Source organism: Macrosteles quadrilineatus, unplaced genomic scaffold, assembly GCF_028750875.1.
Source record: "Macrosteles quadrilineatus isolate MER2022 unplaced genomic scaffold, UCM_ALF_1.0 Scaffold_3__2_contigs__length_128488019, whole genome shotgun sequence".
Taxonomy (NCBI): domain Eukaryota; kingdom Metazoa; phylum Arthropoda; class Insecta; order Hemiptera; family Cicadellidae; genus Macrosteles; species Macrosteles quadrilineatus.
In genome coordinates this window covers 57,588,729-57,836,702 of record NW_026542596.1, presented here as the reverse complement: position 1 = coordinate 57,836,702, position 247,974 = coordinate 57,588,729, and the positions used below count along the sequence as shown (strand labels likewise).

The window sequence follows — 247,974 nt, the reverse complement described above, 5'->3', positions numbered from 1 at the left end:
TTATGGTATGAAGTATCTTGTAAAATTTCCAACTAGTGTAACTTCTACAACTCCGGCCACTTGTATTGATAATTTTATGTCAAATATTCCCACAAATGTAATCAAAACTGAAGGTTTAATTTCTAGTTTATCTGATCATGATGCACAAATTATTGAAGTAAATTTAGCAAATTCTTTTAGAAATGATAATGAGTATATAACGATGCATAAAAGAAGTTTTACAGAACAAAATACAGCAAAATTTTCAAACATGTTGTCTGTAGAAAATTGGTTAAATGTATATTGTGCCCCAGTTGAAATTAAGTTTGATGTATTTCTAGATATTGTTTTATATTATTTTAATATATTTTTTCCAAAAGTAAAATGTAGGAAACCCTGTAAAAATAAGAAAAAATGGATAACTTATGATTTGTATGAGTTGCAATCGGAGCTAAAAAATTTAACTGAACTAATAGTCCAGGAGCTGAGGGGGTTTGAGCATACATGAAAGTATTACGCAATGTTATTGCTGATAATTGTAATATGGACTGTGGTGATCAAAATTACGTATGTCGCCTATTTCAAAAGTGGTCGATAAGGTGGGGGGGAGGGGGCAAACATGGCGGTTTGCGATATGCGTTAAAACGCTGATATTTCAAAAACGGTAAAAGATAGAACATCGGTTAAAACGTCATTGTAATTCTAAAAATGTGGACTACAATAATGGTTACTAGTGTACATGTTGCTCGAATTCGAGCAATTGTAAAGTATTACAGGAGTTATTTTAAAACGAATAACAGTCATATTTACAATAAGTTTAAAAGAGTCAACTCAAAGATTACCATTTTGTAACTCATGGAGATACTCTATCTAACAGTAATCAACATTTCCTCTAAATATTGTATCATATTTCATAACCTGGTATTGTTTTTTAATGTTTTCTACAAACATTTCCTGACTTCTAGCCGTATAAGGTTGTCCATGTGTATCTTCGTTATTGATAAACCTAAAGCATTCCGGCCGGTTTTCTCCTTCTCAAAATGCCTCGCTGTACAGGCAACACAGATCATTGATAGAGGGCCAATTCATAACGAAAAGTCGTTTTGGGGTAGTGTTAGGGCGCATTCGTAACCTAATAGTTGAGATTGTCCAGGGTCAGGTGCTGACTGTGATGAGTTGAGCCATTGACTATACACCTCTACCGGGGCTATACACCTCTACACCTAACCTATAGTAGAGGTGTAGAGTCGATGGTTGAGCCTATTAAGAGCCACTGTTCTGTAGCTGCGGTCGTTCTCATGATTACGCCTCCTGTCTATGTTTCGTTGTCGTCGCGTCAAAGGCATTTAAAAGCGCAAATTTAAGTTACAATCATGCTAACACGATTCGTCATAGCAACACAAAACAACGATAAATCTACACAAATTTAAGATACATCCATACTAACACGATCCGTCTTGGGGGTTATGTTTACACTAAAACTCAAATAGTAAATAAATGTACTCGAGCAATGCGTTTCATTGAATTGAAAAATAAATAACAGCAATTAAATTATACAGCTGATCAAATTGTAAACAATTAGGTTCTTCATAAGGATAACATGGGAACTTTCAAAGCCACTGGGGCAGAGCCCAAGGGACTTTTTCAAAAATGTAAGGCCAGTTTGCAAATCTACGCGACACGCTCTTTCCAATGAGACGTCAATGGATGAAATCGGTTAAGAAATGGCGGAGGAGTTCAACCGACAAAGTTTCATGTAGCGTATTAATTATATAGATTGAGTCCGAGGTCTTATCTCTATAAATAAACAAGTTATTGTATAAAATATGTAAAAATGGACTTTTCGTGTAGTTTTTTTACCGAAAGTAGAATTAATTTGTGAGTGTCGCAAAGAAGTAATATCAAATATCTTTGCCTGATAGTTGTACTATGGACTGTGGTGATAAAAAATACGCGTGTCGCCTACTTTTCAGGTGGTCGAGAACTTGTGGGGAGGGGGGCAAAGATGGCGGAACGCGCTATGCATTGAAAAGACTGTAGCTCGATAACGGTATGAGATAGGACATCGGTTAAAACGTAGTTTTAATCCAAACAAATATGGCCAACAGAAAAGGTTATTGGGTAAAAAGTTGTATCTTAACTAATAAAAAAGTTATAACAATAATAACTTTAACAAAATAGACATTCCCTACAGCTATTTTCTTAAAAAATAATATGAATTGTTGATAAAAAATAGTGTAATTACTTAATTTCTCGGCTAAATATTAACTATTAGATGCATTTTCCTATAAGAAAAAAATATATTATTACGAATACATATAGTTTAAGATGTAAAACACGGCCTCCAAACGCCTTGGGGTTCGTCCGAAAGGTTGCGTCATAATTGCTGGGCAGTGCTGCTGATATCGGCACAACTGTTAATCCTCCCAAAGTTCATTGCCTTCCAACTCAGTGATATCGGGGTTGTGAAAGTATTTGTACAGTTTAAGACTACTGACATTTATTGTATTTTATTTATACAAATAACATTCTTTTATAACTTTTAATAGTTATTTAAATATTTTAAATTTCAATACATTTTATTTTAAGTTGCTTACGTTTTTTTTTTAATTGTGTGTGGCTGGTTTTTATGTACGTTTGTTCAAAGTTTCACCAACTTACAAAAGTTAGGTACCTATTTCAATTCAACAAATAATATGAACAACCAGTGTAATTGTTATGGACAGAATGAAGAGATTTACCGTATTTTTTATTATAAGGTATTTACTTTTGTAGTTATGTTTTTTATTTCATATAACTGTATTTAATATGAATCTGTTACATAATCATATTGTAATAACCTATTATAATTCAAATTGGATTTGTAGTGGTAATCTGTATTATGCATTTCATTGCGGCAAAACCCCAAGCATTATACGTAGTTTGGAGGCCGTGTTTTACATTTTAAACCATATGCATTCGTAATAATATATTTTTTTCTAATAAGAAAATGCTTCTAGTGAATATTTAGCCGAGTAATTACACTATTTTTTTATCAACAATTCATATGATTTTTGAAGAAAATAGCTGTATAATGTAGATTTTGTTAAACTTATTATTGTTATAACTTTTTTATTGGTTAAGATACAACTTTTTACCCAATAAGCTTTTCTATTGGCCATATTTTTTAGAGTGTAACAAACTGTTAGACAAAGAACCGCATGGTTTTAGGGCCGGGAAATCATTAATAACTGCCAGCATTGATTTTATTGAGTCAGCTTTAAATTCTTTGGATAAGGGTAATAAAACAATTGGTATTTTTATGGATCTTAGTAAAGCTTTTGACAGCGTATCACATTTAAGCCTACTTGTAGTCCTTCAAAAACTGGGAATAAAAAAATAGGGCTTTAAGTCATAAGTATTATATTGCATCAAACATTCTTCAGTACAAAGGCAATGGTGAACAGATGCATGGTCAATCAATAAGTTATAAAATAAAAACTAAAAGTAAAAAGTTACAACAAAATACAACAAGAACAGCACAATTGAGAGAAAGTTACCAATTCAAACAAGTTACAAAAAAAGACAAATTTAAATTAAGATCTTGAAGCAATATCAGAGAAAAAAAAACAATTAAAAACATTCTGTGTCATATTTTACATACACTAATGGTCAATTAATGTCACGGTCATTTAGGATTTAGGCTTTTTCATGGTTTGACTCTTATTTAAAAAACAGAAAACAGTTTGTTGAAATTAAACATCTTAATCATTTCAATCAGTTAATACACCATAATTTGAATATTAAATATATTAATTTCGGAGTCCCTCAAGGCTCTATTCTGGGCCCATTACTTTTTCTATGCTATCTTAAGGGTTTACCTAGCATCACACCTTTTGATAATATCACAATGTATGCAGATGATATAAATTTGCTGATATCACGTAAAACTCTTGATGAAATCGAAGTTTCCGCTTCTAACCAGATTTCAACCTTAGAACAGGCTCTTAACGAAAAATTCTTGCTACTGAATCCTAATAAAACTAAGTTCAAATTGGAATAGTAATGTTTTATCTATTTCTAAAAAGTTAGCTTCCTTTTATTTGCATTAAGGAAGGTTTCTAAATTGAGCAGTTTGGTTACAATGAAAACCCTTTATCATGCCCTTTTACAGTCTCATATCGCTTTTGGTATTGTTTTATATGGTAATACCTGAATGAAAATTTAGATGAACTTCTTATACTTCAAAAACAAGCAATAAGAATAATTTTAAAGCTAAATTGGGATGATTCTGTTAAACACCTATTTACTGAATTAGAATTTTTGACTGTATATAGTCTATACATTTTTGAACTTAGGCTATTTTGTTTAGGCCTATAAAAAAGAATTCTCATAGAATAGAAACGTTAGGTCAAAACCATAGTTATAATACTAGAAACAATACAGTATTTGCTTATACAAGCCACAATCTTAAATTATATTAAAAGAAATCTTCCTATGCAGGTATTAGATTCTATAATGCTCTTTCGGTGGATTTGAAATCCACAGAAGATTTTAATGTTTTTAAGAAAAAACTGAAAAGCTTAATGCTATCCAAACCGTTGTACTCTCTAGATGAGTTTTTTTTTTTTTTTTTTTTTTTTTTTTTTTTATTAATGTAATGATATAAACTTATCTCTATGTCTATTTCATGTATATTGCAGTGAAATCAACTCATGTTCACATTGCAGTGAACATTATAATGTTTTTGTATAATGTAGTAAGTTAGAAAATTTTTTAAATTGACGCTATTCTATGTACACATGTATGAAAAATGAATAAAGTTATTTTGAATCTTGAATCTAAGTGAATTTCCATTTACCTGGTTGGATTTTCTCACTAATATTCCTCTATATAAAGTCAGATTTTAAAATAACATTTCATCTTAATCCTATCCAAAACAAGCGTAGGCTATGTATGGTCAAACTTTTTTTCTGCCATAAGATTTTTTTTCTTTTTTTTTAATATGGGGTGCTAGCAGAGTACCCGTCCTTCGCACGGGGTTGGCATGTAAGTATAAAAGCTTATTGCAGTTATGGGAAAGGACACGGTTTAAGAAAATTTGGTCTTTTAATTTATACGGTATCCTATAGTGTAGCACACAACTGCCATAGCCCTAATGTTCTACCACTACACCTAAACCATGGAAAAAATTTAAGTTCTCATTGTGTACCGCAACTTTTTGAAGTTGCTAGTTGGTTCAAATTAGCTGTGGTCATAAATGCAAAACATAATAGTGCTGCACCCTGTTGGTAAGCCTTATAACTTTTTAACCCTTTGCGGTCTCATAGCCATTTTAGTAAAGTGCCTCTTAACTCGAATGGCCAGCCCTGCTGGACACGGCTACGTTCTATATCAGCTTGTCATGTTTACACGGCACAGTGCCTCACAGGTCGTACAGCCAGCACTGCTGGTCACTACTAATTTCCCCGCCAGCTTGTCCGGCCAGTATAGGTGGCCTTCCAACACACTTTTTTAACATTGTTTATTAATTCTCCCGTAGGCTGCAGCACTAATTTTGGTTTGTAAGGTTTCCATAGCTCTGTATTACACCATTTTCACTGTAAAATAACCTCAACTGTCAGTGTGTTGTTGTCATGTGAAACTGTGCTGAGAGGTTACATTTACCAGGATAAAATATTATTAGCCTAATTGTGTAACTGTAGGATGACTAGAAAAGGTTTTTGGATTAATCTGTTGAAATAAGAAATGAACTAGTTCAAGGCCTAGTTTCATAGGGAAAGAGAAATCGTACATAGTTTTCATAGCAACAGTAGTTTTTTTGACAATTTTTAAAATTAAATATTTTATTATGTATGAACTTAAGCAGTAAACTTAAATTTTAGTTTTATTTCTTATTTCATAAGTTTTTAATAAAATACAAATATATTAAACTTATTTGAATTTATTTTTAGTTACAATGTGTAAAACATTAGCCCTTACCATAATTGACAAAAACCAAATAGGTACTTGATACAAGCTGGTGTAGCTGGGTTGGCAGAATGGTGACCAACCTAACAGATAAACTACAATGGCCAGTAGTGCTGGCCATAAGACCTGAGAGCATTGACTACGAGAGGCACGGCGGTGCGTAAACAATGACAAGCTGACTCAGAAACAGCTGAGGCCAGCACTGCTGGCCATTCGAGGGCAAAGGGTTAATGCTATTTATTATCATAGAACCAACTTGTGCAGTTGAAACTGCTGTCAAAATTCTTTAATTTCTTTAAATATGAATACTCATACGGTTAACATGAGAAACTCCAGAGCCAGAGCCACTGGGGCGGAGCCTGAGAGGATTTTTGAGGTAAGGGTAAGAATTTGTCTATATGTTAATCAGGAATGTCAGCTACCTCATACCAAATTTCAACCTTTGTCGGTTTAGTATTTTTTTCACGTTTACTTGTCTACCAACAAGTTGTCGCGTTTGGTTTCACTCCTACCATTTAATTTAGAAACAAAACTAACTGTACCGTATTACTTACCTTGATAATATCAGAAAATATTATATTTCTGAAAAATATTCGTGCTAACGGACAAATATATGAATTTAAACGGATGGTGTTTTTGGTCTCTAGGGACCTCAAAACAAAAAAGTAAATCCATCCCAGGTCCAGGTCTTACCATGAGTACTACTACGATAATAGCTTATTCTCTATATGGAAAATTCGCTAAACGGGCCTAAAATCAGATATTAACAATTACCGTCCAATTTCTGTATTTTTCGAAAATACTTGAGAAAGTCATAAGTTTAATTCTATTTTAAAACAAACAATTTGGATTCAGGAAAAATTTAAGCACGAGTTCTGCACTCACACAGTTTATAAGAAATCAGAAATCAGATCAGAATCGTTTATTGCCGAAAACATTACAAAAATGTATAGGCCATCGTTAGGTACAAATAATAGCAAACATGAATTGCTTGTCTTAAGAAAAACAACCATTACAGGAAGCAGTCTTTAAATCTTGGTCTTTAAGTCTTGATGACAATAAGAGTAAATCTATCACAGAAGTTGATTGTAAAAATATATATAAGTAGGCTACGGTATATATCTTCTATGAATTCTTATAAATGAGGTTACCCAGGCTGGGTCTCAGGCTACAGTTGGTGTTTTCTGTGACCTGCCCCAAGGCTTTGGACTGTGTTGATTACTCGGTCCTTCAACGCAAGCTGAGAGATTATGGGATTAGGAGAAGTTGGGACTATCTATTGTGTTCTTACCTTTCTAATAGAAAACAAAGAACTGTAATCACACTGGATAAGATCAAGTACTATTCGCCATGGGAAACCCTATCGGCAAAGGTTCAATCTTAGGTCCTCCAATTCTTTCTAATTTACATTAATGACATCCCTAAAACTATTGAACAGGGACTAGGCCTAATTCCTTTTGCAGATTGTACTACAGTCTTGAAAAAAAAATAATAGTAGGGGCTACTTATGAAATGCTATCTTCTCTTGAAAATGTGGTTCATGACATGGAGGGTTGGTTCTTGAACAATGGATTAAATTCTTGAAAAAACGCAAACAATAAAATTTTTTGTCATGAACAATGGTAATAAAATTGAATCCCTTAAATTGGCAACGTCAATTGTATTTCTGCACTAAGGGACTGTGTTCCTGACGAGACTCTGAAAATGGTTTATCATGCTTATGTAGAATCAGTATTGAGGTAATGGTATAATCTTATGGGGTCAGGCTACCGGAGTGAAATCAAATTTCAGGCTACAAAACGCATTATCCATATTATGACTAACTGTCATCCACGTAACTTAGTTCACGCAAAAACCTTCTTCGAAATTTAAAAATCCACACCCTAAAAGGATTGTACATTTTGGAGTCACTTAAATACATTCATTCAGCTAAAAACGACCTCCCAGAATCAATTCAATTCAACCATAGATACAGGGTGTATATAAAGTCCCGCACAGGCTTAATATTTTCTAAACGACAACAGATACAACACCACACCTAAAAATCTACTTTTTCAAGGAACTATGAATTTTCTGTCATATCATGGGGACGTCCCAAGGAGTCAGAAGGAAATCTTAAATAGAAGCATAGGTTGACATGTACATCAAATTAAAGGTCTTTACTAGCAGAATATAATGCCGCAAATTTGAACTCAAACGGACAACCAAGCCAAGAATGACAGTTGTTCAAAGATTCATTTAATTTGCATTGCTATTATACGCTTACTCCTCAGGGGGCACAGCCCTAGGAATCGGAAGAAAATTGTTAACTTAAGCATCTAGGTCGATATGCACATCAAATTTAAGGTCTTCACTAGTAGATTACAATGCTGTAAATTCTAGCTCAAAAGAACGCCTGAGTAAAAAATGGCACTCGTTCAAAGATTCAAAATGGCAGATTCAAGAAATCTTGGAACGGCTGCCATTTTGCGCAGGATCAACATTTTGAAGTGTAAAATAATTTTAAAGATAAAATAGGTAAACACTTAATTGACAGAGCCTTTTATGTAATTGTAGATTATCACAACACCCCTTTAGTTGGGAATAGTTTTATCATTAAATTTTGTTCACATTATCTTCTTGGTTACTATTTTATTTTTTTTTTATTCTGATAATTTAACTTTGACAATGCACGTATTCTGTATGTACCAACACATGTACTTACTGTAAAGAATGTTATGTGCAAATAAAACACCCCCACCGCAGCAAACCTGCAGACTAAGTGAATGAATGCCGGTGGTATTGTTGTCCTATTTTAATCGCTGCGTCATAGATAATATTGGACTTGAAAGAGGTCTCTTCATTTAAAATATGTTGTGGCTGATTCTTTATGGATTTGTAGATCTCAAATTCTTCTTGTATACTCTCGTCTTATTGGGGCGAGTATAGATGATCCATTGCAATGATTGCCCAAAATACTACATGGGCTAGACTACCCACTCATTTAAGCAACGTTTTAAAGAGCACACTTCCGTCAAAAACAATAGCCCAGCAAAAATCCGCTTTCGTCAACCACCTCGCAGTAGCCATAATTATTTAAGCCTTAATAATAACCAAAACTTTTTCATACTTAGTTACCCTAAAAAAGGACGGTTTTTAGACTGCTTAGAAGAATTTGAGATCTACAAATCCATATAGGCCTAATAGAATCAGCCACAACATATTTAAAATGAACAGACCTCTTTCAAGTCCAACATTAGCCTATCTATGATGCAGCGATTAGAATAGGACAAAAATACCACCGGCATTCCATAGGTAACAGGAGAGGAGCAAGGACACCTCAGTCATGACCACGCATCTAGCTCCAGGCCTGGACAGATTAAAAGTATCTTAGGCCTAGTAACTTACGGTACCGTACCTATTAGATTAGACCAATAAAATACCGTACCGTACAACAGATAAAATACACAAGTTTAGTTGTAAGAGCACTGACCTGTATGATGATTTAAGGTAGGGACTGTCGTACGATTCCTTTCTTCGCCTCTTGTGTGAACGATCTCGATCATACAAAGAAGATCGCGAATGGGAGTCAGAACGTGAATATGAACGCGGTGACCTAGACCGAGTTCGCGAGCGTGAGTTGGATCGAGACCTCGATTGAGAGTGACGTCTCCGATTGCGTGGCATCTGTAACAAATTATTCATCATCATTAATAAGATTCAGAGTACTTAAGGACTGGATACTTATTAACTTAAAACCTTCATATTTCTCTAGATGTAAAACCAAGAAATCATAGCTAGAATGACTAAGTTAAAAGATTTCTGCCAAATAAATTCAATTATTCATGTAAGCTAACCCTCATCATAGGCCTATCCAATTTTCTTCCAGTTTCTTCAACTTCAAGTAAGTTAGGCCAAAGCCTCGAGTTCTAAAGGTAAGTTATGCCTAGGCAAGTTGTTGTTGCAACATTGACTCACCCACAATCCGAACGCCATAGGCTTGCTTACAAAGTGTGCTATAGAACCAAGGATTAATTCATTTAATTTCTATCTCAGCTTTTAAGAGCTTGGCCTACTGAGTTGTGGACTGAGCTGAACTTTGTCACGACAATTTCTGTTTATCTTGAGTTCAAGCTTAGTGTGACCACCTAACTCAAGGAACAATTGTCAGAAACGCAGAGGATATACGCGCCCGTTAACCGGACGTGGATTAGGCGACCAGAAGTTACTGTCATAACCAAACTTTATGATAATGAAAAATTGAATGAAATTAAATTCTGATCATAGATAGGCCTATCCTACTTAAAATAAAATTAAGTTACCGTATTCAAATGCCTCAAATTCTAGCAAAAGATGTACAGTAGCCTAAGCTAAGTTGCATAAGAAGAAATTGCATTCTAAGAAAAAACTTTGACAAAAAGTTAGTGTCACCGATGGAATTCGATCTGGATACCTCTTGGACATCAGCCGAGTAACTTAACTTACTCTTATTCACTACACCAAGAACATCAATGGCTGCACTTTGTATCATTTCGGTAATGGTGTTCTTTACTTTAGGACTTTATACTTATACTTTTCAATAAAATGGCGACCATATTTTATGGTGACTTAGGTATTTTAAGCCAAGTATGAATGGAGATGAGTGTACGATGAGTGGAGCGATCTTGTAGTCTTGTTAGTGACTAAGGCCGACTTATTCCTTAGACACAGCTGTTAATTAATAGCCCATACAGCTAATGGCAAATTTAGGGTCAATCCATCTGAAGTGATCCAATATAAAAATACTTGGTTGCTCGACCATTTTGTATTTTCATAATTTTTTTATATGTTATTACCCTTATAATTATGACCTCAAAACAGTTTTTAAAATATTTTTATCTAGTTCCGTTTAGAAGTTGCGGCCATTTTTGTCAGGCCGCGCACGGAGTTTTTGGGCTTTGCAGGCATCAGCGATAAATTAAATATCTTTTTACAGAATAGAGCTAGAACAATGGGACTTGTACCATTATTTTCAGTGAAGTCCCCTCTATATATAAGGTCCTTTAAACATTTTATCTAAAACAATCACTAATGCCTTAAAATATTCATCTTATTTTGAAAATACTTTTCAACAAAGTGCTCTTTTTAAAGCCTAGTTTTACAAAGAAGGAATAAAGTACCATAGCTAATGATTTTTATCCTGTAAGATATGGTAAAATACTTGCATATGTCAGAATATTAAGTCTGAATTCAGTCTCCTTAACTTTTTATAAGCTACTAAAAATTTAAATTTTCCAATTTTTCAAAAGTTTAAAGTGCAATATTTCTGGTGGGGCAAACTATAAAAATCCAATTTTTACATATGTGATGTGCCTATATAGTAGTAACATACAGCAGAAATTTCAATGTTGGTATTTGATCCTAAGCCGAGTTATACAATTTTGAATTTAAAGGAAATTTCAACTTTTGCGCCAGCTTAATCACCAGATTTAAGTGGTATAGAAAATCTATATAAACAATATAGTTACAATGCAATAGTAAACTTGTTACATAATTAAAAGCTAGAAAATGTCCAGAAAAAATGATCAATAACCAAAGTGGTTATAAATGGAAATAAAATATAAAAACAAAAGCGTTTGGTTCTATCTTAAGGATTTACAGTCAACGGTTCTATGTAACTTAAATGGACGGTATTTTGCGTTTAAGAAGACTCATCCAGAGTGTCAGTGTTATACATATGTTACATTATTAAAACTTTGGCAGATCAAAATGTTGTGAGCTGCTGCCTAAGTGGTGCATTTTGGCTGGACCCTCAGGTACACATTCTGTGTGTATGTGTGTACCACCAATATGTAAAATAAATGATGATGGTGCCAAACTTAATGTTAGCTACAAACAGTAACTGGAGTTAATAGCATTTGACACTTATGGGTAGGTATGGCTGTATGGTGGAAACAGTGTCCAGGAACAGGAACTCTACTTGAAATGTTGATGGATTCATAGAAGGATCAACCAGATAGTATCAAGTTTAAGCAGTGAGTTACAACAGGCCGAGGAGAAATGATCACAGTAATAAAAAGCCCATTACCATACAGTCATACTAATTAGTGTCACATACTATTAACTCCAGTCTCCAGTTACACTTTGTAGTGGCACCATCAATCATACAATTTACATATTGGTGGTACACAAGCACATGCACAGAATGTGTACCTGAGGGTCCAGCCAAAATTCACCACTTTGGCCGCAGCTCACAAAATTTTGACCTGACAAAGTTTTTGTAATGTATCATATGTAGGCTATGACACTGACACTCTGGATGAGTCTTCTTAAACGCAAAATACCGTCCATTTAAGTTACATAGAACCGTTGACTGTAAATCCTTAAGATAGAACCAAACGCTTTTGTTTTTATATTTTATTTCCATTTATAACCACTTTGGTTCTTGATCATTTTTTCTGGACATATTCTAGCTTTTAATTATGTAACAAGTTTACTATTGCATTGTTACTATATTGTGTATATAGATTTTCTATACCACTTAAATCTGGTGATTAAGCTGGCGTAAAAGTTGAAATTTCCTTTAAATTCAAAATTGTATAACTCGGCTTAGGATCAAATACCAACATTGAAATTTCTGCTGTATGTTCCTACTATATAGGCACATCACATATGTAAAAATTGGATTTTTATAGTTTGCCCCACCAGAAATATTGCACTTCAAACTTTTGAAAAATTGGAAAATTTAAAATTTAATAGCTTATAAAAAGTTAAGGAGACTGAATTCAGACTTAATATTCTGACATATGCAAGTATTTTACCATATCTTACAGGATAAAAATCATTAGCTATGGTACTTTATTCCTTCTTTGTAAAACTAGGCTTTAAAAAGAGCACTTTGTTGAAAAGTATTTTCAAAATAAGATGAATATTTTAAGGCATTAGTGATTGTTTTAGATAAAATGTTTAAATGACCTTATATATAGAGGGGACTTCACTGAAAATAATGGTACAAGTCTCATTGTTCTAGCTCTATTCTGTAAAAAGATATTTAATTTATTGCTGATGCCTGCAAAGCCCAAAAACTCCGTGCGCGGCCTGGCAAAAATGACCGCAACTTCTAAACGGAACTAGATAAAAATATTTTTAAAATTGGTTTTGAGGTCATAATTATAAGGGTAATAACATATAAAAAAATTATGAAAATACAAAATGGTCAAGCAACCTTCATTGGATCACTTCAGATGGATTGACCCAATAAGGGAATAAGTTACAGTTTAACCCTCCGAGTGTTATTTGTCGATGCGTCGACACATAACACACTTTGTGTAGTGTTTTGTGTCGATGCAGCGACTCACAAACACTGTTTACGGCGAAGGCTCTATGACTGACAAAATCGGATTGAACTGGATCGAGTCAGGTATCGTTTTATTTTGCAGATTCACAGCTTTCTCCGGAGGTCTATCTCTAAGCGCTTTTCATTTTAGTTCCAAAAATATTGTAGCAGACAGCTGACGTGCGTATTTGTAAACAGCTTGGTTAACCTCGCACCGATGACTGATGTGTTTTATTACGTTTATCATTGTTTTAGTGTTAAAAATCAAAAGTAGTGATATACGTGGTGCATTATAAGAAGATTTAAGTGATTTTGAAGGGCTGGTTGATGATCCTGAAGAAGTAGGTATAGTGATATTGATGTAAATTATCAGCCAGATTCCTAGCTATGGTTAGGCTATGCATTCTTAGCTTAGCGCTATGTACCGAAATCTGTTTTTTGCCCATAACTTATTTATTTGCAAATCTACTTTCATATATTATTATATATTTGTAATCCTCATAAAATTTAGAACAAAGTGGCTATTTTCAAATATTTATAGGCCTATAATTTATACAATTTAATTGAGCGCAAACTTATTTTTTTTTCCAAAATATTTTTTTTTTCCTAAAAAAATTTTTTGAAACAAATTTTCCTCATGTTTTATCTATAATATTGAAGCCCATGATTTTCCAAACAAAATGGTAATATAGAACAGTATAATTAACATTGTTTTCAAGCTTCTCAGATCCGTTTTAATAAAACCTTGCAAATGAGCAAAAAATAGGCAGACATTAAGGCCAAAACAAGGGACACTCCGAGGGTTATAGTGGAATCCGGACCACATTTTTTCCTTGGTATATACGAATTGGTCTAATTTTCAAGATAGTACTGTGAATAGTCGTAGTACTCACTCATGCGGATGTTAATCCACACCAGGGAGTATCGCATCCACAGTGCATGCCTATAAATCCACAATTCGTAACCTTCTAGTAGCTGGATTACAGGACGACGCCACCCGTCCCAGTTCTGGGCCCTACAACCCGGTGACGTCACTAGTGGACTCCTAATCCACGTCCGGTTACCGGACACGCATCCTCTGCGTAGCCTATCAGATACTTAATTAGGCTTAAGATGCAGCCAGTGTTAATAATAAGCCTAGACTATTTCTCTAAGTTATTTTACCTACCCAATGTAGGTTTTATTAGACATGTTCCGGAAGACCGCTGAGTTAACTTAGCTAATTTTGCTTGAATGGTACCGGTTAGCAAAAAATTTACAATTGAAATATTTAAGTTAGGCCCGTAACAAGACGCCCCACACTGATATTTAGGACTAGCCTATGTTGATAACCGGAACTTAACTTGTTTGGTAACTTAACCCTAGGAGTGGCAGATCGACAGAAAATGTCGATTTCAAAATGTGCCGCTGGAGTGGCGGGCGACAGAATATGTCGATTTATGTAACATTTTTTTCAGTTGCATGTTAAGCACATTTAAAGTCGGTGAAATGACATAACTCTTATACCAATGGAAAGATAAGATTCCGAAGTTTCATCTAATATATAAAATTCTCGTGTCACAGTGTTTGTCTGCAAACTCCTCCGGAACGACTTCACCGATCGTTATGAAATTTGGTGTGTAAATTCTGTAGGTATGCGAATAGGACGTAAACTATTTCCCGTTTCGAAATTCTTAAAAGGGCTCCGCCCCAGTGGCTCTGGAGTTTCCCATGTTAACCTTATGAGAAATGGAATTAATGAATCTTAACAGCTGTTTCAATTAAACAAGTTGGTTCTGTTCTATGATGTTCAATAGCATTAAAGTTACAAGGATTACCAACAGGATGCAGCACTATTATTTCTTTTACATTTATGACAACAGCTAATTTGCAACCAAAAGGTGAGTGAGCGTAGCGAACGAACTTCAACATGGAGGCGAGTTAGCGTAGCGAACGAGCTAACCTGAAGGCAAGTGAGCGCAGCGAACGAGCTCCAACCTAAAGGTGAGTGAGCGTAGCGAACGAGCTCCAACCCAAAGGTGAGTGAGCGTAGCGAACGAACTTCAACCTGGAGGTGAGTTAGCGTAGCGAACGAGCTAACCTGTAGGCAAGTGAGCGCAGCGAACGAGCTCCAACCTAAAGGTGAGTGAGCGTAGCGAACGAGCTCCAACCCAAAGGTGAGTGAGCGTAGCGAACGAACTTCAACCAGGACGTGATTGAGCGATGCGAACGAGATCATCTTGAAAATTAAACGTAACGGTACTTTTATTATAAATAGTCAAAGGCAAGACAACGTCTGCCGGGTCGGTCTGTCTTAGGGGAAACCTATAACTTAGGCGATACGAAGTTCGCCGGGTCAGCTAGTTTTATTATAAGAATAAACCTTATAACATAAGTACATCGATCTTATAATGAGTTACATTTAAACGAAAAATACGCGCGAACTCGCGAACGCCATGTTTTGTTGCGCAACCGTCAATGATGAGTCATTTCAAAACTAAATAGCAGACGTAATTTTTGTCTGTGACAAAAGCAAGTGGTACCACTGTAACAAGCATGAAGAAATCTTTTATTCTGTATAAAGTATAACGTCATAATACATTCCAACAGCTGATGAACAATTTTTGTAAATAGCCTATTTTTACGTATTGTTCATGTGGCGGATCGACATAAAATGTCGATTTCTAAATCGCATAAATCGCATATATATACAATGTGAAAAGTACAAAAACATTGTTTTATATACGCTCTTGTAGACGAAGGGCAGTAGAATTCAATGTTGTTAGGCTGGTCACACAAATAGAAGCTTTGGATTTTTCAAAGCTAAAGGAACAGAACACTTGTCATCGTCTAACCTAAAATGGCGGCGTCGTCGTGAGTTTTTGTCCGATAACAAAGACGAAGTGTGGGTTTTATCCCTAATTTTACAGTGTAATGTTCGTTTTAGGTTTTTATTTTGTATTAGGCGAAATATTTATGCATTATTTTGCATAAATATTTATACATGTGTGATCCAAAATAGGATAAAAAGTTAGTGAAGTTTTGTGGGCTATAACAGCTGATCAGTTGTTTTGTTTACATTTTTGCTTTTGTGAAAACCAAATATTCTATTACTTATCTTATTTAGTTAATTTTATATAGAATGATATTATTGGCTTCAAAAAATGTATGGTTTTATCATATTGATTTATTAGTAGAGGGCATTTGTGGATCTATCAACGTGTAGTTGAAGAAATTGACGTTTCCCAATTTTTCCGTATTATTGCTAGTAAATTTATAAAAATAATTCTTTTGTGTATATTATGATATGTCTATGTAGAGGAATAAATTCTAAACAAAATGCATATTTTGAATTGTGCAATAAAAAATTACGTTACATGTGACACGTGTTTGCTTTCGAAATAAAATTTGAAAAATTTATAAATTTTCTTTTTTTTACTTTTTTCTAAAAATCTACCTTTCTAAAATTGGTTTGTATTACCATTTTGAATTCTACTGACTATTACGAACAAAATGAATATACGGTTCAATAGTTTATCTCTACATACTAATTTTATACAGATTTTTGAAGAACTCCCTTACAAATTCATCAAAATGAGCGTGCCACGCCACAAAGCACATACTGAAAATCGGTCTCGTCACTCCTAGGGTTAACTTAACTCAAGCCAAACAAGTTTCTAAGGTAGCCTATGTTAACTTGGAAGGTTTGTTTCACCTTATGAATAAATCAGTCGACCTAAAGGCTAATCCCTAGCAGAAGTAAGCCTAGATCTAACTTTAACTTTGGTCATCTCATGGACTGCATCTAATAACCGAATAGGCTAGGTTAAGATAATCAAACCCACTAGTGGAAGATAGGGCTAGGCCTACGCAACATTCTAAGTGTTTTCCAAATTAAACTAGCCTGTAAAAGTACAAAAGGGGGCCAACGTTATGGCGTCGCCGATGACGAGGTAGGCTATTCGGTAGTAAGTAGGCAACTAAAATGAATTTATACTGCACACAACACAAATGACTTGATATTAATGATATTGTACTTACATTGTATTTCCGAATCGAGTTCAACGAATTCCACAAAGTTTCCAGAGTAGAGAGCAGATTTAGTTACAGAAAAACAATTTTGCAGGATTCTCTAAACGAGTCAATAAAATAAATTTCTCCGTTTTGTGACGACGGGAACGGGCGAAACGAAAGAAAATGCTCTGACGTCAGTGACGTCACAATACCGTATTGGCGGATGTGCTTGAACTTCGCTTTTGGTTTTAACTGTATTGCAATATATATACGCTATATAAAGTGTAAATTGTTATGTTTCGATTTTTGGCTTTCCTTACCTTTACATACTGTTATGGTATCTATATTTTTACTTACGACTCTTTCAAAATTCATCCTAAGCCTGGTAAAGCTTAGGAGTTTGTTGATACGAGTTTGTTTTCGTTTAAATGTTGATTGTGATTGACTAAATTAAATGAAAACTCTTTTGGACCAACATTGATGTTATTTAAGTGTCTTGTTGGTTAAAAGACCAGAAAAACAGTAGTAGGTAACAGCCTGATTGTTATGTGGCTGTAGCTAACGCACTGTCATTATTTAATTGAGTGTATTTTTACAAGTTTGCAATTAATCTTAATATACTAAAAAACTTTTGCAAAACTTATGACAGCTAGCCTGACCATACCACTGGACCCAATTACACGTGGTTGGTACCAAATGAAATATATTTACCTGTAGGTGTGCAGAATACCTTTATAAATTGAATTATAGGCTGACAAATAGGCACAAAAAATGAATTTGAAATCTTTAAAAAAATAACATGGGTCTTATGGGTTGACATGGTGATAACGAAATAACAACAAAATATAAACAGAAAATCAAAACAAATGGAAGATATTCCAATCACATGTTTTATTTACAGTTTGTGGGGAAAATAGAGAAGTCTGTACATTACATACTTTTGGTTGGGTTTTCAACCACGGGGCAACCTCTAGGAACATATTGATTATATAAAAATACTTATGGAGACTTTTCTTATGGAGATTTAACATGGGACAAAATTTTAAAGCTTACGACAGCTAGCCTGACCATACTACTGGACCGAATTACACACGGTTGGTGCCAAATGTAATTGTCTCTATATTTGTCCAAAGATTTGGAAAACTTATGACAATTAGCCAGACCATATTACTGGGCCGATTTACCCGCACGTTGTACCAAAAGAAGGTTATGGAACAAATTCTAATCGCATGTTTTATTTACAGCGTGGGGTTAAAATAGAGAAGTTTGCATACTTTTGGTCAAGTTTTTGACCACGAGGCGAGCTCTCGTGTTAACTAATGATATTTTTGCTGTTTACTTTTCATTTTTCTGATGTTTTTCTTTCTATCCCTTTATAACCCTTCAAAAAAATTACATTGATTGTATTATTCTTTTTTATCATTGTGCGACACCAACAACCACACTGTTTAACAACAACGTAATTCTTGAAGCGACATTGAAATAATGAATTTTTCAAGACAAGTAAACATCTTTCATCAACGTCCATCGTCAGTTAAAATAAAACCCAGGTTAGTTTAAGCCTAAAAGTGACAGACACTGAAGAAAATGTCACTGATCAGGTCAAGTTGACACACAGTTTTATAAAAATAGGTAAAACAAAATACTACAATATCACATATTCTTGGAACACTTGATACAGCTGTTGCCAAATTACTTTCCAACTTTCTAGAGAAACCACTTAGTCAAACACCTTATCAATACATTAAAGACAAGGTCTTAAAGGCAAAGTTTGTATAGCCTGATGTCTGAATTCGAATAAGAATCGAGAGACCAGAAAATTCACCAAACTGGTTAACGAACTATGATAGAAATTGGTTCATTAAGTTAAAAACCTTCTCAGTTTTTTTAGGAGATGCGTACATACTCTTGCGGGTTACTCCAAATTCAAGACGATTTTCTAGAAACATTATTTCTTTCAATCTTCCTCCTCAAATCAGTTAACTATTACCATAGACTAAAAGAATTAAACATAGACCGTCAGCCGTGCTGCGGTTAGCATAGGTTGTGGCGTCCACTGCTGGGAGTGCCGTGTTACGGCGTACGAGATATAGCTACACGGCACTCCCAGCGATGGACGTCAGTACCTATGCTAATCGTAGCACGGCTGACGGTCATATTTAATTATTTTTGTCTATGGTATTACATGTTTTACCTATAGTATTACGATCGGCTGACTAATACCTTTGACTATTACCATGGATAAAATATACTCCCTTAGTATTTCTATTTATCTTGCAAGGGACAGCTGAAGCCAATTTTATTGTTAGTTCTGTCCGGTGCACTGTAGAGGTCGTGTTTTGTTTACAATCTGTTTCTCGTTATTTCAGTCATTTAAAACCTCGTCCAAATAAAACGATCTAAACATAAACAATAACTCGTCCTTTGAGTTTTATAACCAAACAGTAAAAGCACAAATCATTAAATTAATCCTCAAATAATAGAAACAAAATTTCATCAACATTAAGCCGTCAGCAGTGACACCGGACATTAACTCGACACCATCGGCCAAATGACCTTATATGCAGCTAATGGTTCAATATCACCACGTATGGCGAGAAACCCTCTACAGCTTGACCTATGTTTCTTAAAACCTTCGTTAACTTACAGAAAATTGGTTTACTTTTTCAAATGTTTATATTTTTTGCCTGATTCCCTGGAAATGATTACGCTTCCATTAATATCAGTTAACAAATCAAGTCCAGCCATTGCTAATATAAACTGTCATCCGCAATTACATACAAATTTGTCTCAAAAGTGTATTAGAGTAAGTTAGTTTGTATTGTCAAAACTATGGTCATAAATGTGTCGTGACTAATATGACCTAAAATAGTATTAGGCCAATTTAATAAAGGGTATGATAAAATTGTAGGTACTTTAACTTTAAAGATGAATTTATACAACACACGACAGAGTTGGCAGCCGTTACAAGAGATGATTAAGGCACAAGGGGTGATATTGAATGAATTACCATGATGAACCAGATGAGGTAAGATTTGAATGCAAATGTTGGTCGTTGGTCGCCAAACAACTTGAGTAGGTTATAATGATTGCATTATACCATACTTTAGTTTCATGATGAATGAATATGACTATCATGCTTATGATTATACATCATACGTTTCTATAATACACGTGCCATAAATATATGCAAATCAAAAGCTAGATTAGCTGTCTACACTCATCTTTTATAGTTTGTGTGATTCTACGCCATTAGAATTTTAACTTTTGTTTCTTCTGTACCTAACGTCGACCTTCTGTCATTATCTATTTGCTAGCCCAATGACAAATTAGTGTTTTTGCTCTAAGACACTATAAAAATCTATCGTCAATTAACCACTCATCTTAAACTCATATCCACCTTCAATAACGCACCCTATGTAAGCGTCTAACCAGGAATGTAATGTCAATGGTATAAGAACACAAACGATCTGCGAATATTCCAGTTGAAGCGACAATTGTTCTTGACCAACGTACGATTCTAGGATGCACGTGCGGGAAATTACAATGTATCAACAAATTGGGTTGAGTCGCCAATGCCTTATGCTGTCGCGGTCGATGCTAGAGGGGTTGCGGGTTGCGTCGGCGCCGGGGCGGCCGTTGTCGTCAGTATGGCTTCTACCGCGGTGGATGATGCCGTGCCTGCTACAATGGCAGGATATGCCGAAACATCTTCAGTTCAACCCCTACATTCACACAGGCTACCGTCCCATCTTGAGCGTCTGGGGCAGCATCGCCAGTCTGTTCTACTTCCACAATGAGACGGTCAACATTCTGTCTCACGGTAGGTGAAGACCACATGACCCAATGTCATCCAATTACCCCAATTTCCATCCATCAATGTTTATTGAATAATCCCTTGACATAGTTAGTAAATCCCGTTATTTTACCTAGGTCTTTTATGATTTTAAAAATACGTTGTAGGCATAGAATGTGGTGGTGGGTAGTAAAGTATCTCACATTGAGATAACGTATTAAATGGAATGTATTTTTAAAACCTGCCGCAGCAAACCTGCACACTAATCAAATTTACATTGATCTGATTGGATATTCAATTGAATCTATTAAAAATATAATTTATGAAAATAAATTACATCCTTCTTGCTCTATCAAGCAAGCTGCTGAACACAAAGGATAACAAACAACATTGAGAAACCGAAAAAAAAACATTAGGGTTAACAATAACATAATTTGGGATGGCTATAAAGTGTGTTTTTAGTAACATAATGTTAGCTTAGTATAAAATAAATAAATTTGCCAAGTTTGATAAAATTTGTTTGCATAAACAAGCAAACTACAACAGTTTATTTTATTTTATATAAAATATAACATGGAAATTTTGAATTTAAATATTTTTATCTTCTGCATGGCCAATAGCCGTAAAAACACTTCAATATACTAAACTATTTGTTTTTTAAGCTCTTTAAAATGGGTTAAAGAGATACTGGGAAGTTTTTCTTAAATAATCTTGCGCGAGATGTAGTCCTAGTGCAAGACAACACTTAATCCTAATGTCTTTGGCATGATTCCCAATTAAGAGAGCAGTCTGCATGCACCTACAAACAATAATTACAAAAAATCTTAAACATTCTCTGCCTTACTACTAGGGGACATATAAATACCTACACCTATAACATTAACAATTTTATTGAGATTTACTTCAATTCCACTCAATTCAGATTTCAAATTGAAGATCAAAAGATAATTATCCAGAGAGAGTGGTTTTATATTTAATCCGTGTTTGGCAAAAAAAACTGTATTCACTACCTCTGGGATTTTTCCGTTGATACGATTCAGCTAACCTCGTGCTCATATACCACAAAAACAGAGGGCTTGAGCTAATTTAGTTGACAGACAATTGATCTATTGTATTTTGTTAGTTCTTATTTTCATATCCTGGTGTAAAATGTAAAATTCGTTAACACATTTTAAAGTGGTTTCGTGTCCTAGAGGTGAAAGACTTGACCCAAAAAATGGTCATTAAACATAAATTAACCTGCAAGTTAGTAGTACTGTATGTCCTTCAAATCGCTTCTTATTGAGAATAAAATAAACTTTTGTAGTTTGCTTGTTTTATATGCTATGTTGCTCAAGCTTGGCAAATTTCTTTATTTCATACTAAAGCTATAAATATTTTACTAAAAACTAACTTTATTACCCTCCCTGTATCAGCAAACAACAGCAAACTTAGGTATACTCGTTAAACCTATGGTATTTTAATAGATTTTACGAGAGAATAAAATCAGGCAAATTGAAATTTGGGTAATCTGCAGGTTTGATGCGGTGGGGGTATTTGGTTAAAAGGCACCGTAGCTAAATACCACATCACAATAATAGTATAACTTTTAACATACTATTCCGGTTGAGTATCAATAGTTTTTTTAGTAGGCCTAATCATATTTTCCTATGGATCGCTGCCAAATAATTGCACTCATGCATTACCGACAGACAGAACTGAGTCTGTACCACTTTTCCACTGCTTTAATGTCACACAAAAATGCCATTGGCGTTGAAACTTTAATATATATTGTTGCTCAGGGCTGCCAATTGTCTACATACTGACTGTTGTGCCCAAGCACATGCCTTGGGAGTCTAGTGTGTTCCTCTCGTGGTGTCATATTGCCGGCAGTGTCGCCCCGTGGGTCGGCAGCTTTACCTACCACCTGTTCATGAATCTTCATCTGGGAGAGTCCTGTTACTACAGGCTACTTCAGCTTGATATGCTGGGCATTTGGATCAGTCAGAGCTTCGGTAAGTAGAACCTAGACGTTCCATCTCCATGTTAAAGTTGTCGCCAGTTTTAAAATCAAACTCGTTGTAGTTAATGTGAGCCACCGACAGACTGCGCTGATATAAATAGCTGATCTCTGTTGAATGCCAATATTGTGAATAAACACACTTTTTTAGCAAGCCAAACTGATGGAATGACTTACTGTAAGATATAGCAACTGTCATGACCCATCAACTATGTCAGCAACAAAATATAAGGTACAAAATAAAGTTTTAAACACTAAATGCATTATGTGACTGGCTCGCACAACTATATGTCGTTTCAATAAAAAAACATGGCAACAGTTGGTCTTTATAGATGGAATGTCTACTTCAGTATCCAATAGTCAATGGTAGACGTCCAGTTCATTCCAAAGAAGTATAAAGAAGAAATATAGACCAATTTTGGTAAATGAATTAACTGAATTTGACCTGAATTACCTCCCTCGACGTCATGACCAGATCTTGCTGGATAGACAGAGTCAGAAACTATTTACTGTATGTTTAAATTTATATAAGTATAAATTCAAGTTTCCATTAAAATAATTCCCTCGGTAGAGTTGTGCTCGAGGTCTCCTGTAACCCGAACTTACCAGTGAAATTGGCTTGTGAATATATATTGCATATTAATATAATCAATGCTCACGGCTGCTAACTGTAGCCACCACAGTGAAGAATGCCATTGCCTAATGACTATCCACCGTATTGTCTGTGCTTTATATCGTAATGTCAATGCATATGATAATCTTTACTATTTACAGCATGCGTGCAGCCATAGATTGTGCAGCATACCAATATTGCTAGGGGGGATTATAAACTATTTAGCTGTGATAGTTAAGGTCACGATTTTTTTAACTAAGGTTGGTTGGATTTGTTTTGTCTGCTACGTAATAGCATAGAAAATAGAATAAATATAGACTGTCAAAGGAAGCTTCCGGCGCCCACCGCTAGGAGTGCCGTGTAGTTACAGCGCACACCGCTGCAGGGAAGGAGCGCAGGTGCCATCCTTCCAGTTCCAGCATTGTATGCAACCAGCAGGCTGCAGCGGTGTGAACTACATGACACTCCTAGGGTGAGCGCCGGAACATATGCTAACCGCAGCACTGTTGCCGGTCTATATTCATTCTATTGTTCTATTGTAATAGGGTAGAGTATTAATACATTCACTAATACTGTAAATAACTAATACAGTAATAGTAGTAGACTAGTAATACAGTAAATAAAGAGCTTTTTATCTATTTATTTATTCTTGTAAAAAAATGTTGCTATTTGAGTTCTAAAAGTGTTTATTTGGGAAGGTGGTACTGTACTAAATTCATAACTATCTTCAGTTTAAAAAAATTATGGAAATAAGTAATGAGTAATCTTACTAATATTATAAATCTGAAAGTTTGTGTTTTAAATATTCCTGTTGATGCCTAACACCAAAATAAACAATAATCCTATAGTAGGGTATTCTGTTCTTAGTATATAGATATACTAAAACTGAGGAAAATAGAACAATGTTAATGAGATATTAAGTAAAAAGGGAGTATGTGGTAGGGTAGGAGGATAGGAAACTGTGAAAAATAAACTTGGACTTGACTTGAGGACACTTCAATATTTGCTCAAAAGGAAGGTGAACAACCAACTAAACTTGAACACGAGTTTAAAATCTCTTTCAAACTTTTAAAATCCAATTAGTTTTATTAAAATAATTGCTAATCATTATTTTACACTGCAAAAAGTTCCTTCGTTTCTTTCAATATGGAGTAAACTAAACAGTTTTTCAGTTCCATGATTAATGAATATTGTACAGACAATGTCAAAAGCCTTAACTTGTTGATATGTAAATTAATCATAATTTAACAGCTAGACTCCCATCACACTTGCCAAATAAAATATTAAGGGTGCTGTAGAGTTGTTTAATGTCATGAACATTGTGTGACTTGGAGTAGTTTTAAAGATAACTACAGTACTTGTACTAAGAAAATGTCACTTCACTTATACTACTAGGTTAAGTTACATCCCACAGGCTTGTCCTACTCCTGCCGCTTGAGTAATGTAAATAAGGGTTAATCGGTAACCCTCTGTAATTCTTAATGGCTATTTTTATGGCATAATCAAAAGTATTTTGAAGTAATCTTGCAGAGGATTAAATTTTGGGTTTAACTTTTTTTAATATCTTAACAAAGTTCTTAGAATCTCCTTTTGAAAGTTTACAAAAAATGTTTTTTTACTGCTGCTGTGTGTTACTGTTAGACGAGGGTTAAAATCCAAACAATAACCAGAGGCTTTTTAGATAATTTCACTTTTAAAGAATCTATATTATTAATACACTACATGAAACTTTGTGTTGTTGTAAGATTTATATAATCTCTCATATTATATACCAAAATGTTCGTCTAGGTGTGTAGATTTGCAAACTGACCTTACATTTTTGAGAAAGTTCCTCAGGCTCTGCCCCAGTGGCTTTTAAAGTTCTTATGTTATCCTTATGAAGAACATATTTGTTTACATTATTATGATCAGCTGGATAATTTAATTGCTCTTAATATAATTTTAGTTGCAATTTGAAATGTATGCTACAAACATTACTCAGGGGAGGTATAGATGAGCTTACGATGACAGCTGTGGGCTTCTCATTAGCTGAGGGAACACCATTACCGTAACAATACGGTTTGCAGCCATCGTCCTCGGTGGTCTAAGTGTGGTTAGCGTGCCGGATTGATATGCTGAGAGTCCCGGGTTCAAATCTCTCTGGTGGCACTAACTTTTTGACTAACATTTTTTCATTATTAGCAAGTTTGGTTGGTTTGGTTCGGTTATAACAGTTTAATTTTATTATTAAGTCATTATAAAATTTTAATTGAGCAATTTCTAGTTTTATTTAAAATGAACAGAATTGTTTTTCTATTAATAAACTTTTGTTATATTATTTCATTATCAGCAAGTTTGGTTAGTTCGGTTAGGTTATGATAGAAACTTTATAATACAAAAATTATAAAATTGAATTTGAGGCATTTATAATTTTATTTTATGAACAGAACTATTTTTGCGATTAGTAAACCTTCATTGCCAAAATGCTCTCTACTACAGCGCTTTTCACGGAGGAATTTTGAACTAATGCCTCAATCGTACTGTAATGGAAGGGGTCGAATATTGTAAAGAGGAAGTGTTTGGCAATGTTGTGTGAGTAGGCTGGTAGTGTTGTTAAACAATAACTTGTTGTGCTGACCTACTGAAGGCTGTTGCTTTAAGTAGGCCAGTGCACTTGATCAAGGGGTCAGTTTTGTGTAGAGTGGTTTGTGTGGTGCACCGGAGGACAGGGTCCTGCTGGGGAGCTGGAGCCCAAGGCCCTTGGCCTTGGGTCCAGGTAAGACAATGTAAAGGGTTTTCAAAATTGGGGTTTGAGTCTTTTCCAAATTGGGGTTTAAGTTACTAACTTATTTATACAGTGTCAGTCTACTCTACCTTTTTGATTGTTGGTTTAGCTTTGTGTTCTTTGTGTTGTTTTGAGTAATTAATAAAGTTGGGTTTTGTAAGCGAGTGCTGAGTTTCATTCCTGAGCTACGTCACCCAAAGTAACAGTACGTATTCCAAGAGGAATACGACCGTTACAAGGTGATGGAAGCGCCAGGAGTTTTGTAATTTTTTACAAAACTTCGATCTTGGTACCTCTTAGAAAAAATAATTGGCTTTAATTTTTGGGGTTCTTTTTGTGAAAAAAATTTTGGTTTTTGAATATATTTTTTTTTATTATTTGTAATCACCACTTTGGTGCAGTTTTAATCAGTTTTTTTGGGAGTTCAGTGTGTTTTGGGACAGCAGTGAACGGCTGGAATGTCGTAAATGTGAAGTTTTCCAGTGATATTGAGTGTGAGTTTATATGCGTCATGTGCGGGTTGCACGTGAGTTCGATATGTGTTCGTGTTTGGTTACACGAGTGTTCTAAGCGTCATGTGCGGGTTGCACGTGGGTTTGATATGTGTTCGTGTTCGGTTACACGAGTGTTCTATGTGTCATGTGCGGGTTGCACGTGAGTTTGATATGTGTTCTTTGAGTTTATTGTGTATCGTGTTTGGAAGCACGAGAGTTATTGCGTTACGTGCTGGATGCACGAGGTATTATGAGTTGTGCTGGATGCACAGGGTTTTATTTGTTATGTGCTGGGAGCACAAGGTGAATTTGTGTTATGTGCTGAGTGCACGAGGTATTTTTGTGCTGTATGCTAAGTGCTAGCTGCACAAGGTTGTTATTTGTCCTGTGCTGGATGCACATGTGTAATGTGTGTTTCAGTTGTTGTTTTTGTTGTGCACAAGTGTGTGTATTTGCCTGGTTAAATATATGTTGTATCTGGGATCTTGTAGTTCCCAGGTTTCTCGAAGATGTGATTCTGTGGTTGCAGACCTGCTATTTCTACTCTAGAGTGTATATTGTGCGAATAATGTGGCGGACACAAGTTGTCAAACTATTCTGTTTCAGCTCTTTATGCGCAGTAGATGCAGTGAATGGTGGATCAATATATTATATTTTGTAGAAGTAGTTTGAGGGATAATTATTCATAGTGTATTATGGTGTACTGTTTTAGAAATATATTTGAGCTTAAACTTTAATTTGATAGTAATATATTTTTTTCAGATGGGGATTTTTACAAATGGTTAATACTGTTAATGATTAGAGTAGGTGTTCATGTTGATATTTCAGAGTATAGCACGAGCAAAGTTGCGGTGAGAGAAGTCAGCATGTTTGTAGGCTGAGGAATGCTGAGCGTGGTGTAAATGGCCTCTCTGTGACCTGACCTTGCTGAGTGCTGACCGTGTTGTGTTACACTGTTTACCTTTTAATACTGATGCTCTAGAGTTTGCTTTGGGAAATCAGCAATGCATGAATGTTTTATTTTGGGAACAAATTTTTGTTTTTACAGGTGATAGATTGTTGGAGAAATTTTAAAAGGGAAATTGGTTTTGCTTACGGGTTAGTTTGTAACGATTTGGGCCCAAATCATTTTTTTTTTCAGCAATCATGTTTTTGAATTTTTATCAGAGAATTACACATGCAATTTTTTCAAGTTCATTTTTTTGAATTTATATATTGTTTTTTTTTTAGTTTTTGGAGTATGTGATTTAAAAATGTAGCCTACTGAAGTAAAATGTTTCACTTGTTTTAACACCAAAGCAAAGTAGGGACTGATTTGAAATGTTTGTTTAACTATTATTTTTTTTTATAGTAATAAATTTTAGTTGTGTTTTTAAAGATACTAAGGGAAATTGAATTTGATTCGGGAGATAATTTTGTTTTGTTAGGTAAGAGATAAATCGCATGACTCCCCGAAAATAACTGTATTGGGAAATAATGTTTTAAACGTTGCAATAGTGTCCTTTAGTGAATTTAATAGTCTCACAAAATTTAAAGACACAGACGGATTATGTATTAAAAGAATATTTTATTGAGATATATTTTGTTGTTTAGATTTTTAATTATCAGGGACTTTAATGGGAGACAAATTGAATATTTTTGTTTATTCAGAATTAAATTAAATTTATACTAGAAATGAAAGACTGTTCCATCATTTATTGTTTTAAATGCTTTGAAGAAGGTTATATTTGAAGAATTTAAAGTAAATCAATCTGAAATTATTTATAATGTTTTGTTGTTTAATCGTAGAGGCCAATGATTTGTTAAGGTAACACATTCCAAACACTTCTCTTAGTTTCAATAATTTTTGTTTCAATGTTGGTTGTTTTGTTTTGTTCTTAATGTGAGTTTGAGAGTTTCTTTAAAAGTCTAGGGTTTTTTTTATAAATTATATGTTGTATTTGTTGTGAGTTATATGTTTGTGTAGGCTTCCTATTTACCCATCCCCACTGACCAACTGTAGACAAGGCTACAAGAACTTCATGATTTGCCGTGTTATCTTCAACATTGTGATCGGAGGAAGAGACTTTGTCAAACTCAATGAAAACTGGGGAAACGCAGCTGGGGGCAATGGCTTTTAAGAAGAGGAGAACTTCAGGCTGCAGTACACTCAATCAATGGCAAAAGCAGTCCAACATCATCGTCAACCAAAGTCGATTCATCATCAATGCTGTCAAGGAACGCTGGATGGACTACAGACTATAGACACCGAAGTGGGAGACATCGCAGAAGACATGGCTGTGGTCAAACATCTGAAGACCAACGACTGTTCGAGGAGGCTTTATCGACGCAACTGCTGAGGAAGTCCGCGAACAGTTGGTCAGTTCTTCCCCTCCTAAACCTTATTTTAATTTTGTTTAGGTACAATTTTAAAAGATTTTAATCAGTTTTTGTTATCAATTTTTTTTTCTCTCTCTCTCTGAGTGGATGTATCTATGTAGTTGAGACGCTGGGGACATCGTCTGGAGGAATTGGGGGGATGTAATGGAAGGGGTCGAATATTGTAAAGAGGAAGTGTTTGGCAATGTTGTGTGAGTAGGCTGGTAGTGTTGTTAAACAATAACTTGTTGTGCTGACCTACTGAAGGCTGTTGCTTTAAGTAGGCCAGTGCACTTGATCAAGGGGTCAGTTTTGTGTAGAGTGGTTTGTGTGGTGCACCGGAGGACAGGGTCCTGCTGGGGAGCTGGAGCCCAAGGCCCTTGGCCTTGGGTCCAGGTAAGACAATGTAAAGGGTTTTCAAAATTGGGGTTTGAGTCTTTTCCAAATTGGGGTTTAAGTTACTAACTTATTTATACAGTGTCAGTCTACTCTACCTTTTTGATTGTTGGTTTAGCTTTGTGTTCTTTGTGTTGTTTTGAGTAATTAATAAAGTTGGGTTTTGTAAGCGAGTGCTGAGTTTCATTCCTGAGCTACGTCACCCAAAGTAACAGTACGTATTCCAAGAGGAATACGACCGTTACCCGGCGCCTCCACCACTTGTGATATGCAGAAAACCCCCTCGCTTTCATAGGTTATTCTGCATACGCACATGGGAGCGTAGCTTTATAGCAAACCCGAATCTTTAAACTTATTCTACTTTATGCTATGAGCTGGGTAGCTGTTCAATAAGAGAATCAGATTGTGTTCATCAAATAGGATTTTAATTTGTCTAAAGTAATCAAGCTTTAATACAGTGACAGTTACTCTTAAGTATAGCCTACTAACAAATGCCTGGTAAGAACCGCTCTGGAGGTAGCTTGAATCTTAGATTTATAATCCCCAAAAACGAAGTGAAACTATTCCCTTGTAATCTAATCAAATCAAAGTATTAATCCCCAAAAGAATTCCTTCAAAACAAAACACAAAACCCCAACTAACTTACAGTCCCCTTAAATCAAAACTTCCCGTACAAACTCCCGACTACAGGGCCTAACCCCAAGATAGAGAAACCAGTACTCACCCAACTCTCCTGGGCACCTTGCCCCGGGCAACTGACCCCTTTCCCTACCTCAGGTGGCCTATTTATTGACCAGACAGCTACTGAGTGCAAAGCACCCAGTGTTTACCAAAACACCTCCAGCACGCTTCCTAGTTGGCAAGGTCACTATCTACAATTCAACCTCTACAACCTCTAGTTTACAAATATCTACAAATATAAAACCTACATCTCCCTTACATCCCCCCTACCTTACGAGATGATGTCCTCAGCGTCTCCACTATCAAAATCCCTTCAAAACATTAATAAAACAATAAAAAAAAATTATCAATCCTAGCCCTATATAGCATGTTACCAGCAAAAAAACCAATTTTAATTACTCCCCCCCTAAATTCCTATTGATCCTATTTGAAACCAACAATGTATTTTCAACATTAATCATGTACAATTTTAGACATATATAAACCAAAAGAACCGATAAAATCCCCAACCATACAAAAATCACAACGTATTTAAATGACGTCGTGTCTGTGACATCCCACCAAGTTTCTGGCAGAACAACGTCATCCAGCAACGATGGCGGAATGTCCTGGTGGACCACTAAAGACGGAGAAAAAACAGTCCAATTCGTATTTAAAATCTGAGAAAAATTTCTAAAAACCGCGCTAGAATTGGACACAAACGGATCTACTGTGAAATTTTCCAAAGAGGTCCACGCCGCAGGCAGTACATGAATAATGGAAGGTGTTTCTGTACTCGGCAAACAAGGGTACTGCCTGGATATCAAAACCACGCCCCCATCAACCAACTCGCAATCGCAACCAACTTTAACCTCAAAACCCCCTGGTACATTTACGGGTAAAACTGATGAAAAGGTGGGACAGGACAGGGTGATGTTCAATGATGGATTCGTGACCACGAAAGTGTCCTCCGCCACCTGTGTCACCAACACGCCACCATGCGAAGGACCGCAGTAGAATGGGCACGACTTCCTCAGCTCTTCAATGGTACGGTGTGCCAACAGCTTCTCCGCACACTCCATAGACAAAGCCGAACCCCGCCGCTGTCGTGGTAGCTTGCAGAGTTGCGACGCCCCAGGCCTGCAGTCATCCCTTTGCAGCCCCGAGATAGTACGAACCATGGTTCCCGCCAGTGCCACAAGAGTAGGGCTCAGTGCCATAGAACAGGTGAGTCCCTTCCATGCCATCGGTACCGGGACATATTCAAATAACGCCCATCTGTGCCCAATCTGTTGAACAGGCACTTTTATCGTTAAAACAATCTTCAACGGTGATACTTTACAGCTTGTTATGGGCAAAGCATAAAACATCCCGACGTCGTGTAGAGCAATCTCATATCCATCCCTCGACAAGTTCCGTCCTAGTTCCACCAGATCCTTACGTAATAACTCTTCCGGCACCAGTGTCGAAGGTAAAAGATTCTTCTTGCACTCCCCCCGAGCTTTGTCATCCAACTGCCCCACTAGACTCCCATACAGTTGCGCTTGAAGGTGTACTATGTTCAGCAGCATATTCCCATAGATGTTCTCTGAAGATACACTCGAACTCATCTCCGTCCTTAGCAGGTCTAGAGCAGCATGCACCTTGCCCAACACCCTTGACACATCGCCTGAATAATTCTTCATTTGATCCACCGTCTTCACAAGGTCCAAATGATCTTGCTTCATCACATCTTGTAGAGAATTCAAATGTTTGTTGACCGTCTCCTCGTTGTTCGATAAGGTGTGCAACTCTGTGTCAGTAGCTGTCCCACAACACCAGTTTAACAAATTGCCAATTGTTTCCACTGCTCTTCTTCCTTTCGATGCTCTGGAGACATTCCACCGAGGAACCAAACGCTGCTGTAGATCTTCCACGAGTCGATTGAGCTCCAAAGAAGCTGCTGACATCCTCTTCAGACGAAGATCAGAAAAAGGACAAGTAGGTAGGGGAAAGGCTGACAAATCAGGAATTTTAAATTGATTATTAGGTAAAACGTAGGTTAAAGGAATAGATGCTTCATAAATGGCCAGAGGATCCAATTTTCGAAAATGACTCCCAGAGAACACCTTCACTTCCAAACAAAACGCAACCCCTGGGAGCAATAAAATCCACGTAAAATTACACCCCATAATTGAAAGTAAAATGAGTCTATGAACCCAGAACTTTATTGGTCCTTTCGTTACAAATTAAATCCCACAATATATATATATAAACAATTAATCTTCTTCCAGAACTATGCTAAACTTTAAGAACAGAAATTCTCGAAACCCCTTCTACAAGTGGTACTCTGTTTTTTCCCCCCTTTTACCATCATATAATTCAAAATCAAAATCTACTATAAACAATATACTAGTCTACATATAAATATATATTTTTTTTTATCACTCCTATTAATTCCTAAAATATACAAAACAGAAAGCTATACAATCATTTTCCAACAGAAAACATTTCCCCAAAGCATATCTAAAATTGTTTAACAATATACACCCATTGTTTGAATAATAACAGCAAGGTAGAATAGCTCACGTCAGTGTTTGCACAATACACCGCTACAATGTCAGCGCTTGCCGTCTCTGCGCTGAGTCAGCTGCTAGGCAAGGCCATTCACTCTGACCTAGTGAGTAATACTCAGCTCTAAATTCTGCAAATAACTAAAGACAAATCATTACATTGTGGAAATATACAATCGTACAATTATTCCGAAAGTACACTAAAAGTACAAAAACCCGTCAGTCATTGGTGAAGAGCACTGGTATTTCTATTCCAAGGTCAGCCCTTTCATTCCTCTTCTTACAACCCTTTATGCAAAACCCCAAATAGTACCTCCAGTTCGGTTACACAAAAAAAAATTCCTGTGCATCTAATACTAAATCCTAATACCTATTTCAAAAACAAAATAAATAAATAAATCAACTGTCCAATCTACTCTTTATCTAAAGAACTTAAATCCCCTGATATCTAAAAAACACATTCAGATAGCTCACTCTACTGCCTATCATTACTTACACAAAATCAATACTATATATACAACAATAACGAGATAGCGCCTACACCTAAATAACCTTACTTAAAAAAAAACATCTTAAAAAAACTCCCCTAAGTCAGACCCCAAACATTACTGACTTGGTTGAAATAAAATATTTACTATTTGAATTTGGGTTAGCGTAAATATTGCAATAGAAAAAAGCGAGAAAGCCTGGACAGTTTAATAAACTAAAAAGAAAACTGAATTAACATGCAGTGTGCTGCATTTCTTGAGCAATCATTGAAAGAGCCGATCTGCAAACTATGGAAACATTGGGAAGTCTAGAACACCACCAAGTGGAAGAAATAGAAAATTATTTTTATAGAAAATTTCTATTGAAATGAATACGGTAATGAATTAATTAATTTCTATTAATTTCATTTTTATTGAAAATGAATTTATATAACTATTATTATGGACAACCTAATGCAGGTATGTGTGGGAAACATTTGAAGAAAACACTAAAAACAAAGATCAGCTTTTGAAAATTGGATATTTACAAGAAATGTAGATTATACCGAACTGAACTGTTATGTACATCGTGAGTATTTCCATAATCTTGAGTCGACTTTTTTAAGGTCATCGGAAATTATGACTGTTATTCATTTTAAAATGACGCCTGTAATACACTTTGCAACTGCTTGAATTAGAGCAACAGGTACCGGTACACTAGGAATAATTAAATTATTGTAACTACTTAGTAACAGTAACTCAAAATGATGATGGCAAAATAATTGTTAGAGGCTATATCGTCCAGGAGTTCATAACCATCATCAACTAGTATAATGTAAACAGTTTTTGAAATATAATTAATTTTTATCATAATGCGTAACCAGAACACACATTAAAACTATTTATAGACATTTTTTGACCCCAAAAATTGGATTTTTGTATTATTTACCACCAAACTGTAATTAATTCATAAATTTTCTTTTGCGATGACTATACTTTGGCCAGGCTAATCCTCTAATAGGAATGAAACCCAGTTAGTGGACCAGTTAGTCTCAGATTTGAACTATTTGGCTTGGATGCAACTTTTGGGAGAAGGTCCATGAAGTTAGCGTACCCATATTAGCGTATCCACTTGTTTTCATACCAATCGTTAGTTCTCAAAAAATACAAAAGTTATAGCCGATAATAAGTGGGTTCACTAACTTCACAATTATAGAATTTCCAGCGGGCACCGTTTTCTGACAAAAAATGCTTATATCTACAGTAGAACCCCTGATATCAGGCCTTTAGTGCCTGTTGGAAATTCTATAGGTGTGAAGTTAGCATACTCACGTGGAATGCCTTATAACTTTTTTATTTTTTGACAACTAACAAAAATATTGGGGAACTATCAAGAACTAACGATTGATATATAGATATAAGAATTTTTCGTCAGAAAACGGTGCCCGCTGGAAATTCTATAATTGTGAAGTTAGCGTACCCACTTTTTATACCTCGTAACTCTTTTATTTTTTTAGATCTAGCAACAATATTGGAGAACTATCGAGAACTAACAAAGAACTAACGTTTGGTAAAAAGATGTAAGCATTTTTCATAAGAAAACGGTGCACACTAGAAACCGGAAGTGTGAAGTTAGCGTACTCAATTATTATCTATGACTTTTTTATTTTTTGAGAACTAACGAAAATTTTGTGAAAATATCGAGAACTAATGATTGGTATGAACAAAAGTGGATACGCTAATATAGGTACGTTAACTTCGACCTCGATGGAGACCTTAATTGGACAACCCTTGTAAATGTTCCATCACAAACTCATTTGCTCAAACAATTCTTGTTCTTTGAATGTTCTGGTATTGAAATTGAAATTGCAATGAGGTATGATGGAAAAGAAATAAGGTACAAGATAAATTGGATGAGATGAGATGAGGTGAAATGAGATGGAATTGGTTGCAATGAGGTGATGTGGCACAAAACAGGATTAGGTAAAATATAATGAGCAAATTGAAATAATTACCTTTCTATTGGTGATAGGTGTGAACTAGGCTCTCGTGTTAATCTATGAAGTATTGCAGGTGCTTTACCAATGGTGCGAGCCTCAGTCTACTGCCTGCCTTACTTTCTGCAGTGGCTGGTGGTGGCTAGTTACGCTGGAGGCTCTGTATTAGGATTAATTAAGGTAACGTAAATTATCTAGGCGTAGATGTAAATTTATTTTTTGTCAAAAAAAGTTAGTATGATCCTTCTAAATTATTTGCTTGTTTTTCAAACATCTGACTTCCATAGTACTATTATGAGAAAACCACTTGAGGGTAATGCCACACTAGGCTGATGGAGGGTGCCACACCGGTCGGGAATCGTCGCTCAGTGAAGTTGCCGCCTGCGACAGTCGAGGTGGAATTGGACTGGGCCTATTTCTTCGGCGGGAATTGTCGCCGGCAACCCTGCCACACTCGGCTGTCTTTCCCATCAGTCGCGCTGAAGCCGCGCTTCCTCGTACTTGATTGTCGAGTGTTTTGAGAAGTTATTCTAGTACGGATGCGGGTAACTTTATACTTAGGAAATAAGTTGGAATTGTTGAGTTGAGCAGTTATATGATAATAAAGACCCCTATTACAGCCATTAAAAACACAAACATTATGCTAATTCTCCTAATTTTAATTTGATGTCGATAATCTAAATTGTCATGTTTATTTAACAACCAATGGAAATTAAAATTCAATATTATGTCTGTTACTAAGTTTTACTGTTACCTGATATCCAAAAACAAAGCATAAATGGCTTTACTCAATATCTTGCATGGTGCATCTCGTATGGTCGTTGCAAGACAACTGCCAAAGCCGACGATTTTTACCGCCAGTGTGGCACCCCGGGTCAATTTTTGCTACAAAAACCATTGCGACACCGGTAAGTTTGGTAAAATATCTCCGGTAAGTTTGGTATTCTTATTACTAACTTGTCTAATCTTGTTTTGTCTTGTTAGGCAATGAACGCTTGGTCTCCATGGAAGAGAAGACTTTGTTTCGCAACACCATTCCTCATGAGATCTGTCCTCTGTATACTCAGGTACTCTAGGTTTGGTGGCGGACACCCGGACTCCTTTATCCACTGTGTTATGCAGGTCAGTCTAGTTTCACCATAGAATAAACACCCAGAACTTTCACTGAGTTAATAAAAACGTTGGGTTTGAACCTGCTAGTGTCCACACTAGAACCATCGCTGCTGCTGTTGTGATAAAAAAAAACCAACGTGATTTAGTATACACATTTTACTTGTATAATGTACAACCATATACAGGGTGGAAAACCACTCACGGGACAGATGAGTATTTTAAAGATAAGGTAATAACACCTGGAATTAAGCTACTGGTCATTGTGGCTGGGAGGGCATCTTGGAGATGACCAAAACCGATGTTGTCGCACTCCCAGTATATGCACAACATGATGGGAGGGGGTTGGGGGAATCCTACAAATGTATGATAGGCTGCAAGTTGTACATGGAAATGTGATGTTTAGTTCCATTCCATCCATAGCTGAAGATGCTACAGTTTTTAGCTTTATTAACGTGGTATTAGACAGTAATCAGTAATTTATATCAGCACAATCTGTCGGTGGCTCAGTTAAACCTCTGTAACTGCAACTTTAACAAAGATGAATCTAATCTTTAGTCAAGCTAGACAATTGATCAACACTTTCCTGCTTTGGTCAAGATTTAAATATCACTGCCACCACTTTATCGTTGCCTCCTTGACCACTCTAGGACGTGTTGTCACTCCTTGGTGGAGCGATCGGTGCGATGAGAGTTCCAGAGAAGTGGTTTCCTGGTCGTCTAGACCTCTACTTCAATTCACACAACATCATGCACGTGCTAGTAGTCTGCGCAGTGTACAGCATGTACCGAGCCACTGTACAAGACCTCCAGTGGATGGCGCATGGACAATGTACCCCTCCGCACTTTCCCCTTCCACACGACGAACTGTGACTGGACAAGTAGTGTTGCCACTGTCACCTAACCTGGGTGACGGCCATTATGTGTCGATAATTCACTCAAAACTGGTTTCAAAAGTAAATAACTTGACAATACACGTTGGTTGCTGTGGTAAAAGATATAATTTTGATGAATTATTTTTAGAAGTCAATCTTGAAGGGGAAACTACATGTAATAGTTTTATTTCAAGTACAATGCAAATTTGAGCAGAGGAATGGAAACAGTGGTGTACCGAGAGGGGGCGGCCCGCCCCAGGCCCCTCACCAACATAGGCCCCCAAATCAGGGCCATATTTCTATTCCCCAAACGGCAGACACGGCAGAACTCAGCCTGGGAAGTGGCCTCAAAAGAATATTTTTTCTCTTGGAAAATAAATTTCACCTATAATATTGTCAAATAATAATGTAATATTGTCCTTAGAATTAGGTGGTACAAATTTGCGAGTCGAGCTAATATTCTCACGATTACCGAAAGCGACTGCAAAGATTGCGCGATCGAATATCACGACTCCCAGCGATCGCAGGTGACAATAAATAGGTCTAGCAACTGCAAAAGATGTTCTTGAATGCTCCGAGACCACAGAGACGTTCATGTTTTGCCTGGATATTGGGAGACGAAGATGATGCCCTCTCAAACGCGGAAGTTGTTCAATTTTGGCCCCAAACATAATAGACAGTAATGTCCTCGCTATGGTGCAAGATATTCATTATTTCACCGTGCACGTAGAATACGATCGCGAAAGGTACCCACAATTTTACCTTCACCATGACCGGAGGGGACTCAACTCTACAAATTTGGACTTAGAGTTTGGGAAAGAATAATTTTCTTTGATATAAGATGTCATCAAAATAATTACTTTCCATGGGGAGTGAAACTACTAAATTTGTAAATTTTGCCATGATAGTTGAGATATTGTTTAAAATATTCAATCACTTTTAAACTTACTGTAACCAAAACCTAACCAACAGCAACCAAATTTTAGCACCGAACTAACCAGTTTTCTGCAGTGAGGCAACACTGCTTGTACTTTTGAATCTCCAAGTGCAATACCTACTACACTGAGTAGATTTCTTAGACAATAGATTCAAATTTTAGTATACCATAACATATTTAGTCCAACAATAAGCCTTTGTAAATAGTAATTTATTTTCATACACTAAAGGGTAGTTTCTAAGGGGACAATATTGGTGTCCAATTTTGTACGGAGTTTTTACTATGTGAAGTCACTTTTACATTTAGGAATCTGATTATACACATTATTTATACTTGATAATTTTGAATGTAAATAATGCTTTCCAGTTTTTCTAGAAACTACTGTACAGAGTGAGTTTACAAGACATTTGTTTCCGGAATAAATTTAGTCAACAAAATAATGATTTCTGATTCATAATTTAAAATTAAAACTCATACTGTACAGTAAATTATTGAGAGAAATGTTCTTTAACTTGCAGATACATAAAAGTTGATATAATTATTGCAATGCTCAAGTTCAGATCAATTATATTGCATTTAACTTAATAATTACAGAAAAAAACTATTTTTGCTTTCATTTTAGTCATATTAGTTATAAACATACCAAAGTGAGAAACCTATGATCCTACTTTGTCTTTGTAAATGCTAAGTAAAAGAAGAGAAGGATAAGATTTGAATAAAAAATGTATTTTTAAAGGTACGTTTGGTTCTCTGTAAATCTTTCTGTGTTATTTATTGCGTGGTACTTTTTTTTATCATAGAGAATGAAGTATATCAAATTTACTGGAAGGCTAGTATATTTTAAAAGATTTAGCTACAGAGAAAAGTTGCTATGATTCTTTTCCGTTAATGGAAAATATAAAACTTATACAGTAAACAATGCCTAGGAAATTATCGTTTTTCACTTGTAATTACGAACATTAAGTTTTGTTATAACCAGCTAATGACAATAGAGTGGTTTACTACTATATACTTGAATAATCGTAGTAGACCTAAATAATACTTTATTCAGCCACTAATTACATTGATGCAATAGGCTTTCTGGCTTCTAGTATAACAGCAAAACCATTCAATCAATAATTGTCGCTTACAAAACTACAACTCTTCTGCTTACAAATTTCTCTTACCTGAAGCACCTTAGACAGCTTTACATTTTCAACATAAACTGGCTTAACTAGTTTGTTGATTTTGTAATTCATTCAATTCCTTATTCTGAGAAATACGGTAATGTAATTTTATTATTTTCAGAAAACCATGGCGGTTTAGTTCCCGATGAAACCTTTTCATGAACATTTCAAGCATAATTCTTTACCCCCCTGGTTTTCTAGCTACCCAAATAAAGGTCCACAAGAATGTTTTTGAGTAACTAACTGTAAATGAGTTTGAAAATATGTACAGAATATTAAAAAAGTAATGACCAGTTATGTTACCCAACAAGCAACATTTCATACATATCTAAAATACAAGCTTCTGAAGCTGTTTTATAAAAAATATGTACAACTTACTTAAAACATAATAAATTAAAACTCTTTGAATGCAAATTAAAATAGAGAGATCTTAAACCATACAATGCAAATACTGTTATGAAATTTGATGGATTTTAAACTTTGACCAACACCAGTGGCGGCGATAGCGGGAGGGCCCGCGGTGCGGGGGGGCCCGCGAGCTAGGGGGGCCCGTGAGCCTTGACCGGGATTTTCGGTAAATTTTACCGGCACAAGGGCCCGCGATAGTGTGACAGGCTCAGCCACACTGGTCCCCTATCATAACAATATTTATATGAGAATTAAAATATGTTTTTTTATGTTGAACATTTGTTCAAACCTATAGTTCAAGTAGTTTACAACAGCTAAACTAACACTATTACTTGACCGATCGATATAAATTATCTACCAACCTAAGTAAAAGAATTGTCATCAGTCATGCGGGTTGCATTAACTGTCCTCGTGGATTGCGCAGTCAAAATTAGTTGCATAATAATAGGGCCGTATTTATAACCAATGTGATGGCCTCTGGCCTAGGAAGATAAAACATTAATGTTAATCCTCCTAGCCCCCAGCGGGTGACACCATAGAGGATCCTCTATGCTGATTCAACTAAATAAACTTGACAATTTTGTTACGACCAAATCGGCAAATTAACCTAGGTGGCTAGGGCACTACCTAATAAATAATTCCATTCTTTCATTGATGCTAAAGAAGGATTTTCATTTCATTTCATGTCTTACTATTAGGAGGCTGCCCTTTAGATTTGTTTACTTCACACTTTAGATGTGTTTACATCAAGTCAGGTAAAAAATGTTACTTACCTAAGGGCCTCAGGCCAAATCAGATCGGTTCAAAATCGGGTTTCTTTTGAAACGGTTGATTTTTATAATAGGCCTATAATGTCGATTTTCGAGCCGAACAGAGCCTGGACTACAAGCTTGAGAGATCAAGCACAAAGTCAGAAAATCAAGCTCGAGCCGATTTTCTCAGTATTCAAAACAATAATGCACAAATAAAAGTATAAGCTTTTATATCCGTGAGGATCACGCTCAGGAAATTGAAAGATTAGGCCTACGCTTTTGCCGCGTTTGTGGATATCGACGAGAACATTTCCCCGTGGGTGACGATGATGATGTCTCCGCGGCTGCAGATGTTTAATATTTTGCCGCGATTGCGGAAGACGATAATGACGTTTCTTTTTTAGCGAGAGATATATCTAGGATTTAGCCGCGATTACGGAATAATGATTTACCCGTTACCACCGACGGATCGCGGGGAGATATTAGGCCGTGATATTTGATTGGGCCGTGAACGCGGGAGACGATGATACTGCTATCTAATGATGTCATAGGTTTGGTTGCATTTGCAATCACGGTAAACTATGATAATGTTTCTTCCATGACTTATGACTACGGGAAGTATTTACGATTTTGCCGCGATCATGGAAGAGGATAATGACGCCTCGGGAGATGCCTTGTCAAGTTTATTGCAAAATTGCAAGTTTAGGCGGTAATACATGGGAAATTTTTTTTAAAGATCTTGGGGAGAGGGGGGCTCGGCGAACAAACTTGCGGGGGGGCCCGTGGGTTCTTATCGCCGCCACTGACCAACACTTTATTTTTAATACACAAAATTGTATAGATAGTATTGTTTAAGCTGTACGAAAAATGTGTCCAATAAACTTGAAGTTATTTTACGTGGTTTATTGTAACAAAACTGATTATAGTTAAATGTCCATTTATTATAGATAAAGATAACAGAGGTTTAAACACATTATTAAGGATAGGAAAGAACATTAGAAGAAATACTGCTTGTTTGTAGTTTATTTGTTATTAATACATAGTTTATGAAATTTAAATTTATAGGCCAATGAAGATTAGGGTCTAGGTCTTTCAATTGAAGGCTGTGAATCAAACTCAACATGTTAATTTGTGTTCTTGATTTGGTTTTAACAATTTACAAAAAGAGCTGATTACAAAAAATTAAATACTTAAGTTTAAAATTGTAACTGTCTAACAATATTAGTTGTGGCACTGAATTTAGTTTAGTTTCACAAACCCTAAATATATCACAACAAGTTATATTTAATACATTAGGGTCCCAATTTTATACAATGTAATTTACAGTTGTCGTTTATGTTATTGAATAACAGTGAAATACATTTCAAATTTCAAATAATAATGTTTATTATGTAAATTGATGATTTGCTTAAACACAATCAAAACACAAAAATATGTTTTTTCTATAGGTATATTTGGTTCCCTCGAAGCATTAGCGTGTTTCCTTGCCTTTGGTGCAGGATTGACAGGTTCAAATTGTATCACAATGTTTTGAGGGATTTGATCATTTTTTTGAAATAAATATTGTATGGGTAAAAAAATGAGTCAAGAACGTTCACAAAAAGTGAAAAATTTGTATCGTATTACGTAAAATAACCAGAATACAGACATCAGAAAACAAGACGAGAGGTGACTGCATGAAAATGTGGTGATGCAGTAGAACTTCAGGTGAGTGACAGTTAGTTCCCATTGGTGCTGTCAGTCTTATTCATCCAATTTAACAATGAGTTTCTTGGCTCTCAACATACAGAAATATTCATCTTTCTACCTTGATATTCTGGTCTTATGTAGCCCATGTGATACATTTATGACATAATTCCACAACTTCAATTCACCAGTATAAAATATTTCATCGTTATTTCGTACTAAACTTTTTCTTCTGAATAATGTCTACAATCTAGTAGTAAGATGATATTGATGAAACGTCTGAAGAAAAAACTAGTTATATTAATTCAAATACTTTAATACTTAGCCATCTCATACTAAGCTTTATTTAACTTTGTAACTATCAATCCAAAATCATTCATCTGTAACCTCTAAGATTATAAGAATAATTATGTATTTATATCCTTGATAGAAACATTTCGAAATAAACATGTCTGCATATACATGTAAAATTTTAAAAATAATACTAAATATTACGTCTAAGTATGTGCACTTTTGTCGGTACTTTGGTATTATCCGGAGGCCACCCTTATACAGCGCGCTGCGGCGGTTATCTTAGGTTGGGTTATCATAAATATGTTTGTAGGACTTTCCTCATTTCATTATGAATCAAACCAGATGAGTCAGACTTTCGCTCGCCAAATGCCCTTCAAGTAGGCCAAGGTGAAGTCGTTGACCGGAGCGCACGCATCACCTGTCACCGCCTGTATCTGGTTTTGCAGCGACGCATTCAACTTAATCCTCGCCGAAATTGCTGCCTTCTGGGAGGCGGAACTCAAAGGCCGCTAATTGTAATAATGTCAAATATGGACAGTAAGTCAATTAAACTATGTTCTTTCCATTTATGATAAACCAACCTAACATAACCGCAGCAGCGCGCTGTATAAAGGTGGCCTTCGGATAATACCAAAGTATCCTTTTGTCTAGGTATTTGTTTATTTTTCAATCGTGAAACTAAAACCATGTACCATGCACAGGATTTGCATATGTGGGGACAATATTAATTCCTGTATTTTTATGCGTTGTAAAGAGATCATGTACGTATCGTGGAAATAAAGTTTAATAAACACATGCATATTTGTATTTTCACTTTGTTTTAAGATCTTACTAATTAAATAATGCCAATACTGTAAACTTAAACCAAAACTCATGTTCTTAAGTTTTGTTCATTCAAGAGACTATAAATAGGATGTAAAAACAGAAGACATCTTTACAATATAACTAGATAAGTAATAACCGAAGAATTAAACAAGTGCTATTTCAATATCATTACCATTAGGATACTGATGTTTTATCATTATAAAAACCCAGACCAAACCTACAATACAATAATCTTGCCATGTCCATGATCTTAAAAGGGTTAGTTGCAAGTGTTTAGTATATGATTATTGAAACTGAACCCAAACTTTGTCATTGTATAATCGTAAGGTTTAAAGCTACGTTCTTTCTAACCTTTTTATAAAAATGCGTAAGTTTAATATGTTGAACATTACATTTACAAAACATGTAATACTAAAACCATTTTGCGCTTTAATGCCATAAATGTTTTTGTAAACTAAAAGTTTGTTAGCAAGTAAGTCCTTCACATAAAGACCAAGAAATATGTACTTGAAATTTTAACTATCAAGTTAATTGTTTTTTAAGTGATAATGATTCCACTGGAATTATCTTGTTGTTATTGTTGCTTTAATAAACATCTGAAGACACAGCTGATTATTTTTTATCCCAAGATTTCCTTTACAGAGGGTTCTACCAATATAGTCAATGGTTCTACTCGGTCAATTCAAGATGGCGACTAAGCATGCTTATGTCCCTGAACATGCCTCTATGGTACAAGCTCTCAACGTTCTAAAAACAAATTTGTTTTCAATGATTTTGTACTTGTTGTGCTCTTAACATATCAGAGCTTGCAGTGCGTAGAGAAAAAATAATTTTTAACTATTATTTTGAAGTTAAAATCGCATATGAAACAGACTAATTTACCGATTTTCAAAATGATTTTCAATTTTGTAAATACTTAAAGAAACAATTACGAAGTTTCAGTTCAGCCAGTGCATAGTTTGGACCTTTGAGAATATTTTACAGTATATTTCAACTCGATAAGGGATAAAACAGGGAAGTCGGCGATAGTGTTTTACACAGACGGATCGCGGAGGGAGGGCAGGTCGGGACTTGGAGTGTATGGGATTGGAACATACCTCTCAAAGGCCCTCGGCGAAACGCCGACTGTCTTCCAGGCGGAAGTCATGGCAATAGAGCATTGTGCGAGACTGCAGCTGGATAAAGGCCTGAAGAGGAGAGGGGTGCTTATCCTCTCAGACAGCCAAGCTGCTCTCAAAGCAATCGACGCCTGCGTGGTGGAATCTAAAGTTGTGCAGAGCTGCAGGAACACCCTCAAGGCCCTGAGCGAACACAACAGAGTCCAACTTGCATGGATCCCAGGTCACGCTGGGCACGAAGGCAACGAAAGGGCTGACGTCCTGGCGGGCGAGGGGGCAAAATCCGAACTCGTTGGGCCTGAACCATGCTGCGGAGTCCCAGTGAGCAAGGGCCAATCAAAAATTTTAGCCTGGGCAAAGGGACAACAGGAAAAGGTTTGGGAAAATACCCCAGGCCTGAGACAATCAAAGATGCTCATCAATCCTCTTAGTAAGGAATGGAGAAAATAAGCCTCTTGATAGGTCTACTTACAGGGCATGGCTATGTAAGGAAGTACCTCAAGACAATAGGGCTTAGACAGACAGACCAGTGCAGATTCTGTCTCTATGCAGCTGAGCACATATGGCTGGAATATCCGGCGATAGCCCAGAAAAGGTTGAAACACCTAGGAAAGGCATTCCCGATGCCTACTGAAATACGAGAAATGGGTGTGCACCAACTGATTGGCTTCGCAAGGAAACTTCGGTTGGGTGACTAAACAAAAAGGGTGCTACAAAAGATCTTGTAGGTCAAGGTAGCAAGGGGTAATAATACCCCAGCCCCATGAAGGAAAAAAATAAAAAACTCGATAAACACTTTAATAATGCCACGAGGTTCTTTTTTGTAGGACCATTGTATACGTGGTACGGTAAATAGCCTATATATAAAGTAAACAAAAAGTGTCAGACTTTCATTTGTTCAATTCAATTGTAGTATTATTGTAATTTTTTACCTTTTGAGCTTCAATGATTTTAAAATTAAAGTAATTGATTTCAGACGGTTTTCATCGTCCTTTCTGTTTCTTCTCATCTAATGAACAGGGGCGGCTCCAGGAATATTTTTTTGGGTAGGCCAAACACAGGGACAAGACCGGGGGGTAAAAATTTTTGAAAATTAGACCTGTAAAATCGAGTGTTTAGGCCATTTAGAGACATAATTAAGAGATTTTTTAGTTGTATATAAAATGTTAATTGTAAAAAAAATCACATTTTAAGGTCCGCTATCAAAAGGTACTTAGAAAAAATTAGTAAATTTGTATATTTTATTATTGCTTTGGGAATTATTGACATATGTTTGTTAATAAGTTATTGCGGAGCCCTTTTGACGGATCTGCACCAAACTTCACACAAACCACCCTTGAATAATAATCCTAATTAAGCATAATGGATTATGCTTAATAATGCCTGTAAGTTTCATTACAATCTGTCGAGCGGTTTCGGAGTCCATAAAGGACAAACATACAAACATACATTGGATTTTATATATTTTATTAGTATCTAGTTTTTTTTTTAAATGGTTTGAAAATTGCATTTAATATTTTGTTTATCGTTATGTATGGATGCCAATTTTGTTAGTTTAAAAAATATTTAGAGAAATACACTATGATAGTTGAAAAACGGTGGTTTTTAAAGAAAACATTTATTGCCTATAACAGTCACATATCTATTACTAGCATTAATAATATTTTAATCAAAATTAATTATACAACATAGTAATAACACTCAGTTCAGAATTCAGCTCGCCTGATAAGTAAATAATTTGTGTGATCATTATTCAAACAAACTGTTTATTTCATTACAAACTGCAATCTTCTGCCTTTCTGAGAAGCAAATTCATCAATTACAGGATCAGGGTTGTTCAGAAGTTCTAAACTTGCTTCCTTTTCAATAGATAACACTCCCAAACTGTGTAGTCTCCTCCCCGTCATTGTAGCCCTTAAGTTTGATTTAATTCTCCTCATAGTAGAAAATGACCTTTCAGCAGTAGCTGTGGAGACGGGCATTGTCAACACGATCGTCATTACTTGTTTTAGTTCATCGAAAGATGGGAAGTTGGCTAAATCATTCAACACGTCCATGCTACTTTTAGATTCTTTGAACATTGTTTTACCTAAATCACATTGCACTTTCAAGGTAGAAGTGAAGTCACAGTCTTTCCCGTGCAGCTCTGAGAAGTTACACAACACTTTTGGGTCTAAAAAATCGTGTGACTTTGGGTTACAGGCTGAAATACAAGCAATTGAAATGTCATTTTCGGCAAACCGTTTGTCCATTTCACATATCATATTATCAAGAATATGAAAATACTCTGCTTTCAATGTTGTCTTAGGATTTTCTTTCTGTGTGTATCGTCCCTTCCCAGTAGTCTCCGTGACGAAATAATCTTCCAGGCTTGCTGTTGGATTCTGTTTACGGCGGCCAGTGTCTCTTGCCCTTGCATGATCGATTTCACAATCATTGCACAATTGTGCAGTTTCTTGAAAAAAGGATTCAAATTTTGCGTCAGATCTCAACTCCTCTAACTGATCTCTTGTTGCTTTTACGAGCTTTCGGCACTTGCCAACATCTATGGTCGAGGACTGAAGTTGTTTTGAGAGGATATTCACAATTTTTAAGACACCTTCAAGGCTAACTAGAGTGAAAGCCACGTTAAACGATTGTATTTGGATCAAGAGGCCCCGAGCCTCAGCAGCTTCTCTTGGCTTTGAACTTTCTGTACATTTTTTCAAAGCATTAATGACAGAGTCAAGATTGTTCTTAAAGAACTCTACTCCTTTATACTTTGCTACCCATCTTGTATCGCTGTGTTGAGGTACTGTAATTGATTTTTTGCCTGTTTTAGTCTCTTTGAAGAAAATGAAGAGTTCATGACGTAGTGTGGAGCTGGATTGGAATGCATAGATTGCTTCTAATAGGCCAATTGTTTCCCTAACTATTTGCACATTCTTGGCTACGTCAACCAAGACCAAGTTGAGTCTATGTGCATGGCAATGGACGTAAGGACAAGGATTCTTTGCCATTTCTCTGATTAATGTCTGCACTCCATTAAGTTTTCCCGACATGACAGATGCTCCATCAAACGACTGGCTTACACAATTCTTAATATCTAGACCATTTGATTCCAAGAAACTTAATATCTTGATCGCTAAAGATTCAGCTGTGAGCTCTTGTAACTCAACAAACCCAAGAAACCTCTCTTTTATCTTAGCCTGATGTATGTAACGGCAACAGATAGACATTTGCTCTTTTTTTCCTTCATCTCGAGCTTCGTCAACTATAATGCTGTATATGTTGCTAGACTTAATCTCATTAACAATGCTGCGAGTGACTACATTTGAGGCTGCATCTAAAAGGTCATTTTGGATAGTCTTAGAGGTATATTTGGCATTTCCAGGAAGGTTTTTTAAATTACTATTGAACTGGCTATTTTCCATACAAAGCAAATTGACCAATTCTTGAAAATTTCCATGATTCATACTTTCGGGGCGGTCTTCCAATAAATCGTTTGAGTCATCACTGTCATCTGGATCTTCATGAGCTTTCCCAGGTTGTACCTCCCTGTGTCCTCTCAGTGCAATGCCTTGGCGGGCACAGAACAATGCACTTCTTACAAGTGTCTTCAGAGTTTCTCTATTTTTTTCTACTGTTTGGGCCATTTGTTCATTGATTTTAACTGAAACAGCACCAGTTTTTTGAGAATCCAGCCATCCCTTGTACTTTGTTAAACAAAGCTTGTGGGCATTAGAGTTTTCATGTTTTTCTGCCATTTTCCTTATATTTTTCCAGTCATTATATCCGGCTGAAGTAAGAACTTCCTTTCTGAGAATAGAAAAATGTCGACAAAAAAAACAAAATACTGCATCATTTTCAATTGAGTATTCTATCCAGGAATATTGAGAATACCAAAAGCTCTGGAAAGACCTTTGCTTTCCTGATATATTTCGCCTAGGGAAGTTAAGCATCGGTTGTTTGGGTCCGTCAGAAGCACATGCACTAAGATCTAGTGGACCTCTAATTTGGTTACTAGTCGAAATGGACGGTTCATCTACTTTTAACTTTTTACAAATAGGCAGATTAGTGTCATTGTCATCTAATTCTAAAACTGACTTTTCAACATTGGAACTAGTGCTGGAAGACTCACCATCATCATCACATGTAGGCCTAATGGACTGTTCATTGTTCGTCTTTGATGAAGATGAAGCCTTTTTAAATTTCACTAAAAACTTTTCCATGGCACAGAACTTTTAGTTTAGAACACAAAACACTATTTAATAAACGAATGTGCACAAAAACAATATAAGAACCAAGTTCGAAGAGCAGAATAACGATTAACTTGTGTGTTACGGCAACATATAGGTTAAGTTTGTTGTTCGCTGTCATCGAGTACTACTGAGTGACACTGACAGTGGCGCCCCTGGCGGGCAGCGGCTGCGTGTCTCTGTAGTCACTAGTCAGTGTGTTGTTTTGTGTGAGTGCGAGAGCGGGAGCAGTCTGGCGTCAGACTCAGACACCATCAACAGCGAGTACAGTACGCAGTCCACGAACGAGCGTCGAGCAGTCGCCATTGGCCAGTCAGGAGCATAAACTAACGCAGTTTAAAATTTTAACTAAATCACTTTTAGCTATTATAACTCACTTGACAATTGCAAGTACCTATCTTTCCTTATTAAATATCATTTCTTTATTTAGGCCTAATTATAATTTTATAATATTAACCCAAATTTTGGGTAGGCCCGGGTCTACCCGGCCTACCCTCTGGAGCCGCCCCTGCTAATGAACTCAATTATTTCAAAACTGGGTTTTGGTGTCATGAAATGCCTTATGTACGGGTGGGCTAATTAAACAAAAAATCTAAAGGGTAGTTTAATTTGATTAGTAGCTCTAAAATTGACTCTCAAACTGTAGCACATGCCACATAGCCCAGGCAAATTAGACATATGCTCCCCAAAAAATCGTCTAAAGCTGGAAAGTGTTTTAATACCTTTTGGGGGTCCCAAATAAGACTCCTGTGAGTTTGCGACGGATTCTGAAGTCTGCTTAAGTTTTGGGAGTCGAAAAACTATGAAAATTTTGCACTTTTTTCAGTTTTTTGCTTATAACTCCTAAATAACGAATCCTAAGGAAAATGTTGTTCAAAGATGTCTTTTAGTGCATTAAACTCCGCGTCGATTGATGTTAAATACGTCAAAATCGGCCGAGCCGTTTAGCCGCTGTAGCTTTTCAAAGTTGGGATATTTTCATCAACATGGCCAAAAGGTTGATTATTTGACCAGTTTTCGGCTTACAACTCCTAAACGACGCATGCTATACAAAAATGTACCTGTAGTTAGTTTGGAAAACAAAAAATTCGGCGTAGAATTATGATTATGAATTACTAGATAGTGGTTTATTCTATGGTTATCATCCAGAGGTTTATCCAAGAACGGGTGAAGGGAAGGGTAGCAAGACCCCCTATGTCATTTTAAATCTAATATTGTTATCTGGGGTTACAAAAATTCTAGGATTCGTCCTAAGCTCCCATTTATACAATCCCATCTCTGGTCACTCCAAAATGGTGTTAAGCGATTTTAATATATAATAAGATATTAGAACAATAAAGATGTTATTAAATATAGCAAAAATGTTATTTTTTAGCTTAATAAACAAAAGATGATAATGGGACAGATGTACATAGTTTTACTATGTGTTTAGCCTATTAAAAAAAACGATTGGGAGTTTTCGTAGATTTTACCATATAACTTTTCTACATCTCATAATAATTGGAATCTTAAGAATAAGGATTCATTCTTTGCTCTTATTGGTCTTGCCACAAATGTTGACATTCGGTACCATCTTATTCGTCAGATATCAAATTGAGATAGTCGTGCCCCTTGCAAGTCTTTTAGACAGTAGTGCATTATATCCCTGCATTTCAAAAGGAGCAAGATAATGTAAACCTTTTTTAACAGGTACACGATAGTCGAGATAGGTAGACGGAGTTGAGAAGTTCTTGTCGAACCGGTGGATTAACCGTAGTGATGGGAGTTAACCCATTGGCGTTAATTTTCCATACCTATCTCTCTTTTGTTAGAATCAAAGTCAAAATTAGTTGAAAGTGTCTTCTGGAAGAGACCAACCCTCACTTGATTTGGATATTTTATGCTCCCAACTATAGGGCCAACCTGCTTCTGCAACTTTGCCAAGCGTTGTAACCCGTCAGAACACAGTGAGATCTACATTGATTGGAGTAAACAGCATGAGTAGTTTTAGGCTACATGAATAGTTAGATTTTCGACTCTTCTACATCACGTTTTCTTCATCAAACTGCGCTAGTTGGTACGGACCTATTTTTAATCCAAAGTATGATTCAAATTGAGGCTTGGATTTAATGTGGATATGACGTGCTGACTGAGGGGGCAGATTCTTCTTTAATCTTTGCTGTTGCCATCACAGCTCGCAATTAAGGTCACCACTTCCTTTTATTCTGCACAGTTTATGGTCATTGTAGGCTTGCCTATTATATTTACGATTTTCTTGCAAGCTGTGCCTTTTCATTATGCTTTATACATATCTCGCGTTGATGCTATCATATGGGATAACTGCTGAGCTGATTGAAATGAGCGAACTATTTTCAGTAAATGGGTCGTGACACTGGAACCATTTGATGAATTTCTTTTTGATCCCATCGTATCCGTGGAGTTTATATTGTCAACTTGCTGATAATATGTTGATGAGGTGATCCCACAATATCCCTTAATTTGATGGGTAGCATTCACTGCGATGGGCCTGTCAGCGAACCATCGAGCTAGATCCCCATCATTGATTCCCCTATCTCGGAAAAGCTCTCCACAGTAAGATGTTGCTCTCATGAGCACTTACTTGTTCAAAGGCCATGCTGCAGGATCCATGACGTCACACTAGTGGATAGATTCACTGCCATATCCCCTATGTTTTTGGTAATTAGGCTGGTTGTTTGCCAGATTTCAATGGTTAGATTTTAAACTTCGGAAACTTGACAAGCATCTGATCTAGTGTTAACAATCAATAGCGGTTAAATGGTGAAGTCGATCTTAATGAATTGAAAAACATTCTACAAAGACGTTTATGCTCTTCAAACTAACTACAGGAACATTTTTTTATAGCATGCTTTAGAAGATGTAAGCCAAAAACTGAAATATGAATACAGGGATAGATCGTATATAATGGGTGGTTGGAATGAATCTTAGAATTTTTGGAACCTCAGACAACAATATTAGACTTAAAATTACGTAAGGGGTCTTACTCTCATCACACCTTATTAGATAATCCTCTGGATGACCATCATGGAATAAACCACTATCTAATAATTCATAATCCATTTAAGGACAGGATCTATGTTGTTACCAATTTTAGTAAAATTTCCCAACTTTAACTTTAATACTTTTTTCAATGAAATGGGGACCATACAAAGTAGGTAACAATCAATTGCCGTTATTGATTAATAAAAAAAACATTATATGCAGAATTTTGTGTTTTCTAAACTAACTACAGGTGCATTTTTGTATAGCATGCGTCGTTTAGGAGTTGTAAGCCGAAAACTGGTCAAATAATCAACCTTTTGGCCATGTTGATGCAAATATCCCAACTTTGAAAAGCTACAGCGGCTAAACGGCTCGGCCGATTTTGACGTATTTAACATCAATCGACGCGGAGTTTAATGCACTAAAAGACACCTTTGAACAACATTTTCCTTAGGATTCGTTATTTAGGAGTTATAAGCGAAAAACTGAAAAAAGTGCAAAATTTTCATAGTTTTTCGACTCCCAAAACTTAAGCAGACGTCAGAATCCGTCGCAAACTCACAGGAGTCTTATTTGGGACCCCCAAAAGGTATTAAAACACTTTCCAGCTTTAGACGATTTTTTGGGGAGCACACCCTATATTTGATCTAATTTGCCTGGACTAACATGTATCTTTCAAACCATTTTTGTTGAGCTATTCTCACATTTATATAGTAGGTGGACTTTTGGAAGTTAATCTTGCATCCGATGTGTCAACCTTTGGAGTTCAAAGGGTTGTAAAGGCTTACAATCTGATTGAAATATTACTTATTATAATGGTATTATCAATCAAAGAGTCAAGTATATCAAAGTTTGCCTTTGAAATGTGTTTACATCTGGTTGTGGCAATTTATCCAAATTTTTGTGACACAACATGAAAAGGTAACGATTGGCGATTTTTTGAGCTTGATAGCTTGAGTCGAAAATCTAAGACAGTTTGCAAATCTGCACACCCAGACACATGTTTTGATATAAAATGCGGGGGTAGGTATTCAAACCTCATCGGGAACAAACTTTCCATGTAGCCAATTAAATGTATAGATTTTCAAACAAATGACTTTGTAAAATATTTATATTTACCAGTTTAACAAGTACAAAACACAGATAAGTACAAATAGCTGAAAAGTTAGGTACACAAAACAAAGCTAGACATACTTTTAGAAACAAATTTGGTGTTTTATCGTCTAAATATCATTTACAGACAAATGATAGTTAAATATAAATAGTTATAAATATCTTTAAAATGGTTTTTATTGCTATTTTTCCCAAACATTTATTTTCACAAAAACCTTAAATTATAATATTTATTTCCAGTCATTTCAAAATATTAAAGGATAAAAATATGTTTTGGGAATGCAGAGTTTTTGCTGTGTAACATACATTTAGTGGTTACAATACTAATAAATTTTACTTGATATTTAAAAAACAAAAAATAAAGTTTTTTGTAGGCTAGTGAATGAATAGTGAACAATTATTAATTATTAATTAATTGTAGTTTATTATAAATACATATTTTGATGAACACTTAATTTTAAGTTAAAACACTTACCGTAACCCTTTACTTCCCGGGATTATGAAATTTAAAAACAAAAACTTTTATTGTGAATTTTATTTTTATTTTTTTAATTTTAAGGCTAAACATGTGTTTTTTTTTAATTTTCCCTCATAGAATTAAAAGTTAGAAATATGTATCCATATGGATACCATGGAAACCTAAAGTACCATTGTTCGCTAATTTTCATAAGTTAATAATTTTAATTTTGCCTTGACACTCCCATGGTATCCATATGGATACAAGTTTCTTAAAAGTTGTATCAAATTGAAGAATAAGTTACTTGTTCATCAATTAAAACAAATTTATTTAGAATGAGTAGAAATAGAGTTATTATGTAAACAAAATTATTACAATATCACTACATGGCATCATAAGCCACTCGTCAATTTCTTCATTGTCATTCATCTGTAAGACACATCATGATTTTAATAATATTGGTCTGAAACAAGCATTACAACACTTATAGGCCTATATTTATCATTGTGCAGACTTAAAAAACAGACTTATATCGAAGAAAATACAAAAGAAAATCAGTATCCATATGGATACTATGGGAACACAGACGACTCACCGTAGCTATTATTAAAAATAACCTGTATCCAAAAGGATACTATGGGAGCACAAAGGACTCTTTAAATATTGTCAGCATACTCTGTGTTCCCATAGTATCCATTTGGATTCAGTTATTTTATTTTATTTTATACCAAATATATAAAAAGTAAGTAACAGAAGACTGTAATTCTATGTATATTTCAGTTGCTAAAGGTGCAATGAAGTGAAACATAATTTTTCCCAGTTCCCTAACTAATTATAAACATAAAAAATCTTATCTTGAAAATCTTAAATTTCAAGATTTATCAACAACCTGGTTTGCATCACTTTGAAATTAAATTTTTCTTCTTTTCGCAGGCTTACCAACACTAAGAAAATTAAATACCCTTTCTAATAAGCCTAGAAACCAAATGCATAGAGGTATAGACTCAAATCTCTACCTACAGAGAGGTAAAAAAATGAGAAATAATATGTATCAAAAAGGATACTATGGGAAGTAAAGGGTTAAGTTTATAAACATTTAATACATACAATTTATTTAAACACGAAATAAAGCTTTTCAGTAAAACGTTTGTACATTTGTGTCATGATTAAATTAATTTAACTAGCCTAGTAAAAAATTGAAATTTACAAAAATAACACATTCATACAAAACAAAGATAGCACTTAGGGTTGTGCAAAACCTTTCCTTACCAAACAAAATAGCAGAAAACATTGCTTTGCAACTATTTTATGGATCATAAACATTTAAAAAATATGTCAAAAAGTAAAGTTAAAAATGACATAAAACGAAATAATTTATACGAAACATTTAATCCTGCAGTTAACTTCATTTAGTTTAGAATGTTCAATATCGGAACGATGTCAAAAACTACAAAAAGTCTTAGAGGCGGTTTGGGAGCTCGAGCCCAGCTAGTACGCGCTTAGTGTTGGACGCGCCTAACTTTAGTCCCCGGACCAGAAACCAGGCTTGGAAGCTCGCGCCTAAGTTGAAATGGTCGTAGACAAGTATAGTCGCGCCTAAGTTGTAGCGCGGCTAGATGGACAGGGAATCGCGGGGAATTCAGGTTTTGACGTTGGCAACGGCCATTGCAGAACCCGTTACCGTTGACAACAACAAAAGATGAACACTTATTGAAGATGGATACAATTTTATCTTGGTATATCATTGGTGGCTAATTAGTAGACTATGGTGTATGTTTCTGCATTGTACCATTGCAAAAATGTAGTTTTGTAAGATCGTTGTTTTACATCCCAATGACTGAAGAACCGTAATTGTTTATATTAAATTCTTTTAAGATCTAACTTTATTTTCACTTTACGATTTATAATTATTTAATCAGTTGTCATTAAGTACTGCTATTTGTCTTTTAAGTACTCCACCTTATAAATACGTACAGAGCAACATAGGATTAACATCGGAAACTCGGTTTCATGCAATAAAAAGCTTCAAAATTAACAGTAATTTCCCAGTATAATGTAGGGGTATTGACAAAAAAATAATAAAAAGTAACTGCGGAGGTTATGATTGTGTGAAGCCAAGGTAAATGTAAAAAAATATCTTTTAATACAGTACTTAGAAAAAATTGTTGTCAATTTAAAATCTTTTTTTACATATGACACTCTTTTATCCAATTTTCCTAGGGAAGTATCTATTACCGTAGGTAGCACTTAGTTCCGGGATCGATAAACTTTTCCATTTTGATGTCCCTAGAGGCCAAAAACACTGTTCGTTCAAAATTTTATATATGCATGGCCTATATATAATGTATTATATATACGTCCATATACGTGATAACTTGAGTAATTTTTGTCTGATTTTGATAAAATTTGGCATGAAAGTGTTAGGCGCGATTCTCGAGTTCGCGAACCAGCATGATCAGACCAAGGGAACCCGGAGTTGTATAGGATAAAAATAGTTTTTTTCTCAATTTTAACCCCTATAACATAAATCTTTGTCTTTAAAATATTTTAAAGAGTAATTTAAAGAGTGAAGAGTATTTTAAAGAGTATAAAATACAAATTAATATCTTAAAATGTTTTGTAAGGTTATTGGCTACAGAGACTATTGGTAAAATTGTAAATTTTAAATTCCCATGTGATTCTTATGGAGAATAAGTTAACTGTTCTAGTGTGGTCGTTTATGGACATATTTTTATGAAACTTGGCAAATTTATTTATTTTTTATAAAGCTGTTAATATTTTGTTAAAAAACACACTTTATTACCCTCCCTGTAGCAGCATACGTACACCGTAGGTAGTTTCAGGTGCTTGTTAAACCTAAAGTTATTTAAATAAATTTAATTGAAAGCTCTATTAGGTTATTTGGAAATTCGCTTAGTCTGCAGGTTTTCTGTGGCGGGTTATTGATATACTGTATATATTTCCTTATACTCCAAATAATCTAGGTACTCCATTTTGATGTAACTAGCACTTGGTTAATGACACTGAACTGAGCTCTATCACAACACAATTAAAAGATAACGATTATGACTGTGAGCTATTTGCAGGTTTTTATGTTTTGTTTACTATCTCTTCACTCTTTCGTAGGGGGTGAGTGGGGGGTATGCATGTGGTTGCTAATTATTTCCTTACTAATAAAATATTTATAATTAAGGTATGGGTGCTTATAGCCAAACTCTCAGTTGAAAGAAATTCTATTTAGGGTCCATATTTGTATTGCAGTTAACAGTAAAAACAAAAACCAAATAATCTTTCGTTAAATTTAGCTTTCTGCAAGATTTTTGTTTTATTTTGAAAAACAGAAAACTTAAAAAAAAGTTTTATCAAATATACTTTGAGAGTAATGAAAATGTTCAGAATTTAATAACGAATTCCAATATAACATTCTTTTGGTTAATATGTAAACAACTAACTTGCTAATGAGCTAATACCGGCATGATGTCGACTTAGACCTGCCCCCTGGCAGGACTAAAGTTGGGGACTAAACTCACTGATTTTTATGACGAAAACATATCTCTTAGTCCCGAAATTGGTCTCCCAAACCCACTGAGACTATCTCTTGGGCTGGCGCCTAAGTCTACTTGACTCCCAAACCAACAATATTTAGGCGCGAGATTATCCCTGCACAAGTTAGGCGCGCGCCTTACTGATCCTGAGCTCACAAACCCGTTTTCGAGGCGGCAGCCTAAAATACCGGAAATATCTGGATTTAGTCGCGGACTAGCGCTAATACCGAACTCCCAAACCGCCCATCAGAAATTGATTCAAAAATGAATGGATACTTGTTAAAACCACAGATTATGTGTGCAAAATTATTAAAAACCTACATTAAAGCAGCGTATAGATGGGGACAGTAGAGACGGCAAGTTGCTGGCTGCAAGTACTGTCCATTACGTCACTTCCCACATGTTTTCCTATTCTGCTTTGAGTTTGCGAGTGAATGGTGTCGATACTTGAATTTAATTTGTGTTGAGCATGTCTAAATGTCATGAAGAATTTTGCCATAGTTAATATGACGTATGTTCCACAATATTTCATAACTTTGAAAAATCTCTAAAAGCTTAGTGATGTCATCACAGCTCTAATAAATGATTTTTTTCTTCTCAGCAGGGCCCTTGTCTGACATTTCAAACAAACACACTGTCACTTCTATAAACTTGATCAACTCTGATTGAACTTGCCACTCTGCTCTACTGGCGGCAAGTGTATGGCAAGTACATGTTTAGAGAGGAAAGTTCTGGTCGCCAGTGGTCACGTGACCCACTACTTGCCGCGGCCAGGCCAGTAAAATCAAACATGTTTGAGTTTTCTTGCCGCTGGAAAGGAAAGTACCCCTATACACAAGGTAAGTATGCAGTAAGTGCAACTGGCAAGTACTTGCAGCCAGCAACTTGCCGTCTCTACTGTCCACGTCTATACGCTGCTTTATGTATTGAACTTGAACAGTTAAGAAATATATGTATAAATATGTGTAGTGAACAGCGCTAGATTAACAGCATTGACTATTGGATAGGCCTACTAAAGATTGGATTTGCATCCCATCTATATGGACCAGCTGTCGCCATTTTTTTATAAAAAATAACATAGTTGTGTGAGCCGGGCACAGAATGTGCTAGTGTCGAAATAGTATATTTCATAACAAGAGTAGAAAGTGAGTCATTAAGACCATGTTTGAAGTGCAAGATTTATCCACTTTCACCTGTGTTTTGAACGTTACTTTTCGCTACACTACAAAGACTAATTATTTTCTTGAACATTACAAAACTCATAGCATTTGTCAGGTTATAACATCAATATCAAAGAAACAGTTAATATTGACTTTGGTTGTACAGTTTTGGCTGTTGCAAATTAAAACAGTTGACAAAACAATAACAAATCTTTGTTTGTTTACGTCTGCAAAATCCAAAAAAGTAAACATTACTTGCATGGTAACATTCTTTTGCCGTAGTAAACAACATAATGATGAATTTTCGCAGGTGATAAACATGTATTGAAAACAGGTCATTTCACAGTAGTGAAGCGAAAATTCTATTTTCGTCCTTATTTTTGGTTTCTGACATTAATGGGTCATAACAGTTGTTAAAGCTCACAAAAAGTCGTCCATCAGTTTGACTTGGTAAGAAAGTATGTATTTAACAGAAATTAATAATTTATATCAGCGCAATCTGTTGGTGGCTCACATCAACTATGTAAATCTTGATTAAAAAGTCTGGCGACAATTTTAAAATGGGGATGGAATGTATAGTTGTATCAATAGTCAAAGTTAACAAACAGGTTGTGATTTGTTTACATACAGTAGGTACTTAAGAACAAAATGATATGATCGTGAGAGTCATACATTTCACTGTTTAAGCTGTTCAAAGTCCAAACCAAACAGATCCATTCTGAGGAAGTTTATTGTATTCCTTACTCCAATGATTATCTTCACAACAAAACTAGTGAATACTTTAATACTTAATCTGAATAAAGTAAATAAACTATTTGTACCTAACTAATTTGTAAATGCAAAAAGTTAATACTACTTAGTAAAACAATCCCCAGGTTATTTGTTGAACAAAAATTAACAATTATAAAGAACATTCCAGGAACTTAATAATACTGGAACTTATTCTTATTAATATCATAAAAGTAGTTTGATCAAATAACCCTATGTGAGTAAACACACACAGGGTAAACACACAACAGGGTAAAGCTAAGCAATAAAGCTATAGGTTATTGCATCAGAGAAATTAATGGTTTTGCTTGGCTATAACTTAATTTATGTTATTGCTTCAAATTTAGTGAGAGAAAGAAAATTAATCTTTATTTTTTTCTTTAATTGTATTACCTGTTTAATAGCTATTTACCTTACAAGTGTAGTAAGAGCGTTTTTACAAGGAGAATTCACCTAAGTGATGCAAAGACGCTCTTGCGTAACATGTAACGTACAAGATTTGACCTGACCCGACAATGTTCAGGAGGTTACGTACAATATTTTTCATTATCCATTTCACTCATCTTCTAACAGTAACGTTCTTTTACAAACAAAAGCTAGGTTAGGATAAAATTCAAGCGCACAGCTGATTTCTAGCGTTGAACATCGTTGGCTCCATCCATAGAGGTATATTTTTTTAAGTTGAGCACTCATTGTTACCTATTCAAATGGGTTTCATTACTTCACTAGTGAGTTTTGGAAACTTTAAAAAGTTGTTTACATCACGCTTGGGATAGGGAATTGTAACATGGCGGGTTGGGTAAAAAAGTAAATGTGGGAATATGACAATTATAAAATATGTCTCCCCAACACTATCCAATATATATAGGCTAGTTATTTTAGTAACCTTCACCAATAATAATTTATAGGCACATCTTTTCTTTAAGGATGTTTTCATATTGGTCTGTTTGTCTGACAAATTTTAAACATTGATGTGCTTATTACATGCTCAAATAAAGTTTGAATTAGATGTGGCGACTTAGTTTTAAACGCTGACACATGAATTACATCTACAATTAATTGTATCATAAAGAGAGAGCTGAAATCGACAGTGAATTTGTTTCACTAGTTTCAACCATGTTAAAACAACTTATACGTATAAATCTTACAACATCGATGCAATGGATAAAAACCTGGTTTTAGCGAATTTCCCATTTAGGGAATAAGCTATTACCGTAGTACTCATGATAAGACCTGGACCCGGGAACAATATAATTTTTTGTTTTAAGGTCCCTAGACCAGCATAATCGGACAATGGGAACGGTGTTTTATGGGGTAAAAATGGGTTTTTGTTATTTTTGACTCTACAAACAAAACATTTTGCAATTTCTTTTAAAACCGTTTTGTAGAGCTTAACTGTTGTAGTTTACTTGTTTATGGATATTGATAAAATTTGGCAAATTTATTTATTTCATCCTATACTATTGATGTATGGTAAAAAAACACCTTTTACCTTTACCGTAGCAGCAAACCTAAGCACTCATTAAATATAATGTTATTTAAATTGTGAATAAATATGTCTTATTTATGGAAATATTTTAGTAATAATGTAATCAGACAAGTTGAAATTCGCTTAGTCCGCAGGTTTGCTGCGGCGTGGTTTTTAAAATTATTTTCCTATAAGTGTTATCACAAAAAAGCACCTCTTAAGAAAAAAAGTACCTGCCACATTGCTGCAGAAATTTTAATTTCTAGATTATGCGGATTGGTAATACTGAGGCAACCTGAGTTTAGACAGCGAAGCTTGAAGTTCACTGGTCTTACAAAGACTTGAGTCCCATGACTTCTTGGAAATGGCGACGTCCATCAATGTACATCATTGCCTCTGGAAAAACCAGTTTGGTTAAAAACATACTTTCCACCACAAAGTTCAATAAAGCTTAGTACCCTTTATGTTGGTATTTTTGCTTGTCTTTCTCTTAAGTATATAGTTGTAAAAAGCCTTACCTACATCTTCCTTAATGGTTTTTAATTAGGGGTCAGTTAGCCTGAGGGGTCAGTTCGGGAATAAATGTTGGGCCAAGCTTAACATGTTGAAAAGAGATTAAAAACCTTTAAAAATAAAATACTTAGAAGGATATTGGGACCGATAGTAGAAGGTAGAATATGGAGGATAAGTACAAACAAAGAGTTGAGAGACATATATAAGGACCCAGACATTATAGCTTTAATCAAATGCCAAAGACTAAGACGGGCAGGAAACATGGGTGGTTTTAGACGCAGTTCCTGCAGGCAGGCGACCAATGGGCATACCGAGATTGCGGTGGTGTGATTAAGTTCAAAAAGATATGAGAAGAATGAATCTTACGGAAGAACTGATGGAAGAAGGTGAAAAGCTTTTGGCGAGGCCAAAAACCTGATTAGAATTGAGTGGCCATCTACGTAAGGTAAGGTAAGCTTGGGTTGGGTCGAGGCGAGCTTTTATTATCGCGATCGGTGATTCCGGGTGATGTTGAAAGTTTATTTGTGATTGTTGAATAACACGGAAGGCTTTCACAATTTCACTGTGACCGCAGGTATTTGCTATTTCACTGTGATATGTGGTAGACCACATTATAAATGAACCCCTTGTAGTTTTACAATAATTAATATTTATAATGATCAATATTATCCCAAGCAATTGATATTTTTTACCCAACCCAACCAAAAATGAAAGTCTAGCCCAGAGATCCCTATTTAAAATACTATCTAAATAAAAAAATATTCCTCTTTACAACGCTAAATCATAAGCCCTAGGTGATTAAGACCAGCTTGGATTATACTTTGACTGAACAATCGGCTAGTAATTATCAAAGAGCAATCATTTACTATGTAATTCAAAGTCAGACAATCGACAAGCTAAATGACGGATCGTCTATCTTTCCTGAGTTAATCCATGTTGTACTCCCTTACACAATGAAAAACAGGGTTAAATACTGTAGGCCTAGCAAATATAAAACATACCGTAATAGGTGTTTGGCATGACAGGCTTGACCAGGTCTGGGGCTTCGTAAGTGTAATGAAAGATGTTTGTCGTAGTTGTCTGACCAGAGAAGGGATTTGTCACTTCAGCTCGAACCAAGATCTGCATGAAGTTTTGTTCTGTGTAGATAACCTGGAATAAGCATGTGACTTATAAAGTATATTTACTAGATTTCAACATATTGTACACAAGTATTACATTATTTAGACGCTATGTTAACAAGTTGAGTGTGGCATCCATTCAAACAGGCGCTCCCCGATGGCGGCGAGGCCCGACTGAAGCCCTGGCGCGGCGCTGTAACAGCGAACGCAATTGGCATTCAAATATTGCAATCGCACGAATATCAAAAGAGCAGCGGTGATTGTACAACGTTACCCCGAGAGTGGACATAGTTCCCTGAAACACCCAAAGGTAGCAGCACTGGCAAAGGTGGATCAGTAGTAGGTGGTTTGAAGTGAGAAAATCCCCGAAACCGGGACAAAAGCATTGTCAGACGGGATTTTACAGGAAAGTTTGGTCCCAACCTACACCAAAAAAAAGCTCACATCCTAAGCTACAGGGTAGCAACGATTTTAAGGTTCCCTGGCATTGGCTGAGCTCATACTGAACCAATGTAGTGGGGGTTGGGCAACTACATCAATTGATGTAGGCCGATGGGAGCGCTCGTGGTGTGACTACATCAATTGATGTAGTCAACACTCAAGGTGTTAATCCAATGATTTCTGTATGGACTAGAATATTGGCTTTCAGGGTTAAAGTGGACTATCGAGTATTAGTCTTTGAGACATTACGTAATTAAACTGACAAAAATACTGGCTGACATTCTGGGTGTGTTGCAGCAAATAAATCTTCAGGGAATGCTGGAATTTAACTATTGCATTCAAAAAACATACAATTAATTTAAATTGTAACTTGTAAGATGGATAGCTGAAGAGTATCTGAAATGTCGGCTGCTATTTTTGGCAGTTCAAAGATACACTGATGTCCCAAAGACCAACACTTGGTTGTCTGTAGAATACTTGTTCTTCATGAGTTACTAAAACGTTCATGACATTGGCAATACACTTAAGATACCAAATACTCTGCTATACAGTTTTGATTGAAACATGAATGATAATAGTTTGTGAAACTATGTGGTATAACGTTGCTGTCCTTAATCATATAAAATTACAATTCTAAAAAATTATTTAATCCTGGTGGTTTCTGTAGCTTCTTTGAATACTTTTTTAGGGTCTAGGTTCACACACCCTTTAAACAAAAAAGGATGATAGTTTATAAACAAAAAAAGATGATAGTTTATGAGATTTGACTACAAAAATCCCTCACCTGGGCTGTCATTGATAAAATAGACCCGACATCCACTGGCTTCTTGAAGCTTATGTCGCTGATGTGGCAGAGCTTAGGTCTGTGTTTGCTGTAAGCACAACATTATCATCAACGTTAGGTCATAAAGAATAAAAACACACATCAAAACAGGTTTAAGATTTACAATAGGAAGTCTACTTGCAATATCTAATAACGTTGGATTAAAATCGCTCTTTTCTACTGAAATTTGAACTAGTTATCTGGTGGATCTACAGTGAAAATAGAGTGATGATCAAATGTCGTAGTCCTAAAATTTCAAGTACGGTAGGCGTAAGATTTTCAAGTTCGGTTTTAGGAGCTTTGTAGCGCAGAAAATTATTTTCAAATATCACATAATAGGAGCGCTATTCTATGATGTACTCAAAACTACATTAAAATGAAATGGGGTGTGTTGCTAGCACAGTGGCTATCGGCTCCGTCTCATGTGCACCTTCTGCAAGACCGACAGAGTTAATTTTCAGCCTAAAACTAAATTGAGAAGTTTAGACACTAAAAATTGTTTGTGATTCCAACCTTTAAAATGCCACAGGCGTAAACACTGTGAAAAAACAATTCCCCACTGATAAGTTTAGTATTAATTTACATGTAAAACATTCTATTCCGACTATTTATTTAAAAATTATTTGCTATATATTTTATTATTTTTAACTTTTCACATACCTGTGGAAATATCCCACGATCCAAGCCAGTTCAAGGGCTTGTCTCATCAGGAAACCTCCAAATACTTTGTTGTGCAGGTTGCGGTTCTAAACAAAGAAATTTAGCTGTATTAGAAGTTGGTATGAGTTTTTTAGTTGAAAATTCAGAACTAGTAATATAAAAGACAAGAGTGGGTGAATATAAACACTAGGTTCATATATATTTTTTTTAAATCAATTTTGTTAGTAAGTTTTTATGACAGCTCATCGAAATCCCTAAAGATGCATGGTTCTAATTTTGTTATTTTAAAACTGGGCCCAGCTATTCTTGATGATTGGGTGTTTAATAAATGATCCTGTTTTAAGAAATAACTCACCTCAGTAGGTAACAAAGCTTAACTTGTATTCTCTTCAGCTTAAACTACTCTCTTAAGAGGAGTTGCTTTCTTAAAAGTATGAGTCTGCAGGTCCCTGATAAAGTAGACTCCCTCTTATCCGGACACCTTTTAACCGGACTACACCTGGCGGAAATGACATCTTTTTAACTGGACAATTTTTATCAGCACATTGGCTTAACCGGACTAGATCGGCAGAAAGTGGGCAGTACTGAAATGACTGTTCTCGTGGGAAATATTTGAGACCTGTGATCACGTGTCTAAATACAATGCTCTCCTAAATTTAAGTTGATTATCACAGTAAATAGTCCGTTTTAACAAGTTTTTGTGGACGTCGGTTTAACCGGAAAACCCGTTATCCGGACTGGCCTCGGTCCTTAGGAGTCTGGATAAGAGGGAGTCTACTGTATTTTCAAATGGAGCCCATAGAGTTGGTAGAGGCCTGAAATAATTTTCAGGCCAAGCTCGAATTGCGTCAAGCTTTTATTTTATGGTCACAGAAAGTGTCTTCGAAGACACATGATCAAATTCTACGACGATTGTGGGATATGATATTGATGTGGCCCTGACCCAGAAGGCTTTAACGATTTCGCCATGTCTGCAGAAGATGTTCTCGACTTGGCCATGACCGCAGAAGATATTAAGTTATTGCAGTGATATAGAAGACTTTCATGATTTTGCTCTGACCACCGAACATGTTTTGATTTTGCCATGACCACAGAAGATTTTCACAATTTTGTCATTACTAAGGAAGATGTCAACAATATTGCTGTGCCCGTGGGGGACATTTAATTTTCAATATTGCTGTGTCTGAGGTGGACGTTAATGATTTTGCTGTGACTACAGAGGGTGTTTGAGATTTCACCGCCATAATAGGGAGATCGTGTACAATACTTTTTTAAACAGATAGTAGTATTACTAGTACTGTTAAAAATTTTAACTTTCTAATTTTTTTTATGGGTCTGACCGAATTTTAAATCAAGATCAAGAGCTGAAATTTTTGACCCAACCCAAACAAAAATATTTGGCCTTCAGACCCTTTCTCAAAAGTAATTATCAGGAAATACACAAGAAAATTATTGTTATACTTGCAAATCATTATATTTAATCTAGAGAATACCTCGGGATGGGAGAAGACGATGTTAGAACGCTTAGTGTCGCCCATCCATGCACAGCCCTGAGGCAACACTCGTTGGTTGTTGTGAAGATCTAGTGAGCTGACAAACAAGTTGTGTACCACCTGCTGTTCATCAGGACCTGGCATCTGTATCAGTACAGAGCCCTTGTCCTCTACTTGGCGACGCTTCTTCCTCACTAAACAAACATACGTGCATTATTGTACAACTGTATGAGTGCTTCACTGGTCAATCAATTAATGATTCTAACTAACTTGTTGTGAGATAGTGACAAGACCAGGATTTGAATTGTTAAAAAAAAAAAAAAAAAAAAAAAAAAAAAAATGGAGTCTGCAGGTAGTCAACTTAACCTTAATAGTCAACTGTTGATCCATTAGGTCTTTCCTAGCCAAACTCGAGTCAGGTTGAGCCAAACTTATTTCCCTAGACGCAGAAAACATCTGCAAAGATGCGGGATAAAAAATTGACGATTTGGCCTGAATCGCATGTAGTGTTCATGGTTTTGCCGCGGTCATGGAAGACGATGTTGTCGCCGTAACTGAGTAAGATGTTCTCGATTTTGCCATAACCGTAGAATAAGTTCAGGATTTTGCCGTGACCACAGATGTTCTCAATTTCGCCATAACTAGGACCTCTACAATTTCGCAGTGACGTTCACGATTACCAATTAATCTGTTCCAATTAATATGTTCTTGATTTTGTCATGACCGTGGGAGATATTCCCCATATTCAGCGTGTCTTGCTTTTGATTTTGCTGTGACTGTAGAAGACGTTTACAGTTTTTCCATGACCGCAGAGGAGGTTGACGATTTTGCCATAAATGCAGAGAATGTTCACAATATCTCTGTTCCTAATTTTTCCATGACCCCAGGATATTTCAATGATTTCACTTTGATACTGTATTCATTCGAGGACTGTTCATGTACAATATTTTATAAGCTGACTAGTATTTTTTTCATTAAAATTAATATAGCCTACTTTTTAGTTAATACTTTAAAGAAAACCAATTTTGTTTAAGATGTGGGGAAAACATGAATAAAGCACATCAATGAGAAATTACTGGTGCCTAAAGTGTTAACAAATATTAGAAGCAATTTTTAGCCTTAATCTAATTTTGGAAGCAGATAGAAAGATTCAAGCCAGAACTGGAAATAGTGATAACTCACCAAGAATTCAGATTTTAAACTAAATAATTTCTATGAGACAAGCAAATTCAATTTCAAGTTAAAACAAAGAAAAACAACATAACTTACACTCTGCCTTAGCGATGATGATTTTCTCCTCCTCGTCAGCCGGCACTAGTCTGTTGACCGGAGCTCCACCAGTCATGTTGGCGTTGCGCGCTGCCATCAGGAATATAGCGGTGGTGATCTTATGCCACTCTCCGAGGTGCTCCTGTTCCAGCCACACTGTCGTCTCTATGGAGGACTTGCCTACGTGACTCACATGTCCTGACACCCTGATATCCAGCTGCGGCTGTAACATTGACAGGACATTGGCTATGCGATATTGTAAACATGGAAGATATTTACCATACCACCCCGGAGGTATTCATTCTTCAACTAATGTTTCGCTCCCCTAGCAGAAGACGTTCTTTGGAGTAGTATCTCAGTGCCATATTTGTATACAGGTTGGACCAGACCACCTGTGCACAACGGTTTGGCCTAACAAGCGTTTAAAAAACCTCTTTTTATTGAAAATGTACCATTAAAATTTTTTTTAGTGGATTACGATTTTAAATTGTCACTTTTCATTCCACTTTCTTTTATATGTCCAAAAAGTAATTTAAAAAATTAAAAACCGGTTGAAAATCCAAGACATTTTACAAATTTTAGAAGTAGGGCGTATTTTGAAGGTGAAGGAATGTGATTAAAAAAAAAATCCATAAGAGAATCTTCTGGAAAATTTAATTCCTGAAAATTCTTTCAAATCTTTGCTAGCTCTTGCCGTTTTCAAGCTATAGCCGTAAAAAAAACCTATTTTTCTAAAAATAAAAGGGGGTAAAGGGAATTTTTTGGGGGGGGGTTGTAATTTGAAAATGTAACTTTTTGGATTTTCTGGATGGTTTGGGACCGAGATGGACCTCCACAAAAAATTTCAGACCCCTAGCTGTTCTAGAAGTGGGTTTAACATTTGTATAACTGATCAGTGAGTCAGTGAATTACACAAGCGGCTGTTAAAGTATGTGCATGGGTGGTCTGATTAACCCTGTAGAATGATCACAAACACTTTTAAGGGAAAGCGGTTCCAAAACCGTCACATTGATACATTATGCTGAGGATAGAGGATAGAACTCTCCCTAGGCTATTAACACACTTTGAGGTTAGGGATTATAGTACCATATAAGAAGTCAAAGACTTGTTGTATATGTTTTAATAACAATGCACAGTGAAAACAAAATGATCAATAATTGGTATTTTAATGGAAAATTATTTAGATTAGGCAGTGTTGGAAAACAATGCCTAACACTTTTTAAATTGTCTTGTTATAAAACTTTAAATACAGATTATTATTAAATTATGCTAAGTCCAAGCTCAACAGGATTAAATAATAACACAATAAGGTGGATCCCTACAGTTTCTTAAGTATAAAATTAATTTTTGTTTAAGTTTGACTTGAACTATGCTTGACACAAAAAACATTGTGATGACAAAAGCGATACAAGCCAACAATGCCCGAGCAGAAATGCTCAGTACTGCTTTTGTTGAGGTTCTGCAGACGACTCGTTTAGCTTACTAATGGTTAGCGGCCAACTTAGTACTGTGTGTGATTTTCGTTATCTAGGTTATTGTAGATTATTTGTAAGTTAAAATAATACCTATAATCTATTATATTATTAAAGTGATACAATCAAATTTTATGTAGGTAAACGATTAAGGTAATTTACTAAATAAAAATATAGGCATAATAGCACATCAAAATGAAGCTAAGAGGGTGTAGATTTGCTAGGGTGTAGTATTGATATGGACGAATTTCCTAAGGGCTCTCCCCACAGGCTGATTTCGAAAGGGCTACACCTGGCATGCTTCCAATGTTTAAATGATTTAATTTAATTTAGTTAATGAAACAGCTAGTCAGTACAATGAACTGGTGTTTGTTTATTTACTCGAAAAATATCTTTGTGGCTCTTTATGTAGATTGAGGAGGGTTATGTTTGGTTTTAAAGTGAGGTTGTATACGTTTAGTAAAGTATTGCTCAATGTTTCATTTTTTAAATTTATATATTAGGCTAAGCTACACGTGAAGAAGCTTGACTAAAATTGAAGAATTATGGTAAAACATGTCATTCATAAAGCATCAATATGAAGCAATTGATGCTATTGCTACACTAAGGTATGTTGTCATATTCTTATGGATCTATTAACATCAAAAGAAGGGGTTTAAAAGTAAGTAGGTTTACGCTTTTAAATCAGTTGATATTTTCAAATTAAATCATAGAGTTGCTGTATTTTAAAACACACATCAGCACCACTTTAATAGCTCTCTAGGTCACATTTTCTTTCCGTTGCAAAGCACAGGTATAGCAGCTTGTCATTATTTAAAGTATTAATTTAAGAAATCACAAAGAACTTGCTATTTTTACTTTACTTTCAACAGAAACATTCCTAAAAAAGTATTATTGTTTTCTGACCGGAAATAAAAAAAAAAACAAATTTAGGCCTAAAACGACCTTGGATAACCGGGGCTCGGATAATCGAGAGTGTACTATAATATATTTTTGAGTCATGTCTAATCGGAACCATCAAATAATCAGAAGAGTGTCCAATCCCAATCGGTTTGAATTAGCAAGACTATACTGTAGTCGATGAACTGACCTTCGGGTTGAAGTCTGTGAATGCAATGTGATCCACTAGTACTGTTACAATGACGTATGGAGTTGGCATATTCTCTGGTTGCTTGGGATTATGGATATAATTCATAGCAACCCAGGCTGAAAACAGTTAATGTGTTGTATAATCACTAAATAAACCTTCCAAGACATTTCTTAAATTTTCCACTATACCATATAGAAAATTGATATAAAATATTTCTTGTTTAACTAGGTGAACTTACATGAACTAACCAAAAAATGTTACATTTTAAAAGAATGGTAGTGACTTTTTATCAAAGCACTTAGAAAAACTAGCTACCATTAGGAAGAGAAATCAAATAAAACCAAATAAATAGCCTTTATTAAATTAGCTTGTCAACAAACTTTATCATGGGTAAGCGTTGAGAGTAACGATATTTAATAGGAAAAATCACAAATTGCAATAACATTTGAACCGTAATTTTTACAGGAATGGGGGTTGCACTATTTTGTTTAGAATTATAAGGACAGACAAATTTGGATCAGAACTGTTTTTTTATCCATTTTTCATTTTTTTATGGGAAAATTACATAAGTTACAATAACTTTTGAACTGTAATTTTTTAGGCATTGGGGGTTTAAGTTACAATAGCTTTTGAACCGTAATTTTTACAGGAATGGGAGTTCTAACATTTTGTTCAGAATTGAAATTGCTACAACATACTAAATGTTTATAAACATTGATCTGACCAATATTGAGAAAATCCGATTTTTCCGTTCAGTGAGCTTTTATGGAAAAATCACCATTAAATTTCAAACTAAAAAAAATGATAAAACACCTTGAGATACCATGGATTAGTACCTACAAACCAAATTTAATCAAAATCGGATCACAGGTGTAGTCTGTAGCTCTCTACACATCCACACATACAGATGTCACTTCAAAAACCACTTTTTTTGGTCCAGGGGGACCCAAAATGGATACATCCACTCAAAACTCAGATTCGTAAATTTTAATGAAAACAATACTTTCTCCATACAATGTATAGGGGGAGAGAATAACAGTTAAGTTTAGACACAACTAATAACTTTAAAATAGAAATATCACCTGCAAATATATCCATATCTTCCATTAGCCTTCCGAACCGCACATTGCCTAGAATGCTCACATATCTTTCCTGAAGACTCACACTAGAGCTCAGTGGTATCATGGCACATTGAAAACTGTCCTACACAAAAAGCATTTTATAAAAGATGTACAGAAAAAATTAAACTACAGTAAACTCTGCTGACTCAATAATCTAGTAGTCCTGCTTATTTTTAGAAAAGAAAGCATTGATAATGATAATCTAAACTTGTGCCATGTTAGTCTTTATGCTTATACAGCCTAGTTCTGTAGCGTAATGACTCAATTTTGATATTACTATTACTGGTGCGTTATTAGTACGGAAAATAGGTGTTTACCGGACGAGTCCATACAAGTATGGCAAACACATTTTGGACGAGTGGTGTACAATAATTTTTGCCATACTAATCTCAACTAAACTTAAAAAAAAAAATAAAAATAACAAATCCTGTAAAAATCTGTTATTCTCACCGATCAAAGGACTTAACAATCACTAAGTTACTTTTATCTTCTAAGAGAGGTTATGTTTTTCGTTTAAAACCACTCATTGCCCGTTATAATCAGCTGGTGACTGGTAAAAATTCATTACAAGCAGGTGGCAAACAGCTGTTTTCTGGACTAAATCCTTGCATGGAAAGTCCATTAAAATGGAGTAGTGTGGTAACAAATATTTTCAGTTATGAGTTATGATAACTAAATTATCAAGATTTTCCTTGAACCTTTTGGCACCCTATATTGTTTAGCTCGATATGGTTTGATTTATGGCTGTCTTTCTTGAGGGATGGTTTTGTAGGCTAAGAGAGGCAGATAATATTCAAAGCCTCTTAGAGCCAGCCTAACAGATAATATTCAAAGACCAAAAATGTACAGTAAGACCGATCACAAATTCTTACTCTCGAGAGTCCTGTGGGGACACATTTAGGGAGCTAGGAATATTGATCCTGATGGCTCTGGTTCTAGTTTCCACTAAAGAATTTGATGAATATGATGTTTAGTAGAAATTAAGAATACATTATCTTTCACTCATTAAATACAGGCTTAGCAAGAATTTTTAGACAGCCATAGAGGAATTTTAAAAATGGGTTGCTAAAAACGACACACTTCTGACATCATTTCTATAAGTAAACACCACATAATCTTATCGTAAAGAACTGGAATTTATCACCAACACACATTCCTACTAAGTTGTTAAAACAGCTTATGCCATTTTGTTTTCAAAGTAAAATCTGAATAAAATATGCCTGGTTTTGATTTCCTATTTAAAATGCCACTTTAATAGTGTTTTTTTTTTTTTTTTTTTTTTTTTTTTTATATAACTAATCTTAAACAAAAACTACTTGATGGCTAAATTACAACTTACCTTGATGGATCTTTGTGGAAGTTCATCCTGTGAAGCTGGTAGATATTCCAGCAAAGATGATCGGGTTTGTTTCAATGTTCTAAATCCTGGTTCCAGGCCCATTTTCGCCATGAACTTCTTCTTAACTGGACAAATTTGCAGAGATTATACATATTGATTGCAACCAAACGTTATAAGTTGGTCAAGATGTAATATAGAGTATGCCTACTAGGTTTTAGGATGTTCACACTACCTATTTATATCTTAGCCCTTTGAGGTCGAATTTTTTCCACATTTTCCGGTGAATTTAGCTTGCCATTCAAGCAGGCAAGAAAATGGCGCCCAGCAACCTATACTCACCATTCTACCAAAAAAATAAACTTTTTTGATTTTTGAATTTTTTTTTTTTTTTTTTTGTCCTTGTAGGTCGCCATTTTTGAGCAGTCGGCAAAATGGCAGACGGCGACCTATACTCGCCATTCGACCGCAAAGGGTTAATCTTAGCTGGTAGTATCACAGTGGTAATAGTGCTAGCCTAGTAATCAAAAGGTCATGTTTTGAGAGCAGTCTGGTTCAACCGCTGCTTTCTAGGAATCTCGGGCATATCCGCTTCCAGACTTGGTGAGCGGAACCATACGCTTATCTCCACGTGATGTGACTAAAAATAAGTTATTTTGTATTCATCCCAAAATTTATGTTTCTGAAAACAGCTGCTATTTTTTGTAATATGATCTAGAATTATCTTCGCTAGAGTAAACAAACAACCCAACTTGTAGAGTGGTCAGGGGAGGGGGGTTAATGACGCCAAGGTCAAGATAGTTTTTGTGACTTGAGCCTCCAGTGAGAGGCTAAATAACCATCCTGTCACATAACAAATTGGTTCTATGTATCTTTAAATTTCAACAAAAAGTTCTGTACTGTAATTACGATAGATTTAAAAAGCATCAGTTAATTACAGTTTACTTAAGTTATTAAAGTAACAATTTTTATTGACTCTTGCCTACAACTATAATTTATTCTACTGAAAGTATTTGACCTAACCGTGTTTTGTGTTTATTTGTGACTGTTTTATCAATACGAAAAAAAAGAGATAAGTGTAACTTATATAATTCCAAATGAATAGCATTTCATTTTTTCTTGTTTTTAGGAATTGCCCATTTTAACCGTCCTTTTGAGAGCCATCCAACCTAGGTCCGGTCCCATTAGGGTCAGTTAAAATGGGGTCTACTGTACTTACAATTCAAATTGAGGAATAATCTCACCTTCTGAAATTGTCGGTAGAAATTTTTCTTGTTCATCTTGATTCCCTTGATGAGTCTGTGAATATCTCCTAAACAAATAAAAAAGGAAAATTAAAATAAAAAATCCTTTAAGAGCCATTGAACTTGTAACAAGTATTAAAAATAGACTTCAGCGGTATAAGTACAATAAATAACAATGTTGAGAAGGAGCAATCAATAGAATTAGTTTTCAGCATTGTTACTTGAAACTGACCTTGGTTAAATAATTACATTACAATCAGACGGATATTAATTCTGATAAGGCACAGTTTTACATGTTGACATTTGAACTTGACATAATAATAGAAAGGGTTGTTAAAAAGACTTTATGTTTTTATATAAAAAACCCCAAATAATATCTAGGCCTACAAAATAGACAATCAATAAAAGCAAATCAATAATTTGCTCATTTGATAGATCAAATTAGCTAGGCCTAAAAAAACCTGAGTTGTATTAACAGGGCCAAATCTAGACATTTTCCTATTGTAAGTGAACATCATTTCGGCCCCCTGCGACCCCACAAAAAATATGTGATAGTCAGTGCCGGATTTTAGTAAAATTGCTTCGGCCTTCTTTGTTTTCAGAAGGCAGCTAGAAAAAGGGGGCAGCAGCAATTTGTACTAAAACAAATTTCCGGAACAAAAATTGAACTTTTATTTTATAGAATTAATTATTTGCCAAGCAACGATCAAGATATCCCTTGATCGCGGGAGGTGTTCACAAATTCGCAGTGACCACTGATAGCGATGATGATGATCTCCCTGTGATTGCAGGAGTTTTTCGCAGTTTCATGGCAATCACAGGTGGCAATGATAATATTTCGTCATCATGGGAGATGTTCACTATTTTTTGTTGATTGCGGGAGTCTATGATGACGTCCCCAAACTTGCTGTACCATTTCTAAATTCCATTTGATAACAGAAAAGGCGAGTGGAGAATATCAAACGGAATTTTAAAATGTTACAGCAAGTTTGGTTACCGTAGGTAAGTAGTTCTGTTAGGTTAGTTTAAAACAGTTTCATTTCAATATTCTTGTTATATTCTTGTTTGTTGATATCGTACTGAACAGTATTTATTCATGTTAGTTGTCAGCTGATATGTTTAATTTCCTTAGTATCGATATATCTGATTGAAAAATAAAATATTGACTACCGAGAAAAAAATAATTGATAATAATGAATGTTCCCTTTAACAGGAAAGTACTACCGGTACGTATTATTAAGGTAGGTACAGTCCAAGTTAGATTTCTTCTTTAATGTTTGTTGAGAAGCACATTCGCACAAAATTAACATGCTGTTTTTCTAGCCATTTTGTATCCGTAGGTACAGATTTTATTTGCCGTTTTCCTTCACAGCACTTTACATACTTCTTTAAAAATGTGGTTTTTAAATGAGTCTATTCATTTTAAAAACTGACTGATAAAGGAGTAATTGTCTGGGTGGACTAACCGTTTTAATGCTTGCCTTCAAACCTGAAGGTCACTGGTTAGATTCCAAGCAAAATTGATTCTTAACCTAGATGTCATTTCATTGGGCTATTAATTAGGCTGAATGATGATTTCTGACAAAAGGCTGACATTAGATAGGCCTAGTAACAATACCAGTGTTTGAACTGTTCCCTTTAGAAATAAGTTAGGCCACCAAAGCCATAAATTTGCCAAAGGCACGGTTTAGATATAGGCGACTCTCGATAATCAGGCACTGTGCCATTACGGCTCTCCAGTAATCCGACATCTTTTGACGGGTGTGGTCTTCCCTAGTCGCGGCTAACTTACCTAATTCATTAAAATTTTTCGATCATTGTCTTCTGCGATTGTGCCATATTTCTGATTGTCCCTTGCAGCCATGTAGACTTTAGGTATCATTCATCAACTCCCGCGGTCACGGAAATAGGAAAACATCATCGCAGTCTTAAGCGATCGCGGCCAAATCATAAACATCTCCCACGGTCATGTAGACATTATCGTCGATTTCCACAATCGTGGCAAAAATCTGATTATCTCCTGTAGCCAAGTGGACAATAGCCTTTAAGTTAATCATGTGACTCCTCCTGCGGTCACAAAAATTTATTTTGGTTTAAATCATGATACACCTACATTTCTGCATTGAGGGGAGTGTATTTGTTATTGAACATCAATGCATTTGGGCTCTTCCCAAATTCGCTTTAAAATAAAACGTTGCCTAAAAAGTAAGTTAATAATTTGAAACAAATGCAACTAGGCCTACTGGAGCAACAATAAGAAAATTGTATTCCTTACCAATACAGTAGACTCCCTCTTATCCGGACACCTTTTAACCGGACATCGGTTTAACCGGACTACACTCGGCGGGAATGACATCTCTTTAACCGGACAATTTTTATCAGCACATCGGTTTAACCGGACTAGATCGGCAGGAAGTGGGCGGTACTGAAACGGCCGTTCTCGTGGGAAAGATTTGAGACCAGTGATCACATGTCTAAACACAATCCTCTCCTAAATTTAAGTCAAATACGCATTTAAACGGTCCGTTTTTATGATTTTTTGGGGACGTCAGTTTAACCGGAAAAACCGTTATCCGGACTGGCCTCGGTCCCGAGGAGTACGGATAAGAGGGAGTCTACTGTATCATCTAATTTTAATCCAATGCTAAGGTTGAATAATAGGGTAGTAAAATTAACCCTTCCCAGACGGGCAAAATTTTGACATAGGACGGGAAAAAATTAAAATTAATTTTCCTTATTTGTGTTTTATTAAACAAGTAACTTATACATAAAATAAACACAATGGAACACTTCATACTGTCAAAATAATTTTTTACTCGTTTTTAACTATGCGGATATATCCGCTACCCGTCCGCGAATGAGTAGAAATACAGCGGATATATCCGCCACCGGTCTTTGAAGATATGACCATGACAACGTTAGGCAATAAATAAAGAACAATATGTAAACAATAAATAAAGACAACGTAATGTTGAGCGTGAAACGTCGAGAGAGGGGCCTAGGAATGGTGGTAGGTGCGCGGGGGGGACGCAGAAGAGGGGTTGGCGCGCAAGAGAGGGGGGAGTGCGGGGGAGAGCGCAGACATAGAGAGAGCAGGAAAGTGGCGCCTTGGTACCGCAAAACATCTGGTTACTGCTCAAGCACCGGCTAGTCTGTATGAAGAGAAGGCGGATATAACCGCTTCCCATTTGGAACATCAAAAAAGAACCATAAGCGGATATATCCGTCACCAGTCCTTAACCGCCAAAGACTTAGGCAGATATATCCGTCACCCGTCCGCGAAGGGTTAAAGTAGCAAGCACATAGCCTAAATGAGTTGGGAGGCAGACTTTCGAGAACTTTTCTCCTTTTAAGAAAATTAAAAAACTTGGTCACAAACTAGGTGGATTAAACATTAAGGAGAGGGCACGCGAATAGGAATACACGTGTTGCGGTGAAGCCAGCTTTAGCAGAACACTAGAGGGGCACGCGGAGCCGTAGAGTGGCAAAAAGCCGCGGCTATAACATGGGGGAGATAGGGAAAAACGCGACGCGCGCTGTTTCGAATTAAAATTGCCGCTAAACTAAAACACATGTGTTATTCACCGATGGCATTCTTAAAGAAAATTAAATTTCCTATCGAACGGTGTCAATCATTCCTATAAAAACTATTAATTATTTATTATTGAAGATCAAAGTTGAAAGAATTGACCTGGACTTTGAACATATGATTACTATAATTAAGTTTTTGAAAAAAATCTGATGTATCTACACAAATTAACAATTTATTCGTGTTCCTTAAGAGTTTCTCGAAATAAAAAATATATATTTACCTATATTTAAAAGTAGTATTTAGAAAAATAATTACAATAAGTTTTTTTTTATTTTTCCAGTTTATAAAACAATCTTACTAATAATAGGTTAAATTAAAATTTTAATTCGGGTGGTGAAATACATTTTAAATTTGCATTTTTCATAGTTTTCTCGATTTGTTAATATAATTTTTTACTAGTTTTAAGTCATTTATGTGCTAGGCAGGTGATTTTAAATAGCCAAAGTTAAGAAAAAATGCAAAGCCGCTCTAACTTTTTTTACACCAACAGCCGTTACAATTAAATTACAATCATAAAAAGTAAAACAATTTCTTGGCAATCAAATTCTTGATTTTTTAAATATCATATTGAACTATATTTGATCTGTTTGCCCAAAGAAACTTCGAGTAAAAAATGTAAATGTTCAACAATCATCGCGTCTTCTGACCGCCAAAGTGCGTTTATCATTCTTTTAAAGGATTAAAACTTATTTTATTTCTCTTTAAGAAAATGTTCAAATACACATACAGTACTACTCATAATTTGAGTTTTAATTTATCAACAGTACAATCCATTGGTGATATGGCGGGAATTGAACCCGGGACCCCATGAACCGGAGTCCCGCGCTCTGGTTAGAGGAATATAAATAATCTATATAAATAAAATTAGAGTTTTGTCTGTACATTGCTCAGAATTATATATTTTTAGGTTATTTTTACGTCTTATACATTAAATAAGCAGAAACGAGTCTTATCTCAATTTCTGTCTGTCTGTCTGTCTGTCTGTCTGTCTTTCTTTCTGTCTGTCTGACACACTCAAGATGGCATTTTACGCTATCTTCTCCTGGAAAACGAGAGTACCTATCAAGATCCAAGTCATTTTAATGTATTCACTGGATTGGCGAGATTGTCTTTAGCCATTAAAATATGGCCTCACTACTTTGATAATAATATTACGAACGTTCAAAAATGTAGTTTTGTGCGATTTATGTCAAGTTTTCGTCCAATTTTTATTGCATAATCATCTATGAAATAACGAACAGCTGTTCGGATCAAGACTATTTTTCCTAGCTGTCACTGATATGTTTACAAATGTTGTTTACAAATACCGCAACCTTTTTCAATCACGTTTTGAATGTAAATCCCAAGTGATTAAAAACGTTTTTATTACATAACGGATTTAATTAATCGAAAGTGCAATAATATAGTGTAATAGCGTAACCGTGTAAATGAAATTAAATAACTAGGCATCATCCAGTTCAGGAACCAGAGATTCTTTGTGTATAAATTGTTCTTGAGTTTTGATAACCAGAAAGAAGACCTTGAATCAGTGTTGTATACGGCTGGGAAACTTTAAATTTAATAATGATCGTCGCCAAATGGCTTAGAAATATGGTTTCCACTCATTGACACGGCGCTTCAATGGCGGTTGTGTAAAGTGTAAAGTTAAAAATCACAACTGCAGTGGGTTATTGTAACAGAGGTTTACGGATGATGCTAAACTCGCTTTTCAAATGTGTTATTTTCTGTTCCTACCATTGACTATATATATAGTCAATAGTACCTACTCACCGTGTGATGCAATCGCTGGACCATACAGCCAATAGGACCATAGCCCATCTCTTGGGTACGTACGCCTACCCAATTATTCATAACAAACTGTTCGACGACGATCCTTGATACCGGTACTTTTCCCTAGAATACACGGCCTACCTACTTAAGAAATAAAATTGCAAACGTCCAAAAACCCAACGTTGTGTGATATTTGTCACATTTCCTTCTAATGTTATTAGATAGCCTTTACCAATCATTGTTTAGAGAATAGGTACGTAATTTATTAAATAACAAAAAGTTGTTTGTATGAGGTTGTTTTTTTTTTTCAAACTGACACCGATAGGTTTACATTAAAAGTTGTTTACAAATAAAGCAATTAATGGGAAATAACTTTGATTGCAGTTTTAAAACGTTTTACGAGAAAATCCAAAACCAAGAGATCAATAACCTCGGGACTTGATTAACTCATATAATTGGTCGGCTGTACTATAGTTCTCAACTGTGAACGTTGGTTTTTGGTACCGGTTCTATTCCTTAGAACCGTTGGTACTGTTGGTAGTAGCAAGAATCATTTTTAAGTACCAACACATCACTGTACTTTACAAATTAGTTATCGTTGGTGTTGCACCTTATTTATTATTACAGGCGTATTCAATTTGATTGATGTCTTAACTGTACAATTTTGGCTTTTTCTTTCTTGATTCCAAAATGTTAGTTTATGCTAAGAAAACGATAACGCACTTTAGTAAAACATTTATTCAGCAAACCATAATGAATTGTTTAAACGCTTTACGTTGTTTATGTATCAATAATTCGTGGCCTATTTTGGTAATATTTACTATAAATTACCAATCGTCTATAGTACTTCATTTCATATAGTCATCGGTCCAAGCAAATATACATTGTTATGATGAAATTTGATGACAATAACAAAATATTTCAGATACTAATTTTACAAGTACTTTGTTATGCTTAAAGCGTAGCAAATCCCCTAATTAAGTTCTGTATTTTTGTGTGTATGTCCGTTAGTAAAGCAACAATGTCCTTATTTCTCAGTGTTTCACGGAAAGGACAAAAGTACCTTTATAATGAAAATGTCAACACGAATAAAGTGTTAAATTGGGAGATTGAGGTAGTACCTTAAATACTTTTAACCATTGTGAAAGGTAACTTTTAATTATAGGCCTACATTAGGGCTATGCCTCATAGATCTATAAAGCATTTTTTAGTTTAATCATTGGATTTAACATATGGACCAACACGACCCAGGTTACATTTAATTTCGAAGCATTTGTTTTGGCTTGTAACTGTCAGATACTGTATTTGCGAAGGTTTATATATAATAGTTTTGCCAGCATATCTGAAAATATGCAAACCAAATTCTGTTCTTAATAAAAAGGTTTCAATAACTGACTACAATAAGATCCCCGTGCGTAGAACGGGCACACAGCTAGTACACAATACAAGTATGGCAAAAAATAAAAACAAGGACAACGAATTCTAAAAAACAAGTCGTCCTTGTGTAAATTACTCACCTTTGAACGTACTATTGGTTCATAAATATGACTTTTCTCTTAATAGGTTCCTAATATTAGGGTTAGAATTTAACTTTTTAATTTTCGTAGAATGATGAAGTCTAATTTTTAAATAGTTGATGGATATTTCTGTTACCAAATCTTCCAGTAACGCATACCTCGCAGTATGAGAGGGGGGCGGGAGAGTAGCGCTGCCTCCCCCCTCCCCAGTACGCTGGCTTCAACGAAACTACAGCGTGTCCTCTCCTTAATGTTGAATCCTCCTAGGTCACAAATGACCTACCTAAAACTAGCCTATTATGGCTTCTTCCACAGCCTAATGAGCTACGGTGTCATTGTTGGGTACATGCTTCAGAGACCAAGACCATTCTGACAGTTCAAAAGGCTGCTATAACTGCCATAATGTCCAGCGAATGGCACGAACACTGTAGGCCACTTCTCTGTGCCTTGGGAGTGATGACTGTTTACAGCCAATTCATCTTACCTCATAAGACAGTTCAAAAGGCTGCTATAACGGCCATAATGTCCAGCGAAAGGCACGAACACTGTCCGCCACTTCTCTGTGCCTTGGGAGTGATGACTGTTTACAGCCAATTCATCTTACCTCATAACAACTGTCTGGTGCAGATCAAGGAAAATACCTGTAGGCCTTCACAGAGGAGAACGGTGGATGGACCTCCTACAGCCATGTTAAGTTAAGTTTAACCGTTATAAATATCCAAAGTATTAAAACTTAAACTTTAGACTAAATCTATTCAGTCATAACTGGTCAACGATGGATACAAAGGTATGAAGGTATAAAGGTACCTAGCCTACATCAACTTACTTGTTTTTGGGATTCCAAATGTTTGGTGAGCCCAGCAGGTTGCATTGATATGATCTTATAAAAAGTGAGTTATTTGAAATTATCCTTTGGATGGTACCCATTTTAAAATAAATCGACTAACTTAAAGCGTTTTTGTATGAGATATAACAACAAAACTATCAACTGTGCCTACTTATGAATTGAAAAATGGAAATAGCCGAAACTCAAATGGGCAGAACACTAGGCCTGTTGCCTAACGTTCATTAAATATAGGATGGCTACCGGTACTGGTACAGTTTTTTTTTTTTTTCTTAAACAGAAAGTAAATGTCGTAACGATTAGGTTTGAAACAATTGAAATACCTTAGTCTCACTTATATAAACTAAAAGAGTGGAGGGTAATTTCATTTTTCATTCAGCGTAAATGTAAACAAATGAACATAACCTTAACTCAATTTTCTCTTATTTTGTATATATAGATTTACACAGGGCGGGCAGATTAGTTGTACGTCTATGAAGCCCTAGTGTTTCCAGCGTTTTCATTTGATTGATTTGATTATGTATTATGTGTTAGCATTGATTATACAATGAATGAAGATAGATGCTATGTTTGATCATAGATAAAACATACTATGTTTCATCTATGGTATGATTAATATGAGTATTATTATTGTAGTATGTTCATTATCATTGATGTATTATTATTGATCCATTGTTACCAATAAAACATTACTGAAAACATTAGAGAATGTGTAGATTCGATTTTTCTGTATCCGGTAACGGCAGTAGCAGTAGAAGAAGTGCAAAAAGTTTAAAGAACAAAAAAAGCTCAGGCTCCAATGATATATCTCCTGTGATGCTGGAAAAAGTTTCAGATTATTTGCTCCATCCATTGTGTCACCTCATTAACTTCTCTTTTAGCTGTGGGACTTTTCCTGAGCGTCTGAAGTCGGTTGTTAGACCCATATTTAAAAAAAAGAAATCCCAAGGCTTGCAATAGCTACAGACCATAATATCAATTGTTTCCGTATTCTCTAAGGTCTTTGAGAAAGCCATGAACTCATGAGAAAATAATAAAATCATCACCACTAAACAGAATGTTTTTTTTTTAAGGAAGGTCCACTCTGACTGCCATGTTTGACCTAATTATTTATTTATTTATTTATTCCAACGGGAAACCCATTACATTGAAACATTACCAAGAAATAACAATAAAAATAGCAATACATAACAAGAAATAACAATAAAAAATCAAAGCAAGATGGGATACAAATACTACAAATAATTACAACAACAGCAGCAACGTAAGTAACACAATAGTCTAAATTCAACAGCATAAAATGTGTACTATGAACATGTAACAATATAACATCACCATATCCATTTATCAAACCATTAACAACAAATAAATATTTTCAGAATTACAACAACAATAAATATATATATATATATATATATATTGTTTTCTTTAATCATGCAACAATAACAACAAATAAATATTTCAAAAAGACAACAATATAATAATCTGACTTTTGTAAACTAATGAATACTGAATTGCTAACAAAAAATATAATCTGACTTATTCAATACTAAAAAAGGTACAGATTGTGTCTACATGCATTACAAACTACTGTGTCATTGTCGCAGGCTGTAGAGCTCGTCAGTTGCGACTCTTAGCAGGCTCCTCTTGACTGATGTGGAACTGTCAGCGAAAAAGTCGATGTGGTGTGAGGCTTTGTTCCCAAGTCTCTGGATTCTATTGAGGGTGCTGTTTGCATCATAGTTGGTGCTCACATGCCGTCTTCCAAAAAGGTCGGTAGATCTGGTTCCAGTACGACAAAGGAAACTAGTCTGGCCTTGCAGCTCCGGACAGTCCACGAAACCATTCACCAGCTTGTGCAGAAACACTACTCCAAAAACATCTCTTCTGACTTCCAAGCTTTGAAGGTTGAACAATGGCTCGAGATCTCTAATAGGAACTTCTCTGAAGGAAAACCCCATCCGACAGCCAAGGAGACGTAAGAACCTGTCTTGGATGGTCTGAAGCTCCCGAATCAGGGTAATCTGATGCGGCGTCCATACTACGCAGTTATATTCAAGCAGCGGACGTACAAGGGCACAATAGAGTGTCCTAAGAGAGTGGAGGTCATCAAAGTCTCTGGAAGAACGTGCTAACAGGCCAAGAGATCTAGACGCTTTCGCACAGATGTTTTGGATATGTAAATTGGGTCTCAAATCCTGAGCAAGCATTACACCAAGGTCACGGATACTCTCACAACGAGTCAGTGGAATGTTATCCAGTTTGTAGTCGAAGATGATGGCAGATTTAGTTCTATGAAATGTAATACAGTTACATTTCTTCACATTGAGTGACATGTTGTTTATCTGGCACCAATTCACAATAGCCTGGAGACTCTCCTGAAGCAACAGACAATCAGCCGGTAAGGTAATTTTTCCATACACTTTCAAGTCATCTGCAAAAAGCAGACAGTCAGACCCAATAACCTCAACAATATCATTCACAAATGTGTTAAAAAGATACGGTCCCAAATGCGAGCCCTGGGGTACACCCGATGTCACTTCAAATTCAGTTGATAGGTGTCCAAAGAATCTAACTCTCAACTTACGGTTGGAAAGATAGGATCCGAACCAATCTAGGAGCTCTCCAATTATTCCATAAGCTTTTAATTTAGCCAGGAGATGGTGGTGGCTAACTCTATCAAACGCCTTAGAAAAATCAAGGTAGATATCGTCTAATTGCTGGCGAGCATTGAACGCCTTAATTATTTCAGTTTCCATCACAGCCAAGTTGGTAGCGGTAGATCTACCAAAGGTAAACCCATGTTGTCTCGGAGAGAGGATACTTCTAAATAGAGGAGTGAGCTTACGACCAACTTCTCAAACGCCTTAGCCACAGCAGATTGTATAACCACAGGTCTATAGTTGTTAACATCCTCCTTTGAACCTGCTTTGTGTATAGGTATCACATATCCAAGCTTGAGAATATCAGGGAAAACACCACTACGAAGGGATTTGTTGAACAGAACATGAAGAGGGTCACACAGTAATACTCTGCAATATCTAAGAACACTTGAAGGAATGAGATCAGGTCCACAGCCTTTAGAAGTATCCAAATCTCCTAATGCTTCGAAAACTTCATTTGCAGTGAAAGAAAGTTTACTCAAGCAGTTTACGGTATTAAAGTTATACTGAACTGTAGGGTTTGATGGAGGAGAGAATACAGATGAAAAGAAACTAGCAAATAGTTCACACATCTGCTCAGGCTGAGTTGACGACAGGTCATTGTGTGTCAGTTTACTTGGGACGATCTCTTGCCGTTTTAGGTTATTGACAAATCTCCAAAAAACTTTGGGGTTGTTGGGAAGACAGTTTTGAACATATACAATGTTTTCTCTGTAGCAATGCCTCGACTGCCGACGACATTCTTCTCTTAATCTCGAAAACTCTAAGTAGGACGATCTATCTAGGGTGTTCTTGTAAATCCGGTGAAGTCGTTTTTTCTCAACGATAAGGTTGATTAGATCAGTAGAGAACCAGCAAGGGAAGCTGGTGCTATCAATTTTCATGAGCGGTGTATTTTGAAGAATAATATTCATCAAGGTAATAAACAGAGTTGTAAGATAGCTTGATTCAAGAAACTATTCAGAAGGAATATTTTTTGACCTGAGAAAGGCTTTTGATACAGTCATAGTCACTACTGCAAAGAACGGATAAAGTGGGAATAATATAGGAGTAGCCTTAAGTTTACTTTATACTTTATACTTTCTTATGAAATGGCGACCATACTATGTAGGTATTTTAAGCCAAGTATGAATGGAGATGAGTGTCAGATGAGTGGCGCGATCTTGTAGTCTTGTTAGTGACTAAGGCCGACATTCCTTAGACACAGCTGTTAATTAATAGCCCAAACAGCTAATGGCAACTAAGGGACCTACAGTTTATAGTGGAATTCGAACCACATTTTTTCCTTGGTATATACGAATTGGTCTAATTATCAGGATAGAACTGTGGATAGTAGTAGTACTCACTAGTGCGGACGTTAATCCACACCAGGGAGTATCCCATCCACAGTGCATGCCTGTAAATATCCACAATCCGTGACCTCCAAGTAGCTGGATTACAGGACGACGCCTACCTGTGTAGTTGGATTGCTGCCTACCTGTGTGGCAGAACACAGTACGTAGAGATCCATGCAGTAGACTAGACTGGGTTCATTTGTCGGCTATTCCTCTGTTAAGACCACTACTCTGAGAGGAGTGCCTCAGGGCTCATTTTTAGGATCCACCCTGTTCGTCATCTTTTATCAACACCCTACCCTCCCATCATGCACTTCAACCACCGCACCAACACTATTTGCTGATGATACCTCAAGCCTAGTCCACGCATGGAGACTGATGAGTCGGCCAACTGTGTGCGGACAGTCGGCGGACAGTCGACAGACAGTCGACCGATCGTCTGCCGACAATCTTTCAACACAGTTTCGAATACAAGTTTCCTATGTGTTATGCGTCCACACTAGCCAGCCAGTGTTTCTGTGTTTGTTGGTATGGCGACCAAGGAGGAAGTAATTATATCCTGTGCGGGCTAGAACCATATGGGGCTAAGAACCTGGGAATAGACAATGATGGACTCATAAGCCAACATTTTCTCGAGCAAGGTTCGTACTATGGTCACAATCTACTATCAGAGCTTTAGATTAGGTGAAGGATTTAGGAACTTCACTAGGTGTTGACTTCTAAAGATTTTGAACTTTTGCTGGGCTTCGTTGGTCCTAAAATTTCAAACTTGAAGAGATGAACAATTCAATAAAATGTCATATGATAATATAAATTATTGAAAACTAAATAAACTAATTCCAAAACTTTCAAGAAACTCAATCAATCCAGCTCGTTTAATCGTCATTTTACCGCGTTGCAGTCCAACTAAATGGGCTGAAGGTATAACACCTTCGGCTTGTATCCAGTCTCCTGTCCCCAGACACGTCCACATCATGCAGACTAATTGAGACAAAAGTTTTGTCTCTTGTCTCCGTGTTTCCCATTCGAACGGGAAACAGAAAACACTGTATTTTGTCTCCAGAAACATTTGTCTGTCAACAGTCGGTGGACAGTCGGCAGACCGTTGGCCGACTTACTGGAGACATCGCTGGAGACAAATGGCAACACTCCGGAGACAGTCGGCAGACAAATCGCCATGTGTGGACGAGGCTCACTCTCCATTTCAAGTCACGATATCATGAGCTTAATTAGAGCTTACGACCTTTTGCGAAGCCAGTAATTTGATTGAGTGGTTTGATAAAAATTTTCTTTCCGTGAACACAAAACAACATACACAGCTTATCCACTTTTATATCACAAAAAGATGCTCTAATGGTTTCAGTCTTCTGTTAGATGACACAACAGTTCACCCAACTAACAAAGTTAAGTTTCTGGAAAATCTCGATTTCCTAGATCATCAGAGGTCACAAATAAATTGAGTACTGGAATTTTTGTACTGCGTAGTTTAAAGAACACTACTACTGGCTGTTTAACATATGCTATATGATTCTTTATTTTGTTTACATTTACATCGTTATTTTGCAACCATCATGGTGTTTTTAAATTTTAACATTGGTTAAAATTTAAAAACTTTGATCTACTTTAAAATTATATATGCACTAGCTGTACCCGCGGGCTTTGCCCCGTTTTACTACATAAGTGAGCTCGTTCCCATGGCTCAATCACGTCCTGGTTGAAGTTCGTTCGCTACGCTCACACACCTTTTTTGGTTGCAAATTAGCTGTGTTGTCATAAATTTAAAAAAATAATAGTGCTGCACCCTGTTGGTAATCCTTGTAACTTTAATGCTATTGAACACCATAGAATAGAATCAACTTGTTTAATTGAAACAGCTGTTGTCAACAGTACTCAATGAGTACTCATAAGGTTAACACGGGAAACTCCAGATCCACTGGGGCGGAGCCCGAGAGTCCGATCAGAATAAAAACATCCCAGTTTTCCTATTTAATGCCTAAAGAATCAGTGTACCTACCAAATTTCAGCCTCCTAGGTAAATTGGAAGTAAGAGAATTAGTGATGAGCGAGTGAGTCAGTCAGTCAGTGAGTCAGTGAGGGCTTTGCCTTTTATATATATAGATTACGAAAAATTGAAATTGGTACCGTCTAAACCATCCAAACATTTGACAAAAAACAACCTTGGTAATGGTAAGTTTGGCCCAAAATGTTCAGCCAATATTGCAGGGGTGCCCATCCCCCCCTAGACTCATGACGCACCCCCCCCCCAATTGAGCAACAGCCCCCCCCCCCACCATAAATGATGTACACAACAAATGAGAAACATTATTCCCCCGCCCAGCACATTTGTAAAACTATAAAAGAAGTTTTATAATTTTTTTTAGATATTTAAAATTCAAACCCAGTTAATCTATATAAATAAAGTTATAGTTTAGTCTGTACACTGCTCAGAATTATACATATTTTGGGTTATTTATGTTCTATACATTGAAGAAGTTGAAACATGTCTTATCTCAATTTATGTCCGTCTGTCACGGCCCAGAAGGCCTTTTATGCAGTCTACTCTAAAGAAAACTAAAGTACCGATTACGATTCTAATGGTTTAATTGAATCCACAGGATTGGCGAGAGAGTCCTTATAGCCATTAAAATATGGCCTCACTATTTTGGAAATAAAATAACGGACGATCAAAAACACAATTTTGTGTGATTTTTCTAGTTTATTTTCTCCATGTTTACTACATACGTCATTAATTAATGAAATACTAATAATCTGTTAAGAGAACACGTCATATATGATATTACGAACAGCCGTTTTGATAAAGATTCCTTTTCCTAGCTGAACTGATATGTTTACATAAATGTTGTTTACGAATACTGTGTAGGCCCTAACCATTTCCGATCACGTTTGTAACCATTTCCGATCACGTTTGTAAGCAAATCCAAAACAAAGTGATATTAATAACCGTGTGGCTTTGGCTTACACAACGGGTTTCATTTATCACGGGTACTAATATGTAACTGTAAATTAAATTAAATAACTAGCCATCATCCAGGTCGGGAACCGGAGATTCTGTGTGTATCAAGTTGTACTTGAATTTTGATTACAGGGAAAAGACCGTGATTTAGTGTTGTACAGGACTGGAAAATTTATCTTTCTATATAAATAAAATTAGAGTTTTATAAGTCACCTCAATTTAAGGAATTCTTTATTGCCAGAATATCCATATAGCGTTCGTAACCTCTGCTTAACGAATTGTCAGCATCTTTCTCGATATAACGATGCCCTCTCCCTCCCTTTAGAAACATCACAAGCTCCTTTGATGAAAATTAAATGGAAACAACGCTTGCGCCAATAATCGTCTGCTCCGTTTTATCTGCTGTGCGCTATGTTACAACAGATTTGAGATACAACAGCTGGGGAATGAATGATGACGATATAATCATAGATAAATCATAATGCTTAGTTAACTGTGATTGAGTGAAATATTAGTAACCATGGTAACTTAAGTAAGGTTGTGATTGGCCGATGAATAGGCCTAAATATGGCGACTTGTTGAATTTGTGTATGAATTGAAGAGAAACCAATTAAAGAACAGAAGAACAAAGAAAAAGAATTACGAGATTGTTCTCGTTACATTCTTTTTTAAGAGTGTTTTAATTATCTAATATATAAAATTCTCGTGTCACAGTGTTTGTCTGCAAACTCCTCCGGAACGACTTCGCCGATCGTTATGAAATTTGGTGTGTAAATTCTGTAGGTATGCGAATCGGACGTAAACTATTTCCCGTTTCGAAATTCTTAAAAGGGCTCCGCCCCAGTGGCTCTGGAGTTTCCCATGTTAACCTTATGAGAAATGGAATTAATGAATCTTAACAGCTGTTTCAATTAAACAAGTTGGTTCTGTTCTATGATGTTCAATAGCATTAAAGTTACAAGGATTACCAACAGGGTGCAGCACTATTATTTCTTTTACATTTATGACAACAGCTAATTTGCAACCAAAAGGTGAGTGAGCGTAGCGAACGAACTTCAACCTGGAGGCGAGTTAGCGTAGCGAACGAGCTAACCTGAAGGCAAGTGAGCGCAGCGAACGAGCTCCAACCTAAAGGTGAGTGAGCGTAGCGAACGAGCTCCAACCCAAAGGTGAGTGAGCGTAGCGAACGAACTTCAACCAGGACGTGATTGAGCGATGCGAACGAGATCATCTTGAAAATTAAACGTAACGGTACTTTCTTTCCATCGGTCTGTCTTAGGGGAAACCTATAACTTAGGCGATACGAAGTTCGCCGGGTCAGCTAGTCTCTAAATATAATTTTACACTTTTTTATTACTTATCTATCAATTCCTATGCTGTGATACAGCACCTATCGGTAGCCTATCTGTCTATCACGAGCAGTACCTTATAACACTTTCTAAAGGTTCCTTTAATATTTACGTTATTTATAGCAACGCAATGTTTGGCTAGTGATTAGTTGAGTTTGAGTTAGCTAAAATGTTAAACGTTGCCGTTTGTACAACTGAACCAAGATAAATGATTTGAAATTTACAATAATAATGTTATTGCACAATAATAATGATTATGCAATAGGCTATTGAATTTCGTTTATAAAAAAGCAAATCGTGACGTTAATGGCTGTTTGCTGTTTACAGCGTTTTAATGAGTTTGTCATCTGTTTTTATTGGATTAACCGTATTTTTCATTACCCCCCCCCCTCTCCCTATTAACTCAGGTAATCGAGTATCTACACAATATTGTTAAGTATTGTAGCCTATGCTACTTGATTGTACGTATTTTAACGAGCTTTATGTCAACAAAGCGTTCTGTGCTAAGTCGCGGTGTAGCTGGACGTGTCTGTACCACGCGTTATCTTTTATCTATCACAGCAGTTGAGCCATCCCGTGCGCTCCCTCTAGATCTCACGTCTTGCTAATCTTAAATAATAACTTTCTACACGAATTCTAAACTATCCTAAAATCCTATTTTAACTAATTTAATTCAATAATATAACTATTGTCATTAATTAATCCACTTTCTATCTGGTGACTGTGTAATATATTTTTGATTGTCGTCACGTTGAACACTGTTGCAATTAGCTTTAGCCACCCCCCCCCCATTTGAATTTTTGAGCCCCCCCCCCCAAGAATTTCAATGACGCAGTCTGCGTCACAGCCCCCCCTTGTGGGCACCCCTGAATATTGTAATAAAGTGTTATAAAGATTGCATTGAATCCCAAAGAGCTTCGCTTCGCTCCGCTCAATAACATACTTAAGTGTAAATACCTTGGCAAATCTATAACCAATTTATTTATTTATTTATTTCGACGGCAATCGCCATTATACAAAATAGTACATGAGATAGATATACATGCAACAAGATTTCAAATACAAGAGAAAACATGGTATGGAAGCGTAAGGAGGTGATCGAATGATCCAATGATCGAAGGTGTCCAAATTAAATTGATTGAACAACTAACTTTAATACTATGATATGCCTTATCTGATGACGTTAACTAAGTTATTTTTATTTTTGGAGCAGACGACTGAGCCTGAGCTATAAGTTAAATCATAGATAAAACATACTCCCTTAGGTTAAACCATAGACTAACCAACACAAGTAGACTTCTCATCCCATTGTAAATTTTGAAGCACGTTTTTCGTGTCTAGTTCATGTACGTGACACAAAGGCGCTAGTGTCGACGAAACTTTGTTTCTATTATTTTAGGGTTAATTTCTTGATTTGTGCTTTACTGTTTAGTTATATAACTAGGGGACAAGTTATTGTTTATGATTAGATCGTATTATTTGGTTAAACGAGGTTTTAAATGGCTGTAATAACGGGAAACAAATTGTAAACAAAACACGACCTCTATAGAAAAACGGACAGAACTAACAATAAAATTGGCTTCAGCTGTTCCTTAAGGATGGAGATAACAAATAATGGCCCTTCTATGTTTTTCTCTATCACTAGGATTTTAGTCAACAGGAATTGAACATAACAGTGATTTTAATCCATTAGTTGTATTTGCACTGAGCAGCTGTTGATATAACAAGTAGTAGACAGATGTTATATCAGCTGATTCAGATGTACCTTTATAATGGAATCAGGTGAATTTCGTAACTAAGAAGTCTATTTATAGTTTTATCTGTGGTTAAACCATGTTAAACTTAGCTCGGTGGAGCAGACATAGAGAAGTAAAATATTAAAATTTTACTTCTCTGTGAAGCAGAAAATTTCTCCTCTCGGTCTGGCTAGTAGTTAGTTGGCTCGGCTGCACAGTGCACCACCTGGCCCCTGGCGGCAGTGAGTGGCTGGCTTGCATAGTTTTGATTGTTGGTTGATTTGTTGTGTTGTTTAGATTATTGTGACCTTGAGGTGGAGTCCAAAGTTTGATAACATTATCAATCTTTTTACAAAGTACTGAAAGCCAAAAACAGCTTTTGCTATTTTAGTGCAAACTTCTCGGTAGGTATATTACTGAGGGAATTACAATGTTCTAATCTTAGCTAACAGGTGGAAATGGTATGTTTTTGTTGTTGTTGTAAAACATAAAAGTTAAGCTAGGTTAGGCTATTTCGCTCATTTCCTGTGTTTATTATGTTACCACCCCACCATGTGCAGTTAGGGGATACTACTTAACTTTGGTTTTGGTGAGTAACAAAATTACTCCAAAACCAAACTTTAAGTTATCTAAACATTTTCAAAAACATAAATCCACTAAGTTCATTAAAGTCTAGAACTTCACTCCTCGTTTACAACCATCAGTAACCTTCTAAGTTACCGATACCTACCTAATTCATGTAGTCTACCATAAAATCAAATATCGGTTCTTGATTGAAACTTTAAAAAGTGTTAAATTTAGTTCAACTTAATTTATAGGTAATTCAGATTAATTCTTTATTAACTCATCACATCTTAAAATGCACAAGTACAAAGACTGGAGTGTTGTCACAATCTATCTATAGGCAAGCATGTTTCTTTAAAACCTTTTTTCTCAGCTCGTGTGCATGGTGGGGTAAATCTACGCATACCGTTAGAAAGCTATTTTCCTGTAGGTGTGCAGAATCCCTTTATAAATTTAAATAGGCTCAAAGATAAGCACAAAAAATGAGTTTAAAAATTTGAAAAAATTAACATGGATCTTATGCGTTGCCATGCTGGTGACGAAATAACAACGAAATATAAACAGAAAATCAAAACAAATGGAAGAAACTCCAATCACATGTTTTATTTACAGTGTGGGGTGAAAATAGAGAAGTGAGTAAGTTTACATTACATATTTTTGGTCGAGTTTCGACCACTGGACGACCTCTCGTATAAACTAAATCTAAACTAAAACTAAGTTGAAAGTTAACAGAAGTAAAATCTATATATTAATAGGCAAGCATGTTTCTTTAAAACCTTTTTCCTCAGCTCGTGTGCATCGTAGGGAAAATCTACGCATACTGTTAGAAATATATTTTCCTGTAGAAGTGCAGAATCCATTTAAATATTAAAATAGGCTCAACTATAAGCACAAAAAATGGATTTGAAAATTTAAAAAATTAACATGGGCTTTATGGGTTGCCATGTTGGCGACGAAATAACAACGAAATATAAACAGAAAATCAAAACAAATGGAAGAAATTACAATCAGATGTTTTATTTACAGCGTGGGCTGAAAATAGAGAAGCCTGTACCTGACTATCAATACTACAACAGTCAATGCCTGTACCTTTACATTCCATCCCCATGTTAAAGTTGTCACCAGTCACCAGTTTTTAAAAATTACATTCGTTGTAGTTGATGTGAGCCACCAACAGATTGCGCTGATCTAAATGACTATAATTTCTGTCGAATACACGATGTTTTTTACCAAGTCAAACTTATGAAATGACTTATTATGAGCTATAGCAACTGTTATGACCCATCAACTTTGTCAGCAACAAAAATAAGGTAGAACATAGAATTTAAGACACACATTCGGTGACTGGCTCACAAAACTATGTGTTAAAAAAAAAATTGCGACAGCTGGTCCATATAGATGGGATGTCTACTTCAGTATCCAATAGTCAATAAGAACATTACATGTTTTTGGTCGAATTTTCGACCACTGGACGACCACTAGTACCTTATAAATGACCAGAAAAGACCTTGATTCAGTGTAGCATTTTAATTGTAGTATGGTTTTTTCAGAGAAGTTTGTCTAAAGATTTTAAAGGACTAAGTTCTTGGAACTATTTTTTAGTAAAATGCTGTAGCCTATAATTTTAATTTATTACAAACTTTTACTGCCATGTATTTCGGAGAGCTTTCATAGAACGAAAGCCTATGCCGAGGAAATTTGTTCTGATGCCGTGTTATGGTTGAATTTACAGTAATAAAAAATTTATACCACTGGTTTATTTATTTAACTTTATAGGGTATGCCTAACTGATGATAAATTTTTATTTATTTTCAGAAATTTCACCACAACAGTTATGGAATTCTGTGCGACCGGTAAGTCATATAGGCCTTATCCTTGCCAGATTGATCTACAGTGGGATATCAGAAAAGTAGCCTCCATAGAGGCCAATGGAAATGTTTGCCTATTTTTGCTGTTTTAAAGGAGAAAAATTAATAGCTACTGTACCCTACCTAGAAGTAGACAATCGCTTCCGTTGCTTCAGTGCACCACAAGTAAATTCCACACGAACATTACCATGTTTAATATTCAATTTTTAATTTGTTTGGCTTGGCCATTTTGACGTACATGTATTGTACTTCAATTATCTATCTACTAGCCTACTACAATATTATTAAAGTCATGTACTAAAAATAAATTAAAATCACAGTTGTCTATTTTGGTTTTAACGCTGTGGGTGTGAGACCTGACTGACTGCCGCGTGGAGCATGAGCATGCGCCGAGCCCAGGTCGAGCTGTCGAGTAGCAAGCGCCAGCATTTTTAGAATAGGCCAGGGCTCAGGGGGTTTCTCAACTCTCGCCTACAGTAGGTAGTATAGCCCTTTTAACCCTGATAATTAAGGCTGTAAAAATTAGGGTTTCTAAATTATTAAAAATTGTGCGATCTTCCCCACAAAACCTCATCAAATTGATCAAAATGCAAATTAAATAAATACCTTGATAATGGAGATATTATGGATTAGATTTTAACCACATTTCAAACTTGAACAAAATGAGACCACAGATGTATAGTCTGTGTAGTTTGCAGGCCTACCTACAAATCCACATAAAATTTTAACATCAAGCTAATGGGCGAAACTATAGGCTATGTCTCAATTTGCTGATACCGTAAATTTTTACTTGTGTCATGTTTTCTTTCAATCTTAGCAATTATTATGAACTAATTTTTATTAATCGTATGTTCCAGATCACCAGCATCAGCGGTACAACCCTTTGAAGGGCGAGTGGGTGCTTGTGTCACCTCATCGTATGAAGAGACCTTGGAGTGGACAAGTAGAGGCAACTAATGACCCCAACATCCCTGAGTTTGACCCTAGCAACCCTCTGTGTCCAGGGGTTACTAGGCCTAATGGTCAGGTACGACTCACTATTCCATGCCACATAACTTGGACAAACCTCATTCATTGTTGTAACTGCTAACATTCATAATTGGTTTCCGTTAACTTTCCTGTTTCTGGAGTAACTCACACTCAGTAACTTCCTTCTTTATTTTCTCAAAGTATTGGATCTTAAGCTGCTTCTAGTAAATACCTGGATCCGTTTCCTTTTTTGGACGGATGCTTGAAGGTATCAAATGATGTAGATACCTACTCAAAAACGCATCTATAGTATTACTGTAAAAATCTATCCCATCATTCTGAACAAATTATGTCTTAAATATTTTAACAGTTTATTTTTTTGTAGTAAAATGTGCGAGTGATTTAAGGGGGCATTGATGACTATTAATGAAAATTAAAGTCAGTGGTGTAGCGGTATGAGACATGAGGTGATGTCACTTTCATAAACATATTGTAAACGCAAACATTTCTTTACCATGTATATCAAAAGTTTTACCTTAAAAATGTTTATGTCAACAGGACATTAAGAAAAGGACATAACAAAAACACAACAAAATTTAAACCCACTCAATTCAGATTGCTTTTCTTTCACCTGGAACAAACAAATACTCAAATAGACATAAGATATACATCTAAAGTATATTTCTAATGTGTTATTTTTTTGTAGGTAAACCCCAGCTACGAGTCAACCTTTGTTTTTGACAACGACTTCCCCGCGCTGCTAGCGGACGTGCCTAGTCCCCCTAATGGTGAGGATGACTTGTTCCGGTTGTCTGCAGCTCGAGGTGTTTGTAGAGTCATGTGTTTCCATCCAAAATCCAACATCACGCTGCCTCTGATGAGCCTTCAGGAAATACGATCTGTGATTGATAAGTAAGTTTTTCAAACAACATTTTTTTATTTAAAAAGTATAGGCCTATACGGTATTTTTCTCTTTTCATGGAAGTTTGTTTTGCAATTAATTTATGGTATTTATTTATCACTTGATGGCTAGGCACACTCTACATAATCAGCTGATTTTTAGCCAGGACCATTATTTTTATTGCTCAATGATCAAGGACAGCTGGTCCAGTTGTGAAGTATGTATGGAGTTCTAAATTTTCTCTCAGATATTTGACTGTCTGATTGGCAAGCTCTATATCATACTCAGCCTTATAGCCATTAATTTTCCAAATAGCCGAGTGGTTATAGTGTTCACCTTCAAAATAAGGCTGCTGGTTCGATTTCAAGCGACCGTTACTAGACCCTAGACCCAAATACCATTTGTCATTGGGTTTTCTACTAATTGTGCTATCCAACAAAAGGTCATTCATTGTGGATAGTAACTAGACCAGGATTTGGACCGGTCCCTTACAAAAATGTCACTGGGAAGGGGGGGGGGGGGGTAAATAAACACTATAGCCTAATAGCATAAATCAGAGTCAGTCAGAAAACTCTCCTCTCATTCATTCATAACACCCATCCTAACCTTAAAACGTTCACGCTAGCTCTTTCCAGTGGCGCGCGACAAGTATACTCCTCAAAGCGCCGTTAACAAACTATAGTTCCATTGCGAGGTTAGCCACTGCTGTGAAACGTTGTTTTGCTTGTTGCTTATTGTGCCAGTGTTATATTTCAATCTGGTATGGTTTGTTTCAGATCCGACTACTTATTGGTGGTAGAGATTGTTACAGATTTGTTCTAGTATGAGGGTTTAGGCTTAATCTAATGACATGCAATAGATTGATGATAATGAATGTTCTGTAGCATTGTGGAAGGAACCTAACCTCAGAAACTGTGCTTGATCGCTTTTTTGCGGTATTTTTATAGTGTATCCGAGTAATTCACCCCTTCTTTTTCCCTACATTTGACAATATTGAGGGCTGGATAGCAGTATATTGTTTAGTGCTGCTATCTGTTGGGTTCTTGTAAAACTATCGTACGTCAACAACGACTGGAACGCAGTATATGCCTCTCATTTTGGTGAAGCTAAATTTAAAAGTTTTCACGCACTTGTCCACGCAGCGCATTAGAAGTTGCGCCACTGGCAGCGGTCGGCTATCGCACTGCCGCATTGAACGTGTTACAATATTATTAGATAACTTCTTGATCAGCATTGTACGTGTTATTAAACTTACGGAAAGTGAATAAAAGAAACGTCTTATAACACTTAAAACATATATTTACGCTTATACTGTTACTCACAAGACGGTAAATATACAAATACCCCCGCCGCAGCAAACCTGCAGACTAAGCGAATTTCCATTAACCTGATTGGATTTACACTAAAATGCCTCCATAAAAATAGCACATTTATTTCCTATTTCAATAGAATTAGTTTAACGAGTACTTAGGTTTGCTGCAACAGGGAGGGTAAAAAAGATTTTTTATAAAATGATAATAGTTTAGTAAGAAATAAAAGTATTTTCCAAAATCGATCAAAATATGTTCATACACAAGCAAACTACAACAGTTGACTTATTCTCCATAAGAATAACATGGGAATTTTAAAATTACAATTTTTTTGAATTTTCTCCGTAACAATTAGGCGCATAATACCGCTTCAATATACTAAATTATTTGTTTTTTTAAGCTCTACAAAATGGTTTAAAAAGAAATTGTGAAATTCTTTGTTTTTAGGGTCAAAAATGGGAAAAACCTATTTTTACCCCATAAAACCCCCCATAAACCCTCGTTCCCATAGTCCGATCATGCTGGTTCGCGAACTCATTCAAGTTTATCCCGCCTTACACCTTCAAACCAAATTTTATCAAAATCGGACAAAAATTACTCAAGTTATCGTGCGGATGGACACATATATATATATATATACAGTAGAGTCCCGTTAGTCCGAAATGGTTGGGACCGGGCCCATTTCGGATTACCGAATATTTCGGATTAAACGTTTTTTTGTTTTTTTTATTTTTAAAATTTTTTTTGTAATTTTTTTTATTTTTTGAAATTTTTTTGTCTTATTTTTACTACTTTTTTCGGACGCAGGCACGAGCCCGGGATTGTTTTTCACATTACTTAAGGCTAGACCTATTGGCTGCAGCATTATCACTTAGTAAAATCCATTTGTGATTTGGCGGACGAAAATGTAAAATGTTACGGTAATAACAAAAATGGTGAAATATTAATTTACTAAAATACTCTACAAAAAAGTCTATCTCGCCCAGTCGCTACAGAATACTTTGACGAGGTACAGCTAACTGTGTCAAAAGTTTAATAAAAAAATTCAAAAACTTTCCAAAAAACTTCAAAAAATTTCGAAAAAAATTTCAAAAAAATTTTCAAAATTTTTTTTTTAATTAAAAAATATATTTTTTGGTTTCGGATTAAACGGACTTTCGGATTACCGAAGTTCGGATTATCGGGACTCCACTGTATATCTATATATAGATATATAAAAATTTGAACAAATGGTGTTTTTGGCCTCTGGGGACATCAAAATGAAAAAGTAAATCGGTCCCGGGCTTAGGTCTTACCATGAGACCTACGGTAATAGCTACTTCCCTATAGGGAAATTCGCTAAAAAGATGGTAAGTGGTGATCGATTTCGATTGGACACTCCAATCATCATCAGACCCAATAGGCGAATGACAAGAATCTTGAATGGCGTCCATACTTATACCCTATCGGCTACCGGAAGCACTGGCCAATACATTTTTATAAGTACAACTGGAATCAAAATGTACTTGTTCATTAATCAACTTATTTCTATTTTTACATTTTTCCTTAGATATTTTAAAGAATTGTAAGAAAGGATATGTAATGAATGCTTGGGAAGAATTGTATATTTATAAAGAAAATGTAAAAATAGAAATAAGTTGATTAATGAACAAGTACATTTTGATTCCAGTTGTACTTATAAAAATGTATTGGCCGGTGCTTCCAGTAGCCAATAGGGTATAAGTAGGGACGCCATTCAAGATTCTTGTTATTCGCCTATTGGGTCTGATGATGATTGGAGTGTCCAATTGAAATCGATCACCACTTACCATCTTTTTTTTTAGCCAACTACGTTCAACGCTAGAAATCAGCTGTGCGCTTGAATTTTATTGTTATGCTTTGAAGAATTTTCCTAACCTAGCTTTTGTTTGTAAATGAACGTTACTGTTAGAAGATGAGTGAAATGGATAATGAAAAATATTGTTCGTAACCTCCTGTATTTTGTCGGGTCAGGTAAAATCTTGTACGTTACACGTTACGCAAGAGCGTGTTTACATCACTTAGGAGAATTGCAACTCGCTTCCGCTCGTTGTACAACATTCACCTGCGTGATGTAAAAACGCTCTTACACCACTTGTAATGTAAATAGCTATAACCGTCTTGTGAGTAACAGTATAAGCGTAAATATATGTTTTAAGTGTTATAAGACGTTTCTTTAATTTACTTTCCGAAAATATTATTAGCTTTGCTAACTTAATGCAAACAGACATTTAGCCTAACCTCAAAGGTTAAGATGTGTAAGCACCCTGCATGGTGTGTCAGTGTCATAATAATCTTAAAAAATCTAAATGGTGTTGTAAAATAAGACATCTTTTTTATTTGTTTGTTAGGTGGATTGAACAAATGATAGAATTAGGCACAAAGTATGATTGGGTGCAGATATTTGAGAACAAAGGAGCCATCATGGGTTGTTCCAATCCCCATCCTCATTGCCAGATATGGGCTTCTTCATTTTTGCCAAACGAGGCTCGTATCAAAGATGATAACCAGCTGGCGTACTACAAGAAACACGGACGGCCGCTACTCATGGACTATGTAGAAAAAGAGGTTAAGAAACAGGTAACGCTCATTTAGAATCTTCTAAATCTCAACTTATATTTTTGTCTACATCAATATTGTCATTATAAAACCTCTAGGTAAATTTTATGTCTTTCTTTTCTACTATTTGTTAGTTATTCTACTCTTTGTTAGTTTCAAATACATTATCTTTCAGTTCTCTATTGTAGTGGTTAGAGCGCAGGACTTCTGTCCTGAAAGCCCACGTTAATCCAGCCAATTATCAATGGCTTTACCTATGGAATGATGGTTTGGAGCCCACTTAAACCAATTAAACCTTGCGTCCAACTAGATAGGGCAAAAAACAGAAATCCCCAGTTAGGAGAAATCCCCACTTCAACTGTATTTGTTGAACTTCCTTCACTTTTAAGCCTTACAATTGTAATAGCCTATTAGGAATCTATCATTGAACACAGAGCATCTTGGTCTGATAAGCTAGACATTACTGATTCAAAATCGGCTGCTTGCTTTATCACTGCAGTGACTATACAGTAGACTCCCTCTTATCCGGACTCCTCGGGACCGAGGCCAGTCCGGGTAACGGGTTTTCCGGTTAAACCGACGTCCCCAAAAACTTGTTAAAACAGACTGTTTACTGTGATCTTCGACTTAAATTTAGGAGAGCATTGTATTTAGACACGTGATCACTGGTCTCAAATCTTTCCCACGAGAACAGTGGTTTTGGTACTGCCCACTTCCTGCCGATCTAGTCCGGTTAAACCAAAGTGCTGATAAAAATTGTTCTGTTAAAGAGATGTCATTTCCGCCGAGTGTAGTCCGGTTAAACTGATGTCCGGTTAAAAGGTGTCCGGATAAGAGGGAGTCTACTGTAGGCCTACTGGCTTTGCCCATTTTGACTTAAACCGTTTACCTACCCTTTACTGTAAAGATCACCACATACTGTATTGTGATGGGCAGATAAAGGGGTTTCAAAACAAAATTCAAGTTATTTTCTTGCAGGTGCGCATTGTGGTATCCAACTCAGAATGGGTTGTGGTGGTTCCGTTCTGGGCTGTCTGGCCGTATGAAACAATGGTTCTACCTCTGAAACATGTGCAGCGCTTCACAGATCTTAGTGACAAGCAAAAAGATGCCTTAGCCGACATTATTAAACAGATCACAGTCAAGTATGACAATCTGTTTAAAGTATCTTTCCCTTACTCTATGGGTTGGCATGGTAAGAATTCGATAAATATGTATAAACTACACCTTTTCCAATTGTATTTCAGAAAGTGTCAAGTTAATTTCATAAATCGTCAATTGTATTTCAGAATTGTCAATTGTATTTCAGAAAGTGTCACTTGTATTTCAGAATAGTCATTTGTAGTTCAGAAGTGGTCATTTGTATTTCAGAATATATCAATTGTATTTCAGAAAATGTCAATTGAATTTCAGAAATAATCAAATGTATTTCAGAAATAGTCAATTGTATTTCAGAATGGGAAACTCAAATGCTCTTGTCTCAGCTGTTCTCATTTACCATTCAATCTTAAGATTTTACACTTTTTTATCTTCTACCTTACGGTACTTAACGTGGCCATTTTTACTATTACAGTGAATAAGAAGACTTGTACAAAGTTAAGAATATTTATTTACAATATGTACTACAGCTACACTGGGAACATAATTAAAAAAAAAATTTTGTAACATGTTTATAAATACTTTAAGAATGAGCTAAAAATAACATGGCTTAAAACTACATTTAAAAAGTTTTATGTTAAAAGTACATACACTAACAATGTTTTATTGTCAACGCCCAACTTGCATGTTATCCATCCCGAGCGCTGCAGGGTGATGCACAGATGTGTGCTGGACAGCACGAGCACAGTCTCCACCAACTATAGTGTTCATGGCTTGGTCGACGATGCCCTCCAGATACACGAGTCTTTGTTCCACAACACCAGGGGGATTGACATTTGGCTCTCTTAGGTTGGTTTTCACAAATGCTTTTATCTTCGACCAGATTGTTTCTACTGGGTTCAGCATAGGTGAATATGGCACCAACCGCAGCAGCACTGCGTCTGTCCCAGTTATGACGTCCTCCAACCTGCTGTGGCAAGGAGCATTATCGACGACGACTACCAGGTCCTTAAGCTCGTTACCATTCTCTTGCCATCTTCGGAGCATAGTCTGGAGCCATTCATTTGCTGTCTGATTCCGAAAAGATCCTCTTCTTCGCTCCATGCACAAGACACCAGCACCCGATATTGCGCAAATCAAATGAACATTTGGCCCTTTACTTGCTGGTAAGGTTTGAATTGCTCGGTCACCCACTTTGGCCCTCCCTCGTTTATGTCTGCAAAATAAATTAAAATTAGTTTCGTCGAACCAGACGATCTGTTTACCTTCTTGAATATATCGATTGAGGTTTCTCACATATTCCGCACGCAAACGTTTGTTTTGTTCTGAGTTCATTGTAATGGGCTCAGTGTGAACTGTTTTCATTCTACAGAGTCTCCCCTCGAGATAATTGCCAATTGTGGAAATGGCTATATCAGTGTGAAATGTAGTCAAAACTTTCCTCTTGATTTGTTTCAAACTGATTTGACAGTCATCTTCAACCCATTCTATGATTTGATCAATTTGTTCCTCAGAAAGTATTTTTGGCTTCTTTCCTCCTTTCAACTTTGGCGTTTCTTCTCCAGACCTGACCCATTCATAAGCGGTTTTATAGTTTACATTCAGTTGATTACAAAGTGCCACCCAATCCTCTCCCCTGTTAGCACAGCTAACAATCCTCTTCCTATCCTCTTCACAGTTTTTTTTGTAAACCTTTCTTATCACATTTTCTGTCTCTTCGATTTCCTGTCGGCAAACGTGACATTGTTCCATCTCTGCGATTGCTAGTTGATTTCTATAGCACTTTTCATGTAATAAGTGCCTACATGGAATAAGTCTTATCACTTGCTTTCTTAACATTGAATGAATGCAAATGCCACAATTGTCTTTAAGCTCCATTTTTTGTAGTAGAATTCTTTAACAATATTTAAAAAACCCTACGAAGAAATTACAAAGTAAACAAAATTAAATTATTACAGTGTTAAAAAGATATTGCTCAAAGCATAGCCTAGCACTGGTACACAGATCAACAATGTATTATTTGTTTATGTTTACTTCATACAATCAGGTGTTCTGTAGTAACAAAACACAGTACATCAGATGTACGTACATAGTTGGTTGAAAACAACTACAACGGTGCCAACCGTTGAAAATTATTTTATTTTATTTCTGAAATTCAATTGCTATATTCTGAAATTCAATTGACATTTTCTGAAATACAATTGATATATTCTGAAATACAAATGACCACTTCTGAAATACAAATGACCATTCTGAAATACAATTGACCACTTCTGAAATACAATTGACTATTCTGAAATACAATTGATTGATTCTGAAATACAAATGACTATTCTGAAATAAAAGTGATACTTTCTGAAATACAATTGGAAAAGGTGTAGTTTAGATGTAGCATTGTTTAGTTTTTGTGTTGTGCTGTGTATGTACAGTTTTGGCTATAATTAGTTATTTCTTTCTTTATAAATATAAACGAGGTGTTAACCCGTCCTACGTACGGGAATTCAGTAGTAAGTTAAAACCGTGTACAATTCAGATCAGCTAGTTTACACATAAAAGTTTCTTTTTTTAACTGCAAAGTTTCTTGCAGTTTTAATGTGAAAAATCATCTTGTAAACAAATGTTGTGTGACCAAATAATATGTTTTTATTCCATCATAGGCCTGTACGATATGCATTTTAAATCTGATAATTCTACAATAAAACAGCAATTCTGCAATTTTTACGATGTGAAAAGCGTTGAAGTGAGATTTGCAGCCGATTCGCACAGACGCACACTGATTATAAGTAGCCTACAGTAGAGAGAGTAATAGCACAGCCACTGTGGTAATAGTCAATTGAGAAGTGTATAGACCTAGTCAACGATACCACCTTCCATAGCATGTACCTGCCTCTTCCATAATTATTATCACCACAATACAACTACTATACACAATTTCCAGTAGGTCTGAATAGAAACGACCTAAATAAAACGATAATATCCAATAAAATTCACAGTACACATAATTTAACTTTGGTGTCCTAACATCAAAACTAATCGTCACACCTATCCTTTATATCAATTTCACTGCATTAATTGCTAAATAAACAAGCGTAAACAAAGAAAAGTAAAAACAATAACAGTTTGTTTTGAAACAGCTGTTTGGTTCAAATAACATTCATTTGAAAAAAAGAACTGGTCACATGTAGCAGGAATATAAATACCCCCGCCGCAGCAAACCTGCAGACTAAGCGAATTTCCATTTGACTGATTGGATTTACACTGAAATGTCTACTTAAAAATATAACATTTATTCTTGATTTAAATAGAATTAGTTTAACAAGTACTTAAATTTGCTGCATCAGGGAGGGTAAAACTGTTTTTTTTTTGTAAAATGTGAATAGTTAGTAAGAAATAAAAACATTTTCCAAATTTGATCAAAATATGTTCACAAACAAGCAAACTACAACAGTTTACTTATTCTCCATAAGAATAACATGGGAATTTTAAATTTACAATTTTTTGGAATTTTCTCCGTAACCATTAGGCGCATAATAACGCTTCAATATACTAAATTATTTGTTTTTTTAAGCTCTACAAAATGGTTTGGAAAGAAATTGCTAAATTTTATGTTTTTTGGGTAAAAAATGGGAAAAACCTATTTTTACCCCATAAAACCCCCCGTAAACCCCCGTTCCCATGGTCCGATCATGCTGGATCGTGAACTTGTTCGAATAAACGTACGTTTACACGTTTCTACCAAATTTCATCAAAATCGGATCATTTTTGCTCGAGTTATCGTTCTGACGGACACATATATATATATATAAATATATAAATATATAAATATATATATGTATATGAATTTGAACGGATGGTGTTTTTGGCCTCTAGGGACCTCAAAACGAAAAAAAAAAATCGGTCCCGCGTCCAGGTCTTACCATGAGTACTACGGTAATAGCTTATTCCCTATATGGGAAATTCGCTAATATTCCCTATATGGGAAATTCGCTAAAAGTAAACACGCTAGTAAAGCTAATGACGTAAATTGTCAATGTTTATTATCCATACCATTATCAGTTCTATCCTTGATAAATACCCATCCTCATTGAATAAATGTACATCGTAATTTCCCATATTAGTTAATTTAAACTACAATATATTCATAGTTGAAATAAAAGTGATATTTTCACGTTTGGGGGTGCTGATATAGGTGCCCCCAAACGTAACCACAACTGAACACGATTTCATAAAAGGATGGTTTGTCTAATTGCAGTATCCTAGGTCAATGTTGACGTTGTGTTCAATCTATTTCATCCATCTGTTTATCTTTGTATAAAACCCGGCTGAGGTTGTGGTGGTAATTTAAAATCGTGATTCCTGATTATTCTTGATCTTCTTTTTATGACATCAATATTTCCGGTTCCAAACAAAGTTAAAGCAGACAAACATTAATTGTAAACAAAAAGCTACCATGAAGAATTAAAACATGTAAACATTGTTATTTTTTAAATCTTTCCTTGAAAAGTGTAGCAGTAAAATAATTTGCATTTATCCTTTTTTATTAAGACTCGTGTACACTGTACAGAGCCTCGATTTGTACTGTGTTTTAATTTATTTTGGTTAAAACTGTGGTTTAAACTGAGGTATAATTATCCCTACTAATCTTACTTATTTCCTATAATCAATGACAAAATAAGAGTAAATAAAATAACCTCATAGTTCCATAGTTTATATTTAACCAGCTGTTAGTTAAAACAAATTATATTGCTCTAAAACAAATCGAAGATTATAAAGATTGCTTAAAAAAATTATTTAAACATCCTAGTATTTTACTATGTATATTTAATTTATCTGTCATCCTCTTACAGAGGAATTGAACGTATCAATGATAAGCATTACACATAGTATAAATAAGTCAACCCTATGACTGTCTTTACATTTTTATCCAAATGCTGAATTTGTGACACAAAAGCTGAATGTTTACAGCTGTTATGTTAAGCAAATTATTTTATGCCAAAAGCTAGTTTAAAATCTTAGCGTCGGCTGCTAGGCTTTTTAAAATTTAAAACTTAATTTAAAAAAAATGGGACCCTAAACTAAAATTATGGCTTCGACATTCCCTAGTTCTCAAAATTATCTTTCTTTCAACTCACAAATCATGAAAATCCGTCGAGTGGTTGATTCAGAATCGTGAAATAAAAAAACACTGTCTTGTTTTAATATTATAGATTATGTTAAAAGTTGTTACTTATAGTAGAAACTCGATAACAAGACCCTCGATAACAATTCACTCTTGATAACAAGCGTCATTTTCAAATCCCCTTGAAATTATTTTACCCCTAATCACATGATATTGCGAACCTGGATAAAAAGTCAAACTTGATAACAAGCCTTATTTTGTAATCCCTATGAGAGTTTTTTTATATCAAGGTTCCACTTATTGGTTATTGTTAAGTGAAGGTGCACACTTTAATTGATTTACTGTTTGGTAATGTGTTCAGGTGAATTAGAATAGAATGCTAGATTGGTTTTAACTTGATTTTACTTATTCTATCCCAGCAGTCTTATTCAGTGTCTTATCAAGTATTAGTAGTATTAATGTGAAAGCTGTCAGGTTGTTATTTGTTATGTTTATTTTGGATTTTTATATTGATTCTTAACTAGTGCACATGTTACTCGGAATCGATCAATTGCAAAGAAGTAAAATAGTTATTTAAAAACAAATGTAAATTAAAGTAGGATCAGTAAAATGTACCCAACGCGTTTTGTTGAATTGAAAAATAAATAACAGCAATTAAATTATACAGCTGATCAAACTGTAAACAATTATGTTCTTCATAAGGATAACATGGGAACTTTCAAAGCCACTGGGGCAGAGCCCAAGGGACTATTTCAAAAATGTAAGACCAGTTTGCAAATCTACGCGACACGCTCTTTCCAATGAGACGTCGATGGATAAAATCGGTTGAGAAATGGCGGAGGAGTTCAACCGACAAAGTTTCATGTAGCGTATTAATTATATAGATAGGTATGTCCACACTCATGTACTTTAGTGTGCACTAAGTGCATGCCTCTTAACGCATGCCTTGACCCTTCTCGACTTAAGTAACCAATTCGTCTAGGCATGCACGAAATAATTCGGAAGGAGCTCCGTTCCATAGTGCAAGGCCTAGCGCAAGACGATCCACTAGCCTTGAATTTCTGTGCGTTTCAACTTGCAACTGCTATACATTTTTGACAAGTCGTCCATGTTGTAGTTGTTTGAAGGAACATGAATAACAAAGAAAAGAAATCTTATGATTCATAGAAGATTATCGCTCTCATGTTGTTTGTGGGACATGCGGAGTAGTAAATAAAATAATTAAATTAAATTAAAAAGGGCTGTTGGCCCGTCCTACGTACGGGAATCGAGTCCATTAAAACTGTGTTATATAGTGTGTCTATTACTCTCTGTCTATAGTGTGTCTATTACTAATTCAAGCATAGTTCAATCAGTTCAAAATATATAGTAGAGAAAAAGCTTCCAAGATGAATTAAATCATGACTGTGATCATTGTTATTTTCCCAACCTTTCCTCAAAAAGTCGAGTAGTAAAGTAGTTTTCATAAGCTTTCTTTTGATGATTTGTGAGTTTCGATTCTATAGAATCTTACTTATCCTTGTATATAATACGTGAAGGCGATTTCTACGAAACACTACTCCTCCGTTAATAATGGACGGATTTTTACAAACGACGTGTTAAAATAAAGTATTTTATATGTAGACGGCCCCTTTCAGCAATTCCGGTAATAAAAATCCTCGGGCTTTGCCCCACAGGGCCATCAAAGTTGGAGTTTCTCCGATAAGATTAACATGGAGGAATCTAAATAATTATTTGAAACTTTGTCCCCACTAATTTGAGAGAACGGCTGGGCGTAGAAACTTGGTAGAGGTGTCCAAAGAAAGGTCTTGGTCTGTAGATGTGTTATCAAAAGAAATACTAAGCAAAATCCCTTAGGACTCTGCCCCAGAAGCCTTTAAAGATCCCTCCACAGAGTTGTTTACTTTTTGGCCATGTGAATAATACTTTTTAAAGAAACAGCTTTTCATTTTTAAATTTTATTTCAAACTAGCTGTGTGCCTGTTCTACGCACGGGGATCTTATAGTATTCAGTTGAAACCTTCTTATATTAAGAACAGCAGTTGGTTTGCATATTTATCCCAAAACATTTTTTGTTATTTAATAGATTACGTATTCTCTAAATAATGATTTGTGTATCTATTAACATTAGAAGAAAATGTGACAAAAATCACACAATGTTTTTTGGACATTTGTAATTTTATTTCTTAAGTAGGTAGGCCATGTATTTTAGAGGAAAATACCGGTATCAAGGATCGTCGTCAAAAAGGTTGTTATGAATAAATCAAATCAAATCAAAATCTCTTTATTCCTGAATAATGTTACATATTCTCGGACAGCCTTTTACATAATAAACATCCAATAACTCTAAGGCAAGAATCCAGTTTATGGGTAGAGAATCCAATAAATGGGTAGGCGTACGTACCAAAGAGATGGGCTATGGACCTATTATTGGTTGTATGGTCCAGCGATTGCATCACACAGTGAGTAGAAACAGAAAGTGACACATTGGAAAAGCGAGTTTAGCATCATCCATAAACCTCTGTTACAATCACCCACTGCAGTTGTGATTTTTTACTTTACACTTTACACAACCGCCATTGAAGCGCCGTCAATGAGTGGAAACCTTGTTTATAAGCTATTGGCGATGATCATTTGTCCCAGCTCTATACAACACTGATTCAAGGTCTTCTTTCTGGTTATCAAAACTCAAGAACAATTTTATTCACAAAGAATTTCTGATTCCTAACCTGGATTATGCTTAGTTATTTAATTCCATTTACGGTTACACTATAATATTGCACTTGCGATTAATTAAATCCGTTATGTAAAAAAAACTTTTATAATCTCACTTGGTTGGGATTTGCTTTCAAAACGTGAATGGAAATGGATGCGGTATTTGTAAACAACATTTGTAAATATATCAGTGACAGCTAGAAAAAATAATCTTGATCCGAGCAGCTGTTCGTTATTTCATAGACTATGATTGTGTGATAAAAATTGAACGAAAACTTGACAAAAATCGCACAAAACTGTATTTTTGAACGTCCGTAATTTTATTTATAAAGTAGTGAGGCCATATTTTAATGGCTAAAGACACTCTCTCCAATCCAGTGAATACATTAAAATGACTTGGATCTTGATAGGTACTCTCGTTTTCATGGAGAAGATAGCGTAAAATGCCATCTTGAGTGTTACAGACCGACAGAAACAGAGATAAGACTTGTTTCTGCTTCTTTAATGTACAAAACGTAAAGATAACCTAAAAGTATATAATTCTAAACAATGAACAGACAAAACTCTAATTTTATTTTTATAGACAACACATTGGGAGTTACTGAATTGTCCAAAGGAAGTATTTGCAATGTTATTTTCTGATTTTAAAATTGATTTTCTTCTTTATCACGTCATGTTTTGCAATATAATGTTCCATTACAAAATCAATGGAAAATCCTTTTATCACATCATTTCTTAAATTATTTCTTATTGAACTATCTTATATCTATTGTACGGTGTCTGTCTTTTTCACCTCTTTTACCCACATTTTAGCGAATTTCCCATATAGGGAATAAGCTATTACCGCAGTACTCATGGTAAGACCTGGACCCGGGACCGATTTTTTTTTTCGTTTTGAGGTCCCTAGAGGCCAAAAACACCATCCGTTCAAATTCATATATATATATATATATATTTTAATTTAGAGGTTCACGTAATAGGGCTGCTGATATATTAAATATTTAAGTGAATAAGTACAACTGAGCACCCTGAATATAATATTTTATAAAAAGAAGTGACATGTTTCGGACATTAGTCCATTTTCAAACTTCAAAATATACTAAACACTTAACTGTTGTTTATATTGTTTGTTTGTAAATAAATATAATTTATTTATACAGATGATTTGTAGAACTAGACAGGATTTGGAAAAACATTTTTGTTACTGATTATTTAATTTTAAAATTTGGTCAAAGATTGGGTTTCTTGAAGGAATTTGGCTATTTAAAATATGTTTTGGATTTTTTAGATTTTCTTCGTATATGAAATATTCTTCAGTTGAATCCATTCGATTTCCTTTGTTTAAAACTTTTAGAATTTTCATGTTGTTTTTTAAATTTGTGTAATTGTGGTTGGTCGATAAAAGGTGTTCAGCAAAGTTTGATTTCATGGATGTTCTGTTGTTACTCTTAAGAGCTTGAATGTGCTCTTTGAATCTAGATTTAAAAGAGCGTCCTGTCTGACCAATGTAGAAGTGTTCACAATCAGTGCAGTTAATTTTGTAAATGCCAGATTTGTCATAGATGTCTTGATGTTCTTTATTTGTATTAATGTTATTTGTTATCATATTGAAAGCGTTATTTTTTGTTTTATAGCCAATTTTGTATTCAGAATTTTGAAAAGATTTTCTTGTAGTCCTGTTAAGAATTGTATTGAATGGGATACTAATGAATTTCTCTTTCTTTCTTTGTTGTGTTCTTGATTTTGATTTTTCTTTCTTTTGATGTTTCTAATCATATTGTAGATAATGTTTTGCTTATATCCATTCCTTGATGCTAAGTATTTAATTTTGTTTAATTCTATCTCGTAATTTTTCTTTGTCATTGGAATGTTCAAAATACCATTTAGCATGGACCTGAGAGCGGATAGTTTGTATTTCCAAGGATGGTTAGAATTTGATGGTATCATTAGGTCTGATTGAGTTGGTTTTCTGTAAATTTTGAAATCGTGTTTGTTTATGTTTTTTGAAATAGTTAGGTCGAGATAGTTTATTTCATTATCGTTAATTTCTTGGGTAAATTTTATTTTCTTGGACAATGTGTTCAAATATTTAAAAAAATCTTTACTTTCCTCTTCATTTCCTTCAAAAAGGCAAATGACATCATCCACATATCTGTACCAATATTTGATTTTTGAGTGGTATGGATTTAAATCATTGTTAATTTTGTTTTCTTCCAAATTATGTATGTAAATATCAGCTATCAAACCAGATAAAGGGGATCCCATTGCCAAGCCTTCTCTTTGATAAAAATTCTGATTATAAAGAAAAGGTACAAACTTTCATTGATAGTAACAATTTTTCCCTTCTTACAAAAGATCCAACACAAGAATTCTCAAAAGCTACTAACAAAGTAATATCACAAAGCAAACATCTCTCAAACCAAGAAAAATCTGATTTGAAAATAATAAATCCTAAAGCTCCAATGTTGAAAGGACTCCCTAAAACACACAAAATTGATATACCAATAAGACCTATTGTAAATTTTAGATCAGCACCCACATACAAACTTTGTAGATACTTAAATAATAAAATTAAAAACAGTCTTAATTGGGATACAAACTACAGCATAAAAAACAACATTGAACTTGTTAGCAAAATAAAAAATCAAGAAATACCAACACATTCAAAATTTATATCTTTTGATATCAAGGATATGTATACCAACATTCCCCCAAAAGAAACTTTGAAGATATTAAAACATGATTAAGAAAAGAGCAACATCCTTTCTGAACAAGAAATTAAAGAAATCACAAAACTGACAGAAACATGTCTAAACCAAAATTATTTTACGTTTGATCAAAAATTCTTCCAACAAAGAGAAGGCTTGGCAATGGGATCCCCTTTATCTGGTTTGATAGCTGATATTTACATACATAATTTGGAAGAAAACAAAATTAACAATTATTTAAATCCATACCACTCAAAAATCAAATATTGGTACAGATGGATGATGTCATTTGCCTTTTTGAAGGAAATGAAGAGGAAAGTAAAGATTTTTTAAAATATTTGAACACATTGTCCAAGAAAATAAAATTTACCCAAGAAATTAACGATAATGAAATAAACTATCTCGACCTAACTATTTCAAAAAACATAAACAAACACGATTTCAAAATTTACAGAAAACCAACTCAATCAGACCTAATGATACCATCAAATTCTAACCATCCTTGGAAATACAAACTATCCGCTCTCAGGTCCATGCTAAATCGTCTTTTGAACATTCCAATGACAAAGAAAAATTACGAGATAGAATTAAACAAAATTAAATACTTAGCATCAAGGAATGGATATAAGCAAAACATTATCTACAATATGATTAGAAACATCAAAAGAAAGAAAAATCAAAATCAAGAACACAACAAAGAAAGAAAGAGAAATTCATTAGTATCCCATTCAATACAACTCTTAACAGGACTACAAGAAAAACTTTTCAAAATTCTGAATACAAAATTGGCTATAAAACAAAAAATAACGCTTTCAATATGATAACAAATAACATTAATACAAATAAAGAACATCAAGACATCTATGACAAATCTGGCATTTACAAAATTAACTGCACTGATTGTGAACACTTCTACATTGGTCAGACAGGACGCTCTTTTAAATCTAGATTCAAAGAGCACATTCAAGCTCTTAAGAGTAACAACAGAACATCCATGAAATCAAACTTTGCTGAACACCTTTTATCGACCAACCACAATTACACAAATTTAAAAAACAACATGAAAATTCTAAAAGTTTTAAACAAAGGAAATCGAATGGATTCAACTGAAGAATATTTCATATACGAAGAAAATCTAAAAAATCCAAATCATATTTTAAATAGCCAAATTCCTTCAAGAAACCCAATCTTTGACCAAATTTTAAAATTAAATAATCAGTAACAAAAATGTTTTTTCATCACTCCTCACCGAAAGTAACTATTTTTGATAACAGCTGACATCAATGAAAGTAGCCGTTTCCCAAGCTCTAATTTAGGGCGAGGGAAAATCCATCAGCTGATTTTCCCTCGCTCTAAATTTACTTTCCCTCGCTCTCAATTTGTTTTCCATTTATTCACTACGCGCGCTAGTGTTTTGTTGCGGTTTAATTTAATGATTCAAATCAGCTGTATGTATTGTTCAAAGTAGTAATCTTTTATTTTGATGTTTGAAGTATTGAGAAATATACGAAGGTTTCCTTTAGAATATTTTATTTTATTTTATGTTTTAAAAATCAAACAAAAATTAACATAGGTTTACTTTTAGAAGATTTTATTTTATTTTTATGTTTAAACAAATTGTTTGATAGATAATTATTGTAATATTACTGATGAGGTCTGCTATTCTGTGTTTGTGTATTTTTGCGTCGTGATGAAAAGTATCGTTCATAACTCGTACCGAAAGTTATTATCTGGCACTTGCTCCATTATTCCCGTCCTCGGCTTCGCCTCGTACGTGAAAATAGCTCTCACGTACTCGGCTTTGCCTCGCACGTGAAATTAGTGTTCCCTGTGTGAGGCGAAGCCTCACACAAAAACTTGAGCGCGCGCCGGAAAATGCCACTTTCGGTCCTAGTAATGAAATATACTATTCCAAATCCTGTCTAGTTCTACAAATCATCTGTATATATAAATTATATTTATTTACAAACAAACAATATAAACAACAGTTAAGTGTTTAGTATATTTTGAAGTTTGAAAATGGACTAATGTCTGAAACATGTCACTTCTTTTTATAAAATATAATATTCAGGGTGCTCAGTTGTACTTATTCACTTAAATATTTAATATATATATATATATATTAAATATATATATATATATATATATATATATATATTAAATATATATATATTAAATATATATATTTTGTTATTGTATACATCAATGAGGGCTACTTTAAATGTTATTAAGCAAATCAAAATACCGAAATGCCCCAGCATACAATGTATGTAAGTACCTAAATAATAAACTAAAACATAAGATAAACTTTGAATCTGGATACAGTATCAACAATACATATAAATTAATTGAAAAAATTAAGGATGAATTAATACCTGAAAATGCAATTTTTATCTCCTTTGATGTAACTAATATGTATTCAAATATTCCTACAAAAGATACCCTTCAAATCCTTCAAGAAACTTTAAACAAAAATAAACAGGTTTCAAAAAATGAGTTAAATGATCTTATGAAACTATCTAGAGTAGCAATCAATCAAAGCTATTTTGAATTCAATGGCAAAATTTTCAAACAATTAGAAGGATTGGCTATGGGTTCTCCACTTTCTGGTATTCTAGCAAACATATATATGCAGCATCTAGAATCATCAAAAATCATAAACGACGAAAATCCATTTAAAAAAGATATAATCTATTGGTATAGATATGTCGATGATATATTATGCTTATACAACGGCAATAAAGACTCATATCAAGATTTTTTGAAATACTTAAATTCTATCTCCCCAACAATTAAATTTACGATGGAGACACAAGAAAAGAAGATAAATTTCTTAGACATAACAATTACTAAAGAAAACGATCGACATAATTTCAATATATATAGGAAACCTACCCAAACTGACCTAATCATTCCATTTGAGTCAAACCATCCTTGGCAACACAAAATTTCTACATTCAAATCAATGGTATTTAGACTACTTAACATACCAATGTCTAAAGACAACTTTGAAATAGAAAAGAAAACTATAAAAAGAATTGCAGGAACAAATGGATACAAAGAAAAAATGATTGAAAAATTAATAAAAAATGAAAAAACTAAAAGAATGAAAGTAGAAGAACAAGAAAATGTAAAGAAAGAATTTATATGTATTCCATTCAGCTCATCCTTAAACAAAACCTTAAGAAAGACATTACCGAACTCAAAATTTAAACTAAGTTATAAAACAAGGAATAACGCTTTTAACATAATACAAAAAAGAACAAATCCGATACCCAACCCACCAAATGTATATAAGAAATCAGGAATTTACAAATTATCATGTAACAACTGTGAAAAATACTATATTGGTCAAACAGGTCGAACATTTGAAGTCAGATACAAAGAGCATATACAGGCAATCAGATCAAACAATATGACAACACAAAAATCCTCATACGCCGAACATATACTTCAGACCGACCATACATACTCAGAAATGAATAAAAACATGCACATTCTGGATATTGAAAATAAAGGAGAAAAAATGAATACAAAGGAAGACTTTTATATTTATACTCACCATATTAATGACAAAGACAATTTACTAAACTTGACACAAATTCAAAATCAAAACGTAATATTCAATGAAATTATACATCTTAAAGAAAACACCTCCTTCCCTTAATATAAAAATTATCACCTGTTCTTTAATAAGAAATATCTAATAATGTTTGTAAATAAAAGAAACTAATAGGTTATATACTATACTGTGATCATGGCATTAATGTCCGAAACATGTAAGTAATATAAAATAAAATGTTTCTAGGGTACTGTGGTATTTTGATTTGCTTAATAAATATATATATATATGTCCGTTAGCGCGATAACTCGAGCAAAAATGATCCGATTTTGATGAAATTTGGTACAAACGTGTAAACCTACATTTATTCGAACGAGTTCGCGAACCAGCATGATCGGACCATGGGAACGGGGTTTTATGGGGTAAAAATGGGTTTTTCCCATTTTTGACCCAAAAAACATAAAATTTTGCAATTTCTTTTCAAACAATTTTGTAGAGATTAAAAAAACAAATAATTTAGTATATTGAAGCGTTATAATGCGCCTAATGGTTACGGAGAAAATTCCAAAAAATTGTAAATTTTAAATTCTCATGTTATTCTTATGGAGAATAAGTAAACTGTTGTAGTTTGCTTGTTTATTGAGTGAAAATTTAAAAACGTACAGCAAATCTAAGTATGTGTTAAACTGATTATATTTAAATAGGGAATAAATGTGATATTTTTAAGGAGACATTTAAGTGTAAATCCAATCAGGCAAATGGAAATTCGCTTGGTCTGCAGGTTTGCTGCGGCGGGGGTTTTATTATGTGTTTTAATATTTTTTGGGACGGGGGCAACATGTTACACACATTTATTTGGTTTTAAATAGGTTCTAGGTATTTTTTTCGTATTTTTAAAGTCTCGAAATTCACGACCATGACGTGTCCCTAGGGTACATTTTCCAACTTTCACGCTGTTTTTAGACTGATTATTTATGCCGAAATATATCAAGCCATATTTTTATGTCATCAATAGTTATTAAACTTACAAAAAAGGAGCATATTATAATTTTAGTGTCATTGCAAACTGACTACCATGACAAAATAAGTCTGTCCCTCGATTTGGCGTCACGACCATTTGGGAAAAATTTTCAACTTTGGAGCACGACAGTGGCAAGCCTGGCGTCGATTGCGTCAGTTCGTTTTAGAGACTAGTTCGGGGTGTACGTCAAGTTTGTTGTGCCGGTTGTTTTGTGTTGAAAGAAGTAGTTACAAGATTAATAAAGGTAATTTTGTGTTTTTTGTAATTTTGGTGTGTCCATGACCATACATAGTCATTTGATGAAGTAGACGTGGGGTTAATTTTTGTTGATATGATATTTATATTGCTACATTAACCTAGAAGTCCACTTTGTATCCTCCAACATGAGGTGCAGGGCTACCGCCAGAACAGAGCCAAATAACACGTAATGTCCCGACCAAAGTTTTACGACCATCGCGGGTTTTTTCACGACCAATCCAGCCTTATGGATTATACTGTGTTTGGTCGTGACAATAACTTAAATATCATTGTAAATTGAACAGTTTAGTTCAATTGAAACACATATTTTTACTATAACTAACAGTATAGTTGAAGGATTGTTTACAAAGATTTAATTTTTCTCAGACAATTCACGACCGTACCGCTTGTCCCTGACCATCACGTTGATGATTTCTATCATAAAAATTTCAAAAATTAAAATATCATCATATTTCAATGTTTTATACACAAAAGAAGTACACCTCTATAAAAACATAACGATTTTTCGGGTCTCAGGTAAGTTTTTTCGGAGTTATACAAACTTAAAAGGATTTTATTGGCTTTTTTTCAACTTTTTGAGTTTTTTTTATTTTGTTATAGAAAGACCATATATACCAAAAGCTTAGTGAGCTGTTTATTGTATGATGGTCATAAAAGTAAATTAATTAATAGCAAAACATAGTTACAAAAATAATATTAACTATTTTTAATATTCAGTTTGATGTCCGTGATGGTCGTGACATAATTTCGTGTTTTTCCATCAAAGATGCTCTATTAATAAAAAATCACCAAAGATATTGCGTTACCATAAACATTTTATGAAACTTCAAATGTCAATGAAATTAAAAAAATAAAAAAAGTTTCAAAAAACGGAACAAGAAATTTTAAAAGTGCTTTTCCTGAAAACGTACGTTTTTAAATTTTCACTCTATTAACATATTTTGCCCAAATTTGGAAAATGTTTTTATTTCTTACTAACTATTAACATTTTACATAAAAAAACACTTTTACCCTCCCTGTTGCAGCAAACCTAAGTATGTGTTAAACTGATTCTATTTAAATAGGGAATAAATGTGATATTTTTAAGGAGACATTTTAGTGTAAATCCAATCAGGCAAATGGAAATTCGCTTAGTCTGCAGGTTTGCTGCGGCGGGGGTGTTATCATATTATTCTACACATATAAAATATTTATGTATAAATATATGCTGTTATCGCATTAGACATATTTTAGAGGACTTTACCAGCCGTATCCAACATACACAGATGTCTGTAGAAGGATGGCAGGTCTGGGTATCCCTTCCCCTTCTCAACAAGCACTAGCCTAGCTATTTTCCAGCACTAGCATGAGGGAAAAACTTCTTCGGATAGGCAGGCGTTGTACCTGCGCAAAAGGCCCGGGCTATGATGACAGCCCGTCACCACCGGACTAAAGACATTGGCCCGGGCGATTTGGAACACCCGGGCTTACCGGGCTATGATGACAGCCCGGGCACTGTACCTGAGCCCGGTTTGCATGGGCTATGATGACAGCCCGTCACTACCTGGTTAAAGACATTGGCCTAGGCGATTTGGCACATCCGGGCTATGATGCCCCAAAAACTACACTTTATGATACAATACTTCATAAAGACTAAAATGCCGGTAGGATGAACCGTTTGTTCGGTTGGCACTTAATTTTAAACTTACACTAAATTAAACCTTCTTTATATACTTTAAAAAAATAAACAAATATGTATATACATATTATGTAAAATAATTAAGAAAATGAATATTCTCTCCCTATTTACTATTGCTATAATATTGCCCCATTTGATAAAACAAATAACCCATGACTGGAAAAATTGTTTTTCTTTCATGGGCCTACAACTATTTCTTTTTTAACGGGCAATGATGACAACCCGGGCACTGCAAGTGAGCCCGGTTTGCCTGGGCTATGATGTCAGCCCGTCACTACCGGGCTAAAGACATTGGCCCGGGTAATTTGGCACGCACGGGCTATGATGACAGCTCGTCACCACCGGGCTAAATACATTAGCCCGGGTGATTTGGCACACTCGGGCAATCCGAGCTATAATAACAGCCTGCCACCACCAGGCCACAGACATTAGCCCAGGCAATTTGGCAAACCCGGGCCTAACGGGCTATGATGACAGCCCGTCACTACCGGGGTTAAGATGTTGGCCCGGGTAATTTGGCACATCCGGGCTATAATGACTGCCCGTCACCACCGGGATAAAGACATTAGCCCGGGCGATTTGGCACACCCAGGTCACCCGGGCTATTATGACAGCCCGGTGCCACCGAGCCACACGGGCTATAATGACAGCCCGTCACTACCGGGCTAAAGACATTAGCCTGGGCGATTTGGTACATCCGGGCTATGATGACAGCCCGTCACCACCGGGCTAAAGACATTAGCCCGGGATATTTGACATACCCTTGCCATCCGGGCTATGATAACAGCCCGCCACCACCGGGCCACAGACATTGGACTGGGCGATTTGGCAAACCCGGGCCTACCGGGCTATAATGACAACCCGGGCACTGTACCTGAGCCCGGTTTGCCCGGGCACTGTACCTGAGCCCGGTTTGCCCGAGCTATGATGACAGCCCGTCATCACCGGGCTAAAGACATTGGCCCGGGCTATTTGGCGAACCCGGGCTTACCGGGCTATGATTACAGCCCGGGCACTGAGCCTGTGCCCGGTTTGCCCGGGCTATGATGACAGCCTGTCACTACCGGGTTAAAGTAATAATACAGCACGTTAAAGACATTGGCTTGGGCGATTTGGCACATCCAGGCTATGATGCCCCAAAAATTACATTTTATGAAACAATAGTTCATAAAGACTAAAATGCCGGTAGGATGAACCGTTTCTTCGGTTGGCACTTAATTTTAAACTTACACTAAATTAAACCTTCTTTATATACTTTTAAAAAGAAACAAATATGTATATACATATTATGTAAAATAAATAAGAAATTTAATAACTTCTCCCTATTTACTATTGCTATAATATTGCCCCGTTTGATACAACAAACAACCTATGACTGGAAAAATGGTTTTTCTTTCATAGGCCTACCAATTTGGCAAACTTGGGCCTAACAGGCTATAATGACAACCCCAGCACTGTACCTGAATCCGGTTTGCCCGGGCTTTGATGACAACCCGCCACCACCGGGCCACAGACATTGGCCTGGGCGATTTGGCACACCAGGGCCTACTGGGTTATGATGACAGCCCGGGCACTGTACCTGAGCCCGGTTTGCCCGGGCTATGATGACAGCCCGTCACCACCGGGCTAAAGACATTGGCCCGGGCTATTTGGCATACCTGGGCTTACCGGGCTAAGAATCCTCTCAGGGGTAAACCAGGCACAGGTACAGTGCCCAGGCTGTTGTTATAGCCCGGATTGCCCGAGATTGCCAAATCACCCGGGCTAATGTCTTTAGCCCGGTGGTGACGAGCTAGGAGGATTAAACATTAAGGAGAGGGCACGCGAATAGGAATACACGTGTTGCGGTGAAGCCAGCTTTAGCAGAACACTAGAGGGGCACGCGGAGCCGTAGAGTGGCAAAAAGCCTCGGCTATAACATGGGAGAGATAGGGAAAAACGTGACGCGCGCTGTTTCAAATTAAAATTGCCGCTAAACTAAAACACCTGTGTTATTCACCGATGGCATTCTTAAAGTAAATTAAATTTCCTATCGAACGGTGTCAATCATTCCTATAAAAACTATTATTTATTATTTATTATTGAAGGTCAAAGTTGAATGAATTGACCTGGACTTTGAACATATGATTACTATAATTACGTTTTTGAAAAAAATATGATGTATCTACACAAATTAAAAATTTATTCATGTTCCTTAAGAGTTTCTCGAAATAAAAAATATATATTTACCTATATTTAAAAGTGGTATTTATAAAAATAATTACAATAAAGTTTTTTTTATTTTTCCAGTTTATAAAACAATCTTACTAATAATAGGTTAAAATGAAAATTTTAATTCGGGTGGTGAAATACATTTTAAATTAGCATTTTTCATAGTTTTCTCGATTTGTTAATATAATTTTTTACTAGTTTTAAGTCATTGATGTGCTAGACAGGTGATTTTAAATAGCCAAAGTTAAGAAAAAATGCAAAGCCACTCTAACCTTTTTTACACCAACAGCCGTTACAATTAAATTACAATCATAAAAAGTAAAAAAATTTCTTGGTAATCAAATTCTTGATTTTTTTAATATCATATTGAACTATATTTGATCTGTTTGCCCAAAGAAACTTCGAGTAAAAAGTGTAAATGTTCAACAATCATCGCGTCTTCTGACGCCAAAGTGCGTTTATCATTCTTTTAAAGGATTAAAACCTATTTTACTTCTCTTTAAGAAAATGTTCAAATACACATACAGTACTACTTATGATTTGAGTTTTAATTTATGAACAGTAAAATCCATTGGTGATATGGCGGGATTTGAACCCGGGACCCCATGAACCGGAGTCCCGCGCTCTGGTTAGAGTATTATAAATAATACACAATACAAGTATGGCAAAAAATAAAAACAAGGACAACGAATTCTAAAATACAAGTCGTCCTTGTGTAAATTACTCACCTTTGAACGTACTATTGGTTCATAAATATGACTTTCCTCTTAATAGGTTCCTAATATTACGGTTAGAATTTAACTTTTTAATTTTCGTAGCATGATGAAGTCTAATTTTTAAATAGTCAATTGATATTTCTGTTACCAAATCTTCCAGTAACGCATACAACGCAGTATGAGAGGGGGGCGGGAGAGTAGCGCTGCCTCCCCCCCTCCTCAGTACGCTGGCTTCAACGAAACTACAGCGTGTCCTCTCCTTAATGTTTAATCCTCCTAGGTGACGAGCTGTCATCATAGCCCGGGCCTTTTGCGCATGTACAACGCCTGCCTATCCGAAGGAGTTTTTCCCTCGTGCTGGAAAACAACTAGGCTAGTGCTTGTTCAAATTCAAATAGTTTATTGCCATTAAGTATACATGTCATACAATAGGCCAGGTCAATGGAGATAATATACAATTCAAAGTACAATGTACAGAGTCAAGTGTAAATAGATGAACATGCTATACTAATAAACTAATAATTGTTGAGAAGGGGAAGGGAGACCCAGACCTGCCATCCTTCTACAGACATCTGTGTATATTGGATACGGCTGGTAAAGTCCTCTAAAAGATGATCCGTTCTGGCTGAATTCAGCCGTGGTCACTGCGGGGTTCCTGTTCTCCTCAACCGTATGGATTCAGGAAGGGGTGATCTACGGTTGACGCAGTTGAGGAGGCGAAGCAAGCCATGATGAGAGCTGAGGATTATAACCACTACTCTTGTAGGGTTGTGCTGCTCGTAACACTCGATGTGAGAAACGCATTTAATTCCGCAAGGTGGTGCAATATGCTGGATGCTCTGGAGAACACCTTCCACGTTCCGGCATACCTCATTCGTATCATAGAGTATTCTTAGCCTGGTAAGCCCGGGTATGCCAAATAGCCCGGGCCAATGTCTATAGCCCGGTGGTGACGGGCTGTCTTCATAGGACAGGCAAACCGGGTACAGGTTCAGAGCCCGGGCTGTTATCATAGCCGGGATTGCCCGGGTGTGCCAAATCGCCCGGGCCAATGTCTATAGCCCGGTGGTGACGGGCTGACATCATAGCCCGGGCAAACCGGGCTCAGGTACAGTGCCCGGGCTGTCATCATAGCCCGGTAGGCCCGGGTGTGCCAAATCGCCCAGGCCAATGTCCGTGGCCCGGTGGTGGCGGGCTGTTATCATAGCCCAGTAGGCCTATGAAAGAAAAACCATTTTTCCAGTCATAGGTTGTTTTTTGTATCAAACGGGGCAATATTATAGCAATAGTAAATAGGGAGAAGTTATTTATTTTAATCTTTCAACCCGGGCTGGTTTTCCTAACCTGGGCTGTTTTTGTAAACCCGGGCTGATTTTCTACACCTGGGCAACCTGGGCTAGTTTTCTTAATCCGGGCTTATTTTGTACACCCGGGCATCCCGGGCTGGTTTTCGAAACCCGGGCTGATTTTTTACACCCGGGCAACCCGGGCTGGTTTTGACAATTCGCCACCACCGGGCTACAGACATTAGCCCGGGCGAATTGGCAAACCTGGGCCTACCGGGCTATAATGACAACCCAGGCACTGTACCTGAGCCCGGTTTGCCCGGGCTATGATGACAGCCCGTCACCACCGGGCTAAAGACATTGGCCCGGGCGATTTGGCAAATGAAATGAAATGAAATATTCCTTTATTGTCACAATACATTTCAAGTTTTTCAGCAATGCTGATGAAACAGGTGACATTGTCCATTATTAAAACTAGATTTACAATTCATTCCTATAAATTAAATAAATGTAATAGAAAAATGTTTAACTGTTATTCAAATATTCAGAAACAGATTCAAACTGTTTTTGTAAGAGATACATTCTAAACTCGCTTTTGGATTTTGAAATACTGTTTTTTTTGTCTGAATTTGGTAGGTAGACTGTTGTAAAGCCTGAGACTTATATAAAATGGTGATCTTTCATACAGACAGAGGCGATGTCTTTGATATTTCAAATTATTTTTAAAACGAGTAGGATATTGATGGATGAATTGATTGTTGTCATATGATTGGTAGTTACTTTTTAAAGAAACCATCATTTTAAATATATATAGAGAAGGCATTGTTAATATGTCGTATTTTTTAAAGATAGGTTTAAATGATGCTCTTTTTGGTGCAAAAGATAGGATTCTCAAATACTTCTTTTGTTTTTTTAAAACTGTGTCGGCATATGAAGTTGAGTCCCATAGTTCAATTCCATACTGCATGATGGAATAAAACATTGCATACAGTAAGTTTAGTTTTCAGATCAATTATATTCCTTAAAACATACATTTGAGAACAGGCTGTATTCAGCCTCTTTAGTATCATGTCTATGTGTGGTTTCCAGGTTAAATTTTTATCAATAATTAAGCCTAAGAACTTTGTATGTTAAGTACAAAAGGTAAAGTATCGCTTTGGTAGCGTAATTCAAAATTTTGATTCTCTCTATTTTGGATTGTTTGAAATAATATAACCTGTGTTTTAGAACTATTGAGTTGAAGCCCATTTACTGTAAACCAACTGGACAAATCTATGAGTGAGCGGTTGAGTTCTAATTTTAGATTGGGTATATCTTTTGCTTTAACTATGGCTGTAGTGTCATCTGCATATAATATGAGGCTAGAAGATACATTTTGAGGTACATCATTCACAAAAATTAAAAATAGTAAAGGACCCAATATCGAACCTTGTGGGACACCACATTTAACTTTGTGCCAATTCGAGATCAACTTTTTGCCATTTTTTATAATTGATGTTCTTTGTTTCCTGTTAGTTAAATAAGAATCAATCCAAGACAAAGCCATGCCAGAAAATGAATAATGTCGAAGTTTGCTCATTAAAACGTTATAATCCACACAATCAAACGCCTTGGATAGATCACAGAACACCGCCGCAGTACTCTGTGATCCATCCAGGCCAGCCGATACTTGATTTATGAACTCTGAGACAGCCATTGTTGTGTTTCTTCCAGATCTAAACCCAAATTGTTTTTCTGTGAATAAGAAATTATTTTCAAAATATGAATACATTTGGTTGTATGCAAGTTTTTAAAAAACCTTTGATAAACATGGTAAAATGGATACGGGACGATAGTTTTCAGGATTTCCCAGCGAACCTTTTTTATACAGTCAGGGGTGCCCAGAAGGGGGGTACTGTGGCGCGTTCGCGCCACAGGAATTTTTTGGGGGGGGCTTTTTTAGGGGATTTTGGGGGGGATATTTTTTGCTAGCTGTCATAACGAAAGTATAATTTTGTATAAGCAGCCCGAAAAAGTGTTTCTAAGTTGCTCACTATCGTATCAGCACCATTACGATCACTGTTGAAAGAAGGTAATTTGTGGATATGGGAAAAAACTCATGATGAAACATTTAAAAAGCTAGTCCATTGGGTAACATCATCTCCAACCTTAAAATACTTTGACATAGAAAAGCCAGCAACTGTGCAGTGTGATGCTAGCCAATTTGGATTGGGAGCTTCCCTGATGCAAGATGGTAAGCCAGTGGCATACATTTCCAGGACTCTTAGTAAGGCAGAATCGTCATATGCACAAATTGAAAAAGAATGCTTGGCAGTAGTTTATGCTCTTGAACGATTTGAACAGTACTTGTTTGGAAAACATGATATAACAGTTGAAACTGATCATACACCATTAGATACCATCTTCAAAAAACCATTGAATTCGGCCCCAAAGCGGTTGCAGCGAATGCTTCTCAGACTGCAAAGATTTAATTTCAATATAATATATAGACCAGGAAGAACAATGTTCATCGCAGACTTTTTGTCTCGAACACCCATTACAGGAGATAAATCACATGAAGATAAAAGTATTCAAACCTTACAACAGACAGTCTAAAGTGTTTTGAAAACTCCAGTTCAAGAATGTACTTAAACGTGACAGACAAAAGACTAGACCAGATTAAGAATATCAACAAATCAGATCCAACTATGAAAAGACTAATTAACACGATTTACAATGGGTGGCCTATAAGTAGCAAGCAACTATCCGAGGATCTCAGACAATATTGGCCATTTCGTGATGAACTAAGTGTAGAGGATGGGATCGTTCTCAAAGGAGAAAGAATTGTGATTCCAGTTTCATTACGAAAAGAATTAATTCAAATAATACATTCCTCTCATCAGGGATCAGATACATGTATCAGACGTGCACGAGATGTGTTTTTCTGGCCCTGTTTGAGTAGAGACATAAAAAATTATATAAGTTCCTGCAAGATATGCAAAATGTATGCACCAGACCAACGAAGAGAACCTTTGATACTTGAGAAAACTCCGGAGAGACCCTGGCAAAAAGTAGCCATTGATTTTGCCCAGGAAGGTTCGATTCACTATTTGATTGTCTGTGACTATTTTTCGTCATTTTTTGAAGTGAAAAAGGTAACAAAATGCACAAGTGAAACCCTGATAACATTTTGCAAAGAACTGTTTGCAAGGTATGGAATGCCAGAGGTGGTTGTTTCAGACAGTGGAACGCCCCTCATGGCTCTAAGTTTTCACGATTTTGCTAAAAATTGGAATTTTGAGATAGTTCTATCCCCACCGTACCATCACCAAGCAAATGGTAAAGCAGAGTCGGCAGTAAAAGTTTTCAAGAATCTTTTGAAGAAGTCGCGTCAAGATGGAGTGGACTTCCAACAAGCGTTATTAGAACTTAGGAACACCCCATTGCAAGGAATTGGCTTTAGCCCCGCTCAACTCCTCATGAACCGAAGAACACAAAGCAAACTGCCAATAAATAAGAGCTTACTGAAGCCACAAGTTCCACAAAATGTTCAGAATCTATGGGAACGTAAAAAGAGACAGTACAAAAGTCAGTATGACCATGGAACCACAGAGCTGCCTCCATTATCGATTGGCCAAAGCGTGTGGTTAAAGAAACAACCCCAACTGAAGAATGCGACATGGTTTGAGGGTAAAGTTGTTCAAAAGGAAGGGAGGAGAAAGTACATTGTGCGCGTGGAAGGAACAGACTACATTCGAAATAGACAATTTTTAAGAACCTAAAAACATTTTGGAAAAAGGAAGATGTTGGTAATGTTCATATGTTAGATAACATATGTTGTTTATTTATGTTTTGATTCTGTTTTGTCTTGAATTGTGATGAAGCCAGTTTTATGATATTAAAGTACAATATTAAATTAGTTTTATGAAAACTGTGTTACTTTATATAAGTAAAGTTATCAACACAACACCAACAACATTTTGCCGTTCGTAATTAAGATTGCTTCTAAGATTGGTAAAAACACACTTTGTCAGACAATCATTAATATACCAGTGTCAAATTTTACTTTGCTACATATGTTTTGGTGGTTCTTTAACTCCACCTTCGTCAGGATTTACAAAAGATCCACTTCTGGAGGTGTTGTCAGAATACGTTACAAACATTTAACACAAAACACAAAACGATTACAGAAAGGCCTATCAATTCACGCGTGTACATTGCTGTCGGCAGGACTGGAAGTAAACTGAATCAGGTTCAGGTTATGACGGACCGACGTGGTCTTTGGATTGTCGTCTGCGTTTTCAACATCTTATATTGGACTATTGTAGTGACTGAGAAGAGTGTTGAAAATATAATGGGATTCATAATTAGTTGACTGTTTTCACTCAAAAATTGTGTGCTGTCCCTAGTTTTATGTATTTATACATTTCAAACTCCTCAAAGTATATAATAAACTAGCTGGCCCGACAGACGTAGTCCTGTCCTATTGTGGTTTTATGTCACATGCTCGTACATTTTCAAGATGAGCTCGTTAGCATGGCTTAATCACGTCCTGGTTGAAGTTCGTTCGCTACGCTCACTCACCTTTAGGTTGGAGCTCGATCGCTGCGCTCACTTGCCTACAGGTTAGCTCGTTCGCTACGCTAACTCGCCTCCAGGTTGGAGTTCGTTCGCTACGCTCACTCACCTTTTGGTTGCAAATTGGCTGTTCTCATAAATTAAAAAAATATAGTGCTGCACCCTGTTGGTAAACCTATTAACTTTTTAATGCTATTGAACATCACAGAATCAGATAGTTTAGTTGAACCAGCTGTTAAGATTCTTTAATTCCATTTAAATATGAGTACTCATAAGATTAACATGGGAAACTCCAGAGCCACTGGGGCGGAGCCCTTTTGACGGATCTGCACCAAACTTCACACAAACCATCCTTGAATAATGCTTAATAATGCCTGAAAGTTTCATTACAATCTGTCTAGCGGTTTTGGAGTCCATAAAGGACAAACATACAAATATACAAATATACAAACATACAAATATACAAATATACAAACATACATTGGATTTTATATATATAGATTTCCTTTCGCACAGTACTGTAGAATTTCGAGACCATCATTTATATCCAGCATATAAATTGGTTATTATTGTCAATAATTTTGAATGGAAAACTCAATTATGAACCCCATTATATTTTCAGCACTCTCATCCGTCACTACAATAATTGTACTAATTATTAGTCCAATATCAGCTTTTGATAACACAGATGACAATACAGAGACCACGTCTTTCCGTCATTACCTGATTCAGTTTACTTCCAGTCCTGCCCGCAGCAATATACACACGTGAAATTGATAGGCCTATCTGTTATCGTTTCGTGTTTTGCGTACAAACGGATTGTCTGACAAGATGCGTTTCTACCATTATCTATACTATTATATAAAAATCTAATGGTGTCTGTCTGTATGTGTATTACTAATAGGTGCAACAACTACTAAACCAACTGGGCTTAACTTTTATAAAAATATAGCTACCATACCAAGGACCATTATAGGACTATTCACACTTTGATACTGACCGTGGGCTTTGCCCCTTTAGCTTTGAAAGTTCTGAGGTGAGGATTTTAAAAGTAAATATTGATTTGTCTCCATGGCTGTGATGAGAACACTAATAATGTTTGTTTACATTTGCTTTGACATTTCAATGTAAACAAGAAGAACTGCTAAATTGCATATTTCACAATTTCAGACAGCTGATAGAAAGAGATTAAATATAATATTTTCTATAACTATGAGGTAGTTTTTTTAATCTAAAGATTTATCATGGATTATTTATTCTAAAACTATGTCAATGAGTATAGAAAAGATTCTATAACCGTTGCTGTATCAATTCCGGCTCTGCTTTGGATTTCTTAAAGCTTAGTTATGAAAATAATGTTATTGGTATGTTTTCATGGAAACAGTATGACAATTACAATGTTTAGATGGTTTGTATGAATTTGGAGGCATTTTTTTTATAATTTCGAACTGCTCAACATGTGTTGGATAAACTTAACATAACTTACACTTCACATAGATTTTTTTTATTTAGGTAAATTTAGTAATTGTGTTTTGCTACACCAATGATTAAATCAAACTAAGGAAAAATATCATAAAACTTAGCTGTACACAGTGTTCTTTTGTTTCTAAAATCAATTATGTCTGTTACTATGTTTACTCAATGATAAGTGTGAAAATGTAATGAAAATGGACTATGGGACTAAATAAAAGAACTGGTTTGTATATTATGTTGTTCGTTGATATTTTGTAGGGTAAAATCATAGATGCAATGAAACATATACCGTATTACTATTAAATTTTATTCGTCCTTGATCTTGATGTTTTGATAATCATTAGTTTTGTCTGCCATCTTAAATGCTCAATTTCATGTGTAAATTAAATAATAAGTACTAAATATATACAAACAAATGTGTTAAGGGCGTGGATAGGTTTGTTTACCTTGAGGCAGAGCTGAATAGCAAAAACACTGTTGCGCAAGAAATCACAAACTGAATCATGGCTGGTAACAGAGCATATTATACTAACCTTAATATCCTCAAATCCAAGCTGATGACCCGCAAGACAACGATGAAGCTGTACAAAACTCTCATTAGGCCTGTTGTTAGGTACAGTGCAGAAACCTGGTTCCTTTCCGCATTGACACAAAGGCCATTAGGGTTGAATTTTGTTTGTAAAAGCGTTGGCAGATGTTTATATTTTATACAACAGATGTAAAGATCAAAATGTTTCGATTTCAGGTCCTCTTCCCGTTGCAAAGCACGGGTACAACAGCTAGTTAGTCATAAAAGGCAATCCTAGGGCAATCAAAATAAATTATAAGATTGATTTGTGACAAAAACCTTTTGTACTGGTGGCAATTAAGGTATTGTGGGTATTTTGCCTGGCGATTTTTTTAGAAGGCAGCCTGGGAGTGGCGAACAACAAGTCTGTCTTTATTTCGTGACTCAATTATAATTTTGAAACAAGATACTTTTTTCCAAAGTATTATTAATGCACTTAAAGCTGATTGAATTCTTAAGCCCTGTAAAAATTAACGCCACCTAATATATTGCACAGTTACAGTACTGTTTTGGAGTAGAGTAATTCACCAAGTAGACTATATTGTTGTACGTTTTGAAGATGTTGTCTATTGCAATACTGAGCACATGTTGGCTGACAATACAGATTCTGAATTGTAAATTGAAAAACTTTTAATTCGTCCATTAGTTAATAATGATGTATTGTTAAATGACGTTTCCGATTAAACATTTAATTTTGATTATCAGCAAGTTTGTTTTTTGTACCTCAAGTTTACTAAAGACTTGAAATGCTCGTTTTATTCGGTAAAGGGAAAATTGTCAGATAAATTGTTGGGGGGTGGGTAGGTTTAAATAGACGGCAGCATAAATTGGGGGGGAACTACTACTTTGGCTTGGGGGGGGGGGGGTTGCGCCACTGGGTTTGGGGGGGATGGGCACCTCTGTATACAGTGGTTTTAGTTCTGCATTTTTCAGTTGATGTGGAAAAATTCCTTCATCAAAGCATTGATTAATTATCAGACAAAGTGGTTGTGCAATAAAATTAGTTACATTCTTAACTATTTCGATAGGAATCTCATCCCATCCAACAGATTTTTTGTTTTTTAATAGCTTTTTTAACATTTGACACTGTTATATCTCTGAATTGAAATTTTATATCCGAATTAATATAAATTTTATTTGTTAAATCAGTTGCTGTATGGATACAGGAGTTAAAATTATTATCTTTGGACACTTTAGCAAATTTTTCATTAAAGAGGTTAGCAATGGTTTGACCATCTTTTACCTGTTGATCTACTACATACACATCCGGGAAGTCTACATTTTTGGCATTTAATACTCCAAGCTCAGACTTCACAACACTCCACACCACTTTACTTTTCTTATCAGCGCTCGATATTATCTTACAGTTAAACAATTTCCTAGCTTTATCACAAACAGCTTTAAATATTTTCCTGTAGTTTTGGTAATACTTTTGAAAATTAATGTCCTGGTTAGCTTTGGCAATAATACTCAATTGTATTTTTTTGTTGCTAGATACATTCCTTTGGTTACCCAGCTTTTTTTAAATTTGTCTTTTTGTAACTTTTTTGAGAAAAACTTTAGTGGAAAACAGTGGTCAAAACTAACTAAAAAGTCATGCATGAAACTATCAAAATTTGTCTGAGCGTCTTTTACAAGTGATAAGTTCCAGTTAATTTCTGAAATACATTTATAAAAAAAACATTATTTGTTTGTGAAAACAACCTTCTTTTGCAACCGACCTTTTCATCCAACAATTTATTTCTTGGAATATTTCAATAAAAAGTGCCCTTTGGTCCGAAAAACCTAATTCAAGATTCATTTTGGACCTCTTTACTTCTGGTCTCAGAACATCATTGGTTAAAATATTGTCAATACAGGTACTTGTGTAATGTGTTATACATATTAATTAAGTCTAAAAACTTTGTTCTATTATTAGGTGAGTGTGAATTTGGTAAAATATCTATGTTGAAGTCTGCTGCTATGTATATCTGATGTGTTTTTATATACTTTTGCAGTTTACAAAGGAGAGATTCTAGCTTATCTAAAAATTGTTTTAAATTATTTTCATAAGGAGTTCTATAGATGGAAATTACAATAACCTTAGTAGAGGGTATTTCAATACTACAGACTTCAAAAGTGCTTTCTTCGTTAAATATATAAAAGTCAGTCATTTCTTTAAAAATAAAAAAATTGCAAACCCGGGCTTACCGGGCTATGATGACTGGTATACGCTATGGCACTGTACCTGAGCCCGTTTTGCCCGGTCTATTTGGCATACCCGGGCTTAAAGGGCTAAGAATCCTCTATGATACGAATGAGGTATGGGCAAGGCCATACGACAAGGTATGGCAAACCCGGGCTTCCCGGGCAATGATGACAGCCCGGGCACTGAACCTGTGCCCGGTTTGCCCGGGCCATGATGACAGCCCGTCACTACCGGGTTAAAGTAATAATACAGCACGTTAAAGACATTGGCCTGGGCGATTTGGCACATCCTGGCTATGATGCCCCAAAAATTACATTTTATGAAACAATAGTTCATAAAGACTAAAATGCCGGTAGGATGAACCGTTTGTTCGGTTGGCATTTTTATCATACACTAAATTAAACCTTCTTTATATACTTTAAAAAAAGAAACAAATATGTATATACTTATTATGTAAAATAAATAAGAAAATAAATAACTATAAAAGGTATAAAGTTACCTGAGTAAGTTACTGCCAAAGTGATCCTGTTTTATCCTTACGGATCCGTAAGGATAAAACAGGATCACTTTGGCAGTAACTTACTCAGGTAACTTTATACCTTTTATAGTTTGTACTGTGATCCAGAGACAAAACAACTCTAAATATGAAAATAAATAACTTCTCCCTATTTACTATTGCTATAATATTGCCCCGTTTGATACAAAAAACAACCTATGACTGGAAAAATGGTTTTTCTTTCATAGGCCTACTGGGCTATGATAACAGCCCGCCACCACCGGGCCACGGACATTGGCCTGGGCGATTTGGCACACCCGGGCCTACCGGGCTATGATGACAGCCCGGGCACTGTACCTGAGCCCGGTTTGCGTATCATAGCCCGGGCCTTTTGCGCATGTACAACTCCTGCCTATCCGAAGGAGTTTTTCCCTGGTGCTGGAAAACACCTAGGCTAGTGCTTGTTGAGAAGGGGAAGGGAGACCCAGACCTGCCATCCTTCTACAGATATCTGTGTATGTTGCATACGGCCGGTAAAGTCCTCTAAAAGATGATCTGTTCTGGCTGAATTCAGCCAATGTCACTGCGGGGGACCTGTCCCCTCAACCGTATGGATTCAGGACGGGGTGATCTACAGTTGAGGCAGTTGAGGAGGCAAAGCAAGCCGTGATGAGAGCTGAGGACCATAACCACTACTCTATTAGGGTTGTGCTGCTCTTAACACTCGATGTGAGAAACGCATTTAATTCCGAGAGGTGGTGCGATATGCTGAATGCTCTGGAGAACACCTTCCACGTTCCGGCATACCTCATTCGTATCATAGAGGATTCTTAGCCTGGTAAGCCCGGGTATGCCAAATAGCCCGGGCCAGTGATGGGCTGACATCATAGCCCGGGTAAACCGGGCTCAGGTACAGTGCCCGGGCTGTCATCATAGCCCGGTAGGCCGAGGTGTGCAAATCGCCCAGGCCAATGTCTGTGGCCTGGTGGTGGCGGGCTGATATCATAGATAGCCCAGTAGGTATATGAAAGAAAACCCATTTTTCCAGTCATAGGTTGTTTGTTGTATCAAACGGGGCAATATCATAGCAATAGTAAATAGGGAGAAGTTATTTATTTTCTTATTTATTTGACATAATATGTATATACATATTTGTTTCTTTTTTTTAATAATATAAAGATGGTTTGATTTAGTGTAAGTTTAAAATTAAATGCCAACCAAAGAAACGGTTCATCCTACCGGCATTTTAGTCTTTATGAACTATTGTTTCATAAAATGTAATTTTTGGGGCATCATAGCCCGGATGTGCCAAATCGCCCAGGCCAATGTCTTTAACGTGCTGTAAAACCGGGCACAGGTTCAGTGCCCGGGCTGTCATCATTGCCTGGGAAGCCCGGGTTTGCCATACCTTGTCGTATAGCCTTGCCCATACCTCATTCGTATCATAGAGGTTTCTTAGCCCGGTAAGCCGGGGTATGCCAAATAGCCTGGGAAAACCGGGCTCAGGTACAGTGCCCGGGCTGTCATCATAGCCCGGTAAACCCGGGTTTGCCAAATCGCACAGGCCAATGTCTTTACCCCGGTGGCGACGGGCTGTCGTCATAGCCCGGGCAAACCGGGCTCAGGTACAGTGCCCGGGCTGTCATCATAGCCCGGTAGGCCCGGGTGTGCCAAATCGCCCGGGCTAATGTCTGTGGCCCGGTGGTGGCGGGCTGTCATCATGGCCCGGGCAAACCGGGCTCAGGTACACTGTCCGGGATGTTATCATAGCCCGGTAGGCCCGGGTGTGCCAAATCGCCCAGGCCAATGTCTGTGGCCCGGTGGTGGCGGGCTGTTATCATAGCCCGGATGGCAAGGGTATGCCAAATATCCCGGGCTAATGTCTTTAGCCTGGTGGTGACGGGCTGTCATAATAGCCTGGGTGCAGAAAATCAGCCCGGGCAGCCCAGTTTCTAGAAAACCAGCCCGGGTTGCCCGAGTATTATTCTGCTACTTGGTGCATTTCCAAGCTCTTGGCTCTCTCTTCAACTTACCCTAATTGAAAAAAAGAATTATTCATCATCAGCATACTCAAGGGGGGAATATTGAACTGCCACGAGTTTTATGACCGTCCGGAGCCCACGATCATTAGAACAGACCTTGGCAGCCCTGTTGTAGAAAACCAGCCCATATATGCCCAGCTGTAGAAAATCAGCCCGGGCAGCCCGGGTTTACGAAATCAGCCCGGGTGTAGAAAAACAGCCCGGGCAGCCCAGGTTTACAAAAACAGCCTGGGTTAAGAAAACCAGCCCGGGTTGCCCGGGTTTTACAAAAAATAAGCCCGGGTTTCCCGGGTGTAGAAAATCAGCTCCGGCAGCCCGGGTTTACAAATGAGCCCGGGTGTACAAAATAAGCCCGGGTTGCCCAGGTGTAGAAAATCAGCCCGGGCAGCCTGGGTTTACAAAATCAGCCAGGGTTAAGAAAACCAGCCCAGGTTGCCCTGGTGTAGAAAATCAGCCCGGGTTGCTTGGGTTGAGGTAAACAGGCCCGGGCAGCTCGGGTGTAGAAAATCAGCCCGGGCAGCCCGGGTGTACAGAATAAGCCCGGGTTGCCCGGGTTTTATTCTGCTACTTGGTGCATTTCCAAGCTCTTGGCTCTCTCTTCAATTTATCCTTATTGAAAAAAAGATTTATTTATCATCAGCATACTCAAGGGGGGAATATTGAACCGCCACGAGTTTTATGACCATCCCGAGATACTTGAACAGCCATCATCAGAGCGGACCCGGGCAGCCCTGTTGTAGAAAACCAACCCGAGCAGCCCGGGTTGCCAGGGCTTTACAAATGAGCCCGGGTTAAGAAAACCAGCCCGGGTTGCCCGGGTGTACATAATAAGCCCGGGTTGCCAGGGCTTTACAAATAAGCCCGGGTTAAGAAAACCAGCCCGGGTTGCCCGGGTGTACATAATAAGCCCGGGTTGCCCGGGTGTACATAATAAGCCCGAGTTGCCCGGGTGTACATAATAAGCCCGGGTTGCCCTAGTGTACATAATATGCCCGGGTTGCCCGGGTGTACATAATAAGTCCGGGTTGCCCTAGTGTAAAAAATCAGCACAGGTGTAGAAAATCAGCCCGGGCAGCCCGGGTTTACAAAATCAGCCCGGGTTGCCCGGGTTTAAAAAACTAGCCCGGGTTGCCCGGGTGTAGAAAATCAGCCCGGGCAGACCAGGTGTAGAAAATCAGCCCGAGCAGCCCGGGTGTAGAAAATCAGCCCAAGTTGACAAAATGGGCCCGGGTTAACAAAATCAGCCCGGGTTAAGAAAACCAGCCCAGGTTGCCCGGGTGTAGAAAATCAGCACGGGCAGCTTGGGTTTAAAAAATAAGCCTGAATGCAGAAAATCAGCCCGGGCAGCCCGATTGTAGAAAACCAGCCCAGGTTGCCCGGGTTTTATTCTGCTACCTGGTGCATTTCCAAGCTCTTGGCTCTCTCTTCAATTTACCCTAATTGAAAAAAAAATTTATTCATCATCAGCATACTCAAGGGGGGAATATTTAACCGCCACGATCATTAGAGCGGACCCTGGCAGCCCTGTTGTAGAAAACCAGCCCGGGTTGGCTGGTTGTACAAAATAAGCCCGGGTTAAGAAAACCAGCCCGGGTTGCCCGGGTGTAGAGGATCAGCCCGGGTGCAGAAAATCAGACCGGGCAGCCCGGGTTTACAAAATAAGCCCGAGTTGCCCAGGTTAGAAAAATCAGTCTGGGTGCAGAAAATCAGCCCAGGCAGCCCGGTTGTAGAAAACCAGCCTGGGTGTAGAAAATCAGCCCGGGTGTAGAAAACCAGCCCGGGTTGCCCAGGTTTAGAAAACCAGCCCGGGCAGCCCGGTTGTAGAAAACCAGCCCGGGTAGCCCGGTTGTAGAAAACCAGCCCGGATAGCCCGAGTGTACAAAATAAGCCCGGATTGCTCGAGGGTATAAAATAAGCCCGGGTTGCCCGGGTGTACAAAATAAGTCTGGGTTTCCCGGGTTTTACAAATGAGCCCAGGTCGCCCGGGTGTAAAAAATCAGCCCGGTTGTAGAAAACCAGCCCCGGTTGCTTGGCTGTAGAAAATCAGCCCGGGCAACACGGATGCAGGAAATCAGCCCGGGCAGCACGGTTGTAGAAAACCAGCACGGTTGTAGAAAACCAGCCCGGTTTGCCCGGGTGTACAAAATCAGCCCGGGTTACAAAACCAGCCCGGTTGTAGAAAACCAGCCCGGTTGGCCGGGGTGTAATAAATCAGCCCGGGTCTAGAAAATCAGCCCGGGCAGGGGTAATATATGAAATCACATGTTAAAATACTTTGTTTACAGTTTTTTGTTTATGTTTAGATTTATTTTTTACCTATTTAACACATACAACAGCGCTTCAATATATAAAGTTATTTCTTTTTTTTAAGGTCTAAAAAAGGAATTGCTAATTTTTTTGTTTTTAGGGTAAAAAATGGGAATGAAACACACAACAAAGCAGGCTTCAGCTAGGACAAGACTAGTCAATGACGCTTTACGCAAAATGTCTTAAAACCTACAACATTTGTTTTTAATATAGGTCTATTAAACGTAAAAATTCTTTGTCAATGTTTAAATAGATCAGTTTGTATGGTAAAATCTTTGTTTTTTCTATGATTGTATACTTTTAATCAGTGCTCGGTTTGTAAAAAATTAGAAGCCAGAACTGTAACCTGTTTAATTTGATTTCACTATTTTTGCCAATATTTTTAATCTTTTCGAAAGAGAGGTACCGGAACTCCGGTGCAGACTACGGTTCACCCACAAATCGAGCACTGCTTTTAATATCTACCCTACTATTTGCTATTGTGATTTTTAATTTAATTGTCTTTCAAATAGGAGCCCCAACTGGCTCAAGAATGGACGACAGTCGCCATTGGGTGTTCCATGGTATTTATTTCCCCCCTCTTCTAAGATCGGCTACTGTCAAGAAGTTTATGGTTGGGTATGTAATAATCTAAAAAGACTTTAATAAGGGAAACAGAGTCAATAAGTCTTTTGCTCTAGCTTTTACTGATGGTTAGAGTTACACCTTCATTCCATTTTCTTCTTTATGCTTCAACAGGTAAAAATGATACTGTCACACTGATCAGTCCATCTTAGTATTGTAAATATTGAAACCATAATAATTAATAGCAGAGCACTGGAGTTTCAACTTAACTAAGTTCATTCTAAAAACTAGCAACAAATGTAACATGTAAATTGAATGTCTTGTTCTATCTATAGTTTGGGAGTGAGCTGGCGTAGTGGTTAGAGCGCGGGACTTCAGTCCCTGAGGTCCCGGGTTCGATCCCCGCCAATTCACTAATGGATTTTATCCAAGTGATAATGCCGCAACCCCTAGGTCTAGCCTGAAGTAATGTGAAAAACAATCCCAGGCAATTGTGCCTAGCGTCCTAGGACAAAGAAATAGTCAAAGGCTCTAGTAACTTAACGACTTGCATTTGTTACTTTTCAGATTTGAAATGTTGGCACAAAACCAGAGGGACCTAACTGCAGAACAGGCAGCGGAAATTCTCCGTAAACTTCCTGACAAGCATTACACTCTCGCCTCATCATGACTTTTTGACGGAATCCCTACAAATATGTAGTTGTAAATTAAATCAATTTATTCGTCACAAAAATGATACATAATCAACAGTGAATTTTGTAATCTGCGTTAACACATAGATAGGTACGGTACTGGAGAAATTTGCTTGTGGGACGACTGTGCGCTTGCAGTTGTAGTATGGTGTACCGGAAATATACTTGTAGCAAGGAAGAGCTTGAGCGGCGAGCACTGTGGGGAAATTCCTATCGTACAGGGCACAGGGTCTTCCTCCATCGGGAGTGTTGTAATACAGGATGGCATGGGCTGTTGTGTTGTACTTTGCTCTAGACACCAGCAACCAGTGCTGGACACCACTTAAGTGTACCATTGAATGTTACCTGTACCTTCTCTTAACAAAATGATTATAGTAGAATGTATCTACATATAAAAAATTTGAAAATACTTTGTTTTATATCTAACTTTATCCACTAAAAGAAAATTTAAAAATTCAATTCATGTAGATGAATCGTTCAGTAAGAAGCACATTATTGTAGCAGTTTTTAACTAACTTTTTACTCCAGCAATGTTGGTCTTAGGGACTACAATGTCCACATGTAATTGTTGTAGCTATATACAACTATTTTAAAACATTTTTATTAGCTCGCTTTCTTGTCCGGTACAAATTTTGCAATCAATTTTATACTATAGTTATACTATAACTTCCCTATGAGCTAGAGACTTGAAACTTGAAGCAGCTTTTGAATGGATGACAATGCAATATTATATCATTTAATGAAAATAATTTATAAATAAAAATACTTTTAAAAAATGCCACGTTTTTAAATGCACAAAAAGTAGAAAATAATTTATAAATATGTTGAGAGAATGAATACTTGTAAGATTTAAAACAAAAAACGTGGGGCTTGATCATAATAGTTCAATAGGTGAAGTTAATTGTAAATTAGCATGTGCCACGTTTTTGGTTTTAAATCTTGCAAGTATTTATTCTCTCTACATATTTATAAATTATTTTCTACTTTTTAGTGTGTTTAAAAACGTGACATTTTTTAAAAGTATTTTTATTTATTAATTATTTATAATTAAGGAACAAAGTGCCAAAATATGAGGTTAAGAAGAGTGTAATGACTTACAGTTTTACAAACATGTTAACAGATCATTGTACTGTATGTTACTTGAAAATTTTAGAATCTTTATATATGAAGCATATTTACACTAAAGGTTTAAATGTATTTATTATTTGTTCATATATTTTAGTACTTTTACAAGAGTAGGCCTACACCAGGGCTATTTTGTACTTTTTATTAATATCTGATATATTTCTAATATACACTGATATATGAATATAGCTTTAAAGACCAATAATCTTACAAGGTTTTACCTTTGACTATTGTTTTACCATAGACTAACCAACACAAGTAGACACCATTGTAGGCAATCTCATTGTAAATTTTGAAGCTCGTTTATCGTGACTAGTATGTACATTGGGCGCTAGTGTCGACGACATTTTGTTTCTATTATTTTAGAGTTAATTTCTTGATTTGTGCTTTACTGTTTGGTTATATAACTAGGGGATGAGTTATTGTTTATGATTGATCATATGATTTTGTTAAACAAGGTTTAACATTAAACAAAAAAAGTTTAAACAAGAACAAACATTTTAAACAAACCACAACCTCTGCAGTAGGCCTACACCGTACAGAACTAACAATCAAATCGTCCTTAGCTGTTCAATAAGGATGAGAAATGTACTAAGGGAGATGTTTTATATCTATAGTTTTACCTACTACTTAAATTAATTTGAGTTTTAAGATATTATACTAAACTATGACTATTTTACAAAACAAAAATTAATTAAAGTTTGTGTAAAGTTGTTGATGTTTGATTTCTTATTTTATGTTGTTTTCATTTAACAAATAATTATTGTTGTTACAAGTGTTTTATTTTATATTAAAAAAAAAATATGTGGGTAATTTTGTAAATAATGTGTTTATTTTTTTACTTTTTACTTACAATATTTACAACTTACTTGTCATTTTGTTGTTTTTGTGCTTGTTATTGTTTGTACTGTAGTGACTTACAAATTGAATTCAAACTTAATTAAAATTTAATTTTGATTATTCTAAAACAAAATTTTAATTACAGTACTATAGTTGAGTTTCTGAGAACCTGATAATTATTTCTACGTACCGTACTTGTAGGAATACAAAATATTTGCCCTGCTAAATTCATTTTTACAATCAATACAAATAACAAATTTTGTCTAAAATATATCCTGCATTTTGTATGCAATCTTCTTCATATATGTCAAATTCCACATCCTAGATACCTATAACACATCTGTCTTATCTTAACATCTATATCACTAATTGATTTATGTAGGTAATATGCTTTTAAGTAGTATCTTATTTTATGAACTCACTTTTTATTGTATGTCAAGTAGGCCTAGCCTACATCGTTGATTATGTGCCGTGCTAATTATGTGCATGACGTACAAATATTACTCCGTAGCAGATTTTTAGTTACCAAATACCAAATGTGAACTTAAATGTATTTCAAGTCCATTTTTAAAGTTGTTTTATACCAGTAAACCTAATACTTTTATCAGAGAAGTTATAATAAAGGGGGAAAAATAAATTTACTTTTTATGTATGAAGCGGTGTTATTTAATACTCCCAAATCGTGTAACTTTATACGGTAATAAAACTACTAATTTGAAAGAGTGTATACTTACTTAAGCTGTGTTTACACAAGGCCAGTAGAACAGGCAGGTTACCCACCTCCTCTAGTGTATTTCAAGTTACCTACCTGGGGTAAGGTAACCTGCCCGCCAACTAGCTTCCGTCTGAAAAGATCATCATTTTGATTTAAGTTGCCTTTTTTTATTTGGTAGTTGCCTCGTTGTTCTTGATGTTGTTGTTCAGTAGTCACTGATGGTCATTTTGCCTCAATTTATGCATCTTCAGATTATTTGCACTTAAAAGGGGGCATCATACGCCCTATGGTAAAAATATAAAATTAGCAACCTTAATGTCACATTCGCTTATAAACCCCTAGAGCTTAGAGCTATCAACCTAATTTTTTAAGGTTATAATTCATGCTTTAATATAAAACTGGTACCAAAATTATTTACTTTCAATAACATTTTTAAGTCCAAACTTTTTTTAAAATATACCTTTAATTTCACTTTTTTGTGTATAAATGGCAGTAAAATTTTTCTTAGGTAGAGTACTCTATTAAATTTGGTACCACTTCTGTGAAATAACTTTGAATATATTCTTTGAAAATTTCATGGTTATCTCTTATAGTTCCTGAGAAAAAAGGACATATGTATTACAGGGATAAAATTGTTTCTGGGGAAACGGATTTAAAAGTCGAGATTACTATAGTTTACTTATTACTCAAATGTAAGGAAAAACGACCAAGTTCATTCAAAAAATTATTTCTAAGGCTATGGTTTTTTTGAACTATTAATAAGGTGTCATTTTGTTCAGGAAGTAACAGAATATAATACCCCCGCCGCAGCAAACCTGCAGACTAGGCGAATTTCCATTTGACTGATTGGATTTATACTGAAATGTCTACTTAAAAATATAACATTTATTCCCGATTTAAATAGAATTATTTTAACAAGTACTTAGGTTTGCTGCATCAGGGAGGGTAAAACTGTTATTTTGTAAAATGTTAATAGTTAGTAAAAAATAAAAACATTTTCCACATTTGATCAAAATATGTTCATAAACAAGCAAACTACAACAGTTTACTTATTCTCCATAATAATAACATGGGAATTTTAAATTTACAATTTTTTGGAATTTTCTCCGTAACCATTAGGCGCATAATAACGCTTCAATATACTAAATTATTTGTTTTTTTAATCTCTACAAAATGGTTTGGAAAGAAATTGCTAAATTTTATGTTTTTTGGGTCAAAAATGGGAAAAACATATTTTTACCCCATAAAACCCCCCGTAAACCCCCGTTCCCATAGTCCGATCATGCTGGATCGCGAACTCGTTAGAATAAATGTAGGTTTACACGTTTGTACCAAATTTCATCAAAATCGGATCATTTTTGCTCGAGTTATCGTGCTAACGGACACATATATATATATATATATATATATATATATAAATATATAAATATATATGAATTTGAACGGATGGTGTTTTTGGCCTCTAGGGACCTCAAAACGAAAAAAAAAATCGGTCCCGCGTCCAGGTCTTACCATGAGTACTACGGTAAAAAAACATTATAAAGAATTACTTTTTGCGTATGATTCCCCCTTACTAAATGTCACCATGTACAAATTTTTCTGAAGCATTATTTTTTTTATTTACAACGCTGACCAATTAGACTGATGGTGCAGTCTTTTTTGTTTTTTTTCTGGCCCAGTACGCTAGGTTCTACCCAAGATCGTTGTTTCACATTTTTAGGCTAGACCTAAGGGTTAAATCATTATCATTTAAATCAAATCCAGTGGTTATTTGGTGTGATTTGAACCAGGCACTGAAATCCCACAAACGACTGCTCGCCACTGGCGGCGCAGTGCAGCCGTTGTTTATTAAAAATATGAATAGATTTTGCAAAGGATAAAAGACGTTTACAAGAAGTTGGGTCTGCCAATGTTTCTTTAAAATTTCTCATCTACTCTTTAATTTATTAATTTATCCTAAGTTTAAACTGAATACAGATATTTAAAAATGTTTAATGTTTAATAGAAGGGAATATTATTGAATTGGTATGGATCATAAGTAAAATACACATATCATTTACTATTAAAGATGAAGTAAACAGGTTAAACAGCAGTTAACATATCAGTTAGATGTTCGTACCATTCAATCAGTGATACGAAGCAGTCAAGGTAAATTACCTGATCTCACGCTCGGGTTTATCAGTCACCTCCCATCAGGTGATTCTACAACTGGAGGATTCCCACATTCTAGATAATAGAGGTTCTCTCGAAAATTAAATTAAGGTTAGTAAGTAACTTAACAGTAGGGGTTTCCTGAAAATGTATTGCATTCAGAATCACTTAGTTCACGTTGCAAAGTGTTGGAGTCACAGTTTTTACAGCATTAGGGATTGTGCAAGATTTTAATAAAAGTCATAAGGGAAGTTTTTACTAAAATCTGATTTTAAATTATATATATCAAGAATCAATTTTCTAGACATATTTATTAATGCTTAGCAAATAAATTATGAATAAAGGGGGGCCTTGCACAAATCGTGCAATTTAATTGTGTTCAAAACTTCCTTCAACCTTCAAGCTAAAACTGAAAATTGAAAATCTCACACTTAAACATATGGTCTGAAATATGATTGTAATGACTCACTTTCTACTCCTTGTTATGAAGAATGCTATTACCTTTCAAAGATCGCTTTGTAGCTGTAAAAGTTAACCTAAATATCAACACATGAAATTCATTCATAAAAAGAGTAGGTGAGTCATTTGAGACCATATTGTTTGAAGTGTGAGATTTCATCCAGCACTTAATGGTCGAGAAAATGTAATTACCTACTTTTACTCGTGTTTTTGTACATATCCTTTTGCTATACTACAAAAACTAATTATTTTTAAATTAAAAATAGTTGGAATATTTCTTTATACGTTAAGAAAATTTAAAAAGAAATAGGATTTTTTCTGGTTAGGTCTTCTGTTAAAAGTTCAAATTTACATTGATATACAATTTTGGTTGTTACAAATTAAACAGTTGAAGAAGCAATAACAAATATTTGTTTGTCTGTGTTGGAAAAATCCAATATTGCAAATTGAACAGTTGAGGAAACAATAACATAACAATAGTTATTCGTGCAACTAGTGAGAAAAGTGAGCAATTGACTCACTCGAGAGAAATCCTTACTCACGTGCCTGCATGTTACGCGCTCACTATTTCGTGCCTTCACGTTGCAAATCTGGAGTGAGACAAAGTAATTAGAGTGAGACAATGTTAACATTGTCTCACTGATGAGCGAATTGGCCACTTTGCTTTCTCAAATCAGTGAGAGAACATGTACATTGTTAGGTAACTGTAGGAAAATGTTTGTTTGTGTTAGAAAAATAAAGAAATATAGTAAATACTAGCTGTTGTACCCGTGCTTTGCAATGGGAAGAGGACACAAAATAGAAACATTTTAATCTTTACATCTGTTGCATATAATAGTTACACATCCGCCAATGCTTTAGAAACAAAATTAAACTTTTATAGCCTTAATAGAAACGTTTAAGTTATACGACTTTTAAATCTGGCAAGTAGTGGATACCACCATTTTGGTTTTGATTAATTTTAAATCTTGTGTAGGCTGATATGAGAAAAACTTACCAAATCTTCGAATAAAACATTTGACATACATGATTTACCTTCATCTTACATATCTATTAATTTTATTTATTTTTTTATTTATTTATTTACAGAATGCCATTACATCATAAAATGACAGGACATTTGTCAATGCATTACAATACTTAAATCTAAATAGTAATAAATCCAAATAAAATAATTTCAACACTTAACCCTCCCAATTTCCACTTAAAAATTCATTTAAAGAATAAAATGTTTTTGTCAATAACCATTCTTTACATTTTTGTTTGAACTTTTTTGGATTTGCAATGTTTTTTAAATGATCAGGAATCAAGTTATACAATTTTGGTCCAATATATTGAGGTGATGCTTCAAATAGTGATAATCTATGGCTAGTGGGCTTAATTAGGTTCTTATGTCTAGTGTTATACCTATAGTTTGTGTGACCCTCCCTGAAAATGGACAAATTGTTGAATACCCAAAACAATGCTTCTAAAATATACAGGTCATAAATAAAAATAAATAAATTGATTATTGACATTTTTAATTTCAATTTTGAAGTAGCAAAAATACTAATTATTAAATTTTAATGAACATTTTGTTAAATTTCACTCTTCTTTATATTAAATCACAAATCCTTCTATGTTCAGTTTCTTCACTCACAATTATCAAAGCATCAAGGGCTAAAAAATGTAATAGCAAATACACAGTATATGTTTCATTGCATCTCTGATTCTACTCTACAAAAATATAAACAAACAACTTAATATACAAACTCGGTTTTTTAATCAGTTCCATTGTCCATTGCCTTTACATTTTCACACTTACCATTAAGTAAACATAGTAACAGATATTTCATTGATTTTAGAAACAAAAAACACTGTGTACTGCTTAGTTTTATGATATTTATTTATTTATTTACAGAATGCCATTACATCATAAAATGACAGGACATTTGTCAATGCATTATAATACTTAAATCTAAATAGTAATAAATCCAAATAAAATAATTTCAACACTTAACCCTCCCAATTTCCACTTAAAAATTCATTTAAAGAATAAAATGTTTTTGTCAATAACCATTCTTTACATTTTTGTTTGAACTTTTTTGGATTTGCGATGTTTTTTAAATGATCAGGAATCAAGTTATACAATTTTGGTCCAATATATTGAGGTGATGCTTCAAATAGTGATAATCTATGGCTAGTGGGCTTAATTAGGTTCTTATGTCTAGTGTTATACCTATGGTTTGTGTGACCCTCCCTGAAAATGGACAAATTGTTGAATACCCAAAATAATGCTTCTAAAATATACAGGTCATAAAATGTCAAAACGCTAAAAGCCTGAAAGATGACTTTGCATGGACTTCTTCGGGGTACTTTAGCTATGATTCTAAGTGCCTTCTTTTGAAGCCTAAAAATCTTCTTACCATGGCAAGAATTTCCCCGGACAAGTATTCCGTATGACATTAAAGATGAAAAATATGAATGATAAACTGTTAATTGAGTTTTAGTATCTGTAACTTGAGAAATTGTTTTGAGAGAAAATATTGCTGAAGAAAGTTTTTTCTGTAGTTTGTCAATGTGAGGAAGCCAGTCAAAATTTTCGTTTATATGAATACCCAAAAAATTGACTGTCTCCTCAGACATTAACTGATGATTTGTAAAAGTGGTCTGTTTTAAACTATTTCTATGATCTGATCGAAAATTAACTACTTGAGTCTTGTCCATGTTCAAGGAGAGCCCATTTACTCTAAACCAGTCACTTAAAGCGGCCAATTCTGTATCTACTGTGTGCTGCAGGGATTCAACATTGGGTCCCTTACATAACATCATTGTGTCATCTGCAAACTGAATGATATCCATCTTTGACACATTTGGTAGGTCATTTACATAAATTAGAAATAGACAGGGGCCCAATATTGATCCCTGAGGCACCCCTACTTCAACTTTTTCCCAACTAGAATTTATAGTATGTCCAAATTTGATAATTTTAGTCCTTTTATATCCATCCCTCAAGTATGTAGAAAACCAATTTAGTTCCCTTGTTTTTTATTCCATATTTTTCAAGTTTGTCTATTAACAAACTGTGAACGCATTCATATTTTCCTTGGTTTAATTTAATCAGTGGTGTGGCAAAACACAAACAATAAATGTATTAAATAAAGTAAATGTTAACTGAAAGCTATGTTAAGATAAAATAAGAGTATTTGGTATTAGCATTTGATAATTAAATATAGTTACATATATACAACAGATTTTAGAAAACAAAAATCAACGTACAATTTAGTTATTGATGATATTCTTTAGTTTAATTTAAGCATAGGTTTAGCAAAACACAATAACTCAATTTACCTAAATATACATATAAAAAACAATGTGATGTGCAAGTTATGTTAAGTTAATATAACACATGTGAAGCAGTTTAGCCTCCAAATTCATATGAAACATCTATACTTTGTAATTTTAATACTGTTTCCATGAAAACATATCAATAACATTATTTTTATAACTTTGACGCATTAAAAAATCCAAAGCAGAGCCGGAGTTGATACAGCAACGGTTATAGAATTTTTTTTCTATAATCATTGACATAATTTTAGAATAAATAATCCATGATATAAGGTTAGATTAAAATAAACGTACCTCATATAGTTATGGAAAATATTATATTTAATTTCTTTGTATCAGCTGTCTGAAATTGTGAAATATGCAGTTTAGCAGTTCTTCTTGTTTACATTTAAATGTCAAAGCAAATGTAAACAAACATTGTTAGTGTTCTCATCACAGCCATGGAGACCAATCAATATTTACTTTTAAAATGTTCACCTCGTAACTTTTAAAGCAAAAGGGGCAAAGCCTACGGTCAGTATCGAAATGTGAATAGTCCTATAATGGTCCTTTGTATGGTAGCTAATTTTTGTATAATTTAAGCCCAGTTGGTTCATTAGTTTTTGTACCTATTAGTAATACACATACAGACAGACACCATTAGATTTTTATATAATAGCTAGTACTAGTATAGATTAGCCTAATATTGTATAGTAAACATTCTTTTTACGTTATAATGATGTATTTTTGTAGTGGATAACATAAAACGAAAACAGGACGTGATTTCATTTCACAGTAATGTAGCGAATATAATGAATGTTTTAATAGTAGACAATAGACCAAATTCTTTATTTATTATTTTCTTCAAGAAATACAGTGTCATGTTCGTTTAGATATCTTGCTTTACAGGTACTTTCTGGTATTCTATCTTTATGTAGTAACACAAGAAAGTTATTAGGCTAGTGAGTGTTTTAATGCGTGAACACAAGAAGGTTTTTGAAACAATTATTAGATTAATACCACTACTAACTCAGAATATTTCGAATAATATTTTTAATATTCTGTTGATTTTAGATCTACCTTACATTACAAAGTTATTTATTCTCAATCAGGTTACAACTATTAATAATAAACAGTACTATCAGCAAACTGAACTGACACATATACTTTCTCCCATTGGCTTGTCAACAACTCTCATCCTATCATAGGCAAGCAGAGGTACTACCTAGTAAGCGAATGAGCTTACTAGCTGAACTACGATATTTTATGGGGAAATCACAAAAGCTAGACACCGTTTTTACAGCATTGGAGGTTGAACAAGATTTTAATAAATCATGAGGGCAATTTTTATGAAAATTCCAAATTTTTCTTTATTATTTTACAAGGTTTAATGGAAAAAATTAAAAAATAGACGCCTGAACATATTACATTTTATTAAAATCAGACGCACATATATCACTTTTAACATCACTTCTTTCAGTTCAGGGGGCATAAAACGTATATTTTCACCTAAAACTTATAAAAATTATACTTTCTCCAAATGTATAGTGCTAAAGCTAAAGGGAGAAAAAGTAAAAACCAATTAGATGATGGGTGAAAAAGGTATGTTATTGAGAAACCTCTTAGTAAACTTACCCTTTAGATCCATACAATTTTTTAATTGAACCTACTGCAATTTTATATTAAGCTAGATCGCTAGATGAAGGGTATTCCAGATGTCTTAAAATGCTATTTGAGCTGAGTAAAACTCGAAGAAGGCAAACAAATGCCAATTGTTGAAAAAAATCCACGCCAGTGCTGCGCCTAGCGGCGGGTGTAGGTACTACTCAGAAGCCTCCATAGTGCACTAGTTTAAACTTGGCTGGGATCCATTTTGAGCGGCGCTCGCCTCACATTTAGCCCGGTGCAAACGACAAACCCAAATTAGAGGGAAATGGGCACGGGATAGCCCCCATAACAAGAGGTACTCACTGAAATATCTTTTGATTTCTGAGTTGTAAATATGAGCCCGTTTGTATATACGGAGATTTACATGCGTTTTTACTATGCTTCTCTTTAATATATCTTCCCAAATGTTTTTACATGAGGTGGACAATTATTTTGTGTTTGTGTAGACTAGTTGACTGTGGTGTTTAGTGAAAATGTTTTCAAGGAAGGGCCTTTCCTGTTCATGACCGGAAGAGGAAATTGTAAGTTTTGGACTTTGCGTTTTCATTGTACTATACATAAATTTTAAATTGCCTATTTTGTTTGTTTTGAGTACCGTACATATTCACTGTACTGGTTTTTATAGCGGTATTTTTGGGTAAAATTAGCCTATTATTTATTTTCTATAATTATAATTTGCCATTTTACCTCTACAATTTCTTTGCTAAGAGATAAGAAGATTGTGAAATGAAATAAAAATATATTTTAAAGTGACAAAGTTGTAACACGTTCAATTAATTGCTAGTAGTTCAAGTTCTGAATCCATACAAAGGTAATGCGTAAAATTGACCGTTTTCCAAACCCCATCGATGCCAGAGAGGAATATCTTCTAAAATATTACGTGTCCGAAATAATAATAACTTTGAAGGTCCTTGTACATCTGCGCGCGCCACTGTTTTTTACACAATTAGATGTGGATCATTTGAAACGCCTATTGTCTTGACTTTGCCGTGATTTTTCTTTCCACGAATTATCTCAATGTTTACGACTTGACTTGCTATTGATCAATAATCAGTATTGAAATTTGTCACAGCATAGTTAGTTGAGCTTAAGAAGATTTAAAATTGATCTAATGAATATTGGATCACCCGTTGAATATTGAATATTATGGTTTCGAATATTAGATTACACAATGGTGCAATATATTAGCATAATAATTTATTGTGATTTGTGAAAGCCAGTTTTCATACAGATAAATTGTGTTGCCGAAAACATAACCTACAATATTTTCGGATACTTTAGTGATTCAATTGAAACTAGTACAGTACCGTGTTTACCACCAAGGATTTTGAATTTAATAATACATATTTATTGAATCTAATTTAATAACCATAGGTTTTTCTTTATTATTAATCGATGTATACCCTGTATATTATATGAATAAAGACATTTTCAATTCAATTCAATTCAATCATGGAAGCTACATGGCTATAAGATAAGTCAAATTCACACTGTATAAACATTTTGTTTTATCAATCATCGAAATGTTTATCTAGTTTTTGGTTTTAGATTATAGGCTAATGCTAATGTTACTAAATTCGTAATGTTATGTGCAAAATAACTCTACACCCCCTTTCTAATATATAACAATAATATACCTGTAAATCTATTATTTTATAAAGATGCGTTTTCTGTATGTGTGTTTGGTGGTCTGGGTACACCAACACTTTACTGCCTGGGTTGAAATAGTACACAAACGTTATAATTTTGACAAACACCTAAGCCTGTTCCTGATTTTAAAATCCCCTTGCGGCCTTAGTCTTGTGCGAAAGGTGCAGTCGCACAGGGCTCGAGGGCGTCATACCACACACTTCGTGCAAAATACAAAATACAAAACTTTTTATTAAGTCCTTGAATTTTACATAAATTATGTCAACAATGAAGAAGAGAAAAAGGAGGCAGTAACTTCAATACTAAATTATATGCATAGAGACTTTTGCTAGTTATTATTGTTGGGATACTGTTTTTTTTTTGTAGTAATTAAGGGGCGCGCTCTAAATGCTTGCACTGTGCCCCCACCTAAGCCCGGCTCTGTCCCCTTGGCCTCTGAAAGATTTGATAAAACCTCAATATCCTTAAATAACCTCAAATTTAACAAAAGTAGGCCTACTGTAAATATTAATTTCTTGGCTTCCATAGCAGCAATACAGTGTCTGTGCTATCTGAGTAGTGTAGTCGTAAATTTTACAGTGTTGGAACTTTCATCATTGACGTAGAAAAAATACGGGTCACCTATATTTTAGCCTAGATTCTTTATAAAAAACGGAACAAGAACGTTTCCACAGCTCCACGCAGCAATAAAAATAAAATAAAACAAGCAAAGTTTAAATTTCCTTAATTGTAAGTAATTTGATAGAATCATTAGTTTTATCCTATCACTGCTTATTGAATTAAACGAGTGTCATTTTACAAAATGAAGTGTAGGTACAGTTGAGAATAGAGAAACAATATACATTAAAGATATGAACACAGAAAAAAATATTGAAACAAATCAAATCAAATTAATCTTTATTCATAATGTGTACAAGAGTAATCATACAACGGAATAGTGTCATTTCCTTATAGCTAACAGGGCTTATAGCGTATAATACAATCGTTGAATCGTTTCTATAATAAATGGTGAGGGTGAAACTGTTTTCTAAAGTAGATTAAGAAGAACCAAATTATGTTTTTGCAAATCAGGGGGAAAGGAAGTGTGTAGTATAATTTATATTAAAATTTAAACAGGAAATTATAACCACCAACAATTAAATTTCAGTGATAAGTCCTACTTATAAGGTGTTAGTTAAAAAGAAGTTCTTCGGGTTCAAAAATGTGTGCCAAAATGAGTAATTACTTTCTGATATATTTTATCTTGCATTCAATTGTTGTTTTGCAAAATATGTCTTTATACTAAATTTATTCTTTCTTTATAATTAAATTTGTGACAAAACTTAATTAAATGAAATATTGTGGGATTGTTTAAAATTTCCAGAAAACATTTCCTTAAACCATGGAATACCTAAAACACACCAAGGTGGTGCCCCTGTCCTAATAATTGATTAATTAATTAAAATACAATTTTATCAATTAAAGTATCTTCTCTCTTCCCTACTTTGGTCTGCTCACATTAGCCTTTAAAATCCACCCTAGAAAAATCAGTGGCCTTTTGATGGTTCGAAACTGGACCAAGTTGTTCCTGATCATTAGACTTTAAATAAATGATCCTAGTTAATGAAACAGCTGATCTTAGTCATTAACAGAGCTACACAGATCATCTCACACGATTCTAAACATCCTTCACTGCTTCACTCATGTTTGGGAATTCGCAACCTAGGTGGCGTCCTATTTAATGATTGATAACTTTTAGTCTCATCAGCTGGTACATTCTTTTGAAACTCTAGTCTTTAAAACTAACTTTATACAGTAACTAGCTGTAACCCGCGGGCTTTGCCCCGTTTAACTTCTTAATTTTCAAGATGATCTCGTTCGCATGGCTCAATCACGTCCTGGTTGAAGTTCGTTCGCTACGCTCACTCACCTTTAGGTTGGAGCTCGTTCGCTACGCTCACTCATCTTTAGGTTGGAGCTCGTTCGCTGCGCTCACTTGCCTTCAGGTTAGCTCGTTCGCTACGCTCACTCGCCTCGAGGTTGAAGTTCGTTCGCTACGCTCACTCACCTTTTGGTTACAAATTAGCTGTTGTCATAAATGTAAAAGAAATAATGGTGCTGCACCCTGTTGGTAATACTTGTAACTTTAATGCTATTGAACATCATTGAACAGAACCAACTTGTTTAATTGAAACAGCTGTTAAGATTCATTAATTCCATTTAAATATAAGTACTCATAAGATTAACATGGGAAACTCCAGAGCCACTGGGGCGGAGCCCGAGAGTCCGATCAGAATAAAAACAACTTAGTTTTCCTATTTAATGCCTAAAGAATCAGTGTACCAAATTTCAGCCTCCTAGGTAAATGAGAAGTGGGAGAATTAGTGATGAGTGAGTGAGTGAGTGAGTCAGTGAGGGCTTTGCCTTTTATATATATAGATAAATAATGAATAATAAATTATTGTTTTAAATTAGAAATTCAATTTTTTATCTTGAATGAAATATGTGATATGGAAAGCAAAAAGGGACCTCATGTCGGCGATGCGAAATTTTAATTACGGTCGATATAAGTAATTAAGGTTGAAAATATAGAAATTTGTTTTTTTATCGATTATTATAACCCATATAGAACAGGACAGGATCGGTTAAAATATCGAATTGAAAACGTAAAAGGTAGAAATAAATCATTTCGTTAGCCTCTGCACGGTCTGAGAAAAGGTACCTCTTGTCGCTCAATGTTATTTCGCCATAATGACAAGAGGTCCCATTTCTAATATTCACTTTATAAACAGACTTTAGGTCCAAACAATACCCCCGCCGCAGCAAACCTGCAGACTAAGCGAATTTCCATTTCCCTGAATGGATTTACACTAAAATGTCTCCTTAAAAATATCACATTTATTCCTTATTTAAATAGAATCAGTTTAAAACATTGGTTTGCTGCAACAAGGAGGGTAAAAGGGTTTTTTATGTAAAATCTTAATAGTTAGTATAGTTAATAGTCACACAAACGAAATGATGAGGTCATTAGTATCGTTGACATAAAAACATTTTCCAAATTTGGGCAAAATATGTTAATAAACAAGCAAACTACAACAGTTTACTTATTCTCCATAAGAATAACATGGGAATTTTAAATTTACAATTTTTTGGAATTTTCTCCGTAACCATTAGGTGCATTATAACGCTTCAATATACTAAATTATTTGTTTTTTTAAGCTCTACAAAATAGTTTAAAAAGAAATTGCAAAATTTTATGTTTTTTGGGTCAAAAATGGGAAAACCCATTTTTACCCCATAAAAGCCCCCATAAACCCCCGTTCCCGTGGTCCGATCATGCTGGTTCGCGAACTCGTTAGAATAAACGTAGGTTTACACGTTTGTACCAAATTTTATCAAAATCGGATCATTTTTGCTTGAGTTATCGCGCTAACGGACACATATATATATACTAGCTGACCCGGCGAACTTCGTATCGCCTAAGTTATAGGTTTCCCCTAAGACAGACCGATGGAAAGAAAGTGCCGTTACGTTTAATTTTCAAGATGATCTCGTTCGCATCGCTCAATCACGTCCTGGTTGAAGGTCGTTCGCTACGCTCACTCACCTTTGGGTTGGAGCTCGTTCGCTACGCTCACTCACCTTTAGGTTGGAGCTCGTTCGCTGCGCTCCCTTGCCTTCAGGTTAGCTCGTTCGCTACGCTCACTCGCCTCCAGGTTGAAGTTCGTTCGCTACGCTCACTCACCTTTTGGTTGCAAATTAGCTGTTGTCATAAATGTAAAAGAAATAATAGTGCTGCACCCTGTTGGTAATCCTTGTAACTTTAATGCTATTGAACATCATAGAACAGAACTTGTTTAATTGAAACAGCTGTTAAGATTCATTAATTCCATTTCTCATAAGGTTAACATGGGAAACTCCAGAGCCACTGGGGCGGAGCCCTTTTAAGAATTTCGAAACGGGAAATAGTTTACGTCCGATTCGCATACCTACAGAATTTACACACCAAATTTCATAGCGATCGGTGAAGTCGTTCCGGAGGAGTTTGCAGACAAACACTGTGACACGAGAATTTTATATATTAGATGAAATTGAACGGGTGGTGTTTTTGGTCTCTAGGGACCTCAAAACGAAAAAAAAATCGGTCCCGGGTCCAGGTCTTACCATGAGTACTACGGTAATAGCTTATTCCCTATATGGGAAATTTGCTAAAAATGAATTGTCCTGCATTCTAGTGAAAATTAAGAGAACTACAACAAAGTTCAGTTTAGGCCTACAGAGAACAAAATATCTCAGAAATGTTGCGGTCCCAACAAGAGGTATCTTTTCTTATCTTATGGAGGAATAACATAGGGCCGATAAGAGGTCCCTTTTCTGAAATGCGATTTTTATGACATGCTTCAAAACAATTATTTAAACAAAAAACTATCGTGAATTAAGACAAAAATTGGTATTGCCTCCAAAGAGGACATTGAGCTTTCTTTTGTTACCAAAATCGTTTCTTAAATAAAAAAAAACTGTTTTTATGCGTAAATATTCAAAATATTTTTTCTCAAAATTACTTTTTTCCATAAAAAATTTCTAAGTCCTATAACTTAAACAAAAGAAATCGTAGATGCATGGAACTTGCACCAAGTTATTCAAAATTTAATAAGGAATTCAAATATATATATATACAAGCTGCTATACCCGTGCTTTGCAACGGGAAGAAAATGTCACCTAGAGTGCTATTAAAGTAATCCTGATGTGTGTTTTAAAATACGGCAACTTTATGATTTAGTTTGATAATATAAACTCTGATTTAAAAGTACCTTCTTACTTTCAAACCCCTACTTTTTATGTTAATAGATCCAAAAGAATATGACAACATACCTTAGTGTAGCAATAACATAAATTGCTTCATATTGATGCTTCACAAATGACATGTTTTACCATAATTCTTCAACTTTAGTCAAGCCTCTTTACATTTAGCTTACTTTATAAATTACAAAATGAAACTTTACGCAATTCTATACAAAACGCATACAAACTTTCTTTAAAACCAAACATAACCCTCCTAAATCTACATAAAGCTTCACAAACATCTTTTTCGAGTAAATAAACAAACACCAGTTCATTGTACTGACCAGCTGTTTCATTAACTAAATTAAATTAAATAATGTAAACTTAGGAAACTTGGCAGGCGTAGCCCTTTGGAAATCAGCCTGTGGGGCAGAGCCCTTAGGAAATTCGTCCATATCAATACTTTTCGGCAAATCTACACACTATAAGCTTCATTTGTATGTGCCATATGCCTATATTTTTATTTGGTAAATGGCCTTAACCGTTTACATAAAATTTGATTGTATCACTTTAATAATATAATAGATTACTGAAAATTGAAAATTCCCGACAAGAGGTCCCTATTCCACATCACATATAGAATATTGATTCCTGTTACCCTAATGTATGGGGCTAACCATTGTGTCAGTGGGGCTGAATTCTACTGAATCAGCATCTTGCTGAAGCCTTAGAAGACTGACAAAACAAAATTGGTTCTTCCATTATAGACAGTCTAAATTTAAAGAGTTAATAATAATACACTAATTAAAAAAATAAACGTATAGGTAGCAGTTTTGTTTCTGTATAAACCCAATCTCATAACACTAATTTTTTTCATCAAGCATTTTAAAAACAACCTTGATGTCTGGTTGTGCATGGTATATGGCCACTTGTAGGCTATTTATAAAATTGGTACCTTTTGGTTTTATTTTTAAATCCACTCTACCTCAAATTTAACATTTTTTTTCAAAATACAAACACACAACTATTAATGTTAATTGTTTATACGATATTAAAAATAAATACCTATGTGTTATAAAATTATGACACACATCCTATGATCAACATACTGAATTAAAATAATTTGTTGTTTTATTTCCTTCAATTAAAAGATCAAAATAAATGTTAAAACCATTCAAAGAGTATCATAATTCTTCAAAGAGACATTGTACACCTCTATAGGCTATCCTATGATGTTAAGATATGTTCTGAACTACAATAATCAGATTTTATTATTTCAATCATAATCATAAATCAAAGTTTTAGTACTCTCTGAAGAGAGTAAGACAAATTTTCCAGAAAGACATTGTCTTATGAGTACATGTAGATGGACGTGGAGTCTGAAAGAAAATCTATTTTTACACCATCTGTCTGTGAGCCAAATCATCAGCTGATCATGGCCTCAATAGGCTAAATTTTATTGAAATAAGGTTTAGTAAAATGTACATAGTATATAATAGGCAATGCTTATGAGCTAAGCTTTACGTTGATATCCATCTAATTACAATAATATCACAAAAAAATATTTGCAAATAGGTGCATAGGAAGTTAAACTTTATAACTAAAAAAAAAATATATGCCAAACAGCATATCATTGTAAAGTTATGACAGTTCCAAAGCAATGTTCAAAGTTAAACGGGATTGCCGGTTGTCGCAGGTTGGATCCTGAAAAAAGTCAGTAGCTTTTTGTTAGTTCAAAACTGGACCCAGCTGTTAAATTATCCTGGCTAATGAAACAGCTGATCTTAGTCAACAAAGCTACACAGGTCATCTCACTCCATTATACACTCATCCTTCACTCATATATTTGGGTTAAAACACTCACCTAGGTGGCGTCCCTATGTAAATGATTGATAATTGATAATTTTAGTTTTTGAGTTAAGTATAAACATGTGTTCACCTTGTCATGTTAATTATTCAACCTATTGTGTCACAATGTCCAGAGGATTATACAGTGTGAAAATTAAGTATTGAAACAAATGTGTATTTTTAAAACCGAAATAGAAAGAAATGTTCTGTTTGTGGCAATAATTGTTAACAAAGGTTCCGCAATTTTTTATAGAAAAATATTTTTACCCCCCCCCCCCTAACAGGGTAGGGGGTAGCGGGTGACTTATTTTTTTCAAATAGGAACCCCTATTGAGTGACCACTCATTTTGAAGGATTTGTCAAAAGAAACACAATGACGCAAATCCGAGGTGGATATCTCACCCCTAGCCAAAATGGCAGGTATTCAAAAATTTATTTACTGTATGTGAAAAAGCACAAATTTCACAAATAATGGAAACAAATCTGTATTTTTAAAACCAAAATAGATAGAAATATTCTGTTTGAGGAATTGATTGTCAACATAGGTTCCGCAATTTTTAATATCAACAATATTTTTTCAACCCCTTAAACAGGGTAAGGGGTGGGGGTGACTTATTTTTTTAATAACAACCCCTTTTGAGTGACCCCTCATTTTGAAGGGTTTGTTAAAAGAAAAACAATGACACAAAACCGAGGAAAATATTTCACCCCTAGCCTAAATGACGGGTATTCCAAAATTTAATTTATGTGAAAAATCACCCATTTTGAAATATCCGCTATTTTGGCTAGGGGTGAGATATTCACTTCGGATTTGCATCATTGTCTTTCTTTAGACAAACCCTTCAAAATGAGGTCACTCAATAGGGGTTGCTTGGAAAAAATAAGTCACCCCTTACCCCCTATCCTGTTAGGGGGGGTAAAAAATATTTTTGATGTTAAAAATTGTGGAACCTTTGTTAACAATTATTGCCACAAACAGAATATTTCTATCTATTTCGGTTTTAAAAATACAGATTTGTTTCAATACTTAATTTACACACTGTATTAATTAATTAGGAGGAAAACACATTTTTTGTTGATGAAACGAACATAAAAACACGAGGATAAGATTTAAATTAAAAAAGTTGCTTGTAATTGCCCTACCTTTAAAATGTTATGCAATTTGACAAATAAATCCATTAAAAGTTTTGAGTTTAAAAGTATTGAAGTAAATAAAGCTTAGCTTGTGAGGGATGCAAAATTGTAATTAGAGTAAAGAAGATACACAATTTTTCACATAAGGAGTCACCGTTTTAAACTAATAAAATAGTAAAATTAAACTTTCTCCAAAATGTTTAATAACAAGATGAGCTTTAAAAATATGTATAATATGTAACATGTTTGTAATTAACACTTCAAACTTTGTTGAGCTATGCCTTGGGTTGTTTTAGTGAGAAAAACGTTTAGACCAATGAAAACAACTACCTAAACCTACATCTAACTACCTAAGTTAAAGTAAAGAAATTTACTGGCAAAATATTATCTTTCACAAAAAAACCACCTCAACTAGAGAAAATCAGTCAAAAATTAGTCTTAGAAAGACACAAACAGTGTGGGGTATGTGGCCTAAGTACGTAGTATGTCTGTTTCACTAACATGAAAATGAAACAGAGGAATAAGATTTTATAAAGTGCAATTGCAGTATTCAAAGCCAATGCCGTAACCACGAATAAACTTCATTCTCCGACTTTTCTCACTGAACCACTAAAAGCTTTACAGACACCAAACTATGCTTTGTAGTACAGTAGTATTTGTCTTCAGATTTAGAGTTTCATTCCTTTCAATCAGACGGGATTCCACTGAGGGCAAAGACAAGAGCATGCTAGCGATACAAGGATTCTCCGGCTTGTGCTATTTATACAACCATTGCTCTGCCCTGCCATTGTTTACTGTTATAAAGTTGGCCCGCCAATATTTCTCATTTGTTGAGCAATTTTACGTTGATTGATCGAAAGACCTGCTATAAACCGAAATATCCTCTTTTGGTCAAATTTAAGTGAACTACAAGAGCTCAAATAAATATAAAAATTGTAATGTCTACAAAGAAGAAAAATGTTTCATTTTTTATTAGCAATGGTCAAAAACCTATGTTCCGATAGGTCCATTATAGAGATAGCCAACAGGTAAAAAATAAATAAATGAATGACAGATGAATGTACTCTAGAATATGTTTTTTTTTTCAATCAAATCTGATATTGGATTGGTTTTAAACACTTTTCTTCTATATTAATAAAATAGTTTTTAGGATTCTTGTGTGCAGCAAATTGGCCCCTAAATATTTATTTTTATAGACTTATTGGGTATCAATTTAAACCTCTTATCCTCTAGATGTGCCTTTTGCGGGTTTGGATGATATCCCCTTCATACTATAGACTTTTAAAATTTAGTTGTTTTTGCTGAATTCTGTTGTCAATCAATTGAACTTTTTAAAGTTTACATTTGTTTACATCGAAACAGATGGCCATGATACAATTTTGTTTACATCCATACGGAAATGGGGTTATCTGTAGTTGGTGATATTTCAGTGAATTCATTATTTGTATAAAATATAAAGAAGAAAATGACCTACGATAGATATTGTTTTGTTTTCATAGTATGTTTGTTTATGTTTTAGGGAATTCTAGTAAAATACTGTGATGTTATTTGTGGAAAATGTAAAGAAGAAAACGACTTGCGTTAAATTTTCTGTTTTCATTGTATGTTTCATTAGTATTATTTGTAATTTTTCTAAGATTTCTCGAAGAGATCGCACACACAATTAAAATAATAGGGCTTGCAATGCAAATAATAGGGGTATGATATGAGACATAATCCTTTTCACCCTTATCAACTATATATCAAATATATCATGGATTTTGACGTCACAAAGTAGGCTGCGTACTATATTAAAATTTTTTTTGTATGTTAATATGATGGAGTGGATTATCTGCGTAACATGTTTACTAAGATCATCTGTTTCCTTCAGCAGGATAATGTTAAGACCTAGCGATCAAAGACAGCTGGAGTTTGGAGCCATAAAAAATAACAATTTTTCTAAAGATAGAACTGGCAACCTCTTGTTTACTAGACAAGTGTTGTGACCACACAGCTACATAGATATGAACCTTGCTGGCATTTTCTGCTTACAATGTTTCTAGGATTGTGTGATGGACCCAGAGTTGGAATATTGTGAATTCTGTTCACTCAAAAACTCATTAATACTGCATAAGGTCATATTTCACTAAGTTAAGTCTCTACTGACAGTATAGATGGGTAACGTGGTTATTGTGTTCGCCTTTCAATCAAAAGCTCTCTGGTTCAATCCTGATAAAGGTTCATAGCTTTTTGATCGTTTGAAGCTGGGCCTGGCTGTCTTTGATTATTTCATTATTGGTCCTGGCTATTGAAACAGATTATCTTTAACAATCACCCCCTACAAACGTTTGATTTGCACTCACAGTTAGAATTGTATAACAGCTGTTTTGAGTAACTGAACTGATGCTCACACACACTACTATCGAACTGCAATCTGAAACTCACATTGAAAAAAATGTTGAGTAGGCCTACTCATGATCCAATTGGCTTGTTCACATGGAATTGACAAGCTTAATGGAAGATGTGAGGCTTTACACAGATTATCTTCTCTCTACACACACCCTTCATATTTAGCGGGAATGTGTATCAAAGTTGTGTCTTTACCCTTAAAGTAATGAATGATGTAGTCATATGTCAACAGAGGGTGAGACAGAATGCAGCACATCAAGGGGAAGGGTGATCCGCTGTGTCCTCTGGGCTTTCACCCCCAGGTGCGGTGGCCCACGCGGTGTAAGAGATGCTTCAGGTAAGATCAACCCCTACTGGATTGAATATATTTTGTTGTTGCACTATACAAAATCAGTTAATTACTGGACTCTTTGAGGTTTTATACAGAAAGAGATACGTAATATCTGTTGGGTTCTAGAAATTTACCGATCCTCTTTCAGGGCACCTCAGTAGGCAAAGATACATAATAAATGTTAGATTTTGGAAAGGTGCTGTACTATCACAATATAAAGGTTTTAAAAGTGTAACTCGCATGAAATCCTGTCATGGAATATTGAAACCCTGTTTTAACTTAAGATCTACTTTTCAACCTCAAGGTGTAAAATAGTGTGATATAACTCAAAATAAAATCTTGGTTTTGAGTCTGCTGGAAAGACAGACAATCAGGCATTGTTTATTACAAGTCACTTGTGAGTCATAAAAGATTACAACAAATTATTGATTGCTGATCATCAAAACTCCCTTACTGCAACCCAGATAACCATGCTGAGATTTTCTCCGCTCACTCTGTTTAATTTTAGTTGATTTAACACATTACCGACTGACACATGACCTGAGATACATAGGAATGACTCTTCCAACAGGGAACTTTAAATTATGAAGCATAAAGTTTTGAAATTATTTCTCACAAAGATCTAAAAGCCAATTTAAACATGAAGCTTGGTATCACAGTTTAAATTGACCAAGAAGAGAGTAAAATACTTTTTCTTAGAACTTTAAGACTTTAGAGAATAATATTTCTGTGTTTTTAGGTGTTACTATAAGTAAACAATGTTTCAATTTTCAGGGACTACAAAGAGCACGGAAATAAAAAAGATGGCAGCATATCACTGCGTCGGGATGAGACAACTGTTTCTTCACCTAGCTTGTCTTCATGGGCAACCAAGTGAGTAGAGAATAAAAAGAAATAACCTTCAATTAACAGAAATAACAACTCTAAATTAACAATCTTATTTCAAGTGAGTTTGTATTTCGTCAAATGGCTCTAGAACTATGTAATTTCTAATACAAGTCAAAATTCTATTGATTCATTCACTATTTTTGTTTTGTTTTTTCCCTTAATTCCCAAAAGAAACTAAAAATTTTAAAGGTAGAATTATATTACACAAACCCAGGCAAAGATAGAAAATCATAAAAAAGTATACAGGTAAATTTAGTGTAGTAAAAATACAAAACAAATGTTCTCCATGTGTTTTCCATGTATCGAAAATTATGTTTTTAGTTTAGTAATTTTGGATCTACATAGTAACTTAATTTTCAAAAATTCTTCTTTATTGAATACTGTAAATTCCTGGTACTATACAGTATTTGACATTATTGTAGCATGTCTTACCTTTTTTCTGGTACATCCCTAGTAGCACAAATATGTATCTTATAAATATTTTATATATTTAAAGTTGTATTTGATAGAACCTCGAATAAAATATATATATAATATATCTTTAATAATAGTTTGATATATTCAAATATCTATTTAAAATATTACCAAAAAGCAATGCAAAATATAAATTAAATATAATTTTTGAATATATAAAATAGATTCATAATATATATTGATAAAACAAGTATAAAATCTATAATATACGTATTTTATATGTATATTTTTCCTATTAAATATTTAAAAAAAATTATGTGTTGAGAATATTTTAAATATATATATAAAATATTTTTAAACTATATTATATATTTAAATTATTTATAAATATATTTTGAAACACGTCTGATATTTTTTATTAATAAAATAATATTATATTTGTAGAATATATAGCCTATAATCTTTTATAATTAGCAAATAAATAATTTGCATCTTTTTGTTTTTTATAGTGTCTATCAATTTATACATGCATTTTTTGTATGATAATTGCTATTGTGAAAGCGTTAAAATTAAGTTAATAATAATACATACTCTGTATGGTGTCACTCTATCATACACGTAAAGAAAAAAATAGCATATAGTTAAGAGGCAGTATACATGTTCGACAGCTACATTTGGGTCAAACGAAAAAAAGTGTTGATGGGTTTTATTTTTTTAATTGCAATATGTGACAATGAATGTGATCATAGAAATCTCGAATGATTGGCTAGAAAAGGGTGCTAGTGACTGGCGACCTTTTAAGAAACTAATTACGGTTGTATATGACGTTCTAAAAATAATTATTTTATTTACATATACCATCAATTACATAATATTTGTCATAGTATTTAAATGAACTTTTGTAGTTTACTGTATTTGTATTCGTGGAGACTACTCACCCATGTAGCACAGATGGTTGGGCCAACGTTGGTAAATTGTGGAGCCACACAGTTGGCCAACGTAGAAATGTCACCTCTTTAAACTGTTTTCCAGCCAACCATTGTCCAACCGTTTTATTTCACACAAAATAATAAAGATTTAGTACGAAAAGCATAATTATTAGTTGAGTACATTGATTAAATAGTTCATAAAAACAAATCTTGAAAAAAGCTAGAACAAAATTTTTTGGCCCAGACGGGTCTTGAACCCGGGTCCTTCGACTTATGAGCCACTTACTTTACCACTGAGCTATCTGTGATTGTTGATTTAGAGAGTTTTCAAGTGGTGAAAGAGTAGCCGACAGTTGCAATGGTCGCAATACTTCAAACATTTTTGATACTACACAGTATAATATGATTCTGTTAATCTGTTAAGGCATTATAAGTAGTTATTTATTTATTTTTTTTTTTTTTGAGTTAGAGAGGATACTGGTATTTGAATATAGATTAATTAATTACCGTTAGATTATTAATGCTATTATAATTGCCTGTTATATGATTAATTACTCTTTCCCCTTAAATTGTTGCAAATAAGTTAAAGAATATTAATTTAAAAAATATTTGCATTATTACAATTATTAGAATTCATTTAATTGTTGTAGCCCCGGAACTGTAATATATAAAATATCTGGTTTTACAATACCTTTATCAGTTCCAAAAACTTTTGGAACTGATAAAGGTATTGGAAAACCAGATATTTTATTATAATTATGTTGTGAAAGCTAGACCCAGAGAATGAAAGTCGTGTAAACTCAACTATGGACCATCGTTGGTCCAACAAAAGTATCTTTTGTTGGTCCAACGGAGTGAAAAACGGTTGGACAACGGTTGGCTTGATGTATGATACCCAGCAATGCATATTAATGTATTTCATTAACAATGAACCAATGTTGGTCCACAGTTGTAAATATTGGTTGGCCCAACTACGAGATATACAGTTGGACAACGGTTGGTTGGTTGTGGAAGCTCCAACCAACCATCGACCAACTGTCCCACAGTTGGCCAACGTTGGCCCAACCATCTGTGCTACATGGGCACACTATTCACTACAGCACTATTCAACTCAACTACTTGATGCCATACCATAATAGTGTAGTATCAAAACTATTTCAAGTATTGCACCATTGCAACTGAGGGCCACTCTTTCACCATTTGAAAACTAATGCTAACAACAGTCACAAGTAGCTCAGAGGTAAGGTAGGAAGCTCATAAGTCGAAGGACCCAGGTTCGAGGCCCACCCGGGCTGAAAAAATTTTATCCAGTAATTTTTTTCAAAATTTGTTTTTATGAACTATTTAATCAATTTACTCAAATGATAATTGTGTTTTTCATACTAAATCTTTATTATTTTATGTTTTTATGTTTAGGCCCCATGGGATGTTTGGATGAGATATTAAATACATTTTTTATTTAAATATTATTCACTAAAATATATTATGGGAACATATATTTTTAATATTTAATAGATTCAAAAACATATTTTTTATATATTTAATATATTTTAAATATTATATAAAATTGACATTAATACACACTTGAGATATATAAAATAGATTTTAAATACGTTTATTCATATGTATTTAATATATATTTGTGCTACTAGGGATGTGGAATTCTGTATATTCATGGTATTGTTTTATGGTAGGCAACATTGTATTACATGTTCTATCATAATGGTACTTTTGTTATGTTGTTATCCACGTACAATTCTATGCAAATGATTTTCATATTTCCGGAAAGTAAATAAAAAAAAACGTCTTATAACACTTAAAACATATATTTACGCTTATACTGATACTCACAAGACGGTAAATATACAAAACAGATGGTACGTGGTGATCGATTTCGATTGGACACTCCAATCATCATCAGAACCAATAGGCGAATATTGGGTCATCATCATTCGCCTATTGGGTCTGATGATGATTGGAGTGTCCAATCGAAATCGATCACCACGTACCATCTGTTTTGTATATTTACCGTCTTGTGAGTATCAGTATAAGCGTAAATATATGTTTTAAGTGTTATAAGACGTTTTTTTTTATTTACTTTCCGTAAATTTAATAACACGTACAATGCTGATCAAGAAGTTATTTCATATTTCCTTACGCTTCTTTATTTTGCAAGCGTCGAATTGTTTATGAGGTTACTTCACACAAATTTGACAAGCCCAGTAAACTTGTACAGTGTGTTCAGTAAAGTTTCATCATGATGTCTGATGTCAGGGGCCGAGATGACAGTAGATCATCAGACAGTTTCAGCTCCAGATCCTGGACGAGCTCCTCCAACCTCAATCTCAGCTCCTCCGACCTCTCTAGCAAGAAGACAGAGGAAGCTCCTTCCAGCAGGACGGGGTAAGTTCAGTTACAGAACTACTGACTGAGCTATACCATGTGGAGCTCCTTAGCTTATGTCAAAAGGATCATGTTACGTGGGTTGTCCGTAAAGGTTTTTCAAACTCAGTTTGATATATTGTTGTTCTTGTCATTAATATCAATAGTGTGGCATTAAATGTTAAGCATGTAAGTGAAAGTGATGTATGAAGTACAAGAAACCCACTCAAGTATAAAGTGCAATAGCTGCTTCAATGTAAATGCTAAACACAGTATTGAAGCATGTAAATGAAATTAAAAAAAAAAATAATTCAAAAGACTCTTCTTTAGTTATCTAGGTTAAAATTTTTCTTGACTAAAAGTGTTCCAGTTTTATCTATTCATAGTGATGTTTGTAAATAAAAATTTCATAAATATTTGTAGTAATAGAAGTTCAAAATCCTCTCATAGTAAGTTTACGTTATTTGCAGGGATTATTGTCAAAATTTTCCATCAAGGTGAAACCTTAGTTTTCTTGTGAAGGAAATTTTTTGTATAAATTGCTCAAGTAACAACCTCATAGTACATTTTTATAATTTTATGGTCGTCCTGTAATCCAACTACTAGGAGGTCACGAATTGTGGATATTTATAGGCATGCACTGTGGACGCCATACTCCCTAGTGTGGATTGACGTCCGCACGGGTGAGTACTTTGACTATCTGCAGTACTATCCTGATAATTAGATCAATTCGTAAATATTAAAGGCAAAAATGTGGTTCGGATTCCACTATAAACTGTAGGTCCCTTAGTTGCCATTAGCTGTTTGGGCTATTAATTAACAGCTGTGTCTAAGGAATATGTCGGCCTTAGTCACTAACAAGGCTACAAGGTCGCGTCACTCATCCTACACTCATCTCCATTCATACTTGGCTTAAAATACCTACTCTGTATGGTCGCCATTTCACTTAAAAGTATTAAAAGTATTAAAAGTAAAGTAAAGTATGAAAATAATGTAGAAGTTTACCGTAAAGCTAAGAATTGTTTCTATAATATAATTTATCTGTTGTTTGTAGTTTCAGCCAAGCAGCATCGTCTTGGACTTCATCACCGAACCTGGCTAACATGAAGGAGGATAGTTCGACTCCGACAGTCAGCTTTACCCTGCGCAGACGACCCTCCGTGGAAACCAGCCAGGAGGACCAAGGTAAGTTGTTAAGGTGAAATAAATTGTATCGCTGTCCAAACTTTTTTATTTGGGATGCCCCTTGTTAGGATAATAGCTGACCAACTAGCCATGTTGAATCAATTTAATCGGGTCTCCAGTAATCCAATTCTACACAGCTGGATCCAGCTATGACTTGTACATCTGGTTGAAGAAAACTTACTCATCTTTCACCCAAAAAATTATATACTGTATGTAACTAAATTTATGAGATTTGTTTGGATCTTACAATTGTATTAAAATTGTTAAGTTGGGGGAGTGCAAATCTAACTCTGAAAACTTTAACCTCAACTCAAAACTTCTTTGGTTGAAAATGCTGTCAGTGACAGTGAAGAATGATGATCTAGGTTTTTGTGTTTTGTGTGCCGGAATGGGTTCTTTCCCATTCAGGTAAATTTACTATTTTCACAAAAATATTAAAATGTGGATCAAGTATATTGACAGGCAATACTTTTTATATACAAATATTAAAATCAAATGTTTAATTACAGCGTGGGGTGAAAATAGAGAAGTCTTACGTATTTTTGGTCAAGTTTTCGACCACTGGACGACCTCTAGTTTCACTAAATACATTGATAAGAGGCTACTTTATTTTGTATTTTACTTGTCAAATCTATTTATAAATATGTTTTAAATGATTTTTTTTTGTATACATTAGTATTTTGTAAAACTACTTAAATTGAATACATACCCATTCCCCATTCATATTCAAAGTATAGCAAGAAATAGGTTTTATCTGTAAAAACTAAAGAATGTCACAAGTGAATCTGTCACTGGGTGGGAGGGGGGGGGGGTGTGTAAAAGCAAACCCAATGACTATAAGGTTTATTTCCCCTTTATGATAATCATATATAAAATGACATTGACCCTCAAATCTTGACCATTAGTATGTATTTACAAGTTTTACATTGTTCCAGCAGAATTTGAAGATTTTTTGAGTGAGTATTCAGAATGTGGGTTTGATTAACTTTTGTCTACATTCTTCATAGTTTACTGCTATAAATATCACTGTACATATTATCATGAAGAATTGAATAATGTTAACAGACAATATTTTAACGAAGCTCTGGGCTGATTTACCGAAAAGGCAATTGGTTTTTTGGGGGGGGAGTGCCAAAAAAATTGGTGGTTATATTTGCATGCGATCGTGGTAAAATTCTTGCTTGCAGCTGTAGAGACATCAATATATTTTCTCCCGCGGTCGTGTGGACATATTAATATTCTCCCGCGATTGCAGCAAAATGGTAATAGTCTCCAGCAGTCGTGTAGAGATCATCATCGTCTTCTGCGATTGCGGCAATATCATTATCATATCCCTCGGTCATGGCAAACTTCTGATCATTCCTTGTGGCTGTGTCGTCTCCTGCGGTCACGGATATGTCACTGTTGTCATGCGTGATCGCGGTAAATTGAAAATTCCAGGTAGAAATACAAACTTTACGCATAACAATTCCTATTTCAAATAACTCACCCATAGTTCCCGGATTTCCTGGTTTTCCCTGCCGTTGGACAACCTGTTTTATATATATATATATTATATAGAAGATTACAAAGTGGCGCTTCTATTAGTTTTGCCGAGGGCGCTGACAGGCTCAGATGGACGGGTCTTCAAGCTTCATTATGTTCCCTGCACATACAAATTAACATTTTATATGAGAGGCTTAACATTCGACTATTTTAATTCAACATGAGTAATCAGGGATGAAATATGCTTGTCTGATATTTATAGCCAGTAAACTATAATAAAACAGAAATTTCAAGTTTTGTAATAAACATGTCTGATCTTTTTAACATTTCAGGGAACAGGAGGACCATTTCTATGTTGGATTTATAGTGGTCTAAATGTTTTTTTGTAATAATAAGTTTTGATTTGTACGTTTCTTCATATGTATATGCTACCATGTTTCATAACATTCAGTTTTTAACTTACTATTTAAATTATTAAAACTCGATCATCATATTAAATCACTCTTCTATGGACAAAAGTTTGAAAGCACATACTCATAGTGGCATAATGATTTACTAAAACCTTTAAAACACTGTAAATCATATGGTGATCTTCTTACTAACCTTGGTACAACTCTTACAAATTTGTCATAACATGTGTTTTGTAACAATAACATTTTTATTTTTGTATTTTGTGTTTATCTATTTCATTGGCATTTTTTACGTTTTTTTGTTAGAAACGGTTCAAATCTATGTCTTTTTACTATCTGTAGACCTTTTAGATAGCATCATTAAAAATCATTAGCCCAATTACAAATGGCATCTGGACCTAGTATTGATTTTGCTTGGAACCGAACCAGGGACCTTGACATTATCAAATTCCATAAACGTTTTCTGACCACAAAGCTTGGACGTTGGGTTAATAAATTAAAGTACCTAGTTAAATTCAAATTCATGAATTTGCTCTTAGAATGAAAACGGAATCGCAAAGTCAACTAAATTCCTAAATTCACTATCTTGCAATTTTTTTACTTCTGAAATGTGGCAATTTAATTAATTCAACAGGTGTTCAAACTCTAAATTGTAGACTGAAAAAGACAATACAGCTTAAAACACAAACCTACATTTTAGAAAGGTATACTAAAAGTTCTGACATTGTAAAACTAGTTTAGTACTTCATCATAGACTACTAGGTACCTGAAGAAGAGAGAGCTGCTTGTATAGTAGAAGTATAAAATGTTCTGAAAAAAGTGAAAACATTTAAGAATTGGACAAACGACCAGTGTTAAGTTCAGTGTCATTTTATCTGCGCAAAATTAATAAGCCTCTGAACTCTTTATTTTCTTGAAGTAAGCGAAACTCTATCACATTAAATATTTAAGTAGTCTCAATGACTTTTGTTCAAAATGCAACCTGAACGTATGATTCACAAACAGTTGAAACAACCATTACCTTGAATGTTTAGTTTTATGATGGATTAGCCTCTGGATCGAAAATTGCAATATAAAATGGTTTAAGCAGCTACCTTTTGCGTCAAACGATCCTTGAAGGATCGTTTGGCTCAAAAGGTAACTCAAACCATTTTATAGTTTAGTTTTATTTGATTACTATGAGTTTTCAATCTCTAATTTTGACACGTTACTAAATCTCTCCAACTATGTTTAGAGGACTACCGGAGAACGCAGTACACTGTCAGACGACGCACCAGTGGATCCAACTTGACAGCCACAAGTCCGACAACTGAAACTCCGTCTCGTAGCTTCACTCGGAGCTCCGTATCTCGAGAGTCACCCTCCCCTGCTGAAAGAGTACGGACTTCCCCTTCCCCTTCCGAGAGAGTCCGTACTTCCCCTTCCCCCATCTCCGACAGGTTCCGTACATCACCTTCTCCTGCTCCAGAGAGAACTCGAGAGAGGACCTCTACAACAGAGAGACCAAAAGTCACGCCTTCGACACATTCAAATTCCTCCGATGTTGAATTTTTAATTAAGGTAATTGTTTAAAAGTATCTCGTAGACTGAAAATAGTTTTAAATTGTTTTACGGAAAAATTATTGAAACGTTTATATTATCTCACAAAAAAGATTGATATATTTTATAATTACTTACTTCTACCTTTAATTATGAATATATCCACTATAATATATACTGTAGTAGGCTGAGGAATATACTGCAAAGTAGACATTTATCCCCATTTTTAAAGTAGTAGTCAGATTTTGAATATGCACCATGCTTAGTAAGTTTACAATAATTTTGTTTAGTTGATTTTCTGACAGAAAAAACTACTTTACTGAAAAATATAGTTTTATGTTATATCATCGACTATTGGATACAGAAGACTATTTGGATCAATAGTCAAAGGTTATACTAAACTACTTTTTGATCATTCCAACCAAAAAATACTTAGATAGCTCATTGGAAGATAAATCACTTACTGAAAACGCTACGGTAACCCTGCACCTTGCAACAGCCGTAATAGTATAAATAAATAATAGTATAAAAGAGAATATACTGTATTTTGAATAGTATCATACTGTGAAAGAGGATCTTTCAACTACTGTTTCCATAGAATAGTGCAAAAACAGGCTCATTCGATGATATTTTTACTTTAATCTCCAAAATCAGTACTTACCACTCTTAATCAAAACTACTTTCCATCACAGTAATGAACTATTATTTTTTGTTGCTCATGTTATAATTTATGTTATGATTTTTTTTTTGCTTTGTGGATTGAGTTAGCTGCACCGTATTTTAATTTTGCACAGTTAAAATCGTCCAAGCCACCCATTCCTCCTAAGAAGTCCACTCCGGCTTCTACTAAGAGCAGCTCTAGCTCGTCATCGGAGAGTGACGAAGATGATGTTAGCACTACCGGCACCGAGACCACAGAAACTACTCTGGTTAACGACAATAGCGAACTGCAGGTAGACTAGTAGAGTAAAAATGTGACTTCTACATAAAAATTAAAAAAAAGAGTATATAAACACTTTATATTTAGGTGGAAAAACACAAATATTCTGTTATTTTTTACATTAAAATGCTCAAAGAGGTTAAGATGATAATGAGGTATATGATTAGTTAAAAATGTGATATTTACGTGAAAAATGTAAAATATGTAAAATAAAGTGCAGTTGGAGTGTCATTTTCACGCCTTTTTTCACAATATATTCTTGTGAAAAGTTGTGTCGTCTGCACCGTAAAAAGACAAGAAAAAAACGTAAATTTGATAATTGGGCACATGAAATTCACGTTACGTATATACAAGTGGACCGTGATTAATACAATTTTTTGTTTTTGTGCTATCTGGGAAGTTTTGAAATAATTACGGATTTAAACTTTTGTCTAACTCGTGCTATACAGTAATGACATTTGACAACAGCAATGTTTGAAATGTGTAAAATTGTAACAATATATAATACACTACAACCGTGTTTTTTTTATGCAGACAAGATCTGTGGGAAGGCGATGTCTACTTGGTCAGGAGGCATCACTATAGGTTGAAGGTTCAAATCCTGTATAAGGTCTGGTTTGGGAACTCGTGATCAGTCCACCTGTCTCTATTAGAGGTTAATGGGAGTCCTAGATAAAAAAATCAGTGTGGATGTTAAAATGGGCCAATTCAAGTTCTTTGTGAGCTGCACCTCAATTTTATTTCTTTTTAATCATCCTTACTATGTGCTTGCAATAGTGTGAACCTTTTTATTTGTGAAATTTGGAAAAGCACAATCCAAACCAAAGCCCATGTAGCTCAAAGGAAACAATATTAATTTGAAATTTTGTACTTACCAACCTTAAATGTTTCAGGAACAGATAGAAAGTTTGAAGCGGGAACTGGAAATGATGAAAGCCAGATGTGAGAGGGTTGAAAGAGAGAAGAGTGACATTTTGTTGAGAAGACTTGACACGATAGACTCGACTCGGACAAAGGCTACTGCCTCCGAGGTATGGCATTGGGCAGTGTTCTGATAATGGGTGATTAAGACGTCTACTACTGTAAGAAAAGTCAGTAGCTGTTGGATGGTTTGAAACTGGTTCTTGTTTTGGCTTTTAGTAAATGGTTCTGACTAAAAGCTGGTCTTAGTGAGTAACAAAGCTACAAAAGTCATACTCCATTAACACTTAACTCTTATTTAGATAAAAATACACAAAATCATCTCTCTATCTCAATGTCACGATTATGACAGAGACCAGCAAAGAACCATCAAAAGTCCCCCCTTTAGATCTTCTTATTTAGATGTGATGGATGTTAGATCATTCCATGGTATACACATAAAAGATGTAATATAATCAAAGGAGCATTAAAGCATAATCAGAGGATCAACATATAAGTAATCCAAAAATTAATTAATGATGAGGCAAATACAAATTTTACAGTTTGAGCCAAAATAAAAAAGGCTGTTAAAAAAGCAATATGTGATTCATATAGAGACGAGGCTTTCTACCAGAAGGTTTGGAATTAAGAGGCTCCAAAAAGACTGTAGAGGGTCAACCACTCCAGGTTACCTTGTCGTCCATGTCTTTATTTTGTTTTGACATACTCTAATCATTACTTGCGGCAATGCTGCAATAATATGTATTTGAGGTCTTTTAATCAGGTATACTCAGTGCTTTATATTTTAGAAATTAAAATACTGGGACTAAAATAGGAAAGCTTTACCCATCCCCATCCTCCACCATTCATATCACTTCATACCACCAACAAAATAATGTGCGGTTACACAACAAAAAGCTAAAAAATGAAATACAGCATCCTTGTTTTTTAAATCCTTAGTTAAAACTAGTTTAAACTTTCTCAGCAGATAGAGAGTGGAAAGGCACAGTCCCAAAGATTTCTACCACGATTAAAGCCCTGGGTATACCTAACAAGAGAATAGTTTAAGTCCGTAAAGTACATATTGAAAAATAAAAAAAGACAAAAAAATTATCGTTGAGAAATGCTATGCATAACAATGATAACATAACAAAAACTCTTTTGTTCCAGACAATAAAAATGCAACAAAAGGTAAATGAACTTCAATCAACTGTGGAAGATCTAAGGGATGACAAGAAGAGCTTAGCGTTGAAAGTAAAGGAACTTGAAGCTGATTTAGAGAAGACCAAAGAGATTGCAGTTGTAGAGAAAGAAGCTGAAGCTTTACGTGCAAAACTTCATGCAGCTGAGACTCTCTGTGAAGAACTCATGGATGAGAATGAAGACATGAAGAAAGAACTGAGAGATCTTGAGGAGGAGATGGATGAAATGCAAGACAACTTCAGGTAAATATTAACATTTTGTTTTAATTTAGGTGTTCACGAATGTTGTTAATTTGTTGAATGTTGTTGTCTAGTTTTCAAGTGTGTTGTTGAATGAAGCTTGTTAATTTAAAAGTTAAATTAAAGTTCTGAAGTATTCCTTTCGTTTTGTCCTTTTTGTTGTTATGCTCAAGCGCCCGCTGCATGCTCCATTTGGCTGAGATAAACGCTTTCTTCCTGTCAACAGAAGAACACGACACGACCAGCTATTTCCAACTATACTTATAATTTTCTTCCAGTAAAATACGGGCTACAGCAGCTCCATAAAATAATGTCTACTTCTGTATCCAAAGTAAACAATGATACTTAAAGTGCTTAATTCAGTTTTATTTAACTTTGTACAATGATTGTTTTCTAAATATTTTTAACCTTTTTGTTCCAGGGAGGAACAAGCTGATGAATATACATCCTTGAAAAAGGAACTTGAACAATCAAATAAAAATTGTAGAATACTCTCTTTTAAATTGAGAAAATCCGAGAGAAAAGCTGAAGCTTTAGAGGCTGAGAAGCTAGAAGCTGAGAAGAAATGTAGAGAGGTAAAGTAAAATTTTCCAAATTTCAGGAATGGAATATTTATTTTATTGACAGCAAAAATGTTAGTAAAAGTACGGAAGTGGAATCGTATGTTTTTAAGAAATATTTAATTACATCCTTTTTATTGAAAAGGTGTTTATTGCTGAATGATTATACAATTTTCATGTTGAAAACGATGATGTATTCGATAAGTCATATGACAGCAATATCACAGAAAATTATTATTTATAATCAATTAATTAAATCCACAAAGTAATCACCTGCCATAAAATATCTTTTACATGGTATTTTAACTTTGCTTCACAATGTACTTAGAATGACGAGGTTCACTAAAAAAAATCTACAGAGAGACTGATGTAGTTGACTGTATGTTGTAGTGTTGACTGTATATTGGTGGATCAATGGAATTAAAACTAGCAGATTGAATTAAAGTTGATCAAACACGTGTTTCAGTTGGCTGGAGGACAGTCAGGTTTGGACAAAGCTGAGAGGATAAGACATCTTGAACAGGAACTCGCTAGATCCAATGAGGTAACTGATCTGACATATTGTTATATTACTAACTTGCCTCGGTCTTCAATTTACCAGAATCTCAACTTATTATGACTATAGTTATTTGTGCAACTAGTGAGCCTACGGCTTGTGAGTAAAGATTTCTCTCGAGTGAGGCAATTGCACTTTGCACTCGAGTTGCACATTATATTTTTCCTACAGTTACCATAAAACAAATAAATTGGTAAAGAAACTTGCCTTCACGTTGCAAATCTGGAGTGAGACAAAGTAATTAGACAATGAACATTGTCTCACTGATGAGCGAATTGGCCACTTTCGCGCCTTCACGTTGCAAATCTGGAGTGAGACAATGTTAACATTGTCTCACTGATGAGTGAATTGGCCACTTTGCTTTCTCAAATCAGTGAGAGAACATGTACTGTTAGGTAACCGTAGGAAAAATTATTGTTTTTCATTTATTTGTCATGTAGACAATGTGTTCCATTATGCCCATGATTATTGATTTTGATTTTTCACAAATAGTACTGACTAAAGAAACTGTCTTCATCAGTTACGCTATAAATGCGTCTCACATTGCATTCTGCACCCATCCTACACTCAGGCTATTCGGGCCAAAATAATTCTCAGTGTGTTCATATAACGATAATATGCTTAAACTAAACTTATTAAAAAGGTGGCGAAGAGACTGCAGGCTGATCTAGAAGAGGCCAAGAAATCGCAGCCTGCCAATGGTGCAACTAAGAAAAAAGCTCCGATGCTGAGTGTAATCGGAAAATCATCTTCTGGAGAGGTAAAATTCGTAAATAATTGATCTTGTGTGTAAATTTGTACAACAATCTGAAGACAGATTTTTGTTGGTTATCAATTCTGCTGATGAAAAGTTATTCAAACTGTACAAATACTTATAAAATCAAATTTCTTCTGAAAATGTTTTGAATTAAAGGTGATTAAACAGATACTTAATTGCAATTGCATATTGATTTAAGTGTGCTTATTAGTACCAAATACTGAATAATCAATGCTTTTCAAAGGATTAAGGATTGGGAACGGGGAAAAACCTCTTGGAAAATATGGCATTGTACAATGAATAAACATTGATATATATCCCTTTTTACAAGTACCCGATCCCCAATTACCACCATAGATACCATTGATAACACTCAGGGAGCTTCAAATAATCTGTGTTTTTTTTTTTTTTAAGAAAATGTCAAGAGAGACTTTAACACGCGGAGGATCCCAGGAAGATCCTGTTCAGCTCCTGAGGGACTTGCAGGATTCCATGGAAAGGGAGGCTGATCTACGGGAACAGCTGAGGTTTGCTGAGGAAGAGGTAAAACTATACATAGAGTACAACTCGAGAGAAACACAGAGTAATCAATTAAAGAAAAAAGATCAAAATGAGGACCAACAAATAATTACAGGGGGAAATTTGGTTAGAACTGTTTTGTAATAGATTTGTAAAATGGTACAGAGAATCAGGTGGTCTTTAAGTTTTGTTTCATTAATTAAAAAGACAATTTTAATTTAGGTGTTCACTTAATAGGGCTGCTGATATATTAAATATTTAAGTAAATAAGTACAACTGAGCACCCTGAATATTATCTAATATATAAAATTCTCGTGTCACAGTGTTTGTCTGCAAACTCCTCCGGAACGACTTCACCGATCGTTATGAAATTTGGTGTGTAAATTCTGTAGGTATGCGAATCGGACGTAAACTATTTCCCGTTTCGAAATTCTTAAAAGGGCTCCGCCCCAGTGGCTCTGGAGTTTCCCATGTTAACCTTATGAGAAATGGAATTAATGAATCTTAACAGCTGTTTCAATTAAACAAGTTGGTTCTGTTCTATGATGTTCAATAGCATTAAAGTTACAAGGATTACCAACAGGGTGCAGCACTATTATTTCTTTTACATTTATGACAACAGCTAATTTGCAACCAAAAGGTGAGTGAGCGTAGCGAACGAACTTCAACCTGGAGGCGAGTGAGCGTAGCGAACGAGCTAACCTGAAGGCAAGTGAGCGCAGCGAACGAGCTCCAACCTAAAGGTGAGTGAGCGTAGCGAACGAGCTCCAACCCAAAGGTGAGTGAGCGTAGCGAACGAACTTCAACCAGGACGTGATTGAGCGATGCGAACGAGATCATCTTGAAAATTAAACGTAACGGTACTTTCTTTCCATCGGTCTGTCTTAGGAAACCTATAACTTAGGCGATACGAAGTTCGCCGGGTCAGCTAGTATTTTATAAAAAGAAGTGACATGTTTCGGACATTAGTCCATTTTCAAACTTCAAAATACATTATACTTAACCGTTGTTTATATTGTTTGTTTGTAAATAAATATAATTTATATACACAGATGTTTTATAGAACTAGACAGGATTTGGAAAAACTTTTTTGTTACTGATTATTTAATTTTAAAATTTGGTCAAAGATTGGGTTTCTTGAAGGAATTTGGCTATTTAAAATATGATTTGGATTTTTAGATTTTCTTCGTATATGAAATATTCTTCAGTTGAATCCATTCGATTTCCTTTGTTTAAAACTTTTAGAATTTTCATGTTGTTTTTTAAATTTGTGTAATTGTGGTTGGTCGATAAAAGGTGTTCAGCAAAGTTTGATTTCATGGATGTTCTGTTGTTACTCTTAAGAAAACAAAATTAACAATGATTTAAATCCATACCACTCAAAAATCAAATATTGGTACAGATATGTGGATGATGTAATTTGCCTTTTTGAAGGAAATGAAGAGGAAAGTAAAGATTTTTTAAAATATTTGAACACATTGTCCAAGAAAATAAAATTTACCCAAGAAATTAACGATAATGAAATAAACTATCTTGACCTAACTATTTCATATATAAATATATAAATTATATTTATTTACAAACAAACAATATAAACAACGGTTAAGTTTAATGTATTTTGAAGTTTGAAAATGGACTAATGTCCGAAACATGTCACTTCTTTTTATAAAATATAATATTCAGGGTGCTCAGTTGTACTTATTTACTTAAATATTTAATAAGACAATTTTAATACTTTGAAGACTATAGTCTTATACAATGTGAATGTATACAAAATGGCAGATGGATCGATTAGTTTGACTAATTTTTATTAAAATTGTGATGTTTATACCAACCATTTTGTCACAGTTGGGGAATGTACCTCAGACAGTCATAAGGTTTACAGTTAACGTTTGGGTTAATGTCAGAAATCCTCAGGTTTTGTGATAATGCAACTTGAGATAAGGTTTTGGTTATGATGATTTAGATCAGCTATACGCAAAGAAAAATTTATCCATAATTTCATATCAAATTTTAAAAAAAATTAATGTTCTCTTTAGTAATATAGTTAAGGCTAACACACACCGTTTGTCTGTCAGAAGAGCAACTGCTTCGCTGTTAACAATGCCAAACTGTTCGTCCAGTTGACAGACAATCCTCGCGTCTAATTTTAGTTCCCATGTACCAAGTAGTCTTGTCTGGGACACCTTGATGCCATAAAGGCCAATGGATTATATAATGGACCAAAGAGTTATCATTAGATTTACTCTTTGCATTAGACATGTGTTATGCATGGTTTGAGTTAATGATGTTCAATCAATTACTTACTCTCCATTCCCAGGCTGTTTGCCAACTCATCTCAGGCTTTAACTTTGCAACTATGGTACAGGGAGAACGTCTGGTTAGGTTCGTCTGTGCTAATTTTCTCACCGAGCTATTTCTATGCATCTGCTTGATATTGGACAGACCATCTACAAGCCGACAGACCCGGTGTGTGTTGACCCATTTAACAAGCAATGTGGCAATGATATCGTTGGCACACAGATTTCTGTCTGCTAACAGATGAACACTGGTGTGTGTTGGCCTTTAATTTATCTTTATCAACTAAAATATTATGGGTTTCTAATATTATGTTGACCAATCTGCTTAGATTTTTCAGCTGCAAACGAGAAAGCAGAAAATTGTCATCTCAAGAAAGGCACCACCATTTTTAGAAGAGGATGTTGGACAAGAGTCGAATATAACCTCTGTAAAAACCCAAACATTGTTGACACGTTTGACGTCTTTAGCTTCTCAAATGATATCTGTACAAACCCAAACGGACATTTACAAAGAGAGTTCAAGCCAGACAGAACCTTTACAGCGGAAATCAACAGAATCTGACATAGACATGGAAGATTCAGTTGATGAAATTGGTGTACAATCAGATATTAAAAATCTCAACTCTGAAGCATCTATTTGTTCTGTTTGTAAAAGAAGTATATTGTCAGACTGCTTTTCCAAGACCAATATTCAAGATTCAGAAGCTCAAACTGATTTTTACGCACAAGTTGAAGAGATTGGTACTCAAACTATCAGTTCAGATTTGAAAGACTCTAGCACACAATCACAATCAATAACTCCATGCTGTAAAGAAATAAGTATTCAAACTACTAGCACAGAATTGAATGAGGCTAGCACACAATCTGTTCTTCCGTGCTGTGATGAAAGAAGTGTTCAAACTACTAGCAGAGAATTGAAAGAATCTAGCACACAATTTATGAGTCCGTGCTTTATGGAAATGAGTACACAAACAGTTTTTGCACATTTAGAAGTATGTTTGCAAACAGATATTTTAAACCTTGAAGACCGTGTCATACAAACAGACGATCAAACCAGCATAGTAGAAGACAGCACCACTGAAAACATAATCTCGAGGGAAACATTCAGCGATTGTGAAACACAGACAGATTTGACAATTTCCAATGAAAACAGTTCACAAACTGACACACTCCATTCAATTAAAGGTACTCAGCTTTTCGATAGTTTTGGTGAAAACGTTGACAGACTTGATTCCCTTTGTGCTGCGTCAGGAGAAGTTTCCAATCTCCCAGATTCTTTGGATGATCAAGTGCAGTTTGATTTGTGCATGCTTTCCCGACTGAAATTTTTAACCAGTGGTGTGCTCCCCGCCAATGCCTCGGCCCTCCGCAAGGCTTACGTGGCAATGTCAAAGTCGCTTCCCAGCAACTTGGATACCAGTTTCCGAGTTTCCTCGGTGAGCTCACAGACAGACCCACAGTTCATTCGTCCTGTCCACTTCTTCGGATCCATGCTACCTCTAGTTAATCCGTCTCCAATGGCCGTCTTACTAACACCTTTAGGTAAATCAACAACTCAACCTTATTGTCTGATTTCAGGCTGAAACATTGCGCAAGAAAGCATCGAGAGTGGAAGATGATAATGAATCCTTGGTTTTGCAGCTCAAGAAAATGGCTACCAAGGCCAGAAGTATGTCTGATCGATTGTATTCTGGACGGTCGACTTCTAAATCTAACATCAACCTTGCTAATGCTTTATGCTTCTTTGGCGTGGTGTGAAACATACACTATAGAAAACACTGTAATCCTGCAAGTACTGGAAGGCCTTGTACCCATTTTCTTAGACTGCGTTGATTTGAGGAAAGTCAGATTGTTACACTTTTAGACCAGCATTTTGTTTTATTACCTGCATCATTGTTTCACTAACACATAACTGTAGTTTATACCCTCATGTTTGGTATGTGTTACCATTGCATGTTTTGTATCATAGAGTTTAAATAAGTGTAGATTACTTTAATATTATGTGAAATCCCAAAATTATCATGAAAAATAATCATTTTTGTAAGTTTAACATTGAGAGATTTCTATAGTTCTAAACTAATATCTTTTAAAATAGTAGCCTACTATCCTAAATTACAATACAATTAAAAGAGATAGTAGTTCCCTACTCGATTGTTTAAATTCCACTTTAGAATTTGTTATTGAGTATATTATACTGCCTGTATAGAATCCTTAGCTCAATAATTAGTAGAATCATTAGTAGTGGACCTAAAGTCCAATAACTTTTACTTGCTAAACTCTGATAGTTGTATGAATAATATATACAGGGTGAGGCAATGAAAGCGCCCTAATTTATAAGCAGTACAAACTCAATAATATTTACTCTATGGATATAAATAGCACATCAAAACACAGCTTATCTTTTGCCATTTTAACTTAACAAAGTCATTTTTCCATTTCTTGAGAACGAAATCCTGCAAGTGACGTCCTTGTCCTACTTGACATTAGGCACTTGAAAACTCCATCAAATACTCCTCCAGCATTTCTTCAGGAATCACTTTAGTTTTTGGATAATTCTTAGCTTCGGTTCAAGCAAATCTGTGGGGTGACTTTGAAAAACCTCGACCTTCAAGTAGTTTATTAGAAACCCCCCCCCCCCCCTGTCCAAAAAAAGGAGCCAACGTAAAGCTTTCAACAACAACATCTTCCTGGCAAATCTCTTTGGACTTTGAGTTACTGCGACTCGCACTCTTTCAACATTTGCTGGTGTACAAAGAGTTTTGCAGCACCCACCGATTATTTTTTAGGTTTAAGCGTTTATCCTAAATAGTTTTACCCAGTTCACCATTGTTTTCCAATCTGGAACAGGGCCATGTTGACCAAGGATGGAATGTGGTCCAAACAATCTCTGGGTTTTTGCACAAGAACCACTATTTTAAAAATAGGTTTGCACATAAAAATCTCAGTGTTAATAGCCACGGGCATAATATTTACTAAAATGGCATGGATTAATTGATGTTTTAAGCACAGCTGATTATTCGTTGTTGCAACAATTAACATGTGACAGCTAAAACAAATTGTGGCGTTCTCATTGCCCCACCCTGTATTTAACTTGAGAGTCCCCTGTAATCAAAAAGAAATTTCCCATCAACAGTAAGATTAGAACTGACCATTAATAATTGCATTTTGAAGTAGCCAGTGAGAATTTTAGGGCTGAATAAGTAGAGCAAATGTCATCAGTGGCGGATGATGGATGAACTTGGTTTTTATTGTGATGGGAGAACTTCATCCTAGAGTCCTCATGAACCAGCCGCCACTGTTTCCCATTGTGAAAGAACCCATTGTTAGCTGTTACCCGAAAGAGATAAAGTTTCAAATTTAAATACTAACTCGTACAAGTCTCATCAGCTTATCCTGATTTACCAGGTAGAAAGACGAGTCCTACTCCCTCCCGGCTAACACCTGAACCTCCCGTGGAGAAGGATGAAGGAATCTCCGATGAAGAAGATCCTGCGGAGCTCAGACTGCTTCTTGAACTGAATGAACAGGTAAACGACAGCGTTCATGTGGTCCTGGTACTAAGAAGGTTCATGTAATTTCTCAAAGTTCATATGTAGTTCAGGTAGTTTATGTAGCGTGGGTGCTGAGTAATCTTTTCATACATCCAACACCTTATTTTGAATTAATAATAACTTTGTGAGCAAAAGACGTAATAAACTGTATTATCTACACTTGATTAGAGAAGTATACAAGTGAGATAAATAACAAAACTGGCACTGAATTAGTGAATAAATAATGCTGTTTGGTTCACAATCATTGCTTTGAACTACAATGTAGTGTGTTTCTCAGTAAGGCTTGGTGGGAAGTGTCTCTTTTGACATTATATTATGTTTAATGAAAATAAGATGATGTCAAGATTCATTATGTTTTTGTTGTGAATGAGATACAGCTAGTCAAATGGTTAAAGTAAAAAACTTTTGTGCTAAAGACATGCGTTCAAATCCCACCAATCGCCAATGAATTTAAGCTGTGATATATCTAGAAATCTTTAAAGCTCATCAGATGAGGAGAACCTACTCTGTATTGGAGAACCGTCTCTACTAATCTTTGATCTAGGAGGCTGCAGTGCTGAGGCGCAAGGTGGAGGAGCTGGAAGGAGTGGAAGATATGCTGAAGAGAAAAGTTAAAGAACTTCAGGAAAAACTGACATCCAAAACTACCTCGGCAAACCGTAGAGATCTCCTAACAGGAGCTGGTTCCACCAAAGATAACATACATGAGAAGAAAATAAAGGTAAAACATTAATAACTTTTCGTATATTTGAAAAAAAATCTGATTAACTTATCCACCTTTATGATTTAGGGGTTGTTGTTAAAAAAAACTCTTGGACAGTTTATATCTTGGATGTGCTTTTGCAAAATGTATAAATTCTCTGATCTCTTACCAATGGGTGAAGACTCACAATCATGTTATGGTGTAGGAGTTATACCTGTGTTTTTTTTTTAATATTTATTTTAAAACATAAGGGTGGTTCAAAAGTTCTCTGGTGAGTTCATCTTTGTTTTAGATGCCCATTTACCTTCTTTGTGATTATTTATAGCTCCCTATGAACATAAGTACAGTAAGAAGCTCTCTATCTAAACTTAGTTGGGAGAAGTTAGTGGACATGAGAAATAAAACTGAATTAAAATGTTATCTGTGATTGGGTAACAATAATTGTAATTATGAGTATTATTTGATTTTGACATTTCAACGTTAATTTTAATTCATTGCATTTATTTAACATTAATAAAAAAATGTTTTTTATTTCAATATGTAAGATTACCAAATAAATAGGGTAGATTTTGTTTAAGATTCCTTTTTGTTGTAACTTTTTTAAGGTTAAACAAATTGTTTGTATTATTATTTTTTAAATTCTTTAGCAGGTATTCAATTTAGAATATTGTTTGCAGGTCCTTGAAGAAGAAATGAATGAACTTCGTAAGAAACTTTTAGACAAGGAGAGAGAATGTGAAAGACTGAATACTGAACTTACTTTAACACAAAAGAAACCAAAAACTCTACAAAAAAGCAAGTAAGTTAAGTTAAAAGAAAAAGTACATAGGAGTAGTAAGTCAAGTTTAGAGGATAGTGAAATAATAATCCATTTATTTGATTCATACTAAATTTATTGATTGATGGTTACCATCCACCATTTATCACAAGAAAATTCAACAAGATTATTAAATCACTGAGTGACTTTTACTATGTACGTATTTAGCTTATTGTGAATACAGATAGGATGTAGAATTTATATTTTAATTCTTTTAATTTAATTTCTACAATATGCGAACACCAGGGTGAATATTTGAAGATGAGTGAAGAATGAGTGTTAAATGAATGGGATGTGTCTGAAGTCAGCTCTAGTTCTATATCCAGTACTATTTATTGAATAAACAAGGTCAGTTAATCCAGCTTCAAACCACCAACTACTGGACCACCAAAAGTTACTGATTTTTTTAGCGACCATCTGATTATTTGGAAAACTAAAAATACTCAGCTAACCAGCATATGCAGGTCCCTTAGTTGCCATTGGCTGTATGGGCTATTAATTAACAGCTGTGTCTAAGGAAAAATGCCAGCCTTAGTTACTAACAATACTACAAGATCGTGTCACTCATCCTACACTCATCTCCATTCATACTTGGCTTAAAATACCTACATTAACATGGTCGCTATTGCAGATTAAAGTATTAAAGTAATGTTATTATTAAAATTCAATTTATCACGCTGAACAGCTGTTTGATTTCTATTGGACCAATTTTTACTAGAACTAGTTTTAACAAACTTAGTAGTTTTTTCAACATATTGTGTAATTATTTTCTAGGTCTCTTGACTACGATCAGCAAGCCCTGGACTTGAAGCGGCAACTACAGGTTGTAGAACAAGAAGCGAACGTGCTGCGCAGCCGCAACACGACGTTGGAGACAGAAAACGAGAAGTTGCTGACAGAGAACAAACGGCTGTCTCTGACTCAAGCAAAGAAGTCACCTCTGGATAGAACTTCTATAGACACTAAACTGCGCGTTGTTGAACTAGAGAAAAAACTTGAGGAGGCAAATAAGAAGGTATGTGAAATATGCAGTGATTTTTTAATGAATGTAACTATCATAGACAACATTGTATTGTATTAAACCTCAAGGATGCTGCACCTACAGTAGACTCCCTCTTATCTGGACACCTGTTGACCATACTACACTCGACGGAAATGACATCTCTTTAACCAGACAATTTTTATCAGCACATCGGTTTAACCGGACAAGATAGGCAGGAAGTGGGCGGTACTTAAACGACTGTTCTCATGAAAGATTTGTAAGGCAAATATGAAGGTAAATATGCAAGTATGCATCCAAACGAGTTTTAACGAGTTCTTTTGGGACGTTGGTTTAACCGGAAAACCCGTTATCTGGACTGGCCTCAGTCGCAAGGGAACCAGTTAAGAGGGAGTCTACTGTATGGCCAATAAGCATTATGAATTGTAGAATAAGACTCTTAAGAACTCAAACACATAAGGTTGGTTGAGCAAATTAATCAATCAATTTTGGTTTACATCATGAAGATTTTTATATGCTATTTGAAAAATTCTTATAATTTTATGTATGCTCAGCTTGCAGAGAAAGGAGACGATTCCAAAGGCAAAACTGGAATTGATGTTAAGAAAACAACCACTTCTACATCTGAAGTTGAAAAGCTGAAAAAAGATTTATTAAAGGTAAATTTGCTAACTATTTTTTTTATCTTAAAGTTTGTATTTATTTGTTTTATTGTGGTAGCTAATGATCCTAATTGGTCTTTTGGTAAAAAAAAACATTCTCCGAATTCTAAAATAAAAAAAGTAAAAACTGATGACACATATTATTTTGAGAAAATTTGCATATGTCAACAAAGACAAAATTAAGTGTGTTTTTTTTTTTGTGAATTTCCCTTATAGGAAATAAGCTATTCCCAAAGGTCTTTTATAGTGAGACCTCTAGGACTGATTCATTTTTTATGTCCCCAGCTAGGTCAAAAACACCATACGTTAAAATTTACATACGAATGAAAAGAAAATATACCAAGAAAATGGTATACTGTCTAAGATTTTGGTAAGTTTTTTAAATTTATAATGATATGAGCAGGCTCTATGACATTAGATCTCTTCCAGTTTCTTACTTTATACGTTTACGCTCTTTTCACACTATACGTTATTGTCACATGGTTAAAAACTGTACGGGTAAATTTGTTTAGTAGTTTTATGAAGAGCATGTGAGCTTACACACAACACAGTTATGTCCGGTGTTGGCAGCTGTCTATTGCCACTGAACCAACCTTTCACATTACAAAGTTGTTTTTCCTAACGGGAGCCCACCAGCCCATTGTAAATAAATCAGCTGTTGCACTGTTTATTTTTAACAATCTGGCTTTCCATACGACTGTTTATTTTTATTGTTACATTGTAAACACATTCATCTCGCTGTATGTTCAGAATCTGTGTAATGCAGAAACATAGACAAGTCATAAAACTCTATTGTTTTTACTGATCTTTGTTTTTACCGTATACTGTGTAGAAGGATAATTAGAACGGTGCGAATACATAAATATGAACGAAAAAACTTTTAGCTCAAAAATGATATTTCACAGAGAGTATTTTAAATAGTGTTTAATTTTATTCTTCAGGCTGAAACTGAGAAGAATAAACTGAATGCTGCTCTAACAAGGTTAAAAGAAGAATCTATCATCGATGTTCTTAAATTCTATAAGGAAAGAACACCAAAGAAACCAACTGACATAACAACAAAACTACAGATGAAAAAAATGGTGGAAGATTTGGAAAGTGAAATCGGTATGTTTATAGGCTGGTCAAAAAGTGTTTAGATCAGCGTTTCCTAACTTTAAGGCAGAGTTCAAGTTGAAATCAAGGTTGAAATAAAAGCATTGTTTTTTGCATTCTAAAAATAAATATCTCTTTACTCTTTACAATAAAAATAGCATATAAAATATATTCTCATCATGAAAAATAAAAATAATATGTAAAATTATTTTTCTCTATTATTATTTCTTAGTCTTCATTAAACCACTTTTACCAGCTTCTTGAAGTTTTCATTTGGCGTTTCTTAATAACTTTAAAAATTTCTTTGGATTCTAGTTTACTTTTTTTTAATGGGACTAAAATCTAATTTATAATGCCAAAACATGAAAAAATTACAAACAAAATACAATTCAAATGTACAATTAAAATATCTTTTCCTACAGTCACCGGACAAAGTTGACTTTCTTGTACTGTTTATAGTACAGAAAGCTGCTAATTGCTGCATATTTATACTTTGTCGTACGATTTATACTTATACTTATACGGCTCGTGCGTAAACATTGCTCTCGTGTGAAGCAAAGTGCCACTTTGAATTTTTAAGTTACACAAATAACTATTGCTTACAAAACTACTAAATTTGGAATTTTATTGAACCTGAGCAAAGAAATAAGGTCTACTCTGATGAAGAAGTCTTGGTTTTTGGAGCTGTACATTATTTTATGGCTTTCAATTTTAAATTAATGTATAGTTCTTTTTTTAAACTCATCTAGTATTTTCAAACTTCCTCCATGATTCTTATCCTCCTCATATCTTTGGTCACTTCATTTTTCCACCTCATTTTTGGACGCCCAGGAGGTCTTCTTCCAACAGGGTTCTCTTTCCAAACTTTCTTTATCAATGCATCATCTTCTCTCCTTAACACATGCCCGAGCCATCTTATTCGTCGACTTTTTGCTTCCCCCACAGCATCTGGTGGAAGGTGCTGAAGATCGGAAGAAATGGAGACATTCAGTTGGCAAGGCCAAATACCACCTTGGGTATCGATGGCCATGGGAGTAAGAGTAAGTAAGTAAGTATTTTCAAACTTCAGGTATTATAAAACGAATTAGGTATCAACTACTATATAGTTGCTGAGAATTTCAATAACTGAAAAATTATAATCTTAAAAATGATCTTTTCTCAGGTGAAATCCTCTCTGCTTTCAAAAAATGTCACGAGGAAAAGGAAAAATCTGGTGGTAATAACATTCAAAATAATGACGTCAGTAAATTTAAAACTGAAATTGATGAATTAACACGTAAGCTGGAAGATTATGACAAAGAAAAGAAAACATTCCGTGAAGAAAAGGCGAAGTTAGAGAAATTATTAAAGACAGCAGAAGAAGGTAAGCGTTTTTACTCTAATGTTTGTTGTCATATAAGAGTTTTATGGCAACTTTTAATGCTAGAAATACCAAAAAGTTTGAATTTATAGATTGTTATTGAAATCTACATTAATATTTTATTTTTACCCATTAATTTACAGAAAAGAAGCAACTAGATGAAAGTGTTACGAGGATAACAAGCAAGACTGAACTAGAAAAGAAAGCTTTAAAAGATGCTAAACTAAAACTGGAAAAAGAAAAGAAAGAATTGGAATCCAAGTTGGAAAAAATGTCAAAAGATAAAAGTAAGTTTTTGAATAGTTTGATTAGTTTTGTTTGGTAAATAAGGAGTTTCATTTTGGACTCTGTTAAATTATGTAGATATTTAAAGATTGTGATTACATGAGATCACACTGTTACTGTTTTACTTACATGATTTTTATTTTAGATTCCAGTGAACTTACAAAATCTGAAATAGAAACTTTAAACAAAAAGATAGAAAAGCTAGAAAAGGATCTGAAAGAAGAAAAATCGAACACTGAAAAACTGAAATCTGAATTGGAAGTAGCCAAAACAGCTGGGAAAGAAAACTCACAGCTTTCAAAAGATGTAAGTAATGAGCTAGGTTTGACTTTGTTTATTTATGAGTCAAAATGGTAAGATTTGTTGAGCAAACACTAATATTTCAGTTACAGGGGTGTTTTCAAAAACTGTTAACCAATCTAAGAAAACGTATAAAATACAGATATTTTTTTTTAATTTACGTATATATTTATAGTAAATTACAAATTTACAAAAAAATTACAAAACGGATATTTTTGCAATATATCTTTCATATTCTCCTTTATGTAGCCTGAATTAATTGTAATTCCTAATTTAAACTAAGTATTTACTTCGTAGTATTTTAGCTTCCAAATGTTTAATTAATTTTGAAACTTGAGTAAAATCCCTACTTATGATAATACACAAAATGTGTTCAGAATAGTTTCAGCACAAAATTGATGCTATTCTCAAGAACTGAAATTCTTGGTTACTTGTCATCAACAAACTGATGAACACCAGCTGATTTAGCAAGACATACATTCATGGGAAGTTGCTATCCTGTGCCAGCATTCCGACATCCACGAGGCCACGTATTCCCTGCAATACTCTGTGGATCTTCTTATTGATTGGTTCTACAAGTGGAAATTTCGCCTGAATTCAACAAAATGTGAAACCAAAATATTCTCCTTGAAAAAACATACATTGCCACATGAAATTCAAATATATGGTAACTTTCTACCTTGGAACCCTGATGACCAGGCCATAAAATATCTTGGAGTATGGCTGGACAAAAAACTTAATTGGAACTACCACGTTAATCAAAAACTGTCCCAAGGTTATGCACGCCTTGCAAAGCTTTTCCCTTTAATCAATAGGAAATCTACTCTGAAGCCAGCTTGTACAGTTCTAATCTATAAATCAATAATTCGGCCCTTGATTACATATGCATCTCCTATCTGGGGATTAGCTATATCAAAAAACAAACTCTTCAAAATTCAAGTGATTCAAAACAAAATTCTAAGAATAGCGGTGAATGCTCCCTGGTTTGTTAGAAACAGGCATATACATGAAGAACTAGGAGTGGAGTCTATCTCGGCCTTTATTGAAAAAACCACCTCAAAATTTCTAAAATCTTTAAACGATGTTCCTGGTGCATTAACTTTTAATCTTGGTGAAGCAACTGAGAACAGGAGGCTACGTCGAAGGCTCCCTCAAGATCTATTGGAGGAATGAAGCCTAAAGAAGATTAAATCATTCTCTAAATTAATTATGTTACAGGGTGACTCAGATTTGGGCGAACCCACGATGTTATTATAGTTAATTTCTTATTAATTTTGTTAACACTTCTGTGTATAATGTCTACATTGAACCAGAAATAAATGATGCTGTAAAAAAAAAAAAAAAAAAAGTTTTATAAAATCAGCTGATTGTTAATATTTACAAGGACCATATAGTTGTATCATATAGTGTTTAACTCCAGGCCGCGTCCTTTGAAGTGTGACATTGTCGCAAGTAGTGCTATTACAGCTCTTTAGTTTGGAGGCAGCTAATGTTATTTGTGTATTTTTTTAAGAATACGAAAGCTTGGTTACTGGGCTATGAAAATATTGACTTCATTTTTTTTTACAGGAATAGGTTTTCAATTTAAATTGTTTTGGTTTTTAATCCTATATGTTTTATCTTCAATCTTTTGATAAATTTATGTTCATAAATTTAATTTTAATGAACAATACGCGAATTAATGAGCTGGTGTCACCTGTCCGCCACGTTATCTTATGACGTCTGGTGCTAAATCAACACTATTTGCTGTTGCAAACTCTTCTCAGGCCTACCTTAAGCAGAATTTTTATTATTTTCAAAATATTTAGTTTTATTATCATCCATGACTTAAAGTCACAGCTTATTCAGGGAATACATAATAAATGTTTACAGTCTGTTGAAAAGACAAAAAAGATTGTAGAGCTTGAAAAGAAGTTCAAAGAAGCGGAAGAAAAGTTAAAGAAATCAGAGAAGCTTGTGGCCACAAAGAAAGAGAGGATAACCAAACTTACAAAGGAGGTAAGAATTATAAAACTACTTATTTGTACAAAAACTTTTTAAAATGTATTAAAATCTTAATTTTAGGTAATTGTTTTCATGTAAATAGCGTTTTGTTTTGAATGATTGATATGTTGACACAATGTTGATGGGGTTTTTACACATTTTTATCATAAACTAAAATATCTTTCATTAACCATGAGACAATTTTTTTATATTTCAATCATGTTAAATCCTACCCTTAGCTTTCTATGAACATGATGTGTCTAAGATCCACATTTTGAATCAATAAATAATATTAATGATTTATGTATGGATAAGAAGATAACAAGGATTCGGGATTTGGATGAAACAGAAAAGTCTAAAAAACTATGAACAACTTGGTTCCCATGTAAAATATAATCATGGATATCTTCACAGATACTTTCAAGAATTTGTGTTAAATTAATCTGAAATATAAAGATTTTAAATAGTAATTTGTTTTCATTTAGCTGGATGATTTCAAAAAAGAAAAATCAGAAGAATTGGAAAATTCTACCAGTGAAAAGGATTCTATAAAAAGCGATTTGAACAGATTGGAAGACAAGGTGAAGCAGCTTCAAGATGATATAAGTAATAAGAACAGTCTCATTGAAACATTGGTAAGTATGTCTGCTGTTTGGTTACATGGAAACTAAGTATTATGCTGTGTATTGCTATATTTTTCCTACAGTTACCTATCAATGTACATGTTCTCTAACTGATTTGAGAAAGCAAAGTGGCCAATTCGTTCATCAGTGAGACAATGTTAACATTGTCTCACTCTAATTACTTTGTCTCACTCCAGATTTGCAACGTGAAGGCACAAAATAGTGAGCACGTAACATGCAGACAAGGTCGTATGCGCGCGAAATACGTTGGCAGCACTGGCTGTAAATCAGCTGGTCAGCTGTTGTACTGTTGTATCATAATAAAAGTTCACTTCTGTGTAAAAATATGTTACGTTTCTTTACCAATTTATTTGTTTTATGGTAACTAAAGGAAAAATATAATGTGCAACTCGAGTGCAAAGTGCAATTGCCTCACTCGAGAAACCATTCCAGTAATAAATACAGTAAGTATTTCTCTCGAGTGAGTCAATTGCTAACTTTGCTCACTAATTGCACAAATAACTATATCGTCATACTGCAGCAAAAACAGTCGTTTTTAATGCATGCGTTGCGGGGGGTAAAAAGGCGAGTAAAAATCAGCTGTTGTAAACAGTTGTAAATTTCGATACTGGCAATTGTATTGATCAAAATTATTTATTGATTGATTTATGAGGTAAGATTTTAGCCTCTTGTTGTCGATAGCTCGACATATCTATGGTATAATGTACTGTATATCTATAACACAATCAATAGACAAAATGATTGAATCACTTACTAAACAACTGCTTATTTGCATTAGCAGAATTGAAAACAAGCTGGAAATTGTTTTTTAGAGGTTATCTTTACATAAGAAAAATTTCTTTGCCAAGCTTCATAGTTTGTTAATTAATTATGAAATATATGAAAGAAATATTGTTCACCACACGGGCAAAAAGTGTCTATTTAACCCTCGCTAGTAAAACTTGACCTCGGGTCAAAAAGAGTCACTTTAGGCCCTAGTGATGAAATATACTACCTATTAAAAAATCATTAAAATATTTTCAAAAAAAAAACTATCCTATGGTTCTTTGAAATGTTGTAAAATATCATGTGCTACAAACTCCTGTGTAAACATAGCTTTAGGAAAGCCATTCACCACAAGTGCTAAGCATTTAGTAATTGTATTGACTTTGGATATTGAAGTAGCCATTTAAATCTATAAGGGCATACATTAAATATGCCACTGCCCCCTATACAGTTATCCTTTACTCTAAAGATTTCATTTTACAACAATTTATCAAACGATTGAATGGGTACCATATTCTGTTAATATCGCATGATTCCTTGATTTTTTGGTGAAAAGACAGTCCTTAAGAAGCTGTTTACAAAAAAAATAATAAAATAAAAACAATAAATTTACTTGACTTGCGCCAGTTTATCTATTTTTCAAACTACCAGTCGCAGTTCTAGGATTTTTTCAAGAGGAGGAGGGCTACTGAGGGGTGTTCCACATCCCTGAAGAAAGGAGGAGGCGTCTTCCTCTGGAAAGTTTTGTATTTTAAAACTGTTTGGTGACTTAAAGCAATTTTGAACTTTTAGAATTGTGTCCAATAACCTCCATTGTGTTTTTATGAAGAGATGTATGTAAACATTTTGTCCAGGGTCCAATGGGGGGAACGCTTTAGCCCCTCTAACCCCCCCCCCTTCCCTTTAACCACCACTGCAAATGACATTTCTTTTTATTTGAGGAGTTTCAGTCAAAATATTGTCTTGCTACATGGATAAGGAGGAGTGTAGGGATTTTATTTTTTGAAGTAAACAAAAAAGTGTTTTAAATATTTAAGTTGCCAATTGTGTCTATTCGCAGGAGGGTAACTTGAGGAAGGAGAGAGAGAGAGCGACTGATGCTACTGTGAAGGCTGGCTCTGCTGCGAGTCGAGAAATCAACCAACTTCGCGAAGAGCTCACTCAAGCCAAGGCTAACTTGCAAGAGCTTAAGGGAAAGTTAACAAAGGTCTGTTCCATACATCATTTTGTAATTTCTTAACATTGACACTGCTTATTAAGTATATAAAATTTAAAAATAAATTTATACTCATATGCTTGAGTTTTCATTTTATTTTATTTTTTTTTTTTGTAGTGGTAAACTTGATTATCTACTGTGGACAAATTGAGCATACAATTTCCTGGGATTCTAAAACACCCCCGGTAACTTGTAAACAAAGTAAAACAAGCATGATTTAACGGTTGAATTTGAGAATTTATGATGCTAAAACAGAAGTTTACGAGACACTTCCTCTCCATCCTCCACCGTTCTTCTTATTCTCACTTAATATGTACAATCTTCTTTTCTAGCAAAATAAGATAGAGAAATAATTGATAGGCAATACAAATCAATAAATCATCAGTATTTGTTTTTGGATTACTGTTGAAAATTGATTTAGACTTAATTTTTTTTTTTTGCAAGCAAAATTAAAACACTACAACAATAAGGGGTTCTATTTGAGTTTGATTTATCTATCTCCATTAGATTTTAACTCTAGGAAAAGCTTAAAATGGATCACTAGTTGGTTAATAAGTGTACTTTTTATATTTTTAGGTAGAAAATGACAAAAATGATTTGGGAAAGTCAGCAAAAGAAACAGAAATCAAACTGGAAAAAGAAATCAAGAGTTGGGAATCAAAGGTATCAGATCTCGAGCTTGAACTGCAGGTAATTTTTATGAATAAATTAATATTAAAACAATAATCTAAAATGCCCTCTTGAGTTGTATACAAGATTCTTATTATATATTTCTGCTTTGTTTTAGACTACTAGGAAAGCATCAGAAAAATTGAAAGCTGCCCATGAAAAAGAACTTAAGCTAAAAGAAGAAGAGCTTTCCAGTGCTAAAGACAAGATAAAGCAAGCGGGAGGCAAAAAGGTGGCAGACACAAAGTTAGAATATCAAGCTAAGATTGATAGTAAGTTCTACAATCTTATAAATTTATCATCATTGTAACATTTTAGAGTGGTGAAGATTTCTCTTTATTTATAAATTACTCTACCAATGTGAAATTCGCCCTATAAAAGAGATAAACATTTAACTTCATCACAACACAAATGTAACCAAAAATAAAACACACACAGTAGGACAAGAAATACTACTTGCAGATTTTGCAGTATCTAAGTTGAAGTTGGTGGTTATCTATATTACTTATTTAATACGCAAGCACGATTTTTGTGACAATTACTCCTCCGAAACTACTGAACCGATTGGCATGTTTTTGGTGTCATTGGAAAGAGCGTAACTTGAAGTTGTGCAGGAAACTTTCTTTTTAGGTAAATAATTAGAGAGTGAGGCCCTGGGGCCCTTTAAAGTTTCGTATTCATCCATAAGATTAACATGGGAAACAAACATTGTTTTGAAACTCCAGCTGTTGTCAGAAACATTGTTTTGAAACTCCAGCTGTTGTCAGAAATTAAATATTAAATAATTGGTCTCCATGGAAGCATGAGAAAGTTCATAATGTTTACATTTGCTTTGACATTTTATTGTAAACAACTAGAACTGTCAAATGTCTATTTAACAAATTCCGACAGCTGATCAAAAAAAAAAGTATTTTCCTTCCACCATGTAAAACAACCATGTGGTAGGTTTATATAATCTTAAACTTCATGATAGATTATTTATTATAAATCTATTTCAATGATTATGAAACAGATTTTTCCCATTGCGAAGCAAAAATTAATAGTGAGAAGAAGAACATATGTAAAACAGTCTATGTGTAAATTATCTATGTTGTATTAAAAATGTGTTTAGTTTTGGATGTTGGTTTGTGTTAAATGATATCGGTGATTAGTTATTGCATTTTTATTCTAAGGATTTTGCATATGAGTAAGCTAGAACGGTAGTGCATAGCATATGTCACCCGGCATCTACGCATATTAATAATTGTGTTTATAAAATGTAGTTTTATAGTGTGATTTTTAAAGCCGGTTTAAAAGGGTTTTTAACTATTTCGTTAACCCTCCAACTTGCAATGCACAAACTCTGTAGTGGCAAGGCATTTTTGGCAATTTTGCGGTCATATTAGCGAAAATTTCTTATAGGCTTAAACCAACAGACCAAACGTATTGAACCGTATACTTAAAGTGTTCGTAATGAAATGAAGAACTTGAAAATGGCAACAAAATAAATATTTAAAATATTGATTTTTCCCTACAAAATTATCATAGTTGCTCCAACCACTTAGTCAAAGGTTGTTGACAAGCTTATGGGAGAAAGTATGTGTCAGATTGCTGATACCGTTTATTTTATTTATTTATTTATTCATTAAATGGACATAACCAATAGGCTTACAGGTTGAAAATAATTTTGTAATATGTCAAATGTGTACAAGATGGCTAATAATAGAGATCAAAGTTAAATTAAATAACTAACCCTTTGCGATCGAATGGCGAGTATCGGTTGCCGCCCGCCATTTTTGAGCAGTCGGGAAAATGACCTATACTCACAAAAAAGTTTATCTTTGTGGTCGAATGGCAAGTATATGTCGCCGGGCACCATTTTCCCGACTGCTAGAATGACAACCTATACTCGCTGTAAAATTTAAAAAAATCAACCTCAAAGGGTTAATCAACATAATCTATACTTATTTAATACGCAAGCACAATTTTTGTGACAATTACTCCTCCGAAACTGCTGAACCGATTGGCATGAATAAATAACACCGATTGGCATAAATAACACCATTTCAGAGTTCTGCCAGTTTTTGCCTAACTCTATCCTGTAGAGTTTAAAGTAGCATACACCTTATTGTCTACATATTGGCCAAACAACTTAGGTACGGTACTTTATAAAAGCTGACAGCCTTTACGTTGACTTAAATTATAAGCTTACCTTTTCCCATACATGGGCAGATTGATTGTTAAAAATTAACCCTTTAAACTGGAATAGGACTGTCATGTAAATTGTGAGTATTTTTATCAGTTAATAATCTTTTAGTTGACTCTTTTAAAATCATCAGAAATTATGACTGTTATTAGTTTTTTAACAAGTTATTTGTTTATAAATAACTCCTGTACTTCTTTGCAATTGCTCGATTTCGAGCAACATGTACACTAGTATTAATAAATTCTATCCATCCACAGAATTAGAGCTGGCATTGTCAAGTGAAAAGAGGGAGTATGATGATTTAACAGCAAAATATGAACAGTTGGAAGAGGAACACGTAGTAATGAAGTCAAAACTTGTTATGGAGAAGGAAACGGTTCAGGCGTAAGTATCTAAAAATCCCAAGTATCTACAAAAGCTATTCTTTAAAAATCAAATTTTAAAGCAAACTTATACGGTTAATTGTTACAACGAAGTATTTAGAAAAAGCATAATTTGATCGCTGCCAACTCGTCTAGTTGTTAGAGTGTGAATCTTCTGTTTAGAAGGCCTGGTTTCAAATCTTAGCAAACCCTAATAGTTTAGCTATATAATAACGTTGCGGCCTTGTAATTTAGAGCCTATCTCAAGCTACACTTGATTACACAAAATGATGGATCAAATTAGAACTTTCTTTATTGAAGATCTCCCACTAAAGCCATACAATAATGATTTAATTAGGGGGCAGAACCACAATACAACTATATACTATAACTTTATTTCAACACACACTTGAAGAAAAAAAGAATCCACGTTCTTACCACTAAACCATTGGATTTCAAATTTCAACAGTATTTTTTTTTGTTCTCGAGTTATAGAAATGCATAGTGTAACTTTTTTACAGACAACTTCTCAAAGTTCAACAGGATTTGGATTCAACAAATGAAAAGTTGGAATCGTTAAAGGAGAGTACTGAAACTAAAGAAAAGTTATGGAAGAAAGAAAAGAGCACCCTTGAGGTAAGTTTTTTTAACAGAATACTTTCATGAAATTCGGATGGAGAAAGTTAAGACATTTCAGTTTGAATGTACCATGATAATTGAAGTGGCCACTCATTTGCTTGTAGTTTTTAGTGATGGTTGGATAATAGATATTGTTGTTATATTATTGATCGAAAACCACTTCATAGGTGGAGAAGCTTGTTATTTAGTTTCAATTTTGGATTGAAATTTTCTGATTCTATTTAAAATATGATTGTCTCTTTACGTACTACCTTGACTCACCTATCAGACCTGTCAAAATGTCAAGAAGTTTTTGGTCTTATGAACAACTCATTGTCATCTTTCTCAATCTCGTATAAGTCAACGTATGCTCATGTTATTTACATTTTTTATATAGCTTCGCTAACTCCAACAAAACTTTGACTACCGTAAAGGTCACTACAAAGACCTCTTCTCTCCTCGCCACATGGTCACCTCTATTTAAGTATTCCACCATTATTCTGTACTGTTTGTGTGTCTTAAAATAACTCTTTGTATTTTTTATTGATCTTTCCATTTCACAATCATTTATGGGTCATAAAAGTTTTTAGATTTTATTTAATATTTCATCTTTATCACTAATTTGTCACATGATTTTTTTAAACAGGAGAAAATCCAAGGCCTTGAGAAGAAGGTGAAGTCAGGCAGTGATTCAGCGGAAACTTGGGTTCTGGAGAAGAATCGGTTGAATGCAATCATAGATGAGAAGGGCTCTATCATTGAACAGTTGAAGAAAGAACAGCAGAATCAGTTGGAGCAGATAGATCATATGCATAAGGAGGTGAGTTGATCTACCGTATTGGATACTTTATTGTCATACACAAAAATTCACCTGTTGAACCATTGACATTCTGGTACATAAGGACACCCCATCTATATGAATCATCTGTTAGCCTATTTTTATTCAAAAATGACATAGGTCTACTATAATACCAATTAATTGAGATTAGAACGGTCCGACATATTGAGATGAGAATATAACACAATATATGAGTGAAGGATGAGTGTAGAATGGAGTGTGACGCCTTGTGTAGCTTTAATTGTTAATAAGATCAGCTGTTTCATTAGTCAGGACTTTATTAAAAGCCAAATGATCAAGGACAGCTGGGTCCAGTTTCGAACCATGAAAGAGCTACTAACATTCCTTAGGATCAAACTGGGGACCTTTTGATTACCAGGCAAGCACTATACAGTAGTTTAATAATCCGCTCACACAATCTAAAATTCTATTTTCCCACTTAAAATGGAACATAAAAAAATTCCCACTCTGTTGGTGGCTCAATTAAACTAAATCTAAAACTAAAACTGGTGACATTAAAATGGGGTTGGAATGTCTAGTTTTATCAATGTCAAGGTTTGAACCCTCTAGGTTGGTTTTATCAATTTACTATCTAAATACACCTTTTGTTTTGTGCTATTTTTTTGTTGGCAGTAGAACTAGTAATATTTAATTCTTGTCTCTCAGATTGAGGAATACCGCAAGAAAATGGAAGATTACGAGAGACTCGCCAATTCACAGAGAAACATGTCAGCAGAGCAGGCTGATAAGGAAAGAGAAATCAAAGATCTCAAGCAAAAGTAAGTAAAGATTTTGGTTCTCATAAACCTATTAAAAACCAGATGTATTGTGTATGCTTAGATGGGTTATGTGGACAATCCAAAAAATCTGTACATTTAAAATTATTATGTTATTCCTATGGGGGATGGGACATTGTCGTTTTCTTGTTTATCTTTTATCACATTCCTAAAATTTATTAATTTTATACTATGCTTCCCTGTAGCAGCAAACTTAAGTACTAATTAAATCTAAGGTTGTGTAAAAACGTAATAAACCTGACATGTTTTAGAAAATAATTGAGTAAAAATCTAAAAAGACAAATTGGAGTTAATGTCTTCTACAGGATTGCTACGGAAGATATATTTTGTTGTTCTACTCAACAGTAATTCTACAGATATTTTTAAAATCACATTTTGTGTCTGGCCAGGCTGCAGTCCGAGGAGAGGGCTCGCAAAGTGGAGGTGTCGGAGTTGAAGATGAGATATGAGAACAGAGTGACTGTGATCTCTGATGAGCTGACCCAGGTGCAAGGACAGGTGTCCAGGTTCAAGAGGGAGAGAGATACGTTCAAACACATGCTGGAGGGAGCGCAGAAGACGATTGCAGAGTTGAAGGCTTCAGGAAACACTCCACGTAGCAGCGTCAGCTTTGATGATGTAGGTTTAGCAAAACACTTACCTTCTCAGGTAGCAATGCGTGAGCTTACTTTAGAATTACAATAGAACTCCAACTATCCAAAGTCTAATCAGCTGGATCGCCAATTATCCAAAACACATCAAAAATTAAATAATTATTAAAGTTGGTTAAAAGATAAATTTTTTTTGAAGTTTGTGGTTTGTTGTACACTTCAATGTTTGAAAATGCAGCTTTTTCTGTTTTCACTGTGATTTCTAAATGTGGGTACATTATTAAAATTGGTTTTTAACTACTTTTATGGTTATGGTGCATAACTTTTTTCCTGGAAAATCTAACTATGCAGATATTTGACTGTGCCGATTGATCGGGGTCCCAATTGAGCTCTACTGCTCTGCTGCTCTGTTGGCTCAAGGGGTTTCAAGCTCTACTGAAATTCAAATCTAAATTTTGAACTTTGAACTCCTTTAATTCTATGGGCTGTATTGTGTTTAATTTAACTCTCTCTTAAGGTTCATCCTTATTTTCTGATCTCCCTCCCATTCTCCTTCCAGGTGTCACTAAGTCATCCTCTAGTCTTACTCCCCAATGGGAGTTCTTTTTATTCCAGTCCTGGTTTTTAGGCTAAATTGTATTATTTGGCCTCCTCACTGTATCTCCAATCCATTCAAAATTCCTTGTAGTTTGTCATTTACCCTCAATGAACGAATACACAAATAGAAACCACCTCTATCTAGTAATATTGATGATTCCAATTTGTTATCAGTCGGAGGAGTATCGAGGTCAGATTACAGCCTTGGAGCAGCAGATCAGCTGTATGGAGGATGAGTTGTCAGAAGCGAGACTGGAAAGTTCTCGACTCAAGACAGAACTGGTGTCAGAGCGCTCGGCTTGGGAGATCAAGATGTCGGAGATGACCTCCAAGTTGAATGAGGTTTGTTTCTTTCTTTCTCTTAAATTTGTATATTGGTCTCAAAACCCTGTAATTGGAACTTACTAAGAAAACAAAGAATGGATTAGTACAAAAAAAATAATGAGCTGCACGGATAAATTGTAAGTGACTCTGGGAACGCTCGACATCACTGCCATGTCTTTCTAGTTTCTACCAACTGATCCACTAAGTCATCATAATACCTTCGAAAAATTTATACAACAATACAGGCTAATTTAAACCTTAAGTTGTTTGCTTGGGTCTACATTCAGTACCTTGCAAAGGAAAACAATGAAGCCGTATAATTTAAGTGGGTATGTGGGTAACATAGTAATGGCTGTATCTATAATGTCTTTCACTATGTATGCTCAAAAAGCTACAATTTGTAAACAAATTTTAATCATTATTTAAATTTTAAGTAGCCTTCACTAAAGCCAACTATAACATGTCGGTTGACAGTTGGAAGAAGACAGAATACTAAGTGGCAGAACGAAGATCGCAGGTCTAAAGTCACGGCTGGAGCTCGCGTGGCAGAAAGAAAGAGAGGATCAACAGCGGCTGCTGCAAGAAACATCAACATTAGCCCGCGACTTGCGGCAGACACTGTTCGAGGTAAGAGATAAAAATGTTTGTACATCTAGAACAGTCAAACCTTAAAAAATTGCTTTTCATTTCATCTTAGGAGAAATATTGTGTATCTAATTGGTAGTACTTTGCTAGTTCTAGACAACAAGTGGTAAGAGTGTGGCAAAACTTATGGAAAAAAAAAGAGTTTGTTTGCGTTTTTTGTGTTTGTATAGGATCTGTAAAAGAATAAAATCTGATTAAGCCTTTGGCTAAAATTACTAAATTGATCAAAAGAGTGACATAACCAAACTTTTTCTTGGAAATATAAAGGCGAGTATAACTTAACAAAAATGACTGAAAGTTATCATGTTTTGTTGTGGTATTTCCGGACTAAATATTTGACGATACAATAAAAGGTAAAAATATCTGGTTGTTGTCTTGTGGTCCCACCTTTTATTGTACTGAAAGTTATGCTTGACATAAGCTGCAACTTGGGAGTCAAGCTCAGAACTATTACACTTGGGCTCTTATTCGACCATTGTATGTGGTAGACCGTTGGTCTGGTTCATGTTGGAATACTGGCTCAGTATTATTTTACTAAAGAATTATGACCAAGTAATACATTTTCTTCTTCATTGTGATACTTTCAGTACTTGTGGTTATTTATTTTAAGTGTAGCATAAATATATTTATCTATGAATACATTTACGCAGGTCGAACGTGAAAGAGACAAGGAACGTTTGGAGTCAAAACGTAAACTTGAACAATTGAAGAAGACTGTAGAGGAGGAACAAGATGAAAACAAGAAAAAGATGACCGAGGTATTGCATACGTTAATATGAAGGATAATAATTGTAGGACCGGACAATTTTGGTTCTTACATTTTTTGGTTTTTTTTCCAAGTAATTCATTTTCCTCAACTTATGATTTCATTGATATATTTTAGCTGGTTTTGATGAAAACCAAGGAGAGAATCAATTATCCAATATTTATTTAGATGTAAAAGAATGTTTATATTTTGTTTATGGGCTGTAATTTATTTACTTTAAAAATCACCATTTTGTATCAAGTTACCGTACACATCATTTGTATCAACACTTTTTGGTTTTTAAAGATGGAATGCATTTTCTACATTTAGCAGATTGAACATTAATTAAAATTATTTCTCAACAGAATCATTGAACCCTTTTAATTGCATGTTTGTCTTATCTAGTTTTAGTACATTTCCTAATCTGTCTCTTTTACCTGCTGTATTTTTATGATTCCAGCTTTAGCTTGTTTGGTAAGATGATTATATTCAATTTGTGAAAGTGCACATTTAGGAACATTGTTGTAGTTAGTAAAAAATATACATAATTGTACAGGATTAAAACAATTCTATATGATAAATAATTGAAACATTGGAGACATTAATCTCATGGTGGAAGGAAAAAACATAGGTGTGCTATTCCCACTAATTCTGACGTCACTCGGATTGCAAACAAAAGATCACCTGATTGTAACTGTCAAATTAGTATGCATTTGTTTTGGTTTGATTGTTATTGTTTTTATAATAATAAAAACAATAACAACCAAATCAAAACAAATACATATACTAATTTGACAGTTACAATCAGGTGATCTTTTGTTTGCAATCCGAGTGACGTCAGAATTTGTGGGAATAGCACACCTATGTTTTTTCCTTCCACCATGCATTAATCTTAATTAAGTTATAAAATGTAACAAGTAAGCAAAATAAGTACAGACCTGATTTAAAATATATATTAAACAATTTCTTAGTAACTGTAGTAGGTACCTAAAACTTGATGTTTTGGATATTAAAAAAAAAAAATCTTTATTAATCATTTTTAGACGGAAGACACCTAAATATGACGAATAAGTTCATTTACATGTTCCATTCAATTCATCAATCAAAAAGCAACATAAAAATATTGATACATGTTAAATTTTGGTAATTTTCAGTTGCAAAACGATCTACTGGAATTGCGAGATGCCCATGCAAAGTTGAGGACAACCAACGAGAAGTTGAGAAGAGACAAGGAACGGTTTGAGAAGGAGAGAGAATCCTTGAAAGCAATGACTACTGCTAGAAGAAAAGCAGAAATAGATGATGACCGCAAAATAAATTCGCTACTTCAATTGGTACAGTTATTTGTTTAAAATGATCTATTAGGGGTTTCAAAATTGTTTATAGTTTTGTAAGAATTTTGTATAGTTACAATGATAATTTTTCTTCCCAGTTCACTTCACAGTATTCATCTCTTGTTGTAAATCGTTGACCAGTACAACAATACACACAACTTATACAAAGCTTTAGTTTTATCAGAAAACAGTGGAATGACGTTCTGAAACAAAAGGCTAAAATAAATTTAGAATCTAAAAGAAAAGTTAACTCAATTAATGTCATTAAATGTTAATTTGGAAGCTTAACATTTTTAAATTTGAAAACATTTTTTTGGATTCAATTTGGAATGGTTATCCAGAACTGCTAATACTGATGTCCTTCTTTCAGCCTACTCAGGTTGATATATCCTTTTCTTTCATATGCTCTGCCGATTTGGGGTGCTGAAAATCGAAGATCACTTTTCTTGTTTAGGCTTTAGAAGAATGCAGTAAGAACCATTTTCTCTCTCCCACGTCGCCATTCTTGCAAGGAGGTTTGCAGCTCATCTGGAATTTTAACCTTTCCCTTTATCTACGTCCTTGAGACGCTGTCATTTGTCAGGCAAAACCTTTCCAAGTTTCATGTCGACTCTCATTCCTGCATTTATCCCTTGCGCTCTGCAATCAAACTGTAAAATTCCCAAACACTCCACGTCCTTTTTTAAAGGTCTCCTCTTGTACAACGGAATTAAACTTTTCAATAGTCTACTCATTGATCTTAATTTAGAGAAAGACCACCTTAGATTCAAGAGAAAACTTAAGTATATGTTGCTTTCAAGATGTTGCTACAGCGTCTGTGAATTTCTGGCTGGCGGTTAAAGATTTCTATCCTTTAATTTTATTTATTGTATGAGGGTATATATACATTTTAAGTTGCTGCTTTGTATTCAGTATATTGTATTGAATTGTATTCACATAGCTAATGCAAATTGTATTTGTCAATTTGGCAAATAAATTACATATAGACTTATAGTATCATTATTTGTAATTGCATTTTGTACCATTGATTATTATTTTTTCTCAACCGATCAACCATAGTTTTTTTTCAGAATAGTCTAAACAGCTTCTATAGTTAAATTGTGATTTTTCATACTCATTTTGGACTTTGAACTATTTACAGGTAGACGAGCTGATGAGGCTAGCCCCGGATCTTTTCCCGAGCAAGTCAGAACCTGTTAATGTGGCTCAACCTACTCCACCTGCACGTAGAAAAGTATATATTACAGTATATACAGCATATTTCAGTATATATTAACAGATAACTTTGTTGATAAATATATGTTTACAACTTTGTCATATTGACTAGCCATGTAACGTCATAATAAGTCTACTCAATTCATATATTATTTGAATCATCTTCCTGGTTTAAAAATTATGGTATTGGCAGGAGGGGGGATCATTATGCAGTATTAAACTCTACTAAACCAATAATGTAGTCTAAGATTATAAACATATTTTTTGTCTGTTGAAGTACAGTATTAGATTATTTTACCAAACAAATGCCTTGTTTAGGCAAGTTGGTGCAAAATTGTTACTATACTGTATAAAATGATGCATGGTTTTATACTTTGATTTAATTTTGTATATGTTTAGTTTTTATAGTTTTTGTGAATTTCCCATTTAATAAGCTATTACCGTAGGTCTCATGGTAAGACCTACACCCGGGACCGATTTACTTTTTGTTTTGAGGTCCCCAGAGGCCAAAAACATCCTCCGTTCAAATTCATATATATACCAACGTATAAACTTACGTTATTTTCTATACTTGTATTAGAACTCCATGCTTTAAAATTTTTTGAAGCTATTTTAAAAGATGAAGGTAATTTACATCCCCCAATTTAAATTTCATATAGCTTCTCTCCTTTTAACTGTCTATCACCAATGGTTTATTTAGATATTTCTTACTAAAGATAATAGTGGAAGATTTTAATAAGTGTTTATTTATCAAAAATAAAAAGTATTAATTTGTATTTCAGGGTTCAAAATCCAGAGAAACGTCACCGATGGTAGAGAGAAGGGACCTCAGCAAAGGTAATTCGTTAGTTTTATAACAAATATACATAAATACATATTTTAACTTTTAACTAAACATTAATGTTATGTATGTGATCAATTTTTTTTTTTAATTACCAAGGATTGAAAACAACAAATGATGTATTAGTGGTTTAGTATTCTTGAAATTTGAAAAAATATCAGAGGAGCTGTTTCTGATTCTTTCCAATTACAATCAGTTTTATAAAGACCCTAGAGTTAGTAACTAAAATTATACAGGTAGTTTTTGCCTTACACTGTATATGGATCGAGAATTATTTAGAGACTGTTGTTGTCAGTGAAGAATCGTTTCCTCAGTCCCTTTTAACAGAAGTTATGCTTAATGTGTTGTTTCAAACATAGATTAAATTAATATTTTAAAGGTGGGTTATTTATTTTTACTACATACTGGAAAGTATTACCAAAAGATATCACGAATATGCAGAATTACGCAAACAAAGAGCGTTAATAACAGAAGCTATTGGTTTTTATAATTTTGCTTTTACAAAAATAAATTGCTTAACATTCTCACTGTCCAACATATTTCCTTTTATTGTAGAGTCATCCCCAGCAGTGGGCGGCAAGTCAGAGCAGATGCAGATCGTCTTGAGTCGTTTGACGGAGGCGACACAGGAGTTGAGACGCAGCCAACGAGCGGCCGAGGAGAGAGACAGGGAGAGAGCACGACGAGCCTTTGCTGCCAGGAGGTAAATGTTCAACTATAATAATATTACCAATTAAGATTAGGTCATAACAGGAACACAACTGGACACAAACGGAATATGGATGAAGGATGAGTGGCTGAAAAAGTAGCGAAATTGCTATCTCTTTGGGTTGAACAGACAACCTTTTGAATAGCGAGTGAGCACTATATGCTGTCCATCCAGCTATTTCATCTATTGTGTCTAAGATCTAATAACTATTGAGTGTGATTCTTAGCCTAGACTATTTATTAAAATGCCAATCATTAAGGGGAACAAACTCAAACCATCAAAAGGTTGCTTATTTTTGTCATGATAAAAATGATTACTAGGCAAGTATTGTGTCCTTAGATTATAATATATATATATAAATATATATATATATATATATATTTCCTAAACAACGTTGTATGTTTAGAGCGGGATCGACAGACTCCGATGCGTCTGGTAGTGTTTCTATGAGTGTAGCGGCTGGGGGAGCGAAGCGCAAGGGAAGTCTTTACCGCAAGAGTCTCTCTCTGGAGCAGACATCTGCATTGTCCGCAGTTCAAGACAAGGTAAAAATAAGTAAATAAGTTCTTATTCATGAGCGCATTTCAGTTACATCACGGTTTTACAAATTGACTCAAGTCAGGACTTAAACTAAACAAAAACTCTTAACACTACAAAACAAAATAAGATTAATTACAAATTCTTTAGGGGATTCTTAAAATTTTTGTAAGACAGTGCTTTTAATGTGCAAGAAAGTGCATTGTTCTGAGCCGGCCCTAAGTAAGAAAAAACCCTTCTACCAGCATCAATATCAACCCTAGGTGTGTCAAGCAACAAGTCCTGCCTAGATCTGTGCTCTCTCATTGCCTACTTCACTTTCAGTTTTTCCTTCAGGTACTGCGGTGCCTTAGTGACCAGTGTTTTGTGGACAATACATGCAACCTGCTTATCACAGCTCTCCCGGACGGACATTGTATTTGACATCCTACATTGACTTGTGATATGATCATATTTTTTAAGTTGTATACGAACCTTAGGAAGATATTCTGTAGCCTGTGAAGTATTATGATCTGTTCCTGTGTTAAACTGTACCTCAACATGATAACATACATAACATACATGTTTATGATACCTCAACTTGATTTTTGCTGGGAGTAATGTTCTAAACCCATTAAGCACTTTTAATTTTCCAACAACACATTTGCTTATCTGTTTGTCATAGTTAGAAAAAGTCAGCTGTGAGGTCAGCTGTGAGTCTATTGTCACCCCAAGAATCTTAATGCTTTTGGAAATTGATAGCTCTGAATTATTAACTGTGACTTTGATGCTGTGTTTTTCCAGCTGCTCATAAATTGCTGCATTGGCAAAGAGTGGAATATTTTCAGGGTTTAGTTTTAACCCATGATCCCTAGACCAAAGTAGGCTGGTATAATAAGAGTTGGCAGTCATCAGCGTAAGAATACATAATCCCGAAATCCAATACTGATTCAATGCCTACTATACACAGATAAACAAGACAGGACCGAGGTATTGCCTAGGGGACTAAAAGTTGTTTAAATAAGTTTTGGAATGATGAGAGTTATTATAGTATATGTATCCTCACTAGGACTAAAGTGACTCTTTTTGGCCCTAGCTTAAAAGTTTAAAACTCAGGCAAAGCCAAGGAATAAAAATAAGAGAAGGTTTTAAAGACACTTTTCCTCATGTGGATGGGCAAATGCAAGGTTGATAGAGACCACAAACCTCTTTAAAAAATCATATCCCGTAATTATAGTAATCTAGGTTGAGGTAGAAAAATATTCATAATATAAGTAAGACATTATGGTGAAATTTATAATTTATAAACGCCTGAAGAAATAATTTCTAAAGCAAATACCTCTGTATGTGACAATAAATACTATTCAAGAGAGGATGTAAATAAGCATTGTTTCATTGCATATCACTCTGAACTTAATACCCGCTCATAATAACAGTAAATGTTTATTTTGATCAAATGTGTACAGAAAATGTTACAGAAGAAGTCTAGCAGTTTTCAGAAAGTTTTGGGAAATTTTCCCTAGTCAGATTATACGAGTAGGTTATGAATTAATTTATGAATCTTGTAGTCTTCAGTTGCAAGAAATATGATTGGCTTACTTTAAATAGATGTAATCGGTAGAACTTTAAGTTCATACATTTTAAGAGTATCTCTCTTCAAATATAATGTCTCTGACATTTTAATTCAAAAACCACCATATTCTGTTCGATAACATACATAGGTTAGTGAGAATTCAGTTGGGTCTATTTTCCGATTATTACAAGTCAAACATTTTTGTTTTAGATATGGAAGGACGACAGAGAAGGAAGTTTAACAAGTATGCAATCACTGGATGATACAGAATCCAAATATGCAAATATTCAAAGACGAGACCCAAGTCTAGACAGGTAAGGTCACATGCAAAAGCAATATCAATTTCTGATGGAGGCATTTTAGTTTTTATAGAAATTTGGTCATTTTACTATTGTAGGAATTGTGTTTTAGCAACAGAAAATTACAATTGACTTTGTAAAGATACAATTAAGAAACATTCTTAAATTTATCTCTAGCTTATGAAATACATACTTAGCCAAATGGATGTATTATTAATAAGATACAAAAATCTTCTATATTAAAGAACGAAATAAAATTTGTCATGTTAACTAAAAGTAACTTTAATGTTGGGTTAACTTAAAGTAAATACATTAAATGAAAGGATTTTTTACTGAGCAGGCTGCCTACTAGTTCAATAGTACTATAGTCCTCACCAACCTAACTTGAGGCAGCCCAAGGCCGCAATAGATATATGGTGCGGCCTTGGGCTGCCTCAAGTAAGGGTGGCGAGGACTATAAGAACTCTGAATTACTTTTATTTAAAAAGTTATCTAAAGTGTAAAATGCCTTGATTACCGTAAACATTTTGATGGTTGGTTGGGATTTGAACGAGTTCATAATGAGAGTTTGGGAGTTTAACGAAATTTGATTTTAAACGAAGCATTACTCCTAAAATTTGTTAAAACCCCGTCCCTGTCCTGAGAGAGATAAAAAAATGCTTTTATTTTCCTTTTATTTCTTGTAGAAAATGGCTGATTATTTGATTGGATAATCTCGGGGGAAATAACGTTGATTGGATACTCCTTTAACTTTGGGATTCCAATTTACACCAGTGATGTGTATTTGGGATCAGAGGGGATAGTACAGTGCAATTAGCTTAAAAAAAGAGCAAACCGGGACATCCAAAAAAAAAGTTTCAAACCAGTGCCAAATTGTTGAATACACTTCCCTCAATATGTAAAAAAAAGTTACACTGTTTTGAGTGTCGGGTTTGGGGGGGAGGGGGTGAAAATAGGATGAAAATAGGACTTTTTTTACTTTTTTGCAAATACCTCAAAAACGGTGAGTTTTTCTTTAAATACAATGAATTACAAAAATAATCTACATTAAATTTCGAACAAAATGATACCATACAATACCTATCTACTATGAACGGTTCCGGAAATATTGGGGGGTAAATTTGATTTTTTCTAAAAATTCTTAAAAAAAATTGTTTTTAAATGGAGAAAAACCATGGACACTCATAAAAAAAGTTTCTAATGAGTGCCAAATTGTTCAATATTCCTCCCTTAATATGTGTAAAAAAGTTACACTGATTTGAGTGTCGGATTTGGGAAGTAGGGTTTAAAGAAAATGGGGTGAAAATAGGACTTTTTTTACTTTTTTGCAAATACCTCAAAAATGGTGAGTTTTTCTTAAAATACAATGAATTACAAAAATAATCTAAATTAAATTTAGAACAAGATGATATCATTCAATACCTATCTACCATTTACGGGTAAGGAGATATTGAGGGGTAAATGTGATTTTCTTCTTTTAATTCTAAAAAAGTTGTTTTTTTTAATTCATGAAAACTATGGATACCCATAAAAATCTCCTAATGAGTGCTAATTTATTCAATAGACCTCCCTTAATATGTGTAATAAAGTTACACTGATTTGAGTCTCTGATTTGGTAGGAGAGCTTTTCAAAAAGGGAGGCTCGTAAGGGGTGCTTTTTTATATAATGAATTAAAAAAAAATCTTTATTGAATTTCAAACACAATCATATTTACAATACCTATCAACTATGAACGGTTGTAAAAATTTCAACTACATTCTAATAAAATAATAAAATACGATAAAAACATTGATTTCCTTGTAAAAAAAATTGCCACCATTTTCCAAAATGGCAGCTAACTTTAATATTGGAACCTTCTGTATTTCATGGTCTGTTTAAGATATAAATGCGATTTTAATTTTTTTTTGTTCTTTGCATATTCTCTATAAACTTATTCGTATATGAGCTACAGGATGCGGAATGTATACAGCAAGCCTTTTTTCCTTAAGTGTAACATGTTACGTTGTAACTCCTAAATGAGTAGTTTTCAAGAGAAAATGTCAAAATTAAAAATGTCTTAAAATTGCATTTGAATTATAAAACAATCATAAACCACAGGGTGTTCCATAAGAAATAACAAAGTTTTCAGCCATATTGGAAAATGGCAAACATATTTTTAAAATTGGAAATCATACCAAAAAACATCTAAAAAGTAAAGGGGAGTGCTCCATAAGAAGTCAACTCTATAACTCATAATAAAAAAAGGTGAGTTTCAACGCTATTGGTTCACTTTACGTGAGACATCCTACAGGGTGTCCCGTAAGAACAGCCAAACTCCAGAAAATGGTTCTATGGGTCAAAATAATAAGAAAATAAAAAAAAATATTTCCCAAAATCACTTCGTTAACTCATTTTCGATCACTTCGGTAGATATTTGTCATTTTGTTTTTTTACACATAAACAGTATTTTATCTTTGAATTTTTTAACCGATCATTATGTAACTTGGTATGTATGTTGAGGTAAAATAGACTCTCGTTAGAAAAGAATGATCTTAATCCAATTAAAAATTTCAAAATGGCGGCCATTTAAATTTTTTTAAATTGAAATTGCAAAAAATGACTAATTTTATGAGACTTTTATGAACTTCATTTAGCTTTTAAAATGATGAAAATAATAAAAAAAATAAATGAAATATCACGATTTTTAGTTGTAAAATGAGGCAAACCTGAATAGCGAAGCCTTGATCTTAATAATTTTACAACTAAAAATAGTTATAATTTAGTTATTTTTATTCAATCTTATTGAGCTTGGTGAGGGAATTTTAAAACCTAAATAAAAGTTTTCATTACATTTTTCATAAAAATAGCCTTTTTTGCAATTTAAATTTAAAATATTTAAATGGCCACCATTTTAAAATTCTTTATTGGATTAAGATAATTTATGGGTGTCCATGGGTTTTCTCCATTTAAAAAACAATTTTTGTAGAATTTTAAGAAAAAATCACATTTACCCCTCAATATCTCCTGAACCAATTATTGTAGATAGGTATTGTATGGTACCATTTTGTTCGAAGTTTAATGTAGATTATTTTTGTAATTCATTGTATTTTAAGAAAAACTAGCCGTTTTTGAGGTATTTGCAAAAAAGTAAAAAAAGTCCTATTTTCACCACATTTTCTTTAAACCCTACTTCCCAAATCCGTCACTCAAATCAGTGTAACTTTTTTACACATATTAAGGGAGGTCTATTGAACAATTTGGCACTCATTAGAAACCTTTTCTATGGTTGTCCATGGTTTTTCTCCATTTAAAAAACAATTTTTTTAGAATTTTAAGAAAAAATCACATTTACCCCCCAAAATTTCCTGAACCGTTCATAGTAGATAGGTATTGTATGGTATCATTTTGTTTGAAATTTAATGTAGATTATTTTTGTAATTCGTTGTATTTTAAGAAAAACTCGCCGTTTTTGAGGTATTTGCAAAAAAGTAAAAAAAAGTCCTATTTTCACCCCATTTTCTTTCAACCCTACTTCCCAAATCCGTCACTCAAATCAGTGTAACTTTTTTACACATATTAAGGGAGGTCTATTGAACAATTTGGCACTCATTAGAAACCTTTTCTATGGGTGTCCATGGTTTTTCTCCATTTAAAAAACAATTTTTTTAGAATTTTAAGAAAAAATCACATTTACCCCCCAAAATTTCCTGAACCGTTCATAGTAGATAGGTATTGTATGGTATCATTTTGTTTGAAATTTAATGTAGATTATTTTTGTAATTCGTTGTATTTTAAGAAAAACTCGCCGTTTTTGAGGTATTTGCAAAAAAGTAAAAAAAGTCCTATTTTCACCCCATTTTCTTTAAACCCTACTTCCCAAATCCGACACTCAAATCAGTGTAACTTTTTTACACATATTAAGGGAGGTATATTGAACAATTTGGCACTCAATAGAAACTTTTTTATGGGTGTCCATGGGTTTTCTCCATTTAAAAAACAATTTTTTTAGAATTTTAAGAAAAAATCACATTTACCCCTCAATATCTCCTGAACCGTTCATTGTAGATAGGTATTGAATGGTATCATTTTGTTCGAAATTTAATGTAGATTATTTTTGTAATTCATTGTATTTAAAAAAAATTCACCGTTTTTGAGGTATTTGCAAAAAAGTAAAAAAAGTCGTATTTTCACCCCATTTTCACCCCCTCCCCCCCAAACCCGACACTCAAATCAGTGTAACTTTTATTTACATATTGAGGGAAGTGTATTCAACAATTTGGCGCTGGTTTGAAACTTTTTTTTTGGATGTCCCGGTTTAGGTCTAATTGCACCGTACTAGGATGGTAAAAGTTAAAACCAAATAATATTTATAAGGAAATTTTATTTTCAGCCGACTATCTGGTGGCTCGACCCAAAGTGAAGTTCTTCCATCCGACAAGAAACAGAAGAAGGGTTTGTTTGGAAAGCTGAAAAAGCTAACAAAATCTTCTAGGAGCGTAGATCATGATCGAGAATACGCCCTTAGTGAGGTATGTTTAATCAGTTGTTTACTGGTTTTGTTTTGTAATTCATTAAGTTCTTCTTTTGGGCACTAAAATAACTGTACTGTACTGTAATATATACAGTAATGTTTACTTTTCAATTAGATTATTTTCTGACAAATGAGCCGAATATTAAGTTGGACACATTTCTGATACAGTAAGAGCAATAATCAGTTTTACCTTAGATTCAAATCCGGAATAAACAGATTTTAAAAAGTCATTTTTTTACCTTTCAAAGCTTCAGATTCAGAATGAAAGTCATAAAATGAATTATAGGACCTTAAAGTTTGTGAATAAAACACATTTGGAAACAGCTACCATACCCACAACCTTTGTTTTTTACTATAATAACGAAACTTCACTTTTTATGAAAATAGTACTTGTTTAGCGGAGGAGGATGAGGAGTTTTTGTTATTGCTCTTCAAACTGTCATATCATTATTCCTAGACAATTGCTCTGTAATGTTTCACTTTTTAGACTAATCTAAAATGCATCTAAAATGTAGACATACACTGGGCTTTAACATGAATAAACCTCTGTGTTGGCAATTTTAAAATTAACCTTTGTGTAAAATTTCACCCCAATCCAGTAGTTTTTGCATTCACCAAAAACAAACAGATTTTTTGTAACTTGACTAGCCCTCACGGTAGACTTATGATCTGTGTAGGGATCTAAAGAGGGTGTGTTGTTTGTGTATGAATAGGCAATCAAGTGGTGACTGCAATGTCAAGTTAAGGTCGGTAGTTAGTCTCAAACTGACAATGATTTTTATCACACTCATATAATGTTTATCTCTTTTGGTTTTTGTCTATTTATTTTAATTTTTCCACATACTTTTTGTCTGTTATAACTCTATGTACTAGCTTAAGAATAATGATACTATTCATTCTATGATGTAATTATTATGTAAAATAAATAGTTTGAAATAAAATGAGAAAAGTTGCTACCTCTGAGCAGGGCTGCTTTTGTAACTGATGGGCCCGGGCCGAGGGACGGAAGAAGTTTCTGATTTGTTGGGGCCACAAGGGAGATAAAGATTCCCCTACAATGTACGTAGAGAGAGGAGAAATCGTCTCTCAGGCCCATAGCGCATCACATGCGAACTCCAGGCATGCCACTGAACAACCAAGTTCAGTAAGTTGCGCAGGTACACAGATATATAGGCAGAAACCATGTCTACTTCATAGATCTCTAAATCCAAGTCTACCCCTATATACCTGAATCCAAAATAAGACTTAATTACCTCTGTTAATGGCTTGCTATTTTGATTACAGACGGATAGAGGGTCGGACACCAGTCTAGGGTCTATAGGAGTTGATGATCCTCGAGGAAGCAAAAGTAACCTGAAAGACAGAATTGTCGATATATTCAAGAAATCGGGGTCCACTTCTAGAGCTGGCAGGTGAGTAAAAACGCTAAACCTTTGACTATTGATTGACCATTTGAATTTTGACGCCAACTTTTTCATCAAGTTAAACTGATAAGTCAACTTATAAGGTCAGTGATCCACAAGAAACATATCCGATGCCGACATTCATAGCCAGATGACTGAAACTTATTGCATTTTAAAACATTTTTTTCCTTTGTGGCCTTTTTCAAAAGTTCTGGGTACCTGCCAAAAACACAATTCATTCCAGAATAGACATTTTCACGGTCATTTTTAAACTCTCTAACTCATTTCAGCTCTTTATCCTTACTCATTGCATTAGGGTCATAAACTTCAGTCATCTTGCAATGAATGTCTGCAGCTTGCATGTTTCTTGTAGTAAAAAAACATCCACTGACCTTATCTCGCATGTGGCGGGTGATTTAATAATTTACAAATGTCTAGACGCCCAGCAAAGTGTACATGAATGCTACAGAGCTGCAAAGGGTGTGGTTCTGTTAGGAAATGATGCCAGTAAGCGAAAAGGAGCCTGGTTCTGCAGTTAAATGCAAACTAAGGTACTTTATACACAAACAGGCCTTACTTAAAAAACTACCCTTGTACACGCTTGGTCACGTTTAGTTAAGTAATTTGGTTGCAGTATGGAGCGAGGAGCTAAGCCTCCATTGCCTAGTCAGCCTGACGTTGGTTCTGACTCGACCCAACGACCTCTGCGAGCCACAAGTATGACCAGAACAGAGCCTTCGCCTGCCGTAAGTTGACTCCACAAACATTTTATTTATCATAAATATTAAGCCATAGTAAGGTTTTGTTTGATTATAACAGTTAGAAAACATGTGTTGAAAAATCTCCTCAAACTGTCTAAATGTTGTGAATGCACTATTATATGTTATTGTAATGTATAATCTTAATATCAATACAAATGTGCTCATAACAATACAATTTTCCTTACAAGTGCTAACCATATTCATATATTCTTTAGCGGAGTGATGTGAGTCAATCATCGGTTTCGTCTCGACCCGCAGCAACACCTTCCGCAGTCAAACGTCCTCCAGGCAGTGCTCCTCTGCTGCGGAAAACTGCAGCCAAGAAATAAACCTTGTGTTTCACCACATCCCAGCCCACCAGTGTTCAACCCTTCATGTATATAGTCCTCACTCATACATTGTACAGTTTTATAAAAGTGCCTTGACGATATTTTTGAGAAAGGGCGATGATTGTGAATATTAAAGACAGTTAGACATACCTGCGGTTTTATTTCAATTCTTGGTCTTGTCAAAATAAATTTGCAGATAAATTTTGTTACTTTTGATCACTTGAGCTGAAAATGTGTTGGAGATGATTTATTTGAAACTCATTATAAATTTTGGAGGGTGTGGTTATGTTTATCTTATTTGGTGAATCAAACTCGAGTGTGTGGCTGGTCTCTGGGAAAAATCATCTCACCGACTTTTAAGATATGTTATGTGGTTACAACGTGACTTGACATAACCCTTTGTTTAGAAGCCCACCTTAAACACTTAGAGAAAACCAAAATAGATAGGGTTTTCAGGTGAATTTGTTGTATTGAAGAACCAACAGTTGAGCAATAATAAGAATCTGCAATGTATGTCTCATCTTATGGGCCTTCTATTATAGAACATACCGGTCCAGTACATAACAAATACTTATAGCACTGTTGTCTTAGAATATAATTTGTAGTAAATTAAATTACTAAATTTATTTGGATTTTTTTTAGTAAAACACTACCGGTATTTTGAGACTTAGGTTGGTCATAGCCGGTTTCAGAATCTATCAATTTTTTTGCCTTGATTACGTTCAATTAGTCTCAGCCTAGCATTTCTTAGCAAAGGTGAATTGTCTGGCAGTGGATTTGATTGATTTATGTCGATACCAAAAGAATCAATTTGTAAAAAAAAAACTCAGTTTCAAATCAACTTTTATTTCTAATGATTTATAACAAAACAGAACAACGTTGGTTGGAAAAGTACCAATAAATAAATACACAAGAATAAATAGACTTAATAGTAAAATCACAATTGTTATCATTTGGCAAGAGTTGGCAATGTACAGATGATGTGGCATAGGTAGTTAATGAGCTCTAGAAGAGTGTGTAGGAGAAATGATTTTACATGTCAGGAAACATTTCTTTGTAGGGAATCTTCTCCAGGAGTTTTGTTCCGATTGCTTTCATAAGTTGGCTCCAAGATTTCTCCATTGATGGCTTCAGTTGCTTGAGAACCTCCTCCCAGTTTTCATTCAGAAAGGTGTTGATGGTTGTGCCTGTGAACACATAATTTTGTTTTGAAAATTACTTGACTTGTCCCACTTCTTGTGACCATTCTACCTACTAGAACAGAACAGGACTGATTAAATATAAGGGACAGAAGATATCTCTCCATCATCTTATGTGCATTTTATTTTCAACCTTATAGCAGTGTTGTCTTGGAAAATAGTTTATAGTAAATAGTTAAATTTATTTAGATTTTTAAAATTTTTAATGAAAGAAAAAACTATATTCAGCCTTAGGTTGGCATGATAATAAATTATTATCTTATTTTCATGATTCAATTACTCGACTTGCCTGTGGCTTTATCCAAACGATTATTTACAAAACGCTTCTTCCACATTTTCAGTACTTACCCAGTTCCTTATTTCCATTGAAAAGGTTATCCAAATGGATCTTCATGACTTTGGGTGCAAAGTTTGCCTTGAACTCTGTGATCTCCATGTACTGCTTGCCTTTCCTTGTGACAGGCTTGCCCTTCACATCCCACCATACCTGCAGGTCCTCTGTAGCGAGAGAATCCAACTTAGCAACATTCCGGTAGTGAACAGAAATTATAGTGAAAAAGAAATTTTGGGACTTTTCATGAAGGGGGTTTTTACCTCTGGGTCACTTACATTATGATGTGAAAATTTGTATTGGCGATTAACAAAATTTGAACCTATGCCTCTAGTACACAAGTCCTACACTTCAAACTAAGTCCCAGAGATATTGGTCATAACTGGATAGTTCAGTGATTGATTACCGACTTGTTATATTGTAATTACATTGATTGATTACTGATTACAGCTGGTCTTTGTCAATATCAAAGCGACACAGATCATCTCACTCCATTCTATACTTCTACACCCTGTCGTAATGAATAATGACAGGGACTAGGGGTGTTAGTATAATAGACCCTATATACTTCAGAAAGAGGAAATCACAATGTATATTGAGGTATTAAGATTTTATGGATGTGCTTGTAATTAATAACCTCAAATCCCATCTGCCATGATAGGTGTGTACATCAATATTGCAAACAATGGCAATCCTAATAATCCTAGCCTTTAAAGGTATTTTAATCCTCCCTAGAAAACTTGTTGTCTCTACAAATACAACTAGTCTTAACAGAGTAAAAATATCCCAAACAATCAAATTGATGGGTTTAAAGTTTTTTTCACAATTAATAGCCTATTATGTCAAGAATTATGTGTTATTTTATACTACAACTAAAAACTAATTGGTGATATCCCTGGTGATAACATGATGTACAAGTTGTATAATGTGTAACTTTACCTAAAGTGATATCTGCGTTTCCAACTCCTTGCATCGGCAAATTTGCGATCTTGGCATTCATGTCATATTTTCCCTTTATAGAGTATTTTGGAATGGTCATGTTCATCATGAACGTATAGTGTTGTGGGTCCGCACTGAAAAATATAATGGTAAGATTTAATGTCATTGTATTGTATACATAGTAATAGAAAATCTTATCCAAAAACCCACTACAGGGTCCTTTAGTAAATTGGCCCAGGCCCAGGCGTGCAATTGGTTTAGGTTTGTTGGGGGCATAAGGAAGAGTATAAAATTCCCTTGCAAGAATGGAGGGAGGGGTTTCAAATATCTCTTGGGTTCTAGCGTTCTAACCACAGGCCAGGAGCCGTAAATCTAAAAACAAATTACTATGAAAACAAACATACACACATAATTAAATGAAATTAAGAGGGAACATAAAATAAATACTGTACCGGTATTGCTTTCTAACTATATTCGTAAAATTCAAATAGGTAAAATGTAATTTTTTTACTCTACTAAATAGTATCTCAGGGTATCTTGATAATAACTCTACTTTGAGTTGTTTCATGATTGAAAGTGTCCCAGAACATTGACCAGAGGTTAAAGAAATTTTCACCACACTATGATGTTTTTGGCTGTATTACATACGTTAATTGGTGGCCGAAAGTTACGTATTGCTGGCCATGCCAGCTGTCATCGTAATTTGGGGACCGAGCAGGTTTTTACAGGCCGGGGCCGCAAAATCAGCTGTCCGCTTACTTACTTAAAACATGAATGCATTTTAAATACACAATCAAAATCCATAGCATTGCAATAGAATTGTGTTATTGTCACCGTTGCCTAGCAACTATTTATTTTTATTTTTGCTGATTCCTCAAATTATTTCTTCACATAACCTTAAAGTTGTAGTTGTGTTGACTATCAGTGTGCATTATTATAGTGGTGAATAGTGGTAATAGGGTATAGTGTGGTGAAAAATAGCGTTCGTACCACGGACCGAAATGGTTTTGCAGCTCTCGATCGATTTAAGTTCTCGACTTCGTCTCGAACTTAAAAACTATCTCGAGCCGGCAAAACCTCATTTTCGGCCCTAGGTACGAAATATACTATTAAAGGTACATTTTTCAATTACCGTCATAGACTCTACTCCAAGCTCTTTGTGTATATGAAGTCTTATTTTGGTCAAGATGTCTATAGGCAGGGTTTTTAGAAATGTTGTAATAATCGATAGGTTTAGCAGCAGGCTTACCTAACTTGAAGTGTTTATTTGTGCATTTCCATCTATTTCTGTGAGTATAAGTAAGTCTGCTGTTATATCTATCCATTGTCCATTACAAAATCTTAGTGAATATGTTTTTTTCTTATGAAATCATTCACCACTATTCTGAGAATTTGTTTTGGATCACTTGAATTATAAAAGTTTACTTTTTGATATAATCCCAGTAGATGCATTATGTTATCAATGTCTGAAAACCTTTGCAAATCCAATCATACACAACAATGGTTGAATTGTAAGTACTCTTGGTCGGATGTAGTAGAGAGAGCCAGAGAGTAAGTCAAAATACAACTTACTCCGCACTGCTTATGACAGCGTCTCCGAGCCCGCGGTGAGTAGCGTCTGACATCTCCAGTCGCATGTGTTGTCCCAAGTTAAACACCGTCATCTTCTTCACTTCCAGCGGGTCCAACACCGGCAAGTTGAGGCTCTTGTCACCTGTAGCACAAACACAGCAGTTGTAGTACAACCATAGATAAAAGGAACTCCTTTTATCTATGGTACAACTGGAAACACTAAGCTAATCTTTGTTGAAAGAGTTTAGGAAGAAATCCTTCTGCCTACACGGTTTTCCTTGATTCGGCTTTTGATATATAAATAGGCCAGGTTAAAAAAAAACCAGCTGATCTTAGTAAGAAAGCGCTTAGGTCATTTCACTTTATTCTTCACTATTCTGATTTCATGTTCTACTTCAAATCACATACATTTAAGTGTTTAAGCATAGACTAATCAACCACAAGTAGACTTCTCATTCCATTCCATTGTAAATTTTGATTTTGTTTTTCGTGTCTAGTTCATGTCCAGTGACAGTGGTGTCTAGTGTTGACAAAATTTTGTTTATATTATTTTAGGGTTCATTTCATGGTTTGTGCTTTATTGTTTGGTTATACAACTAGGGCAGAGTTATTGTTTATGATTATATAGCTTTATTAGGTTAAATGAGGTTTTAAATGGCTGAAATAACAAGAAACAAATCGTAAACAGAAAACGACATCTACAGTGCACCAGACAGAACTAACAATAAAATTGGCGTTAGCTGTTCCATAAGGGTGGGAAACCTACTAAGGGAGTATGTTTTATCTATGGTAGTATGACCATATTTTGAGTTCCTGTCAACCATACATCACTTGGGGTAACATACATTTAACACCAAGGAGACACAAAATAATTTATATAGCTTATCTTGTTATGTGAACAACAAACTAAAAGTTAGAGTGAAAATCGTGTTTGCCAATACATGACAAAAACAACTCAATCAGAATCAGAGAAAATATTGTACACCAAATTTTGTATAACTCAATGTACGGATGGAAAATAAAATTGTTAAGAGACAATATTTTATCTCATATAAAGGTTTCTGTCTTTAACTTACCTTTGTGTAACATCTTAAATAAGTGATTTCCAGATTCGATGAAACATTCTTTGAAGGAATTTTCTTTTGTTTTGCACCCATGATGATGATCTGTAACAGTTTGAGGAATTAAAATATTGTCAAGCCAGTCAAGCACTATGGTACAGTCAGTAGGTAAAATCATAGTTTACTTGTTTGTTGGACAAAAGATTTCAAAATTTTAATATTAAGTTGTATGTAACAATTAAATGTATGACATTTTGATGGTAAAAATATAATTGTTAAATACTTCAGAACAAGAAAATTGTAGATTCTATTGATGGCTAGAATTTGTTTATTGAAGAATTTAAACTTTAATGTATAAAAAACATGCGAAAACCACTTTTTTCCAATTAGACAAGAGTTACATTATATTTTGGATATTATTTACATTGTAAGATTTTGGCAGTTTAGTTGTTAATATAATTACTAAAATTACTCCTAACCAAACCGGTCGCGATAGTTCATTCCATGACCGCTATCGGTGCTATCGCTAGGAGTGTTGTTATGTGGTACAGTTCTTGTAGCAGGTACTGTTCGTGACACATCCATCCGGTTTCCGGTCCACCCACAGCCACAGCCTTCCAAACATCTAAAGGTCATTGCCACTGCCATCATGATATACGCGAGGCGAGCTAGTCCATTTTGTTAATGTTACATCAATGAATATACTTTTCGATTGATGGTTATAATGTTCTACCAATGAGTATAATTAACCTGCGAATTTCCTATAGCACTGAAAAATTATTTCGATATTTTCTATTTAGTTTAACAGAGCATCGCTTCGTTCGAGGCATTATCATTGGCTATAGATAACAACTCGATAATATATTCTATTGAATAATGGTGTGGTTCATTGTTTTAATGGTTGATTAATCAAGCATGGCCTGTATTAGTTGTTTTATGGTGGATTCTTCTCTGGACTAATTATTCATAATTTTGAATGTTTTAAAATATTGTGATTAACTTAAAATATCGTATAATTATTATACATGCGTAGGCCTAAAATTATATACAGTTGAGATCATATAAAAACAACGGAGTTATCTATATAACAGGCATCGTGTGCATCGTAGGGAAGATCTATGCATACTGTTAGAAAGACATTTGCCTTTAGATGTGCAGAATATAAATTAAAATAGACACCAAAATAAGCAAAAAATGAATTTAAAATAAAAAAATTAACTTGGGCCTTATGGGTTGCCATTCTGGTGACGAAATATAAACAGAAAATCAAAACAAACGGAAGGAATTCCAATCACATATTTTCTTTACAGCGTGGGGGTGAAAATAGAGAAGTCTGTACATTACATATTTTTGGTCGAGTTTTCGACCATTTCGACCTCCACTAATTATAATTTTTCGTCATTGCTAAGAATATCTTGCTGGTTCTTCATTTTACAAACAGTCATATGCGCAATATAAATAATAAAGTATCAAAATTAGCTTATTTTATGTTGTTAATTTTTTGTATACATGATTTTATTCGTAAGGACGACCTTCATATTATGAAGCCACATTTTGGACCTGAAATATTGGATTTTAGTCAAATATAGCCATTTTAAAAGTATTAGTATTTAACAACATTCCGCATTGCATAAATGCAAATATACGCACCAATTTATTTTATTGCAATCAAAAGTCTAAAACTACATTTTAAAGATTGATTTTAAACACACATTATGTATTTTTCAATCTAAAAAATGTCTTAGGATAACAACTTAAATAGATAAGCTTGGCCAAACAACAACCCCAGCACTAAATATGCCAAATCTAATCCCAACCACGAAAATTAAGTTCCAGTCCATTAATCCATACTCAATAATAAAACGGTTATTAAAATGTGATTGTTTCAGTCTACACTTTAAATTTATTTCCAACCCATAAATTAAACCCATTAATTAACCACACATCGTCCATAATGACTCACTGTACACTACCAGGACTACTAACATAGATCTATGCCTTCCATGAACTTATGACGTAATATAGAAGAACACGATTTTTTGTGTGAAAAATAACCAAAAACATATTCATATTAACTGTATTACTTAAGCGGTTATATTCATTTTGATTATTGTAGGTTTCATAGATTTACCGGGTTACTTTTAGTTTAAAATTTGTATCCAAATAATATTACCATTATCAATATTTTCACCTAACAGTTGAGTATTTTGATTGTAGCTTATGGATGTAATTTCGTAATTTAACATCGAATCAACTTTTAAATTTAGTAATTTGTTACTTGGTTGATGGAAACTTATTCTTTTATGCTTCTTATTAAACTTATAACTTTTAAAGTAGGGACTATGTGGTTTAAAATCCATACAACAATTAATGAGTTAACCATAATTCAGTTACAATGGTACATACCGTCTGCGGGTCGAGCAGCTACAATGTGGGCTGTAGCCAGTGCCACCACAATCACAGCGACGTTGAACATTGTAGTTATCTGGAAGACAGCGGAAGTTGTCGGATATATAAGGCACTGGACCTGCTTCCCTTGGCGTAGCTTTACCTTCAGAGTTCACCAGCTTGTTGGCCATGGTCGTTGGTAAATCACGATTTTGATACCCGAAACATAAACCGGTAAGAAATATTTGGTCGTTTGTAAAAACTGCTCTGGGTTAAACCACGTGAAATGGAATATTCCGTAAATAGTGGATTATTGGATTTAATGTTTTTGTGAAAAAGTTGTTTTGGGATTCGACGACTTTAGTGAAGAATATATTGTAAAGCGGGTCGAATACACTTGCAAGGTATTTATTTTATGTTGATTATTATAATGAAAGGCATTCTATGAACACACCACTGCATACGTAGGTAGTTCCTAGAAAACATCCCTTCAAATGTAGACAGCTTGGATACCGTTTTTTATATATATATATTTTAAAGCAAACCATAATGATTTCGTTAAGTTTGTTTACCTACGACCATTTTTTAAAGAAGTCGTTACAGTTCAGTTATAACAGCATTGTTTACTTTCATAACAACATATTTATACAGGTTTTATCCATAAAACACATGTTTACTCATAACAACAAGGGTAACGGACCAATGAGGTTCTAGTATTAAGAGCGAAGAAGAAAAATTGTAATGATTCGAACTTCGACTAATTAGCTGTTCAGGCCAATTTAATTTTTGAGTAGTGCAATTAGTGTTCGGTACAAAAATGTTTCGTTGCATCACTGTCAGTGGCAATGAGAGGTTATAAACTAATACATAACTCTTAGAAGTTATGAGTAGTGATTTTTAGTAATTAAAACACTGTCATAGGTGAAGTAGTGTATGCAACTCACGTAAATAGTGATAACGACATGAGTAGAAAATTTAAAGTACGAGCCTTATACTATACATTTGTATAAGCTAAAACGTACCTATTAATTTATATAATTAAATTTGTTATTGATTTCAATAACTTACACCATGACAGGTTAGTCTTAGTAAGAAAAGTACAGTATATCTAGAACGTAAATAATTTTACAGACCACGAATGTACAGATCAGCTAAACCGTACTGCAGTTTCTTATAAAACCCGTTGAGAATGCTTAATAGTTTCTCACCCTCCAACCTCAACAATGTGATCTATGCAAATCAGACTACCGCTAATTTCATTGTTTGGGAGTTTTTCTCAATTGTTTCACAACTATCACCAATGAATTATTTTCACTTGGAATGGAACTATTACAATCGCATTTTGTAGTAGTTGCATTGCATTGACTGTTTGGGTAGCTGAGTGGTTAAAGTTCAAGCACAGACAATATAATACTTTAATGTTTTAATGTTTTTTTTAATGGTTTATTCCATTGTCTGTGGTTCAAGTGCTCGCCTAACAAATCAAAGGTCGCCGGTTCGATCCTGGGAAGAGTCAGGAGCTTTTTGATTATTCGAAACCGGGCCCAGCTCCGTTCCTGATCATTTGGCTTTCATTAATGGTCCTGTCCTGACTAATAAATCGGCTGAACTTAGTCAGTAACAAAGCTATACAGATCATCTTTGAAACTTAGATCTGCCTTCACTCAGATTTGGGTAAAAATACGCACCCCATCTCAAAAAATAAAAAAATTATAATTTTGAATGTCAAGAAAATTTACTTTTGCTACCGAAGTGGAAATCTAATGTATTTGGACCAACATTGTTTTAATTAAAGATATATAAATGAATAGCGTATGCTAATGCTACTCCTTAATTCTTTTCTGCTAGTTTTTCATACTAGTATAGTAGATGAGACAAAAAATGCTATAGTTTCAATTAAATTAACCCGGCAGATAGACATAACTGAAAAAATATTTGTAAGAAAACTGCATTTTTCAGAAGTATATTCCGACGGTGGCTTAACTGAACCAAGATTTTGATTATTAAACTAACCCGTATATATAACTTTAACATGGGATGGTATATCTCTTCCACATTAAAAACTGTGTATAGTCATAGGTTAAATTAATAATGTATCATGTACTCTAATTATATCAAACCAAAAGCTCTGAAATTTTTTAAATTCATCAAGAGCTTAGTATTTGAAACCTACGCCGGAGTATTCCCTAGAAAGTGTATACCATTTAAACTAAATAGTGAGGGACTTTCGATATATTATTGTAACAAGAAGCCTTTCTTCAGATATTTACCGGTGATTAACTAAAACTAGAGGTCGTCCAGTGGTCGAAAACTTGACCAAAAATATGTCTCTATTTTCACCCGACGCTGTAAATACAACATGTGATAGGAATTTATTACATTTGTTTTGATTTTTTGTTTATATTTCGTTGTTATTTCGTCACCAACATGGCAACCCATAAGGCCCATGGTTAATTTTTTATTATTATTTTTTTCTTGTTTTTGAGCCTATTTTAATTTATAAAGGGATTCTGCAGATGAACAGGGAAATATCTTTCTAAAAGTATGCTTTGTGACATCATGGATCCTGCAGCATGGCCTGGATTTTTCCTGTGATACACCCGAGCTGAGAAAAATGTTTTAATGAAACATACTTGCCCCCTATTAATATATAGATTTTTAAATAGTTTGAACACTGGATGATTTATTAATGTTTATACTATTTATTTCAATCTTTCTCGTATATTGTAATTTTGGCCCGTAATATTATCATGTCAGTTTATATTGATATGTTATGACTTTTGTTCAAACATCCCGCCATCTTCTAAAATGTCCATTTCTAAATTGGCTGCTGCTGCTTGCCGTCGACATAAATAAATAATATAGATTAACAACCATAATCTATCCTATATATAATACGAGTAAAGTTTGAATAATTGTTACTTCGATCTGGGAATCGGCTCTAACAAAAACGTTTATATTTACGGAATAACTAAGTTCTGGGTCCAAAATAAGTTCTAGACCAGTGGTATAGCCAGGAAAAATCTATTTTCGCCATAATATGAGTGGAAACTTTTGAAAATTTAACATGGGCCTTATGAGAAAACATTCCGCCATTGTTGTCATTTTGTTTACATTTTAAGACATAACTTGACGTTCTGTACCCACGGGCACCTTAGCTTGCGCATGCGCAGAAGTTCTCATCCACAGTATACTAGCAAAACAAAATACAGTACAAAAGGAAAAACATAAGTTGTTACTATTAAGCAAAGATTAAACTGAACTCGATACATAGTAGTCAAGGGTAGCAGTGTGGAGTGTGGGATCTGTTTATGACGATTAGATTACGGTATCTAAAATTTTAAAATACAATGTACTGGGAGGGAAACAGGTCCGTGACGTAGGAAGTGATGAAGGAAGTAGTTAAAGGTGAGCAGTCTGGAGTGTGGGAACTGTTTACGACGATTAGATTAAGATATCTGCAATCCTAAAATGCTATGGTAAGGGAGGGAAACAGGTCCGTGACGTAGGAAATAGTGAAGGAAGTAGTCAAGGCGAGTAGTCTGGAGTGTGGGAACTGTTTATGACAATTAGATTAAGGTATCTGCAATCTTAAAATGATATGGGAAGGGAGGGAAACAGGTCCGCGACATAGGAAGTGGCGAAGAAAGTTGTGAAGGTGAGTAGTCCGGAGTGTGGGCACTGTTTATGACGATAATTTAAGATATTTACAATCTTAAAATGCTATGGGGAGGGGGAAACAAGTTCGCGACGTAGGAAGTGGTGAAGGAAGTAGTCCAGGCGAGTAGTCCGGAGTGTGGGAACTGCTTTTGAAGATTAGATTAAGGTATCTGCAATCTTAAAATGGTATGGGAAGGGAGGTAAACAGGGCCGCGACGTAGGAAGTGGTGAAGGAAGTAGTCAAATCGAGTAGTCTGGAGTGTGGGATCTATTTATGATGATTAGATTAAGGTTTCTGCAATCTTAAAATGCTATGAGAAGGGAGGGAAAAAGGTCTGCGACGTAGGAAGTGGTGAAGGAAGTAGTAAATGCGAGCAGTCCGGAGTTCGGAAACTGTTTATGACGATTGGATTAAGGTATCTGCACTCCTAAAATGTTGGGGAGCGAGCTGGCGTAGTGGTTAGAGCGCGGGACTTCAGTCCCTGAGGTCCCGGGTTCGATCCCCGCCAAGTCACCAATGGATTTATCCAAGTGATAATGCCGCAACCCCTAGGTCTAGCCTGAAGTAATGTGAAAAACAATCCCAGGCTCGTGCCTAGCGTCCTAGGAAAAAAAAACCCCCTAAAATGTTATGGAAAGGGAGGGAAACAGGTCTGCGACGTAGGAAGTGGTGAAGGAAGTAGTAAAGGCGAGCAGTCCGGAGTGCGGCAACAGTTTATGACGATTGGATTAATGTATCTGCAATCTTAAAATGCTATGTGAAGGGAAGGAAACAGACCCTCGACGTAGGAAGTGGTGAACGAAGTAGTAAAGGCGAGCAGTGTGGAGTTTGGGAATGGGAATGGATTAATGTATCTGCAATAGGACTGCTTTCATATTAAACTAATGATTTTACCTGAGCAAAGCTTGGTCCCCAGGTACTACTTATTTAATACGTAAGCAGTGTCATTGGAAAGAGCGTAACGTGAAGTTGTGCAGGAAACTTTCTTTTTAGGGAAATAATTAGAGAGTGAGGCCCTGGGGCCCTTTAAAGTTTCGTATTTCTCCATAAGATTAACATGGGAAACAAAAATTGTTTTGAAACTCCAGCTGTTGTCAGAAATTAAATACTGATAATTTTGGTCTCCATGGAAGCATCGGTGGGGCACACGGGAGGGACTAAGGCTAACATATCTTGTAGTGTCAGCGTTCGCCGCTAGGACTGCTAAGTTGAAAAAAATTTAAATTAATTTTTAATTTTTTGTTATAAAATTAACTTTTTAATTATAAAATATTGTTTTAAAATTATAAAATAAATTTTTAATTTTTAAAATTAAACTGTCATAACATAACCTAACCAACCAGACTTGCTGATAATATAAAAACTATATAAGATAAAAATCTAATTAATGATTACTTATAATTTTTAATTAATTTTAAAATTTAGTATTATAAAATTAAACTGTCATAACCTAACCTAACCAACCAAACTTGCTGATATGAAAAATTTGTTGACAAAAAGTTAGTGCTGCAGGCGGGTTTCGAACCCCGGACCTCCTGAACACCAACCCGACACGCTACCAACTACGCCACGAACGCCGCTGAAATCACATCGTTTCGTTACGGTAATCGTGTCGCCTCAAGAGAAGAGATTAACCACTAGAGATATGACGTCACTACACCTTTAGCCTTAGTCCCTTCCGTGTGCCCATTCCATGGACGGTTGAGAAAATTCACAATGTTTACTTTTGCTTTGACATTTAAATGTAAACAACCAGAACTGTCAAATGCCTATTAAATTAGCCTATTTCACAATTTTAGACAGCTGATAAAAAAACAACTATGTGGTAGGTTTATTTAATCTTGAACTATATGATAGATTATTATAAATCTATTTCAATAATTATGAAAAAAATTTTTCCCGTTGCGAAGCAAAAATTAATAGTGAGAAGAAAAAGATATGTTGTAAACAGTCGTGTAAATTATCGAAGTTGTATTAAAAATGTGTATAGTTTTGGATGTTGGTTTGTGTTTAATGATATAAGTTAGTTATTAAATCTTTATTTTAAGTTTTAAGGATTTGGCATATGACTAAGCCTATGATAAATAACACCATTTCAGATTTCTGCCAGTTATTGCCTAACTCTGTCCTGTAGTAGCCTACACCTTATTGTCTACAAATTGGCTAGATAACTTTAGGTACGGTACTTAATAAAAGCTGACAGCCTTTTTACGTTGACCATAAATTGTAAGCTTACATTTTCCCGTTCATGGGCAGTTTGATTGTTAAAAATTCACCCTTTAAAATGGAAAAGGACTGTTATGTAAATTGTAAGTATTTCCATTGGTTGATAATCTTTTAGTTGGCTCTTTTGCTCTTTTAAAATCATTGGAAATTATGACTGTTATAAGTTTTCAACCAAGTAATTCGTTTGTAAATAACTACTGTACTTCTTTGCAATTGCTCGATTTCGAGCAACATGTACACTAGTAACCTAAAATCCAAGATTAAGTTTAAGACTTTGGAGTTAGAGGTTATCTAGATTTGTTTGACCTTGTTAGGAGGTATGGTGAACTTGAAGACAGACCATTGTATTGTATTGATCAGGTGAGTTGCAAGACACAGAAATGCCGGGAGATTAGAAGCCTCATATCGGCCGCAGCAGCCACTAAACACACCACATCACATGTGGGGAGGAAAGCAGACATAGTCGGGGCTGAATGGCCAACGGATAAACCTACTCGGGATAGTCATCAAACATATGGGGTATCCTTCAAATATATACAACCATAGACTAACCGGGAGTATATTTTATCTATGATACAACAAAGTAAAGGTTTATGTTTGCTGTTTGTGATCTTAGGTTATCAGAAGATTATCGTACTAAAGTTTCAGCCTTGTACGAGTCCATAAAAGATGGACAGCTGCATACTATATTGGAAAAATGTAAACGTATTAAAAGAAGTTCACGAGTTCAGTTCACTTTCTATTAAAAAGACAAACAGGCAAATAGAAAAGTGAAAATAAACGAACATTTAATAACAAATTGTATCGTAATTATTTATGTTATTGTTGTTTAGAAGCAAATTTATGGTTGTGCATTAATTGTGCCAAACCAAGCCCTCGATCAAAGGGTCCCCAAAAATGTTCCTTAGTTACACCGACCATTGAATACATAACACTCTGTGTTATATATTCAATGGTTACACCAAGCCCAAGCCAGGTAGGGATGAGTTGCCGGTAGAAGGAATGTCCTTGTCTAAGTGTCATTCTAACCTATCCTAACCTAACCAACCTAACCTACTCAATTATACAGTCAAAGAGAGTTTATTCAAAGAGAGTGCACTTCGTGCAGTTAATGAATGTATCGGGCGGCTCCCAGGAGTAGTTGGCGCAAATAATGCCCACCCAATTTTACAGTTTGTCAAGAATTTATTTTTGTTTGTTAATTTATTTTGTTGTTAAATACTTTAATTCTATTTTTTAACAGGTAATATTTGACCAACAATGAAAAAAGTGGTGTGTCTGTGATATGAAGGTGTAAACTGAAAACGCAATGTCAACGTAATTACAAACCAATGTGTGTAAAAGTATTATCATAATCCCTCAAAAATGATACATAATAAATGACTTTTGCAAAATCAAATATATTCAAGTAAAAAGGTGCAGGTTTATAAGAAATAAATTACAAAAGTTAAAAACAGAAACTTAACAAGCTATATTTAATTGTACAGGTAACGATTTAAAAGAAGATCCTCAATGGAGGTGACACAAGGTTGAAGAACTAGAAATGAAGAAAATGGCAAACAATGCCCAAGGGTACTGGATGTAAGAGGTACGTAGAATCCAGAAAGAACAGAATGAAGAGGATAAAGTCCTACAACAGTCTCAGTGGACACAACACCCTCTGAAACGTCACGAAAAGAAAAGACGAAGAGGAAAGAGAAAGGAAGTAGCAGTGAAATGAGATTCGCTAAAGCTTATGAAGGATTACGGCGTAGATAGTAGTAGGTCCGTGGAAGGATCAGAGGTGACGTCACGGGAGGGCTTGAGTCTCAAGAGATCAGGGTCAATCTCTGTTTGTGCCTTGCATGAGGGTGATGAGATGTGGTACGGGGCGAAGCCTCCCCACTCCATACCCAGGAACAATCCGGTAGAGGGCCCTGGGCTGAAGGATCCTGCAACAGCATAAAATGATGAGAAACTTAAATCACTCATTATGGCTCCTAAGCATGAAAGAGTGATTACGACTGAAGGTATTTCTATATTTCTAACATGCACACCTTTCAATAAAATGGTTGTTGGAACTTAGCTAATACAAGGCACACAACTTTTAATAAAGTACCCAAATATTTCAATGTTTCAGGTTTCTCGATTTTAGTTTAGAAAATATAGGCTTGAATTAGCTTCTTACCCATTTGTGACGTCGAGTCTGCCAGGAGACTTGGACTTGAGCAAACTGCAACAAGCAATACTCTTTTTTAATGTGATACTTGAAAGGGAGTGTAGAATTTAAATTTTGTGAACTTATGAGAACGTTATACAATGGTTATACCAAAGATTACATATGCTCACAAACAACAATTAATTGCGCCTTGTTTTGTTTTAATTTTAACCAACAATCTTGTTGAGGTATATTACAGATGTGTATTTGCTTAATTTACAGATGGTCAAGCTCTCACGTTGTAAAGTAATTTTATGTTTATGTATTTTCCAGGGCAAAGGAATCAGAGAAAATGTTCTCCCTCACTATGTTTGAAAGGGGAAATGTTACCAACTGGCCTTTAACAGTGGAATCTTAGTATTTGGGAGACAGAATTGGCAAAACAGCCATTTCCCAAAAAAATATTAGAGCCACTTCAACTTTGGACGTCTACCTTGCAGTTCAAAAGAGCCTTTGACTTTGACTTGTTAACGATTATTGTTGTATCCATCTTTTGTGATGATTGTATCAAAATCTACTTTTACATAGACCCAATTCGTTTCTTTGATCTATCAAGCAAATCATCTTACCTGGTACAGTGATGATAGGAAGAGGCTGATGTTGCGACACTACTGCATTCTGGTGGTGGGAGGACACAACATTCAGCTGTTGTTTGGCCATCAACTTCTCCTGTTTCCTCCATTTGGCTCGGCGATTCTGGAACCACACCTAGAACAAAGATAGTACTGCATGTTAGCCTCACGCTTATGCAGATGCTCGGATAAAGAACGGATAGTATGGGTGGGGATTTCTTAAGAGATTGGTCACCTCTTTTAGCGAATTTCCCATATAGGGAATAAGCTATTACCGTAGTACTCATGGTAAGACCTGGACGCGGGACCGATTTTTTTTTCGTTTTGAGGTCCCTAGAGGCCAAAAACACCATCCGTTCAAATTCATATATATATATATATATATATTTATATATTTATATGTTTATATATATATATATTTATATATTTATATGTTTATATATTTATATATTTATATATTTAAATGTTTATATATTTATATATATATATATGTGTCCGTTAGCACGATAACTCGAGCAAAAATGATCCGATTTTGATGAAATTTGGTACAAACGTGTAAACCTACGTTCATTCGAACGAGTTCACGATCAAGCTTGATCGGACCATGGGAACGGGGGTTTACGGGGGGTTTTATGGGGTAAAAATAAGTTTTCCCATTTTTGACCCAAAAAACATAAAATTTAGCAATTTCTTTCCAAACCACTTTGTAGAGCTTAAAAAAACAAATAATTTAGTATATTGAAGCGTTATTATGCGCCTAATGGTTACGGAGAAAATTCCAAAAAATTGTAAATTTAAAATTCCCATGTTATTCTTATGGAGAATAAGTAAACTGTTGTAGTTTGCTTTTTTATGAACATATTTTGATCAAATTTGGGAAATGTTTTTATTTCTTACTAACTATTAACATTAAAAAAAACAAAAAAAAAACAGTTTTACCCTCCCTGATGCAGCAAACCTAAGTATATGTTAAACTAATTACCTATATTTAAATAGGGAATTAATGCTATATTTTTAAGTAGACATTTCAGTGTAAATCCAATCAGTCAAATGGAAATGCGCTTAGTCTGCAGGTTTGCTGCGGCGGGGGTATTTTTTAATTAGGCCTCCAAGCCTGTAAGTGAGACGTATCTAGCAAAGCAACATCTATGCAGGATCAGAAGGGACGTAGATTATTCGTTTAGTGTTCTCATGCTTTATGGGTAAAACTATCAATGGTTTTCTAATTTCAAAACAAATATACAAAACAAAAAGAAAAGTCTTTTCATTAAAACCTTGATCATATTAATATAATCTAAATTCGAGTTCTCGTACTTTATGCATCTAACAAATGTTTATAATTTTTTTGTACTAAAAAAGCAAAATAAGGAAAATCCATTAATTCATCTATTTTTTAAATATGGTTGTAATCTCTATGAGCCAGATCTAGCCAAGTGTTTGGTTTGGGTAGGAAACAATTAATTGCACTCTGAGAGTTTTCAACTTTCAAAATTCTATCTTCTCTATCATAGTTTTCAATACTTCGATAACTGATGAGACAAAACCAGGGATGATTGTTTACAGTTTTCTCTTCAGTTTGGCTTGGTCCAAATTATGTATAAACGCAATCAGCAATTTGCAGCAGCACATTCCGCTCCAGTGTCTCAATACGAACCATTTTATACTTCCTTTTCTACTTTTCGTTCTAAAATTTGGTATAATTTAACACGAGAATGAAATTCAATACCCTCCACAAAGAAAGATCTTGATTTGATGCTAGTACCTGAACCCTCGCCTCTGTTAAGTCTATCCTCAACGCAAGCTCTTCTCTGAAGAACACATCTGGGTAGTGCGTCTTGTGGAACGCCCTCTCTAGCTCCTCCAACTGGAAGTTGCTGAAGGTAGTCCTGGAATTTGAAACTGGTCTCAGGAGATGTCAGAGGTTAAACGACCATAATAAATTCTTTCGATCTTTTTTTATTTCCGGATCTGGGTTTTGGCCCTTTCAGAACTACTACAACCAAAAAAATACTTTTTCGATCTGATTTTGTTCTATGATATTATTACTAAAGAGTTGAACGCTGATATATTCGCCACAAAACAGAAGAGAAACGTTTAGTCAATATTGGCATACTGAAGCAGAATCGGATGTAAAAAACATAAAAGTATGCTTCAAAGTTTGCAGTACCCTCGATTTTTCCTCTCGTATGAGGATAAAACATCTCTGTTATCCTTCTTTAAACTGTTTCATCTTTCGACCGATAAAAAATTAATTTAAGTCAAACTCCAGAGAATACTGTATCTATAAGTATAAAAGAGGATGTTTGTATATATATATTTGGCAGTGATAAACTCAGACACCGCTGAACCGATTGCCACGAAACTTGGTACATACGTGTAGAATTTCATGGAATAGGTTTATACACCATCAATTTCGTGATCCGTCCAATCGGCTCCGCCCCAGTGGCTCTGGAGTTTCCCATGTTAACCTTATGAGAAATGGAATTAATGAATCTTAACAGCTGTTTCAATTAAACAAGTTGGTTCTGTTCTATGATGTTCAATAGCATTAAAGTTACAAGGATTACCAACAGGGTGCAGCACTATTATTTCTTTTACATTTATGACAACAGCTAATTTGCAACTAAAAGGTGAGTGAGCATAGCGAACGAACTTCAACCTGGAGGCGAGTTAGCGTAGTGAACGAGCTAAACTGAAGGCAAGTGAGCGTAGCGAACGAGCTAACCCGAAGGCAAGTGAGCGCAGCGAACGAGCTCCAACCTAAAGGTGAGTGAGCGTAGCGAACAAACTTCAACCAGGACGTGATTGAGCCATGCGAACGAGATCATCTTGAAAATTAAGAAGTTAAACGGGGCAAAGCCCGCGGGTTACGGCTAATACTGTATATAAGTATTCTACATTAATCTCATTAATGTGACATGTTGGCAGACCTGTATCTCCTCTGTTTCCGCTTCCCAGAACCCTGTGCGGCGGCGGTGGCTGCGGCGTAGGTCGGCGGAGGGGACGGTGTGAGAGCGGGTTGTTCCTGAGGTACTTCCTCATAACCTATGGAACATCCAGCATAAACATAGTACATTCAACAAAAAAATGCCGGCAGATGGTTTGTAATGACGGACAACATAATTAATTTGCTATCACTGTTTTAAATTTACCAAGTTTGGGTTGGTTAGTAAGTGTTACAGTGACAATAAGGTTATCCTATAATCACGCAGTAACTCATAATCATATAATATTGCCCAGCACCAAATCATGATTAATTCACGAAGCTGTAAAAGTAAAATACATTCTTTGTCACCAAATCGTACAGCATCAAATTGCTTCTAGAGTAATTTTTGACATTTCAAAGAAGAATTTGGTGCTATGAGACCTCTTTTTCGTGAAACATCACTAAGTTAATAGAGTAACCAAAACAACCCGAGTTCTGAATCCTGATCCACGAGACCAGCCAAGCCTTGAGTTCGTGATAGAACGTTTTGCCGAGCCGACATGTTGGCAGTTTCCTCGCATAATGTGTTGGTTACGAGTTTAGCATAACTTGGACCAGCTCCATCAACATCGATAGCCCGATGCAGAATTATGTTTAATACTTTCTCCCCCTATACCATAGTATATGGAGAAAGAATTGTTTTTGTCAAAATTTTCGAGTTTGAGTTTTAAGTGCATATATCCATTTTGGGTCACCCTGAAAGCCAAAAAAGTGGTTTTCGAAGTGATGTCTGTGTGCGTGTGTTTGTCTGGGCGTGTGGATGTGTACAGAGCTACAAACCACACCTGTAGTCCGATTTGGATGACATTTGGTATGTAGGTCAATCCATGGTATCTCTCGGTGTTTTTCATTTTTTGAAATTTTGATTTTTAATGGGGATTTTCCCATAAAATAACTAAAAATTAGATTTTCTCAAAAATGGTCCTAACGATTTTGAGAAAATCTTATTTTTCAGTTATTTTATTCTGAACAAAATGGTACGAATCACATTTCTGTAAAAAAATACGGTTCAAAAGGTAGTGTAACTTTTGTTATTTTACCACACAAAATGACATATAATTACTAAAATATGATTTTATAAAAAAACCCGGTTTTGATTAAAATTAATGCGTTATGGTCCTTATAATTCGAAACAAAATAATTCAACCCCCATTACTGTAACAACTACGGTTCAAAAGTTATTGCAACTTTTGTAATTTTTTCCTACATGAGATTTTTTTAAGGTCATTTTATCCTATAAAGGTTGTTGGCAAGCTTATGGGGGAAAGTATGTGTCAGATTGCTGATACCGTTTATTATCTACGTGTTAATAAAACTTAACTATGTAATGTAGGAAGTGGACATAGGCCAAATATTTAGCTTATCAATACAGCCACAGCCTGGGGTAAACAAAATAGTATTTTGCACATACACGTTTAGAGTATTGACAACTCAAGTACTTCTATCTTTTGTCTATCTACTTACTATAATGGTTTACTCTGCAACATCCTTTCTACATCCATCCTACGTGACAGATTTTTAAGATTACGCTGCTAATTTTAGTGGTAATTAATTTTGTAACCCGGGTTGAGTTAGGTACAAGCAACTAATATAATTTATTGTAAATTGGTAGTTTAATTCAACTAAAAACTATCTTAAACAAACATCATATTTGGAAGGTTAAAGGGGTATTGAATTTTAAATTTGCATCGGAAAAAAGTTTTGAACCCTAAACAACAATAATTACTGACTTCTTAAAAAAATACAACCTGAATACTTTTACAAAACTTAAACAGTGTTGCCACACTACAGTGTCTGTATTAGTCAGTGTTGCCAACGCACGCGCGTGTCTAGCGCTCCCCTTCTATTATTATTAGCTTAGATGTCTTTATTAGGTTGGCCTAACTAAGTTTATAATGTGGGGCGATAATTCATTTAGAGTAACTCGATTGAGAATATTTCAGCTGCTAATCGTTCAGTCGGTATCCTGATACGTCCGGTGTGGTCTCGTGGTTTTGCCGGTATCTATTGTTGTTGTTGTTGTTGTTGTTGTTGTTGTTGTTGTTGTCGTCGTCGTCGTCAGCGATGTTGTTGTTGTGTGCGTTTTGTTTGCATACGTCTTTGAAAACTGCGTTGCAAAGGGAGTTGATGTGAGTACCTTGTTATATCATTTTCGTCAGTGTTGTTGGTTTTGAACTGATTTTTGATGGCTGATAGTTTTTTTATCACTTAAAAGAATATTTTAGATGGATTTAAATACACTTAGGTTTTGTGGTTTCCATTTCATTAACAGACTGACAAATACTTTAACTCAGTAACCACCCTTCACCATTTTGAAGAAACGGTCATTTTGTCGATTTGTTTGTTCCGTTTTATTGATTTTTACATAAATATTTGAAACCGTTGTAAGTGTTGATTCAAGTATTGGTTGATAGTCGATCAATATGGTTTTTTGAGTAGGTTCATTCACTTATGATAAGAAATAAGATAAAATAAGAAATAATAATATGTGATATGTCGGCATGGTTGGGTCATGGCAATTTTTTTCTCTGAGTGTTAAAAGGTCGTTCACCGCCAAAGAGCATTTAAGGCCATGAAAGTTAAGAAAGTAAAATTTTAGGAGTTTCGATTTTTAACAGGCTGGCTAATCTTAAACCTGTCCTTGGTGAGCCTTAAATGAATTATGTAGTTTTACCTAGAGAAACAGATTATTTAGTGTGAAATAAATCTCCACAATGCATTCACCCCGTCTATCGGTCATCTTTAATTTAAATTTAGGTTTAAACAAGATGGACTGGTCCCCATTTAAAATATAACACTTATTTTTAAACTAGTTTTGGTGAACACACACTTAGGATACAGTTCCTGGTTTTGAGTTGCAGCTTACAAAGTAACAACTAAACCCATAAATTTCTACCATGTATTTTATGTGGGACATCTTTCATTAAGTTCTACAACTGACGGGTGAACTCCGTAAGTTGCACACAAGAACTGATAAGAGAATGTTTTTTTGCTATCCCAATTTCAAGAACTGGAATTATAATAGATTATCTTTGTTGCCTGAGTTCTTGTAGGTAAAATGTTTGAGGTAATTCATGTGACAACAAAGATAAATCTAAAATGATACGAGAAGGGATCAAAGTCACTGAATCTGCAAATACTGTGTCTTAATTGGTCAAAAGACAATAACTTTTTCTACTTATCAGACCTAACGGTGAACCACAATACAATAACATAACGACACTAGTCAAAACGTATAGAACCAGCATTGTTCCAAGTAAGGCTAGATTTCTCGATGGAATTCTTTTACTAGGAATTACTTCTTGATACCTGGACCTACTAAAAACAAAGTAATGGGGAAAATTTATAAAAATACACCACTTTGTCAAACTTCTTAAGTGTGGATTTATTTTTGCCAACTTATTCTCCAATATAAGCTATATAATTAATAACTTCAGTGTAGCCTACTTACTTGTTTGAGAACTGTTTATTAGAAATAGCGACAGTAATGTTATAAAAATAAATGTAATCTTGTAAAGAATACGTGAAGGCCTATTCTCGTAAAAAATAAATTTATTCTTGTCGAGTTTAGCCTCTGTATATAGCATAACAAGAGTTTAAATTAAAATTACATCTGTTTTACCTATAATCAATATTATATACGACGAATAGTCTAGTTCATTATTTATTTTGCAATTTATGACAGTAATAATTTCACCGTGCATTTTACTGGAAGATTTTTTTTCTTATCAAACATACTGCATACGAATTCCATTTACTTTTGAGTATTTGGAAGCTTACTATGTCAAAGCTTCGATTTGCAATTACCGTAACATAATTGAAATTAAAGAATCCCCCAATGTGTGAAAATCTTAACAACATATTTGATTAACATGTTTATTCGTAAAATTAAGAACCGTACTCACGTGATACGTAGACCAAATGGCGTTGAAGTGATAAGTTATTTAAACAATAAGTAATGTAATAAAATGAATTATTATCAAACAAGTAACAAAACCTCAGAATAATAGTAGGCCTATGTTGTTAAGTTAAAGATATCATAAAATAAATAAATAATAGTAATAAAATAAGTAAATAGCAAAAATTAAATACAATATTTAATAAAATCATGAATATAACGTAAGAATAATTGATTTATTATTCACATAAAAATTTTTAATTGTAAAATATGGTATTTAAATTTGCATTGTTTCGTTTAATATCAATCCGTCATAATTATTTTGACGAGCTATCCATCGACACATTGGACATGGTGATCTATGTCACGATAGCAATGATAGCTTCAAAACAATCTCCACAAAACTCATATTTGCTTATTAAATGTATAGATTTCCCTTTTCAATCTATACCTAGTAATCAGTTTTAATTCTACATAAACATTTAGATTTTTCGTCGACAAAAACAAAAAATACGCAATTAATCGAGAAATTAAAATCCACTCATAATTGTATATTAACCACTAGTGCATTAATGATTTTTTCAGCGGTTTCATAAAATTAATTATCATCTCATCAAATTAAACAAACCCAGGTCAGAATTATTTTACCGCTCTTTTAAATTTGTAGTAACATATTGGGTCTAATCAATGGTCTGAATCATTCAACTAAATAATTAAATACTTCAATTTGTATCACATAAAGACTCAAAAAATAAAAAAATAATAGTAGTACACGTGTTTATGGTTCAATTAAAAACATTATACACGTATTATAATCATCAATATTTTCCGCCTTTCCAATAAAACATTTTATCATTTCTTCAACAAATCCTAGGCTATTTAAATAATTTTATGAATTTAAACACATATAATAATTTATTTTTAAAAACTCTGCCCTTGTTTCACAGCTGTGAGGACTTACTAAACTTCTGCGGCACTGACGACTGATGGGCGAAGGGGCTGATCATGGATGGCAGCCCGGACACCAAGGGGTCCCCATGACTCCCCGAGCCGCCCAGTAGACCCTGGATGGAGTACCCGGGCTGGCGGAGCCCCTCCATGTCCATGTACGGCTTGAGGTCCATGGTGGCGCCCACTGACAATCGTCGAGACACCGAGGAGACTGCGCCGCGGCGAAGCCCCACAACATCCCCGTGGGCTTACAACAATTGATTTTTATTACATGACTGTTGTCATCTTTTATTTCCCTCCTTTTTCGATTCCAAGGGCGCTTTGGCGCGAATAAAAGGTTCAGATTTGATTACCACACTACCATTGTTAACGCGAAAAGTTTAAAAAAATATGTTATTGTGGGAAACTTTAAAGGGTTTAATTAAAATAAAATCACTTAGACTTTAATATGGTGTTTTAAAAAAGTGTAAAAAAATAAATAAAAACGTTTTTAGATTGAAGTTTTTTACTTTAGTGTTTATACGCTAATGGCACATGTTTTGAGAGGGGTCGGTTACAATCCTTAATTTTAATTTAAGTTAAAATTACTAGGAAGTTACTTTTTTCCTTAAAATAAACACATATTAATTTTTTATGAATATATAATTAATTTGTAAAATTTAAAGGTTCTTGAGCTCTAGATTCAACAATTTCATTGCGGTCCTGTCGGCCATACACGCTCTTTGTAATACATTATGTAGCTACTGTACTTGTTACTACCACCTAAACCTAACTAAATTACATCGATTCATGTACATGAATGTTAAATAATGTTAGATTTTGTTTCAAGGTTAACACTTTTTTCATTATAAAATATGCTGTGTCTCTTGCAGATATAAATATAAGTCTGAATATCATGGCTTGCTTGTAAGATAAAACACAGTAATTACTTTTCCGTGGATAAAAGCTGTCAAACAACTAATATAAAGTAAAAATACCCTCGCCACAGCAAACCTGCAGATTAAGAGAATTTCTATTTATCACGCTGGATTTCTACTACGTTATTCCCTTAAATGTGCCAGATTTATTTCATATTGAAATAAAATTCTTTTAATGAGTTTTTTGTTCGTGCACTAAACAATAGGAAAAAAAATAATTAAATATAGACCGTCAGCTGTGCTGCAGTTACCATAGGTTCAGGTGCACAGCGCTGGGAGCGCCATGTAGTTTCGGCATACGCGCTACGTAACTACACGGCGCTCCCAGAGGTGTGCGCCAGAACCTAGTAACCATAGTGACCTCAGCACGGCTGATAGTTATTTAATTCTTTTCGTCTTAAGAATATGGACGCCATCTACTTTTGAGTGTAGGTGGATATGTAATTCTTTGTTTATAACTATTTTCGCCCTGTTTCTCGGTATTTAGAATTTCAACACAAGACTGACAATGACTTTATTAAACAGGAAAACATACATTCCTTTCATATATTGTCATGCATTGTTTTTTATTTAACTGCATCCATGTAAATAACAATTGTTGCGTGAATCGAAATTAGTGGTAAAAATGGTAAAAATAATTAAATGTGGTTCAGTTTTTTGTAAAGAAAGTTCTTCATCCAGCTCTCCTTGATCATGAAATTACGAACTTAATAAATAATGGTCTTGGCTAAAAGTTGCATAATTTTCCTGAGAGACATATTCTTATTTGTTTCTTGTTATTACATACAACTATACAGCTGGACTCCCAACTATCGAGTCTCATCATAATCGCGTAGCAAAATACTCTAGGAGGGATTGTAATCCGATATCTAGCTCAAAATAAAAGATAGGTCTCTGAGGAGGAGTAGGTAGGTACTATCTTCTCATTGGAGTATCCTACTCAGCCATGCCATATTTTAATCGTATACGGAGTCTCTTTACTAAATTTTTAAGGTGGAACTATTCACAATTGAGGACAAATAAGGATACAGGCTAGAGGAGAAAGTGTTTTGAGGTAGGTGACCAATGACCTTGAATGAGTCATCGCGACACAGGGGTCATTGGCCCTGGACGACGACGACTCTGTGACAGAACTGGTTCTGGGCGTGAAGTGCTAAATATAAACGTACAGGATGATAGTACGTTTCCCACTACCATTGACCAAAACTGTTGTAAATGCTTTATCCATTGTAGGGGACGGGGAGTTTGCATTTTTCAAAGCTCTTTTGAAGACATATTCAACTCTGTGGTTAGACGCAAGTTTTACAACTTAAGAACGTGGAATCTGATCATTGCGCCAATCCCTCAAAGGGTCCAAACAATTTTTCTTAGTTGCGCCAAGCCCAAGCCATAGACAGGGGTGAGTTGCCTGCAGAAGGAATGTACTCCTAACCTATCTTAACCAAATATAACCTAACTAAACCTAACCTAACCTATCCAACCTAACTTATACCATTGACTATATATACCTACAGTAGGTATATATAGTCAATGCTTATACTAAATTATACAGTCAAAGAGGGCCGCCACTTGGCGCAGTTAATGAATCTATCGGGTGGCTTCCTGGAGTAGTTGGTGCAATTCAGGAATCCAACTGACCTGAGTCAGACGGATATTTGGAATACCCAACTACTTGACTCAGGTCAGTTGGCGCAATTAATACCCGCCGAATCTTGTCCAGTGGGTGGTGGATGCACCTAGAACACGACAACATTAGTACTGTATACAAAACTATATTCTTGAATCTTTTTGAATAGGCCCTTTGCATTCAAAGGAAAAGGTACTTAGGGTTTAATTAGGAATACATGAATTATTTCTAGAACAGTTATTACCATTTATCACAACTCATTTGTGGAATTTTCCAAATGAGAAAAATACTAGTAGGTATGGGCTATTGTTTTTTTACCGCCGTAACAGTTTTGATACGGCGGCAGGTTTGCTAAAACCACCCTTGAATCATCAGGTCTACTCCGTAGGCAAGTGGAAGCAGAATGCTTTGTAGTGTAGCAGATTTATCTGGAAAGAACAAACAATGGTGAGTTTGTCTAAACGACTGAGAATGATGTAAGAGCGTCTCATAAACACCCATTGTTAATGTTGGATACGGAGCGTAGCGGTGCTTGCAAGATGAAGAACTGAAGAAGAAGAAGTAGGCCTACCGCGTCTTCCTTCCACTATGGGGCGTTCCGCGTTCTTTCTGGGTTGTTGTAGGTCAAGAAAACACGTTTGATGAATTTACTTATATATATATATATATATATATATATATATATATATATATATATATATATAGTAATTTAAATTAAATATATAGCACACTCAAGCTTAAACGTACCTTTTCAACGGAGTATGAGTCTAATGTATGCGGATATTCAATCTGCAAAAACTGCTACATTGGTGTTATATAACCATAGATTAAACGTTAATCTATGTTATAACCAAGATACACTTGAAACATCGTTGACAACCGAGCTCATGTTTATTTATTTATTTAGAGACGGAAAATTCCATTTTCATATACATACAATGATGGCAAGACGTTACATTCAGACTTACATAATTAATGTCATACATAACATGAAGATGACCAGACTAAAAACCCCTAATAAATAAGAATGTATCAAAAATACATCAATATATAACAATAAATAACAACAATAATTAACAATCAACATGGGGAACAACAAATTTGGTAATTAGCTAACAAAGATAAAGAATAAAATACCCCCGCCGCAGCAAACCTGCAGACTAAGCGAATTTCAACTTGTCTGATTACATATTTATTTACTAAAATATTTCCATAAATAAGACATATTTTATTCCCAATTTAAAGAACATTAGATTTAACGAGTGCTTAGGTTTGCTGCTACGGGGAAGGTAATCAGTTTTTTTGACCAAACGTCAATAGTATAGGAAGAAATAAATAAATTTGCCAAATTTTATCAAAATATATCCATAAACAAGTAAACTACAACAGTTTTCATTTTCTCCATAAGAATAACATGGGAATTTTAAATTTGCACTTTTTGAATTTTCTCCGTAACCATTAGGCATACAACAATGCTTCAATATACTAAATTATTTATTTTTTTAAGCTCTACAAAATGGTTGGGAAAGAAATTCCAAAATTTTATGTTTTTATGGTAAAAAATGGGGAAAACCCATTTTTACCCCATAAACCCCCGTTCCCATGGTCCGGTCATGCTGGTTCGCGAACTCGTTCAAATAAATGTAGGTTTACACGTTTATACCAAATTTCATCAAAATCGGATGATTTTTGTTTGAGTTATCGTGCTAACGGACACACATATATATATATGAATTTGAACGGATGGTGTTTTTGGCCTCTGGGGACCTCAAAACGAAAAAGTAAATTGGTCCCGGGTCCAGGTCTTACCATGAGACCTACGGTAATAGCTTATTCCCTATATGGGAAATTCGCTAAAAACAAGTAACAGTAAAATAAATCACTTAAACAACAACTACAATGATAAAGAAACAAAAAGCAAGTAACAGTACTAGGTGGCGTTCGCAGAGGCATCCACACAATTGAGCGGAGTCATCAAGGGTTTATATTATATTGTTTTTTGTCATACTGCAGTAAAAACAGTCGTTTTTAATGCATGCGTTGCGGGTCTAAAGAAGCATTTTTACTCTTTAGGAAGTAAAAATCGTTTTTAGCCTCTATGGAGTAAAAAATCAGCTGTTGTCAAGAGTCAACTCAGTTGTAAATTTCAATTGTAAACTATTGCATGTATCAAAAATATCACGAATACTAGAAAATACTCTCTTCTAGTATTCGTGAAAAATAGGTATCGATTTGTGCTTCGTAATAATTTTAACCTACAGTCTAGAGTCTCTTCCCATAGCATTCTAGCATTGCAGATACATTAATCCATTCCCACACTCAACACTGCTCACCTTTACTACTTCCTTCACCACCCCTACGTCGTGGACCTGTCTCCCTCTCTTCCCATATCATTTTAGGATTGCAGATACATTACTGTAATTGCCAAAGACAGTTCCCACACTCTGCACTGCTAGCCTTTACTACTGTACTTCCTTCACCACTTCCTACTGTACGTCGTGGGTCCTGTTTCCTACCCTTCTCATAGCATTTTAGGATTGAACACACATTACTCTAACTGCCACAGACGGTTCTCACACTATGCTCATATTTTACTACTTCCTAAGCCACTTCCTACGTCGTGGACCTGTTTTCATCACTTTCCATAGCATTTTAGTGTTTTAGATACGTTAATCTAATTGCCACAAACATTGCCCACACTCCGCACTGCTAGCCTTTACTACTTCTTTCACCATTTTCTATGTCGTGGGGATGCTTCCATCATAAGATTTCAGCATTGCATATACATTAATCTAACTCCTAAAAACGGTTTCCAGTTCCCACACTCCACACTGCTCACCTTACTACTTCCTTCACCACTTCTTACGTCGCGGACCTGTTTTCCTCTCTTCCTATAGCATTTTAGGATTGCAGATACCTTAATCTAATCGTCATAAACAGTTCCCACACTCACACTCCGGACAGCTCGCCTTGACTACTTCCTTTACCACATCCTATATCGCGGACCTGTTTTGCTCCCTTCCCATAGCATTTTAGGTTTTTAATAGATACCTTAATCTAATGGTCATAAACAGTTTCCACACTCCGGACAGCTCACCTTGACTACTTCCTTCACCACTTCCTACGTCGCGGACCTGTTTTCCTCCCTTCCCATAGCATTTTAGGATTGCAGATACCTTAATCTTATCGTCACAAACAGTTCCCACAGTCCGGACTGCTTGCCTTTCCAACTTCCTTCGCCACTTCCTACGTCACAGACATGTTTCTCTCCCTTCCTAAAGCATTTTAGGATCGCAGATAACTTAATCTAATCGTCATAAACAGTTCCCACACTCCGGACAGCTCGCCTTGACTACTTCCTTCACCACTTCTTACATCGCGACCTGTTTTCCTCCCATCCCATAGCATTTTAGGATTGTAGATACCTTAATCTAATCGTCATAAACAGTTCATACACTCCGGACAGCTCGCATTGACTACATACTTCACCACTTCCTACGTCTCGGACCAGTTTTCCTCCCTTCCTATCGCATTTTAGGATTGCAGATACCTTATTCTAATCGTCACAAACAGTTCCCACAGTCCGGACTGCTTGCCTTGCCAACTTCCTTCACCGTTTCCTACGTCACAGACCTTTTTCCATCCCTTCCCATTGCAGCATAGGATTGCAAATACCTTAATCTAATGGTCATAAACAGATCCCAACCCCCTAACAGCTCGCCTTTACTACTTCCTTCACCACTTCCTACGTCGCGGACATGTTTCCTTCCCTTTCAATATTATTTAAGGATTGCAGATCCCTTAAACTAGTTTAAATTAAACTAATCTTCATAAACAGTTCCCAACTCCGGACTGCTCGCCTTTACTACTTCCTTCACCACTTCCTACGTCACGGACCTGTTTCCCTCCCTTCCCATGGCATTTTAGGATTGCAGATACCTTAATCTAATCGTCATAAACAGTTCCCAAACTCCGGACAGTTCGCCTCGACTACTTCCTTCACTACTTCCTACGTCCCGGACCTCAAGCTAGTGTCGCCATTTGATTATATTTATGATCCATACCGTTTCTGTTCTAATATCTGTAGAATAATGCTATCAGCTATTTTATTATCTACTGCATTCAAAAGTCAACAGCTGATCAAATTTCTTTGTTTATGTGTCAAATACTGCTTCCATAAGGATTACATTGAAACTTTGAGACCCAGTGGGGCGGATTCCTGAGAGACTTTTTTAACGCCATATAGATGTTGGCACTCACCGATATGGTCTTTATCACCATGCAAAATTTGAAAACGATTGATTCAGCCGTCTAGGAGGAGTTTGCGTATTACAAAATGCGCAAGAGTCGACGTATAAGAGCTTCGCTCACTGATTAAAAACACATTTGGTTACACAACATTTGTTTACAAGATGATTTTTCACATTAAAACTGCAAGAAACTTTGTCTTTGTGTAAACTAGCTGATCTGAATTGTACACGGTTTTAATTGACTACTGAATTCCCGTACGTGGGACGGGCTAACACCTCGTCTATATATTAATTTGAAACTGTTTTTCTTTGTCACAGCTATTTTGAGAGAACGGCTGGGCGTAGAAACTCGGTAGAGGTGTCTAAAGAAAGGTCTTGGTCTGTAGATGAGCCATTGAAAGAGAAACATGGTGAATTCCCTTGGGGCTCTGCCCCAGTGGCCTTTGAATTCCCATCCCATGTTATTCTTATGGAGGAAAACGGGGTTTTTGTCACAGCTAATTTGAGAGAACGGCTGGGAGTAGAAACTTGGTCTCTAAAGAAAGGTCTTGGTCTGTAGATGAGCCATCAAAAGAGGAACGAGGTCAATTCCCTTGGGGCTCTGCCCCAGAAGCCTTTAAAGTCGCCTCTTCAGATTTGTTTACATTATGACCATATGCATAATTCTACACTACTTTTTAATGAAACATCTGTTAATATTTAAATTGTAATTTATTGAATTTGCCAAAATGAAGTACAGTATTTGTAATGGGTTTTCTGATTTTAAAATGGATTTTCTTCTGCATCGTGTCATGTTTTGCAATATAATGTTCTATTACCAAATCAGTGGAAAATCCTATTATCACAGTAACTCTTAAAATTATTTCTTTTGGAGTTAACTTATATCTATTTTGTATGGGTTGGTTTCTGCCTTTTTTACCCCTTCTTGGAGATTGTACGTAGGTGATATTCGTTGGCATATTGCATCTGTAGACGAAACTTGGGTTGGTGTAATTATTAGAATGGAAAAGAGTGAGAAATCCTGGACAATTTGATATAGGATAAAAATAAAACTGAATTAACACTGTTCTAGATTTCTTGAGCAATCATTGAAATAACCGATTTGCAAACAATGGAAACATAGAAAAAGTCATAGAACACAACCAAGTAGAAGAAATAGAAATAATGTTTTTTTTTTCATTTATAATCGTTATCATAGACAACCTAATGCGGCTATGAGAGGGAAAATTTTGTAGAAAACCCTAAAAAAACAAGATCAGCTTTTTGAAAAAGATAAGATATTTACAAAAGATTTTGATTATATCTAACTGTTGTGTAGATTTTGAGTATTTCCATAATCTTTGAGTCGCCTGTAATGCAATTGCTCGAATTCGAGCAACAGGTACACTAGTATTAATTCATCTATGCTATTACTCTCTCTACTGTAGGCTACTTATAATCAGTGCGCGTCTGTGCGAATCTGCTGCAAATCTCACTTCAACGCTTTTCACATCGTAAAAATTGCAGAATTGCTGTTTTATTGTAAAATTATCAGATTTAAAATGCATATCGTATAGGCCTATGATGGAATAAAAACATATTTGGTCACACAACATTTGTTTACCACATTAAAACAGCAAGAAACTTTGTCTTTAGCTTATATGTGTAAACTAGCTGATCTGAATTGTACACGGTTTTAACTGACTACTGAATTCCCGTACGTAGGACGGGCTAACACCTCGTAGGTATATAAAAACATTTTCATCATGACGTATTCGTTGAAAGAGCAGTATGAGTTATTTATTAAAATACACATTCAATTTCTTTTTGATAGATTTGACTTTATTTATTGCCCCAGAGAGCAAAAGAACCATTTATATTAGTATACATCTAAATTATACATAGTGTCCGGGAACATTGTCCCTGAGTAAGAAACTAAGAAACATATCTAAATTCTAAATATCATATTTAAATTGTCCGGAAGTCCTTAGTTACTCACACAGCTACCATTTTGATCTTTCTTTTTCTAGAAAGTGGTTGAAGATACGAAATTGAAACTTTGTGAAAACATTTATGACAACTAGACAAAGTTACAAAAGAATGATAACAATTTTTCAAATTCATAAAACAAAATGGCGGCTATTTAAAATATTGTTTCTGAAATAACTCAAAAACCGTTGATTTTACAACATTTTTTAATGGCCGCAATTTTGTTGTTTGAATTTAAAAAGTTGTCATAATTTTTTTAGCTTTGTCTAGTTGTCATAAATGTTTGTGCAAAGTTTCAATTTCGTTTGTAACCACTTTTAAGAAAAAAAAAATAATAAGTGAAAAACATTTTAATACGATAGGCCTATTTATATATGTTTCTTACTCAGGAACAATGCCCTAAAATGTTGGTAAAGATTTCCTGGAAACCCTGTATATTAATCCCAATATGTGTAGGAATAAGTAAAAACCATTTTAGTTTATGGAAATTAAGTAGGTAGGCCTATGGGAATTAAATGAAAATAACCACCAATTTACACAAAATCCACGTACCCTGCGGTTATAGCTACAGCAACCTGTAGACACCAAGGCCATTGTTAGAAGATAATTGAATCTCAAATCGAAAACAGATTCCCTTCGATCAGCTGGCATAATTGAAATTGATTCAATTTCTGGAAATCTTAGAAGAACTTCTTAGGATTATTATTATATTTATGATTGTTTTTACGATCTTTACTCAGTTAGATCTTAAATTTTGTTTGTATGTACTTTTCGCTAATATAAGTTTGCGCTCTGAAGACATAAACTATTTTATGAGAAGCCGACCGGAGGTTGCTAGTGCAATCCCGAGTAGTGCAGATTATTAAAACGAGATGGCATTTATTATCGGGCTATTATCGATAGTAACATTTAAAACACAGGTTTGGAACGTTCTCTTACAAAACATGTAAATTTAAAATATTACGGGGTTAAAATCACTCGATTAATAAAAGTTTACCTACGACCGTTTTTTAAATTAGCCATTTCAGTTCAGCTTTTAGAATTGTAAAGTTTCACTTAACAGCTGTTAACTTTCATAACAGCATTGTTTTATTTCATAACAGCATAGTTTTTCTCATAACAACACGGGGTAACGGACCAATGAGATTCAAGGATTGAGAGATTAAAGAGGTAAATTTGTAATGCTTCGTACGTCAACCAATCAGCTGATCAGTTGACAATTTTAATTGTTGATCCGACTTGTTCCTGTTGATACTCGCGTATTCTTAACCTAAGTTGGTGGAAGTTAAAGGAAGGTAGATTAAACTGATTTTTTTAAAATATCATTTAGTGAAAGTGAAGTTGACGAGATGGAAATGAGAGCGCACACTGTTTTGTGCTAATATTTTGTTACCAAAATCGAAACAAAGGTATGAAATTACATAGGTACCAGCAATCCATTAAATGGACGAAACAAAATGAGGTTAAATTTATCAATGAAAACGTGATTCTAAATTAATTTTGAAAACTTCCTAACCACTTTTTCACCCAACACGTTGTGGGCCACATATTGACAAGACCCAGAGGATGTTATGCACTTTAAGCAAAACAATGAATATTGATCAGCAAAGCAGCGTGAAATTGCTGGGCTTCAGCCTAGACCCTAAGTTTACCTGGGAACAACATATCAGTGATGTATGTGTTAAACTCTCCCGTGTGGTTTTTCTTCTGTGGAAACTTAGGGGGGTCATCACTGATAAATATTTGATAAATGTATATCATGCCCTATTTCAAAGCCATATCAGATATGGAATCCTGCTCTGGGGACATGCTCCTGGCTGTATAAAAGTGCTTCGTCTGCAGAAGAAGGCAGTCAGAGTGCTGTCAGCCGCTGGTTATAGAGACCACTGTAAGCCCCTATTCGCCAACCTTAAGGTTATGACCATCTTCAGCCAATATGTTTATTACGGCTTGATTAATCTCAGGAATAACATAGGTGAATATCAACAGAGGGGTGATCTCCATAATCATGACACCAGGCATGCACAGAAACTTGACATTCCTCGATGCAGGTTATCAAGATCCTTGGCAGCCCATCCCATCCCAGCCATGCGATTCTACAACATGTTACCGCCTCGGGCCCACACTGAAGACATGAAAGCTTTCTCCATGCGGATTTTTAACAAACTCACAAATGAGCCGCTGTACTCTTTTGAGGAAGTGTCTGGCGAGTACTTCTCGAATATATAATATGCACCGCCATCACTAGTTTTTTAAATATTGGTTAAATAAGAATGTTATTTTTTTATTAGTTTTATAACTGTAATTTTAATTGACGCAGTCTATCCAACAAGTGTTGGGCAACGACATAGGAGTTGGTAATGGTAATGGTAATGGTATTCGATGCTGAGATCTCACGGTAAATTAACTGTTTCACTATATTATTCAGTTGTCCAAAAAAATATGCAAATTTCCCTATAATTGTACCTGATACAGAATTTATGGTAAGAATAATGCTGCCAGCAGAACCTATTCCCTGAAAAAAGTAACTTATTATTTAACAAAGTTTTACAAACACGTAATTACATTAAATCAGCTGAAATGACCCATTTTTTGGTAAACCAGATTGAATATAATCCAACCTAACTTGTACTTTTCTAGGATTCGTGCTTAATCCTAATCTAATCCAACCTAACCCAGCCCAACCTAATCCATGCTTAGGTGAGCAAACTGCCGAAAATTACCAATTCAGGCTAAACCAAGGTTAGGTTAAGTTGAGTTAGGTTAGGTTAAGTTAAGTTAGGTTAGGTTAAGTTAGGTGAGTATTAAGTTATTGACACTTTTACTGGTCAAATGTGCCAATTAGTGATTTTTAACGCCTTTTCTCGATTTTAAATTGTGTTTTTCGGTAAGTTAGGTGTTTGCCGAAAAAGTGGAAGAGGATACAAGTGTTTTAAATGGCCTAAATAAGAAGAAAAATACCATTTACTTTCAAAGTAAAAAGTTTTTCAATCGCCTTAAATCGCCGACTTCTATAATTTTTCCCAATTTTGAATGCGACTTTCAAGGTGAAATAGGCGTTTTCCCCAAAATTACTAAAGCTAAAAGTGCTTAAACTAGTCTAATTTCGGTAGATCAGGCAACAAAAAATCAATATAACATAAGTAGTATAAGTTCAGTATTACCATAAAAGTAAATACTTGCAGTGTCTTCAGTTACCGGTAGGTACCTTTTACCACCATAGATAAAACATCCTCTTTTACCTTGTGTTGGTTAGTCTATGCTTTTACTGTGTATTTTCTTTTATGCTGTTCATCTCCTCTAATAATACATATTATAATCAGAGATAAAATATACTTCGTAAATGGTTCTAATAATGATTTTTCCT

At 35.0% G+C, this 247,974-nt stretch overlaps 7 protein-coding genes and 1 long non-coding RNA gene across 16 annotated transcripts; 4 read left to right on the top strand and 4 right to left on the bottom strand.

The window, feature by feature from the left end:
• Positions 1–20,874: 20,874 nt before the first annotated feature.
• Positions 20,875–37,623, top strand: LOC128988986 (progestin and adipoQ receptor family member 4). The gene is made up of 5 exons (XM_054410823.1): positions 20,875–21,038; positions 22,793–23,005; positions 35,388–35,491; positions 36,296–36,433; positions 37,072–37,623. The coding sequence occupies exons 1-5, from the start codon at positions 20,885–20,887 to the stop codon at positions 37,291–37,293; spliced, it is 831 nt and encodes a 276-aa protein (XP_054266798.1). The 5' UTR covers positions 20,875–20,884; the 3' UTR covers positions 37,294–37,623.
• Positions 37,624–46,247: 8,624 nt separating this feature from the next.
• On the bottom strand, positions 46,248–48,227 carry LOC128989227 (zinc finger MYM-type protein 1-like). The gene has a single exon (XM_054411099.1). It carries the CDS (start codon positions 48,225–48,227, stop codon positions 46,248–46,250), a length of 1,980 nt encoding a protein of 659 aa, XP_054267074.1.
• A 4,628-nt stretch (positions 48,228–52,855) lies between these two features.
• On the bottom strand, positions 52,856–80,807 carry LOC128988914 (acyl-coenzyme A thioesterase 9, mitochondrial-like). Of its 2 annotated transcripts, XR_008490442.1 has the most exons (12): positions 80,519–80,807; positions 72,814–72,881; positions 71,573–71,697; positions 70,195–70,315; positions 69,113–69,228; positions 66,551–66,773; positions 65,282–65,475; positions 63,789–63,874; positions 63,090–63,177; positions 61,745–61,895; positions 60,464–60,626; positions 52,856–59,461 (listed from the first exon to the last, which is right to left on the bottom strand). XR_008490442.1 is itself a non-coding variant. In XM_054410692.1 (11 exons), the coding sequence occupies exons 1-11, from the start codon at positions 80,617–80,619 to the stop codon at positions 60,562–60,564; spliced, it is 1,338 nt and encodes a 445-aa protein (XP_054266667.1). In that variant the 5' UTR covers positions 80,620–80,807; the 3' UTR covers positions 60,047–60,561. The 2 variants fall into 2 exon arrangements, 1 of the variants encoding a protein (XP_054266667.1); XM_054410692.1 differs by lacking the exon at positions 52,856–59,461 and having other exon boundaries at positions 60,047–60,626.
• A 10,123-nt stretch (positions 80,808–90,930) lies between these two features.
• LOC128989638 (probable galactose-1-phosphate uridylyltransferase) lies at positions 90,931–138,661 on the top strand. 4 transcript variants are annotated; one of them, XM_054411589.1, is made up of 8 exons: positions 90,931–90,996; positions 92,972–93,009; positions 93,882–94,051; positions 94,700–94,905; positions 98,574–98,802; positions 99,760–99,976; positions 135,297–135,402; positions 135,916–138,661. In XM_054411589.1, exons 2-8 carry the CDS (start codon positions 92,991–92,993, stop codon positions 136,016–136,018), a joined length of 1,050 nt encoding a protein of 349 aa, XP_054267564.1. In that variant the 5' UTR covers positions 90,931–90,996; positions 92,972–92,990; the 3' UTR covers positions 136,019–138,661. The 4 variants fall into 4 exon arrangements, with proteins under 4 accessions (XP_054267564.1, XP_054267562.1, XP_054267566.1 ...); XM_054411587.1 differs by lacking the exon at positions 90,931–90,996 and adding an exon at positions 91,393–91,410; XM_054411591.1 differs by lacking the exons at positions 90,931–90,996; positions 92,972–93,009 and adding an exon at positions 93,413–93,500.
• A 7,840-nt stretch (positions 138,662–146,501) lies between these two features.
• On the top strand, positions 146,502–212,013 carry LOC128988798 (myosin-2 heavy chain). Of its 4 annotated transcripts, none has more exons than XM_054410452.1 (47): positions 146,502–146,599; positions 158,318–158,422; positions 159,191–159,289; positions 162,922–163,050; positions 164,084–164,214; positions 165,153–165,170; positions 167,344–167,669; positions 168,443–168,601; positions 169,482–169,619; positions 170,659–170,933; positions 171,352–171,505; positions 171,957–172,034; positions 172,690–172,806; positions 173,218–173,346; positions 175,952–176,807; positions 179,028–179,149; positions 179,718–179,894; positions 180,554–180,675; positions 181,468–181,708; positions 182,248–182,352; positions 183,297–183,462; positions 184,613–184,813; positions 184,954–185,097; positions 185,241–185,401; positions 187,268–187,393; positions 187,864–188,013; positions 189,848–189,994; positions 190,580–190,693; positions 190,791–190,944; positions 193,115–193,241; positions 193,741–193,855; positions 194,484–194,657; positions 195,342–195,454; positions 195,862–196,090; positions 196,834–197,001; positions 197,458–197,610; positions 198,279–198,386; positions 199,528–199,707; positions 200,849–200,941; positions 201,705–201,759; positions 202,319–202,466; positions 202,879–203,017; positions 204,772–204,875; positions 209,231–209,369; positions 210,656–210,783; positions 211,409–211,520; positions 211,751–212,013. In XM_054410452.1, the coding sequence occupies exons 2-47, from the start codon at positions 158,331–158,333 to the stop codon at positions 211,862–211,864; spliced, it is 7,230 nt and encodes a 2,409-aa protein (XP_054266427.1). In that variant the 5' UTR covers positions 146,502–146,599; positions 158,318–158,330; the 3' UTR covers positions 211,865–212,013. The 4 variants fall into 4 exon arrangements, with proteins under 4 accessions (XP_054266427.1, XP_054266426.1, XP_054266428.1 ...); XM_054410451.1 differs by having other exon boundaries at positions 146,536–146,825; XM_054410454.1 differs by lacking the exon at positions 175,952–176,807 and adding an exon at positions 177,201–177,291 and having other exon boundaries at positions 146,538–146,825.
• Positions 212,014–212,751: 738 nt separating this feature from the next.
• On the bottom strand, positions 212,752–219,442 carry LOC128989225 (protein takeout-like). Its single transcript, XM_054411098.1, has 6 exons — positions 219,373–219,442; positions 216,982–217,071; positions 215,906–216,047; positions 214,334–214,467; positions 213,412–213,561; positions 212,752–213,051 (listed from the first exon to the last, which is right to left on the bottom strand). Exons 1-6 carry the CDS (start codon positions 219,440–219,442, stop codon positions 212,897–212,899), a joined length of 741 nt encoding a protein of 246 aa, XP_054267073.1. The 3' UTR covers positions 212,752–212,896.
• Positions 219,443–226,688: 7,246 nt separating this feature from the next.
• Positions 226,689–236,019, bottom strand: LOC128990255 (retina and anterior neural fold homeobox protein 2-like). Of its 2 annotated transcripts, XM_054412570.1 has the most exons (6): positions 235,856–236,019; positions 230,941–231,055; positions 229,773–229,896; positions 228,008–228,146; positions 227,409–227,453; positions 226,689–227,172 (listed from the first exon to the last, which is right to left on the bottom strand). In XM_054412570.1, the coding sequence occupies exons 1-6, from the start codon at positions 236,016–236,018 to the stop codon at positions 226,985–226,987; spliced, it is 774 nt and encodes a 257-aa protein (XP_054268545.1). In that variant the 5' UTR covers position 236,019; the 3' UTR covers positions 226,689–226,984. The 2 variants fall into 2 exon arrangements, with proteins under 2 accessions (XP_054268545.1, XP_054268546.1); XM_054412571.1 differs by lacking the exon at positions 227,409–227,453.
• On the top strand, positions 232,976–236,118 carry LOC128990256 (uncharacterized). The gene is made up of 2 exons (XR_008490507.1): positions 232,976–233,125; positions 235,842–236,118. It is a non-coding gene; the product is annotated as an uncharacterized LOC128990256 (long non-coding RNA).
• The last annotated feature ends 11,856 nt before the right edge of the window (positions 236,119–247,974 follow it).

Excerpts from the sequence above, each read along its gene's own strand:
- LOC128988914 (XM_054410692.1), bottom strand. The coding sequence starts at position 80,619 with ATGGGTACCATCCAAAGGATAATTTCAAATAACTCACTTTTTATAAGA. Across the intron at positions 65,476-66,550 it reads CATCATCGCTAAGGCAGAGT|TGAGGAAGAAGCGTCGCCAA; the intron begins GTAAGTTATGTT and ends ATGTTTGTTTAG. Across the intron at positions 60,627-61,744 it reads CATGCCAAACACCTATTACG|AGGCAATGATGTACATTGAT; the intron begins GTATGTTTTATA and ends TGGTTTTTCCAG.
- LOC128990255 (XM_054412570.1), bottom strand. The coding sequence starts at position 236,018 with ATGGACCTCAAGCCGTACATGGACATGGAGGGGCTCCGCCAGCCCGGG. Across the intron at positions 229,897-230,940 it reads CGGAAACAGAGGAGATACAG|GACTACCTTCAGCAACTTCC; the intron begins GTCTGCCAACAT and ends TTCAAATTCCAG. Across the intron at positions 228,147-229,772 it reads TAACAGAGGCGAGGGTTCAG|GTGTGGTTCCAGAATCGCCG; the intron begins GTACTAGCATCA and ends TCTTTGTTCTAG.
- LOC128989638 (XM_054411589.1), top strand. Across the intron at positions 98,803-99,759 it reads AAAAAGAGGTTAAGAAACAG|GTGCGCATTGTGGTATCCAA; the intron begins GTAACGCTCATT and ends ATTTTCTTGCAG. Across the intron at positions 99,977-135,296 it reads TTACTCTATGGGTTGGCATG|GAGCCCCAACTGGCTCAAGA; the intron begins GTAAGAATTCGA and ends TCTTTCAAATAG.
- LOC128988798 (XM_054410452.1), top strand. The coding sequence starts at position 158,331 with ATGCAGCACATCAAGGGGAAGGGTGATCCGCTGTGTCCTCTGGGCTTT. Across the intron at positions 187,394-187,863 it reads TAACCAAACTTACAAAGGAG|CTGGATGATTTCAAAAAAGA; the intron begins GTAAGAATTATA and ends GTTTTCATTTAG. Across the intron at positions 190,945-193,114 it reads ATATCAAGCTAAGATTGATA|AATTAGAGCTGGCATTGTCA; the intron begins GTAAGTTCTACA and ends ATCCATCCACAG.
- LOC128988986 (XM_054410823.1), top strand. The coding sequence starts at position 20,885 with ATGATGCCGTGCCTGCTACAATGGCAGGATATGCCGAAACATCTTCAG. Across the intron at positions 23,006-35,387 it reads TTGGATCAGTCAGAGCTTCG|GTGCTTTACCAATGGTGCGA; the intron begins GTAAGTAGAACC and ends GAAGTATTGCAG. Across the intron at positions 35,492-36,295 it reads CTGTATTAGGATTAATTAAG|GCAATGAACGCTTGGTCTCC; the intron begins GTAACGTAAATT and ends TTGTCTTGTTAG.
- LOC128989225 (XM_054411098.1), bottom strand. The coding sequence starts at position 219,442 with ATGTTCAACGTCGCTGTGATTGTGGTGGCACTGGCTACAGCCCACATT. Across the intron at positions 216,048-216,981 it reads ATTTAAGATGTTACACAAAG|GTGACAAGAGCCTCAACTTG; the intron begins GTAAGTTAAAGA and ends TTTGTGCTACAG. Across the intron at positions 213,562-214,333 it reads AAACGCAGATATCACTTTAG|AGGACCTGCAGGTATGGTGG; the intron begins GTAAAGTTACAC and ends CTCTCGCTACAG.
- LOC128989227 (XM_054411099.1), bottom strand. The coding sequence starts at position 48,227 with ATGGCAGAAAAACATGAAAACTCTAATGCCCACAAGCTTTGTTTAACA.